Source organism: Echiichthys vipera, assembly GCF_963691815.1.
Source record: "Echiichthys vipera genome assembly, chromosome: 19".
In the NCBI taxonomy this organism is placed as follows: domain Eukaryota; kingdom Metazoa; phylum Chordata; class Actinopteri; order Perciformes; family Trachinidae; genus Echiichthys; species Echiichthys vipera.
Window position 1 is genome coordinate 6,361,485 of NC_139844.1, and position 269,175 is coordinate 6,630,659.

At 40.1% G+C, this 269,175-nt stretch overlaps 3 protein-coding genes across 16 annotated transcripts; 1 reads left to right on the forward strand and 2 right to left on the reverse strand.

The window, feature by feature from the left end:
- Positions 1 to 58,757: 58,757 nt before the first annotated feature.
- Positions 58,758 to 219,120, reverse strand: LOC310961663 (unconventional myosin-VI). 9 transcript variants are annotated; one of them, XM_083933818.1, is made up of 36 exons: positions 218,945 to 219,120; positions 194,370 to 194,504; positions 188,946 to 189,015; positions 188,767 to 188,840; positions 185,097 to 185,226; positions 183,245 to 183,350; positions 182,783 to 182,838; positions 182,597 to 182,694; positions 181,550 to 181,714; positions 171,816 to 171,896; positions 160,898 to 161,078; positions 154,750 to 154,894; positions 143,687 to 143,844; positions 143,124 to 143,215; positions 141,940 to 142,012; positions 136,492 to 136,619; positions 134,951 to 135,046; positions 133,034 to 133,204; positions 124,348 to 124,386; positions 123,852 to 123,945; positions 117,974 to 118,104; positions 117,799 to 117,876; positions 114,681 to 114,810; positions 104,132 to 104,222; positions 100,977 to 101,127; positions 91,505 to 91,713; positions 86,781 to 86,859; positions 83,080 to 83,240; positions 82,081 to 82,119; positions 80,927 to 80,962; positions 78,939 to 78,977; positions 76,427 to 76,530; positions 72,998 to 73,132; positions 68,540 to 68,566; positions 63,904 to 64,122; positions 58,758 to 61,037 (listed from the first exon to the last, which is right to left on the reverse strand). In XM_083933818.1, the coding sequence occupies exons 2-36, from the start codon at positions 194,484 to 194,486 to the stop codon at positions 60,838 to 60,840; spliced, it is 3,903 nt and encodes a 1,300-aa protein (XP_083789944.1). In that variant the 5' UTR covers positions 194,487 to 194,504; positions 218,945 to 219,120; the 3' UTR covers positions 58,758 to 60,837. The 9 variants fall into 9 exon arrangements, with proteins under 9 accessions (XP_083789944.1, XP_083789947.1, XP_083789946.1 ...); XM_083933821.1 differs by lacking the exon at positions 82,081 to 82,119; XM_083933820.1 differs by lacking the exon at positions 78,939 to 78,977.
- On the forward strand, positions 105,438 to 107,188 carry LOC310961665 (nuclear factor 7, brain-like). The gene has a single exon (XM_083933828.1). The coding sequence runs from the start codon at positions 105,603 to 105,605 to the stop codon at positions 106,983 to 106,985; it is 1,383 nt and encodes a 460-aa protein (XP_083789954.1). The 5' UTR covers positions 105,438 to 105,602; the 3' UTR covers positions 106,986 to 107,188.
- Positions 219,121 to 224,597: 5,477 nt separating the features above from the next.
- On the reverse strand, positions 224,598 to 258,681 carry senp6a (SUMO specific peptidase 6a). 6 transcript variants are annotated; one of them, XM_083933528.1, is made up of 24 exons: positions 258,558 to 258,681; positions 251,481 to 251,574; positions 249,870 to 249,933; positions 247,788 to 247,894; positions 246,844 to 246,999; positions 245,720 to 245,737; positions 244,757 to 244,827; positions 242,273 to 242,364; positions 240,762 to 241,149; positions 238,456 to 238,682; positions 237,722 to 237,862; positions 237,292 to 237,325; positions 235,721 to 235,909; positions 233,887 to 234,080; positions 233,436 to 233,641; positions 231,981 to 232,097; positions 231,750 to 231,872; positions 231,555 to 231,647; positions 230,425 to 230,765; positions 229,055 to 229,143; positions 228,852 to 228,940; positions 228,639 to 228,707; positions 227,095 to 227,245; positions 224,598 to 225,327 (listed from the first exon to the last, which is right to left on the reverse strand). In XM_083933528.1, the coding sequence occupies exons 1-24, from the start codon at positions 258,589 to 258,591 to the stop codon at positions 225,091 to 225,093; spliced, it is 3,324 nt and encodes a 1,107-aa protein (XP_083789654.1). In that variant the 5' UTR covers positions 258,592 to 258,681; the 3' UTR covers positions 224,598 to 225,090. The 6 variants fall into 6 exon arrangements, with proteins under 6 accessions (XP_083789654.1, XP_083789653.1, XP_083789652.1 ...); XM_083933527.1 differs by having other exon boundaries at positions 242,273 to 242,367; XM_083933526.1 differs by having other exon boundaries at positions 245,720 to 245,740.
- Between the last annotated feature and the right edge of the window lie 10,494 nt (positions 258,682 to 269,175).

Here is a 269,175-nt window from a genome sequence, read left to right on the forward strand (position 1 = left end):
CAATGTGAGAGGGGCCACAACAGAAGAGAAACTGCTCAACTGCAGTTGCAATTACAACTATTACATTCTGCTAATTCTGTGAACACAACTTCTACTACTGCTGCTAGAACTAATCCTACAACTACTAGACCTGCTGCTGCTGCTGCTGCTGCTGGACACAGGAGGGAGTAAAAGAAACAGAGTTGGACGGTAAACCAACCACCGGATTAGAGATTTAAAAGCAATTTCTAATCTTCTTTTGCTATGGCCGAACTTGGTGATGTCTGAGCTCCAGCTGACCTACAATAACGTAATACCTTCAACTTTCCCTCTCTTGTTAACATCAAAAAAAGGTCACTGTTCATCTAATCTTCACAGAGTCAAAACAAATAAACACACACTAGAAATAAAATGTCTATTTTCTCTCTTGGAAACAACAGTGGGGGCACCCTGTGTCTGTGCATGAGTGCGTGCATGCGTGCTTCCGTGAAGAGGGACAATCCAAAGTCTTTTCAGGGCATCCCACTAAAACACGTGCCTCTTTATTCGCCACACTTAACAAAAAGTTCACTCGCTTTATATGGAACAGTACACGTCCTAGACTGCAACTCTCTCGGTTACACCTACAGTACCATATGAATGTGGGAGACTTAGACTACCTCATATGAAACTTTACTATGGGGCAGCCCAACTCTGTGCAGCCATGTATTACTGTCTCACTATGGACGGCCCAGCATGGATAAAGATAGCAGAAAGAAGAAAATAACCCATTAGTACTGCCACTGCACCTGCACCTTTACTCAGCACCAATAAAAAATACTCAAAAAGCGTGCACATAATCCATTCCTCAAAAATACTATATCAATCTGGCACAAGGCCCAGAAATGTTTAGATGAAGCTCCTAAACTTTCAGCTTTCACACCTATTTGGGGAAATGAAAACTTCAGAGGAGGAAGATGTGACATGGGATTCAAACATTGGATGGAAAATGGACAAAGCATATAAAAGACTTGTATAATGAAGGGACTCTTATGTCTTTCCAACAACTAATGGATAAACACAACCTTCTCAACAAGCACTTTTTTAAGTTTTTGCAAATTCAAAGCTTCATATATTCCAAAATTAAGACTACTATAAAACCTACATTATCCACTCAAAAAATTCACGATAAGCCATTTATATGCCAGAAGTCAAAGTTTTATGATATACTACTAGTGGGCTTCAAGGAGAACTCTGTATCGTATTTAGGTGCATGGAAGAATGATCTTCAGGTAAACATCTCTATAGAGGACTGGGAGAAGACATGTCTTCACGCCCAAACCCAAACTATAAATACCAGATTTAAATTACATCATTCTAATCCTGGGATCCCTGATATATGTAGTAAGTGCACTGAAGAAAGTGCACTCTTGATCATTGTATGTGGGAATGCCGGAAACTCCAAGTATTCTGGACAGAAGTTCTAGGGCCGACTTCTAAATTTACGGATATTGTTGTTCCTGTTGAACCTAAAATTTGTTTATTACACATACCCCCTGAAATGTTTCCCAGTAAATGCAAAGAAATGCAAACAAATCAATTTCTGTTTGTTGCAAGTCAAAAGTGTAATTGCCTTGACCTTGAAGGATACTCAGAGACCTGATTCTAGACAGTGGGTTAAGGAGATGTCTTGCAATCTTGCTTTAGAAAATTGACCTACGTAGCAAGAGGGAAAGCTGAGGATTTTTGTGAGATATGGATGCCTTTCTTAAATTTTATGAACAACATGAACATACAAATGCCCGGAAACGGATATGCACTGGCACTGTTAGTTATACCACTGCAGATTGGATGGAATCTTGCACCACAGCTAGAGTACTATAGTTATGAATCGGGGTAAAGAATACGAAGGTGACTTAGTTTAGTAAATCTGCTTTATTCCATCTCATTATTATCATTATTATTATTATTATTATTATTATTATTATTATTATTATCATTAATATTATTATTAATATAATTAATATTATTATTATTGTCATCATCATTATTAGCATTTTTACTGATATGCTATTGCTTATTAATATTGTAGTTATTATTACCCCCTTTTTATTTTAATATACTGTACTTAATGTGTGATTTTATTATTTATTATTATTTTATTATTATTTTTCTTTTTTATTTATTTAGTTATTTTTTATTTTATTACTATTATTACTTAACTATTTTTTTCTCAGAGAGTAATGTTGATTAAGAGAGGGATGGAAGGGATTTTCCGATTGTTGTTGTTTGTTCATTGTGTATTGTTTATTATAAGCATCCAAAAACTCAATAAAAAAAAAGTTTTTTAAAAAGAAAAGAAAATCCAAACCCTTAATTCTAGCCTCGGTACATGGGGCGCCCGCTCTAACCACTGAGCCACCCGGCGTCCCCGGATGAATCTTTCAACTGTTACTTCTAACAAACATCTTTTGTCCGAAGCTTCCTCTGGGACTTGAAGCCTGAGATGGCGTAAGCTTTTGGACTCATGGGATGTGTAACAAAAGCATTAAAAGTCCGTTCAACTGGAGGATTTAAGTTATCGTTTAGTCCCCCAGAGCCAGACTGCAGTGGCCTCCCTCTGTGGAAAAACATAACAGCATCATGAACATAATCTTTATTTATATTTAAATAAATAAACATTAAAAACACAACACAGATTGATAAAAGCATCAACAGGCATGACATCAAGATGCAACAAGATATAAAATGAAGAAGGATCAAAATAAGTGAAACTAAAGACTTGAATCCCCCTTAGTCTGCACGCACGTGTCTCCACGATGATGTGCTTATAAGGACCATTCAGACCAGTGTCTGTCAGAATGGTGCTGACATGAGGGCGATACTTTACTGGATAAACACCAGCCGTCCAGTTTACAGGAGCTGCAAAATGAACTGGTTAGAATGGATCTTATCCCTAGCCTACTAAGAGTAATAAAAAAAAAACAGTGGGGAAACACTAGTGTCAGGTGTCTGGGTGGGCCAGGGACGTACTGAACAAACTGGTCGTCGTGGTTGACAGATGCCCCCAGAAAGCCACTAACAGGATGACGCCAGCGCTGCGAGGGCTGCGGGGTAAAGACGGATTATGTCTGAGCAGTAGATAAACAGATTATTCCCGAAATGGTGCCTACTTTTTTAACTTCGTCACTCTTGCCACACTTCCAGCTCTTACAGAGGAGGACCGCCTGCTTCCATCAGATGCTCATCCCGACCCTCATCGTTCGTTAGTGGAGGAGTGTTACTGGAGCTCAGGGCCCTGAAGGATCCACCATCTCCATGCAAACTCAACCTGACTGCACCCATGAACTCCACCTGAGCTAGAGGACGCCACCAGTGGCCCCCTCCCTACTCCCCTAACCCTGCTGGATTAACTTTTACGCTCATATATTTTTTGGGGGGAGGGACTCTTCTTCCACAATGCCGTGGGAATTTGTACTTGTGCTGCTGTTCGTCCTCGCTCCACAAGCTGCTAGAATTAAAGGTAAGCCTCGTTTTGTTCACCAAGGGCTTAATCCCTTGACACTTTGAGTTTTAGTCTTGAGAAAGAAGTAACATACTTTTTATTCTTTGCAAAAAAGAAGAAAGTTTTCAATAGATAAGAGCAGTTAGATACAAGGATTTGAAGACTATCTGTACACACACTAAACATGTTCACAATGAAGCAAAGCCTATTACGATTGCATAAGTACTTGGCTGTGAAATCACTAAGGTGTTGGAGGCTGTCAGTGCTTTACCCGAGGACACAAGCAGCCTATTTAAATGCACGATAAAACAGCAAGTTGACTAAATCCTTCTTTTTTTGTCTCATTCTGAGCACGCAACCAACGGTTAAACGGCGGGCCAAAAATATGTGCAAACAATGCACATGAAAATGGAGAAGGGATAATAACACAGTTTCGTAGATTGGTGACAACTTGACAATTTGAATTACAGTACGCGCCACACTTGTTTGTGGAAAAAAAGCTATAAACATGGCAGAAGAGAAGGGGGGGGGGGTTGAATATTATTAATAAAGCAAGACATCCTGCCTACCTGTTTTTATTAGCATCAATAAGAGGTGAATTACAACACCCAATTTGGCTAATGCCATCCTAAATATATCTGTGTGATCAAATACATATGCTTACAGTACACTGTTGATTGGTGGATGCTTTTATTCCAAGCACCCTCTGACTACAGTGGGTGCTTTTAGTTTTAGTGCGAGTGGGCATAAGGAGGGAGAGTGAACCCCGGACCCTTGCAGGCAGATATATAACGCTATTACTCCACTCTGCTCATGGCCACAAATAACACTAAACAGAGACACACAGTCCTATTAACAGACTGATAAAGAAAGAGTTTCATTATTTTCATGGCCCTCATCTGGATGCTTGTTTGACGTGTTGTAAAACGTAAAAAGTGAGTTTAAAACTTTGGGGCGGCTGTGGCTTGGTGGCAGAGTGGGTCGTCCTCTGTTTGAGAGATTGGTGGTTCGATCCCCATCTCCCCCCGGTCCACATGTCGAAGTGTCCTTGGGCAAGACACTGAACCCTGAATTGCTCCCCGTGCTGCGCATGGGTGTGTAAATGTGGTGTGAATGGTTAGATCAGATTAGATGGTATGTAGATGTCCACTGCCATCAGTGTGAATGTCTGTGTGAATGGGTGAATGTGACAAACACTGTGTAGCACCTTGAGTAGTCAGATGACTAGAAAGGCGCTATATAAGTACAAATCCATTTACCAAAACTAGTTAATAATGTAGATTAATGTTACACTAGTTTCCACTGAGACATTGTTTGTGGTTTTACCAATTGTCACCAATGAGCTCAATGATTTAAACTTATTTTTTATTGTTTCATATCCCTGTGCATCTAAAGTAGCCTGGCATCACCAAACTCACTCACAAATGCCTATCAGTCTGGAACCTCTCAGTTCATTTTCAATTTACAAGGGGAGTTATCAACGTTGCAAAGCAAAGGGCCTCTGGACGCAACTGGATAGAATTACAACCAATCACAACATAACATGACCTACAACCAATCACAGCAACATAACATGACCTACAACCAATCACAGCAGCGAAACGTGACCTACAACCAATCACAGCAACGAAACATGACCTACAACCAATCACAGCAACGAAACATGACCTACAACCAATCACAGCAACACAACATGACCTACAACCAATCACAGCAACAAAACCTGGCCTATGACCAATCACAGCAATGAAACGTGATCTACAACCAATCACAGCAACGAAACATGACCTACAACCAATCAGCAGCAAAACCTGGCCTATGACCAATCACAGCAACGAAACATGACCAACAACCAATCACAGCAACGAAACATGACCTACAACCAATCAGCAATGAAACATGACCTATGACCAAACACAGCAATGAAACATGACCTACAACCAATCATAGCAACGAAACATGACCTACAACCAATCACAGCAACGAAACATGACCTACAACCAATTACAATCCGGTAACAAACTTTCTCAAATTCCAGCTCAACAGAATTTAAAATGTGTTTCTGAAAACATTTTATAGAAAGATTCTACACAGAAACAGAACATCAAGTCATATTTGTTCAGTCTGTCTAGTTTCACTGGTTGAGTTTCGTTAGTCTGAAAAACTGAACCGACCTGCAGACTGGGCCAAGACGCTGTCAGACATCGTCTTAAACCCGCCCCTCATGAGAAAAAGGGTTTTGACTGGACTCTGGAAATGTACCTGAATATGAGAGTAGCCCGTCCGAATGGCTTCAAATGTTGCTGCCCCAAAGAATTGTCGGACGACATCATCTCCTTCCCTTTGGTAAAGGATGATCGGGTGTATCTGTGCTAAAGGAGATAATTAAGGAAGCACTGAAGCACCTTTTCCATTTAAAGGATGCACCCAGCCCTGATCACTGCTGACACTCAGTTAGAAAACCTTCGTAAAAAAAGAGAGAGAAGAGTATTCGACTGCGGCCCTGGTCTGATCCAAATCCTTGGCTTGTGCTCAGAGCAACAGATGGGTTGTGTTCAATACAAAAAGGCGATAATGTCACAAGATTTAGGAAACATTTGAAAACAGTTAAAACAGGATTAGTGTCCTTTTTCTCACTGGGAACAGAAATGACTCCGTCTACTGTAAACTCTGCAGCTGAAAACACACAGGAGAGGTATTTGTGGTATATTATAAGATCAGCTTTTGAAAGCCTGTGCTAAATAACAGAAGTTAAAAAAGCTGCTGCTAAGTTAAATGTTACATTTAATAAACATATTTCAAACAGTTGCAGACAGTTTGTCTGTGAAAGTCGGAAAGAAAACTAATAAAAAGAAATGAAACTACATACGAAGAGTTCATTTGCATTAATTGATAAAAGACCTTGTGAAAATTGTGTTGTATTCTCTTTATTGTCATTTCACTGAGTACTTCTCATTCAGTGCAATTTAATAAAAACAGAAAAAAACATGTTTCTACTTAAATTGAGATATCAAAACTAAAATTATAATAAATACAGGATGTTTAGGTTTTGGACTGTCCAACATAAGAAGCAATATGCCAATTTTGGCTTTGAGAAATTTGTTTTTTTTTTGTCTATTTTATGACATTTTATGAACAAAACAATGAATATATTAATAAATAAATGGAAATAGCTGCAGAAAGAAAAAAGTAAACAACTAAAATGTATTCATTTTACTTTCTTGATGTAGTCATTTCTTTTTGCTGCTGCAACAACCACATTTCCCATCAATCAATACAGGTTTACCTTAAATCTATCTTATCTCTCAATATGAAATTGACCTGTAAACGCAAGAAGAAAACAGACATTTCTACAGTGAAATATAAAGTTTCTTAATTAGTTTTATTTGAACAATAATGGAAATATGAAACATCAGAAAATAAATAAATAATAAAGGAAATACTGTATATGAAGAGTTAATTTGCAATAATAGTTAAAATGATTAAATCAACACCAGTTAGTTTTTCCCTGGATTGCATACACAAAAAAAGCCTAATTAATGGGAAGAAATTAAAATGCATGCATCATTTATAAAATGCTAAATACAAACATCAGTGTATGAACCTGAAGATCCAGATGAATCTTTAATCTCTTTCTTCTAACAAACATCTTTTATCTGAAGCTTCCCCTGGGACTTGAAGCCTGAGATGGCGTAAGCTTTTGGACTTATGGGATTTGTAACAAAAGCATGAAAGTCCGTCAACAGGGCGATTTAAGTTATTGTTTAGTCCCCCAGAGCCAGACTGCAGTGGCCTCCCGCTGTGGAAAAACATAACAGCATCATGAACATAATCTATATATAGTTATTTCTTTGCTTAATGAACACATATCATGTTTAATCAGACTTAAAATGACTTCACTTCTGCAGCAAAGCTGTCACAATGCCTTCAACTTACAAGAACTGCTCTAGCCAAAAAAGGCCTTGTGCATTTCTACATAGAGCTGAGACTCGAACGTTTGCTCGTTTCAGCTTCTTCAGTTCGACTATTTTTCTGTTTTATATCACTGTAACTGAATATTGTTAGAACAAAGCAGGACTAGAGACCAGGTGACCATCACAGGTTAATTTCTGCGGATTTATAGACAAAACAACAAAAGAATCAAGAAAATAATCAGCAGAATGGTTGATTCAAATCGTTACTTCCAGCCTTGTTTATTCGTCTAGTTTGTTTTAAGAAACAAAGAAAGGATTCTGAATATAGAAAAACTTCTCTTTTCTTATCCTTTCCTCTTACTTTTTCCGAGGTCACCAAACTCATTTTAGTAAAATATAAATGAAGTTTTGAGTGAGTTACCTGTGTGTGAGTGCAGTCGTTTCCCATCTGTTGAAGCGAATATAGGTGCAACTTACTCAAAGGCAAAAAACAATAACACTGAGACTTTATCAAGGATTAAACACAGTTGATGGACTTTTTTTTTGCTTTTCTGGAATCACAGTAAAAAAAAAAAAGCATGGAGTATCTTTTACATAGACTTTTTATAAGGATACACAAACAACTATGATGTTTATTCATATGTAGCAGTTCTGTATCACATCTTTCAGGGTCTTTCAAGTAGAGCTGTGTCCCCACACCCTTTCTCGCACTTTGCCAGACCATCAGACCAAATAAAGCTGTGTCCTGATGTTATCCAGGCGCCTTGCGCCTATCCTATTTTTCCAGCCTACTATCTCGGCCAGAACTTTCCAATCTTGCCTAACATCCTGTTCCCTGTCGGGACATAATGTTCTCCTGATAATGGATTTTTCCCGGCACCACTAAGCACAGTTCAAACTATTCTAACTATTCAAAGTGTCTTTTCTCAGATACAAAGTAATACATATATATAAAAATACTGTAAGACTTTTTATACTCTATATACTGAGGTTAAGAAAAAGAGTTTAGGAAAAGACAGTGGACGTCATTTACTGGTGTGGCCCTAAATCATTTTCTGTCTGTTTCCTGTCCAGAGGGCGCCGTCAGGCTGGACTCGGGGCCCGTTGGCTCCTTACGTCTGATGGAGCTGCTGAAGACTTCCACACAATCGGAAGGTTCGGGTTTCGAAGTGGACAGACGTCGATCCAAGAGGTCGGTTTTTTTACACTCCGGAGTGAGAATCTGCCCCCAGGAGACAGTCAATCAAGTGCTCGCCAGCCACCAGGCGTATTACCAGCTCAGAGGTACGTCAGAGCACATCATGCCTGTCAAAGCCCCCGGGTGGAACCACTGTGTCTGTCCTTTCTTAAGGGCGTATCAGCAGTATTGATATTATTTAAACATTTATTTAAACTACAATCATCCAAAGCACACATTAGGTTTGATATGGGATGTAACGAGACAAATGTGTGACGGTTCAAAGCGGTTAAAATGAAAAATGAATCTGCTGACAGATTGTTTTAGAGGATGTTAATAATGGGAGTCACAGGAAGCAGCTTTAACAGTGACGTCCTTTCTATATTATGCTATTGTGAAGAATTGAAACTCTAGATCAGTGTTTAGTGTAGTGGTAGAATTGTTTTGTCCTCTTTTTGTTATTTTATTTATTTTTTTATCATGTATTTGTTGCCAGTTTGAGCCTACAGTTTTGCATTTTGATATGATAACATTTGTTTACATTTTGCGTCATACAGTTGACCTACAGTTTGTCAAAATAAAAAAGTTTGTAGATTTGTTATCTCATGGAGTTTTAGTGTTGGCACCTTAATTCTGTGCAACATAGTTCTGTCACCACAAGGATAAAAGGGTTAGAATGAGTTGTTTTAAAATCTCCTGGCACATATGTATCAGACATGAGAGTAGAGGCGGATGACAGGGAGGAAGAGAGCTGGAAGGAACGATGTGTGACAGCAGTTCTGCAGCAGCTCTGACCTCATGGTGTTTCAGGTACGTGATTGACCAGCTGACCCGTCGCTGTGACCGCTCAGGAGCAAGGAAGTGACTCATTCACCTCCTCCATTCAGGTGGACACTCACAAGCCTGTTTCTGTCAAAACGCTCCAACAGGAGACAAGTGACGAGCTGTGCACTTTCTCCGGCCTGGAGTTTCTTCTCTTTTATTCTGCTTACACACATGTATTTAAGAGATACAGCGCTGCTTCACTTTGTGTTCATGCTCTTTTTTTGGATTAAAGTTTGTTCTGTGTCCTAAGTGTCAGAGTTGATGATTATACAAACTCTGACAGTTTAATTCTCTTCTGCACATTAGCTTTTTATCTCCACTGATATATGTATATGCAAATGTCTTTTTCTTCTTCTCACCTGTTCTCTTTCTTTAATGATTTATAATATATATATATATATCATCCTTGTCTAATATTGACTTTAATGTCTGGGGAAAAAAAGCGATACTGATCATCTTAGCCGAGTAGCTACAGGAGACCAGAGTCTGTTTGAGCCTGTTTGAACCCATCCCCTCCAGCAAATCACACCATAAAAACAAGGATTAGAGGAGTTTGAATGACAGTTACTGTTAGCCATTAGCGTTAGTTATTACAGCTAAGTAAAGATGACAGTTAGCTTACGGATGAAGGAGAAACGTAGCCATTTGGGCGTGCATTTTAATGCCGTTTAACTCCTTTATCTCCATGGAGTGAATGCTTGGCCTATATTGACTCAGATTTTTGCCCAACTCCGCTCACTCAGCTGCTGGGACAAATAACGCCCCCTTCACTTAGGCTCCGAAGCAGCTGCAGGATTGGCAAACTCCATTTCACCCAATGCCAGCCTACAGTAGCTGCACCCAACAACCAGCAATGCCCAACAATATTGGCTGCTACAATGGAAACAGAAGGTGACAAAAAGTAATTGTCAAACCCGTCAAAAAATGTTTTAAATATTAAGTCGAACTAAATATATTTTTTTATGGAAAAGCTATACTTTTGTTCTGTACCACTCAAAACGCCCTGTGAAGATTCTACAAATTCAACCTTTAATTTTGCACGTGTGACGGTGCCCTAACGCTGTGCTGAGAGATAACACTCGTGTTTTAAAGACGTCTTTCACCACATGCTTTTGAATAGAACCTGGATTTTGTTGAGTGCACATAATGCTTAAAATAAACATGCAAAAAATGGTCACTTGGTCTTTGCCACATGGCCAAACTTTCCACCAAACCAAAATCTGATAACACTTTATAAAGATATCCCCTTAACAAACAATTGTGACAGTTGGCTGTCAGTTGGAAATAAAAAGCAGAAACACTCAACAGCGATCAGGGACAAAACTGGGAATCTCGCAGCAGTGTGTTAAGTGCTGAAACACTAAGAGGCTGTGTGTATGTGTTTGGTCAGTTTGTCAGGAGGCTGTGTGGGAGGCGTTCAGGATCTTCTTCGACAGGATCCCTGGGACAACGGAGTACCAGAAGTGGGTTCACATGTGTCAACATGAGTCGCTCTGCATCTCCGACCTCGCCAAAAACTTCAGCAGCTCCGAGGAGCACATGAGCATGATTCAAAGGGTAAGAAGACCACAACAGGCTCAGACACATCAAGAACGACCAACAGCCAACACTTTGTCTGCAGACATCCATTTAGAGGCTTTAGCAGAGATGTGACATTACCAAGCATGCTGCACACATATCAAACCAATGTGTTTCATTGATATATATGCAAAACCCTCTGTGCAGCATCACTTGCATTCTTTGTATTGGAACTATGTTAAGCTTTATTGTCCCTATTTAAGAAAATTATATTCACTTCCACTTTTACTAGCACAGACAGTGACGTCACCCGTCGATTTGTGGACGACTGTTTTGTAGCCGGATGGGTTTTTTAAAAACTGGACATGACCATATTTGGACAAGATGGTGCTGAACCAAGCTAAATGCTTAACCCTTGTATTATGTTGAAAATATTACATTGATTATGTTGCTGGTCATTTTAACCCATACTGTGAAAATCCACTCAAAACAGTCGAAAAGAAGGTTAAACCAATAACAACTTCATTTTAGATAAACATTTATAAAAGAGACAAAGCAACACTATATTTAAGAACTATTTTGTTCAATTTTTTCCCTCTGCATTTTTTTTCCATTTAAGAAAAATGACAATTTTTCAATGTGTCAGAGGGCGGACTATAGCCTGCTGGAGCTCCTGCAGCTGGCACAGATCTGGACCAGACAAAAGTGAAAACACAATAAGAGAGGGTCAAAGTCCTTAGACTTTAACACTTTAATGTCCTCAGTTACCGTGGATACACACTACTAAACCTCTATACTGATTGACAGGTGGCTGTGTAGCCCCGCCTTAAAGCATCCCCTGCTTTATGGTCTGTTTGACTCTAAATGGGACCATCACTGACTTAATGAACATCATGCTGTATTGAAAAAGACTTGAAACTAGAAACTGAGACATAAACTCATTAGGAAAATGTTTACTGAGGAAATAAATCAAGTGAGAAGTTTAGCTCATTTTCTCATTGACTTTTACACAATCACACTTCTTTATGGAACAATTATATATTGTTGGCGTTTCAAAAGAATTTGACGATCGACAGTATTAAAAGCCTTAGCTTCTTATCTATTGCACTAGCAAAATCATTCAAGACTTTCAAGGTATTGTAGCTCGGTCTAAAACCGGTCTAATATTGAAATGTCAATAATGCTCTAACTGTGATTTATTGCACTTTATTACTTCATATCAATAATGAGACCTGAAGCAGAAAAAAATGGAGCAGAGAGGAAGGTTTTATGTTATTCAAACTCATTTTTGAATGTATACTGTGAAGATTGAATGGGTTTTATGGCCTGGAGGGCTGTTAAACTCCCTCAGGACTTCAGAGAAGGCTGCAGCAAAATAAATAAATAAATTTCCCCCATTTTTTTTATTGAATTTGCAAATCCAAAAGAAGAAAGTGCAACAGTTGTACAGTGCATCGATACATCTGCCTTCGAGTAAAGAAACAGTAACAAAAAAAAAAAAAAAACATAAATCCCACTATCGCACCATCAACACATGTCAGACATGGTCACAGAACCAACTAAATAATTGAACAACATACAACATAGGTAGATAAATAAGGTACAATGAAACCAAGGAGAGTGAAATCCATAGCTAATGGAAAAATAAATAAGGTAATTCAAGAAATAGTGAAGAAAAAAAAATAAAAATAAAAACCAATAAATAGATAAATAAAAAATAAAAATATATAAATAAAGGGGGGGGGGGTCTCCAGCACTGTGTCCTCAGCCTCATCAGTAACAGTAAAACTATTACTAATAAGAGTCAGCAGTGGGTCCCAGGTTTGGTGGAATGCTGTCAAATATCCCTTCTGTGAAAACCTTAAAGTTTCTAATCTTAGACATTGTAAAATTTCACGTCAGTGGAGAAACATGTTTCCATTTAAGGAGAATGTTACGTCTGGCGAGCAGGGTGGTAAAGACCACGACACGTTGTGTAGTAATGGGCAGATTTTTGGACGGAAGCCAAAAAAGAGCAGTCAGAGGATTTGGTTCCACATTTGTGTTAAGAGCCTGTTTGAGGGTCTGAAGTATATCAGACCAAAATTCAGCAAGCTTCAGGCACATGTGTGCATGGTCAGCTGGGGACTGCTTACAGCGGTTACAAGCACCACTGTGGCTAGGGTATATCTTAGCCAGTTTAGCATTGGTGAAATGGGCTCTAAGCACCTTCCACTGTAACAGGCCGTGCCTGGCACCAATCGAAGATGAGTGGACCAGTTTCAGAATGTCCCTCCACTGGACCTCAGTAATGTCTACCCCCAAATCCTTTTCCCATGCAATTTTTGGTGATACAGTGGGGACTGGGCTCAGAAAAGCAATCTTATTATAGATATCAGATATCACCCTTTTCGTCATACAGGTCATTGGGTGTTTTGAGTGTTTTGAGGCCCTTATCTGACCATATGCAGAACACGGGGTGGTGCAGGAAGGGAGAAACCCATAGTTATTCAAAACTGGGGCAAGGATCGAAGCACTTTGCAAACCGTACTGCTTCCTGAATTAGATCCAAATTTTAATGGTATTAACGACAACTGGATTAGGTTAGACCTTGTTGGCAGTTATGGGGAGCTGTGAGCAAATCGTAGAGTGCAAAGAGCGGGAGGAAGATGTTATCTCAGTATGAGCTGAGGGCAAGCAGACGTCTGCAACTTCACTGCAGGGCCAATATAAAAGTTTGTTAATGTAGCAGACCCAGAAGTACTAGCGTAAATTAGGGTGTGCTAGTCCCCTTTCAGGTTCAGGGAGTTGAAGAATATGGTTTCTGATACGGGCTGGTTTATTCTGACAAATAAAAGCGTTAAACTGTTGATCTAGATAAGTAAAAAAAACGATTTATGAAGACAAATTTGGAGGTGTTGAAAAAGATAAAGAAATTTTGGTAAAATTACCATCTTAATAAGATTTACCCGGCCTTCAAGGGACACGCCCCCAAACACTTGAACCCTGTGTCAGCTGTTTTAAAGGAGAATATGGATTGTGAAATGAAAAATAGAAAGCCCCACTTACCCGGTCGAAGGCTTTTTTCCAAATCCAGCACAACTATGACCTCAGGATAGTCCGACTCAGATGAGAATATGATGTTGAGCAGCCTTCTGGTGTTGAAGAATGGATGTCTCCCTAATATGAAGCCTGTCTGGTCTAGTGGAATTATCGATGACGGCTGGATTGAGGCAGAGGGTGAGGACCTTAGCAAGGATCTTACAATCTACGTTTAAAAGTGTGACCGGTCTGTAGCTGCCACATGAAGTAGGATCCCTGTCTTTCTTCAGGAGCAGTGAAATGGATGCTTCATACAAGGTTGTTGGCAGTCTGCCTTCAGTAAAGGAGTCATTGAACATTCTCTCAAGGGTGGGGGCAAATAGTGTTGAGTATGACTTAAAGAACCTGACTGTAAAACCCTTGGGACCAGGAGATTTCCTCTTTTGCATAGACTTGATCGCTTCATGCACCTCCAACAGAGGGATGGGTCTACCGAGTTCCCTAGATACATTTATATCAATCTGAGGGTACGCTAAACGGTCTAAAGGATTAGGGGTCGCTGCAGCAACTGGGCTGCACAGTATATAATGCGGTGTAAAAATCAGAAAAAGACTTGTGATAATGACTGGATCAGAAGTGTGGCTGCCATCCGGTAGTTGAATTTTAGAGATCAGTCTAGAATCAGAATCAGAAATACTTTAATAATCCCAGGGGGAAGGAAATTGTTTTCGTTTCAAACTCCAGCTATACAAACAACATATTTTACAACAACAATATTATACAGTTAACATATTTGTAAAAACAGAAATGTAAAACAGTATATAACTACAGTAAATATATATATATATATATATATATATATATATATATATATATATATATATATATATAATATCAAATTTACAAATAGTAATATATACAGATCAATAGTACCTTAATAATATGCAAAGTAAGATAAAAATGTGCTAAGAACAGATTGTTTATGATTGCATCTGGGTACGAGGAGTCTTCTGCTGAAGGTGCTCCTCTGCTGGGCCAGTGTGTCGTAGAAAGGCTGGGAGACATTGTCCAGGATAGACCGGAACCTGGACAGCATCCTCCTCTCTGCGGCGGTGGGTGATAGAAATTAGAAATAAAATAAAACAAAGCTGTGAAGAAAATATATAATTACGAACCGAAATCCACATGTGAACAAGCTTCCAGTACTTGACACAAGGGCTGATTAAAGATAATCTGAATTCACATAACAGTGTGAGCAGGCACAGAAAAAAAGGTAAAAACGTGAATTCAAAAAACATCAGAAATCATCAGAAAACGTTTAGGTCTCAAATCAACATGTCCACAGTGTGTTAAAATGCCCATTTAGCGATTTCTTTTCAAAACTCTATAACAGACAGAATATCAGCAGTCCGTCAGGACTTTAACTATTAACACTGCTGTCTAAAAATAAACTCTGGTCAGTCTGGGGCTAGCTAAAGCACAGCTATATAGTTAGCACCACATTGACTCACGGTTATCTAGATAACATGACAGTGGCTCGTCTGCGGTGTAATCAGCAGCTCTCTGCGGTCATCAGGTCTCCTCCGTGCGGGTGTATGTTATGAAGGCCTTCACCTCGGCGACCGAAGAGAGCCTTTTTCTCCCTCCGTCCTTCAGCGTGATGACCAGCCTGGCAGGGAACAGCAGCGCGGGTCTAAAGCCCAGGTTATAAAGTTCCAACATCACCTCTCGGTATTTCTGGCGCTCCGCAACCACCTCTGGAGCGTAGTCCTCCTAGATGGCGACGGGGGAGCCTCTGTTCTGTAGCTTTCCTCTCCTGGCTCGGGCTTCACATATGATATTCTCCTTCACCTGTTATCCGTGCAGCCTGATGATGACTGCCATGCTATCTGGCCTGGCAGAGGCTCCTCTGAGAGCATGCTGTGAGCCCTTTCACATTCCGGCAGTGATTCCAGGAAGCCTTTGCCGAAAACTTCCATGAGCAGCTCCGTGAAGAAGGTAGGCCGCGGCCCCCTCCTCACTTCAGGTACGCCAATAACTCGCCGACTATGGGACTCCAGTTTGCTGACTTTAGCTAAGTGCTTAGTGTTGCTCTCTGTTAGCATGGCACAGGAGGCCTCCAGCATCAGCAGATGCTCGTCTTGCAGATTTGCATTTACCTCGAGGGATCTTTTGAGCATGGTCGGACACTGAAGTGTGGACGTGGTCCAGCTTTGCTTCGAGCGTTGAACTGGAGGCTTTGAGATCGACGTAGAAGGTTTTGAACTTGGCGGAGAGGGCTGCACGGTGGACCTCCAAGAGGTTATTAATGGCCGCCATGCTTATCTCACCACCTGCCTCGTCTGGGGGGCTAGCGTTTGCCCCTGGTCATTTACAGTCTGTCTGGTCGAATGCGTCAACGTATTTTAAGGGTTTATCCATCTAACAAGACAAATATTACTATTTGTAGTGACTTTTGGGTTCCTGAAACGTGAAATTATCAAAAGTTGTGGAAGCAAGACTTGAAGCATGTCTACTCCATGTCAGCCAAACCGTAAGTCAACCACAACAAGCAATTTGCACATAATTGTATTCACGAAGACTCCAGGTCCAGGGTGCAAAGAAAAAACCCCACAAGTGAACAAATCAATGATCAGGTGTTAGATGAGATAATCGTGTGGACATTTATTATTATTCTAATGTGTTTGTGTGTGACACATACAGTAAAGTATCATTATGTGTTTTGTTTTTACAGAGGATGAACCGGATGAGAGACAGGAGGCCGCCGTCACGGTAGGAGTTTGCTGTGATGTTGATGTAGGAGTGATGTTTTCAGAGTAATTTGACACAACAATCAGATTTTTTTCTAATCTCATCTGATACCCAGATCGGTTATCGGCTCCGATATTGACTAATTAGGTGGATCGGATATCGGATGAATGAGGCCGATCCAGCATTCCGATCCGATTTGAATTAATATCATACACAGCAATATAGTTACTTTATTTCTGTTTGCTGCTAATGTACACTTTGTTATTTGGCAATAAATAATATTAGGTACATTTATATCTGGGTTAATTTGTTACCTTTTTTCGACAATGTCGGAGCGAGGGGGCTGCCAAATGGATCGGCGCCCCGAGCAGTTGGGGGTTGAACCGGCGATTCCCTGCCGAGTCACCTATGGATTGAGCTACTGGCTATTTGAGTACTTCAATGAAGGCATTGGTTGGTCAGGTTTAGGCATGAGGATTGGGATTGGTTAGGGTTAGGGGAATGTTATAAGGGTAAGGCAATCAGAGACAAAGTAGGGTGAGTCATTCTTTCCCCATCCTAAAATATATATATATATATATATATATATATATATATATATATATATATATATATATATCACCCCCAGGATTCATGCCGTACATTGAAGCCAGTTTGACATAGTCGCCAAACTGTGAAATTACAACTTCCTCTTGGTCACATGATACCATGACGCCCCCAAAAAAAAGTTTTCGATGACTTACATGGATAAAGAGACGCCTGTAACTCAGTGGAGACATTTGTTTTATTGAAATGACTCAAGTTAATATCAGTATTTTATCCATTCAGTCCGATAACATTAGGAAAGTCTAGAAAAGACTTAGACTTAGTTAGACGTAGCACTAAACAGGAAGTAGAAAGTCTCTAGGTTTTCTGCTCTCTGGACCACACAGTGAGGAAGTGTGTCGATCATCTGGGGAGTTTTAGACCATGAAGAACTTTTTTTGTCTTCGGCAGTAGCATAATGACTGCAACATAATCATAATAATGATAATAAAATGACACAAACTCTGATGTCCCTCTGTGGATCTGCTCAATAATAACGTCACACTGTTTCCTCTTTTGCTCCAGGAGACACATAATTTGTACAGCAATCATAAACACTCTTCTTCATTAAATAGATGGGTAATGTGAGCTGTATATTGGCAACGCATTGTTAAAACAATTCACTCCTGAAGACTCACTGACTCAAACGCAGTTATCACGATTGGAAATAATGATAAAGGGAAGACAGATCCCCCGTGAACACTCATGTTTACTCTTTTTATTTCTTTTCCCTTTTTTCTTGTTTGAAGCTCAGCTTCACCTCCAAAACATCACAAATGTTTATCTTCCATAAAGGTTGAAATGACTGATATTATAATATTTTTGTTTCCTTCTCCTGCAGAGAAGTGGTGACTCCTGCACTGAGGATCCCTGAGAAAACAGGTCGGAGCTCTATCATTATCAGATATACAACACTAATAGTGTTTTTAGTCATTATAATGTTGTTTTATTGGATTCTCATTATCTGCCGCTGTTGGCCATAGTATGTGCTGTATTGATCTTTCTGGCCTTGCACAATGAATCGTGAGAAGTATATTGATTTTTTTTGTGTGTTTCTACAATAATATATACAGAATGTTGAATGGTATGAAATTACTATATGTACGTTTAGATTATGTTTCTCACAAGGTACTGTGAGACTCTTACGTTGTTGGTAAGCTCAAGTTTGTTTTCTTATTACTTTTAATGCATCTTGTGTTTCTGTGCATCCAGACCGTAGACTGTATATAAAGATGGAATTATCTTCCAGGTCTGAAAAGGGGAGCCAACGGTGAAATGTCTTAAAGCTGCATTCTCTCTAATGTCCAGCAGGAGGAGACTCCACTTAAAGCTGCATTCTCTCTAATGTCCAGCCGGAGGAGACTCCACTTAAAGCTGCATTCTCTCTAATGTCCAGCAGGGGGAGACTCCACTTAAAGCTGCATTCTCTCTAATGTCCAGCAGGGGGAGACTCCACTTAAAGCTGCATTCTCTCTAATGTCCAGCAGGGAGAGACTCCACTTAAAGCTGCATTCACTCTAATGTCCAGAAGGGGGAGACTCCACTTAAAGCTGCATTTACTCTAATGTCCAGCAGGGGGAGACTCCACTTAAAGCTGCATTCTCTCTAATGTCCAGCAGGGGGAGACTCCACTTAAAGCTGCATTCTCTCTAATGTCCAGCAGGGGGAGACTCCACTTAAAGCTGCATTCTCTCTAATGTCCAGCAGGGGGAGACTCAAGTGGGTCCATAAAGAAGTGTGATTGTTTAGAAGCCAATGAGAAAATTAACCTAACCTTCTTACTTGATTTATTTTCCTCAATAAACATTTGGGAGTTTATGGTCTCAATACAGCATGATGTTCATTTAGTAAATCATGCCAAAGTTGAGGCTTCCAAAAACAGATGGGTAAGGTCACGTGGCTCCGTCCATCTCATTTTTACAGTCTATCTGAGAATATACTCTGCTTACAGCTTGACTCACATTATCCCTGATATTCTGATATTAAAGTCACTCTGATGTCACTTTAGGCACAGAGGTTCAGACCGGTGCTCCGTCAGCAGCCCCGGAGATAACCACCAGTACCACCACAGTCCTCCTCAGCCCCGTGAGTGCCTCTCCAAGCACGGACATCGAGCAGAGCCAGCCAGCCGAGAAGGTCGAGGAGGTACCGGCAAGCACTTCCATCTCCATGTTAGGTGTTCAGTTTACACTCTTATCTACAGCAACAAGTCTGAGGCAGGAGCTCGAGGAGGTTATCGACAGGACACAGTGGATCCTGTGAGGGCTGAAAATGTCACATTCAAGTACAAGTGCTTATACAAGCCGTAAAGTTTTGAGTAAAAGTGAACTTTAATGAAGCGTCTTATTTCAGCCTAAGATAAACAGAATGCATGATCATTTTTATATTTTAGGACACTAACAGCAAATCAATTATGCTTCACATGACTGCTGAAAGATTTCACACATGTCCACACGCGAGCAGCTCCACAAGTGCAGTTAAGTGGAATATGTGCCTTGCTGAAAGACACATGATTTGTGTGTGAAGCAGATTGATTTTCATCCACTTACCTTTTTTCGTGGATTTCTTCAGCCTATCATTGTCTCTAAGAAGTTATTTTCTGCTCACAAACAGCAAGAGAAATAGGAACTTTAACTCAGTTACTTCATCATGGTGATGGTGGTTTACATGTTTTATATTTGGATGTGGTGCCTAACTAACAGGGGGTTATATTCGGTTATATAAGTATACTCAAAACTTCTCAACTTCAGGTTTTTTCCTTCATAAGAGATTGTAAAATGAAAAGGTCCCGAATTGTAAAAAGCGAGATTTGTCTTTTTTTATTATTATTAAGCAGGTTCAGGTGCTGTATAACTACTGCTGAAGTGTCAAAAGGTTCAATGCACACAGCCCATATTTGTTACATAAATATATGTAACGTACAGTAGAAAGTGCTGCAGAGTTTCATTTTTGAATTCGACCTTCATGGTGATAGGGTCTCATCTTCACTAACAGCGTTCTGACAGTGTCGAGCGTGTAACTGTTGCAGGTAAAAGTTCAGTTTAGGCTCCTTGGGTGTTTCTTTGTCTCCCCTGCCGACGATTGAGGAGCTGCTTCGTGTCGCCCCGCGGATAATTTTTGCTTTAGGCTGTGTGTGAATCATCATGTTTGAACTGAAGGAGTTCATTTGAGTTTGAAAACGGTGAAAAACCTCACCTGAGCTTTGACACTGAACTCCTCTGAAGACGTTTCAGATGCAGGTTTGGTGAAAACGCTGTCATTATGTCAAACAGGACTGAAATGACCAGAATATTTTCTGTCACTCATTTTATGAGAGCAGGTTATAACTCTTCTCATACATACTTCCCGTACATCACAGTCTTAAGATGCAGGATGTGAATATGAAGCTGAGGAGTCATAATTCACAAGCTGAATGACTGTTGCACCCAGGACTTGTCAGGACTTTATGGCATCTGTGTGTCCTGGGGCCTCATTTATGAAGCTTGTTGCGCACAAAAGTTTTTCTGAAAACACACACACACACACACTCACACACACACACACACACACACACACACACACACACACACACACACACACACACACACACACACACACACATTAAATATAAAATAACTGGCCTAGTTGTAGTTGTGGATAGGCTATACTAATATAGGACTATACTGTTGACACGCAGTTAAGATGCAGTTTGAATTAATTATAACTTCATACGTCAGCAGGTGTGTCTGTTTGGCCAAAGTTGTGAAAAGGTTTTGTGTAAAGTTATGGAAACAATTATGAATTGAAAAGGTAAATTTGGTTAATTACAATCATTTTTTAAATTCATGAAATGATTACATTCATCTCTTTTCAGTTCAATTTGACCCTGCTGATATAGAAAATATAGATGTGTGAAGTTCACGTGTCGCAAACACTGCTCTTGAATATCATCCTTTATTTCTTTTCTCACTTCATAAACACAGACCTGCCATCTTAATATTTTTTATAAATAGCTCTGAATATTTTATATATGAATAGGCTCAACTTCATTACAAATAATAATGGTTGAGTTAACGTGATTCACACCTGCGGTGACATGTTGCCAGTCGCTCACTCATCTCATCTTCAACCGCTTATCTGGTATTGGGTCCCGGGGGCAGCAGCTCTAGCAGGGGACCCCCAGACTTCAATTTTCCACATTAACCAGCTCTATCTGGGGGATCCCGAGGCGTTCCCAGGCCAGTGTGGAGATATAATCTCTCCACCTGGTCCTGGGTCTTCCCAGAGGCCTCCTCCCAGCTGGACGTGCCTGGAACACCTCCCTAGGGAGGCGCCCAGGGGGCATCCTTACTAGATGATTCTGAACCACCTCAACTGGCTCCTTTAAACGCAAAAGAGCAGCGGCTCTACTCCTACTACTACTACTACTACTACTACTACTCTGACTTCTCACCCTATCTCTAAGGGAGACTCAAGCCACCCTCCTGACCGTTTGTACCCGCGAGCATGTTCTGTCGGTCATGACCCAGCTTTCATGACCATAGGTGAGGGTAGAAACGAAGACTGACCGGTAGATCGAGAGCTTTGCCTTACGGTAGAGCGGCTGCAATTATGTACGTACGTGTAAGTGTAGACGTTTTATAAAGGAGGACGCAGATACCCACGTCAGTCAGTCTTATCAGTGAGGTAGGCTGACTGACCTGACTGTGATTTCATCCTGACTGTGTGACCTGTAAGATGTCAACTCTCAATCTGGGTTTTCCACCACCGTTGGTGCAAACCAACTAAAAGAGAGACAATATCGGACTGCCATTTATCTGGTGTAAACATTGATCATGCTGCTGTTATAGGATGTTGTTCACAGATTCAAACTGTCACCTCCTTCCCTCCTCGATACTGATGTGTGTTTGTTTTCCTGAAGGACTCGGAGCTTCCTAACGTGGTCCCTGAGAGTCCAGTGGAGCAGATCGTGGAGTTCAGTATCGATCTGGTGGACCCGGGTTACAGAGAGCTGCTGGACGATCCAGACTCCCCTCAGTACATTGACCTGGCTCAGCACCTGCAGGACCAGGTTGGACTTTAATGCTTTTTTTCTGTGATCTGGACTCATCTTGTTTAGAGTTAATCTATTTTTTTAAACCAAAGTGGTATGTACAAACTTTAAAGTGTAATTCCTGCACAAAATCATGCCATGGTCTTTCTCGGTAATTGCATACATCAAATAAGCTATCGAGACTTTTTTATAGACTTTTTTTCCGTGTATAAACTATTAATGAAGAAATCTGGGAGAATCGCTAATGGCTGGACGTGGCTAACACTGATTAGCTCGGGGCAGTACAGTGAAGGCATTAAAACGTCTTTTTTAACCACTGATACTGCTCAAAATAACACCAAACCTCTGCAGCAGCATGAGAAGAGTCCCTACACATAAAACGAAGCATCAACAACGTAGTTAGTGAACCCAGAGTTTATTAAAAGAGACTTACCTACTGGCCCCTGTACCAGCTCCTCTCATAGTAAAGTTAATTAAAGTGGATTACCAAAGTCAATCCAAAAGGAAGGAGCCCATCTATGCTTTGTTTTATGTGTAGGGACTCTTCTCATGCTGCTGCAGAGGTTTGCTGTTATTTTGAGCAGTATTAGTGGTTAAAAAAGACGTTTAATGCCTTCACCATACTGCCCCAAGCTAATCAGTGTTAGTAACATCTAGCTGTTAGCGACTGTTAGCAACTCTCTGGGATTTCTCCGTTAATAGTTGTTACACAAAGTTGTTACACTGTCTCAATGGCTTATTTGATGTATGTACGTGCTGAAAAAGACCATGGGATGATTTTGCACCAGAATTACATTTAAATGCCACTATATGTGATTACAAACCCTCAAATTTCACTGCCATAATATCATATTTATCTTGTATTTCTTAGGTTGTGAGAAAACAGATTGTATCTGGCTAACGTTGTCTTCTGTCCTCCTGATCCACCGTGTCTACCACCACCTGCCACACACTCTTCTCTCTGTCCTGATAGTAAAGAAGCTTACACCACAGGGCCAAGAGGTCAGGGAAGGGGGAAAGGGAGAAGATTACCCACAATCCACTCTTTCTGCCCTTGTTTTCCTTTTTTATAGAGCTCCTTTAAAGAAAACAGTCACATTGAGAAATGAAGCCCTTATATGTGATCTCCTCATTAAAAGGCTATTAAAAAGACATCGTGATCACTCAGAGCTGCACGCACAGAGCAGCAGGATGTCACCTGATGGAGCCCGTAAAGACGATTATGTCATAAGAGTGTCCAGGTGCTTAACGCGCCCAAAGATAGATATCAGTGAGGGTTTCCCATTCATGCAGTCCTTCTTTATGCCGACACATTGGCATCCTGCCTGGCTCTAGTGTGACAGCTCAGAGTTAATTACATCGGACCCTGCAGAGGGAAGGTGCTGCTCTGAGGCATCTTGACTGATAGTTCAGGTATTAAAAGTTATTTCTTTTTTTTCCTTTTTTTTTTTACAGATGCAGCATGTTTTTGACAAACTTCCAGGATTTAAAGCCATCTATGTGCTGGGAATCAGGTGAGTCCTGAGCACGAAATAGTAGTATATAATAGTATTTACAGTTTAAAGCGTTCAACCCTTCACCGCGGCCTCTGCGTCAGCGAGTCATTCAACGAAGACTCGATGATTTCATTAGATTAAAAATGAGCAGAACGTTTGGCGTGGACAGCCATTTGAATAGATGAGAGACTGGTTGTCGTTGGTGTTATGTTTCGATGCTTCTGCAGACAAATGTTTCAAGCTTCAACTGACTGACAATAAAGTAACGGAGGTGTTTTCTTGAATTCAGTAGAATGGATGCTTTTGTTTGTATTCATAACAACATAACCACCCATGGTGAAGAGAAATAAAGTGTTCGGACAAAATGTCGTTCTTAGAATGGAAATACAAAATGGTTTCTTAACCACCAGTTAAAATGAAAGTGTTCTTAAGAATAAAACAAACTTTGAATGGTGATAAATTGGTGCGTTTTTCCTGAACAAGAATAGAATAGTTGATGGATGTACTAAAAGAACTGGATATACATTCATTCCTATGAAAACAACATTTAGGACGTAATGATTTCAATGAAAGGTTATATACTGTTAGTGTTTGTACGGAAAAGTAACATCACAGAAAATAATCCACGGATTTCTGTCTATGAGAAATTACATCATGACGGATTGGAAGTTGTTCTCAACGTAATTCAACATGATAATGTATCGTTTTTTAAAGGAAACGTATCATTACGAAATCCTATATCGATTATATAAAATTACATCTTCTAACTTGGTTATAACAAGCTGCACGTACTAATCTGATGCAGTCGAAACTTACAACTGTTCATTTAGCATTAAAAAAATGACGTCTATTTTTCACTGTGTAATAATTATGTTCTCTGTGGAGTAACTCATGAGAAAAACAACAGTTCGAAAAACGATATTGCTGTTCAAATTAAAACACCTCCAGTGGTCTTCACCACCGTCCCGAATTAAAAGCATTAAAATGACGAATTAAAACTAGATGTTACGTCAGTTCGTCAGGAGATCAGAGTGTTATAGATGTATTTCCTGTGTATATTGAGTCATGATCAACCAACAACACCATGATAAAGAAAGTGACGAGAAATAAGGAGTTTAGAACCTTTTCCTTCTGAAACAAAAGACATTTAAAACACTTCATAAAATAACCCTTTTTGGTATGAAACAGCCCACACAACTGTGTCAGGATTTCAGGTTAGATGAAAGAAAAACATCTGTCAGAATGTGACAAGTGCAGAGGAAACACTGCAGCTGTCAGTTCCTCCTGACACCAACAGATCAACATGTTCCTCAGAAATAAAGTTTCTGAACAATGAAGAGGAGCATTTGGACACAATGAGATCACAATCCGCGGCCGAAATGGGTTTTCTCAGGAGGGTGGCTGGAGTCTCCCTTAGAGATAGGGTGAGAAGTTCAGCCATCCTTGAGGAACTCGGAGTAGAGCTGCTGCTTCTTTGCGTTGAAAGGAGCCAGTTGAGGTGGTTCGGGCATCTGGGCGCCTCCCTAGGGAGGTGTTCCAGGCACGTCCAGCTGGGAGGAGGCCTCGGGGAAGACCCAGGACCAGGTGGAGAGATTAGATCTCCACACTGGTCTGGGAACACCTCGGGATCCTCCAGTTAGAGCTGGTTAATGTGGCCCGGGAAACAAAGTTTGGGGTCCCCTGCGAAAGCTGCTGCCCCCGCGACCCGACCCCGGATAAGAGGTTGAAGATGAGTGAGTGATGATGATGAGTGAATGAGATCACAATCACTTCACCTAAAGAATCAAAGTTTGCCTTATGAAGAGCTCGTGTTTTAGGATGAATGAATCTGATTTTGAAAAGGGTTCTTGAGTTTTGAGTGGTGAAAACTTAAAGACCTTCATTATTTCATCACTCTAATGACGAGTTATTGTCTGCCAGAGACTAAACAACATGACAGATGTCTGTTTGAATGTGTTCGTCTGTGCTTCTCTCATTGGGATGAAGTGGGTCTTATCAGTCTTTTTCAGGTTTCTTTAATCAGAGTTTAAGAATCTGATCCCGGCTGTTTGATTGGAGGGTTGTAACGGAATGAGATTTCCACGGTGCGTGTTGTAGCGTAAAAAAGAGACTCAAAAAGAATTTTCTTTGAAGACTTGAGGATTTATTCTCGAGTAAAAGCCATGAACAACTTCCCATCCCAGGTTTATAGTGCTACAAATAGCAGCACTACCGGATGTTTAGTGCTCCGCTTTTCCACTATCTACAATCTATTTTGTACGGGCACTGTCACTTGACAATGCCTCTGATACTGCCAAAAATGCTGGATCAGGTACCGGGGAGTAAGCAAGTCTATACACCAATCCGATACTACATAATTTATCAACTTTAAAGTATTTTCAGTTCAGTTCAGTTCAGTTCAGTTCAGTTCAGTTTATTTTCAGACATTTCAGACAAAGACATTTCATGACAAACACAAAAAAATAAATGTATAAGGTCTGAAAAAAGGGAATAGGCAGAAGCTAAAGCTTATAACGCCTACCCTTTAAAATACATAAACTTAGGTAGCAGCTACACACAGGTCAAAAGAAAATCTCTAATAATTAATTTATTGCTGCTGTCAGCAAACACAATCAACATATGTTTGAATAATGTACCTCTTGAGCACAGTTTTAAAGTAAATTAATGTTCTGCAGTCTTTTAAATCTATGGCCAAATGATTCCAAACATTCACTCCAACAACAGAAATACAATGCGTTTTTGCATTTGTTCTAACACTGGGCTTTTTTAGCACGTCTTGCCCTCTCAGCAGATAGGTACTTTCCCTTTCCTGAAACAGGTTCTGAATCAGAATGGGGAATTGATTATTCTTTGTTTTAAACATAAATTGTGCCGTTCGAAAGTAAACTAAGTCCCTGAATTTCAAGGCTTTTTTTCGGATGAAAAGTGTATTTGTGTGTTCCCTATATCCAGCTTTATTTATAAGTCGCATTGCCCTTTTTTGGATCAAACTGACTGGTTTTGTGTTAGTTTGGTATGTGTTTCCCCACACCTCCAGACCATAGGTCATGTAGGGGAGCACCAAGGAACAATGCAATACTTATAGTGTTTGATCATTTAAATATTCTTTAACCTTACTAATGACTGCTAATGATTTGCAAACTTTTGCCTTTATATAATTTATGTGATTTCTCCAACTAAGCTTATTTTGCAATATTATTCCTAAAAACTTAATTTCATTTACTTGTTCAATCTCTGTATCATTTATAATTAAATTTGTTTCCACATTGATTGGACGATTTGCAAATATTATAAATTTAGTTTTCTTTAAGTTCAGAGTTAATTTATTTGAGTCGAACCAATGCTTCAATATTTTCAATTCATTTTCTACAGCTTCAAATAATGCCTTTAAATCTCTACCACAACAAAGTATGTTTGTATCATCTGCAAATAATATAAAGTGCATTGTTTCTGAAACCAAACTAAATCATTAATGTAAATTATGAACAACAAAGGACTTAACACTGACCCCTGGGGGAGTCCACAGGTCACTGACATGGTCTCTGAGTCGGTGCCATCAAAGTGGACATATTGGGATCTGTTGCTCAAATAACTTTGGTTCCAGGAAAGGGCCACACCCCTGATCCCATATCTATTAAGTTTTTTCATCAAGAGATCATGGTTCACAGTGTCGAAAGCTTTGGTAAGATCCAGGAATAAACCAACAGCATATTGATTATGTTCTATTGCATTTGTTATATTTTAAACTAGGTCCACCAAAGCTAAGGTTGTGGTTCAATCAGGTCTAAAGCCATATTGCTGCTCACAGAGTATGTTATATTTTTCTAAGTAAGTATATAATCTTATATGGAAAAGCTTCTCCAATATTTTAGAAAATTGGGATAGTATGGAGATAGGTCTATAATTGGTGAATGTGTGTACATATCCCGACTTGTAATTCGGAATGACTTTTGCCATCTTCATTCTTTCTGGGAATATCCCTGTTTGCAGGGACAGGTTAAATAAAAATGTGATTGGAATTATTACATAATCAATTATTTCTTTTAATATTGACATGTCCAATCCATCCGAGTCTGATGACTTTTTACTTTTAAACTTTTTCACAATGGATAGAATTTCATTTTCATCTGTAAGATGTAGGAATATACTGTTTTCCTGCTTTGAAAGTTTGCTGAAGATATCCTCCTCATTATGGTAGTTTTGTATTTCTTTTTCTAAGTTAGAAACTATTTTACTAAAGTAGTCATTAAATTCATTAGCAATTTCGTTTGGCTGGGTGATCAAATGTTCATAATATAATTCAAAGTGAGAAGGGAAGTGGGACTCCTTATTTCCTCTTTTAATTAATTTGTTCAAAATGCTCCATGTATTTTTATTTCGTTTTTGCTTCTTTCCAAAATATCACTATAATAATCTGTTTTACATGCTCTCATGATGTTTGTTGGTCTGTTCTCTCTGCTTCTTCAGTCCTTTTTTTAAGGAATTCTTTATACAGTTTGTTCTTTTTCTTACATGCCTTTTGAATACCCTTTGTTAACCATGGTTTTCCAGAAAATTTGTCAGTGATTACTTTACTAATTAGGGGACAATGTGTGTTATATAGAGTAAATGAGTTCAAAAAGGCTTCATAAGCAGTATTTACATTATCTGAATATACATTGTCCCAGTTTTGTTCCAATAGAGCATTCTTAAGTCTATTAATTGCCTCAGTGTTTTTTTGTCTGGTCATTATAACCATTTTCTTTTCTTTATGGGATTTTGTAACCATTTCTATCTTTGTAAAGACTGGAAGGTGATCCGATATATCAGATATTAAAAGTCCACTTGTTATTTCATGTTCATTAATATTAGAAAATATGTTATCAATCAATGTTGCACTGTTTCTTGTTATTCGAGATGGTCTCGTTATGGCGGGATATAAACTTAAACTATACATTGTATTTATAAACTCGGTAATTGACGGCAGTTTTAAAGGATTCAGTAAGTCAAGATTAAAGTCACCACATACAAAAAACATTTTTCTTTCGCATAAACCCTCATATAGATCCATCATCGTTTCCCTAAATGTATCAATGCATGAACCAGGTTTTCTGTATATACAGCTTACAGGTAAAACAGCTATTTAAGTGTTGTTATTAATGAGATATGAAAGCATCAAACATGCATTTTAGATGAATGAGATCCAGTTGTTCCTCAGGATCGTTAAATTGTTTGCAGACCAAGGTTTTATGTACAAACTTTAATGGTGAACAAAAAAACTTTGGCGAAAACCTATTTTATGATATTGCTTTAAATAATCCCACAAATTTGTGGCAACACTGTTATAATGTCATATTTATTTTATATTTCTCATGTTGTGAGGGAACAGATTGTATCAGGCTAACGTTATGTTCCCCAGGTCCTATGTTCCCCGGGTCCTAAGTTCCCTGGGTCCTATGTTTCCCGGTTCCTATGTTCACTGGGACCTATGTTCACTGGGACCTATGTTACCCAGTTCCTATGTTCCCTGGTTCCTATGTTCCCCGGGTCCTATGTTCCCCGCTTTGTTTGGGACAGGGGAACATCTGACTCTTTTTTGAAAAGTTCTGATGTTCTTTCTTGTCACAGAAAGGGTCTGATGTTCCTCGGTCTGTTAGTTTTTCCACAAATAGCGCTGAATACCACGAAAAATAGGCCTATGTAGACCCTAACACTATCCCCTAACCCTGCCTCTAACCGTAGCCCCTAACCCTAACAAAATGCTGAATTAAATGAGCGGAGGCATAGGCTTATGGAACCGGGGTTGACCCTGTGAGGGAACAGATTGTATCAGGCTAACGTTTGCTAGCTATATAGTTGTGAGGGAATAGAATGTATCAGGCTAATCGTTGTTGTTGTTGTTGTTGTTGTTGTGATTGTAAGTTACAGTGACCCATAGAGGAATAAAAAATGAAGTTTCTTTTGGTTGAACACTTTATGTGTAACTTTTTTGAATGGAAGTATTTGTAAAAACAGTGTATAAAATATGGGGGTAGTTTCTGTGACCTTACATATAGGTTTTAAGATTTTAAAATGCTATAGTGAAACATTTTCAGATGTTTTAGTGAAAGAAAATGTTGAGTGTGCTGTTTGGGATCTGAGGTGACACATGGACTGGCAGGGCTTCATCTCTCATGGCTCTCTCTCACCCTGTTGCTGTTGTTCTTGCTGTTACTGTTTTCATTAACATCTTCTTTTCTCCTCTCCCATGCAAGCGAGACGCAGGACACTGACGGGTAAATGACACATTCCCTGTAGTATCCACCTCCCCTTGTGTGTTTGTGCAGGTTTTCTGCCAATGAGCAGCTCAGCTTTGATTTGGATCTAAGTCAGAAAGAGAAAGGAGGATTATTTTAGCCCCAAACTGTCCAGGCAGTTCAACAAAAAGTAGAAATGTCACAGTGACCTGCAGAGAGCAAATAACTGCTGAGTGGGGAACATATTTGCTCTGTGAATCTCTTTCTCGTTAAAGGTTCTAGGTTTTTTCTAAGGCTCGCAGTATTTCCTCTCATTATCAGAGAAGGCAGGTGAGCAGTGAAACAGTGGAGACTTGTGGATGCAGTAATTGTCAAGCTGCTCCCCCTCGTTAATTTGCCTTCCCCTGTGGTGCCTGGCGCTGTCACGGCCAATAACACAGAGGCGAGGCCTCAGCGGGAGCTCGTCCTCTAATCTTATGAAGGAGTCACAACTCCTCCTGTACTTGTCTGAAAATCTCCAGTACGCACAAAAGACAATCAGTGTAAACTTCTGTCATCATTTATCTTATTTCAATTTTTAAAAAGACGAGGAAGAAATGAAGAATATGTTTCTGTTGACAGTTATTTTAGCCCAGAAATGATTGCACATTTAGCCAAAACTAAAGTGCAACACACACTTTTATTTATTATTTTATTAGCACGTATTTTATAAGAATAGTCAGTCAAAACGTAAAACGTAAATGTTAATAGAAATAAAACACGTGCAGGGGAGGACCCACAAAATGCTATTTAAAAGTCACCTAAAAGAGACAGAAACAATATATTTATTTTAAAAATGATGATTAGTCTGCATATCTTTTACATGCCTGATAATATTGCAAATTATGACTAGCTACTAATAACACAGCACAATATTGAAGTCAACACTAATTTAAATTAATTTAGGTTCTATATGGACAATCAAATGTACCCACCCTTTTTAAGTGCAGTTGCAATTTTATTTATTTATTTAATCTTTATTTAATCAGGCCGTGTCATTGAGATTAGGATCTCTTTTTCAAGAGAAACCTGAGAACAAATAACAAACATCTGATCATAAAACTAACTTTAGGGAGTTTGTGGTTAAGTCCATTTCAACGGTGTGTTTCTGGAACCAGTTCTGCCAACATTAGTGTGAAAGTGAGGGATGTTTAAGGTTAAGTCATTACTGGATCGTGTTTTGTGGTTCGTAGATCTAAGCAATAAATACCAGCTATTATCTGAGCAAAAATGGTAGTTCTGTTGTCAAATGTGGCCCCTTATTTCTTCAAAGACTTTTCTTTGTTTTCTGATTCTCTGTTCACTGTGGAGGCATGAGACAAAACCAGCAGTCGATGAGTAATTGATAAACAAATGGAAAAGTGAACATTGGACTCGAAGGAAAACTTCACTCTTAAAATGTTCTTTAGCTCTGCTTTGGTCTCCACCAACTCCTGAGAGAAATATCTGTCTGTTGTGTTCACCAGCTCGTCTCTAACGGTGTCTTTCTGCTGTTTTTCTGCAGAGCAGGTAGAGTACAGTGGCTTTATTAGAGCTTGTTGGAGGAAAATATCTGCTGCAAACACTGGGACTCAAACAGACGGGAAATCTGCTGTAAAGCTATGATCTTAAAGAGGCTAAACAGCTCTTTAGATCTGCAGAGTTTGCCCACACAACACATAGATATTTGAGTAACTGTTAATATAAAAAGGACTGATTAGTGGAGCTCTGCGCTGTTGACGTCATTCAAGGAGGTATTGAAAACAGTCAAAGAGGAGAAGCAAGCCGAAGAGTGCAGCATTCAAGAGTGAATGAAATGAGATCTTTGAAACCGAGGTGTACACATCCAAAGACAGAAGGGAAAGAATAAAGCTGCTTTGCTTGTATTCAGGAAGGTTGAGCTCCTGAGAAGAATAGTTCAAGGTACATTTCTGTGCTTGGAAAAGTTAAAAAGCCTTTAATGTGTGGGCTGCACCCACGTGCCTCCAGCTCCTGCTGTCATCAGAGCAGAGTAAGAACAAAGAAAAACTGCTTGGAAAAGATGCGTTTTGGCAACAGGAAGTGGGGACACATGACTACCTGTTACTCTTTAAAATGACTTACATTAGGCCACAACACATGCAAACATCAGGAAACATCACAGCCTCCTGGAGTCTGGAACAAAGTGATGCAGGGGATGTTTATAGACGCAGAACCACCGCTGCAACCTAATGAAGAATTGCTTTTGTTTGGCAGTTCTCACAAAAGCAAGGAAACTCACATCATCGCCATTCTAATCAGCCTATTGTCTCTTAATGATGATAGCTGTGCAGATTATTAATGAAGCTTTGATGCACTATTAAATAAAAGCCACAGATATTCATGTCTGGCATGTGCCTCTCCTTACTGCAGCACCACACGACTCTTGATTACCTTTGCCGGTCACCTGCTGTGTGTTAAACTGAAGTCTTCCCTCTGTAGCTCAAGCTGGGAGTCAGAATCCCTTTAATCCAAAGTTATTATTAACATTTTTCAGGACTTGTGACATGGATAAAATGACCATAACTCTAGGCCAATATCTGCAGAGGATTGATATGGATTAGATGATCAATACGGTTAGTGTAAAGAATCTGAGCCACCAACTCAGAGATAATAATCTCTTTTTCAGGCCCGGAGGAATCTCAGTGCACTACTCTCTCGTCTTTGAGATTAATTCACCCAAAATGAACTCAGAGCATTCAGACACGGCGACCAGCACCCCGGAGTCTTCAGACAACTCCAGTCTCAGGGACATGGTGACCAAGGCTTTACTTGAAGAGGCCTCGCTGCCAATCGATCTAAACTCCCTTAACTTCGAACCAGGTACTTGGTAACATCTCTAAACAGATTTTATTGTCGCTTTCTATTCTTTCTTTTTTTTAAACTTTAAAATAATATAATAATACTAATGGATCTGCCTTTTTGGGACCTAAAACTTGTGTATCTCAAGTATGAAAATGCTACTTTCTTTTTGACAGAAACCATCCTCCTGCCAGCACTGACAGGAACCTCTGCAGTAGAAGTTGTGAATGAGGTATATGTGCTTTAATATTAGGAATTACAGCAGTTTGTTTATTTGTGTGGTTGTTGAAGTTATTGACTCTATACATTATCTGAAAATCTTCTGCGCCTCACTCAAACCTTTGGTCACAACTCTGATCAACTGTTTCCCCAATATATTAGAAGAAAAAAACTGAGCTCAAATAATTACAACTTTAATTAAACATTTTACACATTATATGGAACTATTAAATTCAGTGTTAGAAAAAAAAAAAATCATTTGATGCACCGTGTTTAAGTGTTAGTTTACCAGTCTCGCAATTGCCCATTAATGTCTCAGAAAGTTTCCTGGAAAGAACAAAGTCATTTGGTTTTAATTATAGCCAAAATGGAGACAATATTGTGAGATTGGTGTTTGTAAGTTGTTGATTGCCCTAGAAATTTGTTGAAAATAACTCCTAAAATATTAATGCAAAAAAAAAACTAAAAGATATCTATTAAAACCCAAGAAAATATGAATTTATTATTGGAAGTTTTATTCTCTATATTTAAGACAGATAGACAGATTTTTATATTGTTTTAATATTTTTACACATATATATATAAAATGTCTCATAACTTGACACTAAGGGTCCTGTAAAATAAAGTGTTACTGATACCAAGCATGAATAACATGAGCTTTTGTAATTTAATGCATAAGTTAAATCATGTCATGAATCCATCTCTCCATAGTCCAGTGAGCCTGATTCCCATAACGAGTTTGAAGTTTTCACTGAGGAGCCTGAAGTCGATAAACCTCGACTAGTTGTCCCCCTCACCCCCATGGAGAAGGAGAACGCTCTTGTGACCCTGCTAGACCCCACGGCTGTCCCTGATGATGAGTTGAAGGCAGTGACTGGTGGGATGTCAGGGAGCAGAGATCATTCTCCGGCTTCAGAAGATATTACAGAGGAGTTGGAGGGAATTTATGAGAGTGTGCCTGAGCCGTCAAATGACGAAGAGGAGGAAGAAGAATTGCCGATCATTACACACAAGATTGAAACCATTCATCACGTTGAAACTGGTGAACTTGTGAGAGACTACATCCCGACCCCTCCGGTGATTCTCGAGCTGGAGACGGACGCTCCATATATCAGTCTGTCTCCTAACCTGATATCAGAGGAAGACCTGACTCCTATTGATGAGGACGGTGAGAATCCTAGTTGGGAGGGTGTAACCCCCATCACACAAATATTATTAACTACAGCGTTTGCTGGAGAGGAAGAGTCTGATGTGGGACTCCCAATCACAACACTTTCAGGCATCACAGGGCAGCCGCCCACTGAGCCAACAGTGAACCTTCTAGAAGACGAAGAAGTTAACGCTCTTCCAGATGAGAAAGATGTCGAATTGGATGTCCAGTTCAAACCTTATGTACCTGGTGAGGTTTTGGATACAGAGGAGGTTTCGGAGTTGGAAACTGACGCTGAATTGCTAGAAACAGAGGGAGAGTTAGTGGTGGAACCTGATGAAGAGTTGCTTGAGGCTTTGCAGCCGACACCTGAGCAATTGGAAGTTTACGAACCACAGGAAGGGAATTTAGAGGTATCAGAAGCTGAGATAAAAATACCAGAATCCTCAGAGCCTAAGGAAGAAGGAGCTGAAAAGGAAGACTTGGTGGTAGCAAATCATAATGAGGCAGCGAATTCAGAAACAGAAGAAATGGAGGAAACAGAGCTTGATGAGGGTTCAGAAGCAGTTGACGTTTCAGAGCCACAGGAAGAAATAGCTCAAGAGGAAAAAGTAATTTACGTTTTGAAGCCAGAGGAAAAAGTAGTTGACGTTTCGAAGCCACAGGAAGGAGTAGCTCCAGGGGGAGAAGTAGTTGAAGTTTCAGAGCCAGAGGAAGAAGTAGCGCACGAGGAAGTAGTTGAAGTTTCAGAGCCAGATGAAGAAGTAGCTCAAGAGGAAGTAGTTGAAGTTACAGAGCCAGAGGAAGACTTGGTGGTAGAAAATCACGATGAGGTAGCAGCTTCAGAACTAGAAGAAATGGAGGAGACAGAGCTTGCTGAGGGTTCAGAAGCAGTTGACATTTCGGAGGCAGAGGAAGTAGTAGCTCAAGAGGAAAAAGTAGATGACATTTCCGAGCCAGAGGAAGAAGTAGTTGACATATCGGAGCCAGAGGAAGAAGTAGTGGGCATTTTGGAGCCAGAGGAAGAAGTTGGTCAAGAGGAAGTAATTGAAGTTTCAGAGCCAGAGGAAGAGTTGGTGGAAGAAAATCACAACGAGGTAGCAGCTTCAGAGCCAGAAGAAATGGAGGAGGCAGAAGTTGCTCAAGAGGAAGTAACTGAAGTTTCAGAGCAAGAGGACGGAGTTGCACCAGAGGAAGTAGCTGAAGTTTCAGAGCCAGAGGATGAAGTAGCTCGAGAGGAAATAGTTGAAGTTTCAGAGCCAGAGGAAGAAGTTGCTCAAGAGGAAGAAGCTGAGATTTCAGAGCCAGAGGACAAACTAGCTCAAGAGGAAGTAGTGGAAGTTTCAGAGCCAGAGGTAAAGTTGGTGGTAGAAAATCCCAACGAGGTAGCAACTTCAGAACCAGAAGAAATGGAGGGGACGAAGCTAGATGAGGGTTCAGAACCAGCTGAAGTTTCAGAGCAGGAGCAAGAAGTAGCTGAGGAGGAAGATGTAGCTGAAGTTTCAGGGCTGGAGAAAGAGTTGGTAGTAGAAAGCCAGAACAAGGTAGCAACTTCACAAACAGAAGAAATAGAGCTTGACAGGGGCTCAGAACCAGTTAAGATATCAGAGCCAGAAGAATCCGAACAAGAGACAGATCCAGACGATAGCGCAGTTGAGATTTTGAGCGAAGAAGGAGTTGAAGATGGAATTAAAGTTCTGCAAACAGACAAGGAAATAGTTGACGTTGCAGGAGAGGCAAACGTGGAAACAGAAGGTGTATTTCAGGTGTTACTTCCAGATCCAGAACCTGAGAAAGATGATGCGGTTACAGAACAAGAAGCAGAGGAAGAGTCAGAACTTGATGGGGATGTAGATGAGGTTTCAGAACATGGAGAAGAGGTGGTTAAACCTGCAGGATCAGAAGAAATTGTACCTGAAGAGGCGACACTACCTGAAGGTTCTGAACCAGAAGCGGAGGTAGTTGTGGAGGTAGCAGTTGATGTTGTGAAACCTGTAGAAGATGTAGAAGAAAAAGAAGAAGAAGAAGAGGTTGTTGAGGTTCCAGAACCAAAGGATGAGGTTGTAGAATCAGAGGAGAAGGTGGTAGAGGTTTCTGTAGTAGAAGAAGTTATCGAAGCTCCACCGTCAGGTGAAGGCGGGTTTGACATATTGGAACCAGCATCTGAGCCAGAATCAGTGCCCGAACAGGAAGTGACAGAACCAGGGGATTGGATACTCAAGGAAGTAGCAAAAGTACCAAAACCAGAGGAGGATGTAATAACAGCGGAAGAAGTTGTTCCAGTACCAGAGAAAGAGCCTGTGGAAATTTCTGAACCGCAACTTCCACCAGAGGCTGGAGAAGATGTTTTTGAGGAAGAACAAGAAGTAGTTGAAAAGCCAGCAGAAGCACCAACAGAAGAGTTACCCGAGGTTTCAGAGCCAGAATCAGAAGAGGAAGGAGTTGTTGATGTCCCAATACCACATCCAGAGGAGGGGATGGTTGAGATTTTAGAACCGGAACCCGAGGAAGATGTTTCTGAGCCACCTGCCGAATTAATTAAAATCCTTCACCCATTGGACAGCATTGAAGATCCTAACTTGGGAGGGGATACTGTTCAGATCATCAAAGATTATGAGTTCCTCCCACCGGTCAGACCGGACTATACCCGGCCACATGAGGAAGATAACTTACCCATCGTACCAATATACATCCAGCCTTCTGAAGAAGGTTTAGGTGAACATGACCATGAATATCCCATCATTGATGACTTTCACATCGAGGAGGATGTGGATGGCAAAGACACACGAGTGGAGAGTGAGACTCGTGCTGCCACACTGACAGAAATATCAAAGAGCTATCTACAGTTTGAAACTACTGATATTTCAGGTGAGGAACATGAAATATTATGTGATTAAATGCAGTGAGTTATGTTAATAGTTGTGCACTGACATTTATCAGATATTTAAAGATCCTGTGACATTACATTACATTACATTATATCATTTGAGCTGCATGCCTGCCTACCTGATTTTCCTTGTTTTTTTATTTGACCCATTTAACTCTTCCTTGCTCATTTAGTACTAAAGATGTTGTGATGCATGCTGAACAAAGGTCAGAGTATTTGCTGATCATCAGACAGGATTCTAGATTATTTCTGATACTAAATAATATCTATGCTCTCAATGCAAAAGTGGGGATTCCAACTGAAAACCCAGTACGAAGCATTTTGAATGCATTATGTATAATATAATGTGGAAATCCTTTGGGATTACTCATGACTTAATTCAGCCTTTTTTTTGCCTGACATTTTAAAGAGGTGACAGCTCCAGACAACCATGACACATCAGAGGGCTCTGAAGTCACTGAACACTCCCCAGAGCAGACACAACAAAGTGAATCATACCCAGAAAGAGACATCAGTGTAACTGCAGCGCCAGTTTCAGACATCTTCCCTACTCCTCTGGCAACTTCGATTGAAGTGTCCGCACCCATCCCGACTGTAGACTCTGGACTCTTTGAGGTAGCAGAGGAGTCTGTAATCCCTTCTGCTCCTGAGTCTTCAGTGGATGATAGCACAGAGGCAGAGTCGGAGCTAACTGTCGTCATTATCGATGAAGACTTGGAAGATGCAGTGCTGAAAAGAGGAGAAAGTCAATCCATCCCACCGGCAGCTACCAAAGACGTCATCGACGAAGCAGTTAAGGACCTGGCGTTGGAGCTGGACCAAACAGACATAGCAGCCACAGATGCAAACGAGCTGACGGACGACGGCAGCGGCTTCCCACCTGTGTGGGAGGAACGCACCACTGTCAGCGTCACCGCCCCACCTCCAGTGAGATACCTGACCACGCCCACTATGACCACGGCAGGCAGCGGCAGGGAGCTGGTGGTGTTCTTCAGCCTGCGCGTCACCAACATGGACTTCTCTGAGGACCTCTTCAACAAGACGTCTTCAGAGTACAGATCCCTGGAGAACACCTTCTTAGATGTGGTGAGTAGGAAAGCAAAAACCTGGAATATGTGTAGCTTCATGCTAATGTCAGGGACAGATGTAATCTTGGTCGCAGATGTTTCTCCCTAATTTCAGATCTTAAAAATGTTCGATTGTGTGGCTTTTAGTTTAGAAGCCTTTACATCTATATACATCAACACAGCAGCTACCGTTGGATCTGTCTCCGGCTTTTCTTTGGCAATCCTTGCAGCCCTATAAATCCAATTGGAAAAAAACGGATAGAGTCTTGAGATTCCTATAGACATATGACTTTACAGCCAAAACAGACAAGAAAAGAAAAAAAAGATTGAAAATGAGCAGCTGTCCTGTTCATTTGAAGCTTTGCTTTCATTCTGAAAGAGTTCTCCAGTAGCCCTCACTGTCAGCCTGTCGTGTCGTGAATGGATAGGTTTTGATGTTTTGGATGAATAGAAGGAAGTGAGAGAATAATTTGAAGCTTAGGCAGGTACAATACAGCCCTCATTTTACTACAAACAATGTATCGGCTAAATGAATGAGGCAGGTAGAATATGCTGTGGGAATATAGTCATAATGGGAGATAACATTGCTGTGAGTTCTCGTCCATTTATTCTTTGTAAGTGAACATACTGTAGATGGTTTAACAGGCTGCCTGAAATAAATTTGACCCATTTGATAAATGTATAGTCTGCAGACAATAATGGCTATATTTCATTACAGGTTTTTTTTGTTCTTTTTTCTATTCATGTTGTGTAGATCAGACTACAGGACCATAGTCCCCTTATAAACGATGTTAATAATAATAACCACTATTCCAAATGGTAGACTATAGCTTTAATTGAAAATGATAAATTGTTTTAAAGCTTTGGGGCAGCTACTGTGAATGCACCATCACCCTTAACCCTTTAGACCTTTACACACTGGGGCTGTGACGAATAACGGTGATGTGCTCGGCCTGCCAGACCGGCTCAACAGTTATACCTTCTAATGCTTTTATTGTGAAAGGTTAGAGCAGAAGGAGAAGATGTTGTTTGTGCTGCCTTCGTCGAGGTTTGTCTTCTTGAATCAGACCACGGAAACTTCCATCTTGTGTGTAAATATAGGGTAAATCTCTGGATGGAAGAACATTTTTATTCTTGCAAATGTTCAAATAAAGAGAAAACACTGTAAATTGCGTATTTCTTCTCACTAATGTGCAAACAGCAATAAAAAGCCTCATAGGGTTTTATTTATTGTTACTATTGTATCTTTTGGATTTCTCAAAGAACGTACCCTTAACACAAACTAATCACTTTCTCTATTGTGAATATATTTTCCAATCTAACTCCTAAAGAAGCTATACTTCATCGTTAAAGCATGCATACTACTGGGTCGTCCTCAGTGGTCAGTATCAGAAGGCTGTGGTTCCCCCAGGGGTGGATATTAAACAGGCAGGGAAAGATCACGCACGCTCAGCATTCCTTCACTCGATAAATAAATAAATCTTTATGAGGTTTGTGTTCTTCTGAGCCTCAGCGCATGTTCCGAACATGATAATAGCTATGAAAAGAGTCAGACTGAATAAAAATCAATCAGAACATGTGAAGTCTTGTGACTGAGATTAATCTGCGCATTTAACCTGCATTCAGGCTGCAAGTGGGGAACAAACGTAGAGGCCAGAACAGGAGCTGGTACAAATGAAGATGAAGTGTTTGCTGCAGAGCTTCGAGCAGGACAGTGTTCAGGAGCCTGTACACATGGTCCTTTAACTTGTACTTGTGCTGGAGTTATCTGCACTTTGCTGGTTGCAGACAGCGGCAACCAGTTGTGATAGATGGTGCAGTGACGTTTACTACTGTTTGCAACTGGTAGACTACCAACAACATTAACTTATGTCCTGTTAAAATGACTTTAGCATGTTAGATAACACTCCACTGTCCTGCAGTAAACCCAGACATTTGACCTAACCACTTGCCTTGTTCACTTTAAACCTTTTGCCTCCTAGAAGTGACTCTTCCTGTACCACCCCTGTGTGCAGGTTGTTGATGCATAATGTGTCTGACTTTTTGCCGCAGTATTAAAAGAGTTTTTTAAAACTAGTATCACATCAAAGTTTAGAATGACCTAAGACAAAGCAGTATTTAGTTGTTTTTATTTCGTTTTTTTTTTTTTTTGAGCGCTGGAAGAGGAGAGACAGATGCTGTAGTTTGAGCAGGTGGAAACATGTGGGGGACTTTAAGTTGAAGAGAGCTTGACGCGGTGTAGGAAGGAAGGCGTGTGTTGGATTTATGTCCTGCTGTTCACTTGTGATCGTTCTGTATCCACAAACTCTCCAGAGGGGTCATTACAGAATAACATCACCATCACTCCACCACATCACTGAGAGAGGAGAATACAGTTTGGACTATTCACAGGGAAACAGAACTTCCCTCCGACGTGTATTTTTCAGCAGGAGTGCAGCTTTAATTGTATTTCCAGTTAACCCACGGCGCTAACTGAATACAGAATAAAATAGATCACAGACTCTGTCGGTCCATGAACTCAGCTAGAGAGATCATCAATTCAGAGGATGCGTTTTGATGATGATGGAGAACGATGTCTAACGTCATCCACACAAGAATCAACCTCCTAAAAGCTGCTGGACCGAAAGTGTTCAACGCACCAAAAATACAGTGACGTGACCAATTTTATCCAACAAAAGGTGACGTTAGGGTCAGACATGAAAACCACTTGGTAAGGATCAGATAAAAAGTTTGTGGTGTGGGTTAATGCGTCCATGACATGAACAGCCAGCACCCAGGAAATGAACCCCGCTCGCCCGGTTGACAGTACTCGGGTCAAAAGTGTGTGTTTGAATAAACGTTTTGTCAAGTGTGACCTCTGTAAAACACCAATCCCACTCAGGCATTTCCAACAGCGTCCCAACTCCACTAGAGCTTCATAAGTCAAACGTTATTGGTCCCACAGCATGGAAATTCACGTTAAAGCTGCTTAAGTTTAGAAAAAGCTAAGAAAAAGATATGATAAAAAGATAAAAATCCAGATAAGATCAACAACTAAAAACATTAAAATAAATAGAACAAAAGCTACACACATCCTTCACCTTGCACAACACTGTTATTGTACCCACAAAAACATATAAAAGTATTTCGAAAAAACTTTATAAAAGTAACATTAAAAGACGGAAAGAAACCATACTTATATTTACACGGAAAATAAACAGTTATGCGTGTTTGTTTGTACGAAAATAAATGTGAAATATCAGTTTAATATTCAAGTTATAGTGAAAAAAAAACTTTAGGTACTCGTGGGAATGAGGGCAGTAAAAAGTAATAGTATTTTAATGTGCATGACGATGGCAACATAATTGGATATTTCCATTTAAATTCTGTTCTTTCTCAAATAAAGTCCAAGGAGATTGAGGAGAGGTGGGATTGCCTTAATGTAACGGCTCATATGGTTAACTATCATAATATACATTTCCTCAGGTCTATTTCCAACAATATACAATTTGAGTCATAATTTACTGCTGCTCTGAGCTTCTCTTTTGAACAGAAACACAGTTTTATTTCACTTTTCCATCAGTGTAATGCTGTTTTAATTGTTATGAAAGCAAGGTAATGGTGAATACGTTAAAGGGCCTGCCTTTATACCATAATAATCCTGTATAATGTTGATAGAAAGCCTATTCAATTTGATAATTAGTCTTATCATAAAGTCAATGCAAAGACGCAAATTTGTGCATTTATTTGAAAGATTTCAACTTGATGAGCGTTGAGATTTTGCTTCACAGCTTCGCCCTGATCGATCCAAACTCCATTCAGAAAACAAGCCTTTTAAAAGTTTTTTGCTTGTCATCTTGAAGAATTCAGGCTTTTTATAAATTTGCATCACGATGGAGTTATTTCGACATCCTTTTGATCCGTTTATTGCGACTAAATCTGCAGTAGCGGTCATCCAGACGTTACTTCCTGGAGAAGGCAGTGAAATTCACAGAGTCTGTGTATTCTCCTGGATGATGTAATGAACCGGACATGACAGCATTTTGTTTTCCCACATATCTAAAGAATCAATAAGAAACAAGAAACTTTGTTGGTGTATTCAGCCCTGCACCAACCACTAATGTGAATCAATACAAGTGCTCCTGATACTTCTATACTTCTTATTATTCAGAAAAAGGGACCAGACTTGTCCTTAAAGATATAATCCGTAAGATTTTCATGTATTTAATTGTCTGTTCAGTTCCTCTCTATGACAGAGTGAGTTAAAACAACGGTGATTGATCATGTGACCCACTAATGAAAGCACTTGTCTCTTAGCTGAGTCTTTACATCAGTGTGTCTGTGGAGACGTTCCCTCTCTAAATGTAAATAAGCCGCCATGTTAGTGACGCTGCTGACAGCTGTTGGTCTGCAGCTGGAGCTCGTCACTGCAGGTTATGCTGCATTCACTTGTAATCTGAAATCTGGAACTTCCAACTTCTGAGTCAGGCTTGTAGTAAGGGCAGAATAGTAACAGGAACACGTGTGTGTGTGTGTGTGGTTGTGTGTGTGTGTGTGGTTGTGTGTGTGTGTGTGTGTGTGTGTGTGTGTGTGTGTGTGTGTGTGTGTGTGTGTGTGTGTGTGTGTGTGTGTGTGTGTGTGTGTGTGTGTGTGTGTGTGTGTGTGTGTGTGTGTGTGTGTGTGTGTGTGTGTGTGTGTGTGTGTGTGTTTAAGAGGGGAATATATAGGGGACGGACCGGAAGTAGAGAGGTGTGTCAATAAAGTTTACAAAAGAGCAAAAAAAACACATGGTAGTGAATCTGACAGTGACAAGAAGGGCGCTCTGAAAGTACAGGCTGTCTGCAGTTACATCTTAGTGCCAAAAAGGTCGCTAGAAACGACGGCTCTACAATCTGATGGATTATGACTTTAAAACCAGTCGCAAATGTCACTTTTCCACTAGAACTGTAACAATTACTCGATTCATCGAACAGTTGTCAAATATTAAATGAATCACCAACTATTCTGATTATTGATTCATCGGTTTGAGTCATTTTTTGAGAAAAAAATCTCTGATTACCGCTCCTTAAATATGAATATTTCTTGGTTTCTTTCCTCCTCTGTGACAGTAAACTGAATATCTTTGAGACACTTAAGGACATCATCTTGGGCCATTTTATTACATTTTATAGACCAAACAACCGTCAATGGATTGAAAATGATCAAGAGATTAATCCATAATGAAAATAATCACCCACTCACCCAACAAAGCCTGTCAGGTGATGCAGGTGACAGGTGGACGTCCTGCTCGTGGGCACTATGAACCCAAGAGAAGCTTTTTATTTGTGTGTTTCATCAAATTGAATCAAACTAGCATGTTGCTTTCTCTCTGCTGTTTGTCGCAGTGAAACACAGTAATTATAACATAAATAGAAAATATTGGCTCAGGACTGCAGATATATATATATATATATATTTTTTATTTTTTTTTGCCTCGTAAAAATAAAGTGTTCCAAATTCTTTAGAGACCCACATTTACTGAATAGATTTCACTCTTAATTTCGCTGAACAGTTTCGTTGACTGCATCAATAGAGGTAATTATTTACAGCCGTGTGGGAATAAGAGAAACAAAATAGCTTCTGTTTAATTGTGTGCTGTGCAGAAATGCAGCCCGCTGTTTGCAGAGTAGAACTGGATTTAAAAAAAAGATACTAATTTGTCAATTTAATATCCAGTTTGAGGCGAAGACTCCTTCGAGAAAGAAATGACCTTGATGACAGAAGAAATAAGTGAAACAAAGTGAAGCGACCGTTGTGCGTCTCCTCAGTAAACAAGATAATAACATGAGAGGATTCTCGCTGCCTGTACTGCTTATAAATCTATTCATCATTTCAACACAGCAGCTGCAACAATACATTTCCTGTTGCTGCCTTCATGCAAAACTGACATAAACGTTTGTCAAGTGTAGAAAAAACAGTAACCATCCTTGATAGATCCTCTATGTAATTATAATAATAAACTTTAGTCGTAAAGCACTTTTTATGCAAAATGCAGCTCAAAGTGTTTTACATTAAAAGCATAAAAAGGAAAAGACAACCATTAAGCATCAACATGTGTCAATTAAAAGACGGCAAACAAAAATAAGTGTTTATAGCATGAATAATAAATGAATGAGAATAAACAAATAATTAGCTTAAAAAAAGGAACTATAGTGACGAGTAATCAGTTATAAAAGTAGCTAAAATGATTGAGTAAATCATACAATGAAACAGATTTTTTTGGCAGTTTTTCAAGCCATTATTATAAAGGACAGACAGGAAATGGGGTGAGAGAGAGAGGGGGAGACATGCAGCGTCAAACCCGCAGCCGCTGCCCTAACCACTTTCCCACCGTCCGCCCCGAGGGAATAGATTTGAAAAATAAAAAATAAAATGCAAATTTACAAAGTAGTTTTTAATAGTTTTTTAAAGGTTTACAGATATGCAGAATAGGCAGAGTATACACCACTTTAAGCACAGAATAATTTTAGGATGCTATCATCACTGTGACAACAGTTGCTTTTGTTTTTTTGACTGTAATAAATTAAAAGAAATAGATAAAGTGAGAATAAATAGACATTTTTGGATATGATGCATTAAACTCTTACATTTCCATTGTTAAAATAATACATTTTTATCGGAATCAAAAAAACACTCGCAATAAGTTGATCGTGGTGAATTTCTGTTATCGGGATAATCGAAATTCAAATTAATATCGTTGATTTCCTCAAGAGTGACTTGACCGCTGAACTGACTGCAGTTTACCTGTGCTAACCGTAACATTCATTTGACCACAGCCCACATAAGTTAAAGTTCAAATCAAGTAGAATTTATTTTATTTTACAGTAAAATCATCTTCTCATTTAGCCGATTACAAGAAGTGGAAAGTGAAAGTGTTTGCTGCCTGTACATCTCTGTACAAGTATTTATCAACAACAATATGGAATCATCTTATAATGCTCGGGTAGGCAGTTTATTTTGGCTGTTTTGGGTAAAATATCATAATAATTGGCCCAGGACAGAGAGGTGCGAGGGAGAGCTGCAGGAAGAGTTCTCATTCTGCTTCAAATTCTGCCGTTTTTTTTTGTCTGTTTCTATCACAGACTGTAAATAAAGATGGACGACACTGCTCCACTTCCTCCAACTGTACAAAAGTGAAGCCAAAATATCCCAGATACGGGCGCCACCATGTTGTAATTGTGCAACCACAGTCTGCACAGAAGTGATCAACCAATAGCTGATCACAGCTGTCAATCATGACATTTCCCCCCGTTTTTAAAGAATCAAATAACTAATTAAAACCAAACATACAAGAAAAACAAACGCTTTGTCAGAGTGATAAAAACCACCTACATTGACAGAAACCATACTTGGGAAAAATATGTTTGAGGTGAACTTATGACCTTTAATGCAGCCAACCACAAGGGGCGATGCAAATGTTTGAGCCGTCAAGTCGTTAGTTGTTATAATCGGACTGTGGTTTTTAGCTACTGCAGCTTTAAGAGACTCTGTGATCGCTGAAAGTCCGTTTGAATGAGATGTTCAACCAGGACCACTTTTTGATTCATGATGACATTATTTAAGATTGTTTGATTGTCTTTTACTAAATATATCTCCTGTGAAAATAACAAAATGTAGGTAAAGTAATTCCAGTGTGTTTTAGTGGCATTTTTTAAGCATTTTAATTTTAACATATTGTGACATTGAAGTTTCATATCGCATGTCTGAGTGGAGGTGTGTTATGAATTACTCGAAAACATAACTTTGATCCGTCACCACATCTGCAGATAAACTGGAGCTTTGTCATCTGGCTCTGAGGATTAACTCAACCAGTGAGCAGCTTATCCTCTTACAGATGTTTTGAACGATTTAGAAGCTTTTCTTTTGTCTTTACAACTTCTGAATGACCATGAAAACCTTTAATACAAGTACGGAAAACACAAGAATTACTTAACAAGTTGGCAAACTCATAAATCTGTTGATGTACAGAGAGAAATCAGAGGCATTCACGTGAACTGTAAGACTGATTCAGATTGTATTCACACAATCACCTCATAAATAAATGTCAGGAAAGAAGTTATTTCAGCTGGTTTAGACAAAAGAGGTGAAGTGGAATTCCTGATGAGACAATTTAATCTCCCCAAAACTGCATTAGCATGTATTTTGTCTGCTTCACTCGAGGCAGCAGTCTGTAATTTTTAGAAAATCTTCTTCTAATGGTCCTTCGTTACTCGTATGAATGAGTTCTGCAGCTTCTCATGCATAACAGATGAGGTGAACTGATAAATGGAACCAAACACGTTAGTCATTAACTGTCAAATGTTCAACAGCTCGCTCTGCTGCTCGGCCTCAGAGACGCAGAGAGCTGCAGGATTTCAATCTAAAACACAGAAATCAGTTTCTGCACAAGTCGACGTGTGTTTTGAAAGTATTTTTGGTTCCTGAAACAAAGTCTGCGGCTATCAAAAGCTGAAGAGATTTTATTCTATGACATGAAATACATCTGTAAAGCCCCACTCGTGAGTTTGAAGCTCTTAAAAATCGCGATGTGATGAAGTCATGTAACCGTGTCCCTTATCATTTACAGCGTTAGCTTTTTACTAACGTTAGACTAGTTTTACAAACATTTACAGATGTTAATGATTAATGTTTAACTGTTTACCAGCAGTAAGAATTTAAATTGATCAATTGATGATGGTTTATAAATCTGTAGCGCTATACTGTCAGTGTCGTCCAGCAGTCATTCGTGGGAGCAATGAAGAGAAGCAGAAGAGAGCTTGAAACGCGGCTTGCCGCACGGTGGCAGAAGCTGTGTGACAAATGCTGATGCACAAGAGGCGCACAGCTGCGGACTTGTACGAGTCGGACGCACAAGAGGTTCCGGGAGAGTGGCTGCATGGATCCACGACAAGGCATGCAACATCGTAGCTACACGACACGTACAAGCTCACAGCTGTCTGAGGAAAGTTTGTCCCAGCCTTTGAAGCCAATTTGACACAGTGGCTAAACAGAGGAATTACAACTTCCTTGACGGTCACGTGACGCCGTCTGACCCAAAAAGAATTTATCCCGTTGACTGACATAGAGAAAGTAAATCAGTCGAGACACTTCTCTGAGTGAAATGACTTTGATCCACTTGGCCCGATAACATTTGGAAAGTCTAAAAGAGACGCACGATTAAATCATTTAATCCACATTCAGGTTAGTGGAACAGGAAGTAGAAGACTCTAGTGCTCCTGCTCTGTGGACCACAGTGAGGAAGTAGTGTCGATCATCCAGGCAGTTTTAGACCAGGAAGTTTAACTTTTTTTGTCTTCATCAAAAGCAGCTTTTATAGGAATGAACTGTGATCCACCTCCAACACTGTATCCACTTTTTTTATACATCCACAGAGACTCAGAGGCCTGCTTATATGTTAACGGTTGATAATCGGTTAACGAGGGCCAAATTAGCATCTCTACTAACGCTTCAAAAATCCATAGAGGTCTTCATTTGTGAGGATTATCTTGCTGAACAAAATTAAGATAAACTTTTATTTGCCACAGATACTGTATTAATCCAAAATCCAACAGAATAATCGCGTCGGCTTTTTGTCGAGGGAACCAGGGCGACGCTTACGTCGGGGTTGTCCAACAAAAATCTGTCCTCCCTGAAGAACTGTATTCAGGGTCTGTTTCCAGACAACACAGTGATATAACTCTCTCTCTCTCCTCTGCCTCCAGCTGATGCCGTTCCTGCAGGCGAACCTGACAGGCTTCAAGAAGCTGGAGATCCTTAACTTCAGGAAGGGCAGCGTTGTGGTTAACAGCAAGATGAAGTTCACCAGGACGGTGCCGTACAACATCACCGAGGCGGTCCACTGCGTCCTGGAGGAGTTCTGCTCTGCCGCCTCCAAGAACCTGCACATCCAGATCGACACCCACTCTCTGGATGTTGAACCAGGTACTATTATTATTATTTTATTGTTATTGTTATTGTTATTGTTATTGGTATTGGTATTGTTATTATTATTATTATTATTATTATTATTATTATTATTATTATTATTGTTAAATTATTGTAATTCTATCTTATTATTAACATGAAGGAACTAACTGGAATTTTCCTGGAATCTCAGCAAACTTTTCCGTGACAAAAGCAACATATGTATATTTGCATATGGTTGTACTTTTATGAAAAAAAAACAACCTTTAAGTTCCTCATTTATTCTGCAGCTGCAGCACAGTGATGTGCCTAATGATTTCTTTTTATGTGTGCGATAAAACACAAAGCAGCATCTCCTAATAAGTCCCATTGTTGTGTCAGCGTGCTCCTTTTCTGTATGCGTCTCATTCTTTATACGCTTTGTATTGTAATTTTCTCCGCAGATGAGATGCGGGCAGAGAGCAGAGATCACAAACACATTCCAATAGATTCAGTAATTAGGTCTATATGTCAAGTCCACGATACACAGTGGGATTGTACAGAACATTACAGGGCCTGAATATAAGTGATGAAGATGAGAGGAGAAGTGCTGCCGCAACATCTTTTGGCTCAGAGGCGGTGGCAGAATGGGGATTGTGTCGTATAATCAGCATTCTACTCATATAAATGTAGTAATACCACAAAGTTAAAGTCCTAAATTATTCAAACATATTCAGAATAATGTACTTACATATGCACGATGGCTGCTTCACAGTGTTATATTATATTACATGTTGTTCAATCAACCTTGTTTAAGACGATGGAGATGTTGTTTACGTGCAGTCTGTCATTCTGTTCCCGACCTCATCACGTCACACCGTTGGTTACTTTATGACAAAGTATGGTGGCGGTGAGAAGAACACAGCACTTGTATTGTATTTATTTCAAATCAAAGAGTGGGAACCCTGAAGGGCCAGGTCTTTCTATGAAAACTGACCGACCGCACAAACTTACAACGGTTCAGTAAAGTATGTTTTTCTGAAAACACTAAGTAGTTCAGAGCCACTGTGTCAGAGAATCCTTTTGCTCTGATTCGTTGTCGGTCAAGGCCAAAACACATCCCACGTGACACTTCACCCCACTGTTCTATCTCCAACCTTGCCGCCTCGGACAAAAGCAAATTTTCTTCCCACTCACTCCCGTAGCAGCTCTCCTTCTCTGCTCCTGTGTCACATGTACGTCCTCTGTTCACCTGTCCCTTTTGCTGTTGTTGTTGTTTAAGTGAAGGCTGTCTACAATCACAAAACAACTGGTAGGACCTATATGGCGTCTATGTTGGTCAATCTGCTGCTTTCAAAACATAATCTAACTGCTGACTTTTGGATGTTTTCAATAAAGTTGAGGGGGGAAAAAAGTTAAAAACATGGTCTTCTGGCAATGACGCGCTGCAGCAGGACGCTCCCATAGATTGTTTAAAAAATGGAAGTAGCCTCTCTGTCGAGGTCCATTCTCTCAACTTGATCTAATCATTTCCTCTTACCAAAAGTTGGGGGGGAGGGACATACGTCCATCTGGAGAAGTGAGGGCAGGCGGCTAGCTGTCACTCAAGAGGCCACGCCCATAATTATTCATACACTTTAACCTCCTTTAAAATAAAAACTAGCCTGATACAAACAAATTCACCCCCCTCAGTGTTGTCATGGTGATATGACCTAAATATACAGACTAGAATGTTTTTTTGTCCCAGGCCTTAAACAGGTTTAATGATGCTGTGAAAACGTTTAACATGGGGGTCAATGAGAAACTGCTCTGTTATGAAACCTGCCCCTAGTGGACACTCAGAGAACTGCAGTTTTTGGCTGCAGTCGCTGTGATGGGGGCTTGGGCACACGGCATATGACACGCCACAGCACTGGGTTTCACAGATCTTCAGAATATAGTGACAGTTTACCAACTACAGCATTAAACACAAAGAGAGGAAGCCACGTAAAATACGTAGGAATATATATCCTGTTTTGACTCGTTGAGTATAATCTTTTTGTATGACCGTGCTTTAAAACCACAAAGGAACATAAAACACTGTGATATAAATTATAGGTCATATCATCCACATGTGGATGTATGTGTAACTGCACAGATCCGTACTGACCACACGTCGTGGCATCACATGGCGTGCCAACATCCCCGTAGTGTATCTGACGTTAAGTCCCAAAAGCCGTCCACGCCGGAGGCTAGATCTTACATTTCAATTCAGCCCAGAAGCTGAGGAACTCATTAAAATCAAACAGGCATTAGCCCCTCCCGAAGAGACGACGACACTCCTCATGAATACTAATGTTTCCTCATCCTCTTCCTCCTCGCAGCTGATCAGGCCGACGCCTGCAAGTTCCTGGCCTGCGGTGACGTTTCTCGCTGCGTGGTGAACGGCCGGACCAAGGAGGCTCAGTGTGTGTGTGAGCCGGGCTTCCTGTCCGTGGACGGCCTGCCCTGTCAGAGTGTGTGCGTCCTGCAGCCCGACTACTGCGGAGCAGGGGAATGTCACGTCGTCCCTGGACATGGAGCCGTGTGCAGGTAAATAAACACTCACAGAGCTTCACAGGATGTTGGGTTTTGATTCCATACGACGTGAGTTTTTCTCCATCAGCTGCAGAAAAACACCAGCCTGAGATCATCAGAGAGGAAAAATACATTTGAACCGTCCCTTTGTTGTGAACATGATGTCTCAGGAACCCCTGGAGGGATTTTCTTCAAATCTGGCACAGGAGTCCACTTGGACTCAAGGATGAACTGATTAGATTTTGGAGGTCAAAGGTCATAGTCTGTCTGTCTCATTCTTGAGCCAGGGAAAAGCAGAGGTAATTGAAGATAAAAATTTTTTTTTTTTAACCATTTGTGAAGCCAAAATTTGGAGATGAGCATCAACCTCAATTAGCAAGAAAACAGTCAGTAAGAAACATTCAACGTCCACATTAAGCCTCATTAAAATTAGTGATGTCGTTCCAACATTGGTATGAGCAAATACGATGATGTTCACAGATGTTCATCTGCCATGTTTCATCAAGTTTAGGCCGTCTTAATGTTGTGTTTAAAAGTGCTTTTGACGTGGTGCTTTTTGTTTTGTTTGTTTTTTAATATGAAGGAGGTCATATTAAAGGTTGTTTCTATTTTCTCATAATTCAATTAAATTCCATTTTACTTACAGTGCCAAATCATAACAAAAGTTATCTCAGGACACTTTACAGAGTAGGTATAGACCACACTCTATGACTTATTTATGATTAACATAGACCCAACAATTCCCTGTAGAGTACGGTGGCAACGAAAACCTTCCCTATAACAGGCAGGAACGTGGAACAGACCCAGCTCTGTGGAGGACGCACATCTGTCTGCATCGGTTGGGGAAGAAAAGAAGAGAGAAAATAGAAAAGACAGACAGATGGACAGAGAGAGACAAAGACAGACACAAAGACAGACAGAGAGACACTTCCAGAGATGCAAGCAACCACAAAGTAACACTGACTATAGTGATAGCTAAAGTAATTGTTATTACATTATTATTACATGTTATGGCAGTTAATACAGCAGGACAGCAAGAAACAGGCACAGCCAGTGTGACAGAACATGGCAATGAAAAACATTTAGGGTGGCAAACATGGAGTTGAATTAGTAACATGCATTGATGAGACATGGATGATAAGGACAGAGAGGAGAGAAGCTCAGAGTATCAGCCTCTCCAGTTTCACATATCCATTGCTGTCTTTGTGTAAATCATCTTCTTCACCGTCCAATGTTTGCTTTGTTGACGTTGCTCTGAGTGAAATCACCAGAGAATGATTGTCTGAATTCTCACATGTGCACATGCATTCAGAGATGAACAGGAGCTGGCAGGTGAACTCTGTTTGATGTCTGCTTCGACTGAATCGGACGTTTGCGTTCTAACGTTCTGCCCCGCAGGATGATGTCAGGAGAGTTTCAGGTTTGCATGTGTGAAAAAAGGCACTTATGATTGAATTTGTGCTCATTCAAAGACATGTTTACTGAACGACTTTAGAACAGTTGACTTTGTTTTCCTGACACTAAACAGGGACAAAAAAACGTCGGCGTCGTCCTGTAATTTCATAGCTGGTGCATCTCTAAAGTGGCCGTAAGTGATGTGAACTGTTTCCCTTGGTGAATGTTTTAACATCTTTCAGCTTCTTATTGTTGGTTTTACAGCACGGAATTGTGTTGTTTTGGTTCTCGTGTCTTTTTTTCCTCTTTTTTTTAATTTCAGTGTGAACACATTCTGCAGAAAAACAGATGAACTACTTTGACGTAAAAGAGGTTTTTTTTGCTTTTTCTTTGTGTCTCACAAACAGACTCCAGCCTCACCACTGTTAATCAATGCTCTGTGGATTTTAAACAGATAGAAAGTGTTTCTTTTATTAACTAACGGCTCAACAGTCGCTGCAGTTTTTCCTCCAATATCCAATTTCAACCCCACTTCAGCACCTCAGAGAGTTTTCTTTTGAAACTTTAATTTATCATCATCTGAACCTATTTTAGGTTACATTAATATTTTTATCAGACAATTTCTTTTTTCTGAGTTTCCATTCAGCTCCTGGTCAGTAATGAGATGTGACTGAAACCACAGAGGAGAAGTACTCTGATCTTTAACTTCACTGTAGAAATACTCTGTTACATTCCCAGTGCAGTACTTATTAAAGAACCTATTATGCAGAATAATGTATATTATAAGATAAGATAATACTTTATTAGTCCCACAGTGGCTACATTTACAGTGTTAAAGCAGCAAAAGAGGAAAGGAAATAACAAAAGCATCAGTAACAGATGCAAAATATTATTAATAGTCTGTGTAAACAGTTAAAAAGTAACTGAAATATTAAAAAAGGCAATGTGTGTTCATCGCTTCAATTTTACAGATATGCAGAAAATCGAATAAGATATTTTTGACCTAATAATTTAACAGTATTGTGATGATGTTGTAGGATTGACTTTCACAAAATATTTACACCATGACATTTTTTAATATATAGCCTTATTAAAGGTTGAATATGTAGAATTAAAAGCTAGATTTTAAAAAATAATACACCCACAGGGTGTTTTGAGGACTACAGAATGAAAGAATTGCTTTTCAAGGAAATTTTTTTAGTCTGAATTAGTATTTTAAACATTTGTTGACAGGTTTGGCAATGGCTTTCTGTCCCGTTGTGTTTCAATTCTAGCAGCCAATAGCGTTGGGTGTTGAGGGTTGCCAGGGTTGTCTGTTGTTTGGTGCAGCTACTGTAGGCTGGCACTTGGTGAAATGGAGTTTGCCAATCCTGCAGCTGCTTATTTGTCCCAGTAGCTGAGTGACTGGGGACGGATAAGATCACTTACTTAGCTGTAATGTCTAACGCTAACAGCTAACGGCTAACGCTAACTGTCAGTCAAATTCCTCTGCAACACTTTTTTTTGTTTTTATGGTGTGATTTGCTGGAGGGTACGGGTTCAAACAGGCTCAAACAGACTCTGGTCTCCTGTAGGCTACTGGGCCGGGTCTGACCAACCTGGCAACGCGCCTGCTGGAATTATTTTATGTTGTTGCGACTACGATCTTGAGACACTAGATGGCAGAGTTCTGCTCATTGTCAATATTCAACCTTTAATGTAAATGTTATAGACCAATAATAAGTAGAACATTCAGAAAATGACATTGCTTTACTATGATATAACTCTTAACAAAACAGGAGACAGCACTAACTTCATATTAGAATACATTAAATCTAAGAAGATATCTCGTATCCTGATAGTGATATAATATGGATGTTCCGCAGCCGTAGTTCAGATGAAAGTGGTTTTAAATGATATATATATTTACTGTTTATTTCAAAACAGTAAAGAGAATATGGAATCATGATTTATTTAAAGCTGTTTGTCACCAGTGGGATGCAGAAATACCGTGCAGGAATGCCAACCATGCACACCGTGTCCTGAATTATCTGCGTCGTCCCATTTTCATCACACAGCAAATAACAAGAGGCGACCGTGGGTCTACTGAGGCCACGCACGTCTGAAACATCTCCACAGCTGCACCACGGTCTCATTTCTCAAAATGAAGGAGCTCCACATCGTAGAATTATATATTATGCTTATCATTTATGATATAAGTGAGGCCAGAATAAAGAACTATAAAACTTGTGCTGTCTGTTAAAACACAGATGACTTCTCTGCTTTAAAACTTCACTGAGCTGAGTGACAGTAAACGTGTTTAGGTCTCAGACTGCTTCATTACTAGTCTGACAAGCAGCCATGAGTCTCCTTTCTCTCAGGGCTCACCTGCACTCGTTAATCATCCTTTTACAATATCTATTTCCTCATTTATTTGTTGCTTGATTCATCGGTCAAACATATTTTTCTGCAGGCAGAAATCTGCTGGAATCGAGGTCCGTCCGAACATTTTTTCAGTGCAAATGTTTTGGATGAAAACCAGTGCATGGTGTGAAACGGCCTCCAAACTGAACAGCAGGTTTGCATACCTCCAGAGTGAACTCCACGCACGGTGATGATTTAAGATCATCTGACGCAGCGTGAGACATTTGGTCGATGCTCTGAATGCCTTCGCTTGTGTGGGTGAATGCAGCTGAACACAGAAATGAATTCTCTTCACACTGGCCCTCCAGAGGTTTTGTTCCATGTGAGTGTTTGACGTGCAAACAGCAGAGAAGCTAAAGTCTGTCTGCGCTCTGAAAACTAGCGTAGCAGCAGCAGCTTTTCTGTCTGGTCTGGGGGATTGAAGGGGTTCTCGGGGGTTGCAGTCGACTTGGATTTGCCACCTGTCGTTAACACTGAACCCTGTTTGGTCTAATCCTGCGTCCAGACCGGCCGAGAACAGAGAAGAGCAGAGCTGCACGTTCCTTTTTAATCTCATTTGGCTGCTTGACAACACACACACACACACACACACACACACACACACACACACACACACACACACACACACACACACACACACACACACACACACACACACACACACACACACACACACACACACACACACACACACACACACACACACACACACACACACACACACACACACACACGCTCATTTTGGTGTGAAATAAAGGCTTGTTAATCAAAATATTCACTGAAAACACACTGAGGGAAAAACTTCAGAGACTTTTATGTCCCAAACATCGTTGTTGAGGTTTTGTCCTGCAGACACACACTTCCTCACCTTCCAGGATCTGTTGTGGTTTGACTTAGGTTAGTGGTTGTGTAACAAACAGATTTCTAAGCTGTCCGCCGTGTGTGGGTGAGTCACTGGAGTCACAGAGCGTCTTAAACACAGTTTACTGGCAGGCTGAATGTTCCTGTGTGATCAGAAGGTGTTTTAAGGTGATAATCCTCGTTATATTTGCTGCAAACTGCTGATGGCTTTCTACCAGACACTGTAGAATAAAGATGGACCTATATTCAATGGTGAAGTGCCTTAAAGCTGCATTCTCTCTAGTGTCCAGCACGGGGAGACTCCACTTAAAGCTGCATTCTCTCTAATGTCCAGCATGAGGAGACTCCATTTTGCTCCATAAAATAAGTGTGATTGTGTAGAAGTCAATGAGAAAATGAGCCTTAACTTCTCTCTTGATTTATTCCCTCAGTAAACATTTTCCTAATGAGTTTATGTCTCAATCTTTAGTTTCAAGTCTTCTTCAAAACAGCATGATGTTCATTTAGTCAATGATGGTCCCATTTAGAGTCAAACAGACCATAAAGCAGGGGATGCTTTAGGGCGGGGCTACACAGCCACCTGTCAATCAGGAAAGACTTCACAGTAGCTACGTCCATCTCTTATCTACGCTATGGTCTATACGTTGTAGACAGATTTAGAACTCACCATCATGTTGTGTTGCTAATCTAAAACAGGACACATAAAAAACGTCCCCTGAAATGTAGAATAAGTGTTAAACGTGTCTGAGGAGCTGAACAGCTGCTTGTTTTTAACTCAACGATGCAGAAGGGACTGCTTCATCATTTAAGAATGAGTCTGAATGAAAAACATCACATCAGTTGGGAACATACTGTATTTCATCTCCAAATCAGACATAAAAACAATAAAGCAACAAACCTAACCGATCTCTAGATAGCAGCATATCTCATTCTGTTGAGTGTCATCAGCCAGTCCATCAGTCAATGTGATTTCTCCGCTGGGAGGGTTTTCCTTCTCTCTTTAGCTCTTTCCTATTTCAACACATGTGCAGTTCTTCTCTCTGAATCACTTTTCTAAACATAAAGACTCCCAGAGTTTCAGGGTGGAGTCTCGTTTCAGTGCATGTGCAGAGTTGCTGCAGCTGCAGTTTCATTTTCACACCTTAATTTTTCTCTTTTTATAGACACAAAGAGAGCTACTCCCTCCCAGGCCTGGCCAGTTAAGGAAATATATCGGATTGGACGTCACCTGAGAATACCACTAAAGGTAAGAGGGGCTCATTGCTGGGAGCGAGGTGGTTGCGGTGAAGTCCTGCATGTGCAATCGCGTTCCTGTTGGAGGAAAAGATCATGCACACTCAGCAGGGCTCCAGTGTATAAATTAGAGCTGAATAAGGTGATAGAGTTACCTGATGATGCAGAGAAAACCTGCAGTTTCAGATGAAATCCACACCTAAAATGAACTGCTGTGCACGCCGTTATCTTCCTGTGATCATTTGATTTAGACAAATTACTGGGCTGTAATCCTTCCCGCCAGTCTGAACCCAAAGCGGTTTAGAGCCACTGTGTGTTTAAGCCGACGCAGAGCTGAACGTCGACTAATTAAACCCCACGAAGGATGGACGAGGACTGAATGTCAAGTGTGTTTTGGAGCAGAAACCGTTCCAGCCTGGTAAACACCAGGATGTGTCCAAAGTCTCAGCTCCAGGTGATTAGACATCTCGATCCTCTCGGCTCAGTTTGCATGGGGCGATAATCGTTTAAGGCGCACATAAACATTAAAAACACGCACAGTAAGTTGATTTTGGTGACTTTCAGTTTTAAGGATAATCATCAACATGCTCACGACTGCATGTTGCTTCAGTTTTTCTGTAACATTAATGCAGCCAAAGCCCCAAAACTATCTCAAAAAGAACACATTTTCTTTCAAAAAATATCCCTCTTTCGAGTTGATTTAGCTTATTTCTTTCAAAGTACTATAACTTTTTACCGACAGAATGTACTATGACTTTTTTTCGGCATACGTGGATTACATTTTTTTGGGCTTGAACACACTTTTTTTTACGAGAGGCTATCCTATGACTGATTTAAAAAATTCTTGCCGTATTATATTTTGCCTTTTTACTACATACCGTATTATACTACATTATATTATATCATTTTTTTTTGGAGACACTTTTCTATGACTTTTTCTTAAGAAATTGCCAAGACTGTTTTAGCCTCGGGACCCTATGACTGAGCATTTTTTGGACATGCTATATTTAAACTTTTTTTGACTTCTTTCAACATAACATACTATGACTTTTTTGGAAATACTAAAGTGTGACTTTGATATGACATTTTTTACTGTGACTTTTCTGTGATATATCTTTGGTACTCATGGCTAGAAAACTGACTTTCACATCGAATATTGTTAGAGTTCCCCTTTAATAATGTATTTTGTTCCCTTGCAGACTCAATGAAACAGGACTCGGCAGCAGGAACTTGGGACTCGTCACGGCTTCTGGGCTCACAGTTGAAAGCGAAAATGATGCAAAGCTGAGGTGCTTTCAGGACAAATTGTACACCTCCAATCTGCAGCGCTCCCAGGTTTATATCAAAGGAGGATCTCCCTTCGGGGTAAGCAGACATTAAGAGCACTTTGGAAACTGTCAAATGGCCGTCGTCGTCTGCAGCTGCGAGCAGCGTGGAAGAGGAGCTCAGCAAATGACTCAGGCAGCACCGATATCGGGTGGATATTCATCAACCCTGGACTGCTTTTCTACACTTCTGCTGACTCCATATTTGTGTAGTAAATAGGTTGTTGAGAATACACTATCAGATGTGACATGAGATCAAATATGGAAACTAAAAAGGAAACTTGCATCAGGGATCTGTTTTTATTTGTTAACACTGTAAAAACCCTCAGCACTGGACGCCCACATCACTTCACAGCTTCATTTAAACATTCTCTACCCTGTTGGACACCTGAACCTCTCATACAGGGTATACTGGGACTGAAGATCAGGATCAATTTGGATGTGTTTCAATAATGGAAAAATACTAAATACAGCGACTTTATGGTGATTTAGATCAGTGTTTCCCAACTTTTTTTTTTTGTTTAGCTTGTGACTAATTAAAATCTATGCTAACATGCTCACAAAGTTAGCATACTGATGTTTAGCAGGAATAACCTTTGCCATGTACATAGATTGAATAATGACTTTAGTTCTCCAATATTGTCACCTTGTACAGTTCATCGTGTAAATAGACAAAACAGATCAACTGATGTTTATTCCTGATTTTGAGGGTGAAAGGAAGAAAATGTAATATGGACTTTTTCTTATTTAAACTGTTGAGTTTCGGTAGTTGGTAATACAAACTGTGTTGAATAAAAGACAACTTTTAATTAATTTCTTTAAAAGGTATTCAGGTTTTTGTTTGACGGCAGCATCATGATGCAAAACTGAAGAAGGAGCAGAGAGGCGAGTTGAAACATGGAATGCTTTTTTATTTATTCATCCGTTAGAGAGATCAGCGTTAGAAAAGTGACAGTGGACAAAGGCAGTGCTTCCCGAGGAATGATTGTAATGTGTGGAGAGAAACAGATCGGAGCAGGTGCAGGACATGTTCTTCTACATTTGAGGAAATATTTTAAAGGTCATCACTCACGTGGTAACACCAATACTGAGGTCGAATGTGACCCCTTTACACTCTGCATTGACAGACCGGAAACCGCCAGGGCTCGTGTTACCAAAACATTGGATCTCCCCACTAGGATGACCCCTAAACAGCAGTGAAAGTTCCTCTAAGAGAAGTTTAAAGCTAAGAGAAAGGTTGAGCCCATCAGCCTACTGTTAACGTGTAGACATGTTTTGACCCGTGGATCACCAAATCTAAACCCAGACCTTCAGTGTATCTTGGGGCCGTTGTTTTTGAGGCTTCTTTCCTGCACGTTAATGCATTTGTAAAAGGGGGTCAGCTACTTTGCAACAAGGCGGATCTTCATGCTTTCAGACAATCTAAGTCAAGTTGTGCAGAGAAGAGCGTCGAAAAGGAATAGAAAGCTCAGGAACAAACTTGGCAACCTCAGGTGAACAAAGGTGTCTCGTCACAGCAGATTGTCTTTACAGTTTTTAATGGACCCGTCAGAGGACGCCTGTCTTTTTCCCTCTTAGCGTAGTTTGTGTGATTTATTGCTTCTCGTGGCCGAGTCACTGAAGTACAAACTGTTCTTTCAAAAATAGACGTTTACACTCCAGTTGGAATATCACTGCACATACTGCATTTCATGTATAGAAAATATTCAGTGTTGTATGAATGTTCCAGTTCAAGTACCAGTGCATCGTACAGAGTTAATCAAGTCACTCAATAGCTTCTCACATGGCATACGAATGTCCAATCTGACATTTTCATTTTTTTCAAACATTTCTGGAATCAAATTATATTTTTTCAACAAAAACAGCCACAATGGAGTGATTTTTTTTTTTTTTTTCAGGATAATGTGAGTGAAAAACATTTAACCGCCTTGGGAATCACTGCGTTGGCAAATAATGTTTGTACTCGTGTAAAAAGATCAAATTTGAAAAATTAAAGATGGTATGAAGGATGTTTTTTTGCAGCACTGATCTCAAACAGCCCGCGAGGAGTTGCATCTCAGCAGTTGCATAATTATTTCACATTTTCTGCTTTTCGCTTAATAAACGCAGACAAAAATAGAAATCACGGAGCTGAATTACCACTCTGGCCTAAACAAAAAAACAAAACAAATAAGGGCTTAAAGTTTTGGGCGACATTTGGTCTCAAAGTCAAATGTTTTTTTGAGCTTTTTCTCATTAGCTTTACACATGAAATCACACAGTGAGAAGAAAAGAGGAATCACTACATGAACAAATCAAGGAGGTCTCAAGTTACATTCGCTTGGAAAGACAAAAGGTAAAATAAAAACAAGTGTTAGCAAATATTTGACTTAATTCTGAGTGCAGTCACTCATGCAGAACTGCCTCACGGGGAGCTGACAGCTCCTTGTGCAAGTGTTTTTTTGCCCTGTAAGAACCACATGAAGACAATGTAAACAGCAGGTTTAAGTCGGAGAGGCGTCACCGACTAGCTGTTAGGGTGGAAGCGGCACACCCGTGAGACTTCAGTGTAATAATCAGGAATGCATGATTACAGAGGAATTAAGTTCTCTTGTTTGGGGAGGCAGCTTTGAACAAAAAGTCCTACTTGTGGCATTTAAACCCTGTAAAAGTAGTATTAAGGCCTCGTAGTTAGACTCGCAGAAATGTTAAAGAGAACAGAATTAATTGGAAAACAACCAGGTGAGATAATTTAGTATGATTTTTCTGCATAGGGTTCGATGCAAAACTTCCCTGCTCTCACCTCCCTCCCCCACTTTGAGGAACTGAGAGCCAGCAAGAACAAAAATGACAAACTGAAGAGAAACAAAAGGACAGTTGAGAGAAATCGCTGTTCACGTGAATGCCCCGCACTCAGGACCCGGCGCAGTACGCTCAGACGCCATCTGTGTTAGGTAGCTGGTGCATTTGTCCCTTTGTTTGCAGTGAGAAGCTACCTCCCCCTCTCCCCCCGGTGCCAGGCTGCATCTACTTGAACATGCTCTGCAGCATGGCCGTGGCGTAGGTGGGGCGCGCCTGCCGGCTCTCGATGGCACTGCGGAGGTACTGGATGCCGCCGCAGCGCTCCCAGATCTCCTCAAACTGCCGGGGAAGGATCTCGGCTCCCCTCTTCCTCGACAGGCCCGTCTCCTCCAGACTCAGCTCGCACATCTCCATGTCGTCTTTTCCTGGAACATGAAAACATGTTTTACCAACGAGCAGACGTCATTTCCATTTCAGTTGAAGACGCCCACAACCTGACTTTTTTCCGACATACTATGACTTTTTGTTTTTAACTTCCTCAACAAACTATACTATGAGGTTTTTTGACATCCTTTTCGACATACTGCTTTGACTTTATATTATAATATGACTTTTTAAAAATAGAAATTAACATACTGTACGATACTATGATTTTTTGGTTGTTGTAAAATTCTGCATATGTAAATAACTGCAATTACATAGTTATTTTTTTAACCTTACCAGACAAAGTTATACTACTACAAACTATACTATGACTTTTTTTGGACATTTTTTTCCACATATAATACTATGACTTTTTTAAACTTTTTTTTGGAAATATATAGACTATACTTTGACATACTATACTAAGACTTATTTTGAAAAACAATTATACTTGTTGTTTTGGACACACTAAACTTTGACTTTTTTTCAACAAATTATGCTATGACTGCATTAGACAGGCTAACCTTTTTGACATACTGTACAATGACTTTGTTCAACATACTATACTATGACTTTTTTCTACATACTATACTATGACTTTTTTTCAACATACTATACTTTGACTTATTTTGAAAAAACTTCAATTTTTCAATTCAATTTTTTTTAACCTTACCAGACAAAGTTCTAATCCATTTTCCTTACATTTACCCACACAAACAGATCACGAGTGACAGTGAGTTCAGGTTTGACATGCAGACAGGAGGAGCTGGTGATCAAAAAGCCAGCACACTCTACACTCTACCTCATTTAAACTGAAATTTGGCGAACACTGTAAGTCTGTTTTGTATCCTGAATGTGTAGCAACATAACAATTTGAATGTTCAATGATAGCAATTTACAGTCAGTCAGTACAACACACCACATCAGCAGCTGTAAAGACAAAAACAAGTTCCAGCAGTGTGTTAGCACACTTTTATACGAGGTAGTTAGTCACCCACATACTGGTGCTATCTGTGAACACTGCTGCTCTAAAATACCAACTCTTTCATGACAATTACCAGCTATTTTAGTACAAAATAAGCTTTCTTTTTTTATTGACTACCGCATGCTGTTTAAAATCACAAAAACAAAATGGTTTCATAAACCCAGAGCTCACAAACGTCCCTCAGCTGACACACGTCTGCAATCCTCAGTCAAATAAAGTCGGGCAAAACGCAGTTAGGACCAACACACACACACGCCCAAACAGATGGGTGATCTAAACAACTAGTTTTGTCGTTTGGTGTTACATTTTGACTCGTCATTTAGTATAATCTGTGCTTTTAAAGCACAATCACTGTTAATAATCGACCAGGTGCTTTCATTTTTTGAGGCTGAACCCTTATGTGCAAGTGAGGGTCATAAAAGTAATGATTCTAATAACATGTTAACAGTGACTAACATTTAACACTTCATGATGTCATTTTTTTTAAAGTTACGGTGCAGGGTTGGAAATCTGTGTGTGTGCACTACAGATGAAAAATAATCGCTGGATAAAATGGGCTTCTGGAAACTTTATATCCTGAACTCTCTTCGTTCTACATGTAAAGAAACGCAACATCAATAACAAAACAAAGCGCTGCACATTTATCACAGTCATGTCCTGACGGGAGCTGAAATCTGGCGTCCCCGTGGGAACATTTCACAAATCCTGACTGATGATTTAAATCAGATGGGACTTCTAAAAAATAAAAGCCTCACATTCATTACAGCTGCCGGGCAGTGAACGATAGGGCCACATTCTGATGAACAGACATGATGATGAATCTGCTGCTGTCAGTCAAACGTTCATTAAAGTGTCACTATTGGTTTGAGTATGGACTTCTTCTATTCTTCCTCCCCTTTTCTTGCTTCTTCCCTCTCCATTTAGCTTCCAAAACCTGCCTGTTTTACCATTTTTTTGAGCTTCTGTACTCATCAACACTAAAAATGCAGGGTTCCTGCACCTTTTTCAAAAGTCAAATTCAAGCACTTTTCAAGCATTTTCAAGGTGCACATTTAGTCTTTTCCAGCACCTTCCAGCTGTGGTTGATAATGTATGTAAATAACTGCAATTCCATAGTGCTTTTTTTAACCGTACCAGACAAAGTTATAGTACTACAAACTATACTATGACTTTTTTTGGACATACTATACTATGACTTATTTTGAAAAACAATTATACTTGTTGTTTTGGACACACTAAACTATGACTTTCTTGACTTTTTTCAACAAATTATGCTATGACTGCATTAGACAGGCTAACCTTTTGTTCAACATACTATACTTTGACTTTTTTCAACATACTATGCTATGACTTTTTTTTCTACATACTATACTTGACATACTGTACGATACCATGATTTTTGTTTGGATTTTCCAGGTGCATTTTCAGTCCTTTCCAGCACCTTCCAGCTGTGGTAAACTCCATATTTGTATCCAGAACAATCTTCAGTATTCAGTAAACTTATTATGTCACTTGTTAATCACATTAAATGAGATTTATTATTGTCCTAAAAACAACCAACATGATGTTTGGAGACATTTTCTACAGGAGGACGACAAATTAAAGGAAAACTAACATTCGGATCATCTGTTCATCAGTAAAAATGTCCAAGCACTATTCCAAGCTTGAAAACACCACACTAAAATTCAAGTGTTTTCCAAGATTTACAGCACCCGTGCTAACCCTGAATATTAGACTCTTGAGTGGGGTTCACTGTGTTTATCTTCATTAAACAGCCTGAAAATGACTTCAGTTTTGCAGTTTGCTAAACAGCAACTGTCCAATCAAAGCTTTAGCCTCAGTTCACTTCATCCCTCCTCTTCCTCTCTCTGTGCTGCACTGACCTGCCACCAGCACGATGGGGTGTTTATCTGGATGCAGCTCCATCTGCCTGGCGATCCAGGGCCCGTCGAAGTGAGCATACCACCAGCCCTTCTTCTTGTTCTGGGGGTCTTTGTACTGGTCGCCCGGTCGGATGAACGGGATGCGGAAGTATCGCTGCTGCCGGTTCATCGCCACCTCGTACTGCCGTGCCGGGATGGGCGGGGCCGGGTTCTGCTGGGCTGCACGTTGGATAGAGCAAAAAATTCAATTAGACGTCTTCCACAGATGATAAGCAACCAATCAGGAGTCAGCGACCATGTTTACATGCAGCCAGGGGGTCAGTTAATGGGATTTTACTTAGCAACTGCCTCATTCCTGTTTATCAACCTGTGTATTAACAGTCTGAGAGTGAACTTTACATCATCAAAGACCTGCCCTGCTGAGGCAGGAAGGATATTGACTTTACAGGCTCAGGGAGCTGCCAGTCAGACCTCCTAGTATTGCAAAGTATTTTCAGCACATAAGAAAAGCCTGCTTGTGCAGTTCAGGGATGTCAGATAGTTGCACAGGAATATTTATTTAAATTAGAATTGTAAGAAAAGATGTGCACAAGAACTGATTCCTTTAATACTGGAAAATATTTCAACTACTTAAGGAACAATATGTTGATAAATGCCTGCTGAGCTTTATACTTACTACTGGTAAGAGTTTGTTGCTTTAATGTTTCTTTTATATCACATGTCCCTGTGTCTGCACTATATATTTTTAGGAATAATCCTGTGTTTTTTTTCCTCCAGGCAAAAAAACAAAACAAAAAAACATTTGATTTTGTTTTTTAGTGTTTGTTGGATTATGGTGATCTTCCTAAATATAAATCCTATTTTATATCAGTTTCCGATTACATTTGGAAGGTTTGGATTTACAGATATATGTTTCTGTATTACTGCATTTAGGCAAAAAAACCCTACCTATCTTATGTTAGGGCAGTTTTATGAACCAAACAACAATTTGCGTAGAGTAATTTCATTTTTAAAACTTACAAATGATTTGTGATGTGCACCATCTTCTCACAGCAGTGGAACATAATATAAATGTATTAAAGCTACAGTAACACAGCTTCACTTCCAACCTAAGAGTGCTTTTAAAAAGGCAAATTTGCATTAAATCTACAGCTGTTATTACAGAAGGTGAATGCACAGGAATATGGCTCATGTCAAAGGAAAGAAAGCAAAACGTTGAACAATTAATCCCAGTCGGCACGAGCATGTTGAAACATCAGTTGACTTCACTCTTCAAACATCCATTCAGTGGGTTCATTTTTTCTCACTGCATGTAAACATTAAGCCCTGCTAGGCTGTTCTCCGATCAGGTTTGAATAATTGTAAAGCCGTCCTCAGTGTTTAAGTCAGCACGTCCTGCTGTTGGAGGAGGGTGAGCGGAGATCACAGCAGTGCTGACGACTGAGGGGAGAAAACCAGCGAGACGTGAAGCATGGCAGATGTTTATGGAGGGGATTGCAGACTTATGTGAAACATAAAACATACAGCATCTGCATCTTTCTACAGTTAGAGTACAACGTAAAATAAAAATCTACAGACTGCGGAAGCTTCTCTACTTGATGAAGAGACTGTTTAGGCTGCAAAAAAGGCTAATTTTAGTGAGTCAGTTCATCCTGTTTTCATCAAATAATGTGCAAAAAAAAATCACTTGTTTCCAACTCAGTTCTGCTTGTTAATAGGATTTCTCCATTTAAGCAAGATTATGTGAAAAGAAGATGCCTCATTATCTTATTTTACTACATGATTCAAAAGCAGAGAACTAATCTTCCACATTGAAAAATAAACAGTTTTAAAACTGATTCCAAGATTTAGACACCTTAAAATTAGTCTTTTTGCAGCGTCTGGAAACATGAAACTGTTTCAACGTCACCAACAAAATGGCGCCTTCGCACCACTTCTCAAAAGGAGAGAAATCGGGAGAAAAGAACCGCACCTCCCCAAAGCACAGACTTTTAGAAAAAGGATAAAAACTTCACCAACAGAAAAAAATCAGCCTGTTTTTGTTTAGAAAATGCTGCTAGAAGTGGAGAAGTATTCTCCAGAGAGACGCCCTGCTGGAGACTCTCAGGTTGTTGATTAATGCTTGTCGTGATTCCCGGCTCGCTGATGCAGAGTTCCTTTAGTGACTCACTGAGGGGTCGAGAGCTGCTTTCAGGTTTGGAAGGGCTGACGAAAACGAGGAGCTTGTCACCCGTTCGCACAGATAAAGATCAACTACCAGATTTCAAGCTGTGGCTGCCATATCTGCACAGCCCGACACTCCAGACTGAACTAAATGTGACTTTAACTTCTGTATTAGTGCCTCATAAATGTATCTCTGCTGAAAATATTCAATGTCTGCTTCACGATCTAAGTCTGTAAAAGCAAGATTATATTTTATTTCTGCACCTTCACTTGGTGACTTTGCTGGAGAAAGCCATCCTTTAAAACCAAAATGTATCTACACTAGAGGTGTTCAAGTTCAAGTGTAATCCTTCCTGTATGATTCTGTATGTTTTGATGTATGTGTGATAAAAATGGAAAAATCTGAAACTGTTTTCAAGGTGTTGACCTTTAGGGGAACCGAAGAGTCTAAAATCTAGGAAGTTACTGTATCATGCTCGCTGAATTCAGCAGTTCAGGTTTATTTGAGCTCCTGAGATAGTTAGATAAAGTTATGGATAAACGGTTAAAATAGTTAGTTAAAAGTAAAAAACAGTTGAAATAGTTAGCCATAAGTGACTGATAAACAGACGAAATACTTAGCTAAAAGTAACTGATTAGCATTGAAATAGTAAGCTAAAAGTAATGGATAAACAGTACAAATAGTTAGCTAAAAGTAATAAACAGTAGAAATAGTTAGCCATAAGTAACTGATAAACAGTTGAAATAATTAGCTTAAAGTAAAGGATAAACGGTTGAAACAGGGGGGTGCACCTATGTTCCCCTTTTTGTATGTGACTGGGAAACATTGGACCCTTTGCTTAAAAAGGGTCCTTTGTTCCCTGGTCTGGTTTTTTCCACAATCAGTGCCGAATTCCCCGGCAACTAGGCCAATGTACACCCTAACCCTAACCCTACCCCTAACCCAGCAAAGGCATAGGGAACAAGGGAACAAGGACCCGGGAAACATATGGATGACCGGCATGACCCCCAAAACAGTGGGCTAAAAGTAATAATTGGTTGAAAAGTTAGTCAAAAGTAATGGATGAACAGTTGTAACAGTTAGCTAAAAGCAATAATTGGTTGAAAAGTTAGTTAAAAGTAATGGATGAACAGTTGTAAATGTTAGCTAAAAGCAATAATTGGTTGAATAGTTAGCTAAAAGTAATAATTGGTTTAATAGTTAGCTGAAAGCAATAATTAGTTGAATAGTTAGTTTAAAGTAATGGATGAAAAGTTGTAACAGTTAGCTGAAAGTAATAATTGGTTGAAATACTTGGTTAAAAGTAATATAAGGTTAAAATAGTCAACTTAAATTAAAGGATAAACATTTAAAGCAGCTAGTTAAATTAATGGATAAATGGTTGAAATAGTTAGCTAAAAGTTGCTATAAACATTTCCAATAATCAGCTATATTTAATGTTTGAAGCAGTTAGCTTCACTCCAAGTAATGGTAGTAACGATTGCTGACCATATACGAAAAAAAGAACATTATCCACTTTTACATAATGAATAGTGTTATACATTTATTCTATGAAGGGGCATGTGAGTTCATCTTACAGAGCTGTGGGGCAGACCAAAACAGTTGGGAACTACTGGTCTAAACGGATGATAATAGAATTTAGAACTAAACATTCAATTTGGTAATTTTCGCGCCAAAGACCCCATAAGATGCAATCTACTTGCAGCTTTGGCCTTCAAACAAACCCATGAGTGTGTCCCAGCAGCAGGTATGAAAACAAACTGGTAGTCAGCACCGATGCCTCGTATGGCTGAATGGGCTGTTATGTATCTAAAATCTTCATTAAGTCAGGAGTGAATGGAGTGAAGCGTCTGCTCGCTGCTTCACCAACGACACCTTTTCCAACATTTTCTCTTCCAATCAGCGTGTGTGGCGGCCTTTTTCCTCCCGTCACGCTCCTGTAAACGTGATGCTATTATCTGCCGCCAAAAACACAGACTAAAGACTCCTCTCTCTCACTCTCTCTCTCTCTCTCTCCCTCTCCCTCTCTGTCTCCTCCCTTCCTGTAGAATTCCTCCGTGTGGGAGAATCAATAATGGCAGTTTCTTAAAAGAGCTTGGAGAAATCACCTCGAGCTCTTTATCAAAGCGTTATGGCCGTCTGGGATGCGTCTCACAAACGGCCTGAGTGCTGGCGCCGGTGCACCGGTCATGAAGACCAAACGGCAGCTTCGTACCTCGAAATCATTCAAATAATCTCTTACACAGACGTCTCAATAGAGACAGCGGTTGCCATGGAAACCCATCCACACTCCTCCTCCTCCTCCTCCACCACCGAAAGGGCAACTTTTCCATCAATCTGAGCAGCACAAACCCCCCAGAGGAAAACTGTGATCCCAGTTAGGAGCAGACCTCTACCATGTTAGGGTTAATAAGGGAGGGAGGGGTGTAGCTCTGCAGGTTAGTAGCGTTACACACTGGAGAACCCACTTACATGCTTTTCTCACAGGAGGCGCATGATCTGAAAGTAAACATGCCAGGTTACACGGATGTACAGTACAACTGCAGGAAGTGATGCAACAGAGCAGCAACAGTGAACACACATGATAACGTGTAACATAGCAGACGAGGCCACAGAGTGAAAACACACATACTGTTGATATGAATGATGGTAACTAAGCTTCACATGGCTGCTGCTGCTAGTCCTCATAATGTTATTTAGCGAGAGATGTGTTCAGATATGGTGACAGAATAATAGCAAAGAGTGAGGAGAAAGAACTCTTATACCTACAAAAGAAATAGTGCAAACAAACACATACCGGACATTGTAATTGTAATAACATTTGCAGACTAATTCGTGAATGCCTATCGGTCTTGAACCCCTAAATTTATTTACATTCCAAGGGTTTTCCGAGGGTCTGGAAATAATTAAACGTGACCTCCAACCAGATCATGTGAGCAGTGAGAATTTCGTCTCATAGCTCGCAGGGCTGTTTGTTCCCTCGCATACCACGCTCAAAAACGCTTCGCTCAATATCGCTTCGTCCACACCACCAGTGTGATTAAACATTTCTCTGTCCACATGAAACGGCAAAATCTGCCTCAAACAATGTCATGTACATGCCAAAGCAGTAGGTGGTGATAGGACTCCTAACAGGAAGGCCATTTTAGCCAATCACAAGGCTGGAAAAATTCCGACCAGAAAAACAACAATGGCCAACCGAGGCCGAGCAGATTTCTTCATGTGGACCGACAGCAAAGCTGACTTACTTCTCACTGTCACTCATGAATTTAAAATCAGTAAAATTCAGGGAAATATGGTTTGGGAGTCATGTCAGGCAATATACAAGCTATCCATGTCTCCATGGATACAACTGACTGTTTACTGTCGCACACTGTGACGTCAAACCGGACTGTTCGAAAAAGTTCTCACTGGACTCTGGTTACAAAGGAGCCCACAACTTCGGTTAAGTGTGGATGAAAGGCCAGACCGTGCAGAGAAACACGCAAAATTATTTTTTTTTGTTTGGACATTTTTGTTTGTGGACAACTGTTCCCATCATTTTGTTCTTGTTTTGTCCAAAAGGCTTCATTTGCTAAACAGCATGGACACTGCATTTTTATTTTCTATGAAAAATGTATTAAAATAAGACTTGGTAGAACCACAAAAGTTTTTCAACTTCTTCTTATCTCTTTTTGAACATAACAGTGTTTTTTCGGTTGTTTATTTGTTTTCCTTTTTATTGTTTATTTATTTTTTTCATATATAAATTATAAAATGTGTAGCCATAAAAACACCATCAGTGGTACGTCTCACTGTATCACAGCTGTTATTACCACTACTCATCATTGATCATATTTACCACCATAATTATTATCATGTTCATATTCTGTGACCTTAGCTGTGCTTGTTTCTACTATTCTACTGTATTAACTGCCATAACATACAAGTCATATTCACATTACTATAGCTATCACTATAGTCACTGTTACTTTGTGGTTGCTTGCATCTCTGGAAGTGTGTCTCGGTCTCTCTGTCTTTGTGTCTGTCTTTGTCTCTCTCTGTCCATCTGTCCGTCTTTTCTCTCTCCTTTTCTTCCTCCCCAACCGGTGCAGACAGATGTCCGTCCTCCACAGAGCTGGGTCTGTCTGACGTTCCTGCCTGTTAAAGGGAAGGTTTTCGTTGCCACCGTACTGTACGGAGGAATTGTTGGGTCTGTGTAAATCATAAATAAGTCATGTGTGGTCTTTACCTACTCTGTAAAGTGTCCTGAGATAACTTTTGTTATAATTTGGCACTGTAAATAAAATTGAATTGTTTAAGTTTTATTTTGTATTTGTATTGAACAAGTTTAATAAACCGACTATCTGACCAAAAAGCTGTATTGTATTTAACGCCTGCTCCATATGTGGACTCGTCACATACGGCCGCTCGGTCAGGAGAGTTTGGTGTCACTTCTCAATGCCCAACAGCCCAACCTGCCTCCTCACGTTGGCGCTCTTAATTCTGGAGCACTTGCTCTGCACCTAATATCTCCACGGGCAGGTTTGCAGTCAAAGCCTGATGCCTGTTGCTGCCAAATGCCGAGGGCCGTGACAAAACGGCGGTATCCAACGCTAGCCTGGTGCTCCATCCACCGCGCTGCGCTCACATATCATGCATGCGCTGAGCTGCACATGCTTGGTCCGTTTAGAAGTTTTGTGACTTCGTAGGCCGCACCTACAAGAGTTTGACCTGATAAACTTTGTTCTGTTGACATCACACTTGCTGGATCTCTACAGCATGTGACCTGCACACAGAATCCGAACCAGGCTAAAAAAACACTGATATTTTCTTGAATTAGTCTTTAAAAACATCTTACTAAATGAGAATCAACGAGACCCACAGGACTAAAAAAACTATCAGCGATTTGATGACTTTGCACACACGGCCAGAACTCCCGTTTATAAAGCGCTGTGTGCCCATGAGGCCGGTGAGCAGCAGGACGAAAGCCACGACTCTCAGATGGAGGCTGAAGGGTGGGTGTGGGTGTGTGTGTGTGTGTCTGTCTGTCTGTCTGTGTTTGCATGTGTGTGCGTGGGTGTGTGGGTGTGTGTGTGTGTGTGGGCACGCGGCCCAATCAGTAGTCTGAGCAAAGCACACAATAGACGGCTCAGAATAAGAGCTCTGTGTCGCCATGACAACTCGATGTGTGGCACACAAGGAGATGCAGCGATGGCGGTGGAGAAGTGAGAGACCAGAGAGTCCATTTGTCCCTCGTGTCTGAGCATCGTCTGGACGATGAGCATGGGTCGCCGCTCTCTAAATGTCAGCTCTGTCTTTAAAAAACACATTACTTTAAATGTGGAGCTTTTGTCCACATTAAAGACGAATACACTATGCATATATAATATAAAGGTATGTATACATACATGCATACATATATAAATATATACTGTATATGCAAATACAATGCAAACCCTTCTTACCTACAAAGCTCCTATTGGTCAGGCTCTGTTGTATCTTAAAGAGCTCATAGTACCGTATCACCCGACTAGATCGCTGCGCTCTGAGAATGCAGGGCTACTTGTCGTTCCTAGAGTCTCCAAAAGTAGAATGGGAGGCAGAGCCTTCAGCTACCAAGCTCCTCTCCTGTGGAACCAACTCCCAAGTGTTATTCGGAATCCAGACACTGTCCCCTTATTTAAGAGTAAGCTTAAAACTTTCCTTTTTTATTAAAGCTTACACCTAGGGCTTACGAGCCCTTAGCTATGTTGTTATTTTAAGCTGATTTTGTGAAGACAGATTTCTCCACAGAGCTGGGTCTGTCTGATGTTCCTGCCTGTTATAGGGAAGGTTTTCGTTGCCACTGTACTCTACGGGGGAATTGTTAAGTTAATAAGTCATAGAGTGTGGTCTTTACCTACTCTGTAAAGTGTCCTGAGATAACTTTTGTTATGATTTGGCACTATCAATAAAATTGAATTGAATTGATTTATTTCCCCACACATTAACTGGTATTTTCTGTATATGAGACTTGAGTTTGATACAATATGTTGTTTTTTTTAATCAACACATCTTATTAAAAGGCCAATTCTTAGATTGCATTTTGAGTTTGTGTAATCATTTTATCACTTTTATTGGAGGAATAATTTTATTTCTGCTGTGTTAATGTTTTCAATGCATTGTATAACATCTGTTTGGACAGCTACAATTAACATGAACAAAATGATTCATTGTTATTATTAATATTATTGTTATTATTATCAGGTCCAAGCAGCTAGCCCTCTTTTGTTCTTCCTTATTTTATCCACTAAAAGTGTCCATGCAAAAAGTTTTGTAATTATTTGTTGTTTTTTGTAATGAGTTGGCGCGGCTTATTAGAACCAATCTAAATGTCTAGACATTTCAAACTTCAAAAAATCTAAATAAATCACCTGTACTGTGTGCAGAGCTAGCTTTTTTCAAAAAATCCACTGAATTGTGACAAAAGTCTGCTTCACTGCAAAAAAGTCCATCACTCTGTCTCCACCACTGGAGGTCACAGCTGGCTGCTTTGTCAACATTAACTCACTGACTCTGTTGACATTGCACTGTGTCATTTTGCTCACTTTTCCTTTTTTTGCGATATTTCAGGACTTTTTGAAAATGACGGCATTTCCATTGAGGGCATTTTTAATGCGCAAATTAAAAATGCACATTAAAACAGATGGGTGTAAAAGCAAATAGTGATTCCTGTAATGAAGTGTAATTGAATTTAGCAGATTGTGGACATGAGAAAGAAAAAATTAACGTGTGAACAAGTGGAGTTTATAAAACGAGTATATGACGCCATTCCGCTGTTGGACAAGGAGACAAATATCAAATAAACATTTTGTGCTAATTAAACGTTTTGATGCAGAGTTTCCTGAACAAAACACTAACTCCTAATTAAAATCCTAAGAGAGCAGATAATGTGTTGCGGTGTCGTACCGTAGTCTGTGACAGATTTGGGCGCCCGCTGCTCCGCCTCTGTCGTGTTTCTCTTCTTGTTCTTTGACTTCCAGGCGTGGTAAACTTTGAGTCGGCGGTGGAACTCCTCTCTGCAGGCAGCCAGCAGCTCGATGTCTGGAGGAGACAGATTTGGCAAAATCAGTGAGAACAGGTACTGACACCACTACGACGAGTAAATGTCCGAATTGCACTTTCCCATCTCTGGTCAGACGACCTTCAAGAACAAAGAACTTCTTTCCACTAAGTTTACATTCGTACCAACTTAGCAGCAGCTGGGCCTTTTCACCATTTATTCGCGACTTTTACTTTCCGTTTTCACTTCAAGCTCTTAGTTACTTTCACCTGAGACTTGGCAATAAAGTCTTTTTTATGAGGACCACTTGTAGGGGTTAAATGACCTGCAGTCAGCATAGGAAGTAGAAGTAAACATAAAGCTTCTGAAATAAGCGATGAAGCTGCTGTTCCTGGTGCGTAAATGTTCATACAGGTCATGTCATGTCTCTTTTAATGTGATGTATTAGTTCATCCATCGGCTGTTGATCAGAATGTTCTAAGTTTTTAAGTTACGGAACAATCCGTTCACACATTGGCAAAAAAAAACAATTTATACATTAAAATTGCTTCACATAGTAACTTTAAGGTGTTGAAACGGACTCTTGTCTGCTGATTAACAGCAGAACGTTAACTGTTGATCTTGACTTACCTCCTACACTGAAATATGTAATAATAATAATTTGTATTTTTCTAAATTAGTTGAGCAATTTTACAATCATTGAGAAATATAATTAATATTTCCTGTTTGTGAATTACTGCTGTAAAATATCTTTGTTAGTACCAGCTAATCACTACTACAGAGTGTTGTCCACATACTGGCCGTTAATGATAAACCTGTTAAACCTCACACAATTATTACAGACAGATATATTGACTTTTGTTCATTTCCTGTCCAAACTGCCACACCGTTCATTAATATCTTTACAGAAAATCTATACAGAGACGCACAAACACACACGGACGTACTGACAAAACACAGTCGGCAGCATTAAGATAACACATTTCATCAGGATGATTCAGATACATTACTTTAGTGGGAAAAAAAGCATTCAATTTATCATCTGAAGTGCGAGGACGAACTGCGATGTTTAATGCACACTAAGTGCTGAGGTAACGTCACCTGGACAAAAATACTTTGGAGGCAGACAAACTTCAATTTAGCATGCGGAGCTGAAATCACTGCAACATGAACCGGTATGTGGCGGGTGTCAACAATCTCTCGCCGCTCTGTTATGTTTTATTCTGCAGATCATCACGAGTGGCGGCCGTGATCACATCAGTATTCAATCTCGTCCTCTGTCTGGGAGGCGAGGTGAGCGGCCTGTTAACAGCTTACACAGTCATTTCTGTGTGGTGATGTGCGACCGCCCTGCAAACTCTGCTGCTTCTCCACACAATAATTTCTGGGCCGCCGCCGCCGGGCGTCCGCCCCCCCCCCCCACCCGTCCAACACGTCCTTCACGTTTATTCCTGCTGCATGGATAAGGACAGGTGAGCTTGCAGGTTAAACTCAACATTAAGAGGAAAACAAGAGAAAAGTGATGGATATTCTCCCTCTGGCTCTTTTTCTTTTTCACCTCTATCATTCAATCATAATCAGCCCAGAGAGGCAGAATTATTTGGACATCCACTATCTGGATGCTGCAGTTCAGCTTTTATTATTGTTCTGTTGTGGTTAAAGAAGTGGACATAGTCACCGTGACGTCACCCACTGGTTTTATGTTGAAGGTAGATGCTAGTTAACACCCGCGAGACATATCGACAACAACATGGACACACTGCGCAAGTGTCGGCTTCAACGCCATACAACAGAGAGTTTGACTAAAATAGCATAGCGACACGTTTTATCCGGAAAAATCCCAAATACAGGCTTCTAAACAAAAAACTACACAATCAAAATCGTTACAGCAGGAATAAGATCCAACAAATGGGAGAAATGAACAACATCATCAACTAAGATTACAGCTTTCCCTTAAGTTAGCATTTAGCTACATGTAACTTAGAAGTAAGGTTATAGAAGCACCTTCTACCATCAAAAATCCCCAATAAAAGCTTCTAAACCAAAAACGACACGATCGAACATGTTCCAGCAGGAATCAGATCTGAAAATGTGGAGAAATGAACAACATGAACCAAGATGCAGCATTCCATGACGTAGCTTTGTGTAGCAGTATCTGTAAAAAGTAAACACTGCAATAACGTCTGCAGTTGTCATTTCTGACCACATTCCCGCTGAAATGTGTCCAGTTGTGTAGTTAATGGTTTGAAAGCCTGTATTTGCAGTTTCTCAGGGTAAAAAGTGTCGCTATAGACGTTTAGCGGGTGTTAAATTACTTTACTACAAGCAAAAGTCTTAGCACCTTTAAATGGCCCTGGATAAAACTGCCATTGTCTGTGTAAAAGTTAAGTAGTTCGCAGCAGTCTGATTTGTCATCATGATAATATTTGGTTTTGTTTGACTGCAGCAATCCACCAGGTACAACTGTGGTATCATCATGATGAGTTTTGTTCACTGAGTTGTTCTCTGTTCTGCTCGACCAGTGACTCACTCCCACATGAGAGAAGTGGCCATAATATGAGTCAGGTATCACACAATTAAAAGTAAGTGGTGTGGTGAAAGTGAAGCTGTGGCATATAATTCTGTCAAAGCTGTACGTTTGGTGGAAACGAGGCTAAATTACTTGTGCTTTAGAAATTGTTACATCCTCTACGGAGCTGCAAAGGTAAAACTCTTGTGCAAGTGACACAAATGAGCACACATGATCCCGATGGGATCCCACAGTCAAACTCTTGAAAGTCCACTTTGCGTTTGGTGTGAAAACAGCATAAGGGCCGATCCCCTGGGGACCATGACCACTTGTTGGAAATTGAACAGAAAAATTAGTTTGAGACGCTTTGTCGTCGACCAAAGTATTTGTCAAGGGAAATTTTGGCTTAATGAGATGCTACAGCAAAGTTATCTGAAATCTTCCTCTGGGGACCATGAATACTAGTTGGAAATTGAATAGAAATATTAGTTAGTGAGATGATTTGTCGTCGACCGAAGTATTTGTCAAGGGGATATTTTGAAAAAGGTAAGGATGTCCGCAAAGCAATCTGAAATCTTCCTCTGGGGACCATGATAATCCATTTTTCATGTGAATCAGACCAATGTCGCTCTGGACCACAGCGTTAAAACAGACTGATGTTCAGCCCTGTTTCTATCGCTGAACAGGAGTGTCAAACCTCGTGTAACTTGTTGAGGAACTGTTTCCGTGACTATTTTGGGATGAAACAAACATGTTGCGTTGGAATATGCTGTCACGTCTCGATGACTCATACCGCTGAGGTGACAAACTGAACCGTGACACTCACCACATGAGGTATTGATGGCGTCCCTCAGCTCGGCGTACTTCCACTTGCTCAGCTCGTACTTCTTGGCACCGGCAGCAGCCTTGGAGGCCTGAACCTGTGGACCTCTAATGTGGGGAAACAACACAAGCAAGAGGTCAGCGACAGAGAGACAACAGCAGTGAACTGCGGGGAAACCTGCAGCAGGGAACGGAAGAGGGACGGGGTTACTCACTTTAATCTGAACTTTTTGCAAGTAATGTATTAAATCATGAAGAACTAGATGAGTGGAGTTTACAGAGTCATAAAGAAGTACGACAAATCACTATAATAATTATTATTAGGGATGCCCTGATTGTGAAAACACTCTGTCTTTTGTTAATTTTGTTTTTGTTTTCCCTTTTGTGCTAAAACACAACGCAAGAAATCTTCATTTTAAAAATAACTTAAAAAAAACTTTAATATAACCTTCTTTTACTTGAACAAGATTATTATTTTTTAACAATAACTGCTTCAAAAGCCTTTAACCAGTGCAAAATTGATACAGCAGATGAACACTGACACTGACGTCAGTGATTATCATCGTCTGATTGCGATGTTTTGCAGATAAATCAGTGCATTCCTAATTTAAATAATAAATAGTTTGATGGGATTCAATTCCCTCCCTCTTCCCTCTTTTCCCCCAAAAGTTTAGCACCTACAGACCCTAATAAATACAGTTAACTTTGTTATAGATTTCCTAATTTGTTACACTTTTGTCTGACCACAACAGGCTTATGTGTAGTTAAAGGATGTAAAGCAGCACCTGAATTACCGTTTACAGTAAACTCCACCCACCTGAAAGTCAGGAAAGCAACAGGAACAAGAGTTACAGGTTTATTACGACATATATATGTAAGAGTGTGTTTGCTGCAACTGCAGGTTCTTTGCAGAAGTTAAGGTGAAAGCGAGGAACACCAGAGTGTCAGATCAGCAGTGTTGTAGTTAAAAGGAAGAGAAAGATGGCAACAACAGAACTATGGAGGGGTTGAGATCATTAAAATGCATGCTGTTTCAGTCGCCAGGAGTCAAAAAAGCGCCTCTGGTCTGATGCCGTGGAGTGGCAGCTCGCTCTGCTGAATTATAAATGACTTGTTGGACGGTTTAAAGCGTGCAGCTCCTCTCCAGCTGTGGGCCGTGCTGTTGGCATGCTGCTTCGCTGCTGACAGGCCTGATTAATCCGTGACCAGGATTTGCCCTTTTTAGAACACCTGGAAGTTGGAGGCGGGACCCTGCTGGTTCTCTAATCCTATTGGGTTGCTCTGTGTTTCACAATTAGCAGGGAAGCTGGCTTCGGACCCGGTGCGGTTGTACAATGTTTCCAAAAGGCCCACGTTTTGGCGTCTGGCAGCGAGCTGAATGGCTGCAGTCGCCTTCTGCCGGTGCTTCCAGCTCGCTGTTTGTTTGAGGCGCAGAGAGAGGCGGCCTGAGCCAATTAGCAGCTGACAGACGAACACAGGAAGCAGGAGGAGAAGCTGGCACTCACTTCACCTGACATCACTCATTCACACCCGCGCTGAGAGGAGCACGAGCGGAAAATACTGTACAATGATCTGGGAGAAAGTGCACAGTCACTCACTGACGAGACACTTTTCCATGGAGCCGTATAATACAAACAGAACTGCACTTTACTTCAAATGTTAATTATTGTATAAAAAAAACCTGCTACTTTTCCAATCTCTAATAATTTGGTATGTTCACGTTCTTTCAAATACTTCAAACTACAGCACAGTCAATATATTGTGTTTAATTGTCTTCCCAAGCATGAGAAACCAAACTGGCTGTCAGTGTTTTCTTCTGCACTTGTATATAAACTCATTTCTGGATGCAAGTCTGAAAAGCAACGCGGCAACATATGTAACCAACATACTACATAATATTTCAGGACAACTTACTGTCAGTCAAACTGTACCAGCCATCAAAGAGCCATGATATATTAAACACACATATTTCAGGTCCAAAGATGATTCAAATGCATCCAACGCTTAAACACGTTTTTCTTTTGCTCTATTGATGAATAATGAAAAATCAATGTTTCTAAGTGGTCCTGTTGACAACCCCAACACTGCTTTACTCCATCATTGCAGTAAATGCCTCCTTATAAGTTGATTGTTTTTTTCTACATTCCAACAATGAAAAGAACATCACGAGGGGCAACAATGAATCAACGTGGCTGCATTTTGAATGTGCGTAAAGTTACAGAAACAAAAAGCCCAAAAACATAGTTTAACAAGCGAGTGCTTCCCCCTGCGGACGCCTGAGAGGATTAATAAAGTGATCACGGTTCAAAATAAACAAGAAAATAATCTGCAATGAAACTTTTCCGAGGGAATTAACCCTGTTAATGATTTAATTAGATTGGGATCATCAACTAAATCAACTTAAGTCTTTAAGAGGATTTCTGCATCACATATTATTCTTTTGATCAAGAATATGAATCGTCAATTGAAGCGGTTGATCGTGATGAGATCGGTTTGTGCGAGCCGTTTCTACCTACCTCGCCAGAAGCTCGGTCATTTCCTTTGCCATTTCTTCCCTAAAAAGCAGGATGGTCCCAAGGTTCGAAAAGTTAGTGTTTTGTTGTTGGATGTGTTTTTTTTTGTTTTACAATCAAATTCAGAAAATAGTGAGTGAACAGAAATACAGAAAAGAAAAGAACAATGGTCGCACAAAAACAGCTCTTACACATTTAATCTAAGTGCTGCTATGTAGAAAAAAGGAGTTCCATCCAAACTTTAAACATTTTCATGGTTATGTTTGACATAATGAAACATTCTGTTAAGGTTCAGGAATTATTGTAGTTTTGGTTAATTACTGAAGTAAAGTAACTTATTAACTTATTAACAACAGAATGTTCTTTAAGTTTCAACAGTTAAATTATTTTGAAATTCGTTCATTAAAATGATACTAAAATAGTTTTTTTAATATGCCATCTTGGTTAAAACAAAAACAATATTATGGAGCCGTTAGAGGTCATATTTTGAGAAAGAACTGAAACTTTCCAAGATTAAAGTCATAATTTATGGCAAAAAAACATTTACGATAAAATAACAAGAATATTTTTGAAGATTAAATTCATACATTAACAAGAATAAAAATCAAAAATTAATGAGAATTTTTTTTTCAAATATTCTTGGAGATAAAAGTCGTAAATTTACAGCAAAAAAACTTTTTTTAATTTTTTCTCTAAGATTAAATAAAAAAAATTATGAGAATTAAACTTGTTAACAAATGTATGAGGATATTTTTTGAATATTCTTCACGTGAAAAAACATGTGTATGAGAAAAAAATAGAATATTTTTGTAGGTTAAAGTCATATTGTTATATTAAATATGTTATATTGTATTTAAAAAAGTATCAAGTATGGTGCAAGTTGGCCAGATGGTGGCGCTATACCAATGAATTCAACAAACAAATTCCGTTTTAAGGACAAATCCATCTGTCTTGTGTCTAGATCCGTTTTCCACCATTTGGAAGTGTGTCCAAATCTGTTTTTTCTCTTCTCCTTCAACAACTTTCGAGCAATCGTCACCAAATGTGGTGCAGAACACCTCTAGACCGTACTGGAAAAAGTAACGTTTCCAGCTTTTTAATGTTTCATAGGTTTTTTTCTACAGCTGGACCTCAAAGTTTGCTCAAATGCTCTGGGCGGGGCTTATTTTACAAAACCGGCCATATCTCCTGAACGCTTTGTGTTGTTGACACCACATTTGGTGGACATGTGTAAATATGATGTCTGAGTGGACACAATGAATTTGGTGACATTTGGCCATTGGTGGTGCTGTAGCAGCATCATTTGACTTTAACTGAAGGAATCTGTGTGTGTGTATGTCTGACTGTCCTTCACATATCTTAAGACACTGTTATCCAATCGACTTCACGCTTGACTTGGCAGGTGTATCACTGAGGACCCAAGTGAGCGCAGTGTGGAGTGTGAAGTCAAGTGGATGTCGGGTCTGTAGATTGCTGCAAGCCCCCACCCCTGAACAGGAAACACCCGAACGGTAGATGCTAGTTAATACTCGCAAGAAGTGTTCAACATCATCACTGCTATGACTGTGCAGGCGCCAAAGCTCAACAGCGTCCAACAGCTTCAAAAGTTACGGAGTGAAGCACTACACGTAGCTAGCTACATGCTAACGTCAGGGAAAGCTGCATCTTGGTTCATGTTGTTCATTTCTCCTCATTTTCAGATCTGATTCCTGCTGGAAAACGCTTGATTGTGTCATTTTTTGTTTAGAAGTCTTTTTCAATGAGTTCTGGCTGTAAAGTGAAAAAGGTTTCGTTATACTCGTTATACTGTTAAAGTCAGTCTGAAATAGTCTGTTGCATGGCGTTGAAGTATGATCGTATCAACAAGCCTTGTAGGTAATAACTAGCATCTACCCAACCGAACAGGCACCGCACTAGCTTATCTTCATGTATCTAGCATCACACAGTGTCCCTGAAGGTGTTTGGTGTGTTGGAATTGAGAGGGAACCTACATGGTCAAGCTCTTGAGCACTGTAGCTCCAGCCGTGCTGCAAACAGAAGATTACAGGATTATGAGATGGAGCGACACTGAACAAATAAAACATCATGAATAAAGAGGATGGGAGGTGATTCCTCGTCCCTGCGTCTCATCAGGAGGTGATTGTCCTGAACTCTGATCAGAGGACACAGCCTCGATTTATCACACAGCCGGAGGTAAGATAACCGCCACTAAACAAAGCTAAAAATAAAAGCTTTTAATTTGGGAAACAGGCTTAAATCTCTTATTAAAAGTGTCCCGATCGTCGCGTTTTGCTTAGGTCATTGTGAGCAGGAAGCTGTTGTATTATCTGATGTAATAAACATAATTCAAATTAGTGCAGATTTATTGGGTACAAGTTGCAGCAGCTGCTCACTCACAAGCTATTATCTGCAGAAACACTTCTAATGATGAGACTAATTTCTATAGTCTTTCACTTTATTATTCAATTAATTGGGTGGAAACATAATTTTTTTTACATGCACTGGTCAGTTTTGAGTTAAATATTCTTCTTCTTATTATTATTATTATTACCACTACATATTTCTCTTCCTCAGCACGTCTTCTTTCAGACTGGTGGAAAGAAAACATTTATTTTTCTTCACTTTGTTTGTGTCTGTAGATTTCTCCTAAATGTACAATTTACAGGGGTAAATAAAGTTGCATTAAACTAAGCAAAGGTGTTTTAATGCTAATTAATTCAACTTTTAAGAGCAGGATTGTGTTATTTTTTCTTTCAGAAGTTCCATTATTTGTTAATCCATCATGATCAGGGTAAATCTTAACCTGCATATAAATAAGAGAGTTGCCTTTAAAAGGTTACTCCGACACCTTTTCTCATAATCCATTTTAGTTTGATAAATCCGGGCCTAGATCATGTGTCCGTTGGGTGATAATCAGGTTGGTGCAACAGTCTAAAAACTTTAAAAAGTCCTTTCTAGATTAAATGATAACGACAGAAAAAACAGTGCCCTCTGTTAAACTGTTGTGACTGTTAGTTGTGTTCAGCAGGGCGGTGATTGGCTGGCAGATTGGTACAGCATGCAGAGGGTCGGTTATGGGTTTGAAAGGTCAAAGGTCAGGTGGGGATGGGGGATCAAATTAAAGGGTTAAATGGCCGGGTCTTACGCTGCTCTCTCTGGGGACGATGGAACTGAGGAGCCGTTACTGGGAGGAAAAAGAAACAGAAAAACAAAGAAGAAGAATGGTTAAACACAGGATCGATGATGGAGACGATGACGGTTGGAGTCTTGACAGGGATTTCTGTCCGGAGAGAACTTATCAAGAAGTTGCAGAAGACAGAAACTTTCTACTGTATGAAAGTGTCAAACTGTGAAACTGACAAACAGGAAAGCTGGCTGCTTTTCAACATTTCTCGCCGCTGACAGACCGTGGTGCATCATGAATGTGTTGCTCCGGCTTCAGGATCATGAAACATTCAGTGTGGAATCCTCTCAGATCCTTTTGAATCGTTAGTGAAACTTTGTCCTGTCACACTGAAGAGCTGACCCCCTGCCCCATCTGGAACCACACCGACACACTGAGAGCACTTATTATTTTTAGCATTATTAAAGAACATTGCATTGAAATAGGACTGATATATATCGTCAAGATCTTCCATCCTGATGTAGGTCCTTAAATAAATTGATTACTATATATGTATGTATATATATATATATGGATATAATAATAAAAAACGTAACATATATAGTACATCTTTCATACCACTTAATGCAGCTTTAAGTATTTAAACAAAACAAAAACAAATCGATAAAATGCAAGTATTAAAACAGGAAAGAGAGCGAAAAAAACAAGAAAAAATTCACAACTATAGTAAAAAACAAGTCAATAATAATGCTAAAAACTATTTTAACAACTGTTGGAAATATTATTATTACAGTAAAAACTCTGTTCTGACAGAAACAGCAATATTCAAATCACTAATGCAGCAAATATCGTAATAAATATGTATTTTTGGGGGGCCAAGACACTGTTGAGCCAAAATTCACATCCAGGATCTCCTGCAGTGGAAACTAAAGCTGTGACTGCTGTTAAATAATAATAATAGAATCTAACAGTGTCTCAAAACGAGCCCCTGATGTTTCCCGGTGTTGTTGTGTTGATTACCTGCGCAGGCCTGCGTCGATCTGAACCTCCTCTGGGATGAGCTCCGACTCGCTCTGAGCGATCCTCAGCGCCAGCTCCCGGTCCCTCCTCTCCTGCTCCAGGACGGTCTGCCGGGACGCCTCCTCCTCCCGCTCCGCCTGCAGCTGCACCTCCATCTCCTCCTGCACACATAAAAGCGTTTGTCCTCTGTGCCAACATGAACATTCGTTGCCCACCTGGAGCTTCTGTGCTGCTGTTAACATGTGTCCAAGTGTTGGAAAAGATGTTTCTTAAATCTGCAGGTGTAACGTATAAAAATATCGGATGCACGACTGCAGAGAGGTTAGTGTCATCTATATTTAGGAAAGAAAAAGGTTCTTTCTTAAATATAAACAACAGCTGGTTTTGCACACAGGTGTTGACTGATGCACCTGATTTCATATATTTCATAAACTGACTTTTCATTTCACAATAACGTGCTTTTTTCTGTCATGGTGGTGTTGTTTCATTGGCTGCAGAACACTGGGTAGACCGAGTTTGCTGTACGTTCCTTTTCATTTAAAATTTCATTTAAAAAATGCGTTCAGAGTCTGCAGAGGGATTCATGAATATGTAGAAGAGAGCCGACGTGCTGAGAGGACCAACGACCGTGATGGAAATGCGGGAGATTTGTGGGTAACCCGACCCGGGGCTCCGGCCAACAGCTTTGATGGGCCTCATTTATCAATCTTGCGTGAAAATGGGCGCAGATCTGAGGGCAGAATTGGTGTGATTTTTGAAACATTCGTATCTGACCAATCTCAGCGTATGAATGAGCGGGCCTTGATAAATGCTGCGGCTGAATTCTATCGTCTTTAACATGTTACGCCCCTAAATATTCCTGTTTCGGAGGCCTCGCCCACTGAGGTCAAACACGGACAGAAGGAATGCAGGTTAGAAAAGAAACTTTTCTGACACACAGATCAGCATCCTGACATCCGAGATGGAGCAAAATAAAGATGTGCTTTTTGTCAGTCAAAAGAGTGGAATAAAAGGGCCCCATAAAAACGCTGTATGGAAATGAATAACGGCAGCGCTCCACTGTGACCCGAGTCTGCCTGTGCGCACTGTTGGACAGGTGTAACCCAATTAAAAGCACACACCTTTGAACATATGAATTGCTGAAAAGCTGGGATTATATTTAGGAAACGCTGAGTCAAATACATTCAACTTGCTCAAAAGATCCATTTCATTCATTTTGTAATTATGGCTGCAGTATATTTCCACAGAACATAAAAAGGTGTTGTTTTGTGTTCGCTATTACCCAAGTTTGTGATTTAAAACTGTAAGTAACCAATGTTCTGACCGTTGTGGGTTACCTGTATATAAACTACTCCTATAGGTGGAAACAACCGCCTTCTGATCCAGAATATCACCTATAATGCGAGGGGTGCATTTCACGGCAGCTCTTGCTTTGTAGCGGGGTTTGCCAACGGGGTTATTAGGTATTCCGTAAGAGAATACCTTTGTCACCTAGAACCATACCAAGATGTTAATCATCTGATACCTTGTTTGATTTAATGCAATTTAACGAGGGTAGCCACCAACCGAGGAGATGAGTTTGGCTCTGCAGTGCGTCTTGCTGCAGCCACGCGCAAACACATTAATTCATTAATTCAATGTCGGGGTCTCGGAGGGCTGGAGCCGAGCCGTTTGGAATATAAAAGAATCCTGTGGTCCCCCCCCTGGCCACCTGGCCACCACTTTTAAAAGGGACAGCTTGGCATCACAAATCACCTGTACATTTATCAGGTGGTAGTTTTGGCGATTGATGAATGGGTAATCATTCATGGATGGTGCCTTCAGACGCACATGAGTACAATCAATTGCTACAACCACAATTTTTATTTTTTTTATTCGTTTTAAGAATCCGTTTTTAACGGTTCTTAATATGTGACTGCTTATTCTTAATGACAGCTGAGGTTTGTTCATTATTTTCAGCCAGATTTTGCTGCAGCGCAAATACACAGGCTGAAATGTACGTACACGATCTCGGACCAGACGTGAGATTTGATCGTAGCTCCCGCTCACATCCAAATTGATAAATGCGGACGTTTGCCAGGAAATGGTCGTACGCACGTTTTTCTGCCGTACGTTCGTTTGATAAATGAGGGCCAATGTGCATCGCTCGTCACTAAGGGCGCACTCACACTGTCCATCCGTACCGTGCCCAAGCACGCTTCACCGCTAAAGTCTAGTTCGTTTGACCAGTGTGAGTGCAACCATACCGCGCCTAGGTGCAGTACGATTGCCGGTCACGGACCGTTTGGGAGAGGTGGGCTTTTGTAAAGCACAGGGCACTGTACGGATGGACAGTGTGAGTGTGCCCTAAATCCGCACTGGATGTGGGCCAGGGTCGGTTTCTCTGGAGGGAACCACGGGAACCGTCTTCAGCCACGCCAACAGACGGGCTAGATGGACACACTCTCGATGATAAACATAAATCAATCTGAACCATTAAAACCCTGCAAATTCTGCTGTTATGCAAAACGTCTTGTGTATTTATGGGCATTTATTCGTGACTGTGTGTTCAGATCTGACTTCACACACACACACACAAAAATAACTTAAATCTGGGGAAGTGATAGTAAAGAGAGAGAAACGTCAAAACGTCTCTAATTTTCATGTGAGTCGCTCAAGCGGCTTTGTTTTTCCCTGTGAGAGCAGGGCCAAAAAACGGCCGCTCAAACCCCTGAGAGAAGCCGGTTGCTGATATGATGTAGCTCTCAGAGGGATGTGATGTGTGGTCGAACTGCCACAACAGCACGGTGAAGTAGAGTAGACACTTTTATCCAGTGGTGTAGAAGAACACAGCACAGAAAATTATCGTGTTTTCTTTGATGTTACTACATAAGTTGACACTGTGAATCATACATGCCACCGTAAAATTAAACTGCAACTATTCTGTATTTCTCTGGGAACACTCCTATAGACACACTTTACCTCCCTCCATCACACACTTTACCGACCCTCTCGCTGGGCCTCAGTGTCTTATACAAGTGATTCAGGAGAACGCATTCACCGAGTTTTGATTTACGAGGTCCAGACGTATCATAGGAGTCGTGAGCAGTTAGTCTGCTGTTATCAGACTTCAGTTTTTAACAAATGGATCATATATATCATTACTTTCACGCAAATTCGACTTTGAAAGTTCTTTAAATTACACTTATTTTAATTACATAATTATGTTGACGTTATCTTGTTTGACTCTGCGATTTGAATTATCATATAATTCTACATTTATTCCTATTGCATAACGATATCATCAATACTTTAAACTGGTTATTGATGCCTTTTTATAACTCGATAACATCAATATGAACATCTCAAACTGCAAAACAGCTTAAAGCATTTAACCTCCTCCTGTTGCAGTCATCAATCGCCTTTCTGTGGCTTATATGTAATACTGGGGTACTAATTATGCAAATTTACAATTCTCTCACTCATTTACACTGTTATCTGAAGTTAAAAGTGTTTGATACCGACGTGGCACACTTGTACTCACCTTACAAAATTTATTTAGAGAAAGTTAAGGTCAAATGTTTCTAAAATTGACTTTGAATACCATGAAAACAGCAGCAGAAGAGCTCAGTTTGTTCTCTTGCACCTTTCTACGAAAGTAATCTGCAGACAACGACGGGGATAAAGCAGCAGAGCGCTCCTGTCTGCAGCGGCAGACTCACCTGAATCCTCCGCTCCTCCTCCTCCCTTCTCTTCCTCTCCTCCTCTTCCTGCTTCCTCTTCACCTCCATCTCTGATTTCCTGACGGAGGAGGGAAAAAGAGAAAAGATGTCAACACAAAGACGGGGAAGATAAAGAAGACGGAGGGATAAAGAGAACAAGACAAACGAGAGAGAGAGACGGGAAGGAAAGAGGCATTGATTGAGAGAAGAGAGAGGGAGGGACAGATGGGGAAGACAAAAGATATGGAGATGAATTGTGGAGCAGTGAAGAAGAATATATTCAAAAAGACAGAGACAGAAATACAGAGGGAGCAGGAGGGACAGAGACAGAGTGAGAGAGAAAGATAAGTTGAGTGAAGTGAATATAGCGTCAGCCCTTTTCTCCTCTCAACAGTGAAACTGGAAGACTCAGCGTTTCTCTGTTAGACACAAACACATTTACAATTCAAATAAAACTATAAGTAAGTTTTCAAAGTTTCAACTTCGTTTTGAAAACACATAAACCTAAAAGTGTGTTTTAAGATATGTATATTATTTTATTTCTTTATAAGTGTTAAATGCACTTTATTTGAACAAACTCAGTTTGCACTCTCATGCAGTTTTAAACTCTCGTCCTGAAAGTACAGTTTTATATCGATACCAGAATCTCCTGTATCGGCTGTAATTACATTTAAGATATTCATAATAACATTCTTACTTATCAAAACTGTATTTCCAGATATCTACAGGGTTCTTTTCCAGACTCAAATGCCCAGACCTCTCAGAGGATTTTACAGCATAACGATTTATTTGAGCGAAATGCTAAAAGAACCAAATTAATAAGTGTGAACCTGTAACACTACAGACAGGAACGGTAGGAATGGACAATTAACCAGGAACTACAGAAGAAAGCAAAAGTCTGTGCTTCACTGGCTTTAGATGGACCAAACATACTGTAAATAAATACAATAATAATGAATAAAATAAATAATATATAGACGACACACATAGTTTTAGTTAGTTTCATATCATCTCCAGGTCGGCTATGTTGCATTAATTATGTTGTTTTGATTTGTATATATATTAATAAATTTTATTTTAGAATGTCTCATCACTGCATGTTAATAATTCAATTTCTTCCCTGGAGTTGTTTGTGCTTTGTCATCTCTCAGGTCTCTGCTGATCGTGGTGGTGCCTGCTGCCATGGTCCTGCATGACGCTTCCTGCTACTATTATCACTACTAGTCATCTATACTATCATTAGTCTTATTCATTATAATATTTGTGGCCATAAAAACATCATCTGTAATATTTCTCATCGTATCACAGCTGTTATTACCAATACTCATCATTGATCATATTTAACACCATAATTATTATCATTTTCATATTCTGTCACCTTAGCTGTGCTTGTTTCTTCTATTCTGCTGTGTTAACTGCCATAACATTTAAGTCATATTCACATTACTATAGATATGATTATAGTTACTGTGTACTCGTTTACCTTTTTCCAGACTTATCCAGACCTGGACATTAATCGAATTAAATTAAACTCCATACTGCATAGGAACCCTGTATTTAAAACTTTAATTATCCTAGTCAAAATTCAGTTTGAGATATCTTTAAATGTTTAAATGCTTATACTGAAAATCGGCTTTATTAGTGTATTTTGGATAGTCAGAGTTAAATTAAAGATATCCAGACTGTAAATATGTAATATGTCAAATGTAATTGTGGATGTCTAGCATTAAAACGATGACTAGTTAGAATGACATTATAGATATTCAAACAAAATGTTAGAATATGTCAATGTAATCGTGGATATCAAGAATTGAAAGCCCAATACACATGAATGGCAAAAGTGACCTCATTTGTAGTAGCAGGAATGATATTGTGGATATCTGAAATGTTCTTTTTGACGAGGAACAATTGAATTAAACATATTCCGTCTAGATATTAAATGTTAAAACAATGTTTGTTTGTGTTAATTCTCTGTTAGGATTAAGTGTCAATCCAGATAACAAAAGAAAGTTATGTGAATTTAATTCTCTGTAATGTGTTTTTAAAAACCTGAGTCAGGCCGTAAGATAGCAATAATACAAATCATATATATATATAATAAAATGTATGTTTTTTTAATGCACAGGTATCAGATCGAAAAGTTAAGGAATCGGAAAGAATACAATTCTATTTATTTATAGTTTGAATAACAAAAGTTAAACATGCAATTTGAATGTTTAAAAACTAAAGTTCATATATTTTTTGCATATTTAAAAATAAATACGAACTCACTCTGAAAATTTCAGCCGTCAGTAAAGTGCGTCAAAAGTCTTCAAGGTTAATTTAAGATCAACTTAAGTTACGTACACAGTTTCTATGTGTAGTGATGTTTTACCAGATGAGGGATTTAAAAAGTTCATTTGTTGTGCAAAGGCCTGAAGACTTCAAAGAATATTTAGCATTTTTGCTGGAAACGTTACAAAGGATTAATCATTAGAATACAGTTGCATATTAATCTTAATTTAATCGTTTTAGCTTCTCCTGAACCGATCATCCTTTCAAACAAATCCATCCAAGAGATCTAAATCACACAAAAACAGTTTTAAACTGTCTTTTTCCATCCTCTTTGCCTTTTTATTTTTGTTGTGCACTCACATAGATGCTATCGGAGCACTATATCGCTCTGACATTTCCTCCTCACTCCTGACTGCTTGTCCTCTCTGGTCATCCAGGAATTGAAGGTTATTCTGCTGCTGCACACTCTGCAAACTGCTCTAAATAGAAACATCAGCTAAACATGCCTTAAATAAAATTAAAAAAACACTCTACGCTCTGGGGTCTCAGAGGGATACAAAGCACCAGGAGTGACGTCTGCTGGGAGACATTTCCATTGACTGGCAGGCTTTAACACATCCTGACTGTATAAATGATGTTTGTGTTTGGATCTATGATAAATAAAACAAAGGTATTAGGCTAAGGACCTTCAGTCTGTGACCTTCAGGTGAATCTCAGGAGTTCATAACTCTCTGGACGAGGAGGCGAAAGGGCCATAACGATGTAGGCTGTCATCTCTAATGTCTTACATTAGCGGGTAGTGGTTTGTGACGAACACAATGGTCCCCATCAGTCCTCCTAGAACACTTTTCTACACAAAGGGGAGGACTGCGGCGGTCAAACCGGAGCAAAGAATATAGCCGACACAGTCTGGGCAGTAACGGAAATTTTCTGTGTAACCATGTGTAGAACATGATGGATTAATAACCTCATCACAAACTTACGTAATGTCATCTAGGAAATAAAGGGGGACGTGTCAACGATAGCTGGTTATATGTCTGGTCAACACCGGAGGTGTCCACAGACTAAACCCCAGATTTAACTGATTTTTTTATATTTTAATTAGCATTGCATTGTTAGACTGATTTGCAAATTTATACAAACTGCTGAAATCTGATTTAATTCTCAATGAAATGTTGGGCAGAATGTTTCCATTCATCTATTAGCATTACTTTTAGCTAACTATTTCACCGGTCTGTTATTTTTTCCACAATCAGTTCCCAGGCATATAGGCTTATGTAGACCCTAACACTACCCCTAACCCTGACCCTAACAAAATGCTAAATTAAATCAGTGGAGGCATGACCCCGTTTATCCAGTACATTTAGCTAACTATTTTAACTGTTACTTTTAGCTAACTTTTGGAACTTTTTATCCAGTACTTAGTTACTTTTAGCTAACGATTTTACCTGTAAGTTTAAGTTAACTATTTTAACTGTTACTTTTAGCTAACTTTTGGAACTTTTTATCCAGTACTTAGTTACTTTTAGCTAACGATTTTACCTGTAAGTTTAAGCTAACTATTTTATCTGTTACTTTAAACTAACTGTTTTAACAGTCTTTTCATTACTAGCTAACTGTTTTACCTGTTTATCCAGTACTTTAAGCCAACTACTTCAACCATTACTTTTAGCTAACTATTTTACCTGTTGTTTCTAGCGAACTGTTTTAACTGTTTTTCCAGACATTTTAGCTAACTGTTTGAACTTCTATGCTTGCTTGCTAACTTGCTAGCTAGTTTTCACACACTTACAAGTGTAACATGTAGTGTTTATGTGTAACAGTTGACTTAATGTTAATATGTGGATATATGTATCCTAATTTTTATTTTCAAATGAGTTGAGCTACTCTACAATATTTCCATGTACCCCTTTGCAACTGCAAAAGTACAAATACCAATCACCAAACTATAAACTAACTTCAGCAAATCCTGAAATCAATCAGTTAGCTAAAATTATATCATTGAAATGTGACCCGGTTTCTTGTAGTCAGATTTTTCAAAAGAAACAGTTTTTTTGAACTCTCATCTCTCTGAGGCTGTGACCTTTGCATCTCTAATATTGTTCTCCTGTAATGATGTACGCTGGGGACCTGCGGCTCATTCTGCTGCTGTGTAATCATTGTAAATCACCCCGGACAAGAGCGTCAGCTTTATACGGAGGAGGATGTAAAAAGCAACAAGTTCAGCCTGATAACACTTTATAGCTTGTATATAAAAATAAATCCTTTTGGAACAACAGTCTCATTATGTAAATCCCTTAAAAATGAGTGGACAGTGAGTGGATCTGTCCACTGCAGCATTTTTAACTAAGAGGAGGCTTTTGCCGGGTCGAAACAAGCCAACTTTTAACAAGTGCCTCTTAATTTTTTGACTACGTGATGCGATAGCAAAAAAAACCCCTCCCACTTACAGCCGCCTGTCCTCCTCTTCTTGTTTGCGGCGCAGCTCTTCCTCCTCCCTCCTCTTCCTCTCTCTCTCCATCTCTTCCTGGATGCGCCGGAGCCGCTCCCGCTCCTCCTCCTCTTTCTTCTTGTTCTGCATGGCAGTCAGCAGCTGCTCCGACCGGGTCACCAGGGCCTTGTAATCGTGGTCGATTTCGATCCGGGTCATGATGGTGCTCTGACGGACACAGAATCAAGACTTATAATGATGTTTCTGGAATACAGGAGGTTATTTAAATGGTTAAAGATGGATTAAATCATGAACATTCTCTTATATTTACTTCAGAGGCCTAAAGGTGAGATGCTACAGGTAAAAAGCAATGGTACGTTTAGATATTTGGGTTTTTTTTTTAGACTCACGGAAAGCAAAGATTTATTTGACCTCACTTTGTCTGTTGTTTTTTTGGCAGTTTTCCAAGCCTTCATTAGATAGAACAGACGGGAAATGGGCAGAGAGAGAGGGGGAGACATGCAGCAAAGGGCCGCTTTGTCTGTTTGTGTCTGTAGATTTCTCCTAAATTCACCAAAAGTTAGCATTTTATAATGCCTCATTGGTATATTTAAATATTTTAGTAAACTTGTAAAACAAAAAAATTATAAAAAAAACAAGAGTCTTATTTGCGCCTTTGTCTCCAAATGTATTTTTTTTCTCACTGCGAGCCAGAAATCTCCACTTCAGCAGCACTTACAAACACCAAACTTTCCAGTTTCATTCCTATCTATATTCTGAAGGTATTTACAGTGGGCTTTGTTCATAAATCATTCACATTCTGATTTATTAAACATTTTACTCATAAAAACATGGAGAAAATAGATTTTTTTTAAGGCTGTTGCAAGTATTTTCTGATTTATTGAGTGATAAAAAGAGAAATCAGTAAAAACCTTTGACTTTAATACATCAACGAAATGAAACAATAATTTTTAACCGGACTTTATCCAGTGTTTACATTTCTGTCCTGGAAATGTATGAAAATGAGCTCATATTTAATAAGATAATGCCTCATTTTCATATTTAAACACAACATTACAGAAAACTCAGCTGGGATCGGCTCCAGCCCCCCCGCGACCCCGATAGGGACAAGCGGTAGAAGATTAATGAATGAATGAATGAATGAATGAATTTCAGAAAACGTATCCGTCTAAATGTCAGTCATCGACCTGGGAAATTTCATGGTTGGTTCACGGTTCAAGATTTTTAATATATTCCCCTATAGTTCCTCCCCTTAACTTGGTTCATATTTCTAATGTTCCGTTTTCCCACTGTATACCGGTTGTCTTAATACATTCTGTATAATGTCTTTTTACACAGCACTGATCCCACTTTGCCTTTTACCCTGAACGGCGTTAAGCTACTATGAATAAAACTCCTCCAGAATTTTTCACATTAAAAGCCTTTGCAGCACTACCAGACCTTTATACAAGAGTATACAGCTTTCCTTATAGACACAGAGGACCCTGATTAAAGCCTTTTTATTGGCAGGAGCCGACGATGTGGAAATATCCTTGAATAAAACACAGAGACTCCATCAGAGTTTTATCCAACCATAACCTCAACAGAAGACTTCAGTCCAGTTTAGACTCTCTCTGCTGGGTAAGGTTGGATTTTATGTGGCACCCATTTCTATTTGTAGTAGATGAACAATTAAGTATCAAAAAAGTAAATCCATTTTCAGTTGATCAACTGATGGATTCAACACTAGTCCTCAAAGTTTGGACCTTAGAGGGTAAAGGGTCTGGTCAAGGTCAGATTTATTTATATAGCACTTTAAAAACACTTAACACTTGGAGGACTCCTAGAAAGCCCTAAAACTTTATAGCTAACCACTCTACCTTGCCATCAGACAGTCGATTACGACGGGGAACTAAAGCCGTTATTTATTCCCTCCCACCGGACTCCATTGACAAAAACAGACATTTTACCTCACAGAAAAACATGAGTTTCTGGTTTACCGCTGCCTCCATCGGTTAGTTTGTGCGTTAGTTTTGTAAGTTTCTAACCCTTTAAAACATAAGACTGGTGGCTGATACTCAAACTGATATAGATTTTTTTGAGGGTCTAAAATCGCCATCTACTGTAGGTAACACACTGAACTTTCTCTCATTTCTTGTATTTTTTAGTAAAATGAAACAGACAGGCAGACTTATGTGAAAGACAATCAGCTTCACTGCAACACTTTTAATTACTCTTAATCTTTTAACTGATGTCTTTTTCTCAGTTTACGTCACTCTCATTTACTTTTTATTACCAGACGCAATACTATTTCCTCAGCTAGACACCTCACATATACAAATCAAGGGTTGTCGAAGGGATACATCCCACATTTTTTAACCAGCGTCATGGAAGTATGAGCAGACAACACAAAACATTTAAAAACACTATTTCCACTATTTTATTATATTCTCATTTGTCCAGGTCATCGTTCAGTCAAAAGCAACTGGACTTGGTTATTTGTCTAGGAAGACTTTTCACCTCTCATCCAAGAGGCTTCATCAGTTCATGTACGCATCTGACCAGGCTGGGACTGGACCAACTATCTGGTGTGGACATTTTATAGACCAAAGGACTGATAAATATAGAATCAGCAGATTAATCGATAATGAAAATAACCTTTAGTTGAGGCCCTGATGTGAACAGAGGAGTTTAATTTTGGCTCAAGGCTGTTTTTCATGACCTCAATCCCATACTTCATCGTTGGACCTCAGTAATGTTCCCTGTAGTAATTTTAAAGCCTCTTTCATTAATATGAAATGTAATATTAGGTTTATTAAGCTTCAGGGAAAAAAGGAGCATTGACGGCAAAAATCCAACAACGAAGGCCACAGAAAGGAGTCGGGGATCGGTCTGACTGAGCTCAGCTGGTTATTCATTGATCACATTGTACGTTCGTTCTCTCGGCAGCAATTCATCAGAAATGTCAGGGGGAAAAAAGGACAAACTGGTCCCCATTAACTGCTGATGTGTGAGAAAAACAAATCCGCTCTGCGTTAAGTAAGACTTTATGACCAGCGTAAAAAGACTATAAAGTCATTTGGTGTCTTGATTAGAGTTAATTCATTATTCCTGTATTTTTTTTTCCAGCTTTAATTTATCCTCATATTAAGTATTGTTATCCTGCTTGGAACAGCCTGTGTCCTACGTATCTCAATCTCTCATCTCATCTCATCTCATCTTCATCCGCTTATCCGGGGTCGGGTCGCGGGGGCAGCAGCTTTAGCAGGGGAACCCAAACTTCCCTTTCCCGGGCCACATTAACCAACTCTAACTGGGGGATCCCGAGGCGTTCCCAGGCCAGTGTGGAGATATAATCTCTCCACCTAGTCCTGGGTCTTCCCCGAGGCCTCCTCCCAGCTGGACGTGCCTGGAACTGGAGGTGCCCAGGGGGCATCCTTACTAGATGCCCGAACCACCTCAACTGGCTCCTTTCAACGCTAAGGAGCAGCGGCTCTACTCCGAGTTCCTCACGTATGGCTGAACTTCTCACCCTATCTCTAAGGGAGACTGAAAACCCATATCAGCCGCTTGTACCCGCGACCTCGTTCTTTCGGTTATGACCCAGCTTTCATGACCATAGGTGAGGGTAGGAACGAAGATTGACCGGTAGATCGAGAGCTTTGCCTTCCGGCTCAGCTCTCTTTTCATCACAACGGTGCTGCTCCGATTCTCCGGCCAAACTCACGCTCCATCGTCCCCTCACTCGTGAACATGATCCCAAGGTACTTGAACTCCTTCATTTGGGGTAAGGACTCATTCCCTACCAGGAGTAAGCAATCCACCGGTTTCCTGCTAAGAACCATGGCCTTAGATTTATAGGTGCTGATCCTCATCCCAGCCGTTTCACACTCGGCTGCGAACCGATCCAGTGAGTGCTGAAGGTCACTGACCGACGATGCCATCAGGACCACATCATCTGCGAAAAGCAGAGACGAGATCCTCAGCCAACCGAACTGCAACCCCTCCCCACCACGACTACGCCTTGATATCCTGTCCATGAAAATCACGAGCAGGATTGGTGACAAAGCGCACCCCTGGCGGAGGCCAACCCCCACCGGAAACGAATCCGACTTACTGCCGAGGATCCGGACACAGCTCTCGCTTTGGGTGTACAGAGATTGGATGGCCCACAGAAGTGACCCCCTCACTCCATACTCCCGCAGCACCTCCCACAGTATCTCCCGAGGAACCCGGTCATATGCCTTCTCCAGATCCACAAAACACATGTAGACTGGATGAGCATACTCCCACTAAGGAGTTCCTCAAAGTGCTCCTTCCAGCGCCCGATTACCTCATCGGCTGAGGTCACCATCGTCCCGTCCTTACTGTAAACAGCTTGGACGGTTCCCTGTTTCCCCTCCTGAGATGTTGAATGGTTTTCCAGAAGCACCTTGGTGCCGCCCGAAAGTCCTTCTCCATGGCTTCTCCGAACTCCTCCCACACCCGCTGCTTTGCCTTTACCTCTGGCCCTTCTGGCCTGTCGGTACCTTGCAACTGCCTCCGGAGTCTTCTGGGATAGCATATCCCGGAAGGCCTCCTTCTTGAGTCAGACAGCTTCCCTGACCACCGGTGTCCACCACGGGTTTCCGCCCCTTGAGGCACCTAAGACCTTGAGGCCACAGCTCACCGCTGCAGCTTCAGCAATGGAAGCTTTGAACATTGTTCACTCCGGTTCAATGCCCCCAACCTCCACAGGGATGCCAGAAAAGCTCCGCCAGAGATGTGAGTTGAAGATCTCTCGGACAGGGGCCTCTTCCAGACGTTCCCAGTTCACCCGCACTACTCGTTTGGGTTTACCTGGTCTGTCCAGAATCTTCCCCCATCCTCTGATCCAACTCATCACCAGATGGTGATCAGTTGACAGCTCTGCCCCTCTCTTCAACCGAGTGTCCAAAACATACGGCCTCAGATCAGATGATACGATCACAAAATCGATCATCGACCTTTGGCCTAGAGTGCTCTGGTACCACGTACATTTATGAGCATCCTTATGTTCGAACATGGTGTTAGTTATAGATAATCCGTGACTAGAACAGAAGTCTAATAACTGACGACCACTCGGATTTAGATCAGGGAGGCCGTTCCTCCCAATCACGCCTCTCCAGGTGTCTCCATCATTGCCCACGTGGGCGTTGAAGTCTCCCAGAAGAACTATGGACTCCCCTACCGGAGCCCCATGCAGGACTCCATTCAGGGTCTCCAAGAAGGCTGAATACTCTGAACTGCTGTTCGGTGCATATGCACAAACAACAGTCAGAGTTTTCCCCCCTACCACCCGCAAGCGTAAGGAGGCGACCCTCTCGTCCACCGGGGTGAACTCCAACACCGCAGCGCTCAGCCGGGGGTTTGTGAGTATCCCCGCACCTGCCCGGCGCCTCACACCCTGGGCCACTCCAGAGAAGAATAGTGTCCAACCCCTATCCAGGAGTACGGTTCCAGAACCGAGACTGTGTGTGGTGGTAAGCCCCACCAGATCTATCTTGTAGCGCTCCACCTCCCGCACAAGCTCTGGCTCCTTCCCCGACAGAGAGGTGACATTCCACGTCCCAAGAGCCAGCTTCTGCTGCCCGTGTCTGGTCCGTCGAGGCCCCTCACCTTCACTGCCACCCGTGCAGCAGCGCACCCGACCCAAGTGGTTCCTCCTGTGAGTGGTGGGCCCACAGGATCGTATCTCAATATAGATTTTTATTAATCCAAAATCCCTACATGACATTTTGGGGATTTTTATCCTCTGTTTCATCAGACTTCCTTGAATCAAGTGTCTCTTTGGAACAACCTGCCTCCATCTGTACAATCAACATCCACCTAATTGTTATTCAACAACGCTGCCTAGTTTCAAAGTTTGATCATGAGCAGTCATTGACACCGTCAGAGATTGGACGGAAGTTAGTGCAAAACCTCAATGCAGTGATCGGCAACTTGACGCAAGTCAGTTTATACGAAAGTTAACCTTACAAAACAAAAAATGACCATCCATTTTCAAACAAATACCACATTGCAACTACCTAAAAACATCTTAGCAACCCCCTAAAAAACACTTAATGCTGCGATCACACCGCACGCGATGGACGCGATGAAATCGCAAGAAACGGGCGGCTTGATCATATTTGGATCATAGCTGGACCATTGCGTCAATCGCACAATTGGAGCGTCTTTGATAGCAGCTGGCAGCTTACTGCCTGCAGCTCTAATCTGCTGTTGTGCCAAATGGGTAGTGATGCTACTGCTAACCAGGGATCTGAATGCAACAGACATGAGCTCTCAGATTAAATGTGTGGCTCTCAAAAGAGCTGTTGTGTTGCAGTGAGATCAGACCGTCAGTGATTTAAGCTCCGTAGCTGTAGATGTAGGTGCTGACCTGCCTTTGCAGCTCTCCTGCAGAACAGACTGGGATAAGCTCATTGGATAGGCTTCATTCTCTGCAATGACGGCTTTCTTCTTCTTCTGGAATTTCAGCAGACTACGTGCTGGTACGTTGCTGCCATCCACAGGTCAGAGTTATATCCATTATATCATATCCATAGGAACAGTCTGGTTTCCTTGATGTAGTCAAGAACTGCAACAATGGCGGCTGTGGTGTTCCCCTGCTGATCACCCGGATGTTATGACCCATACCGCAATCTCAACGCTGATTGGCTGAAGCGCCAAAGCGTCGCTTGATTCAGCTGAAAAGTTTGATATTTTCAAACTCACACAATATACGCGAATACCGATTGTTTTTTTTGTCTATTGGGCCACGGGTAACGCGAGTAACGGGCCGCAAGCTGTCAAATCGTGTCTGTAGATTGACTTTGTATATAATCGTACTTCTTCTATCTCGTCCATCTCGTGTGCGGTGTGATGGCAGCATTAGCAACCACCTAGAAATATCTTAGCAATCACCTAGCAACATCTTAGCATCCAGCTAGCACCCACTAAGATGTAGCAACAACAACGCAGCAAAAATACTGAAGCAAATTCAGAGGCAGCAAGAGCATGTTAATCCTTTCTAACAGGTTTACTTCCTGTATGAACTCCTTCAAAGTAAAACTGTCAGCATCTATGATCATCATCACAGAATACAAATGTCTTTGAGGATGTTCTTTACTGTGATTATGGGATGTCAGAGCTGCAGACGGATACTGAAGCACCAGCTTATCACGTCTCTAGTGGAGCATCAGGAGCCTCACAGGTCACTGCATGTTCAGGTGTCATCACAGCTGACAGGGCGCTGGTGTAAACCTGACAAGGGAAACGTGTTGCTGTCTCAATGAATATTCATACGCAACTGCTGAGACTGCATCCTTTTTCCTCCGAAAAACAAACAAAGCTGCAGGGGGATGTTTGTTTGACGTGACAGGACCATCTCACTGCTTAGTCCCTCAACCAGAGTTTGTCCTCCAAATTCCGACATTTACTTCGGTGAGCACCTGTCACAATCGTACCTCAGTAACTTCTCTCCGGTTAGAGAAGCGGGGGGTGCAGATAAAGAAGACAGCGCTGATAAATTATGAAAATCAAACAACTGTAGGATATTAAGGATTCATGACATGCATAGGTAAGATTATCTGAGACCGCCTTGTCTTAAAGTCAGAGAAAGCACACAATTTAATCCAGTTCAACAGCAAATGGCATTATGATAATGAGAAGTCAAGAGTCTCATCCATCAGGGCAAATATCTTGGAATCATCTCACTATAAAGCAACGGATATCCTTCTGTCTTTGCGTTTGCTCTTTACATATCTGGAGAACCATTAATCCCATCTACTTCAACCTTCAAACGGGCAATACCCTCATGATGTCACAAATCACTGACTTAAAATTATATCTTTATGTATCCACATGAAAAGCTACATACAATGTGTATAAACTGGGATCCCCACCTTGACTCTATCAATATTTTAAAAACATTCCTAGGGATCAAATCGAGACAGTATTTCCTCATATATTTCTGTGATTGTTTTTAAATGTGTCAGTATTGAATGTAGCTGCGGTCTGGGTGCTGTGAACCAGCTGAACCTGCACACCGATAACATGCCTTCAATTTTACACTGAGAGGCTCAGACTGTTCTCACAAGTGTCTGACTGGATGGTGGAAAGATGGAGAAGTTTCCATTCTCCTGCCATGCTTTGGTGTGTAGCTACTGATGCAGGTCAACACTGTCACTTTAGCTAATAGCATTAGCTTAATATTAGCAAGTGTGTTCACTCTTGGAGCAGCCGGTTTCTGTAGTGAAATGTTCTTTGGTAGGATGTCTTGTCCTCTTTGTCTGGCAGTAGTGTCCCGGTCAAACTGCAAACCCAGATGGTCTGAAGGTGCAGTGTATCTGGAGTTATTAGGATCCATTTGTAGCTAGGGTTGCCAGCCTAAATTTGCCACTCTGAATGATGAAATGTCTTGCTCAGAGTTTTACTCTGTGGCACTGAAAGACAAACAGCTCGTGATTGCAGCAAGAGCTCAGAAGAAGTACAGACGGACAAAAACAAACAGACTGACTACAACTGTAGGCTACAGTCATGGCCTTTGAGGCACAAGTGTTTTTTGTTTTAAGTTTTACTCAGGCTTTATGTTTGCACTTTTCTTGTTGAATTAATTGTGTACTATGTCCTGCTTTGTGTTGTTTTATATTAATTTATACAGTTTTAAGTTAAGCAGGAAAGATATTTATTTTATTCTGTTATTTTGTAAAAAAAAATCGCTTCACATATACAAAAAAGGGCTAAAAAGATTCAATACGCCAGGACAAATGAAGGCAGCCGGGCCAGCCAGTAAGGTGTCCCTTTTTTTTTAAGGGAGTTGGCAACCCCATTTGTAGCTCAACGCGACATAACTGTGTCTGCATCCAAAAGGAACGTTAAAGTCTGTGAAAGCTGCGTGAAGTGGAGCTCCACATGTTGTTGGAACCATTCACAAATTATTTGGATTCAAAATGATTTAGAGAACGCAAAGATACGCTTCACAACACTCTCCCTCTCTGAAGTTCCACTCTGCTGTCTTCAGGCAACATCCAACGAGATTTCACTACGAGATTTCACAACAAGACTTCTCCATCTTTTCATAATCCAGTCAGACACTTGTGATAACGGTTTGAGCCTGTCAGTGTAAAAACTAACTCTTTTAGTGGACGGATACTGTCAGCGTGCAGGTGCCTTGTCTGATTAAATTGCATTACACAGGTTGAAAGATTCCTCTTTAAAGCTCCATCTGTCTGTCAGACTGCAGCAGCATGTGGTTTAATTTCATGCTGTCCATCATTCAATGAGAGTAGGTGGCACTCTTGTGGAAACGGTGGAAATCATATTTCTGAAACAAAACTCTTCATATGTATGTGTCTGTCAGAGCTGGCAGCATAACAAAGGGCTTTTACTGAAGGATATGGAGGCATTTAGGCTTTATATATTATTCATGGTTGAATAATAGCACATGTGCAGCCAGCTGAGGTTCAAGTCAAACTGTTCTTCTCACCCACCTTGATTTTGACCATAAGGGAGTCGATGGCGGCCTCCAGATCCTGGATCTGCTTGCTCATCTCCTGCTTGCCCTCCTTCAGCCCGGCCACCACCTCTGTGAACCGGTCCATCCTCTTCTTCAGGTTACGCACCTTGACTAACCCGTCGATCCTAAAAAAAACATGATATGTTTGTAAAAACAGCTTAAATGTTTGGCTTTCAGGTTTTATACTTAAATTGTTTTATATTCAATAAAGTCAAAATAACCCCCTAGTGTGTGGACTACTGCTTTGAAGTCTTGAGTTCGGCATACTGCCCGTCGCCATGTTGTCTTTTTGGAGCCAGAAGTGACCGTAGTTGAAGAGAGGGTGATTGGTCAGTATATTAAGCGGCAAACTTTCGATCACTTTGTAGCCCCGCCCTAAAGGATCCCCTGCTTTATGGTCTATTTGAGTCTAAATGGGACCATCATTGACTAAATGAACATCATGCTGTATTGAAGAAGATTTGAAACTAGAGACTGAGACATAAACTCATTAGGAAAATGTTTACTGAAGGAATAAATCAAGAGAGAAGTTTAGGCTCCTTTTCTCATTGACTTCTATACAAAAAAAAAATAGGTCTGGGCCCCTTTTTGGGTTCCGACCCTAACTTTGGGAAAGACTGCTCTAGAACAAAAGAAGATGATATGAAATATTTCTCACAGGCTGCGTTGCACTTCTTACGGATAATTTATTGAACTTGATGTGCAAAAAATTGTGGCCTTGCCCCTGTGTCGAGCAGCCAGGGAATTGCAATCAAAAGAACATTATTCTGACTTCTTGTCAAGAGTTTAAAGTTTCCAAGGACATGAATATGTCAGACTGAGTTTTTGGTAAACGTGCATAAACTATTGAGCCATCTAGAGCTTTTAAACTTGACGCAACAGGGCAGCAATAAAATAATCCGATTGTGTCGAATCATCTCATAAGGAGGACACGGTAGAGTGAAACATGTTGTTGTATATAGATACAATAAGTGATCTAACTTTAAAGCTACTGAAGTGTAAATTTAAGGGGGAAAATAAAGAACATTGGGTTTCAATCCAAAGTCTAAATCTATTCCAGCTCATTAACTGAGTGGGAAATTGCAGCAGCCGGCAGTTAAATGCAGTAATCTTCTTCCAGGATAATAAGTTCACATAGCAGTCCCTTCTCCTCTCCCTGCTCTGTTGTGGAGATCACAAATTGCTCACACCATAATCTCAATCACGATTCTGATACTCGATTCAACCTAATTTGGTTCGACAATGAGACTTCACTTGTGTTTAAAGTTCCTGCTCTGGTGCACCACCATCAAGCGCTCGCCACAGTTCAACCTTGAGGAAACTACTGTACATTCATCATTATATAACTAACCATGAAAAGCCTTGATAAGAAACTTGATAGTTTTCACCATAGGAAAAAAACACAACCTCTATAAAATCCTTCATGGCTCACTCAGTCGCTTTGTCAAGATTACAAGAGGAGTAAACAGCATTATCCCGCAAAGAAAACCCGCCTTCATCTGACTTTTGCATTAAAGTAGCAAATGAATGGAAACCGCCGCGAGATGTTCTTTTTTCACATTCAAAGCCTCTATCGACGTTTTGAATCAAGCTTTGAAAGACTGTCGATAGATTTTATGCCATCACCTTAAAAAAAAAAACGACCTACCAGCTGAGTGCTCAAGATCAGATTAACCGTCACCTTTCGTTGTCTAAACTTAACCGTCACCTTTCGTTGTCTAAACTTTACCGTCACCTTTTGTTGTCTTAACCTTACTGTCGCCTTTTGTCGTCTAAACTTAGCCGTCGCCTTTTCTCGTCTAAACTTAACCGTCACCTTTTGTTGTCTAAACTTAACCGTCACCTTTCGTCATCTAAACTTAACAGTCACCTTTCGTCGTCTAAACTTAACAGTCACCTTTTGTCGTCTAAACTTAACCGTCACCTTTCGTCGTCTAAACTTAACCGTCACCTTTCGTCGTCTAAACTTAACAGTCACCTTTCGTCATCTAAACTTAACTGTGGCCTTTTGTCTTCTAAACTTAACTGTCGCCTTTTGTCAACTTAACTTAACTGTGACCTTTAGTCGTCTAAACTTCACTGTGGCCTTTGGTCATCTAAAGTTAACAGTCACCTTTCGTCGTCTAAACTTAACTGTGGCCTTTTGTAGCCTAAACTTAACTGTCGCCTTTTATCGACTAAAGTTAACCGTCACCTTTCGTCATCTAAACTTAACCGTCACCTTTAGTCGTCTAAACTTAACTTGAATATAGGGGCATAAATGTCTTGTTTGGACTTCAATGCCAAGAATTCAATCTGATTTTCAAAACAATCACTATTTTCCTGCTTTGACTGTGTGTAATTTTTCAGCTCATTACTCACATTGTTTAACTAAATATACGCCCCAGTCATTCACGCGCACACACACACACGCGCGCACACGCGCACACACGCACACACGCACACACGCACACACACACACACAAGCGCACGTACACACACAGTCTGCATAGAGTAGCAGGTTGCCAGTTCAGACTAAAACCCCCCGAAGAGGAAAAAAATTCTTCTTCACCTGCATACTCCATCTTTCCTCCCACCTAATAAGTAATAAGCAGAGCTGCATGTGTCACCAGGTGTGTGTGTGTGTGTGTGTGTGTGTGTGTGTGCGCGTGTGTGTCACACTGCTGAGCTGTGAAAGTGGCAGATAATGAAGGGGAAAAAAGGAGGAGAAAGATGAGAATGAGGGAGTGAGGGAGGAACTGAAGGAGGCAGGAAGAGAGCAAGAAGTAGATGATGAATTTATTGAGGAAGTGAAGGAAAGCAGGAAGGGAGCGGAGGAGAAGCAGGAGAAGAGCGTAAAAGGTGGAGCAAAAAGAAGGATGAAAGGAGAAAGGAAGGAGAGAGGTTGATAAATTAGTTTGAAAAAGGGAAGGTCAGGACGAAAAAGGGAGGGCAAAGATGGAGTAAAGAAAGTCTTAAAATATGAATGATGGAGGGGGGACAGAAAGTAAGAGTGATGGGAGGACGATGCAAATATGGAGAGGATGGAAAGTAAAAGAGGAGGTGAGAAGAGCAGGGAAAGATGGAGGAAAGGAATGAGGGAGGAGAAAAGGGGAAAGACGAGGGAGAGGAAGAAGACAGGACACCCACCGAGGCTTATGCTTCTTCCTGCAGAGCCACATCCGAACAGTCTTCTGCATCTGGATACAGGCGCTGGTCCGGTACAAGATTTTGTTCTTCACTGCAGGAAGACAAGAAAGAAAAAGAGTGTCAATGTCCTGCAAACTTTACCTCTGAGCATGGACGTATTCTGAGCCAGTGGGCTCCTGGGACGGACATGTAAGAGGCCCACCACGCTGTCTACACAGGAACAAGACACCCAAATTCACAGAGTCAACTTTTAGACATTTTGTAGTCATTTAGTTTCTTCTTGTGGTGGTTTTGCATCTATTTTTAATCATTTTGCATCCTTTTGTGATGGTTTTGCATCTATTTTTAGACATTTTGCATCCTTTTGTGGTGGTTTTGCATCTATTTTTGGAGTTTTGCATCTTTCTGTGGTGGTTTTGCATTTATTTTTAGACATTTTGCATCCTTCTGTGGTGGTTTTGCATCTATTTTTAGTCATTTTGCATCCGTTTGTGGTGGTTTTGAATCTATTTTTAGACATTTTGAATCTTTTTGTGATGGTTTTGCATCTATTTTTAGACATTTTGCATCCTTTTTTGGTGGTTTTGCATCTATTTTTTAGACATTTTGCATCCTTTTGTGGTGGTTTTGCATCCATTTTAGTTGTTTGCCTATTTTTGTGGTGGTTGTGGAATACATTTTCAGACCAGCACATTCTCTTTCAAAATACACTGACACTGAAGGCTACTTGGTGCTTAGATTCATTGAGTTTTTTTTCTTTCTTTTTTTAAGAGAACATAGCATTCAAATTTTCTTTTTTCAGATTCTTAAATGTGAAAATTTTCTCATTTCTTTCCTCTTCTGTGACAGTAAACTAAACGCCAACAGCTCATGAAAAGATAGGTTGTCATCAGACAATCGCTGAAATGTATTGTTTATTTCACCACTATATAGCAACTCTAGACAAATTATTGGTATGTGTAAACATACTTGGCCAATAAAGATAATTCTGAAAACAATCATTAGCTGCAGCCATACTCTCTCCGGTGCATGCACTTTCTAAGACATGATACATAAGAGATCTGCTTTCTTGTGTCATTGAAATGTTACTGAAGACAGAAGTGTTCAGAACAAATGATTCATCTGTTGGCACCTTGACAGGTTGAGCTTCATTCCAAAGATAAAGGTCCATACATCATGTGACTCAGCTGAGAAAAACCAGGAAACAGGCTGTTATTCAGCCTCAGTGAGCCGAGGCACACACAGTAAAGGACGGACGAAAAGATTCACCTTCAGATCAAAACCATCACTGAGAGGACATCTAGTGGAGGAGATACTGGGAATACTCGGACACTACCACTTTAACCTGCTGCAGAATCCACTGAACGAGAGTATTACATGGACAGAGAGTCTCAGTGAAAGTAAGTTGCACGGATTGTTGCAACAGGGTGTGGCTGAGCTGTCTGTGTTTCCTGCTTCACTCAGTGAGAAAATGGCTTCCAGATTAGAGGATGATCTCTGCTGTCCGGTCTGTCATGACATCTTCAAGGATCCTGTCATCCTGACATGCTGCCACAGCTTCTGTAAAGACTGTGTGCAGAGCTGGTGGACGGAGAAACAAATCCAAGAGTGTCCAGTTTGCAAGAGGAGATCATCAAAGAATATACTACCTCCTAACTTTGCTTTAAAGAACCTGTGTGAGAGTTTCTTACAGGAGAGAGATCAGAGATCTTTAGAGGCGCTCTGCAGTCTGCACTCTGAGAAACTCAAACTCTTCTGTCTGGACCATCAGCAGCCAGTGTGTCTCGTCTGCAGAGACTCAGAAAAACACACCGGCCACAGATTCAGACCCATCGATGAAGCTGCACGACAACACAAGAAGGAACTTCAGGAAACTCTGGAGCCTTTAAAGAAGAAGTTAAAGGTTTTTGAACGAGTTAAAGATGAGTGTGATCAAACAGCAGAACACATGAAGGTCCAGGCCCAACGCACAGAGACACAGATTAAAGAGCATTTTAAGAAGCTTCACCAGTTTCTAGAAGAGGAAGAGGAGGCCAGGATGGCTGCACTGAGGGAGGAAGAGGAGCAGAAGAGTCGGAGCATGAAGGAGAAGATGGAGTCTGTGAGCAGAGAGATAGCAGCTCTTTCAGACAAAATCAGAGCCACAGAGGAGGAGCTGAGAGCTGAAGACGTCTCATTCCTGCACAACTACAAGGCTGCAGTGGACAGAGTCCAGCAGCGCCCCCTGCTGGAGGATCCACAGCTGCTCTCAGGAGCTCTGATAGACGAGGCCAATCATCTGGGCAACCTGACCTTCAACATCTGGAACAAGATGAAGGACATGGTCTCCTACACTCCTGTCATTCTGGACCCAAACACTGTTCATCCACTACTCATCCTGTCTGAAGGTCTGACCAGAGTGAGACGAGGAGAGAAACAGCAGCTTCCTGATAATCCAGAGAGGTTTGATTTCTGCTGGTGTGTCATGGGCTCTGAGGGCTTTAACTCAGGGACTCACAGCTGGGACGTCCAGGTCACAGACAATAACCACTGGGAACTGGGTGTGTCGATAGAGTCTGTCGAGAGAAAAGTTGAAGCATACTCTGGATATTTGACAGTATATTTCCATGACGGTGTGTACACAGAAATCTCAAGACGAGGTTCTGAAAGTGTTCTCCCATTTAAGAAGCAGCTCCAGAGGATTAGAGTCAATCTGGACTGGAGCAAAGGAAAGTTGTCGTTCTCTGATCCTGATACAAACACACACATACACACCTTCAAACACACTTTCACTGAGCCAGTGTTTCCATTTATAAGCACTGCAGATCTACCACTGAAGATTTTACCAGCAAAGGTCTCTGTGACTGCAGAATAACAGAAATAGACGGACCGCTAGCCTCCTGCCGACTCCGCTACCCATCTGCCGACTCCGCTAGCCTCCTGCTGACTCTGCTAGCCTCCTGCCGACTTTCCTAGCCTCCTGCCGACTCTGCTAGCCTCCTGCAGACTCTGCTAGCCCTCCTACCAAATCTCTTAGCCTTATACTGACTCTGCTAGGCACCTGTCGACTCTGCTAGCTTCCTACCAAATCTGCTAGCCTACTACAGACTATGCTGGCTACCTGCCATATCCGCTAGCCTCCTATCAAATCTGCTAGCCTTATACTGACTATGATAACCACCTGCCGACTCTGCCAGCCATCTACCAAATCTGCTAGCCTGCTACAGACTATGCTAGCCTCCTGCAGAGTCTGCTGGCCTCCACCACTGCTTTATGATGAATCATGCACAAGATAAAGGAGCTAACGGGATGACATTTCATTGGAATTGTAACTTCCAATTTCATGTGACAAAGAAAATGATTCTATTGACTGATGAGGATGATGATGGTTGTCATTCAGTTTATTTCAAGACAAACTGAAATTGAGTCTTGTAGTGAGTCTTGGAACATGTGACTATGTCGTGCTGAAGATGTTGGTGGTTATCATGGTGATGTGGGTGACGTCTCATGAGATTTTTGAACTAGGGGTTACCAAGCTGTGAGCAAATGATTTCAACTCGTTATTTTTGTGTAATTTGGAATTTAACTAGCACTCACGTAGTTAATTTCATAATAGCCTATGGGCCAATGGCTTGCACAAAAAAGCCATTGGAGAATTATTATATGTATATGGATAAACAACAACAAACCTTGTTAAACAAAGGCCGACCTGATTAACACTAGCTATGTATGATAAAAACTGTTACTTGTCTGGAATGCCAATCACCCACAAAAACATGCCCTATGCAAAATATGTTTAAACAGCATATGTATAAATAAAATAAGTATGCATACTGTATATGAAATTCACATTTTAAATAACAGAAGCAGTACTATTAGGAATTCCTTGTCATCAAGAATTGCCTGCAGGCCAGGAGGATAATGTTATCGTTAAATCTTATAATTTCCCAACAGTTGCTTATTAAATTATTATAGATAAAATATATATAAAAAAACATTAAAGCTATTCACCTATGGCCTAAAAATACTTTTATTTTACGTTTAGCCTTCTTCAGGTAAGAGCAAATGCCATTTATTAATGTCAGACTAGCTACTCAACATTACAAAACTTTTAGCTGCCACATCTGGGAAAGTCAACAGGCGTAGGATAGCCTACTTACATTGTTTGTTTTTTGGAAAAACGCTCTGATTGTTTTTTGTTTCCTCATTTGTTTCTTCATTGAATTGAAATCACCCCTCTGTCATAGTAGACAATGGTCTGACCACTGCAACAACAGGCACAGGCGCAGATACCAGTTCCTCTTAAGGACCCTGGGGAGTCAGAGAGATGCCTTATGGTGTGTTCAATTTACACTGAAAGTTGGAACTTGGAGCTCGGAATAACGTAACCCCAAAGTTGATTGCTCCCAGCGCTTCAGGGCCTCACAAACGTACAACAAAACATGTATTCAATGTCTGGCTGGTGAGATTAATCCGACTTTCCGAGTTAGAGATCCGACAGCACAAGCACGGGGGGTTCTAATTCAAATTCTGACTTGGAGCTCGGAAATTTTTAACATCCTTGCACAACTTGAAAGCACCATTAGTCGTAGCACACAACCGCCGGGCTCTCAATGAGGGCTGCAATGTACATTAGTCTAACTAACGGAACATTAATCCTCCGATTTACCGGAGATGTTCGTCGCCTTATGTAGGGAAAGTGGAGGGGTCACTGTGGATCTGAGGGGGTCATGTCCCCCCCGTCCCCAGTGCCATCTGCGCGCATGGTCCACAGTATAACAACAAATAACGAAAAAAATCTGGGAACCTTAGAGCAATGATTTTGGTGGTTAGAGGGGCTACTTAGAATTAGATTAATTATCATAAATTAAAAGTGTAAATCTGTAAATCTTGATCCTCACTGATTTTTTTTCTTTATATTGAGTTTTTTAGGTTTGGTTTGACATTATCTGTCCGTTGTAATTCATCATGAAAATGAAATGAAAGCAGAAACTGGAAATAAAGTGTCTCATGAAGCAGAAACTGAGTGTGCTTTGTGTTTGATCTGTTCCAAGGTTGTAAAAACTTTCAAATGTAAGGGCTGTTAGGGTTTTCAATTTTAAAGGATTCATTTGAGCACCATAAAAGATTTTTGTATATGCCACACCGTACCCGGGGGGTAGGGCGGCTGTGGCTTGGTGGCAGAGTGGGTCGTCCTCTGTTCGAGAGATTGGTGGTTCGATCCCCATCTCCCCCTGGTCCACATGTCGAAGTGTCCTTGGGCAAGACACTGAACCCGGAATTGCTCCCCGTGCTGCGCATGGGTGTGTAAATGTGGTGTGAATGGATGTCCACTGCCATCAGTGTGAATGTCTGTGTGAATGGGTGAATGTGACAGACACTGTGAAGCGCCTTGAGTAGTCAGATGACTAGAAAGGCGCTATATATATATAGTCCATTTACCATTTACCATTTACCCAAAGAAAAAGGTTATCGGTGCTACGGACACAAATTGTTCAGTACTAAAAAGGAACAGAGGTTCATTACCCTGCCTAAAGGGCCGTCTACTCAGAGAACTATAACAAAAATGATAACGATGTGACAATCTATACTAATAAACTCAACTACTTGAACGTGGTGCTGTAAGATGACGTAGTGTACAACAAGCAACAACAGTAAAGAGTATTAAAAGACCGAAAACAAACACAGGACTTTGACCTGGGAGAACCAAATTCATGTAGCATGTGAAACCAAAAGTCAAAAAGTTAACTTTTTTTAAATTAGTATTTTAACCTGAACAACCTACTCTAACCTTAACAAGTGGTTTTTAACCCTAACTCGCCCCCTAACCAAGTAGTTTAGTTGTCTAAACCTAACCAAGTAGTTTTGTTGCCTAACCCTAACCAAGTCGTTTTTGTTGTCTAAACCTAACCATTTGTTTTGTTTGAATTCACAACAGACCATTAAAGTGACGCCCCTGGGTCCTCACCATGACCGGTATCGTAAATTCACATGGTAACGGTCACGGTTAGGACCCTTTAGTCAGGCTAAGCCAGACCAGGCTCTGTGGGAAAAGGCCTGAGGTCCAGTTTCTCTTTCCAAGTAAATTAGAAAAATAATAATCATTCAGAATAAAAATGTCCTGTCATCCCCCTTGATGGTCTGTATTCTTTCTGATTTACTCTGTATTGCTTTCATACACTAATGTAGTTTAAACTCTGTTACGTCTGCAGAATTTCTTCACGCATTATTTGTGATTCGATTTCATACGTCTCTGGCAACACAGATGCTTTTTTTTTTTGTTACTGTTGTGCCAGTGAAGCAAGTTTGAATTGAATTGAGAGAATGAAAGGGAGACAAACAAATAGGGAGAGCTGGAGAGATGAGGGGGGAAAGATAAATACAGACAGAGATCGATTACATCGCTACTTGCTGCCAAATTCATTACATCTTGTTATGTCCTCAGAATATTTAATGTCTTCACCATCAATAACTAAAACCAGATTAATGACTTTGCATTTACCAAGCACAGACTTAGATATCGAGGTAGTATTTTCTGAATGCTGAGTTTAAGTGTAACATTATAAGCCTTGTGGACGGGACACATTTATTCATTTTTAATGGGATATGATGATGATACGCTTTGGCAACACTTGTTTTGGCTCAGTCGCTGCCAATAAAGCTAATTTTCAATTTGATCGATAAAGAGAACAAAGAGGGGGCGGCACAGATAGAGTAGCACAGATAGAGTGACATGAAGAGGAAGAAACAACAAAATAGATCCAGTATTAAGATCCTTTACTGCAGTAAAAGTACTAATGCCACACTGTTAAAATACTCCAGTACAAGTAAACGTCCTGCATTCAAAACTGGACTGAAGTAAAAGTAAGTCTTACTAGAAAAATGTATTTAAAGTTAAAGTATGTATAGTGCATTAAAATGTAGTATATCTGATGTTTGTGGTGTTTCTGTTCATTTTCCTGCTGTAACTGTTTAAGGTTGAGCTTGTTTTAACTCCTTTATATCCTGTTTGGCAGTTTGATCTACAGCAATGCATCATATTCTATAAGATCATCATCTGTTTGTCCTGTGAGAAGCACGTATCTCTAAAATGTAGAAAAATATATATAAAAATAAATCTAAAAAATAAATATTTAATTAATGAATGACTTGATAAATACGGTGTGCCATCAAATTAACCAAGAATAATAATAAAATAAATGTAGGCATTAATTAGCTGATAAAATGTGAGATAAAATTATATTTTTGTTTAAATTAGCTTGCATTAAATGTATACCCTATGTATCTGCTTTCCTACTTCATTTTGGGTTGTATTTATTTATCTTTTATACAATTGTATATTGATTTATCTTTTTATATTTTTAAATCTATTTATTTATGAATTATTTATTTTCTATTAATTAAGTTATTTAATTTCCACTTACATTTTTATATAATGTTAAATTAAGTAATTTTCTGCATTTATTTAGTATTTATTTAAACACGTATTTTAATCTATTTATTTATTTCAGTATCATTTTCTTTATACATTCATTGTTGTATTGTTATAAAATGTTAAATGTTTTTATATTTACATTTATTTATTTATTTGAAATATTTTTAATTGCATTTTTTATGTGTTTTTTTTTACACATTTATTGTTGTGGAGTAGAAAACATGTAAAGCTGCACAAGTGTGTTCTTAGTTATAGCTCCACCACTGGATAGATTTTAATGAGGCAACACGAGAAAGAGAGAGGAAGAATAACGGAAGAGAAACCAGAGGGGAAAAAGAGCGATCGAGGCCAAAGACACAAACAGAGAGCAGTGTTGTTATCGCGTTGACTGACATGAACTCTCCTCAGACACTGCAGCGATAAACACAAGTCAGCAGACAGACGTGCCACTCCTCCAGGAGCTCAACCCCACATTATTTACAGCGGTCTCCGCTGCTCAGCACGCCGCCCGTGGTTTGTTTTCACTGCTGCGCTCTGCTCTGTCCACAAGGCCCCTGGGTGTTTCTGTGAGCCATCTGTGCATAACGATCCATCTCTTGTTTGGATGATCGCATTTTCAACGTACCTGCACAGGCCGTAAGTGTGTATGAGTGCATGGAGGAGTCAGGCTGATACCAGTCAACACAACTGGGGTAGTTTAACTGGTACTGAGAGGACTGGGGAACCTGGTGATGATGCTGACCCACTCTCATAATACATAAATGTATGTATTTTATGTAGAAATTCAATCCGGGTTTGTGAAAGAGACGTCTTCTTTAAAGGGTTTTCTCTTGGAAATGAGTAAATGGAGGCGGTGAGTGCTGCCTGCCTCCTCTTATCCTGCTTGATCCTGAGCTCTTCTTTAAATTACCTCTTTGTCCCAACCACACACTGTATATAAAGAAAGACGACATTTCCTCCCGCTGTACAAAAGTGAAGCCAAAATAACCCCAGATACTAGAGATGCACCAATTCGATACCCAGATCGGACATCGGCTCCAATATTGACTAATTCGCTTGATCGGATATCGTCATTTCTTTTTTATATATATCATACACAGTAATAAAGTTACAGCGATCTAGTCACTTCAATACTATGAAGGTAGACTATACGTTTGACCTGCTCCCCAACAGCAGCGCTTGGCTGTGCAGCGTTTACCTGCAGGATGAGCTGGTGGCGCAGGCAACGGGTACCAGTGTTATTTATTTATTTTTGCTGCTATTGTGCACTTTATTTGTTAATAAATAATATTAAGTACATTTATATCGGTGTTAATTTGATACCTTTTTTTTTTTTAACAAGGCTAAATGTTCATGTCAAGCCTGATGCCTTCACTCGAATGGGATTCATTAAACAGTAGGAATGGATCGGGATCAGGTATTGGCCGATATGCTCAGCCCAGTATTGGTATTAGATTGGAAAAAATCGGATGGGTGCATCTCTACCGGATATGAGCACCGCCATGTTCTAATTTTGCAACCATAGTCCGCGCAGTAGTGATCAGGCGATATTGAAGTCAAAGAGTCGATCACAGCTGTCAATCATAAAGTTTCAACACGTTTTTATAGCATCGAATAACTCATTTAAACCAAATGTATCAGAAAAGTACATTTGAACCAACATCAGAGTGATAGAAACTACCTAAAACGACACAAACCATCTTTGGGAAAAATGTACTTGGGGCAGTGCTTATGACCTATACTGCAGCAGGGCCACCAGATGTTTTGCCTTCGCCTTTATGTACGGTCTGTGGACTGAACACAAGCCTTGCTACAGACAACCTTTGACGTGTTTCCACTGTATAGTTCAGCTCTGCTCGACACAATTTTTTGCAGATAGTACCCCTTCGTGTGGGCGTGATTCTCAGCTGACCTCCAAAGCGCTGCCATGTGAAACTGCCGCAACATCATCGGCAACCGAACAGAGGAACATCTGAACTTCCTCAGTTCTCTGTGGTAGTGTGTGGCACTTTAAAAAAATGGCGGGTTCGTGCGGGATGTCATTGTTCTGCAAGGTTTTTAGCGTCTAGTATCAACTCGCTCCCCTCCAGCAAAGTTTGTAGCTTCTTCTTCTTGGTGCTTGTTTACAACTTTGTAAAACTGGGACTATAAAAGTATTCACATGACATTGGAAAGTATCATAGTTCTTATAGTAAGTTTTATTTTTTTTTACAGATAACAGATGGTGTTTTCGGTCAGTCCTGGATCTCCACATCCCTGTCAATAAAATATTCTGTTGGCTGGTTTATTTATGGCAGCGGGGGCACCCAGTCTCAGCCAGACAGGACTGCATCCAAACAGCTTAAACTGAGTAAAACCTTAATGCAGTATGGCTGCTGTACTCCGTGTAAATGTTGGGAAAAGGTGTGCCATTGTTAATTAGAAAAATGCCCTCCCTCAGCTTAGGGAAAACTACTCGGACAGAATAAAAACAATAGGTAAAACCATGATATTTTAGCCTAGAGGATGGAAGGATCTTCTGTGTATCTCTGGGAATAATAAGAGTTCAATCATCATTATAACCCTGACCCAAGCGCTTTATAGGAAAAAGTTATTCTTATCTAGTGCAGTGCCCGTTCGGAGTGGGATGATTATTTGGCACTTCTTCAGTCTCTTCCACAGTTTGGTAGCTGTAGAGGGTTTCTTAGCCATTACTTTTTTGCCAAGGATTTTCCAGAGATTCTCTATGGGGTTTAGATCTGGACTCTGGGCTGGACATTTCATTGTTTCAATATTCTCAGCTTCAAGGAACTGCTTCACCCGTTTTACAGTGTTACAGGGGACATTGTCTTGCATGGAAATTGCAGCTGATTAGGAGACAGTTGCAGTGGGGGTATTGAATGTTGCTGAAGGAGGTTCACATAAACATTTGCATTCACCCTGACATGGAGCTGTACAAGATGCCCAACTCCTGCTGCAGAAAACATCCCCCAAACCATGACATGACACAAATTCAATTAGAACTGAAGAAGTAGATCGGATCAATTGGATGTATGAGATTCCTTGCTTCATAGCTAGTTAATATATAATCTTTATCTCTTTTGTTATCAACCGTGTTAATAACATGGTATTTTTCTCTGATGACATGCTGCTTACGTTTGATGACGGACAGAGCACACCACTGGACCTTCTTCCAGCGGCTGTGGATGAGCCACGTGTTGACCTTCTTCACCAGCTCCGCCAGGTGGTCCGGGTCCGACTTCATGATCTGGTCAAACTCTGCAAACTGAAACGGAGGTTGAGAGGTTCAGGTTGAGAGCTGCAGTAAGAGACCATGTTTGTATTCTTCAACCTGAGAAACCAATGTTAGAGGAGAATTAAATTTTTTTACAACCTTGTAATCAAACAATATCCGTCCACTAAAAGTTTTAGTTTTTACACTGACAGGCTTAGACCATTATCACAAGTGTCTGACTGGATTATGGAAAGATGATTTCTGGTTGTGAAATCTCGCGGGATGTTGCCTGAAGACAGCAGAGTGGAACTTCAGAGAGGGAGAGTGTTGTGAAGCGTATCTTTGTGTTTTCTGAGCCATTTTGAATCCAAATAATTTGTGAATGGTTCCAACAACATGTGGAGCTCCACTTCACGCAGCTTTCACAGACTAACGTTCCCTTTAGATGCAGACAGGCGTTGAGCTACAAATCGATCCTAATAACTCCAGATACACAGGACCTTCAGACCATCGGGTCTGCTGTTTGACACTACTAACAGAAAAAAAGGACAAGACATCCTACCAAAGATCATTTTCGAACGGACACTTCTCCATCTTTCCATAATCCAGTTGTCATGTTTACCGCTATGTTGCATCAACTCTTCTTTGAACAAGTTTTATGTCTTTGTGCTATTTGCAATTAAATATTTGGTGTTTTGCAGATCACCACTACAACGTATTTACACAGGTAGTGCTTAAATTAGTACAAATTGGTTTTCATTAGATTTTTTTTAAGAAGGGGAGTGCCCTGTTAAAGACTTAAATAAAAATATTTTCCTCATCACATTAATGCAACGATCATAGATTTGTGCAGCCATGAAGCAGTCCTGCTTGATGATTTGCAACACCACCGGATGCCGTATATCAAGAAGATAGATACATCTGCACTAACAGTGAAGCTAAATCTCTGGCGGTTCCCTCAGTGTTTATCATCATATTGCCAAACCCTGACCCTATACAGTACAAATGCTGTCATTTTTCAGACAGTACTGTCCAAGTTATGCGGATTAATAACTGGGAAAAATCCATCCCATATTTCACTAAGGCATGGCCAGAAGCATGAATGTACTGTGTATATATTTATTTGAGCTACTCTCAACTTCTCACTCTGTTGTTCATGCATCTTTTATTAGAAAGTCAAAGTTCATCCCGCTACTGCCGAATGCTTTCTAACGCTTACTACACTTGATTTAAAAGTGTGTTGAGGGCTGAGAGACTGCAGCTGATGTTTGTCATGTTGTGTTTGTTTGTGTCCTCTGGAATCTTTCAAACCTTGAGAGTCTGCTGCTGCTGCTGCCTTAATAATGGAACGCGCAGCTGAATTTCTTTTCTCAATGTTCGTGACTGCTTATTGTCAATTTACCAAAGTTTGATTTTCTGACAAACAGCTGACCCTCAAGTATCAGGTGTGTGAACCTTCACAAAGCTCTGACTCCAAAGACGGTAGAATAAAGATGGACGTATCTTCCAGGTCCGAAAAGTGAAGGCAACATTGAAGTGCCTTAAAGCTGCATTCTCTCTAATGTCCAGCAGGAGGAGACTCCACTTAAAGCAGCATTCTCTCTAATGTCCAGCAGGGGGAGACTCCACTTAAAGCTGCATTCTCTCTAATGTCCAGCAGGGGGAGACTCCACTTAAAGCAGCATTCTCTCTAATGTCCAGCAAGTGGAGACTCCACTTAAAGCTGCATTCTCTCTAATGTCCAACAGGGGGAGACTCCACTTAAAGCTGCATTCTCTCTAATGTCCAGCAGGGGGAGACTCCACTTAAAGCTGCATTCTCTCTAATGTCCAGCAGGGGGAGACTCCACTTAAAGCTGCATTCTCTCTAATGTCCAGCAGGGGGAGACTCCACTGGCTCCATAAAGAAGTGTGATTGTATAGAAGTCAATGAGAAAATGAGCCTAAACTTCTCACTTGATTTATTTCCTCAGTAAACATTTTCCTAATGAGTTTATGTCTCAGTCTCTAGTTTCAAGTCCTCTTCAATACAGCATGATGTTCATTTAGTCAGTGATGGTCTCATTTAGAGTCAAACAGACAATAAAGAAGGGGATGCTTTAGGGCGGGGCTACACGGCCACCTGTCAATCAGGATAGATGTTTAGTATTGTGTATCCACGGCAACTGTGGACATTAAAAAAAGAACCAGTGAACTTGTTTTTTTGGTGTTATCTGTGTTAAAGTCTCAGGACTTTGACCCTCAGTGTGTTTTCACTTTATCACACTTCATTGGAACATTGTGGTCTCTTTAAAATTGGGTAACTTAAGGGAAACTGTCAAATGTTTAACTGCCTCTGTGTCGCTGCATCGAATGGCACCAGCAACCGAAAATTAGCTTAGTGCAGTTGAAAAGACAGCGGCGCGCAGCCTGCAGTTGCTAAGTGTTCCTCCCTCTCATCCAAATTTGGTCACATCTGGTTTTAAACTCGAGGCTTCACAACAGTAGTCCACAATACAACATGTGACTGCACGGTGGCTCAGCCATCTCTTAGATACAGTCTGTGGCTAAAACAACCATGTCACGTCACGTCACGTCACGTCAATCCCGGAGGTGTAATTCCTGCCTCTGGAGAAAACACCGCGTCCCTGATGCTTCCACAGGGACGTGAAAAGTAATGAAAGCAGCCAAGTTCAGCCAACAGAGGACATATGCATTAATTCATTCCTTGGAGCTAAAATCTAAAGTGTCAGAGTAACAGTTTGTCCTGCACGGTGTGTACCGAGGTCCTCTGCAACAGACACATGCACTACCACAAAGTCTCCCCCTGGAAACCACATGTCTAACCCAAATGTGATGAATTATTCATCCGGTGGAGGAATAAAAACCCCATCTGTTGGTTCAGCTTCTTTAAAAAAAACAAACCCTCATCTCACCTCAACTCAGCAGCCAAAATGACTAATGTGCTTTCCTTCTGGATCTATTGTCTTTCTTTTGGGGGAACAATACTGACATTAGCTTGTGCAAGGGGGGAATAAAGTAGCTTTTCAAAAGGTCTCACCTTCCCAGGCCGGAAAAATACTCTGGTCAGGCCAAACTTGTAGTCGTTCTCATTCAGTCCCAGAGCTTTGAATAAAGCCTGCAACACAGACACAGAGGAGCATCGATAAACATGGAAATGTACTTGTACTGAAATTATAAAAGCTCAGATTGCGCCCGGGGCTCAGAGGACCGACCTTGCAGAAGAGGCGCGGGTCGAGGCGGGTGAGTTTGGGAGGCATATACTGCTGGTACATGTTGTAGAGCTCGTGGAAGGGAGCCCTGGAGGGGAAGCCGCCCTGCATCAGGTCCAGCACTGACACCATACCTGCAGAGGAAACAGAAAGGGGTGTCAGAAATGACCCGCCAGTTCCTCCATTGGTATTTTTGCTTAGTGTGATGCATCTTCAAATGTTTCATATCCCTCAAAATCTGTACAACCTGAGCTAAAAGGTCATATACGTCATTAAACCCTAAAAATGAATAAAAGCATTAAAAAACATTTTGATCCAAATTATTTCTAAATGTAGACACATGAATTAAATATTTCTCAACGCTCCAAGTTATTTGAGCTGTGTTTGTTTTTTTAGTTTTTGAGAGTTTTTATGTGAGTGTTAAGGTGTTTTGATAGTTTCGTCTGCAGCTGAAAACAAGGTGGAGGACGACATGAAATTCCCACCGGAGCCGGTATAGAGGATGCTCTGTTTTTAAAGGAGGAATTAGTCCGAACAGTATTTTTGGGTTAGGGTTGGGTATCAAACCTCCAGCATCAAAAACTGTCAAGTACCAAAAGCTAGCGTCTGGTCCGAGTGACATATTAAACTTTTTGCCAATTTTCAGCTGCGACTCTGGATAAAAAAAGTTTGGAACAGATTTTATCACAATTCATCCAAAAGTTGTCAACATGCAACTGGCCCCTGCAGCAAAGTCATGGGGTTCACCCTCTGGGGACAGTGAATATCTGAAGAAGTTCAGGACAACATATCATCTAATTTGTCAAGATGTTTCAGTGTCGAGTGAAGCGATGGATCGACAAGCCAACGTCTCAGACATTTCACACGTGAAACATTTGAAATCACATGTGGAACATTTGAAATCACATGTGGAACATTTGAAATCACATGTGGAATTTCTGTAATCACATGTGAAACAAATCTGAAATCACATGTGAAACTTTTGAAACTCACATGTGAAACATCAAAAATCACATGTGGAACATTTGAAACTCACATGTGAAACATCAAAAATCACATGTGGAACATTTGAAACTCACATGTGAAACATCAAAAATCACATGCGGAACATCTGAAATCTCATGTGAAACGTCTGATATCACACGTGAAACATCTGAAATCACATGTGAAACATCAAAAATCACATGTGAAACATCAAAAATCACATGTGGAAGATCTGTAATCGCATGTGAAACATCTGAAATCACATGTGGAACATCTGAAATCCCATGTGAAACTTTTGTAATCACATGTGGAACATCTGAAATCCCATGTGAAACTTTTGAAATCAAATGTGGAACATCTGAAATCATATGTGAAACTTTTGAAATCGAATGTGGAACATCTGAAATCCCATGTGAAACTTTTGAAACCACATGTGGAACATCTGAAATCCCATGTGAAACTTTTGAAATCACATGTGGAACATCTGAAATCATATGTGAAACTTTTGAAATCAAATGTGGAACATCTGAAATCATATGTGAAACTTTTGAAATCACGTGAAATACTTAAAAGCATGTGAAATATTTGAAAGCATGTGAAATATTTGAAAGGACATGTGAAACATCTGCAACATATTGCTTAGACAATATATATTGAGGAAAGGACTTTAACTTTTGCGATGACTTCATGAAAACGGCATAAAAATCTCTAAAAAATATGAGTTATTATCAGTCATATTGCTTCTGGCCAGTTGTCATCATTTTGTCAGCCCTTTGTACATTCGCTTGGTGACCTTGTTCCCTTTTCCTCAGTACTGTCTGTCTGTGTTCATGTTGTCAGGACTTTGCTGACTGCTCCCCTTGACATATGAAATTAATTTGTTTATATGGACCCCCTGTGCCCACTTTGAAGCCTTTTTACTCATTTTGCTTTGAAAGCCAATATCAAAGGGCTCATTTTCAGTCCTCTTTCATAGCAGACAGATGATGCTAATTGGCATTCAGTGAGAATGAACCACACTTGCAGCAGAGTTTGTAACTGTCATTAAGTTACCTCAGAAGTCCTTTTCCACTAAGCGTTTTTAGTCTGTTGATCCCCTGCACAACATTAAGTACATGCATTTTCACAGAAATATGTAACCATTAAAGTCACAGAGAGGCAGCTACTGAATATTTGAAGACTCCAAATAAACTTAACCGTCACCTTTTGTTGTCTAAACTTAACTGTCACCTTTTGTCGTCTAAACTTAACCGTCACTTTTTGTCGTCTCAACTTAACCGTCACGTTTTGTTGTCTAAACTTAACTCTCACTTTTTATTGTCTAAACTTAAGCATCACCTTTTGTTGTCTAAACTTAACTGTCACCTTTTATCGTCTAAACTAAACCGTCACCTTTTGTCGTCTAAACTTAACGTCACCTTTTGTCGTCTAAACTTAACGTCGCCTTTTGTCGTCTAAAATTAACTGTCACCCTTTGTTGTCTACATTTAACCGTCACCTATTGTCACCTTCAGTCCAGTCCTTGAGTAAACGTTCAGACCCACTCACAGAGCCTGATTCTGCATGTGATGGCGATTCTTCAACAGCGTTATCGGTCTCGCTCCTCTTGTGTATTCAGATAAAGCTGAACTCTAATTGTAGCCTCGAGCTGCACATAACTCATATCAGCCCTCCACTTGTAATTTGTTACACAGTTTCCCAAAGGATATCTATGTGTCAGCCACTCCACATATCTTCCTCCACAATTACATCAAGGCAATTTCTAAAAGTGTGCACATTCACCTTGGAGCCCTGTCTAGGGTGGAACCAGTTGAACCAGATCCATTATCTTTGCTGAAAAAGTGCTGAACCTTCTTATACGACCCGAGTGGAACCGGAGCTCCAGAACATTTGATCCCAGTTTGAGTCTCACTCACTGCTTAAGTCCTACGTCCACAAGGTTTTCCACGATTACTTTCATTAGATAATTTTCTCGATTTATCGCTGTTTGCTCTATAAAATGTCAGGAAACGGTGATGAATGTGGATCAGTGTTTCCTCTAATGGCTTGTTTTGTCCTATACTCAAAGATATTTCAGCTGCAGTTATCAGTTTTTTTAATAATCCAATATTCTGCTGATTATTCCATCTATTAATCGGTTAAGTTATACTTTTGCTTTTAACCTCACGTCTTCTTCGCGGCATGTAAAAAACACATTTTTTTAACCTAACCACGCCTTAAACGCCTAATTCCACCATTTTTAAGACATTTTATTTATTTTAAGGCATTTTTAAAATTCTAAAATTTCCTTCTTTTATATATGATTTACTCAAAACTTTTAGCTACTTTCACTACTGGTTACTTTCCCTTTTTTAAATATCTAATTGTTTTGTTTTATATTTTTTTTATTTCATTTTCAGTGTAATTAGCACTTATTTTCTTGTTTGCCACCTATTCATTTGTGCATGTTCGATGCTTAATGCTCCTAATGGTTGTTTAATGTAAAGCACTTAGAGCTGCATCATGTATGAAAGGTGCTCTACAAATAAAGTTTATTATTGTTTTCAAATTTTTAAATAAGCAAAGCTTTGATGCAGAGAATTTGCCTGGATGATTTTTAGCAGTCGAGTTACTCGAGGAACTGTTTCAGTGACACCTTATTCAGCTGGGATCAGAGAATCTTTACTTTTTTCCCCCACTCAAACGGATTGATCGATTATAGAAATACTTGGCGCTTCATTTAATGGATTCATCTCTGCAGCCTTACTTCAGTGCAGCAATTATTTTGTGTTTGTGATTCTCCGTTCACTGTGGAGGTACTAGAAAAAAAGCTTTCTGCACGAGTTCAAGGCAACATCAGGTGAGTAACAAATAAAAAAGTTCATGTTTTGCTTTAAGGTTCGCAGATTGAGAACAGCACTTCTCTCTATTATTGCTTGTGCAGTGATTTAAAACCTAAAACTCAATGAGCTGCTAATCAGGTAAAAAAACAAGCTTGCGGCGTGGGACAGGAGGAGCGCAGTCTTTTCAGCGTAAATGAAAGTTATTCCAAGTGAAGGCTCTGAGGTACTCTCTTTACAGAAACCTCTCCGTAATAAGCACAAATAACCCTTTTGGAGAGCAGCACAACTGCATTGTTTTGTATCTTTAATAGCAAAAATGTGCAGGATTAGGACTTTTTTTCTGAGTAAGTCAAAAGCAACTGGACTTGGTTGTTTGTCTAGGAAGACGTTTCACCTCTCATCCAAGAGGCTTCATCAGTTCATGTACGCATCTGACCAGACTGGGACTGGACCATATATTTTATAATATATTATTATAATGGATGCAGTAACACTTACGATGCGTTTTTATGTTGTAGCGCTTGTGCAAAAGAGGTTCAATCTAATGTGTAATAATAATACATTTCATAAACTCATTATGGGATTTTAAAAGTAACTTTAAGTGTAACTCCAGCGGATGCCATGGTCTTTTTCAGCATACATATACATAAAATAAGCCGTCCAGACAAGTTTTTTGGGTAGTCGCTAACAGCCAGACATGGCTAACACTGATTAGCTGGGGGCAGAGCACCGAACGAACCCAAAACAGCTTTTTAACCACTAATACTGCTCAAAATAACACCAAACCTCTGCAGTAGCATAAGAAGAGTCTTTACACATAAAACAAAGCACCAACAACGTAGTTAGTGAACCCAGGTTTTGCTAAAAAAGACTGTTTTACAATGCTACAAGCCATAGAAGATAGCTACATCCATATTGAGAAGCAGTCCATACAAGTCGATTACCGGGCTCAGATCAATTGAACCTCAATAGAATAGAACTCCAGTGCATTCAGTAATCCATTTGTACAGACGACCTGTCCTACTGATAAGGCCCAAACCTGTAAAACAGTCTTTTTTAAACTCTAGGTTCACTAACTACGATGTTGGTGCTTTGTTTAATGTGTAGGGACTCTAATCATGCTACTGCAGAGGTTTGGTGTTATTTTGAGCAGCATTAGTGGTTAAAAAGTCTGTTTTGCGTTCAGCACACCGCCCCGAGCTAATCAGTGTTAGCCCTTTGGGGCTGTTAGCGACTCTCTTGGCATTCTAGGATTAATAGGTGGTCACCCAAAAAACTTGTCTGTTTGATGTATGTTCATGTCGAAAACGACCACAGGGTTACACTTTAAGTCATCAAATAAATGTAGTGAAGTAAAAAGCACAATATTGAAATATTTATGAAGCATGTTGATATTATTAATATATGCTTTTGAGGTTAAATACTGGAAATTAAGATCCAAGTATTTCCGCAAAATTCTCATCTAAATCTGGTTGTTTTCAAGGACAAACACCAATCAGCCCTGGATGATTATTATTATTATTATTAACGTGTGTGTTAATACTAAAGAATATAATATGGACCGAAACAAAAGGCACCTTCTTGGACCTTTCCCTCAATAATAAGAACTGTTTTGAACATTTCAACACCTCATCGCCACTTCAATTACATCATCACACATCGACTCCACAGGCCGCTGTATCAGTGCAACACAAGTCAGATAAACTGTGTGTTTCTACATCCATTCAGAATGATTAGAGACACGTATAACACACAGTTGTGGCTAACTCTTAGCATGTGGGACTGGACTGCGTTAATGGTCGAATTCTTTGTCCTCCAAAAACTTCTCCCCATTAGCTAGGGAGTGAAAAAAAACCTTGGTGCAGTATGTGGACCTTCAAAAAACCTTAACAAGCAGCATAAATGAGATTCTATTCATGCAAACACTAGTGTAAAACCTCTAAAACAAGATACAGAATTTAACACCTTGCAAATTGGGATTGAAGACTTTCTCATATTTTTGAAGGGCTTTCTTTTTTGCTCAATGGATTGATCAACTTTCTTTTCTAGATGTAAATGATTTAGGTGCCACTGACCGGAGCACTGCAGCTGGGAGAGGATCTGAGCTCCTTCAAACTGGTGGCTGATCATCTTCAGGTTTGGTTTAATGCAGCGGATGAAACTGGAGCCCTGCAGCCGGGGAGGAGGGACGAGAGAGAGAGAGAGAGAGAGAGAGAGAGAGAGAGAGAGAGAGAGAGAGAGAGAGAGAGAGAGAGAGAGAGAGAGAGAGAGAGAGAGAGAGAGAGAGAGAGAGAGAGAGAGAGAGAAACAGACAGACAGACATGTGGAGAGGGAGAGAGAAACAGCAGTCACCACAGTTATATATATAATACGAAGCGTGGTGATGAGCGACAGGAAAGCCTGTTCAACCCGTGAGACGCCGACCGTCACGGCTGAGAAAGTCCTGAATCATCAGATTTCTAGTCATTTTAGTTTGACTCATACACTAACAAGTTACTATAAAGTCACTCATCACAGTGCCACTGATCTTTTTTGGTGAAAGTAAACAGTGTAAAGAGAGGAAACACTGACCGTGCTGCGGAGCTTCTCCAGGAGAATATTCAGCTGCGTCTGCACAAACAAGAAGAAACACTTATGAATATTACATTGTTTTTTTAACCTCATGTTGCGGTTGCACATGTTTTTCACATTCACAAGCCTTTCTGAATAAAGTCGTACACCACACAGGCTTTATAACACTTAGAAATGTTTTATGAGCAAAGCAAATTATCCAACTTGTGAGTTTGACCTCAAAGATGCACCGGGTGAGAAAGTTCCCCCGCAGGTGAAACTTTGTATCCTAGGTATATATATACACCCTTAAATACCCTTATATATTAGGTATATACGCTTAAAGTTTGGTCGTCAGTTCTAAAAAGTCAGTGTTGATTGATTTTGGGCTTCTTTGAGCTAGAAGACTGATCGCTCTTTTCTGAAAAAATAACCCTCTGTTAAGTTGTGGTTGAAGAAGATTGCAACATACCTTGCACTGGAAAGACTATATATTGTTAAAGCGAAGAGAAAAAAAGTTTTTTTTGGAGGATGAGAATGTTGCACTGACTTCAAGATCACCACTACTGCTGCTTTTCCCGTTTTTTTTATTGCTTTTTATTTACTTGTTGCTTTATTTGTACAATTATTTAATTTGTTTATCATCTTCTGATTGTTTTGTTGTACAGTACACATACATTATTATTTTTATTCATTTATGTGTTTATTTTTTATTGCTGTGGTCATTGTTTTTATATGTAAAAACTAAAAAGGAATGGTTGAAAAAAAAAGATGAACCGAGTGAATTTTTAAATTATAAAAATAAATGAATGTTGTAAACTGTTTTCTTGCTCCTAGTTATTAATATTTGATTTACATATTTTGATTTGCACACATTTCTATTTGCTGTATACATACATTAGCATATTTATCTTTTAAAACACCAAACCCTGCAGCTAACAAAGAAACCTTTCTCCCGGCACGCTCTAATTACTCTCTCAGCTGATCAGATAGGAAGTCAAACAGGTGCCTGATTAAGTCGCGGTGGAAATCTCCTGATCTGTAAATGATGCATCACTTCACTGGCAGTCAGTAGGAACCACTTTGGCCCAGCACTACATCCTCCTTTCACTGGCAGTGCCAGACTTGTAAATTGCATTACTGTCTGGAACAAGAGACAACAATTAATCGGAGAGCTGTTTGGAGCTGCAGATGATGCTGAGGTGGACAAGTGAGGAGTAAGAGCATTCGTCCTGGATAATTCACGTATTAAAGAATCCTCTAACTCTGCAGCCTGTCGGGGGTCAGGAAGGATTTATTCTTTAAATCTGTTGTGGAAACACCAGCACAACAGAGGTTCTGATAAGACGAACTTTTAGAAATGTGCATCATCAACATCTTTTTAATATCAGCTCAGCTCTGAGGCTCAGTCGTTTTTTTTGTCTTTTAAGAAATTTCAGCATTTTTAATTTTCTGCCACACAGTTTTTTTTAACACAATAAAAACTACAAACTAAACAAAAGAAAAGCTTCACCAAACTCTTCTATTATTGATGAATAACTAATATTCCAACAAAAACTTTCCCTTATAACTCGCAGTGCCGGTGATGTATTATTCAAGCTCAAATGACCGTGGAACAAAGAGCATCTGCGTTATGTGCATGTAAATTAATGTACACTAATGAGGGTCGATAATGGAGCGGAAGAAGAGCGGTACGTTAAAGCCAAACAAAAGGTGATCAAACAGTGACAGACTGTAAAGAGGACATGCAGCAGCTGCTAGCAGCTATTAGCTATTAGCATAATGTTCTCATTTGTCTAGTAAAGGCTGAAACAACAGCCCGAGAACCAGTCCCTAATCACCATATCTGTGTCCTCTGGATGATGTTCAAACAGCAGGAAGGTAAGGCTCCAGGACATGCGGATATACACAGGTGATCTCACAGGTTGCCGGCGTTTCAGTGAGAGAACAGGAAGTGCTCAGTGAGATCTGCAGGTACGAGCATCACTGTGGATACTTTTCCCCGTATAAAGTCATTAAAAAAAGAGCAGCTGGAAAACAATGAATACATTTTTTTGAGCATCACAAAAAGCCTGGAATTACACTTTTTCTTTTTATGGTGAGAACTTAATCCTGTTGCTGATACTCTGAGCGTTTATCCTGTCTTTCTGTATCATTTATGTCTCATAGATGCATGTATGCATGTATTCAGCTGTAATAACATACAAGTCATATTCACGTTACTTTAGCTACCCACCCTCCAAGAGACATCCTGAACTCATAACAGACACGCAGAAACTGACTATGCAAATTGCACATATGGACCTGCTGCTATCAATCGTTTTGCACTATTATGCCACCATCTGCACTTTATTACTATTTTTATTATTACTATTGTATTGTTTTGTTGTTACTATCGCAGTTAGATCATTTATGTTGTGTCACTTACCATTGTGTCTTAACACTACTAATTGTGTCTTGTCTTTGTCTTGTCTAATCTAAGCATGGGAGAGGGAGAAACAACATTTTGATTCCTTGTTTGTCTTGTTCATGTGAATAATTGACAATTAAGCTGACTTTGACTTTGATAGTCACTGTTACTTTTGTGGTTGCTTGTATCTCTGGAAGTGTGTCTCTTTCTTTCTGTCTGTCTGTCTGTCTGTCTGTCTGTCCATCTGTCCATCTTTTCTCTCTTTCTCTCTCCTTTTCTTCTTCCCCAACCGGTGCAGACAGATGTCCCTCCTCCACAGAGCTGGGTCCGTCCCACGTTCTTGTCTGTTAAAGGGAAGGTTTTCGTTGCCACCGTACTCTACGGGGGAATTGTTGGGTCTATGTAAATCATAAATAAGTCATAGAGTGTGGTCTTTACCTACTCTGTCAAGTGTCCTGAGATAACTTTTGTTATGATTTGACACGATAAATAAAACTGATTTGAATTGAACTTGATCCATTCAGTACATGGAAATTGTAAATGTCTAGGAAGCCGGATAATTAAATATTTTCTCTCTGCAGTTTGGATTTCCATCAGCAAAAGTTGTGGATGGTAGCGTAGACCTTTTTTGTTTTTGGTACCACGTAGGTCGAGTTTCCAGGTTCCTTGGTCAGAGAGAACCGTCACAAACCCGCCATCTTCAAATGGCGAGCTTACATCACAACATCAGGGCTAACGTTTCATCCTGCACCGGAGAATCCTGCTTCCATTGAGGAGGGTACTATGCACAGTGGAAAACCAAAGAAAATTAAAGTACTGTTGAGTCGACTCGTACCACATAGTGAAAATAAGTCATAAAGCACCCAGTAAGCAACTTCAATGGGAATAAATATGGCGCCATTTTGGAACGTGGTGTCTAGTTTTTGTTAATACATCCATGATTGACTAAAAGACTCACAGAGGCTAAACTAAGGGTGCATTTATGTGATCCTCGACTATTTTTTAAGCCAAAAACCCATATTTAAAGATGTTAGCATTGACATCCGAGTTAACATTCAGAGTGATGATGTTTCAACCAATGACGGAGGTTAAAGACGCCCTGTTCTGCTAGTTTTCAGGATCACATTTGTATTTTTTGGGTCAGCAACAATAGGTTTACATGCTTTGATCTTAAAAAAGACCTTATACTGTGTATACCATATTGCTCTTCACTGCAGTGGCTCTGTGTAGAAGGCTCTGTCGGAGCTTCTCCCAGCATTTTCTACGTGGACAAATACCGGAAAATTGAAGAAATGGCTGACAAAGACGGACACCCTAGTGTTCAGAGGTGAGCACAGCCAGACTGTCGGCAGGGCTCACGCCTAAACGCATGAACAGTATTATTTGACACTTTGGTATTGTTTAACACGGTTATAAAACATTATAACAATATATAGACTTATTAAGCTGCAGGTGACCACAGAGCCTTGACGATAACATTTTTTGCACGTTGTAATTGCAAAAATATACTTAAGATGTCTGAATGTCGGAAATGATTTTTCATCTTTCTTCTTATAACATTTTTTTTTTTAAATCACTTTCATAACTTCCTTTTATCTGTAAATACATAACAAATACTGAAGTTAATGGCCGGCTTGTTTCTAATCATTTAAAACGTGTGAAACTGCCTTTTTTAATGAATTCTATTATATAATTATTATAAAACCCCTCTAGGGTTTTTTTCCTGCTCATGTGATGCATTGAAAAGGAATTGACGAGGAACGGTTTATGAATATGAATTGTTCAGGTTCACAATAAACCAGGACAGGATCCACTGGATTTGCCTCTCTGTGTTTGTGAGCCTCTGGAATAGGACACACTTGTTATGATGCATTGAGTCCCTGTTATTGGGACAAAGCCACAGTTATAATGAAAAGCTCCACGCCCTCCACGCCTCATGATTTCCCTCCGTCTCTGCAGCAAGAAGGCAGCGTCTCTCGTCGCCTCAGCTGACTCGAGATTTATCATTGCTCATTTTCACCGTCCGCCTCTCTCCATCCACGACCACGAATCTCTCTGTTTCCCGTCTGCCTGTTTGGATCCTCCTCTTCACCTTTTTTGAACTTTAATCAGAGCCTGGATAGATAGAGGGGACCCAGGGCAGGGGCAGGAGCAGGCTTTAGGACAACACGTCTAGGTAACAGAGCTCAAAGGTAATAAGAACTCAATCTACTCGGCATCAAGTCCAAATCCAACCTGAGACGAGCTCTGTATTTCAATGCTATGAAGTAACTGCAGAATGTTGTCCAGTGTTTTCTGCCAGTGTGAAACCTCATTCCTGATATCAATAGGGTTTTTTAACAAGTACGGATGAATTAACAGGACAGACCGCTACAATCCAACTGGTTCTCATCACCCGGTTTGTATATCAGAAGAAATATGAATACGAAAGGTGACGGTTAAGTTCACATGACAAAAGGTGACGGTTAAGTTTAGACGACAAAAGGTGACGGTTAAATTTAGACAACGAAAGGCGACAGTTAAGTTTAAACGACAAAAGGTGACGGTTTAGTTTAGACCACAAAAGGTGACGGTTAAGTTTAGACGACAAAAAGTGACGGTTAAGTTTAGTTAACTGAAGGTGACGGTTAAGTTTAGACCACAAAAGGCGACGGTTAAGTGTAGACGATAAAAGGCGACGGTTAAGTGTAGACGATAAAAGGCGACGGTTAAGTGTAGACGATAAAAGGTGAGGTTTGAGTTTAGTCTCTAAAGGACTTGGTTCAGATCAGATAAAGGTGGTGGTTTGTCTTAGTTCTTCCAGGACTTGAACACCGGTCCTCCAGGTCAAAAACCGGTGTTTCGGGACCCATCCACCACCCTGTCCCTCCTCCCGACGCGAATTTTGGCGCTCTGATACTACGTCACCTGATTTCCCTCTTTGCTCCAGACGTCATTTCTACAGAAACAAATATGTGGATTACAGTGTATATTTGAACAGTGAATGATAACAGCCTGCTGTGGTTTGAATCCTGAGAGCCACATTTGCCTCTATTTTCCTCTTTCTCTTCCCCTACATTGCTCCTGTCTGTCTCTCTTGCGTACGGTCGAATAAAAGCAACAAAAAAAAAAGCCACAAAAAGTAACAGAAAGAAAGAAAATTCTCCAGAAATTTTGCTCACAAACTGAAACTGGATATATAAAAACACTCACAATGCAGAGTTTATATAAATGGAGAACCTCAAAGTGCAGCTCTGGATGAAGGATCTAACACCTGTGACCTGGTGATGGACGGCGTCCGTACAGTCTCAGCGAGGAATCCGCGACGTATCACACATATAAATCGTGTCTTCATGCGCATGAAAGGATAATATATGTGTGAAACACTTCCCCGCTGCCTGTACTGTACGCTGCTCTCTGGCACCCACTCTGATAACCACCATCCCCTCGGGTTATCTGCTTCCTTTTTTTTTTTTAAGGAGACATGACGGAGTGGAGCCAAGCGCTGTGTGTGTGTGTGTGTGTGTGTGTGTGGGGGGGGGGGGGGGGGGGGGGGGGTTAGTGACACATTAGAGCTCATATCAAGGTGAGATGGTGAGCTGAGCTGGATGACTCACAGTGGAGGAAAAATAAATAAATAAAAAACTTCCCTCCATAACAACTAAGACGCTGCTCTCTCTGTTCTCTGAATGTTTCACAGAGGAGTGAACCTTCTGTACAGACGGAGGGACTCCATGTTCCCACGAGTCGGAGTCACAGACGGCCGATATGACTATATCAGTATTCAAGAGTGCACCAATGTATCATCACCTTATTTCTTTTTGGATACAGGTGCCTTAAATCTGGTTGGACTCCACATCCTTAAAGGCCCAGACTCACCAACCTCAGGCCGACGCTGCGTTATCTCACACAGCAGCTGAGTTATCGCGTTAACAGGCGAGAATCACGTTCACGTCACACGAAAATCCATCTCGTCTGGCTCTGCGTTTTCAGGCAAATCAGTCTCCTGTGAGGAGCTACTGGCAGTTGAGGTGGGAGCGATGGTGGACGATGAAACGAGAGGCGACCGCTCGTTCAAAACAACAATAGTCCATGTACAGTACAGAGGCTAGAACTCCTTGCCACAGCAGCCCGAGTTCGACTCCGACCTGTAGCCCTTCACTGCACGTCGTCCCCTCTCTCGTTTCCTTTCAATTTTCAGCTGTACTAAAACAAAAAAAGTCATGAGAAAAAAGGCCAAAAACGAAATAGATAAAATAACCTAAGCAATTTAAGCAATAGCGACAACAATAGCGGCTCCTAAAGAAGTTAGCTTAGATGCTAAACAGCATCAGTTTAATCAGAACTGGAGAGTTTTTCATCACTCAGAGAAGAGAACGACACAGAAGACGTTTCCTCTCTCTTCTCCTGACTGACTTTGGAATTTGATTGATGTATGGTTCATCCAATCACCTGTCTGGTATGTTTTGAAAGCGCCTGTCCTTTCCAAATTAGTTCCTAACTGACGCCTTCTCTAATGAGTCACATCCATCCATGATCTTCAACCGCTTGTCCCTCGCGGGGGTCTGGAGCCAATCCCAGCTGACATTGTGGGTGTGAGGCGGGGTACACCCTGGACAGGACGCCAGTCTGTCACAGGGCACATAGAGACAAACAGAGACAGACAACCATTCATGATTTAGAGTCATGAATTAACCTAACGCCAGCCGGGATTTGAACCAGGAACCCTTATGCTGTGAGGCGACAGTGCTAACGACAACACCGCCCTGACCCATCAGACATGCCAAAAAAAGTTCCACCTGTACGCACCGCAAAGACGACAGCCGACTGTCAACTAACAAGCAAGTTCTGCGCCTGTGTGCCAGGAAATAACTCTCCACACCAACAGACGACGGTAGTCTGTATTCGTTTTTTAAAAAGGGAAACAGGAAGAGCCACAGTAAGGATTCAAGACACTTTGACAAAACAACCCTAAGTTGAAAGGACAAATATTTATAACGCAAGCTGTTTCTGGATAAAAAAAAATATCCTGACCTGTTTTTCCACCTCACAGCCTCTTGACTTTAGTCGTTTGTTTACTCTCCTTCCTATCAAGGTGCTGAATCACCGAAAAAGCTGCTGACGAGGGCCGACTCATGCCAAAACTACAGCAACAGGTGCTCACCACCAGCACGACAGTGAATGACAACCAGCTGTCAGCCTGGTGAGTGTGGGCTCGATGCATTGAAGGGACCATTGTTAGGGTGAAGCCAAGCGCTGACAGCTCCAGCTGACCATAAGAACCACAGTCGGTCAGATCTATATTCTGTATCGAGGCCAAAACCACGGCTGCTTGATTAAAGGTGCTGCGAGTAGCTTTTCTGAGCCTCCATGAATCATTTATCCTCGATAAGTTGATGTCATCAGTTCAGTTCTGGCACGAGTTAGGTACAGCAGTATCTGTTGTTGCAGAATGCAGATTTTGTTTCCTTGTGTGGTGAATTTTTAGCCCCTTGTTTTCTGTTTTTCCTGCATATTTGTACAGTTAAAAATTGAACGAAATTCTTGTGCCAAGAGGTATAATTTTCACAGAAGTACCTTAAAGTCAAAGTGTAAATCAAAGACAAAAATGTGTGATCGGAGTTTGTCTCACTTCAGAAAAATGTGTTACTAACCACCCACACAAATCTGACGGAATATAAATATCGTCAAGTATGAAAAAAAAAAAAAAATATATATATATATATATTTTTTTTTTTTCAAATGGTTGCTTCAACTCGCTGCAGGAAGAGAAACTGACATGTGTTAGACTAACGATAGTTCTGTATGGGACACTAAAGCATTTAGATAGGAAGTTTGAGCTGACATTTGGTTTTAGAAGGAAATCAAGATGTTAATAGTTAGCGCTTTAATGGTAATTCCCAGTATGTGTTAGCATTGAGCTAACGCCTGTATCCACTTTTGGCTTCATAAAGGTTCAGTTTTTAGGACTGTGCAGCTTGTAAAAGCGTAGGTCTGGTTCTTCACCCTCTCGGTAGAACATCCCAGCAGACCGCAGACAGCTTTTAGGCTTTTTTCTGTCTTTAGCTAGCAGACCGAATTAACAAGGAGGCGCCCTCACACAATACAAAGTCAATGGAGAGGGACAATCCTTATACTGTTCAGTTTTTCATAAATTACAGTCTGTTCGCGTTGACAGAAATCATTTTCCAACATGTAGAATGTGTTTAGAAACTAATCTGTGAATTTATTTTACACTGACTTTAAGTGACAAACCCACAAAAACATCTGCCACAGAAAATCAATGTAAGCTCAATCTTCATTTGAACTAAAACTCACCTTAAACTTGTTTCCAACGCTGATGAAGCTGAGTTTTCCCGCCTTCTGCTTCACGTCTTTGCTGTTGTTGGAGTTTTCGAAGAGTTCGCGGACGAAGCGGTCCTTGGACTCGCTGACCAGACACTCCAGAGACATGTGCAGGGCGTCATTGTTCTTCTCCACAAACTTGGTCTGAGATGGGGACATTTTTTACAAGCTTAAGAACATTGTCAGACTCCAGGGGGAAAGTGCTGCCCTGCTTTTGGTTTCTTCAAGGAAGGCCTCTGTTTCAGCTTAGTGCACCAACTTCAAAACCCTATTATTTATTAAAATGTTTTTTTGTTTATGACTCAGCCTGACCCCTGCTACCTCTGCTCACTGTACCGGAGGAGCAACAAATATCAGAATATATAATACACACAACACAACGCTGAAAACTTATTAATCTGCTGCCACAAAGACAATGCTTTTAGGTTCTTTCAAAACAGATGTTGTTTGGTTTTGTATGTGAAGAACAAGCCAGCGTACGATGGTTCAACCAGAGACTAATATCCTCTGAACAACAGCTGAATAAAAGAAGAAATCAGTGGTCACTGGTGAAACAAACTGGACGTTTAGCATCGAAACGTGTGCAGATGTCAGTCTCAAGTGCACAATAATGCAGCTAATAGCAATAATAAGCAACAGCAAAGCTCTTCGTCAATTGTGACAATAAAGAAAAAAATGAACTCCACTTTCATGATTGTTGAAGCGTAAACACTAACGTTAAGCCTTAAAACCAAATCCATCCCTCACTTGTTTCAAATGGTTTTTCTCGCACGGCGTGTTGACGTTTGGAGTCTCATTTGGACACTTCTCAGTGGAGAATTTACTGACCGACTTTATATCAAATAAAGATAACCACAGCCTTTATTTAAAGTGCAAGTCCGTTGGAAATGGACCCCATGGTCTTTTTAAGCATGAAAATCCATCAAATAAGCCGTGGAGACAGTTTTTTGGTAAGACGCTAAGAGCCCCAAAGGGCTAACACTGATTAGCTTGGGGCGGTGAACACATCCAAAACATCTTTTTTAACCACTAATACTGCTGCTGCAGCATGAGAAGAGTCCCTATACATAAAACAAAGCAGCAACAACGTACAGAGAGTTTATTAAAAACTCCAGTGCATTCACTAATCCACTTGTAAGGACGACCTACTGGACCATGGACCTACTGGCAATCCACAGGCTTGTAAAACAGATTTTTTTAATAAACTCTGGGTTCACTAACTACATTGTTGCTGCTTTGTTTTATGTTTTAGGGACTCTTCTCATGCTACTGCAGAGGTTTGCAGTTATTTTGAGCAGTTTAGTGGTTAAAAAATGCTGTTTTGGATGTGTTCAGTGCACCGCCGCGAGCTAATCAGTGATAGCCCTTTGGGGCTGTTAGCGTCTCTCTGGGCATTCTCTATACATGAGAACTGTCTCCATGACTTACACTTTAAGGCAAAAGCACATTAAAAAAAACGTATGCTGATAACTTCTTTCCAGGTTTTTGACTCTATATAATGATGTTTGAGGGTCACTGACACTTTTCTTGACTTGAAAACAGTGTACTCCCACCATGCAACACTTTTTAATTTCATTCTTCTTCGTTTGGGGCCCAAACTATTTCTAATGTAAATAAAACATCTGCTGTCTGAATTATACTGTGTTTATTTATGTTAAAATTCTGGTTCATAACTTTTCAACATGCGGTCTGATTAATACGAGAGCAAAGACAGCGTTTGATTGTGACTTTTTTTGTGTAAAAGTCTGAATGGTCACTTCTCTTTGATCAGGCGTGTTCTGTTTTTTTCTAAAGTCCAGAGATGAAAGAAAAATAAATAAATAAATCATTTCATGTGACATTCATTTCAAAAGATGGCTCCGAGGAAAGCCGAGTGAAGTGTGAACGCACCGTTTCGTAGCACACGGCGCCTGCAAAGTGTCTGATAATAAATCCTTCATCATCCCTCACGTTCCTGTGGACGGCCAGCTTAGACTTCCTGGGTACCTGAGGGGGGACACACACGCGCGCGCGCGCGCACACACACACACACACACACACACACACACACACACACACACACACACACACACACACACACACACACACACACACACACACACACACACACACACACACACACACACACACACACACACACACACACACACACACACACACACACACACACACACACACACACACACACACACACACACACACACACACACACACACACACGCACACACAGTATAAAACACTCCATTTTCCATTTAGAGCGGCATGCTGATTCCCCAGTCTTGTCAATCACTGTGGGCGGGAAATGGAGATTAAGAGCGGTGTTGAGTAATTTGAGTGTCAGCTGCACCACATCACTCTGAGGCTGAACATCAGGCTTCACTCAACAGAACTGTGTCGTTCTGAGTGTGAGACGACCCCGATTATACGACTTACAACCACCTTTTGTCACATTTGTTGACTAAAACAGCACAGAATTACTGTCGCGATTATTGTCAGAGGAAAATATCAGGATAATTAATGATTGAGTGTCTTATTGGACACTACTGATGGAAAATAAACCTGTCAGCCTGCTTTTTACTGAAAACAGAAGGTTGAGAACATTCTCATAGAACTGGGGTTACATCCAGGGAACTACTTCATCTCCCCACCAGATGTAATAAAAAGGAAGACGTTGTCAACTCCTCCAGCCCAGTTTAAACTGGTTTGGTCACAATAGTTCCTATTTTTTTTCTTAAAATATTACGACTTTTATGTCACAATCTTCTGCCTTTTTTTCTCAATATTACACCTTTTTTTGGTCACAATATTCCAACTTTTTTTTTCTTGAAATGTTACAACTTTTTTGTCAAATTTTTTTTTTGTAAGGACTTAAGTAGCTTGCTGTCCGCTCTGGATTTAATGGTGACGTTGTTAGTGTAGCTTAGCATAAAGACTGAAGCAGCTAAGTAATTGAAGGTTAATATTTCGAGGGAACAATATGGGGATATAATTTTTTTGCATTTAAGATATTGATGCAGTTAAATCGGTGTTTTCCATTACAGCAGTAAAATGAAAAAATAAAATAGGGTTAATTTGCATTTTTATAATAATAAATGAAAGATAAACGTCCATCTCTGTCACATCTGTCATTGATGTTCAATTCTAGTGTATTTTTAAGAGAATCAACAGCTGATTAGTCAATTGCTTAAATGTTAATATTTCTTTCCCCCTCTACGATAATAAACTGAATATCTTTGAGACATCTGAGGGCGTCATCTTGGACTTTGAGAAATCCACATTTTTGACCATTTTCTCAGATTTAATAGATCAAAAAACTGATCCATTAATGGAGACAATGATGGCCAGATTAACCAACATTTAAAGTAATCATTAGTTGCAGCCTGAATCAGCCGTACAGTAAATAAGCACTTTAATGTTTCAGAGTCACTCACGGTGAGGCGGAAGTGGTCCTTGTGTTTGTTGTGAACTGTGTCGGTAAAGTGCTGGTCGCTGGGTTGAGGTAGTCTGTTCTCTTCGTCCAGGATGTCAAGGATGCCGACCACCTTTGCCTCCACCAGGTCTGTGAAGGAAGCACAAGAAGCATGAGAAAAGCTGCAAGGTCTCCACGACCAATTCAATCAGGGAGGGGTGACATAGATAATTAAAAATGCAATTAGAGATAAATCGACTTGGAAGAGACGTGGACATCAGAACATTTCTCCTTGACCTCCTGAAGGGCTGGTGGGGGAGCTAACTGTGATGATGATGGTTATTATTTATATTACTATTCTATCAGTATAATATAGTACACATGGAAGGTGCAAAAGGTTTATTTTATCTCTTTTCATGATCCCATCAGAATCTTTGGTATATAAACTCTATGAACCTGTTATTTAATCTGAAAAACCTGGTGCGACATGGAAACAGAACGCAGTGTGTTCTGAAGCTCAAGTTCCAATTCAAAATCTACAGGTCACAAATAGTGTCAACACATGAAAGTCTCGAGTCACATCCAGAGTTAAGAGCTAAGTCCCATATCAAGTCACAAGTCAACACCAACAAGCCAGAAGATAAGGCGAGAAAGTCTCAAGTCAATTATAAAATAAACTGTGATACATTTTCTATCACAAGCACGTTGACTTTATTAGTAAGAAACATGAAACTAACAGAGTTGTTTTTTAACTAACTATATTTATTATACACTAAAAAAAATTGATTGACTTGACATTTCTTTATCAACCTACAACTATATTGTTTTTGAATCTCACTCTGGTTGTAATACAATATATTCTATGGGATAGTTTTCAGACCAATCGCATGTTATGTGTTATCAACCAGCGTATGGCAGATATTATTATGAACGTATTATTATAATTAAATAACGTATTGTCCTGAATAGGCAGCATAATGGTGTGGTGGTTAGCACTGTCGTCTTACAGCAGGAACGTCTTACAGGTTCCTGTTTTGAATTCTGCCTGGGGCCCTTCTGTGTGGAGTTTGCAGCTGCAGCTTGTAGCTTCCTCCCACGGTCCAAAGACATGCACGTGTTAGGTTCATTGATGACTCTAAATAGCCCGTAGGTGTGAGTGTGAATGTTGTCTGTCTCTGTTTGTCTCTATATGCCCTGTCATAGACTGGCGTCCTGTCCATGGTGGACCCCACCTCACGCCCATTGTCAGCTGGGATCAGCACAATAAATATTATATTCTTTTAGAAAGGCTTTTGTATACCACCAAATTTACTGAAAACATTAAACAATCATTTATGTTTGTAAATGAAACAGAAATTGTGATTGAACCTAAGCCAAAAAGTGACTGGTGACATAATCAATAGAACTCAATATGTCACCAAAAGTATCTCAAACACTAGTAAGAAGTAGAAAAAAAGGTTTGTGGCACAGAGAACCTGACCAAATCCCCGGAGAGGAGTCAGTGTGAAACAGAAGCACAGTACAGGAGAGCAGCACTGATGAGGAGGAGGTTATAAAAGATTCACTGAGTCTTTTCTGAGCAACATTTCCTGACATGACAAACGAGAGGAGCGGATTGATAGACTCCTACTCAAAAATTCACTCCATCCATCCAACCCAGGCCAGAGGAGCCTAAAGCCAGCAGTTACAATTTCGACAGAAACCCCCAGAAACATCCTCTCATTGATCCGTCCACCATCTCCCTGTCACAAGAAGTACACAATAAACGGAAAATGGTCTTTCCCCGGTTAAGGCAATAAGTATTATTGAGGTTCCCCCAGTATACATGAGTGGGGAAGAATAGTAGCCATGCTGACGCGACCAAATCTCAAGAAGATTTGGTCTGGGAACCATTTGAGGCGTGGTTTATGATTGCCCATAGCCGCTTATTGGGCGCTACGAATGTCTTATCAAATGTGTCTGTACGTACTGTAGCTCATAGCCAATTGTATCAATTATACCAGATGAAGTATGTAGAGCGACAGAAATTCAGCGAGGAAGAAGACGATGGGTCAGACATTCATGTGTACACGATGGCGTTGAACGACCATTGCCCTTTGATGCAAGGCAAACATGAGGAAGAAGTATCAAAGGCTGCTGCCATGTTGGATCCGTGGATGTAAACAAACTACAAGCTTCGGTTTGTCGAATAGACTTTGTCTTGCCTTCCCTCTCTCTTGTGTGATTGGTTCCCTGTCTGAGGTGAAAATCGGTCTGCCGAGTAGGGCAAACGAAAGGGGCAGTTATAACCCGCGGAGCACGTGCAGATGCTTAACCCTATCATAATTGGGGAACGCTGTTTACATGCACGAATCAGGGTGCTGAAGGAGTTCTCTGGGTCTGTTAATCCGGGTATGAAAGCTCTGATTTAACCCGAGTGAGAAACCAGAGTATTGCCATAACCCAAATATAATCAGGTTTTTAAACTGCACGTTAATCAGATGGGAACAGAACTACCAAAAAAAAAGTTCAATAAAGTGCACTTTTGGACTTTGACAAATGTCTTACACACAGGCATGTATATCAAGTATTTTCTCTCTCTCTCTCTCTCTCTCTCTCTCTCTCTCTCTCTCTCTCTCTCTCTCTCTCTCTCTCTCTCTCTCTCTCTCTCTCTCTCTCTCTCTCTCTCTCTCTCTCTCTCTCTCTCTCTCTCTCTCTCTCTCTCTCTCTCTCTCTCTCTCTCTCTCTCTCTCTCTCTCTCTCTCTCTCTCTCTCTCTCTCTCTCTCTCTCTCTCTCTCTCTCTCTCTCTCTCTCTCTCTCTCTCTCTCTCTCTCTCTCTCTCTCTCTCTCTCTCTCTCTCTCTCTCTGATGGTCAGACTCTATCCAGCTGACTCCACTGTGGTTTAGTGTCTAATATTGATGCCATTTCACAGACTTAGACATGAACAAAAAGCATAATTAACCTCCTTCACCTTAAAAACCTCACATCAATCTGCCTCCATGTTTATAAAGACACATTTCAGTCTGGACAGGAGTTCACATGCTTTGTGGGCTTCATCACTTTGCCTCTTTACTTTCTGTTCGTGAAACACCACAGAGGCTTTGGGGTCAAACTGTGGAGAGGCAGCTCTCGCAAAAAAAAAAACAAGGCTCGGAGCCAGAAGTTACATTAAGGCCAATAATGAGCAGAATGCTGCCACTCGAGGCTCGTAAACACAACCTCTCCTCCGTATAGCTCAAGAAGATTGGAAGAACACAACCACAAAACGACAACAACAACCCTCCGAAACCTCAGGCAGCGACTCAAGAACGGCTATGTACGAAATTCAGAAGCAGACATACAAGTTAACACCAACAAGTCCCGAGTCAACACAGGAAAGTCAAGTCCAACGAGTCTCAATTCAAAGTTGCAAGCTATGTAAAGAACTACAAGTCCAATGTCAAAACCCACGTCAAGTCACAAGTTAAGATCTAAAAGTTGCCGAGTCAATTCAGGAAAGTCCCATGTCAAGTTCAAATTCAAAGCAAACAAGTCCCATGTCAAGAAACAATTTACGACTGACAATAACAAGACAGAAAAGTCCTACGTCAAATGCCACTAGCTAAAAGTTCCATGTCAACACAGGCAAGTCACAAGGCACTTAGCCCCAGGTCCTAAGTCCCTTTGGACAGTAGAGTTCCAAGGTAAGATCTTCCAGTCCCACATCAAGTCACAAGTCAACACCATAAAGTCTGAAGACAGGAACGTCTCAGATTAAGACCCAAGTTAATAACTCCAAGTCCCATAATAATATCATGGGAAGCCATATCTACCTCTGACACTTCCTGCTTTAAGTGATATCACAATCATCCATCCATTTTTCTAACAGATCAGTGGGTAGAACTTCACTAAAACTAACCTCTGCCTTCTTACGCTACGCTAACAGGTGCTGTGGCGAAAGCTGGTGAAGTAACAACAATGGCTGCTACAGCTGAGGCAGAAGACGTCTCTGAGGACGAGGTGCATTATGGGAGTTAATGTTTTCAATCCACAAGCGCCATAAGGTCACTTTCTGCCTTTTCTTGGTCAACAAGGCACCAAATTAGAAATTGATAGACATACATTTCGACTCCATGTATGGCCCACTTTCAATACAGATTCATGTCTCCACCGCTGAATTATTCCTTTAAGAACTTATAAGTCCCATATTAAGAAAGGAGAGTTGCAAGTCGAGACCAACAAGTCCCAATTAACAGTTGCAAGTCATGTCAATCCAAGAACTACATATCTGGTGTCAAGACAGGGAAGTTACAAGTTAAGTCAAAGTGGAAAAATCCAATGTTATGATGATGAAGTCCAAATTCAAGTATGAAAAGTCACAAAACAAGATAGGGAAATCTCAAGTCAAGACCCAAGTTAAGAGCTACACACTCTGGATTCTGCATCATTATGAAACCTTTCCATCTGTCAGAGTCAAACCCAGGGAGAGATATCACCTGTCCCCTGTACAAACGTCTTACCCGTTCCTTTAGAGTATGCTGCAGAAAGCTGATAGATTCACTGTTCTGATATAATTTGAAAACTTTCAGAAATTAAAGATCCCCCTGTGTTCCATTTAATACCTAAAATACATTGTTTGAATGTTGAGTAAAAGTTGAGTTTATTTTTTAAGATCCTCATTGGCTTCTCTCTTAGACAGTTACTTCACTTCCTGGGTTCACTACAATTTTATTACTTAGCTGGTTGTAACAAACGAAATAAATTAAACAACAGTCAACATAAACTCAAAATATGTATAATGCATACGGTTGCTCTATAATATATCTTTTCAAAAGCTGATAGGAAAAAAAAAACATTTACTACTAAATAAAAAAATTGTAATTGGTGTATAGCTCAATCACTTTTCAGGATCCTTAAGGCAGAAATGTTCAACAATGCTGTTAACAGTATCGTGTGTGAACAAGTACAATCTTAAATTTTTGTTAAAACTTTTTTTTATCACTTTCAGAATTCAAAAACCTGATAGTGAATGCCATGCCACCATTGCTCTGTAATTCACTGTCCTCTGTCAAAACAGCCTTCCAAAGACTGTCGGGTAGGGTACTGATGTGTGTCAGAAAACAAAGACAGTATTTCAGGGGTTTTGGTCTTAACCATATTTCTAGTAAAACTTAGTAATGAATAGTGTAACCTACTTTTCACCTTAACCAGGCCAAACTATTATTCAACTTACTTACTCTCGTCCTGTATGGACAGCAAAGTCCAAAGCGCACTGCTTTGTACTGTAGTACTTGCATTCTGTTTAGATTAGTTTCTGTTGTATTGGACTGTAGCCAGCTTTTTTTTTTTTTGCAGCTCTTCTTATGTGCATAAGGCACTACACATGGTTTACAATATTGGTTATATGCAAAACAAACACTTTGAACTCAACAGCACAAACATGGAGGACGAGCACCGGGGGCTGCTCTGAATGCACGAGCATGAGTGCAGAGTGAGTGGCGTCTTCATACCTATGCAGTCCTGATTGTCGACATAGTGAACCTCATTGACTCCGAGCCCCTCCCTCTGGTACAGCTCTTGCTCCTGGAATGCAAACGAGATATTTCTAATGAGAATCCATAACGACAGTCGCAGCCGAGTGCGTCACAGTCTCTAATGAGGAGGAGGACGACTCTGCGGTTCCGCCTGGAGGTCATTTCTAGCTCTGTAACAAATAGCACTTGGACCACATTTTCTGCTCTTACAATTTAATCTAAAATGAGAATCTTAAAAGGAGGTTTTTTATGCTGGAAACTTTTGCTAACAGATGTTTGGGGTTCAACATCTCCAAGTACGTGAATCGGGTTTTAAAGGTCAAATGAGGCATTTTACATTTGGGGTCGAAATATCATTAAAGATTTAATGATGGTTCATTTTTAAAGGCTCAAACAAATTTGCCTTCAATGATCGGCTGATTATATTGTTAATGAACATTTCTGCAATTAGAACTAAAAACAACAGCTGAACAGCAGTTCTTTTACAATTTAAGGAGGCTGCACTTTTCCAAGGCCGATGACACCTCAAGCGTTGGCGGAGGTTTAAGCACTCGAGTGCCTTCTGGTTCGTTATGTGAAGACCTTGAGCTACAAAAAAATCAGCACCAAGCATCATTATTTTCCAAAACAGAAATGTGATGTTTTTGTAGACTTGGACAGTGTCGGCTTTAATGTCACCAATGGTTGTTTGTGTGCTGAAGATGTCTTCAAATGGAAAGTTTTAGACAAAACATTAGACACAAAGTTGACTGAAAGAAACACAAAACTTTTTAAATCATGTTGCTGCAGCTATTTGTTATTATATATGTTAAGAGAAAAACAATTATGGGATGTGATCATCCAGGTCAGTCATTATTATGCATACTTTCAAAAGGGAAAATCCTGTTTTGGAATGAAAGTCTCTACTTTAACGGTGATTACAGCTTTTAATCTTTTGAGGTGACTGAGCTTCGGCAAATCAATTCTTTAATTCAAATACGAGACACCCCTAATTTGGAAAATGGCACTCTTAGCGAATAAGTGCTTCCAATAAGAGAAGCACTTATATCAACCTATAACGCCGGGGTTTGTAAGTGCTTGCTGATAGATCTGAGGAGGTTGATTTTGTAGGGGGTTTTTTTTAACCCCAAAGTGGAAACGAGGTGAATGACAGCTCTCACCTCTTTCAATATGCGCTCGTTGAAGAACTGCTGCAGTTTCTCGTTACAGTAGTTGATGCAGAACTGCTCGAAGCTGTTGTGTTCAAAGTACTCTGCAGAACAGAAAGAGTTGCGTCATATCAGATTAGGAAATCCTAACCAATCATTAATACTTAACCCTCACCTTTTGTCATCTAAACTTAATCGCCACCTTTTGTCATCTAAACTTAATCGCCACCTTTTGTCGTCTAAACTTAACCGTCCCCTTTTGTCGTCTAAACTTAACCGTCGCCTTTTGTCATCTAAACTTAACCGTCGTTTTTGTTGTCTAAACTTAGCTGTTGCGTTTTGTCGTCTAAACTTAACTGTTGCGTTTTGTCTTCTAAACTTAGCCGTCAACTTTTGTCGTCTAAACTTAATCGTCGCTCTGTCGTCTAAACTTAACAGTCACCTAAACTTAACAGTCACCTTTTGTTGTCTCAACTTAACCCTAAGCCCTCTAAGTGGGTTGTCACAGGTTACATCTGTATCTGACGCAGAACCTTTTATCGTTAAAGTGATCAGAGGTTTTGACGGGTACCCACCAAAGCCAGCGATGTCCAGGACGCCGATGAAGTTTGCGGAGGAGTCAAAGGGGAAGCACTGGTTGACCCTGGTCACCACGTGGTCGAACAGGCGGCTGTACACAGCCTTTGCCAGGGCGTCCCGAGCGTTGTTGGCCTGCTCCACTTTGAGCGGCACTCTGGAGAAACACAGGGATGAAAAAAAATAAATAAAATAAAACATCTTGATATCTATCCCCGTCAATAACAAAGTCCTAAAACCGTCATTAACTTAAGAATTGATGTCTCTTCTGCTGTTTAACACTCTGAACTAATTGCCTAAAATAACCAATTTTAAGCATAAACCTGTCCCCGGGGATGAAGAGAGTCAACTTATTCACCCGCGTTCAGTGTAAACGAACAGCACTTGTCTGACTTTCCAAGCAGATAATTGTGTTATTGACAGCTGGAGAAAGAGATTGGGTATGTGAGAGACTAGGAGCTATAAAGCGGCGGCAGTAACCATAACCTGCGGTGAGCTCCGTGGAGGTATTGTAATTGCTTCTGACTGTGTGTGAGTGCACGGTTCAATAGCGACAGACAAAAGGAGTGACCCGATCGCAGGGGCCAGATAAAATGCAGCGCATTAATCTGCTGCATGGCCTCGAGTTCCTGCTCAGGCTTTTTCCTCTGGACTTTACTTCAGCTGCAGTGCATTCGAGGACACGCCGGGAAAACAGAACTTTACACCAGTGGAACTCTCAAAGCAGCAAATAATGACTTCCAGAATCTCACTCTCCCCCTCCCTCCCGGCGACAAATCATCTCCTGCGCACATTCCCTTTTCAAGCCACATGCAACATCACGCGGACGCCTGATCCCTGCAGGTGTCTCCTGAGGTAGTTTTCTCACACATTACGCTGTGATAGGACAACATGCTGCGTGAAGGGCAGACCCCCTGAAGCTGCAATCTGTAATTCACTTCTGCACCTGCACACTGCTGTGTGCATCCCCTTCAGAATGCACAATGTTCCGTATATATAAATACTTATGCGTCCCATTTCTATTCAAGTGTAGACCTAAACAGCTGTGTTTACCTGTGTCTTCAGTCCCAATGCAGAACATTTTATACGTCCAAAACGATACAGATCATCATATATAACAAATACTGTATCACAAAAAGAAATAAAAGGGTATTTTCTCATTTAAGGAAGGACATTAGTGATAAAAAATGATATGCACACAAATAGAGAGACAGAGGTCATAGAGAATAGACCTTATCTATGTGGATTGAAAGGTGCTCAGAGGGCTGCTTTCTTCAATGTTATTAAAGAATACTTCACATTATTGTACATTATACAGACAATGTATTACATTGACAACAGAGAAAATAAACAAAAATAAAAATAAAAAACAATCATGTTCAGTATCAGTCAATTGCTGAACATTTAAATGAATACAAATCAAATAAACAGATATTTTTTCTGCACTTTTTTGTTCTGTAAAAAAGGACATTACGTTGATCCTGAAAGATACCAATATATCTGTGAAATCTGCTGACTGAGTTATCCGTCTGGCTCTGGCCTCAATTCATGTTCCTTATGATCTTTTCTTTTTTGTACCTGTGTTTTCAGTTTCTGTCATGTTTTAGGGAATTATTTTTTTTTTAAGTTTTCTATCATTCACCTCCCAGTCTGTTCCACGTCCCATGCTGAACTCTATCATATCAAATTCTCCCGTCTCGTTGCTCAAAATGTCCCGTAAAACGTATAAAATCATACATTAACTTTTAAAATGACCGTTCTCATGAAACATTGAGCAGGCCATAAATCCAGAGAGAGATTAAGCGTTTTATTATTTTTTTATCACTCATCTGTGACTCTTTTTTTTCACACATTTTACAACGTGTGAAAGTTTATCCTTGATCTTGGAAACAGTAGTTTGATTTACAAATCTACTTATAAGCCTTTTCCTGCAGCTTTCAACTGCATCTCTGACCTGGTTTTGAAGATGTTATTATATTTACATTTTGATTTATTATATTTATGATGCTCAAATAGCAAAATTTACATGTAAATATCAAGTTGCTCTCTGCACACATCGGAAAAAGGGAAAAATGTTCCAGCAACTGGACAAAGTAAGGACCTTAAACCTGACTTATCACCTATCAACGCTCCCACCGCTCCTCACCTTCACTCTGGCCTCTCGCCAACGCCCTCCATGCTTAATTCATGCCGTCGGCTTTGCCAGAGTTTTTAATACCTCTCGTTTAAAAAACCAAGAGGTCTAAATGTCAGGGCAGCATAATGTCACAACAGTAATCATACAAGTAGCCTAATATGTATTCCCTGTGAGTCTCTCTCTCAGTGTAATTACTACTGTTGCCTGGTGGAGAATTTGTGCTCTAACTCCTGCTGGTCTGCAGCTGCTCTCCGGACTGTCCTCAAAGACTGAATGCTCTGAAATGTAACTGAGAGATGTCTGAGCAGCGTCTGAAAACTGAAACCAACAGTGAAGTGCCTTGAAGCTGCATTCTCTCTAATTTCCAGCAGGAGGAGACTCCACTTAAAGCTGCATTCTCTCTAATGTCCAGCAGGGGGAGACTCCACTTAAAGCTGCATTCTCTCTAATGTCCAGCAGGGGGAGAATTCACTTAAAGCCGCATTCTCTCTAATGTCCAGCAGGGGTAGACTCCACTTAAAGCTGCATTCTCTCTAATGTACAGCAGGGGGAGAATTCACTTAAAGCTGCATTCTTTCTAATGTCCAGCATGGGGAGAGTCCACTTAAAGCTGCATTCTCTCTAATGTCCAGCAGGGGAAGACTCCACTTAAAGCTGCATTCTCTCTAATGTCCAGCAGGGGGAGACTCGACTTAAAGCTGCATTCTCTCTAATGTCCAGCAGGGGGAGACTCCACTTAAAGCTGCATTCTCTGTAATGTCCAGCAGGGGGAGACTCCACTTAAAGCTGCATTCTCTCTAATGTCCACCGAGGGGAGACTCCATTGGCTCCATAAAGAAGTGTGATTGTATAGAAGTCAATGAGAAAATTAGGCTGAACTTCTCACTTGATTTATTTCCTCAGTAAACATTTTCCTAATGAGTTTATGTCTCAGTCTCTAGTTTCGAGTCTTCTTCAATTCAGCATGATGTTCATTTAGTCAGTGATGGTCCCATTTAGAGTCAAACGGGCAATAAAGCAGGGGATGCTTTAGGGCGGGGCTACACGGCCACCTGTCAATCAGGATAGAGGTTTGGTAATGTGTATCCACGGCAACTGTGGACATTAAAATAGATCCAGTGAACTTGCTTCTTTGGGCTGTTTTCTGTGCTAAAGTCTCAGGACTTTGACCCTCTCAGTGCCTTAAAAATGTCTTGATCAGCGTTTGGTTGCACTTTGCTAACAAAGCTAATGTTATCTTACTGCCGATCTGTGTCACTGCCTTGAACAGTCTCTGCAATAATCCTACCGGATTGGTCGCATCAACCAGTTGAAATCACGTGATTTCCCCCTCTTGTGCGTTTAGTTTAGTGCCATTGAAACAGTGGACTGCAGCCTGATGCTGCTTAGTGCTCCTCCCCAGCCCCACCCTTTTGCCCAAACACTGGTCATGTTCTTTAAAAAAAAAAAATAGAAGATGGCGACGGCTAAAATGCCAAACTGGAGGCTTCAAATCATAGATATATTTTTAGACCTGGATAGGGTGCCGTTGCTCAGAAATGCAGCTATTTCTTTTTATTTCACTTGCGGTACTGCAATGAAAAAAACCCTGCGACACAATAAAAGCATTTTCTCCACACGCCACCACTGTGAAAGAGAAGTCTGCAAAACTGTTTACAGGAAACCTCGAACTGCAAACAGGCTCCATTATGACACTTTCTATTGTGAATGTTTAACCCACCCTTTAAGACAGAAAGGATCTGCATTAAACACAGTCAGAGGAGTGTTGGATGAGATGTAGATGGATGTGGTGACAAGTATCTGCAGGTTTATTTAACGGCCTGTCTGACGGCCTAATCCCACCTCAACTCTCACAAACTACTGACCTCGCCCAGCGTGATCGTCATCTCCCATTTTCTTTTCGCCCTCCCACTGAGTCCGCCCTCCTCGCTCTGGTGAAATTACTCTCACGTTAGATGTTCTCTGTTCTGGCGTTAAGTACCGTACCACCCTTTTCCCATCTTCTTATCTGATACTCAGTCTTATTCTCCACTCCGTCTCTCTCGCTTCCTTTTTCTTGTCTGGGCCTAATTTTCTCACTCCATCTTTCTCTAACTCTCACCTAAAAACACTTTCTCTCTCTTCACTTTCAAGTAGAGCAGTGATCATTGCTCAGGTAATACTAACAGTCAGTAGGTAGGTAGTTTTTTTTATTGTTTTGGTCAAAATTGATTCAATATTTGACATGATGCATTATTAAACTTTATTTTATTTTTAAATTGTTCTGTGGATTTTCTTGAACTTTGAACTTTTTTTAAATGTAAAAAATTTAATTGAAATATATAAAAAATGATATATATATATAAATAATATTTAAATATATAGCCTATACATTTAAATAAATAAACAAAATAATAAATAAATAAAAAAACTGATTGAAATTAATAAAATCAGTTTGCTGTAGCTGAAAAATACTAAACATATATATTAACAATATATAAAAATAATAAACCAAAACAATGACCCAAAAGAAATTCGATTTAATTTGTTTATGGTGAATTTTTTTGTAGACTATATTCAACATATATCAAACGAGAACCTCACTATGAGACAAAAAGTGCACAACAATCTTGATTATGTTGTTTAAATAATCAAAGCCAAAATTGTCATTGAAAATACATTTTGATTAACTGGAACTGTTGTGCCTGAAAACGAAGTCTACATTCCCCATAAAAAACATGTCATTTTATTGTGCGGCTCCCTGTCAGGCGTCCTCCTCCCTGAAGAGGGTGAAACATGTTGGGAGCCATTTTCTTCCCCTCACCCCATCAACCATCTGCCGTCGCCAGAAAGTCTGCCGCCTCCTCGTGCAAAGAGGACCTTTTGCTCTCACTCAGTCAAAAAGGGTTTTCTCTTTGTGGCTTTAATGGAGAGCATAAACATGTTGGAAGAGATTTCAGCTTTACATTCCTCCCACCATCTGCCACCAACAGAAACTCTCACAGCTTTAGCTGTTTGCTCTGGATGAGCCATCTCTTCGCCACTAAAAGCACTTTCAACAGATCTTCTTCCACATCCAACCTGCTGGATCTTCACATAAAAATGCAGAGTGAAGAGAGCTTTCCAACTGTGTGTGTGTTTTGTGTGCGTTCGTGCGTGCGTGCCTGAGTGCGGGCACTAAACACGCAGAAGGTTCATCGATCTGTAATGCTGCATCCAGAGGAGATAAACTGCACTCTCTATTTATTTTGGCTCCTATTTACAGTGCAGAAGTTGCAACAGGCTGGCAGTCGTCCCAGCGATGCTTCTGTCTGTTTTCCACGATTAGACCGGATGATGCGCAGGTGTGGAATATATTTTTTACCTGGGAGAAGCAGCTGAATAGATGCAGGAAGCAGAGGGATGAAGTGTCGCTGGGATCTGTCAGACACATGTCCGTTTATAGAGAGCGTAACTGACAGGCGGGCCGCCGTCGACCGACACTCAAAAGAGACGGACAAAGACAGGGAGCAGCTTTTAATTCGTCTGCCTCTGCTCCTCTTCTCCACACATGAAAGAGGAGAAGTAAACATTAGCGTGGGAGGGTTTGAAATTGAGGCGAGTGGCTTGGCATTCAGATGGCGTGTGCTGAGGCCGAGCTGCCAGCAGAACAATCACAGGCTTAAGAGCCACTGGGTTCAGGCTAAATACATTCAGGCACAATCTGTCTCCGTCTTTATGTTTCCATGTCTGACTGTTTGTCTTCAGCGTTTGACATTTTCATGTTGTCATGATCTCCTGGCCTGGCGTCACCACGCTGATTCAAAAAGCGTATCAGTCTGGATGAGCGGGGCGTGGATTGCAGTCTGTCAGTTGGGTGGGTGGGTTCATAAAAATGACATTGTTATTAACAGTGGACGGGCTGCAGGTGGGTGAAATAATACATCACAGTCAAGAGAGATGCTGCGTGTGCATTTACACAGCAGGAGCAGCTTACCAGACATTTATTAAGACTTTAAAACTGATGGCTCAAATCAAGCGATCTGATTGGTTGTTAGCCGAGAAATAATACCGGTACATCATGGGGATGACTTCTTATCTCATAAATCTGTCCATTTTCATTCCCATTTAATTACAACAAGACTGAGCTAGCGAAGCAGTTCAGTGTCCAGTTCAGCACTTGCCAACGCATTTTCAACAGATTGTTTTGTGTGTATTTCAGAATCAGAATCAGAATCAGAAAACCTTTAATGTCCCGCAACCGGGGAAATTATTTTGTCACAGCAGCAACAAAATATTACAAAATAAGGTAAAAAATAGCAAAAATAAGCAATAACGCATTAAGAGCAGGAGACGTCGTTTAAGACAGTGTATCTCCAACTAAGGAGGCAGGTTGAGGTGGTGGACAAGTCCCAAACACAGGACTTTCAAAACTTTTCAAAAGAAACCAGAACTTTATGATTTATTTTATGAATATATACAGTTATATCGGCCTAATTTCCCTCAGTTTCGTTCTTTCTTTTGAATAATTCTTCTGTTTCAGAGCTTCTCAGATGGTCGAACTCAACAGGTCACTGCCTTCTGGATCTAACTATTATTTTCTCATCACTGCCTGGTGCTGTGTGTCTGCGTCTCTGCCCTCTCCTCTCAGCATCTGCATCACTCTGACAACTTGGTTATAAGATGCAGTGAAGCCTTCATGGAAGAGCAGGGCGGTCTGATAAAAGGGGGCGACGTACCTTTTAAGACCGGCAGCTCTCCCTCTGTGTTGAGCACCGGGTTGTAAAAATGGTACAATACTCAGCTCAACTCCCGCTCCCCCATAACGCCTCACAGGTGCACGTTTATGTTGTTAAGCTGCCGAGTCGACGAGCTGTTTCAGTCCCTCACTAAAGTCAACCCTTGTACCTTAAACATTTTATTCCTAATCCTTAAATGACAGCGACTCAATAAAAGTGATAAAAAATAAAATATTATGTCATTGCTGAATTGAATGTCGAGTTTACTGCGGTTGCTCGGTCAGCCATATTTTTTTGTTTGGAAAAATTTACCCAGAATTCATGGCGGATTAGTCTTACTACAGACAGTCAATAAGAAGCTCTATCTGACTATAAGACTATATAAATGTATTCAAGCTAAACCCACTGAGTTCATTTAAGAGTCACATTACAGTCAAAACTTTTTCTAACTGAAGGTCCGAGTGACGAGGACGAAAGCCGCTTCACTCGTCGGCTGTCTGACGTCATGGCTGGTTTTGAAAAACTTTCACCAAAATGTGTTTGTGAAAACATCTCTGGTGAGAAATCATCTGCTGAATGCACCTTTATGTTAGATGGACGGTTAGTTTAAAACTTTTTCAGGAGCTTTGAGAGGTGGCGGGTCACGCCTGGGATTTACATAAAATAGACTGGACCTGAACTTTATGCAAATGAGGAGCGGGAAACTGAACGCCCCAACAATGCGTCGCACGGCTGCTCACGTAGGCAGTGAGTAGCAAAAGGGAAAACGACTGTGCCTGTGGACACGTACCCTCAGGGTTGGATAAACGCTGTCGGCAAGTGAATCATGCATTACAAATAAAAAGTATTATTATTATTATTATTATTATTATTATTATTATTAAGACACGGTGGTTAGTAATCAAGTTACTCAAGGAATCGTTTCAGTGACATGCATGGTGTCGCACGCGTTTGCACAAAAAGCGGTGGAAGTAGTGTGACGAGTTGAAAGATTCAACACCAACAGCCAAAGAAATAAACATTTAACGTTCCAGGTCTGGTTAAAAAGATCCTACATACAGTTGGACTGACTACCAAAAAAGTGGGAAAAATACTGTCATATCTTTAAAATGCTTAAAAGTTTATTTTCATTATTCATAATTGTAATATAAAGTTGAACCACAGTGAAGATTATTTGGATTGTGCAATTTGCATGTTCACACTTGAAACCGCTAGAAAACACCCACCCTCAGACCTGAATTGTGTTCAACTTCTGCTTCTTTCCAGCAGCGGTGAAATCAAGCGAGGAATCAAAGCGAATCGTTTCCAAGAGCGTTTCTTTAAAAAACTTCACAAAGAAACATAAAATGGTGTGAAGTCAAGGACACTGAGTGGTAAAGGAACCGTCCTTTACACAAACACACATTAGTGACTGAGCGTTGAGTGTTTTGTTGCAGCGAGAGAAGAGAGAGAGCGGGCCATATGTGCACGACACGCCGACTGTCACGTTAAATTAAACACAGTGCGTGTAAATTAGCTGTTTAGTGACAGAGAAAGCAGCTTTAAATCCCTCTGCGCAGATGAAGTGTCCAAAACAAATCCATTTTCTACAAAAACAAAGGTAAAACAGAAACCTCTTCAGATGGCGCTGATATACATGAAGCCTGTTTACAGCCCCACGGTTCATCTCTTCCTGCATGAACTGCGCTTTTATTTCACCTCCGCCTTTCTAAACAGGAGAGGAGGATGTTTTCCATCTACACAATTTGTGATCTCTTTGTCATAAAGGTCGCCTTCGATTGGAGCCTGTAAACAGGAATCCCCCTTCACATTTACAGATACGGAGCAGGAGAAAATTACATCTGTTGGAATTTCTGACAACTTGTGATGTGTTTTTTTAATTTATTGATTTGCTTTATTGTCTTTGTGTGAGTACAGAACATACTGCCGAGATCACAAGGATGGAAGGAGGTTACTGCTGAAGTAACAGAAATACAAATAAGGGCGGATTAGTTTATTAGTTTATTTAGTTTTTAGTGGATTAAAGGTATAACGTTGATTCTGCAGCACCGTTTCAAACACAGGTACAGGAGCTCTGTATTTCAGGGTCTGTTTTTTTTCTTTTCTTGGCATCACATTCAGCAGTTTGGAGTTAAAGTATCCCAAAATCAGGGGAGGCCGGTGGCTGAGTGGTTCTCGAGGAAGCTGCAAGCAATCGGCCCGTTACGAGCAGCACTAGTCATCTGTAAAGAGGCTCAGAGGTCAACAGACCCCTTTGAAAATGGACATGACCGTTTTTTCCCTCTCCAGAATGTATTTGTGTAGCAGCAGTATAAATGTGAGCAGCAACCTTCCAGTAATACCCTGTTCACCTCCATGAACTTTCCAAATCAAACTAATTTCAGCACGCAGACGCTCCCCTGGAAGTCCAGATGGCTCACCGCTTTATTCATAACAACTGCTGGCAGACGCATGCGTAACTGATCGAGTGTTTATCTGCGACCGCCATCTTTCTGGACACAAAGACGAAGGAGGACGAGTCGGACAGCTGTTCTGAGTCTCCACTCACTGTCCACTGTAGATTCTGATGTCAGCTGAAGTAAGTCAGTGTGTGCTCATCTCTCCAGACAGCCATGGCAAGACGAGCAACCCATCGACCATCTGCTCTGCCAGCGCGCGCATGTGTGTTTGTGTGGGTGTGTTTACTTTTACCTACTGTACATGCATCCTTGTGGATCCAACCTGCTACGCTTTCAAGAGCTAATAAGTCAAGAGATGTTTCCATTCAACGTCAGTCACGGTTTCCAAATGTGATTTCAGTCATTGACAGAAAACAAGTTCAAGTGTTTGTTTTCTTCTGTGCGGTGAAACGTGACAGCTGTGATTGACTCGCAATTTGGTCGGGCGGCTGTTTGGACGTCACTCCAATGACGAGACTCTACCAACGTCATCACTGCTAAGACTGTGCCAGCGCCAACACTCAACGCCGTCCAACAGCTTAAACAGACAGTTATGGAGTGAAGCGACACTTCTCACTGTGAGAAAATGACAAGAAATATAATATAAAGCAAAAAACTCCACAATCCAACATGTTCCTGCAGGAGTTTACACACAGCCACACGTAGCTAGCTACATGCTAACGTCAGGGAAAGCAGCATCTTGGTTCATGTTGTTCATTTCTCCTCATTTTCAGATCTGGTTCCTGCTGGATAATATTAGTTTTGTTTTAGAAGCATTTATTGGTTGTTTTTGATAATGGAAAGTGCTGCAATAACGTTAGCTACTCCACAGTCAGTCACTACTAACTAAGCTACATGTAGCTACATGCTAACATCAGGAAAACCTTGGTTCATGTTTATCATTTCTCCACATTTCCAGATCTGATTCACACTGGAAAATGTTAAAATGTGTAGTTAAGTGATTTAGAAGCCTTTATTATTGATTTTGGACAGTAAAAAGTGTTGCTATTACTTTACTCCAGCCATTCGACTAGCTAAGATACATGTAGCTTCATGCTAACGTCAGGGAAAGCTGTATCTTGCTTCATGTTGCTAATTTCTTCACATTTTCAGATCAGATTCCTGATGGAAAATGTTTGATGTGTCGTCTTTGCTTTATTGGTGATTTCTCGCTGTAAAAAAGTGGAAAAAAAAGTGCAGCAATACTCCGTTATATTCTTAAACGGTCAGTTGCATGTTTTTGAAGTCCACACAGTCTGTCCGTGTTTACGCCAACATGTCTAGCGAATGTTAACTGGCATCTGATGGAGACAAGTCATTCATCTCTCTCCTTTTCACTTGAGCGATTTCTTAAATGCATACGTGGGTTCATGCGTGCGTCTGTGTTTATTTGCTGTTTGATTCTATTTGTATGTAAAGCACTCTGAACTGCTTTGGTATGAAACGGCTCTTATGCAAATAAACGTGTTCTGGATGTATTTACAGAGACTGTTGACGTGTGTACTTTTAGTTTAGTTTATTTGACATCATGAGGCAGAGGAGGAAACTGACTCACACATGTCTGTAAAAAATACCAAGAATGACACAACAAAAACCACACTTCTTTCCACTGTGATCCCAGACGACAAGGGGGTACATCATAGCACCAACAAATCAACACAATAAATATAATAAATATCTTTATGGAAACAAACACTGACTTTCTTTTTTAAATCCTGGTGATGCAAAGATAACAGCGAATGTGCTAGATGTTTCAGCATGTGTAAGTGTGTGTTTGTGTGGCCTCTCACTTGATGACCGTTCCTTTGGCGCCCCCTGCTGTAGTGAGCATGACCCTGGACGTGAGGCTGACTCTGAGGTCCTCCTCCTCCAGGCCCAGCAGCTCAGCACAGTGCTCCAGCGTCTGACTTGACTGGTTCTTGATGGCGCAGCCACCTGGAAAACAAGGCAAAACGTCAGGCCCAGCACGCTATCAGGACTGTTATAAGAGGTGAGCCGAAACAGGGTTAAGAGGAGCCTGTTGGTTAACACTGAAGGTAGAGATATTTTTGACCACACCACTTCAATACAAACAGGTGGACGTTTATTCCACTCAGCCAAGCACGTGAAATGTTTTTATTTCTTTGTTTCAGTTCACTGCTGACTGAAAGTTTAATGGACAAAACTGCTCACAAAGGAGGCTGTCGAGAAAAAAAATTTTTTAACAAAAGCTCAGAGAAACTATTTATACATATCACAAATATTAGGAACCACCAAGCGTCATTCGACTTGTTGCTGCTCATGGCAGAATTGTTGGGTCTCTGTAAATCATGAATCAAGTCATAAAGTGTGGTCTTTACCTAGTCTACTGTATATGTGAAGTGTCTTGAATTGAATTGAATGTCAAAATAAGGACATTATGTAGATGAGCATGTGACGGGGGTATGGATGTCGAGATTATCCTGTAGCGTCATAACCTCTGTTTCATAACTGTAAGAATTGTAGCTTGTGTAGACGAATCAGGCGAGCCGTTTGTGTGTTTCGCCATCTAGCGACGCCGCCATTACTGCGGTGCCGTCTCCCTCTACTATGTGTGCGATTGAATGGGAGCTGTAATTAGAAGGGAACCTTTCCCATATATACCTGTACTTTTTATGCAGCCTTACTTTTGATAACGATGTCAACCTCACAGAGTAAATTGTCTCAATGTTGTGTTATTGTGAAATATAACGTTTGTTGCTCTAATTAGGGCAACCTAATGACCACAATGTAAACGTCAAGTAGCTGGGTTAATGAGTGATGGAGGTAAATATCACATGTACTCTTCATGAGGTAAAGGTTTGTGAAGGTTGTGGAAAAGGTTCACTTCTAATGACAGATGCCATTCAATCGCGCCATACTGGAGGGAGACACCACCTTAGCAATGGCAGCTTGTTCACTTCAGGTACTTCGCTGGAGTCTTTCAACAAAATCGTATCGTGATGGAATCATAAATCGAGATATCGTGAGACACAATTACGACGACTAAGTTGAAAATAACAAGCTCGAATTGTTCCGAAAATTTGATGTGAGATATTTTTAAGTTTATATTTTGCACTAAAGTTCTTTAAAAATTAAGAAAATACTCAGTACTGTGCAGTATTCAGTTTGTCCAGATGGTACTATACGTTTTTGCCTGTAACCTGAAGAATAAGTCTCGGAAACAAAATTCTTAATTTAATTCCGTCGACAAAAGGAATCTATCCAAGTAAGCCACGCCCGTTTCTGTCCTAATACATTTAATGCCGTTTGTGTAATCTGTTTTTTCACTCCCCTACAAATTTTGAGCAACGGTCACCAAATTTGATACAGATAATCCCTGGACTGAGCTGTACAAAGTGACTTTTCTAGATCTTTGATGTTTTATAAAGCTTTGCTAAAGCTGCCCCCCAAAAATTGCTCAAATGCTGTGGGTGGGGCTTATATTACAAAACATGTCATATTTCCTAAACGCTTTGGGCTATCAACATGGACATGACGAATTTGGTGCCATTTGGCTAATAGATGGCGCTGTAGCAACATAATCTAAATATAAAAGAAGGAACGTGTATGTATGTATGTTTGACTGTCTTCACATATCTCAACAACTGTTCATCCAATTGGCTTCACACTTGGCAGGTGTGTCACTGATGACCCAAGAAAGTGCAGTGCTGAGTGTAAAGTCGATCGGATTAGCGATTCTCTAGAACACTGCCAGCAGCAATACCGCGGGCCAAGCAACCGGCCCGTTCTGTGAAGAGGAACAAACGATGGAGCACCTATCAATTCCAAAGACCAAAAGTAGTATCAGTTAGCAGATCGGGACACAACTGCTTGGTTCAAGGACTTTGCATTTAATCAATAAAACAAATAAATGAGAATCACACACATCTGACTATGATCCCAAGGTTTGGAAAGATGGAAATGTCTTTAGTAGAGATGAGTTAGCAGTCTCACAGCTAGAATATCTATTGGGTGAAGGTTATATTCATCTGCATCCAGTACGGTTTTCTTCCACATTCAATAAACACTGAAGTCAAGTAGGTGACAGAATGTGTTCAGGTATGAAGTGTCAATGAAGGAGCGGTGACCTCATCAGGTCGTCTCTCTGATTTACACCGAAGCAAACCTCTCAAGGCATGCCCACAGGATCAAGTGGGTATGAAATATGAATGAAGTCATCTTTGAAATCCCCCGCATTTCTGCAATAACGTGTGCTCACATTTTAGACAAATTGCCAAGCCGGGTCTGCGAGCGCCCTTCTTAGAAAGCTGAGGGCAATAGACAGCGCTCATTATATTGAGAAAGTAACACCCATGTGATGTGAACTGTGCAGGTCCAGGGAGACACCAACAAAATCCCAAAGGAACAGGTTTGGCTGCAGGAAACTTAATTCCAACAGTGAAAGTGAAAGAGATGTTATTTTTTATGAGGAAGTTTGTCTTGTCGTCTTCAGGGCTGCAGCAGCAGCTGTTAAAGGGAGGTAAAGGTGATGAATGTCGACATCACAGATTTGATTAAATGCTAACTAAAAGCTCAATCACTGGCTCGTTAACAGTGTTCTTGGGCTGCAAATCACAGACTTTATATAAAATGGAGGGCACGTCTCCATTTCCTCCCACAATACAAAAGTGAAGCCAAAATATAAATATTCAAGGTGACATCTTCAAAGCAAACAAAATATATACAACTGAAAAGAAAAAAAATCCTACTTAATAAATTTAATTTTTCTGTTGACTGACTCATCGGTTAATCAACTAATCATTTCAGGACACAACATGGGATTACTAATAACTGCACCTGAATATAGCTCTGCGACAACTTGGGCAGGCACACTGGCTGGTCTTGTGTCTTTTTTTTCTAACCCTGGCAAAATGTACATGTCTGTATAAATCTATCTGTCTGCCATCATGACTAAAGATTGATGATAAATGACAAAAAATGATGTAAAACTACCACAAAAATAGGCAAAGTGTCTAAAAATAGATGCAAAACCACCACAAAACAATGCAAAATGACAAAAACAAACTTATTATAAGTGGACTCTTTGAATTTGGGTGTCTTCTACGTAGACAGAGTGGGGGTCCCCTGACAGGTCTGTGCCCAGGGGCCATGAGGCCCACATGTTTGAATGCGTGTTGAATTTGGCGTAAAATTGTGTCACATTGAGGCCGCTTTCTGGACCAAGTGTGAATATGTACATCCTCGAGTTTTCATTCACACTATATCTAGGTATATCTGTGCTGTTTATATACAGAGTACACATGAACAGCTTTGTGTGGCGTGGTGACAACACTTCTCTGATCAATGATCAATATCTACTGACAGCTGAGCTAATAGCAGCCTCCTCAGATAGGTTTCCTCTGAGATAAATGGAGGACTGACTGTCAGCTCTGTCTCTCAGGTGTCCACAGGTCCAGGGCCGTACGGGACTGACAAGTGCGTTCACATCAGTTTGACCTCCGAGGTCACAGAATGCTGAGTGGGAGTAGTACAGTGTTTGTGTGATGCACAGAACACATGCTGCAGAGATGAATCTGCTGATTTATCTGTTCCAAATGTCTGCAGAAGATCTGAGCTGTCCAAAAAGATTCTGCTGAGCTGCACGACACTTCCAGGACAAGATTTGGGCTTTTTTTTTTCTCTCCAAACCTTGTGAACCCTGCTGAGCTTTCACACTTTATATATATTTATTCTAGTCAGATCCTGAAGGTTCAGCACATGCCAAACATGTCAGGATGAATTTAGATTTCTGAAGCACACGACATCAACAATATGTCAATTTGATATCTTTGGTTTACTGAACCACATTTAGCCATTTTGCATATATTTTTAGTGATTTTACATCTAGTTTTTCGTCATTTTGTGTCAAGTTTTATACATTTTGTGTCAATTTTTATTCATTTTGCATCCATTTTTATTCAAAGCTGTTTATGTCTCAGCACCTCAGATCTTACAGTGGAGTTAAAGTCATGTCTCTAGTCACAAGGTAAATGAGTTAGAGTTGGTTTGTTCACACAGGAGGAGAAGTCATTATCACAAGGTCATTTTATTCTGAAATGAGACTTTTTTTTTCTTTCATTTTCTTCCCGGCTTACTGAAGGGTTCATTTAAGTCTGATGCAACACCCTTTCAAAATACTATTTCCGGGTGTAAACGCTTCGTCAAACAAAAGAACCAACAACATGTGAGCCTTTTACCATGACTTCTTCCTTTAGTGAGACACATTTCATTCATAGACAAGCGGTAAAAAAGTAGTTTCTTTGCTCAGATATGTTCAAACAACAACACTGCAGCAATGTAGAATTACTTGGCTTGGACCAGGAAATAGTACTTTGAAAGGGTGTCTGAAAAAAAACATTTCACTGTGGGCACATTATTGGATAAAGTTTGAGGAGCACAGTTCCAGATCTTCTTATTTGTCTCTGTGTGTGCTGTCTGGAGCTCCATCTTGTCTTTCTGATCACGTCTCGGACTGATTCTCTGCCACAGGTCAGTGTTTCTGATGAGTCCAGCCGCCACAGCTGTAATATTCTCTCTGTTTTCAAGTCTCTGCCCTATAAAATAATAATAGGACGACACCAGAATCTTTACGGTCTAAAATTATTGGGCTTTGAGAGTTTTTTTTCTTCCGACCAAATACAAATAAAACACTCTTTAAAAGGCTCCCTAAACACAAACCCTCCAGAGCCGCCTGCCCAAACCGAGCACCGAGCCAGCCTCAAACACTGGATGATGATCGCCTCCCCCGATTGAACACAGTCTTCTTCGCTTTGCTGTTAAACACGCTTCACGATAGCCATCCCTGCTGTGAGAACCAGTCCATCTGATAGGCACCCCGTTGTGCCTTCCTCTTCTTCCCCGCAGAGGAAGGGAAAAAAATAAAAACGACTGGGGAAGGAACCGAGAGCTGAGGAACCGAGAGCTGAGAAACTTCTGCGCTGAAGTTCAAAGCATTGGTGGATTTTAATGGAGAGTGAGACTCCCTGGAGGGTTCGAGTCTGAACCGCTGTGGGGAAATGAGGCGTGAGATGAGGAGGAGCGTCTGAGCGCCAACTGACACCAACCGAATATTATACTTGGAGGGATAGTTGTTGATGTTTTTTTGTTTTGTTAATTGGGTAATTAATTAAAATCATTAAAAGGGGAGAAACTGCAGGTGAATAGGAAAACAAATAACTAATAAATATCACCATGAAACTTCCCCTGTTGATGACTGACATTAAGACAATTGTATTTTCTATTACAAGGTTTCTGAAAATGTTCTCTTTAAATATGCAAATGAGGCATTATCTGATAAAATATGAGCCAATTTTTAGGGATGCACTGATCTGATACCAGGATCTGATATTGGCTCCAATGTTGACTAGTTAGCTGGATCGAATATCAGATGAATGAGACCGATCGAGCATTCCAATCCAGTCATTTTTCTTTTTTATTAATATCATACACAGTAATACAGTTACAGCGATCTAGTCACTTCAATACTTTGTGTGGAATACCATTTAGGGTTTTATATTACATTTTAAAAAGATCTGTTTGCAGTGCACTTTACATGGAAGTGTTATTTTTTTCAATGCTAATGCACACTTTGTTATTTGTTCATAAATAATATGGAGTACATTTAAATCTGTGTTCATTTGTTTTTTGTTTTTTTTAACAAGGCTAAATGTTTATGTCAAGCCTGATGCCTTCACTCATTCATTCAACAGTAGGACCAGATCGGGATCAGGTATCGGCCGATACGCTCAGCCAAGGTATCAGGATTTGATTGGATCGGGACAAAACTGGATGGGTGCATCTCTACTAATTTTCATCCATTTCCATAAGAGAAATGTGAGCGTTGGATAAAGCCAGGTTCAAACTCCTTGTTTTATTTCACATATCTCTTTGCATCACTCCCTAGATCAGCAAATCCCGGTCCGTGTCACCGCGGCTCACCTGACGTGCTTCCAGCCTCCTCAAAGTCGATGTTCCCGAGGTGCAGCACGCCCGCCACCACCCTGAACAGGTCCAGCTTCTCCGTGTCGTCCAGGCCTATCTTCTTCATTGCCACGGACATCCTGTTGAAGTCCCCTTGGTCGTCCAGCAGTGGGTCCTTCAGCGGGCCGGACTTCAGGTGCTGAGGGAGGAGAGCGCACACAGTTACTGACCACAGAGTCCTCCTTCCTTCTAAAGCAGCAGTTCTAATCCTTTGTTTCCACCATTTACCTTCCTTCCTCATTCATTTACCTGCCTCACCACCTGTCCCCTGGCAGACGGATCAATATTAAATATGTTTGTGTTGTTTAAAGCTGAAGTGCAGCTTTTAAAAATCGAAGTATATTAGAAATCAAACTGACCCTCAAAGCTTCCAATCATCCTGGAGAGTCCTTTCATTTTATTTTCCACTAATCTTTGATTTCACTGAAATTGTTTTCTGCAGAAGCCCAGAACAATAAATATTGGACACATGCGCCTCTATTTGTCTTTGAATATACTGCACAGAGGAGCAGAGTGTGCTGCAGACACACACACACACACACACACACACACACACCACACAACACACACACACACACACACACACACACACACACTTGAATAAACTCCTGATGAATGTCACAGTCTGATGATATCTGCAGGATAGAGTCGGATCCGACCACGCCGCGTCCCCTGGGACAGAATTAATAGAAAGTGAATTCTTCTGCTCAGCTGGTTCCACTGTTTAATGGAGTTCTTACTCGTTTCATTTAGTTTTCTTTTCACTGAAGCTCAAGAAGTTGAGGAAAGTGAATCAACCGCAGGAAGGAAACCGAACCAAAGTTCAGATGAATCTGGGATGTGGTGGGTTTACCGACTAATAAACATTTTAAAGTAAATTATTAAGGTTAATTGAATCCTACAAGCACTGACGCACAACATGTTGGCTGTCTTTCGAGGGCGACTCAATCTCGTGCCACAATTATAATTAATATTAGTGCAATGATTACTTTTATTCTACTGCATTAAATATATTTGTTCTAGTGCATTAAATATATTTGATCTAGTGCAATAATTACAATTTATTCTAATGCTTTAATTACATTTATTCTAGTGCATTAATTACATTTATTCTAGTGCAGTTTTAACATTTATTCTAGTGCAGTAATTGTATTTTTTCTAGTGCAGTAATTATATTTATTCTAGTGCAGTTTTAACATTTATTCTAGTGTAATAAATAGTCTTATTCTAGTGCAAAATAACATTGTTTCCATTTGTTTTTGGTATCATTTTGGGCCTTGTGCTGTCGGCTGTGGATGTTGTTTTGCAGCTGGTTTGTTTTTGTTGTGTCTTCTTGTCTTTTATTGCACTGATCCGGAGCAGCGTGTTGTATTCTGTATAAAGCCAATAAAGGTTTTTCTCTTTTACTCGTGTTCATTAGATGCACCTGAAGCAGCATTTAGGTTTTTGGTCAGGGAACGAAAATGCCATTAAAAGCCAAAAAAACGTGTATTTTTGGATTATTTATGCGGTGAATGAAATGAGGATTTGGTGCGTCGTTCTTGGAAAGATGCTGTCAACAAAACTATTGAGTCTGGACTGAAGGAGAACAAGAGCACAAACAACTGAAGGCAGCTTTCAGATGATTTGTCTGTTTCTGTTTTCTCTCCGTTGGACACTTTCCCGCATCATTACCTTCCTTCAGCCACCGAGGTTATGTGTTTATTTGGATCTATGCAGGATTTTAATTCAATCTTTTCAAGGTTTTTAGCCACAGGCGATGAAAACCCACTTATTATTTCTTCAACCTGCAAAACTTTACAAAACTATATTCTTTCATTTTAAAAACACAGATATTGGACATTTTTTTATCGTAATTTTTTTCTGTTTATGTTTTACTCTGGTTTTAATACTGCAATTTATACTCTACATTTCATCTCATTAATTATAATTTATCATATTCAATTATTATTATAATAATTTATCACAATGTATGAAGAACAAAGAAAGTCAACGCACATTGATATATTTGAATGATTTTTTTCTCTAGCCCCTGATTAAGATATTATGACTATTTTTATCATTGCTTATTTATTTTAAAATGTATAATTTTTTTTGACAAATACAAAGGTCTATTTTTTGCTGGTTGTCTGTTTGTTTCTAATCTTAAATAAATAAATAAAAATCTACAATTCAGGAAGTGGACACAAGTGATGAGTGATCCAAGTGAAAACGCCGCTGCAACGACATTCTGAGATCAGGAGAGATTTCCATTTGACTGAAACACCAGAGACAGATGCGTGCATTCAAACATCCAGACACAGAAGGACAGTGTGAGTACGCCCTTACTCATACTGTCCTTCCGTACCGCGACCCGGGCTTTAGGGTACTTGTTCCCCCTCCCTCTCCCCCCGCGCCCAAGCCCCGTTTGTACTGCCAGGGCCGGCCAATGCTTCTTGCTGTCCATACGCCATCAAGCCGTAACACGTCACATGCATTGATCGCATGTGTGTGGCTTTGTTTACAAATCTTTCCACAGAACTCGGAGTTTCGACTGTCGACTGTTTTTGAATATTTTCATCCGACCAAATCTGCAGTAAACACTCCACCTCCGCATCACATCAACGTGAACCTTTCACCGCCATTGTTGTTGTTAAATGTCCGCGCATGGTCCGTCCTTCTATTTACATGTCCGAACAGGCGGACATAACGCTACTGCCGTAGGGCTCGTGCTCGCACACGTGCACACGCTCGTGCTCGTACATGTGCAAACGGCTCCGCTAAAGCCCACCTCTTTCAAGCAGGCTGTGGACAGAGAAGATTTGAGGCCTCCCAAACAGACACATCGATATTAAAAAAAACTAAAAACAGGACAGAGGAACAGCGAATCACCTCGGAGCAGTGAGGAGACACACAGCACATCGTCCATCAGTGGGATTAATCCTTTTAGGGCGTACTCACACTATCCTTTTGGCCGGGGCCAAAACCGGTTTTTCAGCTAAAGCCTAGTACCTTTAAGCAGTGTGAGTGCACCCGTTCCGCGCATAACTGCGGCCAGCGGGCCGTCCACGGCCACAGACAAAAGTGGTCCTTATATCTAATAGTTTGTGCGCGTCCTGGCTGCAAAACAGGACTCCCATTCAAACACCATCAGGTTTACTGGAACAAAGGATGTGGGATCATTTTGTTGCCGCAGTCAGTTTTTTTTTTTTTGTTTTTTTTCAAAAAGGCTTCATCAGTGATTTCTTTCTAATGTCTTTGTTGCCTCTTTAAAAGTCTCCTCTCCTTTTATTACCTTTTGGTCGTTGTTTCCTTATGTCTCCTTTATATGTTTTTAATGTAATCTGAAGTTGTTGTTATCAAACATAACACTGGTCTTTAAATAAATCAGGCAGGATTTCTACAGTTTCTTTATCTCTGGTGGTCACAATAATAAGTATAAAGAAAGTTTGGTTTATTTACTTACAACAGTCTTTTCCGTCCTTTTGTGGTCATTTGTGTCTCTTTTTTTCAGTTTTAAGTCATTTTGTGTCGCTTTTAGTCAGTATTTGTGCAGTTTTGTTGTGTTTTCAGTCATTTTCTTTGTGGTCATTTGCATCTCTTTTTGTCATTTTGCAGTTCACGGTCATCTTGTGGATGTTTTGCATCTCTTTTTATTAATGTTGCGTCTCTTTGTAGTTGTTTTAGAACTATGTTAAGAAATTTCTACGTGATCGTTTATGTCTCTCTCAAGTCAATTTGGGTCATTTTTAGTCTATATATGTGCATTTTGGTTTTGATTTAAGTCATTTAGTTTCTCCTTATGGTCATTTTGCATCTAATATTTTGTAACTTTGCACCTTATTGTCATTTTGAGGTGTTGCACTTAGTTGGTTAGTTTGTGGCTGTTTTGCATCTCTTTGTATTCATTTTGTGCTATTGTGTATGTTTATCTTTAGTCGTTTTGCGCCTCCATGTGGTCATTTTGTGGTTATTTTATCTCTGATTGTAATGCATCAATTTTTAGTTGTTTTGTATCTTTGTGGTGGTTTTGTGTTTCGTTGTCATTATTTTGGATCAATTGTAGCTGTTATGTGTATATTTTTGGTTGTTTTGTGTCTATTTTCTGTAATTTAGCGTCTCTTTGCGATTGTTTTGTAGCTCTTTAATCATTTGGTGTCGTTTGTGGTCCTTTTTCGTCTCTTTGTGATCATTTTTGTGTTTTTTTCAGTAACATTTTATGAGTCAGGGCCCCTGAGCCTCTGGGCCCAGCAGACCCGTTCAGTAACCCTTCCATGGAGATTGGATGAATAGATCTATATATGATGTTTTTGGGGCGATTTTTGGTGCTATTATTTTATTATGCTTTGACGGTCTGCCTCATAAGAACGAGCCGTGGCGTTTAGAGACGGTATATTGCCATATGTTACACTGTGAATTAAAGCTCTATTTGGACAAAAACCAGAGTTGATGATTGTTGGAACAGTTTAAAGACGAACTAAAGATGCGTTTGGTGAGTCTTATTTTGTTTCTATCCAGTTTGAATGAAGTGTATTTTCATCAGGCAAAGCAGCAGTTGTACAGTGCAAGAAGAGAAGACGTTTCCCAGAGAATACCAGAGCAACACACATACATAAAAACAATCCAGTCCCTGATAAAAAAAAAAACAATGGGAATAGTAAAAAAAGTGCAGGTAAGAAACACAGTCATAAAAACGGGGAAAAACAGTCATAAATTGTCTAGGGCAGCTAAGTTAAACCGTCAGTGCTTCTTCTCTCTGAAAATTAAAGATTTATTTGGACCAAAAACCAGAGTCTGAGATTTTTTTGAAAGAGAGAAACTTGAATTCAGAAGGTGGATGATTGTACTTTTCTGTTTAATAATGGAAAAAGAAGACTTCAGACAACCATCCTTCAAAAACCCGAACTATCTCTTTAAATATCTTTTAAAAATACAAAATTGAAATCAAAACACTTTCTCGTTTAGCCAGCGAATCTTTTGTCCAGAGAAAGGTGTATAAGATGAAGAGAAATAACATGCATTGGAGTGGTTGCTGTAGGGTTGACATCTCCACGACATCACTACACTCAGAGATAACGGGCCTGTGGAGAGGCCAATAAAATGATCTCAGGCTCCCTTTTCAATCTCCTGAACCATCAGGGTGAAATCTGCTCCTTAAACTTTCTAGTTACGACTTCGATTAAAAGCATTTCAGTTTTTTCTTTGGCTTCAGCATTTAATCTCAGAGTTGTTACACTGAAGCGCCACCACACAGCAGTGAAGCTTCTCACAATCACAGCTGTAAGGTGAAGCGGAGATAGCATGATTTCTTTATTTTATATAAATCGTGTTTGAAAAACTTTCAAAGTTCAGAAAAGTCAAAGACAGATGTGAGGGGAATAACCAACATTTACTGTCACAACTCAAAAGAGATGAATGGGCGTCACATTTCTGCAGCGAGAGAACACCGAAGCCAAAACATCTGGAATATTGGTAATAATTCAAAAATCTACGTGCATTGCAATACCATAGGGTTGTCTAAAAAATAAGTATCGGATTAGATACCAACAGTGCAGCCTCCGCCTCCTCCAGCTGACCCGTAATGTCCCCCAGCAGCTACAGCTCGTCTCTCTGAGCACATGAACGCTGGTTCATCACGTTAACAACACTGAGCCGACTGAACACAGCTGCTGCTGCTGCTGCTGCTGGACGACCTTCAGACAGTTTGAGTAGACAACGGACAAAGCAAAAGAGCCGTTTGGACTAATGTAGCATACGAGGCTAACGGCAGGGAAAGGCTAAGGATGTAAAGCAAGCAGCTTGCGGCTGTGGCTTGGTGGAAGAGTGGGTCGTCCTCTGTTCGAGAGATTGGTGGTTCGATCCCCATCTCCCCCTGGTCCACATGTCGAAGTGTCCTTGGGCAAGACACTGAACCCCGAATTGCTCCCCGTGCTGCGCATGGGTGTGTAAATGTGGTGTGAATGGTTAGATCAGATTAGATGGTATGTAGATGTCCACTGCCATCAGTGTGAATGTCTGTGTGAATGGGTGAATGTGACAGACACTGTGAAGCGCCTTGAGTAGTCAGATGACTAGAAAGGCGCTATATAAGTACAAGTCCATTTACCATTTACCAATAATAAACAGTGATGTTAAGGGCAGAGCTAAGCACCTAACATCATCAGTCCTGTCCATCTAATGTTAAGAGATGTTAATTTAATTTAACAGGACACAATAACGTGTGTGTGAAAAGTCAACCAGCAACGAGACACGAAACAGTGTCAGCTGCTTTACCAACTCTGTTTAATCAGCAGAGATAATATGGAGCCAAGTCAGCAGAAACACAGAAGATAAACAGGACTGTAGCTGAATACATTAGCATGAAGCAGATCCCTGTTTACACTGTGGAGAAACCTGACTAACAACAACTGATTCACTAACTGAATCCAAGGTTTAACCTCCTTCATGGAATCATTTAATGTCCACAGAAATCCCCGAGCGATACAACACAATCAAACAAACATTTGTCATATTATATTTTCTTATTTTCACTACGTCAGACAACTTCAAAGTGTTCTTATTGATGTTTGTATTGTTCTAATCTTTATTTTAAAAAGTCTGCCTTCATGTTTTGTCATTTTCTCCCTGTGGTATCGAAAATGGTATGGAGTATCGGTATCGTCTTTCTAGGATTGTGACAACCCCACTGTATGGTACTGTGACCTCTGTATCGAGATACATATTGTCCCTTGAGGGTGGAGTCGGTATTTGTAAACATCAAATAAATGTTTCCCCAAAGATGATTACTGTCCTTTGAGGTTGTTGTGATCACTCTGAATCATTCCAGTGTTCATTTTTCTGATAAGTTTGGTTTTAATTGGTTATTTGAGACCATAAAAACGTGATGAAGCCATTCATAAAAGTTAGTGTTGAGCCCTGGAAAGTACTAGCGTCCAATCAGGGACTTGTTGGGGGGTAGAATTTCCTGGTCCTCCCAGTTTTGAGTTTTCAAATATGCAAATACAGTATAACTTCTTCCCATCAATAATCAAATACAGAGGAAATGAAGAAGGGAAACAATATTCTAATATAAAATACTTCTTTTTTTTAAATGATAAAGACAATTACCATAATTAACTGGTCACTCAGATACATCTGTTGATTTATATTTTAATAAAGAAAAGAGAAACTAATGTTCAAGAAGAAATACTGCAGTTACAGACGTCTATGTGGAAATAAATTAAATAATCATGGACATGGAAATGCATTAAAATCTTAAAACAAATGATGATACATTATTGAAAGGAATGACAAAATGAAATACGGAGTGAATCCTCTGTGTTTCAGAGAAAGTGATGAATTTAATTATGAACCTTTACGTCTGGAACTATGAGTCGGCCATCTTCAGCAGAGCACAAACCTCTTGTCCACGTTCCCCTGAACGGTCACAATAATTAATAATAATGCACTGTGGAGAAACGCCACGCATACGGCCGCTGTGATGGAATACTTGTGCATAATTAATCAAAAGCTGAAGGCGAAGGAGGGAGCTCATTTCTCATTTCTTATTAATATTGGCGCATTAGACGTCTTTGTGCTGTGCAGAGGCTTTCTGCCAGGCTGCTAATTAAAACGCTGGAAAATAAGCATCTAAATTTATTCTGATTATCATGAGATTATATAAGCAGGCTAGAAACATAACAGGGCGATGTGTTAGAGGCTCTTTTGTTGTTGAGATAATCTGCTGCAGAGGTTTTCTTTAATGTGGTGCGAGCATCATAATTACACACATTTATTCAGAAGGTGGCTGTGCAAAAAGGCATTATTGTGTGTGTTTTTATTTCCCTCCGCGGTTGCTTGAGGAGCACAAGTTGTCTTCTTATTTGCAAACAAATTGTGTGAGTCCTTCAGCACCAACTGCTAACTAAATTGACTGCAAGTGCTCTGGTTTGAAGACAAATGTGGAAATCTTAGGGCTTAAATTTCTGAAGAAACTCTCAGAAAAAAGACAAAAGAAAAGCCTGCATCTATTAGCTTTCTATATTTGTCTGTTTTTAAAACTTTTATTTTAAAGGAAAATTTCGGGATCTTCATCTCATCTCATCTCATCTCCAGCCGCTTATCCGGGGTCGGGTCGCGGGGGCAGCATCTTTAGCAGGGGACCCCAAACTTCCCTTTCCTGGGCCACATTAACCAGCTCTAACTGGGGGATCCCGAGGCGTTCCCAGGCCAGTGTGGAGATCTAATCTCTCCACCTGGTCCTGGGTCTTCCCCGAGGCCTCCTCCCAGCTGGACGTGCCTGGAACACCTCCCTAGGGAGGCGCCCAGGGGGCATCCTTACTAGATGATCCTGAACATCCTCAAAGGAGCAGCAGCTCTACTCCAAGTTCCTCACGGATGGCTGAACTTCTCACCCTATTTCGGGATTATTCAAACCCCAAATTCCCCTTTAAAGTAATAATCCGTCAAGATGTTCATCTTGTTAATTGTGTGTTAAGGTCCTTTCTATGGCAGACTATCAGAGTGAGTTCAAACAATGGTGATTGATCATATGACCCACTAATGAAAGCACTTGTATTTGCTGCTTTGAGGAGAAACACGATCTGACTGTCTGTGGAGACTTTCCCGCACTAAAATCAAGTGAATCAATCAGTGACGCTTTTTTGCGCCGTCTCTCTTCTCTCTCCGGACCTCCTGTCAGTGTGGAGCTTGTGAAGACATCACGCCGCATCGCTGCAGGTGAGAGCCGCAGATTTCCTGACGTCATACAGTCGACACTGTTTTCTAAAGGAACTCTGGGAGATGAAGTCCCAGAGGCTCCTACTACCTACAGTAACATCTTACCGCCAAAGAAACCTCTAGAAATAACGTGTCTCAACTCTTATGGATTATGACTTTAAGCCTTGAAGTGAGACCAAGTTAAAGGAATAAATGACACATTCTGACTCCTGAAACTGAAAGTTGAATTCATACGCAACAAAATCACCATTGCTCACATCTGTACTCTGCTTCAGTCTTTCTTGGGCCCCTTTCAGCACAGTCTACTGCAACCCTGAATGTATCTCTTCATAATCCGAAGGAGCTGTACCTGAGGACGCAAGTGTCCCAATCAGGATGGATGGGACATTAAACACAACTTCACCCTGCCAGCTCAGTAAGAAGTCTGTGTGATGTCTGATTGAGTCCGTGTGTAATTAGAGAATTCACAGCAAGCGAGTGGTCGGGTTGATGACATTTCGATCATGCGGCTGAGAGGGGACAAACATCCGAGGGCGAAGAAGAAAGAGATTTTCCCTGGCGTCTTGATGTAAAATCACCAACGGAACTCAGTAGTCGGCACGTGCCTTAACAAGAATCAAGCCGAGTTTGGATTAATTTGTCAACGGGGTGAAATCCTTTCATGACTTGCAGAAATAAACATTAATATTTCCTCTCAAAGGGAGAAAACTCGGCAGTCCTATCAGAGGATTTGCTGGTCTGAGGCTTTACGTCGAGTCACCAGAGGCTAACGCAGAAAGCCACTAATCAGAATCACCCCGATAAATGCGTTGTGCAGACGAGATGAGAGGAGGATACTGAGCCAACAGCGGGAGGATGTGAGAGAGCAGGACAGGGAGCAACGAGGGGATTAACAGATACAGTGAGCCGTGAGATAACAGGAGGAGGTGACGGGGTGTAAATCAAAAAAAGTGCAAACTGTCCTGCAGAAAAAACTGCGAGGGAGACAACGGCAGCTGGAGGCGGTAAATCTAAATAGAATCTGCTGAGTCAGGTTCAAGGGAGACGCTGATGGAGTTTGCAGAGCGATTGTGTTCCTTTGCCATGACGACGGGGTTCACTCTGTCTGCTCTTTGTTTGCATGAGTTCAGAACACAGAGGACAAAAAAACACTTCAGGAACACAAGATGTGATGTCAGCTGCAACTGCTGCGGAATAAAAGTGTCCTAAAATGTGTCCTTATTCTGTTTGAGGCTTTTATAGTTCTTATGATGGATCAAGTTAAAAGATTTATTTATTTCACTGCAGCAAGTTACACTATGGACAAATGACAGTATATTTAAATGTATTCATTTATTAAAGTAAAATAAATAAATGTGTGAATATATGAATAGGTACATATGAATAAATATACAAATGCATGTGTATATATATATATATATAGGAATTCATAAATTAATTAAAACAAATACATTTAACATTTATATATGTATACTTGTTTATTCATTCATTTGAGCACCTTATTATATGTTTATTAAGAATTCAATTCGTTTTATTTATTTACTTATTAAAGCATTGAATGGTTTTTATTTATTCATTTGTTGAGAATCTTATTATGTAATCATACATTTATTAAACATTAAATTATTTTTGATTTATTCATTGATTTAAGCATTAAATGACATAATTATTTATTTATTCAAGCACTAAATTCTTTTTTATCCAATCATTCGTTTGAGCATCTTTTTATATAATTATACATTTATTAAACATTTAATTGTGTTTTTTTCTTCTTAAGCATACAGTATACTTATATACTAAGTTATGTATTTAGATATTTTGTTTTTTAGCCCTTAAACCCCTCCATGGGCAGCTACCTTGAGCCGAGATCTTTTTTCTCATTATTTGAGAGGAATTTTAACACATCTGTGTTTGTGCGGAGAAAGGTAGTTTCAACATTACACCACATTAACACCACATCATTCAAACTGCACCCACTCAGTCTGTATCAAACTTCTTTAACCCTCTATTGTGCATTTTGTTCAGGATGAAGCCAGAAATATTCCTGACACTCCCCCTCCGTCTTCCTCAGGTTCTTTATGGACTTGATTTCATCTTTCATCGGTTTCTTTCATAGAATACGGTTCAGAAAAATGAAATAAAAAGGATTATGAGAGAGAGAAATGGAATGGTACTGTACCTCTGGGCTCTTGCGGTTCTGCAGGATGTGTTTGTCTGTGTCTTTGGAGGCGAAGAAGCGAGTGCATCCTCGGTTTAGATACTGCAACACAACAAACGGGGAGAAGTGAGCACAAACCTCAGAGAACAAAGCACAGTGTTGCATCTGTTACTGCCGCTAATGCAAACACTTAAAAGTATAATGTACAGGGAGATTTTGATATCATTATGTTTTCAGAACTTATCGTGTAGTCCGAAGGCTTCGCTCTAATTATAGATTTATTACGCTTTTTTTTATTCATTCATTTTTTTAAGAATAATATTTTTTTATTCATTTAATTAAACGTGACATCACATAATTATGTATTTATGCATTAAATTACATGTTTATTTTTGTGTTCATTAATTTGAGCATCTGAACATATACTTATATATTTATTAAGCATTAAAATATCTAATTTCTTATTTATTGATTTACTTAAGCATTTAATTACATCATTATTTTTTATTTATTATTTTATTTAAGCAATAAATTACATAATTATTTATTTATTTAGGCATTAAATGACCATATTCATTTATTTATTCATTATTTCAGCATTTTGTTATATAATTATATATGTATTAAGAATTCAATGTTTCTTTATTTATTCATTAATTAAGCATTACATGATACAATTATTTATTAATTTATGCATTAAATGAACGTTGTTTATTTACTGCTACAATGTTGCCTCTGTGGCTGCTGGTAATGCAACCACATAAACATATACTGTACCAGGATATTTTCATCACCCTCATGTTTCTTTTATTTTGAAATGAGACGGCACAGAGGTTCAGGGCGGCTGGTTCTTCATCCGTACAGAGGGACCAGCGCCGACGTCTTTGCATTGGCTTTGTTTGAAACCACAGCGAGATGGGAAAGTTTCTGATCCCAAAACAAATTTCGTTTTTATCTTCCCTCCTGTACTTGTGTCCGTGTCTGGCATGAGAAGAAACCCTCAACTTTTTCTGTTGGTCCCAGGACATAAAACTGTTCAGAATTAATTTAAAACATTAATTTAGCATTTGCACAAATGGCAACCCCGTCCCCTCTGTAACTTAAATCTGCACCAGTTTTAATGGCTTCCCACCAGCTGGCCTCTCCAGCTGTATGTGGAGAGACTCCCCCGGTGTCTTCGGAGGAGGGGAGGGACGAAAGAGAGATGTCTTTGGACGGGGGGGTTATATAAACAACAAGTTTCATTACGGGCGATGCCACAGGGAGGACGCCACCACGCTGGTTCAGCCCTCCATCTCTTCAACGCACCTCACATGGGACACATTCTCCGTTCTGTCCCTCCGACTCTCCGTGAACACCGCGGTGTCGTCTCCAAGGCTCCTGAACTAAAGACTTTCTTTTCCTTTTCTGTTTCCTTACCTACGCCTGTCATTGTCTCCTCTTTCCTTCCATCTTTCTCCTTTATCCTTTCCTCCTCTTTACTTGCTTTTGTTCCTGTTTAATTTCTTTATTTCTTTTATTTTTCTTTCTTTCTTTCTTTCTTTCTTTCTTTCTTTCTTTATCTCCTTATATTCCGACTTCGTCCCTTCCTTATTTCTTTCTGCCGTCCTTTCATTTCTTCTTTCTTCTAACTTTTCCTTATAGGTTTCTGAACTTCCTTCTTCTTTCATTCCATCTTTTCTCCTTCATCCCTTACTCCTTTTTACCTTTCTTTCCTTCCTTTATATTTCCTTTCCTCTGTATTTCCCTCATTCTTTTGTCCTTTTTGACCTTTACTTCCCTCCTTTCATATTTCCTTCTTTCCAGTCGTCACTTGTTTTCCAATACTAGTTCACTTCTTTCCTTCCTTTTGTTCCTGTTTACTTTCTTTTTTCTTTGCTATCTACCTTCCTTTCCCTATTTTTTCTTTCTTTCTTCTTTACTGGCTTTCTTTCCCATTATTTCCTTTCATCAATAGCACCTCTTTCCTTCCATTTTTTCTCCATCATTTACTCCTCTTTACATTTCTTTACTTCCTTTATATCCATTTCCCTCTGTATTTCCCTCATTCTCTCATCATCTCTTTTCTGCATCCTCTCTTCCTTTATGTCTTTCATTTTGCTTCTTTCTACCGTTCCTTCTTTCTATATTCACTTACTTATATCCAGACTTCTTTCCTTCCTTCACCCTTCCTTTCATTTTTCCTTTTTTAATGTTTCCTTATCGGTTTCCTTCCTTGCTTGGTTCCTCTTTCCTTCCTTCATCCTCTACTCATACCTTTCTTGCCTTCCATCCTTCATTTTAGATTTCTTTCCCTCTTTATTCCCCTCATTCTTTTGTCCTTTCTGACCTTAGTTCCCACTTTTCTATACCTTTCCTTCCTTCATGTCATTCATTTTCCTTCTTTCTGTATTTATTTCCTTATACCCCAGCTTCTTTCCTTCATTCTTCCCTTTGTTCATTCCTTCCACGTTTCTTACTTATATCCTTCGTTTTATTCTTTACTTATTTAAAATGTTATTTCATTGCCTCCATCATTCACACCCTCTTTTCTTCCTTCACTCCATCTTTATATATTTATGTCCCCATGTCCTGCCTCGTTAATTTCCTTCTTTATTTAATTGACTCACATTATTCAGTACTCCTGTCTGTCCTTTCTTTCCTTCCTTTATTTGTAACCTCATTTCCCTTTATTCTTCAGTCCCCTTCGTCTTCTTTTAAGCCATGTTTCCTTCCGTTCTTGTTTTTTTTCTTTTCATATTTATGTCTTTCCTTCTTTCTTTCTTTTCTTCTTAAATGCCTTTTCCTCTTTTCATGCTTCCTTTCCTCCAAATTCTTATTATTTTATCATATTCTGTTTGTTCCTTACCTTCTCAAACCCCTAAAATCTACTCTTCTTCTGGTCCTTTTTTCTTTTGACACCTGAGTACACTTAACGCCAATCGATTACTTACATTTATGACTCAACAGAAGTTGGTTTCGGTGTAAAGTTGGGCCCCAAACGCTAATCGTCCCTTCCCTCTGACCTTCAGACAAAGCTTCATCACGGCCGCTGAGCTCAGCCCTGGGCTGCCCTTATCCACAATCACAAATAGAGGTACCAGAGTGTACCTAAAGGGGTACGAATGCTTGTCGCTTGGGGGGGCACCCTTTTGAGAGACATTTTTTTACTCTTCAGTGCTGCTCCTTTTTTGTACCTTATCAAATTGTACCAGTTAAAGTACAATTCTGTACCATACGAGACATCTATCTAAGACGATCTATTAATTGGTTTGACAATTTTTTGGAGAAAAAAAGTTAAAATTCAGGCCGGCCGGTGGAACAGTGGTTAGAATAGTGCAGACGCCTCGCTACACTGGCTCCCTGTCCGCTACAGGAGTGATTTTAAACTTTTGTTATTTGTTTTCAAAGCTCTAAATGGACTGGCACCACTGTACTTAACTGAACTCTTACATTGTCACAATCCAGCCAGAGCGCTGAGGTCAGCAGATCAAATGTTGCTGGAACTGGACTGAAAAACCAGAGGGGTCCGAGCCTTGCGACGGCTGCCCCTGGGCTCTGGAACAGCTTGCCCTGGCATATTGGATCAGCCCAGACCCTAGAGATTTTTAAGTCCTTACTGAAGACCCACCTGTTCTCCATGGCTTTTAATTCAGTTTCAGCGTGACACCAGTCTACTGTAATTTATGTGGTTTTTTTATTCTAATTGTATTGTATTGTATTCTGAAGAGTACAGCACTTTGGTCGACCGTTGGTCGTTTAAAATGTGCTCTATAAATAAAGTTTGATTTAATTTATTCGATTTCTCCCCCTCTCTCTCTCTCATCCCATTTCCCGTCTGTCCTATACAATAAAGGCTTGAAAAAAAACTGCCAAAAAAATACCCCCCCCCCCCCCCCCCCCCCCAAAAAAAAGTCAAAATTCTCTGATCTCAGCCTCTTAAATGTGAATCTATTTTGATTTCTTTACTCCTCTATGACAGTAAACTGAATATATTTGAGCTCAGTCGCTCCCTGGATCTTTTTCACTTTCCCTCACTAGCCGGGGAAGCCGTTAGAATATATGAAGCCATTAAAAGCGGCTGGACTGATTGTGGGAGGTGTAATAAGTTGCAGAGGGACACCGGCGAAGACCGCAGAGCGCACGTCGTCAATTTAAGGCCTGGCAATGACGCAGCTGAGAACAGACTATTGAATTGAGCTGCCAATAAAGGGATGACTCTGTACAAACATCCTTTTTATCCTTCTACAACAGAAGTGGAGACGAGGATGACTCAGCTTCGTCCTGACAAAGTGATTTCAGCCTTGAGTCAACTACGGAGAAGGAAGCACTTGTTTGTGTTATTACTGCTGCTGAGTTATTGTGTTTAATTTAGTTTTTCTTCTCCTTAGTGTTCTCGTTATTGCATGAATATAGATCATCACGCCTTGTTTGTATAATTCCCTCCTTCAAACTCTTTAAACTCAAGGAGGTTTTTCCAATCCTGTTATTTACAGGCATCTCGGTGCACTCGCTGCATGCCATATTTTATTAATTTCAGGACAAGTTGGGTTTCTCAGAAATGCCGTCAAATGAAGGCCGAAGCTACTCAGGAGTTTTTCAAGCCACAGTTAAAATAAATACATAAATAAATAAAGTCAAACATATATCTACATATTAAAAGAAACAAGTGCAGAAAGAACGAGGTCGCGGGTACAAGTGGCCGAAATGGGTTTTCTCGGGAGGGTGGCTGGAGTCTCCCTTAGAGATAGGGTGAGAAGTTCAGCCATCCGTGAGGAACTCGGAGTAGAGCCGCTGCTCCTTTGCATTTAAGGGGCCAGTTGAGGTGGTTCAGGAGCATCTAGTAAGGATGCCCCCTGGGTGCCTCCCTAGGGAGGTGTTCCAGGCACGTCCAGCTGGGAGGAGGCCTCGGGGAAGACCCAGGACCAGGTGGAGAGATTAGATCTCCACACTGGCCTGGGAACGCCTCAGGATCCCCCAGTTAGAGCTGGTTAATGTGGCCCGGGAAAGGGAAGTTTGGGGTCCCCTGCTAGAGCTGCTGCCCCTGTGACCCGACCCCGGATAAGCGGTTGAAGATGAGATGAGATGAGAAGTGCAGAGCCCGTTAGGAGCGGGCCGATTGCCTGGCCTCAAGAACGCGTTAATCGTAGTGTTCTTGAGAACGGCTCATACGGTCGAGACAGAGACTCCTTGAGTTATAGTTCGATGTAAAGTTGTGTTTGCACTCACAGGGATACTTTTGCAATTTTAAATCCAGCTCTGTGTCATGGCACAGTGTGCAGATAAAAGACTTCCCTCTGTCAGTGCGTTTACCTGCACAGTATTAACCGGAATATGTTTTTTTTTCCCGGCTAAGGGAATAATCAGAGTATTACAGTTTCCCCCGTAAACATGAGAGAGGTTGAATGGGAAAATGACGGAGTAACTCTTCCTTCAGTACAGTAGGTGGTGCCAGCATACAGAAGGTTGGAATACGGCTTTTTCTTCCAGATGACCTTTTGTCAAAATCATGACTGGAAAGGCGTGGAGAACATGGACGACTTTTGGACAGAATTAACACAGAAACGGGTCTTCTTGGCAGTAAGTCCTCCATTGGTTTAAAGGAAACGCTCGTTTTGTTGTGTTTTTTCGGCACCGTTGCTTCCTGATTGATCCTATTTCCGGGTCAGAAACCCACAGAGCATGCGCAGACGTGTAACCAGATCATACATCAGAACCACTGTTTACATGCACGAATACTCCGATTACTGAAGGAGTTCTCTAGGTCTGTTAACCGGGGTATGAAAACTCAGACTTTACCCGGGGTACGGTGTTTACATGGCGTTGGGGTAACCGGAGTATTGCCTTAACCAGAATATGATAGTGCATTTCCATGCAGTTTAAAAACACGGAGAGACTCCTTGTGTTATTGTAAGATGAAGACTCACAGGGATACTTTCGCAATTTTAAATCCAGCTCTGTATCACGGCAGTGTGTGCAAGACTTCCCTCTGCGGCGTAAATTACCACAGAGTGCAGCAGTTTGACACAAAAGCGAGCGCCGTGTACTGCAGCCACGGAGAGGAATCAAATACTGTTAATCTGCACAAGCTTCCATGACAAAGAGCTGGAATTGAATCAGAAAAATATCTTTTTTTAAAGCAAGACTTTGACAGTTTATTAAAAGATGATTTGTAGCTTATTGTTTATTGGTGAGATTCATATGGTCGTGAAAAAAATGGCGCTAGACTCACTTCCCGACGACTTATACTAACCTTAACCATCCAAGGTCAATGCCTAACCTCAACCATCCAAGGTCAATGCCTAACCTCAACCATCTTGCGAGACTTTCGCCAATCTTGGGTTACCATCCAGACACGTCCAATTTGGATATTTTTATTTACCTTTGGAGAGAGCCAGACTGCCTGTTTTCCAGTGTCCAGTCTTTACGCTAAGCTAATCTAACAGTAGCTGACAGTAGCTGACAGTAGCTTCATATTTAGCGTAAAGACTCAAGAGTGGCCCCTCATTTTCTCATCTAACTTTCTACATGAAAGTGCATTTCCAACTAATGAAAAACTCTTGCTTTTGTCATACAATTATTTTCTGTGTTCAGATTCATTAGAGTTCTGAGTCTGAGAAGAAGGGGAGCAATTTGCATCAATTAGCTTCAAAGGGTGAATTTAAATTAATATTTATTCATTGCCAATCTGTTGTAAAGAGAAAAGTGGTTCTTCAGTACTTGGAACCATCTGGTTTCTGGATGTGTTTGGTTTGTGTGTGTTTAATCACAGTTACTGTCTCAACAATTGTTTAGATACTTTTTCCTGTCTATTATCCATCAAATATTTTCACTTGTACTTTGATATATACGAAAATTCATGTCTGGCCTCTGTACAGGCTTTATCTAGTAAAAGTTAATTAGCTGTCAATATGTTGGAAAGACAAAAGAATAGTATGTTTTTCTAAGTACTTGGAAACCATCTAGTTTCTGTACTTTAAGGTCTAAACTTTGCTATTTTCTGGGAGCATTTCACAGATTCAGTTTAAGAGCTCCGACGCTGACAGGCCAGACAAAGATCAATACTTCTTTCATTTGAGGAGCAGCAGCAGGATTTTAAGAGCCATTATCTGTGCATTACCCACTCTCCCTGCAGCCATTACTGTAGGTTCTCTGTTTATAACTGGAGGTGAACAATTAAGGGGAAACAAACCTGATGGTAAAAAGATAAATCAGACTAATAAACACAGGGTAGAGTGTGACAGCAGCTCAGTGACGGCTCAGTGACGCCATCTGCTGCCTAACGCTGTCAGTGCATAATCGCTCTGTGAGGCGTTCAGGGGTTTGAGTCCCACTCAGAGTTTGAGTCCCTGTGCACACACCTGGGCGAATTATGAGACAACTGGCCCCTGGGCACAGACATATCGGAGGCCCCCCATTCTGTCTACACAGGAACAAGGCCCCCAAACTCATAGTCTCAAAGAGTTGACTTTTTCGTCCTTTTGTGGTCATTTTGCATCTATTTTTTTTAGATGTTTTTCTTTTCTATGTGGTCATTTATGTCTCTCTCAAGTCATTTTGGGTCTTTTAGAATCTGTATGTACATTTTAGTGTTATTTTCAGACGTTAAGTGTCTCTTTGTAGTGATTTTGGGTCGTTTTTGGTCATTTTGTGTCTATTTTCAGTTATTAAGTGTCTCTGTGTTCATTTTGTGTCTATTTTCAGTCGTTAAGTGTCTCTTTGAAGTGATTTTGGGTCATTTTATGTCAATTTACAGTAATTTAAGTGTCTCTTTGTAGTGATTTTGGGTCTTTTTGTGTCAATTTTCTGTTACTTAGTGTCTCTTTGTGGTCACTCTTTCTGTAATTTTGCACTTTATAGTCATCTTGTGGTTGTTTTTCAAAACTTTTTATTAACTTCGCGTCTCTGTGAGTTTCCCTTTTCTATGTGGTCATTTGTGTCTCTTTAACATAATTTCTGGTCATTTTGCATCTAATATTTTCTAATTTTGCATTGGCCTGTTTTGCATCTCTTTGTATTCTTCTTCTTTGCATTTGTTACATTTATCTTCAGTCATTTTGCGCCTCCTGGTGGTCATTTTGTTTTGGTTTTCTTTTACTTTATTTTGGGTCATTTGTAGCAGCTATTTGTTTAGGTTTTTTATTTGGTTTTGTGTGCATTTTTAGTCATTTAGAGTCTCTGTAAACTTCTTTTTTTGTGTCTCAGTCTTTTTTTCTTTTGGTATACTAAAATACTAATTTGTATGATTTTTATGGGACACTCAGGCTGGTATTTCTTTGCATCTGTTAACCTTAAAACCTGTAACACTTAATTACACTCTTACTTACACAAAAATATTGTCCTCAGAAACCTTAAACTTGTCTTGTGTGCGGTAGCTGTTTGTGTGTATGGAAAGTCCACGTCAGAAGAAATTATTTTTTACTTTTAACCTTCTTTCTGTCTTGCTACCCACCCCTACAGTGTATTCAGCGCGCAGCGAGGCGGCTTTATATGTCCCTTAAACAATGAAGATGAGCACTGTGACATCACATCTGTCATCATCAGACACAATTGTCTCATGTGGAGAGTCCAGATGTTGAAGGACATCTGTTCTCTCCATCAATTGGATGAAACAAGACAGAAGAAAAATATGTTTCTTTTAAGATACAAACATCCCTTATTAAATTATCTGTTTATTCATACTCACAGATGAAATCCTTCTCACCAGCACCTGCTGCTACTCTCCACTTATGATGTGTGATATCTGGTTATATAAATCATTTTGATTTACTTCTCCACAGTATTCTGACAGAGACAATTCCCTAAACTTTTAAAAGCTCCTCATAATGTTCTGCTTTGCATTTTTACAGCCGCATGAACAGAGAGAAAAAAAACTAATGACGATAAAATATTATTTCTTCTCTCATTTGTTTTATTTCTTCTTTCTGTTAAAGTTCGATTTTAGAGCTAGAAAGTAGCGTCTGTAACGTTTTATTTTTATTGATGCCAACAGAACATTAATTATCGTTGCTTTTTACTCACTTTCTAATTTATTAATTAAGTTAATAAATGTGTACTGTGAAGATGTAACTCTTTAAAAACACCTTTTAAAAAACAGATGGCCAATGTAGTTTTTACACACACTCAAACACCCCCCCACCCGGACCTTTTTATTTATTTATTTTGTAATTATATACTGTATATATATATATATATATATATATATATATTTATTTATTTTTTTAAACCTATCTCTTTTGAGTTTGCCTCGCTGTCACAAGTACTGAAGTTTTGTATTTTTATTTCATTTTGAACCTATTTTGTAAATTATGTACTGTGTAGATAGAAAAACGTAAAGTTGTGAATATTAATTATCGAAGCTGTTGAAATTCAAGTGAAACTTAGTAAAAAACATTTTTTTTAAAAGGAAGAAGAAACAGGAAATAGTGCATTTGTCTGGGACTGTTTTTCAGCAGTGGATGAATCCACATTTGAGTGAGTATTTGTGTGAGCAGGACGGTGTTTGTGTGTTCATGATGATGTCACCATTGATGTGTTTTCAACAACAACAACGCTTTATGGTGTAGAGAAAAATAAATACAATATGTTGTAGTTGATGGAGGGAGTCTGTGATGGGATCTGATGTGTCCATCCATCTTGCGCAGTATCCATCTATCTGTCCATCTGTGGTGTCTGTTTGACTGATTTGTGTCTGTGTGTGTGTGTGTCCAGCCCGTGTGGGTTTATGGACAACCAAGCACACAGCTGGACTGTTGAGATAAAACACGAGTTTGTACCCTGAACGTGTCCGGGGAGCTGAGGTGGAACTTCTGCCTGATGTCCTCTGAGGCTCCGGCACACAGTCGGTAGAAGATGTGGTAGTTTCTCTCCTCTTTGCTTTGTCTGCAGATCCTCGACTTCTCCAGCAGGTAGTGTGACACGAAGCCGCCCACGACGGCATTCTGAGCACACAAACAGGACACATGTTTATAGCATTTGTCAGGACACGTGGAAGTCGTATTCTGTCCCAGGATGTCAAGAGTTCCATAATTATTCATGAGTGAGCTTCTTATTGGACACTACTGAAAGAAGTAGTGCAGTAGAACTGGGGTTACATCCAGGTAACCACTATATCTCCCCACCACATGTAGCAAACAGGAAAAACTCCTACAGCCCAGTTTAAATTGGTTTGATCACAAAAGTTCCCACTTTTTTTCTCAAGATATAACGACTTCTTTGTCACCATCTTCTGATTTTTTTCCACAAAATACTTTCTGTCACAATCTTATGACTTTTTCTCTTAAAATATTCCGACTTTCAGATTTTTTTGTTAAAATCGTCCTACTTTTTTTCTCAAAATATTACTTCTTTTGTGACTATCTTGCGACTTTTTCTCTGGAACATTACAACTTTTTTGTCAAAATGTTCCAAATTTTTTTCTCAAAATATTCCGACTTTTTTCCCCAGCAGATTTAGACAGTAAACAGGAAGACGTTGTGAACTCCTCCAGCCCACTTTAAACTGGTTTGGTCCTCCAGCCCAGATAAACACTTAATAGAAAAGCTGAATACAATAAAATAAAATAGAATAGGAATACATACGGGGAATAGGAATATTTCACATTTTGTATTGGTTTGCCTAAGGGAAACTCGAGTTAATAAAGTAAGAAATCTGTAAAGATAAATGATAATAAAAGCAACAACATAGTAGATTACAAGGAATACTGTTTTTTCAGAGATATTCATTAAGTTCACATGAAGATAAAACAGCTAATGCCTAATAACCACAGCTGTTAGGCATCATATTTAATTCATAATTTTTTATCGTTTGTAAATATAAAGTACCTTCTCATTGAAGTGGATTTCCACAAACTTTCCGAAGCGGCTGCTGTTGTTGTTCCGGACTGTTTTTGCATTTCCGAAAGCCTCCAGCAACGGGTTTGCTGTTAGAGTGAGAGAAGGAAAAACTGGAGTCACAAAGACAGACTCACAGAGGAAACAGACATGAAGAGCAGGAGGAGTGAGTCTCACCTTCCACGATTCTCTCGTCGATGTCCTGACCCGTTCCATACGAGCTGGTCAAGTATCTGTCAGGACAAAATGTTTCAGGAGTTTCAGCAGGTTTCCACTAAACATCTCGGTTTCTGAGCTGAAGTTTAGTTTCAATCACAGACTTTTTATAAAGAAGGTGGTGGACAGAACAACAGCTTCTTTAAGTGAGACAAGTAAAGAAACAGTCAGATTAAAGTAGAGTAAAAGTAAAGCAAGTAAAGGTAAAGACAGTTACAGTAGAGTACAGTAAACGTAAAAAATAAAGGCAAAAGTAAAAAAAGGAACTTTTACTTTAAAGGAATTAAAGTAAAAGTTGAGAAAGTTACAGTAGAGTACAGTAAAAGTAAAGAAAGTTACAGTAAAAGTTAAGGAAGTAAAGTATACATAGCGACTATCTCTGTATAAAGAGAATAAAAAGAATAAAGATCAGGCCATCCTCACCTGAGCACAAACTTGGTGTTTTCGGTCTTCCCGGCCCCGGACTCCCCTGAGACAATGATGGACTGGCTCATCTTCAGGACCTTCATGTCCCTGTACGCCTTGTCAGCTGGAACACACACACACACACACACACACACACACACACACACACACACACACACACACACACACACACACACACACACACACACACACACACACACACACACACACACACACACACACACACACACACACACACACACACACACACACACACACACACACACACACACACACACACACACACACACACACACACACACACACACACACACACACACACACACACACACACACACACACACACACACACACACACACACACACACACACACACACACACACACACACACACACACACACACACACACACACACACACACACACACACACACACACACACACACACACACACACACACACACACACACACACACACACACACACACACACACACACACACACACACACACACACACACACACACACACACACACACACACACACACACACACACACACACACACACACACACACACACACACACACACACACACACACACACACACACACACACACACACACACACACACACACACACACACACACACACACACACACACACACACACACACACACACACACACACACACACACACACACACACACACACACACACACACACACACACACACACACACACACACACACACACACACACACACACACACACACACACACACACACACACACACACACACACACACACACACACACACACACACACACACACACACACACACACACACACACACACACACACACACACACACACACACACACACACACACACACACACACACACACACACACACACACACACACACACACACACACACACACACACACACACACACACACACACACACACACACACACACACACACACACACACACACACACACACACACACACACACACACACACACACACACACACACACACACACACACACACACACACACACACACACACACACACACACACACACACACACACACACACACACACACACACACACACACACACACACACACACACACACACACACACACACACACACACACACACACACACACACACACACACACACACACACACACACACACACACACACACACACACACACACACACACACACACACACACACACACACACACACACACACACACACACACACACACACACACACACACACACACACACACACACACACACACACACACACACACACACACACACACACACACACACACACACACACACACACACACACACACACACACACACACACACACACACACACACACACACACACACACACACACAGTCCTGTGGTAAATCTGAGCGCTGCATGCTGGACAGATCAGAAACTACAACAGGAGACTATTAATGACCTGACTCAAACACAGAATGTTCCCGCTCACACTGAAGGATGTGAATCCTTTAACACTGGAATAAATATGAATAAAACACAAGCTCGTCCTGTTATCCAACCTTTTAACATTAATCACAATTAACACATGAACTGCTTTTTGTGCACTCAGCAGAAACATAAAGCTGAGAACCAGAATAACGTGACACAAACCAACAGATATAAACGATAACAAGAACAGCGTGTGTGTGTGTGTGTGTATATATATGTGTGTGTGTGTGTGTGTGTGTGTGTGTGTGTGTGTGTGTGTGTGTGTGTGTGTGTGTGTGTGTGTGTGTGTGTGTGTGTGTGTGTGTGTGTGTGTGTTGACTCACCAATGGCGTAGACGTGCGGCGGCAGCGTGCCCAGCGACCGGCCGCGGTACTTGCTGATGGTCTCTGGCGAGTAAAGCTTTGGGATGTCATAGTACGGGTTCACTGCGATCAGAATGTTGGCTACAAACGTCTGGATGACGACGAGGAGAAGGAGAAGGAGGAGAAGAAGAAGAAGGAGCAGAAGAAGGAGCAGAAGAAGAAGGAGCAGAAGAAGGAGCAGAAGAAGAAGGAGCAGAAGAAGAAGGAGCAGAAGAAGAAGGAGCAGAAGAAGGAGCAGAAGAAGAAGGAGCAGAAGAAGAAGGAGAAGGAGAGGGAGAAGGGGAAGAAGAAGAAGAAGAAGAGTTATGAAAAAGTGACATTAATAATTGTATTTACTGGCAGTTTGTCTTACTTTCTTTCGAACATGTAAATACATTTAACAAACACAAAGACTAAAAACAAACAAGAAATGGAGGGTGTGAGTCACCAAATTGGTCTGCAATAAGGTTACTAAGTCTTTTGGGATCCATAGAAAAATATTATATTAAACATTATATCACAGTTTTTCAGATTTATCCATATTTAACACATTGCACCATTGTCTGGGCGAGTACTCTTCCAATGTATCTGTGTAAAGTGTTGCTGCTGCAGAAAAAGATTAGATTAGATTAGTGACTCTCTCTAAAGCTGTTGTACCGAGTGCACTGCTCTTTCAGAAGTTGCAGTTTTAGTCCATTTTCAATGATAATATTCTTCAAATCTGCATATTTGTTTTTAAAGTGAGATATGAGATTACAGTTTCTATTTTGTTCAAAACTCAAAATACCATAATTACAGTACTAGACGGGCTAAAAATCTCTCTATAAATCTTCCTATCATCACTTTTTTAAGAAATATCACAGAGTTCTCTTATTGAATGAATACATTATTTATAATATGACTCTTTGCTGTTTCATTTGAACCCCATATATATACAGATTTAAACCGATTGATTGGATTATTTTGTGTTGATATTTTTTGAGTGTTATTCTCATATTCAAATTTTTTAAGGGTTGTTGTTTTCATACAAATATTTACAGATTTCTAAAGCACTCACACATACTTTTTTAAAAAAATGTTTTATCACTGTTTAATATTGTTTATGGGTGAGATAAAACTAAACTAAAATCAGGCTAACTCCTCAGGCCTGGACTCGGCTGTCCACTTACACCTCTAGGAGAAAGCCCACTCCTTTGATGACAGCAATGTCCAAATCCTGCACAGAGAGGACAGATGGTTTGAAAGAGGAGTAAAAGAAGCCATCTATGTAAAAGTGGAGAAACCATCGCTAAACAGAGGAGGGGGTCTGAGACACCACTTATCTCCAATTTACAATGCCGCCCTTTCATCCCTTCCCAGGAGATTCAACAATCTAACCTCAAAGGACAACTGTTCACACATGGCCCGGGTGACCCCAACGACTGTCGTTCAGACTCAATAGAGCACTAACGAAGTCGAAACCAACTGCCCACCAACGACTGTCACTCCAACGACGGGCGTGGGCATTTGGAGCACAAAGGGTGTCAGTGACATCATCGGCCTTGTGAGAGGTTAAATACCTGGATCTCCACACCAGTTAGTTGGACCAGTCCCAGCCTGGTCAGATGCGTACATGAACTGATGAAGCCTCTTGGATGAGAGGTGAAACGTCTTCCTAGACAAATAACCAGTCCAGTTGTTTTTGACTGAAATTGCTTTGAGGATAACGATGACCTGGACGAATGAGAACATTCACAGGCTTAAACTAAAATCAGTTCCTGCTTCAGCCACCGGGTGTCAGTATGAGTCCGATTCACAGCCGATACCACAAGAGTCAGATCACATCTCATGGAGTTCATACAAGTGTGTGTGTGTGTGTGTGTGTGTGTGTGTGTGTGTGTGTGTGTGTGTGTGTGTGTGTGTGTGTGTGTGTGTGTGTGTGTGTGTGTGTGTGTGTGTGTGTGTGTGTGTGTGTGTGTGTGTGTGTGTGTGTGTGTGTGTGTGTGTGTGTGTGTGTGTGTGTGTGTGTGTGTGTGTGTGTGTGTGTGCAATTTTTTAGTAAAGTCAAAATAAAATAAAATAAAAATGATTTTGTGAAAACAATGAAACAATCCCCAGATTTCAATAACAAACAAAAATAATGTTCAATTTTTCTGTCATCACTGTATATTAAATTCAAACAAACAATCATCACAAATGAAAATAATGTCTAACAATGGCATCCCTTACTACATGTACAGTCTCTCAGTCTGACAGAACCAGAGGTTGGTCTGGTTCTTCAGCAGCCATAGGAGCTGAGAAAAGAGGCTTGAAGCGTCCTTTGCCAAATATAATAATAATAATAATGATCATGATGCCTATCAATCACTTCTCAAACTAAAGAGCAGAAGCACAGATACTGCTAGCAGAGGAACAAATCAAGCTGACCAAAGTGCAGCAAACCAAAGTGAAACTTCAGACCCGCCTCCTAAAAGCAGGGCTTGAAAATGCTGCTCTCTCCTCCTCAAATGACGAAGAACCCTGAACATTCTTCTTTATTTTTATTTTTTTCCTTTAAGACCTTTCTTAAAATACCCACAATGCATTTGCATATTTGTTTTGTATTTGTTGTGGCTCAGATGAGGGGCCATAAAAGAAATTATGAATGGAAGTGGATGTTTGTTATATTTGTGTTTTGTCTCAAAATGGAAAAAACACTTACAGTGACCCCATGTTGGCTCTTCTACCCGTTGTTCTTTACATAGCTGTAGCCCACTGATATGTTGTCCCATTTAGAACACTGGCAATCCGGATTTGGTAATCTTGAAAACTGTGTATCTGGATTAGAGTGATCCAATCCAATGTTGCTTTGAAAAACCGGCATGAAAGTAAGACGGATTGCCTGATCCTGGATAGCAAAAATGGGATTTCCAAATCCGGACAATTTTGATCCAGATTAAGTGTTTTGAACAACTGGCCCCAGGAGATCAGTTTTTAAATGGTTAAATCTGATTATTAATTAAATCTGACTTCCTTCAGTCTCTGTAAAATGGATACGTGTAAGTGCAAGTAAATGAGTGAGTGTGATGACGAGTGTTTGCAGGTAAGTACCTGTGTGAGTGTGTGTGTATGTGTGCGTATGCATGTGTGCGTAGGCGCGTGTGTGTGTGTGTGTGTGTGTGTGTGTGTGTGTGTGTGTGTGTGTGTGTGTGTGTGTGTGTGTGCGATGCATGTGTGTGCGTATGCGTGTGTGTGTGCTCCACCCAAAGGTGCTGCAGGTTAAAACAAACATTCAGATATTTTCTCTGATGTCGCACTCGTTGGTCCATAACACGTTCAGTCAACTCTGACTGGAGTTTTGCTGATTACATTCAGAGAGAAGTCATCTTTGTTTCTTCACTGCAGAGAATATTTTTGTACCCGCAGGATAAGAAGGATTCTGGAAATGTGTTTGACCTACACGCATTCTAACAGAAACAGTTTTTTCTCATCAGTGCACACATTAGACGAGACATTAGATCCATTATCACTTCCAGTTTCAAATGTTGTCACAGAAAATACTTTGGAGGAGGTAAAAACAATGGGCCTCATTCACTGACATTTCTTCTTTAAACCCACAAAGACTCTTTTCAGAATAAGAACCAGTCATGAATTCGGCACTTTTCTGAAAACGTGTCTTCCTCTCAGTACTCACATAAATCTTGTCTTTGCTGTATCTCACACGAACGTTGTTGAGCAGAGTGGCTTCATTCAAGTACATCAAAGAACCTGAGGGATGCAAAGAAAAAAAAAAGAGAGCAAAAGTTACAGGGAAAGGTGACCGAACCTGTTTTTCTTTGAAGAAGAGAAATAATGTCAATGAAAGAAACCCACAGTTGTCCTCCACATGTTTGTTGATGTCGTCCTCTGCAGGGAACACTTGGTTGATAGCAGCCAAAAAAGTCTGCAAAGAAAGAGATTAAGTAAAGATTATGAGGTATATATAATCATTAAGTTCAAAATCTCAACGCACTAGACATCAGAAAGCAGGATCAAGTGTAATAGTCTGCTGTCTAATGAAGAAAGTCCGTGAAATACCCAAAATATTAATAAACCAAATCAAATGAGGTATTAAAACAGAAAATACAAAAAGTAAAAAAACAATAAAAATGTAAAATAGAATAATACAAGTAATAAAATTATTTTAACTTACAATGATGGACTTCATGAGTTAATTCGCCTTCTTAGGGTAAAATAGTTAGGTTTATTTATGTATATTAAGTATATAAACATACATTAGAGATCAAATGAAACCATATCAGCGGAGGAAACGGGACCGCATGAGGTTTCATTATTATTTTAGATTAATTTAGATTCATTTTTGAGAAAGAATGAATATAAGGAAGAAATATTCAAGTTAATACTTTTCATTTACCTTTTTATTCATTTACTGTTTATTTTACTTTTTTGTTTTTTTCAGGATAAATACGATTAAATTAATTCATATCTTGTTATAAAGTGGTGATTAATATGTTGTTAAGCGTGGTATATTATAAATTGTGTGTGTTTGTGTGTATGTGATTCTTTGTTGTTGTTTTGTTTCGGTTTTTGTTTTGCTTTTATTTTCTTGAGGCACGTTGTGCTACTGTAAAAGTATGAAAAGTGCCATATAAATAAAGATACATTTTTTTTTGATTTGATTTGAAATTATGAATAAATATGCTGAAATAGATTAACATTTTTTATAAAGTTAAGATAAATGGTGATTAATATATTATAAATTATAATCAGATATAACATAAATAATTAAATACTACTAATTCTGGAGAAGGGGTGGGATTAAATACATTACACTTCTTCTCGCTCCTTTTTGAATATGTGAATTGAATTTTCTTGCTTAAATTATTTTAGGATGTCTTTCTATTGTTAATGTTTTATTTTTTATTTTTATTTGGTCTGCCTGCAATGGTACACTTATTTTTGCTTTATTATTATTATTGTATTGTTTTCGGTTTCAACTTTATTCACATATTAAAAAATAAACATTTTACTTAATACTTCAGTAGAATATTTAAATCAATGTACTTCTACCACTGATTCTACTTCTCCTTGATATATTTATAAATTGTATTGTTAAAGATTAAATCGGGGCTCTCAGGGTGATGCTTCTATTATATTTATCATATTTCCAACAAAGAAACATTTCTCCTCCTTAAGCAAATTCACTAAAATGTACCAAAGTTAAACTCTGAGGTTCACTGTGACTCCTAAAGTCCGAATGCATTCGCCGTCCTCTCTTCTCATTGTTGCGCGTAAAAGGGGCCATGTTGGGTTTTTACTTCAGCAGGACTCAGGGTTGTGGAGCAGGAGGGTGTTTGGTGTTGTATTTCCTCTCCTCTGCAGGGCCCAGCCATTCAATCCGCCCCGTTTAAAGAGGCGCTGCTGCAGGCCCTTCAGCACGCCAAGGCTGCAGAAGCCAAGGTGACGTAAAGTGGATTCATTCTTTCCAGTGGTGGCATGTTCCACATTCTCGGCCTAAACTGGACGGATTCCACAACACAGCGCCGCATGAGGAGAATGGAGGGGGAAGAGGAGGAGGTGGAGGGGACGACGGCCAATAATCAGAGGAAAAAAACTGTTCACCCTCTCAGAGAAACTGGCTGCAGACTGCCCCACGTTTTACCTCCATCTCACTGTGATGTTATATATGCACCGCCATCCGTACGCTTTAACCACAGACTGTAAATAAGAGATGCCCAAAGCTATGGTGACGTCACCCATATGTTTGTGGATGACTGAATTGACGTCTTGTTTGGTCCACGACTCAAAGATATTCAGTTTACTTTCACAGAGGAGGAAAGAAACCAGAAAATATTCACATTTAAGAAGCTGGAATCAGAGAATTTTGACGTCTTTTTCGAGTCCCTGAGACTGCAGAGTCTCAGTGAACCAGGGTTACAGGAAAAGTCGATTCAAAACTCAGGTTTAATTCATTTCTGTTCAAACACCTGTTAAATATAACAATTCACCGAGGCAGATCAAACTGCGGACTCCCTCTGTGAGAACACACACTCTACGTAGGACAAAGGGGCATCCATTGTGACTGATAGTATGACAGGGTATCATGCCCTCTGCGCTTCTCCTGACGTCCATCGCAGGATGTCTGCCAGCAAGTGAACGCATCGTCAGACACTGGCACAAACTGGCTGCAGCAGGACACAACGGACATTGTTCTGGCTGTTGCTGCGGCCCGGAAACTCACTCCAAACAGATCTGAAGAGGGCAAGTTTCCTTGTTTGCAGTGCAATAATGTAAAGTGTGAAAATACAGTGTTCCAGTCTTTAAATGTGACTCCGATCTCATGTTTCTTTAAGACAAAGAGCACGGAAACACTCAAACACAAGTTTTATTCTGCCTGCAACAAAGCTGCAGTGGACTCACCTTTAAAATACTTTAACAGACTTTTTTTTATTATTTATTTTTATTGTAAATCAGTAAACATAGCAATTCAATAACTTTACAGGGGAGCCAAAAAAAAAGTGTCCACACTTTGTTTATTGCATTCAATGTTTAATATTAAAACTTCATAAACTGTGTGGATGACAATATCAAAAAAAACTATTCTTTGACATTGATTTAAAACAGTATTTCCCACATTGAGGAGAGCAGTACTGTCTTTTTAGGGACGCATGGTATGGACTCATTTGGCCGATAACCGATATAGATACCAAAATATATAAATAAAGACCCCTTTTCCCACACCTAATTGCAGTGATATTATCGTGCACCTCTACTAATTTTGGTCCAAAATGTGATTTATGCCCCTCTGGTTCTCAACCCTCAAATTGCAAATAACAGCATGGATTTTCTCTGGTGTTCCTCATTGTGTGGGTGTCTTAATGTTGGATTTTGGAGGGTTTTTATCAATTCTGGACAGTTCAAAAATGGTTTAGTATAGCACCAAATCTGTGAAACAATGGGTTATCAACTCAAAAACTGCTGCAACAACTTCTGAGACATAACAGAGCGCTGGACCGACCTTCATATACATGTATCATAATGTTCTGAGTCCCTTAGACGCTCTAAACATTGAATAGGCGACTCAAGAAATACAGATTTATGACCAGAAGACACAGATGAGCTGCATCTATAATGAATCTTCATGTTCCCAGCTTTCAGAACTCAACTTCTATGTGAAATCTGCTGTTGGCCTGCTGTCTCCCCCTGAGCACCTCACTAACTTAACTAAACGCTACTGAGATCCGTGTTCCCATTGAACTCTGACAGCCTTGTGTTTTATAGGCCCACGGTACACTGAATTAGTGAGGAGGCTCTTTAAAAAAACAAAATTGAGCACTCAGCCCCAGAGGCCTTTTGGGAAAAAGATTACCTGGATGGACATCGAGCTTTACGGGTTACCACAGCGATGGGCTCTCTGTGACATTAAAAGCTTTGCAGAGGGGCGTTACGGCACCTGATCGGGTAGAAAAGTGAATTAACGGCGGTGGCGAGTCCGCGGGGTGGAGGGGATTTGAAGTAAAGCCTGTTTGTCTTTGCTGTCAAGAGCCACTTCAGATAATGCTGATTCAGTTTTCGAGCACGTCAGACCTGCAGGCTGTAAAGCTGCAGCGTCCGGAGGTGAATCATTGACTGAATGATGCTTTTTTGCTTCCAGGACTGTGTGGCCTCTCCCTCGTGAGATTAAGTGGCATGGTAAATCATTGACACACAGAAGGTTAAAGAGGTTAGACAGGAAACTAAGGCTTCATCCACACTACAACCTTTTCCTTTAAAAACTAATTTCTCCACGTTTGCGCCTAGCGTCCACCCTACTTCGAGAGTTTCTGAGCACCTAAAACAGAGATGCTTGGAAACGCTGCTGAGCCCGTTTTATTTTGAAAACTCCGGGGTTGTGTTATAGTCTGAACTAGAGCCAGATCGATATTATCGGCCAATTTATAACGTATCAGGGTGCCACAGTTCCATAATAAACAGAAAATATTTTTTCCAGCTTGAACAGGTAGGGTCAATGCCGCCTGCCCGGGGGGACTGAACACTAAGGGGCATTAAGGCTCATTTCTGCTCCTGTTTGGTGGGTAAATAGAGACGTACGTAATCAATGTTCTAATTGTCACTGCCCTCAAGCTTTCATGCATCTTTACGTTGGAATGGACGCTGAGCATAACATCCTCTAGAGCATGGGTGTCAAACTGACCCAGTAAAGGGCTGTGTGGCTGCAGGTTTTCATTCCAACCAATCAAAAACACACCTGGTCCAACTAATCAACTGTGTGAAGACAGTTCAGGTGATTGAGTAAGTCGAGTCAGGTGTGTTCTTGCTTGGTTGGAATGAAAACCTGCGGCCACACGGCCCTTTACTGGATCAGTTTGACACCCTTGAGGGTGTCGATCAGATTAAAAATTGAATAAAGTCCATTAACAAAACTACCACAAACAACAAACATGGCAACGATGGAGGAGATGACGATCCAGCGTCTGTTGAGAAGGAGGCAAAATGGCAGGCAGCGTTGTAGACGGCAGTGGTCAGTGAGACACTAAATACATCCCAGAGTGTGGACGAATGCTAGTCATCGGTTTAACAGATGCGAGAAACTGACAACAAACCTCACTGTCAGGGCTTTCGATGACTTGCTCGCTCCTGTTATTCACGGCACTTTTTTGTGTTTTGTGTTTGAGATATTTAGTCCGTATCCGTCCGTATCCGCAAGCTTGCAGGATACATGCAGAAATACAGAAGAAATGTACGCAGAGCATGGACCAAAGAGTTGGTTTCAGAGCCTTTACGGTGCACTGCTAGTTTGGAAAAGGCCCGGGCCTTGGTGGAGGTGGAGGTGGGTCGTGGCTCCGGCCCCCCCGTTCCTCGCTGCTTCCCGCGACCGCAGTTAAGGAGCTCCACTGTACTTCAATGCACATGAAAATCATCTAAAAAGAAAGTCTTGAGGGGGCCTGACAGGTGGGCTGTTAACGGACCTCGCCTCTTTCCCATTTCATTTGGACTATAAGCAAAAATACCTCACTTTTTTAATTAAAAATATCATAGCTCTACAAACCTTGAAGGTGTCCCTGTTTAGCTGCCTAGCAAGTGTTTTTAAACTCAATAAACTCTGTCCACACCTCCAGATTTCTTTCATTGTGAAACGTTTAGTCTGCGGCCTCAACTTCACAGCAGCAGCTGCTATGGTTCATGGGTAAACTGTACCGCCAACATCCCAAAGTGACAAATGCCAGTAACGAAGCGCAAAACATAAGTGAAAAAGTGGGCGCAGTTGTTGTGTCTGTCGGCTCAGAGCTCGCTCACCTTTCCCTTCTGTTTGAGAGGCTCGATGGTGAGGCTGTCGGCGCCGATGTCCACGATCGTTCCCAGCTGGAACCCGTCCGCTGGGTGGGGCGCCCACACCGGCTTCCCATCCTCCATCGCACCACTCTGAGGAGTCTGGAAAACATGAAGAGTCAGAGGTGAGTTTTTTTTCTGTAGCCTGTTATATACAACGTTTTCTTTACTTGACATTAAAAGTTCACATGTTGTTCATTACAATACTTTATTGAAAAATATATTTTATCTATTTCCAAAATGGAGATTTTTTTTAAGACAGTGTATGAGACTTTATTTTCTCAATAAACCAAAAACAAGTTTATTTTACGATTACTTTTTATACGTTCCTTACTTTAAAGTGTACAAGTCTGGGTATAATGCTAGTACTAGTACTAGCTAGTACTGCTAGTATTCCTATAATAATAATAATAATTATTATTATTATTATTATTATTATTATTATTATTATTATCAAGGTATGTATATGTGAGTATGTGGGTATGTATATATTGTGCAAGTGTGTATATTATATGTATGTATGAATGTGTATGTATTTCATTTTTATTCTTTTACTTACTTATTTATGTGTGCTAGTAAATAGGTAAAAGATTAGTATGTTTATTATAAGTGTGTATATATATATTATTTATTTATTCTTATACCATTTTTATTTCTTTTATAAGTATGTTTGTCTTAGTTCGAGGGGAACATACAAAAAATAGAAATGTAGAGTATTGAGATAAAGTAGGTTATAGGTAAAAAGTATTCACTGTATCAAGTGTACAGTTACTGTATTATGTTCTGTAACCAACAACAAGAACCAGCTGGCAATGTCATGAATGTACACAATACTCTGGAAATAAAGAAAACACACACAAAAAAAACAGAACCAAAACAAAAAACACTCATTTAACATGCCTTTAAACAATTTTTTCTCCTTTTATCAGAGTCAATTTGTTTTTAAAAACCTTCACCAAATGAACCTCGACACGATTTTTAAGGCTGGGACGACCTTCAAAGCACATTTTATCACATAAAGAAGTTTTAATGTTGGATTAACATGTGTGACAGTCGCAGTAGTTTGTAGATCATTATTGAAAATCAAAACCAGGAGCGTCGGTCAAACTGTGGACTGAACAGAAAGTGCATCGACTGATGTTTAGTGGCTGAGCTCTCTGGGGCTTTTGTGGCGGCAAACAAGCCAATTACAGCATTATTGAGTCAAACGAGCAGCTGATCGTGTTACTGCGGCGTGTGGGGGCGTCCTCCCACACTCAGCTGATCTGGTCAAATGTGCCGCTTTCTCCTTCCTATCTCGGAGGAAAAAATATGATTCATTCATTAAAATAAGTTAAGGAAAAAGTCACAGCGAGGTGTTTAAACAGATTTAAACACCTTTCTGTTGGACTTTAATTTACATTTTAGCAGTTCAACTAAGGCGTCAATTGAAAAATTGAAAAAAAAAAAAAAAAAAAAAGAATCAAAGACCATTTTGATGATTAATCCTGAATATTAAACAAAACATTTAAAGACGTCATCTTGGGCTCTGGGAAATTATTTCATGTAATTAACTGGCGGCCCATAAAAATCACTACGTTTATCAATAATTGAAATAGTAATATATTATAAGAAAATAAGTCAATAAAACATAAATACATAAATTACTTGATAAATAAATTAATATTCCATTAAATGTAGCAAAAATATTTAAAAACATTTCAGGTAGGGCGGCAGCTATTGAACCTTTTTGTAATCCAGGATCCTACTGATTATTTCATTGATTAATCGAGTAATCAGATAAAAAAATATATATAATTTTGTGTTTTATTATAATAATTTTATTTATTTTTGTTTACTACATGGGGGGGGGGGGCTTAGAAACATTTTGAAAAAAGTCACTAAGTAAGTAAGTCACTGGTTGGACAGATACAGGAGATATTTACCAATCATGTGGCCGGGTTCATGAGGTCAGTTTTGTTGTCAAATGATACGTCACTCACTGTCACTGGACAGTGTTGAAGGCAAGGTTTCAAAGATAAATAGATTTATAGATTTATTTAGAGAATGAATTAGAGATAGATATTAACAGGAAGAGCAACTCTCTCTCTTCCTGTTTACCGTAACAACAAGCAACGTACAAAACGCCACTGACACATTTACTCAAACAAACCTATAAAGACTGATCAGGGAGGTGACGTTCTGTTTATCATTCATGAAAAAATAAACATAGAGGCATTCACGAGGACAGCTAACGTTACGCATTCTCTTCTTGTTTCTTTGTAACTACCGCAAACCACCTTCCTTAAACGGCTTCTTTTTACATGTGAAATGTTCCAAACTTATTCTCTGCCTTCTCCGGATGTAGTGGTGTGCATCTGCAAAAACAGTCCGTGTGGAACAATGATCCCTGCGCCTTGCATTTTTGTTTCAGACCTAATTTCAGTCATTAATGAATTGATAAAATGTGACATAGTCAGTTTATTTGCTCCTCAATTTTTTTACCTTTGTATTAATTCAACTATGTATTTACTTTTCAATTGAATTTTAGCTTTCATTTATTAATTTTTAAATGTATTTTTCATTTATTTTAAATTCATTTAACATTCATAAATATGAAAGCAGAAAATTCAAATTTGTGGCATTTTATCAATTAATTAATGCCTTCATTTATTTATTTTGAAGATTATTTTTTGGATTATTAATTCCATATTAAAATATTTATCAAGTAATTTATATATTTTTGATTTTGGCAGCTTTCATCCTCCGTACACTGGAGCTGTTCTGTGAGGCTGAAGTTAAATGCTAACATTAGCGTGCTAATATCTTCACAAAGGCATATTTAAGATGCAAGCATTTGCTGAGGCTGATGGGAAAATGTCTGTAAGTTCTAGTTGGTAAAATAATGCCAATAAATCCAGTAGATGTTGAGATATATCACAAAATGAGAACAAATGTCAACCCCCTGGTTAGAGCTGCAAAGATTCATCGATACGTTGTCAACTATTAAAACAGAACAAGACATTTGAGGACGTCATCTTGGGCTTTAGGAAACATTGGTCTACATGTTTAAACATTAATAATGATCAGGAAAACAACCGTTAATTGCAGCCCTGTTGCTCTACAAGCAAAGTCAGAGGATCACCAAAGATTCTTTTTCAACTTATCGCGACGTTGTACCAAAAACAAGACTCTTAACATGCATGTTGATGTAACCAGAGTATCTATCTGCACTTCTTTGCTATAACACAAGCAGCTGAAGAGAAAGAGACCACAAACTCCCACCATGTGTGAGTAAAGGAGCTCAACCCCCCTCTGGACTGATCGGTGTTTACAGGCACTCTGTGTTCCAGCTTAGACATCGTGCTTTACTCAGGATATCTTCACTTATGAGTTGAACAGTGTTACATCAGTGTCGAAGAGACTGCTTTGAGTTTCAAGCTTTAATTCAAAAGCCCCGGGAACAAGATTTTTGCCAGATGGGAGCATGAATAAGCTAGCGAGCACGGAGTCGCCTCCTCCAAGTTCAGCTCTCGCTCCGCATGGTGGCGTCCTGCCAAACTGCTAACTTAATAACAGCACTGAGGTTCTTTTATATGGTAACTTAAAAATAATCACTGCACAGTTCAGCACTGGAGACGCCATCAAAGTCAATTAGAGTTATTAAATCGTGTCTTTTATTAGTGCGGCATGACGACTCCTGTGTGACGATGGGTAGCTGTTTGAATGTATATCTCATCTGTGTTGGTGAAAGATAAAACAAACTGTGGATGTAACTGTGTTGAGGTCATGTGTCACTGCGGTCATCACGGTATGTCCCGCATCATTGGTGCATGTCTTCCCTCGCCGGCTGTTTTGCAAAGATTACTATTTTATCCCCTGAACTCTTTAGCAGAATATCTTCCTAATCGTTTGTGTTATGGTTCGCTCGTGCACAGTAAACACAAAAACACAAATAAGTGGCGTCTTTCCGTCTCGTCCGACTTCCGGTTTCCTTTTAAATGATGAACACAGACTACTGCCGCTGGTGTGAAGCGGTATTCCTTCTCACGCAGGCGCAGAGTGGACTGCTAGTTGGCCGTCCGCTGTAGTCTTTGTGGTGTGTTTAAAGGCAACTTTTGGGCCGATTCGTGATGACGTGAGGCGACACAACGGTGCACCTTTGTCTGTGCTAGTTCTTTAATTTCGGTTTGGTGCGTCTGTGCCTGTGACTCATTAAGAAAACCCAAGTAGTTCCTCTATAACCTCAGCATTGTTTCAAAACAACCGCCCAAAACCTGAGTGTTTTTTGAAAAACTGCACAGAAAGTCAGCATTTGTCAACATTATATTTTGGGTCATGGTTAGATTGCTGTCAGTAACGCCGCTCAATTCGTCCTTCATTGTCATTGTTCAGCTTGATTTTATTTCAATTTTGTTTTGTTTTTTCCCCTTTGGCCTTCTTCACGTGTATTTCAGCGAAACCGCATTACATTTCACTGGTCACCTGTCTCAAAAATGACGGGATCATCCAAAACGAGCAGACGTGTGTGTGTACGTGTCTATTCCGGTCTTAAAGGTATATAAGCGCAAACGTTGCATCCAGGTTAAATGGGTTAAAGTATTAACCAAAATAACCCAGAACAATGCATCATTGAAACTTCTCCAGTTAAACGACACCTACATTTGATCGCTTTTGTACAAAATCCAGAAAAAAAAATTTGTGTGGTTTTGCTTGTAGCCACTCACAGCAAGCATTTTCCAATTTAATGCGACATGATTAGCAGACAAGTGCTACAACCCATAAAGTCTGTAGCATGGCCTTCCTGTCAGCGCTACAGCTGACTTGAATGGGGATTAAATGATGTAATGTTACAGCTCTTCTAGACTTTCCAAATGGATCAAATTCGGATAATTTTTCGTGGGAGTTGTGACGCTCGAAAACCCAAGGATTTACAGACGTCTCTTTCACCATCTAAGTCAGTGGGAAAAAGTGTTTGGTGGGTCGACCCGGATGTTGTTATTCCACCGTTTGGCCACTATGTCAAATTGGCTTCAAAGCCTGTGACAAGATGCTTCCCTTCACTTTCACGACAGGTACTGGATGAAGTAGATAAAAAAGGAATCAAATGAACTCTTGGCATGGGCATCACATTAAGGTAACTAGTGCACGATACTCTTCAACATCCACAAATGACAACTTCTTTCCCCCAGTTTAGGGGACTGCTGTGGTCCTGATTTAAATTTTATGTAAACCGTCTCTTGCACAAGAATATGAGGGAGATTCTCACCTGGATTTCTTCCTGAACAAGCAGCAAAAAAAGAACACTGTGCAGCTGCTGAGGCCTTAATGTAGGTGAACTAAATGTAGATCAAAGGTTGCTGGTAACTCATTGTCAGGGCTGTAAAAGTGTGGAATAAAAGCAGCACACTGCGTTTGACTTTGTGATATAAAAAGACGCCATTTAAGGAGATCACTCAGCGTGAGAGAGCAGGTCGAACGCGGCTTTACCTGCAACACAAACAGCTCTGGGATCAATAAACCGTCAATAAAGTCAAGAATAACTAGACTAAAGGTGTATTCACATGCTCCTCGGAGGATCCCATTTCCCCAGTTGGGAAGTGTTTTTTTCCAACTTCAACACGGATGCTACAAAGATGTTTTTCTCAAAGCGTTTCCACTATTTGTGTGATAACAAAGAGTAAAAGGAAACTGATCACATGAGCTGTGAAAATAAAATCGGGAACTAACTTGTCCTATTATTTCAGACAACGCATGAATGCAGCGCAAAATCTCTGCACACGCTTGCAAAAAAAAAAGAAAATTACTCATTTTAAGGTGAGAATATGACGCAAAAATGGTAATTCAGCATCCAGCTTCAGACTGATAATAAAAAACATAACTTTCTATTATAAGTGCATCTGCTTCAAGTCTTTAAAAGGTTAATGAAACACTCAAAACTCCCAGAGGGAACATTTATTACTAATAATGTCTGCAGTGTCTGATAAATGGCTTTCAACATCATCATAAAGTCTCAGCCACATAAAGACGGTTTGTCTCACTGCAGAAGCATGAGTTATTAAAATACAAGAGACGCACGCACGCACGCACGCGCACACACACACACACACACACACACACACACACACACACACACACACACACACACACACACACACACACACACACACACACACACACACACACACACACACACACACACACACACACACACACACACACACACACACACACACACACACACACACACACACACACACACACACACACACACACACACACACACACACAGGAAGTGATGTCATCCTGAGCTGCAATAAAAACTCTGCTCAGATGAAAGAGGTCATAGATGTGGGTTATTATGTGGGATGAAAATAGCTCAACACACTAAACATCTACTTATCAAGTCAAATGCTGAGACAGGAGGGGGAAGTTACACTTCAATTGAATTGTCTTTATTGTCATTGTACCAGTACAAGGAAATGTACAGTACAATCCCTTAAAGGGCAGAAATAATTTTACATTAAAAGCATCAAATAGGCTGGACCTTTAAAAGACACAATTAAAACGACAAGCACACACACTCTCACACACTAACACACACTGTAGCAGCTTCAGGAGACCAAGCAAAAGACAGTAGATTGCAGAGACCCTGAGGTCTTTACACAAAAACTTTTGTACTATAAAACTGAGAAATAAAGCATTAATAAAAATAAAATAAATATTTAAATATACATCACGTTCAGAAACGGTCAATTGCTGACTATTTAAAAAAATGAAATAAATAGCTAGATAGTACTGTATATTCAAAATTAGTCAACTGCTGGCTATTCGAATAAATAAAATAAAAATGAAATAAAAAGCTAAATGGTAGCCTGTGGTATGTTCCGTATCAGTCAATTGCTGGCTACTGAAATAAATTTTATTAATCCCTTTTACTTAATAAAATAAAATTAGAATAAATATCTAAACAAACTTCATGTTCAGTATCAGTCAAATGTTGATCATTTAAATAAAGAATAAATAAAAATATTAATAAAATAGCTTAATAGTACTGTATGTTCAATATGAGTCAACTGCTGCCATACATAAAACTAAAAAAATAATTACATAGCTAAATAGTATTGTATGTTCAGTGTCAGTCAACTGCTGGCCATTCAAATAAATAATACAAAATATATTTTTTTAAATAAATACCGATATGACACCATTTCTAAATCACCCCAGCATTGTTTTCTCTATTATATGTTGTGTAAAATTATTGGGGTTATCCATCTAATGTGACTCAGCTGTTATCTGCTAATATATTTGTTTTTGAATTTATATTAAGAGCTGTAATCAACAGGTTTGCACGCGCTGGCTTGAACAAATGCAAATGTTAAGGAGCGTGCAGCTGATTCCAACAGGAACTCTCTCTTAACTTTCTTTGTTACTTCTCCGAGCTGCTCATGACCGGTGAACTTCTGACTTTAGACCTGACTTTTATCCCATTAAACCTGAAAAACTGACGCTGCTGCTCACTTTAACCCCAAAAGTCTCAGTTGTAATCCTTTGGTCTGAAGCAGCTGATGGCACTCATCAGCACATTCATGGGTTTTTAGAAAAGACTTAAACACTTCACTCTATCTGCAGCCGCCGCCCTAAATATTACAAATCCTGCTTCAGCATCCTCTGGAACATTATTCCCATTAACATCCTCAGTCATGTGAGAAATGAAAGATGCAGGCGTTACTGCGGAGTGACTGGTCCAGCGGACACTGAGGCTTGATGCTCAATGGGTTTTTACTGCAGGAACAGTGAGTGAACCTGTTCGTTTGTGGGAAATGCAAATTAAAGGTCTTAATATGTTCTTTCACATTCAGTTAAACAGTCAAGTACATTTTTTTTTTAAATTCACTCCACTTTAATCCTGGAATTATAGCCAGGACACCTTTACGTTACAGCAACTCCCTTTAAATAAGGTAAATGTCAACGTACGTCCACGCGCAGGTCAACAGATGAGGGTTTTTTTTGTGCGTGTTAGTTTCTTATGTAGGACTGAACCTGCCAAAAAATAAATGAATACATGACTGCATGAATACATGAATACATTCATTTCCCATAAATATACCAAAAGTTCTATTTCAAGCAAATGTAGCCATTAATTAATTGATAAAATGGGACATAACTTTTATTCTCATATATATATAGCCGTTTTATTTATTTGCTATCCTATTTCACCATACATAATTTTAAAATTATATAATAATGAATAAATATATATTTTATTTTTATTAATTAAGATTATTTTATATATAAATACAGTATGTATTTATTTTGATAGAGTTTTTAATTTATTCTATGTATTTATTTTTATTTTATCATTAAACATTTTTAATATATACATATATTTTTTTTAATGAAGTTTTCATTTATTCTGTGTATTTATTTTATCTTTATTCATTTAGCATTCTTCAATTTATATATACATATATATTTTTTAATGATTTTTTCATTTTATCTATGCATTTATTTTTTTTATCTTTATTCATTTAGCATTTTTATTGAAATATTTAAATCAACATATCCCTGCTCAGCTCGATGATCTCCTATAGTCCATACTGCAGCATTAATGAGCTATATAAAGCAGGGACTTTTATTGTGACAGTTAGCGTGTCTGAGGCAGCGATGCATGAAGAAAAGGTTGTCAAAACTTTTTTCCCGGTCTGCAGCAGCTTGGATGCTCTGCGAGATGAGCATCAGTTCACGTAAATGTGAACCATGTTTGATTGTTCCTCTCTGAACACCAGCAGGCTCAGTTCTCTGCAGGCGCACTGACAGGAGGCTGTCTTTGCTCGGTGAAAACCTGCACTTTGAGGTATTTTTAGCTCCTGGTTAACTTCACTTTGACACATTACTGAACGACAAAGACCACGCGGGACAGCACGAGGATAAGACTGTGAACGTCCAGTCAAAAACAAAGAGAGCTCATTATTTGAATGCCTCTAATGTGTGTGTTTATTCACTGATGTCACAAAGAGCTCACTGAGGAATGACTGATTATGGGCATTATTAGATTGAAAGCATGTTGTGAATAAAGACAGATAGTCGGACGGGACGATAAAGAGAAGTCTTGTGTAAAATGATTACAGGACAGATTACTTTCACACACTATTTACTGGGTGAATTGAACACACAGTTTGCTTTGGAGCGTGTGATCGATCAGAAAACATGCACATGCAGAACAGTCGTGTTATTCAGGTCCCTCGTGAGATCGCTGTCTGAGCCATCGCATGAATTTACAGTACTTGTAGTTTGAAGTCACACCAGGAATCACGTAACAACTAAAATGATAATAATATCCTGTGGTCGGTCTGTCGTCTGAGTTCGATCGACAGCATTCACACCACAGACACTACAGCCAAACCAAACAGCCCACAGGCTCTGACCACGTCCCTGCTGAGTCCGGCCAAGTACCAAAGCATGTGATGTCCCTCGCCTTTCTTCAGCTCGTCTACATATTAGACTAAGAGTTTATTGTTTACTGTATATACTGTATAGTTTCTGTATCTATTTAGCTAAGAGTTTATTGGTTATCCTATACTGTATTTTTTCATACCTCCCTCGTGTTTTTGTTAGCTGCTGGAAACTCAATTTCCTTGAGGGAGTTATCATGAAGGATCAATAAAGAGAAGTCTAGGTCTACAGCCACACATACTGTTCTACATTCTGCAGCGGCGGCCCGGAGACCTTAGGTCCAGCTCCGGGCCGACCTAAGGTCAGCCACCGTCCTGTAACAACAGCAAACGGGGCGTGTGACTCTGGGCAGTCCAGGATCAGACCCTGGTGCCCGGGTTAGGCCGGCTGAGGGTCTGTGGGCTACCGTTTGTGTAGCGGAGGCCCTTTTCCCCCAATGCTGATGAAAATCCTAGAGGAAACACTGACAAGTGGAATATATTGTGCTGTTTGCTGCTAATGAAACGCTAGCTATCAGACGTAGCAACACCCTGTCTTGAGTGGATAAGGCCAACTGATTCATCCAGCAAATCCAAGATCCATGCGGCGTTTCTAAGTTACAGCTAGCTGGCTAACATTAGCATGTTTGCTACTGTTAGTTTAGTGAAACCTAAGCTGGCTAACGTTAGCTTGCTTGCTAATGTACGCTCAGTGAAACCTTAGATGGCTAACGTTAGCTTGCTTGCTAATGTACGCTCAGTGAAACCTTAGATGGCTAACGTTAGCTTGCTTGCTAATGTACGCCAAAGCTGTACTACTATAAAAAAACAATGCTTCTTTTGACACCTGTTTGTAATTATAGCTTTGACACTTTTAATACTATCAAATTTGGATACCAAAATGTTTTGAAACATGCTATATCCAAAAGTTTTTAGTAGAGGGTCTAAAGATAATAATGAGCCTTTCGATTTGTATCCAAAAAATAATAATTTCGGAGGTGATCTCCTCTTCCCGACATGTATGGGAGTGAATGGGCGAATGTCCTTCTGGGTACAGGACTGCCACACAAACAGGCGAGTGCTGCAGTACCGCGCTTGGCTGCTGAGCCCATGGTGGCATACGACGAGAGCACCAGTCCTGGGGACCTGGTCGTTCCCCTTTAAAAAAGGTTGAACTCTGTTCCAGTAAAGGGACGCTGTGGCTGCAGGTTTTCATTCCAACCAAGCAAGAACACACCTGACTCGACTTATTCAATCACCTGAATTGCCTTCACACAGCCACAGCGGCCCTTTACTGGATCAGTTTGACACATGCTCCTCTGTTTGTCTCTAAAACATCAGAAACTGGAAATATGTGGACATGACGTCATGATGTAAAAGTCAAACAGTCACCAAACAAACAGCCTCCCAGCAGCGTTAGTGTGTCGGGGTGGACTCTCCCTTTAAAAGCAGAGGACGCGTTGCGGATGAGAACATAAAGAGCAGCGATGAAAACAAACTGTGTTCGGCTAGAGACGTCCAAGCTACAGCAGCCTTTCCTTTGTGTGTTTGAGAGGACGACACATTTCATGGCAGCAGAGGAAGTCGCAGTGATGTGTGTGTGTGTGTGTGTGTGTGTGTGTGTGTGTGTGTGTGTGTGTGTGTGTGTGTGTGTGTGTGTGTGTGTGTGTGTGTGTGTGTGTGTGTGTGTGTGTGTGTGTGTGTGTGTGTGTGTGTGTGTGTGTGTGTGTGTGTGTGGACCCACTCTCTCTCCGCTGACACACAAACAGACGATTGTTTTGGATCGGTGCCGTCGCTCACTGAGAACTCACTGTTGTGGCCACTCTGTGGGGCTCACGTGATGTGTTCAGGGACACAAACTCTGAGGGCAGACTGACAATGTCAGTCCTCAAATGAAACTCTTTGTTTCTCCACTGGATATACTGGCAATTTAAGTTTAGTTGAAGTTTAGTTGGCCGACAGAAAAATCTACACTGTCAATTAAACATTGAAAAAATCTCAAAAGCTTTTATTTGTCGTAAATAAAAATAAACAGAGTATAAATTAGGCATTTTGCGACATTCCCCGGATTTTTAAATGATTAATCAATAAATCATCCAAAAAAAATTATCTTTTAAATCACTTGTCATAAGTTATGGTTTTAAAAAGCATTTTATTAATGCTTTTATTTCTTACATGTTTTATTATTAATTTTATATTATTGTGAGCAATTTTTTATTTTTATTTTTATTTTGTGATTAGATTTTATTTATTTTATATTTCATTGCCTCCTGAAATGTTTTAATTATGGTTAAACCACGTAAAACACTTTGTAACTTTATAAATAAAGTTTATAATTATTATTAAATAAGAAAAATAATGATGATAATAAGAAACATTTCTTCATCATAAAATAAGTCTTCATTACAGCCATTATTTGGCATCACATTTTACAGAATAACTGTTATTGTGAAAGATATTAATTTAATTACTTAATTATCATTATAACATTTTTTAGTTTTCACTCCCGAGACTTTGGGCAGCATCTGTGTATGAAATGCTATAAATACATTACATAATACATATAATACATTATAATACATTTTTTCAAAAGTAATGTGGAGCTTCATTCTTTCTTTTTTGCATATTTTTGGCAAATTACAATTTACAGTTTATCTTTATTATCAAAAACAAAATCTACTTGTTTGAAGGTTAACAAAAACATAAAGACAAAACACCACGATATGCTAATCTAAATCCATGTGTAAGTCATTAATATCAGTGAATAATAGCAGCCTGTTAAACTCTTGTGTTATATGATCGGCCTCCCTGCGTGGTTGTATCAATTATTCTCTAATTAAGCAGGAAATGAGGTCTCACTCCTCCCTCTGATGGGACTGATGAACTTTGCACAGCTGATGTTGGTTATCTTCGCCCGTGCTGTGATAATGATTCTGTTTTCTGTTAACGCGCCTCCAGCTTCCTCCTCCTTCTCCCACACGACTGCAGCGTGACATTTCAGCAAAACGACAGAGTGGGTGTAAAGAGGAGCAGAATCCAAACACGTGGTGGTGTGTGTAACATGTCAAAGGATATCCTGCTACATCAGGTGTCATGAGATGTTCCCACTGATCCAGCTTCCAAAACCTGAACTTGTATCTGCAACAACACCAACCAACACCAGAACCAATGCAAGTAAAAAAGACATGAAACTGTCACCTTTTGACGACTAAACTTAACCGTCACCTTTTGACGACTAAACTTAACCGTCACCTTTTGACGACTAAACTTAACCGTCACCTTTTGACGACTAAACTTAACCGTCACCTTTGACGACTAAACTTAACCTTCACCTTTTGACAACTAAACTTAACCATCACCTTTTGACGACTAAACTTAACCGTCACCTTTTGACGACTAAACTTAACCGTCACCTTTTGACGACTAAACTTAACCTTCACCTTTTGACAACTAAACTTAACCGTTACCTTTTGACGACTTAACTTAACCGTCACCTTTTGATGTCCAAACTTAACCGTCACCTTTTGACGACTAAACTTAACCGTCACCTTTTGACGACTAAACTTAACCGTCACCTTTTGATGTCCAAACTTAACCGTCACCTTTTGACGACTTAACTTAACCGTCACCTTTTGACGACTTAACTTAACCGTCACCTTTTGACGACTTAACTTAACCGTCACCTTTTGATGTCCAAACTGAACCTTCACCTTTTGTCGTCTGAACTTAACCGTCACCTTTTGTAATCTAAACTTAACCGTCACCTTTTGTCGTCTAAACTTAACCGTCACCTTTTGTCGTCTGAACTTAACCATCACTTTTTTACGTCTGAACTTAACCGTCACCTTTTGTTGCCTAAACGCCAATCTCCACCAGGAAAGCAGACTTTCTGGCTTTATTTAAGCCGTAAACAAACACTGCTGATGTCTTCTCTTTCTTTCTGTCCTGGTTCGTGACTTTACCACCTCTCTCTCTGTCATGAATGTTACCCAGCATTCTTTGGAGCGGTTCACCAGCTGCTGCCGCTGCCCCACCCACAGAACAGACTCGCCACAACAACAGGGCGTGTTAATGGATCAGAAGATCAGCAGGTGAGTCCTTTCAAAGAATGAAATATGACCCGCCCAACACGCACACACACACACACACAGACACACACAGACAGACACACACACATAGACTATTTAAACTATTCAAACACATTTTGCAACGAGTAAAAGTTTGAATGACTGAGTTTTTATTTAGTTATTATTTATGATAAAGAATGTGTGATTACTTATTTGTATTGTATGAGCCTCTCTTTTTCACCTTTAAATAGGCAAAAATAAATTCATAATAAAATCTATCAGATATAGATTACATAATAACGATATGATTTTACATGTTTTCTGATCATTCAATAAATAAATAAAGGATGTATATGAAGTAACCACATGGTTAAGCCGGTTTTTATTTACACCTGTGTGAAATATGTCACAAATTAAAACTACTGAGTGTTTTTTCAACTTTGCAAAATATCAACTCAAAATATTTCACATCAGATTCTCTGAAAATCTTTGAGTTACTGTGTGTGTATTATCAATTTAGTTGACTTAATTATTAATACTATTATTAATTGTGCCACAATATCTCTATAAGTGATAGAAACACAATAAGATTCCATTGAAAAACAATAAATCATCCTATCCAATTATCACCAAGTCTCTCATCACAATTATTATTATTATTGTATTTACGGATTCATTATTATTAGATTTACTTATTTATTATCATGTTATTGATTGATTGATTTATTTTATTATTATTATATTTATTTATTTTATTATTATATGTATTTATTTATTTTGTCATTATTATCAAGCAATTTTTGAACTTTTTTTTTTAAAACTTGTCCTTTCATATTCTTGAACATAACATATAATTCCACTGGAAAAGGGATTTTTAAAAATACTAATAATATAAACATATACATTTAGATTAATTATATAACAATAGATAAAATAATTTACACCAAAATAAAGGAAATCAAATATGTTGTAATGCACATAATGCCTCAAGCTCCTAAATATAAATACAATAAATTTAATAAAAACATTCAACATATATTCATATATAAAAGAAAGGTTGCGTTGTATTTAGAACACGAGACCAAACGAGCATTGTGAATACAGCACAATAGCGTTTACTCTTGTTTGTATAGTCGTTGGAAGCTAAAACCATAACTGAAATGTAATAACTATCCTCAAATATGGATATCACACACGTCTCTCGTCTCTCAGGCTGAAGCTTCATTGTTTTTTTGATGATTTCAGCAAAAATGTGGAAGTGCTGATGTTTTACAAACTCCCAGTAATACAGTTTAAAGATTGACGAGAGTCATCCTCCTAAAGCCGAAGTCTAACACCAATAAAGCGAACTCATAAGCCGCTAAAAAAGTTGTACATTTACACGAGGGACTCTTTAAATCCTCGTCCTCTGCAGCGCATTAAAGACTCTGAATGATTAAAGTCGTGATGAGGTGTTAAATTGTCAGATAATCCCTGAGTGTGGACTGGAGGCCACAGTTTGAATCTGAGAAACAGACGGTAAAAAAAAAAAATCCAAATCATTCACGAACAAGTGGGTTAAATCAGGGTCAGGACAAAATCTTGGCCTTGTCTTCACCAAGTGTTTCTGATAAGGTCGTGTTGTTTTTGAAAGGTCTGTTTCCTGTCCCGACCACGCGGACTCTCACGGTCATCCGTCCTCTTATGAGGTCACTTCCTCCCAGCATATTATCACCGCGGCCCGACAGACAGGGACGCTCTGCAGACGAAGAAGAAAGATAGAGAGGAAGTGGCGTCTCTGAGACTCCAGTGCTGTGTCGACTTATTCAGCTGAAAAGGTGTTTTAGGGGAAAAAACACACGCTTCCTCTCTGTTTGCATGCAGCAAAGAAGAGAGAGAGAGAGCGAGAGAGCGAGAGAGAGAGAGAGAGAGAGAGAGAGAGAGAGAGAGAGAGAGAGAGAGAGAGAGAGAGAGAGAGAGAGAGAGAGAGAGAGAGAGAGAGAGAGAGAGACCGGTGTGGATTCCTGAAAAGATCTAAAGGACCGTCCACAACAAGAACTGTAACGATAACTATACATATATAAAGTTTTAAAAGCTCAAGTGGATGTTGGCGTCCACAACAAAACTATAAAGACAACGACAGTGGAGAAGGATATCGTTGGATCACTTTCAGATCCATTTGATGAACGATAGAAACACAGAGCCAATAGAATCCATGTGAAATAAATAAATAAAGTTTGACAGTGTTGAAACTGTACAATAATAAATAAAGTGGAGCTAAAAGGCGCACATCGGCTACTTTTTCTTCTTATTCTCATTTATAAAAAATAAAGACAAACAAAAGCTAAATCAAGTGTATTAAAGGTAAAATAAAAAGTATAAGTGTAACTGATTTAAAACCGAGAATCTCTTTCATGTAGAAGAAAAAGGTGTTTTTAATATGTAATCTGTATTAAATATATGTCTCTGTTTATTTCTAGAAGTGGTTGACAAGTTAATATAATGTACATACAGTATAATGTAAAATATTCTGTAACACAGGATTAGAAAGCAGCCTTCTGAGTATCTTTGCAGAGTCACATCGCTGCAAAATCCACATTTCCATTCCAACCTCCTGACAAAAGAACCAAATACAAACATCCCCTCCTTAGGTTTAAATTTAACGGACTCAGCTCCTTTAAAAGAAAGCAGCAGTCAGAAATGCAACGTTTCTGTGCTCTAAAACCCTGAAAACTGCAGAAAACAAGTATTTCCGTGTCATTTGAATATTTAAGAGAAGAGCCGGATTAACTGGGGTCAAAGTCCTTTCAGAGTGAAGCCACAGAAACTAATGAGCAGCAGGGCGAGGAAACTATATTAAAGTTTATACACCGTGTGAGTCAGCAGCTTTATTCTCTCTGCACCTATAGCTGCAGGCAAAGGAGGGATTCACAATCCACCGCGCTCATCCTCTTGATTTTAATCTGAACGAAACAAAAGCACAGGGACAAAAAGCAGCACTCCTCCCAAAACTTTACCCAGAATTCAAAGTGTGCGACACCAGAGCAGCTCCGTCCGTACCAGGAGGCCTTTTAGGTTTCAAAGGTCACCGCCAACCAACACGTAATCCTTTCTTGCGCTCGCTCTCTCTCTCTCTCTCTCTCTGGTTGCTACGGTTACAGCCACCATAATGATTGGGTTGGGTTCATTTGCATGTTGACATGATTCATGATTCAGTCACACATGAGGCCAAACACACCGGCCAGAGGGAAACACACAGGTCTGCTGCTGAAAAGGAAACGCCAACCCTGCAGATGAACAGCATTTTTAACCTCCTGCACGGTTAGTCCACTTTAACCCACACAAAAGTCTCTGCTCCGGGTAAGAAACAAGCACTGAAAGCATCTAAACAGTGTCAACATTTAGATAAATAAATGTGAGGAATCACTGCTGAAATATAGGTCCGACTTTGTCCTTTTTGGACGCTCCAGGCATCCGTAACACCACCACCTGAGATTACCTTACATTTTGTAAGGTAATGTTACACTCAATGAAATGCTCATTTAGTTAATTGCCGTGTGTAAGTAGTGCTCTTTTTTGGCATGAAAATCCATCAAATAAGCCATGGAGACAGTTTTTTTGGTTGATCAACCATGTATAGAAAATGCCCAGAGAGACGCTAACAGCCCCAAAGGGCTAACACTGATTAGCTGGGGGCTGTGTGCTGAACGCATCCAAAACAGCATTTTTAACCACTAATACTTCTCAAAATAACAGCAAACCTCTGCAGCAGCATGAGAAGAGTCCCTACACTTAAAACAAAGCACCAACAACTGCCCACCTACCAGCTCCTCTCATAGTAAAGTCTGTACAAGTGGATTATTGTTTTGTAACTTACATATGCAACTCCTCTCACTTCCGTGTCAACACTTGATAGACATCGTCACAAACAGCACAGTAATAATGCATTTACATGGAATTGTAAACGCCAAAACTTTCCTCCTTGAATTGAACTCCAGTGCATTCAATAATCCACTTTTACGGACGACCTGTCAACATGGACCTACTGGTAAGGCCCAGACTTGTAAAGGTACTTACACTTTAAGTTCCTCTCTATGACAGAGTGAGTTACAAACACAGTGATTGATCATGTGACCCACTAATGAAAGCACTTGTCTCTTAGCTGAGTCTTTACATCAGTGTGTCTGTGGAGACATTCCCCCTCTAAATGTAAATAAGCCGCCATGTTAGTGACGCTGCTGACAGCTGTTGGTCTGCAGCTGGAGCTCGTCACTGCAGGTTATGCTGCATTCACTTGTAATTGTGTGTGTGTGTGTGTGTGTGTGTGTGTGTGTGTGTGTGTGTGTGTGTGTGTGTGTGTGTGTGTGTGTGTGTGTGTGTGTGTGTGTGTGTGTGTGTGTGTGTGCGTGTGCGTGTGCGTGTGCGTGTGCGTGTGCGTGTGCGTGTGCGGATTTAAGAGGGGAACATATAGGGGACGGACCGGAAGTAGAGAGGTGAATGTGTGTCAGTAAAGTTTACAAAAGAGCAAAAAAAAACCCGACAGGGACAAGCGGTTGAAGATGAATGAATGAATGATATAGTCCACTAAAATACCCACAATGCTCAGCTAATTTGAGCTTACATACGATGTACACTACATTGTACGCCTGCATACCACAATGCAATGCGGTCGTGTTTTACAGGGGGAGAAGAGAAGAAGCAGAAAAGGTGCGAACGGTAGCCAGAGAGCTAACTGCAGTTACCAACAACCCTTCCTCATGAGCTCACTGCTGTTACCCGCAAGGTTACTATTGTAACGTGGGCTATTACAGCTCGCAATCTGGACACACAACCATTGTTAACAAAACCACACTTTTACACCATTGAGTGTCCGTCACACGTATGTCCGTCACACGTATGTCCGTCACATGTATTTCCGTCACACATATACGTATATCCGTCACACATATACGTATATCCGTCACACATATATCCGTCACACATATATCCGTCACACATATATCCGGCGCATCTACTGACGCAACAATTTGTTAGAACATTCCAGGGTTGTGTCTGAAATCTTGTTTGGTCATTCCCTATATAGTGCACTATTTAATAAACACTAAATAGGGGATAGCGAGTGAGTGAATGAGGGAATGAACACACAGCTAATGTGTGTCAAAGTTTACAAAAGAGCAAAAAAACACACACAGTGACCGTGAAAGTGACAAGATAGACTCTAAAAGAACAGGCTGTCTGCACTTACATCTTAGCGGCAAAAAGGCAGCAAGAAGCAAGGTCTCTCAAATCTGACGGATTGTGACTTTAAGATACTTTGTAGCTATACGTCATCCTAATAATGAATGTGTTGTGTGCTTTATGTTGTCTGTATAGAGTTTCTTGTTTGTTGTGGTTGGTGAGTCTGCTGTGGAGTATTTCTATCCTGTGCCAAAAGATGTTTCATTAAATTTAAATGTAAAAAAGAAATTTCAATAAAGTTTATTCCTTTAACAGTAACTTGGTCTATTAACATATAAAATATAGGGACAGCTAACAGCAAAACCCAAATAAACATTTTTTTTAATATTGTGCTATTATATTGTGATGCAAATATGTTTTGCATTGCATTAACTATTGCTGTTCCAGTCAGAACTGGAACCATATGATGGCGAGCTAAATCTTTCGTGTGTCGTAAAGTTCCACTAACCAGTCAACACCAAAAATTTATGGGAAAATGAATGAAACTAACCAAAGACAGATGAACCTGAACGAAAAACAAAAATAGCAAATGTGTAAATTTAAGTCCAATTTTCATCCTCAGGCTGACGTATAACTGCATCTGATCTTAATAACTCAAAACTAAAATTGGCAACCATAATATCAGTTTCTGCAACCAAAAGCTGTTGCCTGGTTACCAACCTGGCAACCTCTTTTAAAAGTTAGTGCTCTTCTATTTCCATTTAATCAATTACTTGTTTAGCCGAGAGATTATTAAAAACAGTCTGTCCATCATAGTTTTACCTGCGAACAAGGTTTTATCAAAACATAACAAGTATATTCCTTAACAACTTAAACAAATATGGTTAATTGATAACAGAAATGAAACGCATCCATTTTATTGATTAAAAGACTGTTAAATGCCATTCAAACACATCTTTTCCAAGAATATAGTTTGTCATTTTCAGTGAGAAGGTAATCCGACCATGCTGTTTTTAGTGCTTCCGGATGTTTTGTAAAACTTTCGTGCAGATGACGTCATGTTGAGACCGTTTTTGTTTTTCCCTCTTTTTAATTATTGTGGATTTACTTCCGCGTTGTTTCCGAGGTGTGTGTGTTGTGTGTGTGTGTGGTGTGTGTGTGTGTGTGTGTGTGTGTGTGTGAGTGTGTGTTGTGTGTGTGTGTGTTGTGTGTGTGAGCCCCGGTTCTCTTGTAATCCTGCAGTGTGTGTGTGTGTGTGTGTGTGTGTGTGTGTGTGTGTGTGTGTGTGTGTGTGTGTGTGTGTGTGTGTGTGTGTGTGTGTGTGTGTGTGTGTGTGTGTGTGTGTGTGTGTGTGTGTGTGTGTGTGTGTGTGTGTGTGTGTGTGTGAACCAAAACACAACAACAACACAGCCAACTCCTTCCACAATGTCTCAGAGGAGCAAAAAACATCCGGAGCGAGGGGCGAGGGGCAAGGGGCAAGGCGGCCGTGCTCGCAGACGGTGTGTAAGTCGACACTCTTCATCACCATCAACGAGAGGCTGCGGTCTGCTCTGTGTGGCATGACTAATTCAGCTCACATTCCCCTAATTACAAAGGCTGACGAGGTGGGGGGGTCCCAATAACCCTGTTTACCCCCCCCCCCCTCGCCATTAATATATACCTCCATGAGAAACTAGATATGTATGAACCCTCCTCATCCATCAGCAGCAGCCAGGAGAAAGTTGCTGCTACAGTTTGCTGCTGCTGCTGAGGGGCCATTAGCATTTGTTAGCATTAGCTTAGTTCAACCTGTGAACCAACATAAAACAGGCATACTGTTGGATTCTGGAGCAATAAGAGAGCCAATCAGGGGCTTCTTTTGAGCAGGGACGTCACGATATGAGACTTTGATATCACAAGGAAACCATGATTCACAATTTTTAATGAGTGAGTTTCTTATTGGACACTATGGAAGGAAATTAAAAGCTGTCAGCCTACTTTCTACGGAAAACAGAGGGTTCAGCACGTCCTCGGAGAACTAGGGTTACATCCAGGTATCTACTACATATCCCTGCAAGACATGGACTGTATAATAGAGATGACGTAGCTACGGTGACATCGTCCGCCGGTTTGTGCTTTTAGGCCCTGTTTAGCTAGCTAAATGCTCGCGGGTGAAAAAGACAAAATATTTGATCAGATGTGCCTTTTGTTTAGACGGCAACGGCGTTTGTGGGGAGAAAAACGTGAATAAGTGAAACCACCCACCAGAGTGGAAATGTTAAAAACGCTACACTGTTGCGTTTCCGTGTAAAGGGGTAAAAACGCACAAGTGTGCTCTGATGTGCTCACGCCACGTATGTGTTACGTAACATCCATGTGCAGAGTACAGGTCAACAACAAGAAAAAGCAAGTGGGATTAATTCCATCAGTCGGGCATTCAAATGGCCTGAGTGGGAGTGTCACACTGTACAGTGTCCTGCTTCTTCGCTGTTAGGGAGAGAAGGAGAAGGACGTTTCTACACATGCACCAGTTCTGGGTGCTGCTGTGTGGCAGTGCTTCACAGCTCTATCTAGCCACCTGACGTGTACACTACATCGAATTTCACACACTTTTGCATCACCGTATACACGCAGATTTCCCCCCAAAGACGCTTGTTTAAACACAGAATAAAAAGTGAGGACACAACGCCACTTTTGCGTTTCCGTCTTCGTCTAAACAGGGCCTTAGGCCCAGGAGAATGGCATTATGGCCGTCGCCATCTTGGTTTTTTTTTAAACGGGACTTGACCACATTTCAACAAAAGGGGCAGGGGGCTAAGCACTGTCAGGTTACACTCCACTGCCGTTTCAATGATGCTGCGCTAAGCTAAATGCTAAAGAGAGAAACTGACTGTATTTCAGCCGGTTGGTGCGATTCATCTAGTTGACTATTGCCAGATGGTCCGGACACAAGCGCCGTTCACTGTAGTGAAACAGAGCCGGTTGAAAATCACCAGTTTCCCTAAATTATCGCTACATTAACACTAACTTTTTTTTAATCAAGTTTCAACCTAACGCTGATCGAGACATTTTTCAGAGACCAAAATGTTCCAATGTAGTGTGATGAACTGAAACACACTGAAGGTCAAAGTTCTAAAACTTTAACACAGACAACACCAAAGAAACAAGTTCACTGGTTCTATTTAATGACCAAAGTTGCCGTGGATACACATTACTAAACCTCTATCCTGATTGACAGGTGGGCATGTAGCCCCGCCCTTAAGCATCCCCTGCTTTATGGTCTATTTGACTCTAAATGGGACCATCATTGACTAAATGAACATCATGCTTTATTGAAGAAGACTTGAAACTAGAGACTGAGACAATAAACTCATAAGGAAAATGTTTACTGAGGAAATAAATCAAGTGAGAAGTTTAGGCTCATTTTCTCATTGACATCTATACAATCACACTTCTTTATGGAGCCAGTGGAGTCTCCCCCTGCTGGACATTAGAGAGAATGCAGCTTTAAGTGGAGTCTTCCCCTGCTGGACATTAGAGAGAATGCAGCTTTAAGTGGAGTCTCCCCCTGCTGGACATTAGAGAGAATGCAGCTTTAAGTGGAGTCTCCCCCTGCTGGACATTAGAGAGAATGCAGCTTTCAGTGGAGTCTCCCCCTGCTGGACATTAGAGAGAATGCAGCTTTAAATGGAGTCTCCCCCTGCTGGACATGACATCATGAAGTCAGGTCAAAGTTCACTAGTGAAGGACGAAGTCAGCCAGCTACACTTTTGGAGAGATTTGGCAGCTCATCAATGAGACTTTTACGCCACACTGGTGTTCCTACAGGAATCCTTTGACTAGATTTCCCAACAACTTCACTCTTTCCCTCTCCGACCTGCATCTGCTTCCTCCTCAGTGTGAATATGTGAGGAACACACAACACAATAAAACTGTTTGCAGAGAGAAAACATGCATTTAACAGCTTGGGACGCGTACAGACATGTACTGTAGTTGTTTCACTTCCTGAATCATCCGCTTTCTCATGTAGACAAGCGGTATCTTAAATGGATGAGGATGCACATAAACAGCTTATCCAGAATGAGACACTTGGATGAGAGCCGTTACCCAGCATGCCAAGCGCCTTTTACAGAGGTTGCATCTCTGCAGCCAAATGGCAAGCAAGACTTCTTCTCACAAATTACTTTTATACCCAATTTAAGTCCCTCAAGGGCTGTAATATACATTACAGTGGGGCAGCCAGTGCCATCCAGCTAATCCAATAATAATCATGCAGCCGTTCAGGATCATTTCCTGAAGAGGACTTTGATCCCTCAAGTTGCTGATCCTCCCAGATCAGAGAGAGGACCTGCCCGGTTACAATAAGTACTATTGTAGTCGTCACATAACGTGACTATATGTCAATAATCATAAAAGTGGGATGTGGTGGTGAGGAGGAGGGAGCAAAAGTCAAAGTCCTGTCAGAAGTCAGGAGTTTGCTGTTGGAGATGCCTCCAGGGTTAAACTGTCACATTCAAAGCACTACAGGAACAGTAAATGCATGTTTAAATGTGTAAAAGATGCCACACACATAAAGGAATATAAGTGACACAATACAAGGCAAAGTGCTTTTCGAGTTATTCAGACAGGTTTCTTTCAGCTGCTTTGTGAGACTAAAATGACCACAATAGTGATTTAAAAAGCAGTTTCAGCATAGATTAAAAAAACAAAACAAGCCCAGGACAAACACAATAAGCACAGAGAGAGCTCTTATGTAATCATGCAACACAGATAAAAAGCACAGCACCAGCTGAGCTTGTTCCCTGCTTCCAGACTTCTGAGGATGGACATGATCTTTTTATCATCTCAGGCACTAATATCACAACGGCCGAACCCACCACCCTCAGCTTTTATCCTTATGTAAAGCATTGCCATTGATTTTTCTTTCCAGGCTCAGAAGCAGTGTGTGTGTGTGTGTGTGTGTGTGTGTGTGTGTGTGTGTGTGTGTGTGTGTGTGTGTGTGTGTGTGTAGGCCGCAGCCATGCTTATATTGTGAGATCTGACATATTGTTGCTGCTGTACCATCACATCCTCCCATGTCATGTACGCACCAGTGGGTTCACCTCGCAGCTGCCAAAGCTCTGTCCCCTCTGAACTGCCTCTAATGTAACGAGGCGTGTGCTAAAATGCTCGTTATGCTCGATATGTGTCTCGCTCTTCACTGTGCAGACGCCGAGCCAAACCTCGTTCGAAAAACCCAAGATTACAGGATCGCGGAGCCTACCAGCCACAAAGATGCACTCTGAACAATGAATCATTACGTTTTCTCATTTGGGAGATATTCATCTTCAATTCGGCTTGTATATAATCCGTAATGCGTCGACATTTTTCAGAGAATCCAACTTTTAAATGTTGTTTGCCGGTCATTTTCCCACTACGTTCTTTCACGAGAATACACCCTGGTAGCAATGGCAGCGCAGTTTAGTGTAGTGAAAAAGTTGAAGCTCTACTGAAACAAAAGGGAGTCACGGTGGATTATTTATATGCCGAATGCTAGAGTATCTTCCGCTTCATCAAAATATATATTGTCAAATGTATTATTTGATATATGGCTTTACTTATCATCAAAAAAGCATTAAATTGCAAGATGTTTGATCGAAGTATGGCGCGGACTCCTCAACAAAGCTAGACAAATCAAAGCACGATTTGTGTTGTTAAAAACACAACATTCCCCACCGATAAATGCACGAATGATATTAAATAATAGCGGATATTGTAGCTGTGCAACTTAATGTCAGCCGAGTGAGGTGTCACAGCTCTCAGCGGTGTGTTGACGGTTTTCCTCCCGGGAACGTGACAGCCTTCCCTGAGCTGCTGGCTGCTAGCACCGGGACGCAGCTAACATCACCGGTGCGTGCAGACGGCTGTCGGTGTCGGTGTTGCCTACCTCGTTTGTGCGTGAACTCCCGGGACTTGTCTTGTGGAAATTATGTTGTTCCTGGTGCTTTTTTTTATAGAAAAATCCCAGAGAGAAAGGAAGGAAGCGTACGTCCCAAACGCAGCCGTGCCGGGTGTCTCCCGATGATCGGTGTCCTCTCCGGCAGCCTGGGCCGTGCTCTCCCCGCCCTGCAGCCTCCGACTCCCGCAGCAATCCTGGGAAACTGGCTCCGTGACGTCACGAGCCGGATAAATTGGCCCGCCTTGAGGGGGCGCTGTTACATTTATTTAATGATATATTTGATTTAGGGTATGGAGGACTAAACCTGCCAAAACAAAAATAAAAAAACATAATTTTGCCATTAAATGTGCTAAAAATAATAATAATAATAAATGTAGGTATTAATTAATCGATAAAATGTGACATAATCAGAGTCAGTTGAGGTAGTTCGGGCATCTAGTAAGGATGCCCCCTGGGCGCCTCCCTAGGGAGGTGTTCCAGGCACGTCCAGCTGGGAGGAGGCCTCGGGGAAGACCCAGGACCAGGTGGAGAGATTAGATCTCCACACTGGCCTGGGAACACCTCGGGATCCCCCAGTTAGAGCTGGTTAATGTGGCCTGGGAAAGGGAAGTTTGGAGTCCCCAGCTAAAGCTGCTGCCCCCGCGACCCGACCCCGAATAAGTGGATGAAGATGAGATGAGATGAGATAATCAGAGTCCCCCTCCAGGGGGCACTGTTATATTTATTTAATCATATGTTTTATTTAGCATATGAAGGACTAAACCTGCCAAAACAAAAATAAAAAATACATAAATAAATTACTTGATAAATCAATATTTTTGCCATTAGATGTACTTAAAATAATGATAAAAATAAATGTTGGCATTAATCAATTGATAAAGTGTGACATAATCAGAGTGAGCTGTCCATTTAAATACAGAGCTGAATAAAAATGAGCCAATCAATTAATTAATTTGCCACTGAATGTACCAATGATAACACTCAAAATAATTGTAGGCATTTATTGATAAAATGTGACATAATCAGAGTGAGACCCCCCCTCTAGGTTGTTAGTATATTTATTTAATCATATATTTTATTTACTATTAACAACAGTTCAACATGTGGAGTACTGAACCTGCCAAAATAAAAAATAATAACACGAATGACTAAATAAATAAACATATTTGCCATTAAATGTACCGAAAACAATAGTAAAATTAATGTAGGCATTCATTTATTGATAAAAATGTGACATAATCAGAGTGAGCCCTCCTTCATGCTTTTTTAAATTGTATCTAATTTAATTATGTGTTTTACTTACTGTAAACAACAACTCCTATATGGAGGACTAAACCTGCCAAGATGAAAAAACAAATACATACATTACTTGATAAAAAAAAGTTGCAATTAAATGTACCAAAAATAATAGTAAAAAATAAAGGTAGGCAATAATTAATTGATCAAATTAAATTAAATTATACTTAATTAACTGTTCACAACAGCTCAACATATGGAGGACTGAACCTGCCACGTTAAACAAAATAAATACATTAATAAATAAATGACTCAATAAATACATACATTTTCCCTTAATTGTACCAAAAGTATTATTAAAATAAATGCAAAAGGCATTAGATAATCGATAAAATGTGACATAAATTAATATTTCGGTTTTAATCAGCTTTTTTTAAACATTTGTTTGAATTCATCTATTTATTTACTTATTGGATTTTCCATTATGTATTTTTGCATTTGTTTTGTATTCATTATTAGTATATTTATACATTTTCATGCATGTCTTTATTTCTGTAATCTTTTCTTTACACATTTCAAGCCCATACTGCATCACCCCTTGTTCATGTGTTGAACCCAAGGTTATATTTAGTTTCTTTTCCTCATGAGTGTCATTGAGGACTTTCATTAGTAGCACTGACACCAACGCCACTTTCCTAAATACTTCACTGTACGGACCTTTTCAGAGATGGTAACATAAACATTCTAAATGGGCCCTAGTTTATTTCCTGTTGCAGTTCATGTGAATGACACCAACTGACGTTAACAAGGAATGAGGCTGTTGCCTAGCAATGGAATTCCGTTGAAAAGGTCCATATCAGCCTGTCTGGTTCTTTTCAAATATGATCACGTCCTGTTTTTAAAAAAAACAAGATGGCGACGGCTGAAATGCAATCTCCTGGATTCAAAACAGTAGTCCACGGGGCGGCCGATGGCTCAGTGGTCAGAGCAGTCGCCACGTGTGAAGAGGCTAAAGGTCTTTGAGGCTGCGGCCGTGGGTTTGACTCCGACCTGCGGCCCTTTGCTGCATGCCCCCCCTCTCTCTCACCCCATTTTCTGTCTGTCCTGTATAATAAAGGCATGAAAAACTGCAAACCACCTTAAAAATAAAACCGTATTCCACAAACCAACGGTGGCTACGTTCATCTTTATCATGGTGCTTTTTGAATATGTAAACAAAAACATTCCAAAACAGCCATAGTATATTTCCTGTTGCAGTGAATGTGAATGACACCAGCTGACAGGAAGTTACCAAGGACCAAGGCTGTTGCTGTTGGCTCCAAACGCTCCGTTGAAACAAAACAGACAACAACAGCCGAACATGTGAACAATTACGATCACATCTTTCTTCAGTCAGATGTTTTTTTTATCGATAAGAAAGAGGTGAAATGACAATTACGTTGTTTTTTTAAAAACTCAGATCTGTTCAAACAACGGTGCATTGTAGAAATACGAGGCTCAGAACGTCTTGGACCTGGAAATCATATTTTAAAAGGGTGTTACATCACGTCTTAACAGCCGGATAGTGTAACTACAGCAACGGGATAGGTATTGCCAGATTCAGAATTTGTGAATGAGGGGGGATAGTTGATGTGCTCCCAGCCCCTTTCAGAGTGGTTGTGTTTTTAGTGTTTAGTGTTTTGAGGTACTTTAAAGGTGTCTGGAGGAGGACTTACTCCTCTCTCTGTCTGTTGGATGTGTGACAGTGAGCAGTAAGACCTTCAGGGAGGTCGGGGATTAACAGGGATAATGTCAAAGACGACAACAATGGTGCTAATCCCTGTCTGCTGCTGAACTCACGGCACAGACGTGGCACAGAAGTCACTGAGATACCGTCGACGTTTTAATCGTCATGTGGAGACGGTACGTTTTCAGTGACACTCCAGGTGGCGTAAGATATTTGTAGTTATAGATTTTGTATGATCACAGTTTTTCAGTCAACCTTCCACGAGAGCAAACTGAACATTGAACCCAATAATCGGTTTTATCAGTTAAAATGAGGAGAAACACGAAACCAGCTCTGGGACAACGAATCAAACGCCGTCCCCCGATGAAGACCATGAGGTGTGGTTGAAAGCCCTGGTGAAAGCCGGTGAGCGGACCTAGAGTTAGGATGTTATTTTTTCCAAACCGAATCACTGTCGTCTCAGTCCGTGGTCGTAAACACTCCATTAAGCAGGTCATTTATATTTTAAAGGGCTTGAGCGAGAAGACAAAACACGATTCAAGAGTCATGAATGTTTTAGTGCCCGGTAACGAAACACGGCGTGAAGAAGAAGTCACTCAACACCAGAGCGACAGGTGAGAGCAATGTTTCACAACAAAGCACTAGGGACCGCAGTCGGTCGGTCGCTCACATTAGGACGGTTATTTATGTTGGTTATTTATGTTATGTAAGTTTTCTGAAATGTTATTTTTAAATATGCAAATGAGCCGTTATCTCATGCCGACTCTTGGTGAGTTTAGGAGAAATCTACAGACACAAACAGAAAAAGTGAGGTAAATAATAAATGTTTTCTTATAGTCTGAAAGAAGACGAGATGTTAGGGAAGAGAAATGAGCACATCGAAAAATGTTGAAATAATGAGATAAAAAGTCCAAATAATGAGATCAAAAGGTCAAAATGATGAGATACTTTCACGCATCCGTTTTTTTCAACAATATTTTGTTTAACAAACTTTTTTCTAACAAAAGAAATTGTTTAAAGAAACTGTTGTGTCTCCTGTGAAAGGTGAATTTGACTTTTCTTCAACCTGAAACGATGCCTATTTTATGGAAGAAAGATTATTGCCATGGTAAGTCATAATTTTCCAAATAATGAGATAAAAAAGAAAAAAAACTATTTTTATTCTAACAAACTTTAAAAAAATAATAATACAAAAACAGTTACGGCAACGTTTTTTTTCCTTCAGTGGTGGAAACGGGCTTCCATACTAGTTTCTGTTAAAATACATTTTTGAATATCAATAAAATACGGACACATGTATGTGTAAGTAAACACATTTGGAGGGTAATTAAATCATAACAGAATACAACTTTGTTATTATGGAACTAAATCTGAACTCCTGTATAGTTCATGTCTTGCTTCACGGCTCAGTTTGTTATGATCAAACTTGTTAATGCGTAAAATGAACTTTCTATTTTTGCATATAAATGTCACATAACACAGTGTTTCCAGAACAGTTTGTATCATTATTATTAGGCTGATAAATCTCAGTTTTTTATCTGTTATATTATTGTCTTTTTATTGATATTTATCGATCTTGATGTTGTTTTTTGTCTTTTCTCTACTATCTTCAGTCTCTGGAGTTTTTGTGTTGCTGTAGCTTTTCTCTCTGCTGTTCCTTTAAACTGACCTGTGGGTGCTCCTGCTCTGATTGTCAAAGCACTTTCTAAGCTGTGGTTATTTCTTTTTATGGGAACATTTCCAGCTTAGACCATTGGAAATAATGGATGCCAATGATGGGGTGTCTTCCCTCAGAAATCCTGCCCTTACACCTAGACGTATTCCATAAAAAGTGTTGGTTATATTTTGTTCAACCTAATGGACCCTCCTCCGTATGATTGTCATATAAACAGTAAAAAAGTTTGTATGTGTAAATCCTTTCTTTCTTATTTTATACCTCAAAACAACTTATTTTGAATTTCCGTTCACCATTAAAATAATTTTGATTCTATTCAAAGATCAGCTTAAATTAACATAAGCTCAAAATATTGATATTTTGGTCAAGGGGAGAATCGACTCGACATGTTTTCTTGTATAACATTAAAACTAATTCTTCTTTTTTTGACAATTCCTCATGTAAATATGCTCCATTTTTTTATTCCTTTTGGAGAACGTGTGCACATTATGCACTTATCTCAGGACCGGGAAATAATCAAGTGTGTTCAAGACTTTTCTAAACGTGTGCAGGAACAAAATGATGAAGAAACACACACACAGTTCAAATAATGAGATAAAAAGTCATAATTATGAGATAAATAAGTCAAAATGAGATAAAAAGTGGACAATTCGAGACAAAAAGTGGACAAAACGAGACAAAAAGTGGACAATAAGAGACAAAAAGTGGACAATACAAGACAAAAAGTGGACAATACGAGACAAAAAGTGGAAAATACGAGACAAAAAGTTGAAATTCTGAGGTAAAAAGTCTAACCCTTTTTGACAATCCCTCATGTAAATTTGCTTAATTTATTAATTCCTTTTGGAGAATGTGTGCACACTATGCACCTTTCCAGATTTCTCTCACACACACAAACGCACATGCACACACACACACACGCACACACAAACGCACTTGCACACACAATAACAAGCTGAAGGCAGAGAAGGTGCTCTTGCATCCAGAGTTGCTTTAATGCTCAGAATTCTTCCACTCCATATCGAAGAGACAACAAGCACTGAACTTTGTGACTCGTCAGCTTTCCTTTTTTTCCAGACAGGCGGATTTGTTAATAACTTACAAAGAACAGCAGCTTCCTCTATGTTTTTTTTGTTTTCTTTTTATCTTCCTCTACACAACTAGAAAGCATAAAAAATAACGATGCAAGACACCGACAGTATCTTCTGCACAGGTCCTCCCGGAGAGAAGAACATCTATGAAAACATAACTTAAACGGGCCACTTCATGACTGAGTCATAAAACAGGAAATTACAAAGGCAGCCGAAAAACTCCAGCATATTTACAGTTCATGTTTTATTCAATACAAATTTAAAGGTGTGTCTGTGGTTAATGGAGGGAGTTGGGGACCGTTTCAGACAAGTCCAAGTGAATCCAGCAGCGTACAATCAGGTTCGACCCCCCGCCGGGCCTGGGGGTGACGGGGGGAGAGGAGGAGGAGGAGGGTGGGAGGTCAGTTCAGGGGCTGATGGGTAAGTTTGGCGGTCGGCCTGTTGGCCCAGAAGTCTCTTCGATCTCGGGCTCTCCGGGAGAGCCGGGCGGAGCCTCCACCTCCTCAGACTCCTTCTTGTCCAGTTCTTGTTTCTCTTGGATCTTCAGGATCAGCTTCTTGATCTCCTCGCGCTTCGTCTTCATCCGTTGCTGAGGAAACCACTCGGACAAGTTCACTGGAAGATGAAAACTGGGAATGGGATTCTGTAGAAAAGAGACAAAAGAAAATGGATTTTATTATGTGCCTGTTTCTTTTATTTTCTGATGGTACGGAAGCCCACATGGCCAATATTAACGGGTACGTGCGCAGACATTCTATATTTTTCTATATATTTCAACAAAGAAGAAGAATAAATGTGTCCTTCTTACAATTAATGTCAGGGTTCCTACACATTTTCCATTTCTAATATTCCAGACTTCTTAGAGTTTTCAGTCAATATTAAACATCTGAACACCAATTGTTTGATGGTTATCATGTAAATAAATGCTTTTCAAATAAAATTTGAACACGTATGTTAAATTCTGACTGTGTATGCCATTATGTTGCCAAGTAATTACAAGATATTTTTACCTACGTATTGTAGCTCATATAAGTGAATGAACTCAAAACCAAAACATGTTCAGCATTTTATTCCAGCTAAATGCTGAAAGAGTGAAATTAACAACTGTGAACCTGTAACACTACAGACAGGAACAGTAGAGATGGAAGATTAACCAGAACTACAGAAGAAAACACAAGTCTGTGCTTCACTGGCTTTAGATGGAACATACTTGAAAATAAATGAAATAATAATGAATAAAAATACATCATAAATAAAATGCACGTTTGGAAAAAACTCAATAAATGAGAATTGCAGTCGCACAGCCAAAGGTAACCATGGTAACCCGACACCATTCTACACCCAGCTTGAATAGTTTCATATCATCTACAGGTCGGCTGTGTTGTGTTAGTAAACTTGTTGTGATTTGTAGATATTAATAGATTTTATTTTAGAAAGTGAGATAATGGTCTGAAACAACACAAACATTTTTCCAAACTCTTTTCCCTTTTTCCAAATTACTCAAATGAAATTCCAGACTGTTCCAGACTGCGTAGGAACCCTGTTATGTGTGTGTATCAAAGAGAGACAACTCAGAAAGGAAGTGAACCACATACAGTCTAAAGTCCAGTTCAGACCAAAGAGTCACAATGAGACAGAACCGTTTTTAGAACGATGTTAGACGCCTCGTCTCCACTCAATCCAAATGACGTCGTCTCCGGAGACTCAGCTCCTTGACTCTCCAGCCGCTGGTTTCAGAACGTAACACACGTCACCTGTTTCAACAGTCAGTCAGCTCGTAGCAAAGTCAGCTGGTCACCTCACTTACAAACTGTCAGCCGGTCAGTTTCAAAGAGAGAAAGCAAGAGAAAGAGAGAGAGAGGGTTGAGCGAGCTAGAAAGTAAATGGAGAGAGGGAGCGCTGATAGAGAACAAAGCAGCCAATCAGGAAAATAAAACGGTATTTTCGCTGTTACATTTCCTCATTTATATTTTTTGATGCTACCTCAAAAGCCTCAGAAGTCAGAAGTTAGAACAGTAGTACAGAGAGGCGTTGCTATGGAGATGATACAGTCTTGTCTCATTGGTGTAAACTGGTTTCAGAGCATCGCGCTGCAATTCTTTGGTCTGAACTGGACTTGGAACAGAAAAAAGCATTGAAAATTAAGTAAAAACTACCAGTTCCAAAAAATAACAGTTAACACTTCCCCATTTGATCCTTACAAATTCCACAAATTCATTTTAATATTGTTTTTATGGATCTTACTTATTACAGAATTTAACAAAACTGGAAAACAAGAATCCACCCAAATACAAACAATGAAGTGAAAGAAGTAAAAAAAAAAAGCACACAGTTAAAATGTAGTGATAAACTCAGACGAAGAGTAAAAGGTGAGTGTTTAAAGTGGGAGTATGGTTAATTCAAATGTCACCTCGAAGAAGCTCTCCACATACTGCAGGACGTAAACTCCACAGTCGCTGAAGTTATCCTGCTGAGGCACACGTGGGCTGGAGCCCTTCATCACATCCTTCCCGAAACTCCTCTGAGTCCCTTTACGCACGTCCCACTCCACCTCCAGGTACCTAAAACACACACACAAACACACACTCCCTCTCAGTCAGCAGCCCAGTTGGTTTTACTAAACTCTAGATCAAAATGAAGTTAACTCCCACACTACTTTCAGTCACTGCGGCACAGGTACTTTTAGTTTGACGGATCCTTGAACGCAGCATTACAGGAGATAACGCAGCATCCAGATGCTGTCAGTTATCACTTACTATAGTTCTGTAATACCATGGTATTATTGCAAGGAAGATTAGCGTTAGCGTCAGCGCTAACATCAGCGGTAGTGTAAACAAACCAGCTGTTTCACTTTCTCAGCGTACGCGTGGGGCGGGACTTTGGAGGGAGGAGGAGTTGTTCATGTTCAGATTTTTACTAAGTGCTGTGAGACACGACAGAAAGGGAAGAACTGCAATAGCACAGTTAATAATATTTGTGGGAAATCACGCTTGAAATTTTGGAACTGAAATCCCCATAACGATGCAACATGGAAGTATAATGTTGTTATAAAGGCGGTGTTTGATGCTTTATCCTATATTTGTTTACATTTTAGCAAACTGGCACCAAAAATGTGGAATCATCTATCAGCAACTCCTGTTTGCAGTGTAACCATGGATGCAAAGACAACTATCACCAAAGGAAACTTAAAGAAGACAACAGGGTGTGGCACAAATGAGCCATTTAAGGGACACTCCCAGCGCCTTCGGTGAATCGCCGGAGCTGCCTGAGGCTCACACAAAAATCAACCCTGCACACACTATTTCCAAGTTACACACACACACACCTGAAACTAGAGGTGTACGGTATGGACGATAGGAATGTGGCTACAGTACTGGCCCTTTGAATAGAAGCCTGTGTGTCAAAGTAATTCCTGGCCGTAGTGGCCGATGTTGACTTCTGTCCTCTCTCACATCTCAGCGCTGGGAGACCTGCTCCACGCGCTCCAGCTATATAGGTTGACACAGAAAACTGTCAGTTCCACAGTGAACAGACAGAAGGATTCGTTTCTAACCGTCACTTTGAAGCCTGTGTGTTTACTCTGCAGTGAGTGTATATCAGTGTGAAGCAAAAATCTAAACTGGTAAAGTAACTGAAGTTATCAGATAAATGTAGTGGAGTAAAAAGTAGAATATTTCCACTGAACTGTAGTGGAGTAGAAGTTTAAAGTAGCAAGAAAAAACAAACCGTAATAAGTAAAAAACCTTAAATTTGGACAAGATAAATATACCGTGATAGAATACCGTTAGCGTCTGAGCTTCAAAAATTATAGTGTGAAATTTTACATCATACTGTACAGCCCTGCCTGAACTCTCACTGTGAAAGGTGTGTATCACAAGGGGTCACAAGTAGACAATAGTTTAAAAAAAAAAAATCCATCAAATAAAATCTGTAAATGCTGCCGCAGACACTCACTCTCTCAGGGTTTTCACCACAGTCGACCTGGCGGGACCACGCAGCGAGTCCATGATGAGGATACAAGGCCTGAGGCAGAAAAAAAAAAAAAAACAAGTTCTCAACAGACCTGTCATCGTCATCTCCACACGCTCACTGTGCTGTTTATGTTTTTTGTTTCAGCGGAGCAGCACTGCCACCTGCAGGAGGAAGGTCACAAGTGCACCAACTCACTGTTTGCAGAGGTTTAGTTTGGAGGCCAAGCCGGAGGCGTCGGAGGTGAGAGTGTCTTCAGTCAGAGTCCCGTCCTCACTGCACTCGTCCTGCAGACACAGACGGCAACAGTAACCACAGTTTAAAACCAACTCATCCACGCCTTCAGTCCACTGACTAACAGACAGATGAATGAGACTAAAGGTGAGAAGAGAGCGGAGTACCTGACAGGAGCTTTGGTCATCAGAAAAGGTGAAGGTGTCGTCGTCTCCTTTTCCTGAACCATAACAAACACTGATTCTGTGCAACTCACCTAAAATACCAAACACAAACAAAACAACAACATTAATCTGGTACGGTAAATAAACAAGGTTTAATGTGCTCTTGGCTGCTCTGTTTTATCAGCCTTCATCTGCAGTATTAAATGTTTTTCAGACATTTGAATTGCTTCTTGGCATCAGATTAAAACTTAAAGAGCTTTTGAAAGACGTACACGTGCTATAGATTATGTTGAATATACCCACTGAGCTGTTGTTTTCTGCCAAAGCGATAAAGAAGGCATAATGACAGCTCAATGATTAAAAGACATATCTGTATAAAAAAATCCTGCACTCTCTGCCTTACAATAACTTGCTAATAATAATAAAATGTGATTTTTAAAAATGAAATCAGGACTTCTCTAATGAAATAGTCAGTGTAAAGGATAATAAATCAGGGGCAGTATTCACAAACATTCAATCTCAGCTCTAAGAGTTCTCCTAAGGAGCACTAAAAGTTCTTAGTTCAGAGTCATTTCTTCAAATCTATTCCCAAATCCTCTGAGACCAACTTTTCCTAAGGAGTGGAGGGACTCCTAACATAAGACTAGAGGGGGCGGGGTTGACCTTGTTGATGTTCATCCCTTCAATGCCCACAGTGATTAGCTGAGAGGGAATGAGTCCTTGAGAGTGAAATTAGAATAGAAACACTTTAATATGGAAGAGAATGAACTGCAGCACTCTGTGGGGTCTGAATAGGACATTTATCGTCTGGTGCAAAATCCTCCTGACTGACAGCTGAGAGACGCCAAGACCGTCTGCGTTGCTGCGTTTTTCCTGTGGTCAAATAGAGGAGAGTTGTACCAACTTTAATCTGATATTGGGTGGTTTTTATTGGTTGGTGATGTGATGTCATCCCTGGCCAACTCCACCATGTCCATAATGCCATCTTACTTTAAGGTGTTACCTTTTTAAATGCTCGCAAACATTTAATCTCTCTCCAAAATGTTGACTGCAGCAGCCACGTTAGCTCCTTCCTCATTTACTCTGAGTGACGCTTTTATAGATTTAGGAGCTACTTTAGTGTTAAAAATTACACTTATCTTAAAAAGTCAGGATTCCTGAAACGTCCTGAAACGCCCCTTATTTATGAGTTACTCCTAAATCAGCAAGTTGGGTCCTACCTGAGTCTTAACATGTTTATGAATACAGCCCCTGACCAGACAACTGATACTTTTAGTATTTCACAGTCTTGGTCTCTGCAAACCAAGTATTGAGACTCCACCCCGGTCCTGAACTGTGGTAGTCAAAAGTCCCTGACACAGACGGTGACTCACTTGTGTATTGTTGCTCTGCGTCAGCCTGGCCGGTGCCAGACGCTGCAGGCGTGTTGGACGGCTCTGGTCCCCCCTCTGTGAGTGCTGAGTTGGCAGGGTCACCGTTGGTCTGACCCTCAGTGGAGGCCTCTGGGGCTCCAGGGGAACGGTCCCCCGAAGAGCTGTCCTTCCCGTCTCTCCCATCTGGGGACAGGGGACGACAGTGGTCCAGGATGTTCTCCCCTAACGGGGGGTTGGTGGCCGAGGGGGAGGCTCGAACTGCGTTGTGGTACAGCGGGTTCTGCTCGTACAGCGGACACTCGAGGCCCGGGAAGCAGATGACTGCCAAGTACCAGTGAGCTCTGACAAAACAAGAGTTAGAACCAGTTTTAGTCCTTTAGTTATTGAGCGGGACGGTGTTCAAGATCTGTGATTTGCAGCGTTATAGTGCTGTTTTTTTTCCCTACTGGAGGCACCTATGACCATTATTAAAACATTCCACCTTTTAACCTACTGTGACAAGTCTACATAGACCTAATATGAGTCAACTGTATAAAGGCCTTTTACACACCGGGGCGTCTTTTTCACTTGAATATATTTATAACTGTTGTTTTTCTCATGAGTACTTTCACACATAATGTAAATATTATAATGCGAAAAGGTGACCTTTATTTTTTTTTTTAGATCTAGGGCGATTTTACAGGGCTTTCAAACCACAAATAAATACAAAGAAAAATAAAAAAAATCAACCAATCACATTATTTTTTTTACTAATGAGGAGGTCTGCTGCTAGACCTCATTCATCTATGGATCAGACAGAAAACTATTTGACTTTCAGTGTGTGTTCAGAAATCACAGGAGGAGACGCTTTTATTTTGTCTCCTGGCCGAAGTCATCGTCACCTCACGCAGGAGAAACAACCACAGGACTCCTCCTGAGCTGCTGTGAGTGTTCAAACCTGTTATTTTGCACATTGGCATTTCTGTCACGCTCTTTGACAGCAACCGGAAATGGTAAGTTAGTGTTTTCTTTTCATGTTAGTTCAACAAACTTTTTGTTTTCATCGTCTTTCATGAACAACATACACTGTAATAATGATCGTTCCGGTGCGCTCTGGCAGCACTACACCCCTGGTCAAACTAAAAACTCACGACTCGTTGATGGGAACGAAAATGAAGTCCTTCTGGAACAGATCCACGTGCCGAGTCCACGTCTTAACCCTGTTGTGCTTCCTTTTCTGTATTCTGGAAAATCAAGTCCAAGCATTTAAGCATTAAAGCAACAGCAGAACATCTGAACATCATCTGACGTGAAAACACCCTCTGTGGATGGTGTGGTACACTCACGGCAGGTTTGTTGTGTCTGGAGCGTTCCTCCGCTCTCTCTGGTTTAGCCTCTTGTAAAAGAAGGAGCTGAACACGTGGATTCTTTGTGCATCTCCTTTTTTCAATTTCTCTAAAACTAAATATCTAATATAGAAAGACAAGGGAAGGATGAAAACTAAAGCTTTATGTCTTTTTGTACTGAAAAATCTGTGTTGGGTGAGGAAATCTGTGACAACTGACCAACATACTTACTTTAAATAAAAGTCTATGATAACGTCATTAAGGAATTCTCCATCGTTAAGGCAGTGGAGATCTTCATTAGTAACTGATATGCCACCTTTGGCTGGAGGAGGAGGGTACACCATTAATCTGAAAGACAAACATCAACCACACTGTTACACCTGCAGCGTAACATCAGCACCATTACAGCTGATGTCCACTGGAGGTCACTGCGTCCTTCTGGCAGCGAGCCGTCAATGTATTAACTGATTGTTCAGTAACTTTATATCCATATATAAAAACCTCATTGCTTACGTTTGACAGTAAACATACCGGCAGAGAGAAGCAAACATTATACTAACATCACATCTTTATGTAAGGGTTAACTGGAAGATTTTCCTTGTGTTGCTATGGTTACTTATTAGATTGCATTCTTTTTTTAAAACTGTGCAAACAGTTCCAACTGATATGCCAAGCTCAGACCAATGATTTGCAACGCGACAAAACCATTTTAGAACGTTGTAGGTAAAAGTTGCAGCATTGTGAACTGACTCATCCCGTCTGGACTCAAACCAGCTGATGTTGACGCCTGCGACTCAGTTTGTCAAATCGCCAGCAGTTGGTTTTAGAACGCAACACACGTCACTTGTTTCAACAGCCAATCAAGTCTTAGCAAAGTCGGCTGGACAAGTTACTTACAAACCGCCAGCTGGTTGAAAAGGACGTTTTGGACAGAGGCTCAACGATAAGGACAGTGAGTGCCGTAATCCAGAACAAAGCAGTGAATCATTTTTTCGCTGTTTCATCTTAACTAGAAATGCAGCTGTAGCGAGTATCTCACTATCTCTGTCCTCATTTATATTTTATAATGCTACAAATTATATCCAGCTACGAAAACAAGCCTGAAAAGGTTAGAACAGAAGTACAGAGAGGCGTTGCTAGTGAGATGATGCACTGTCTAGTCGCGTCTCCTTGGTCTGAACTGGCAGGTTTCAGAACGTTGCACACCTTAAGTATTAATGGACGACGCAGAGGCGAGAACTGTCCGAGTAAGTCCATTAGTACCTGATAATTGGACACCTCTTCGGGCATTAACCCTTAAGCCCAGTTCAGACCAAAGATTTGCGACGATAAGGGCATTAACCCGCTTATATCATAGTCACTAAATAAAAGAATAATTAGACCATTCATTTATATTTTCATGCCTTTTCGTGGTAAAATTAGAACGTTTTTTAAAAAATAACGACTTGTTTCCCTTCACTTCTACTGGCCACGGGTACAAAAAGTAATGCGACCCTTAGTAACGGCATAGCAACAAAGCGTAACAACCAAACGCTTCTTATTTCTGACTTTTTTTTACCTCTACCTGTTTAAACAGATAGAAGTGAGCGGCTAGTCGGAGGCAGTGCTGCAGTACACCATCACACTGTTGACATTTCTTCACGCTACCTATGGGTAGAGGTGGCGGAAACATTTCGAATCACTCACTTGACGATTGGTCCGGAGAAGGTGGGCTGGAGGTCAGTCATGTCCTCCTCTTCATCTTCAAAGTAAGTGCCGTTGTGTTGACGGGTGGCCATCCGTGTCCGTACGGGCACGGCGGCCGGGCTCACCGGGGTGACCTGCGTGACCTGAGTGACCTTGGTAACCACAGAGACTTGGGTGATTTTGGGAGGGGTTTGTATCGGCTTCTCCTGCAGAGAGGGTCAGAGTCAAAACTTACAATTACAACAACTAATTTCAGCTATTAACAGTCACTCTAGGAATTAATATTTGAATAATTATCTAAACAATATTCCCAAGATTGGTTTTACAATACAAGACAATGTGGAAGAATGCTAACCAATTTAAACATGGAAAACAAATGTAAATAATGTTGAAAAATAATTGTTAGATGAATCGATGATGAAAATAATTAGTTGCAGGTTTTTCCCTTTACCTTGTCCTCTTTCTGTTTCAGGGCTTTGTTGTAGTTGACCAGGCGGATGTTGGCTTCCTCAAAGGGCAATTTTGCAGGAAAGTTGCTGAGGTTGTTGGTCCGGCCGATCTCCCCCAGGATGTCCTCCAGGATCGCCTGCTCCTTCATCACCAGGCCATTCTCGAAGATCAAAACAATGAACTTCTCATCTGACTCTGATGGCACAGAACGAGAGATGTCATTTCTTTTTTGTAAAGCACTTTGGGCTGCATTTCGTGTATCAAAGGTGCTATATCAATAAAGTTTATCATTATTATTATTATTAATTAATTAATTAATTAATCATATTTAATTAAAAGGTTAAATATGTCAGTGTAAATGTATTCATCCAGTAAGAAAAGGAATTTAAATAAAATATTGAAATGCACTAAAAATAATTTTGTACCAAATCTAGAACGCTCAGTCAAAATGCAATCCTCAGATGTGAATATTTAGAGTTGAAGGAAAGTTTTCTGACTGACACAGTTACAACTGTATTTTATTAATTACGAAAATAATGTCTGACAGTATCATGGTGTAAAATAGTAACTGTGCATTCATCAGAAACAAAACACTATACTGGCAGGTGTACAGAGGGACAGATGTATATTTATAGTCAGGGGTGTAGTGTTATTATTTCTTTGCTAGCAGAGCGCACCTATGTAAATCCAATTTAATAAACTTTACTATGAGAGGAGCTGGTACAGGGGCCAGTAGGTAAGTCTTTAAAACACTCTTTTAATAAACTCTTGGTTCTCTAACTACGTTGTTGGTGCTTTGTTTTATGTGTAGGGACTCTTCTCATGCTGCTGCAGAGGTTTGGTGTTATTTTCAGCAGTATGAGTGGTTAAAAAAGACGTTTTAATTTCTAAGAGTAAAATTCCTTATTTTTTTCCGATCAAGGTCGGGGTAAACGCACCGCATGCAAATAAATAATTAACCGCGATCATGTTTTTTTTTTTACATATGAGGATTATAAAACAACAACACAGAGGTCTGCTGCTAGACCTCATTCATCTATAGATCAGACGGAAAACTATTTCAGTTTCGACCTCGACAAAGGCAGCCTAGATAGCTTCACGTCTTCTGTTGTGATCTTTCACCACACACACACACACACACACACACACACACACACACACACACACACACACACACACACACACACACACACACACACACACACACACACACACACACACACACACACACACACACACACACACACACACACACACACACACACACACACACACACACACACACACACACACACACACACACACACACACACACACACACACACACACACACACACACACACACACACACACACACCTTACAGCAGCTCAGTTTTAGCTTTTCCTGCTTCAGCTTCCTGACTGTGGTCAGAAATCACAGGAGGAGACGCTTTTATTTTGTTTCCTGGCCGGAGTCTCCGGAGTTAACCTCCATCACCTCACTCAGCAGCAGAAACAACCACGGGACTCCTCCTGAGCTCATATTCAAACCTTTTACTTTGCACATTGGCATTTCTGCCGGTGTGAATTGTGCCGCAGTCATTCAGTCTTTTACCGCTCTTTGACAGCAACCGGAAATTTTAAGGTAGATTGTTTTCTTTCATGTTAGTTCATGAGTTTAGGTTTTGAAAAAAATCGAGCCATCTTAAATGTCAAAATGACAACAAACTATTTGTTCTGCCTGAATGTCAACAAGATTATACTTTTCTGTTTTTCTCACTTGGAGAAAAAAAAGCGAGGTGCGCTCCGGCAGGACTACACCCTGGTTTATAGTGTTTGTATAGATTTGTACTTACGGTCCCCAGCACAGTCGTACCAATGGGCTCCCCTCTCCTCCGGCATGTTGAGCTGCGTGCGCAGTCGGACGCACTCCTCTGGAGTCGTCTGGAAGAACAAGACGGGAAGTTTCCGGACGCTGCACCACTCACAGCTGATCAGCTCCGACGCCCGAAGACAAACCTTCTCTACAGTGTTAGGCTCCGCGCCTGACGAGAAAAAACGACCACAAGCTCATTTTAGAAAAGACATTACAAAAAGGTTAAAAAAGCAACACAGAAGAGCCACCACAAGATTGAGCACAGACTGAGATATAAAATGATTTCACCATATTAAGAGCCACATTATAAGCATCTGCAAAATAATGCAGTCACACAGAAGGATGCTTACTAAAGTCTGAGCGTATCTATGACCAGTATGTGAAGCCAAATATCTCATTTTATTCACAGCAACCATTATATATAGGGGGGCACCTTCATTTTATTGAATTGAATTTCCTGTATAGTGTCAGATCACAACAGGACTAATTTTAGGATCCCTTTCCTATAGAACATCTCTATACCTTGTCCTTTTAGTAAACAGCCTTGTGTTATTTATCTTATTTACACGACCGCATGTAAATTCCGTCTCTACATGGTTGCATGTTTACATTTCTCCTCCGCTCTCTGCAGAGACATAACACCGACAGCGTTTGAGATCACTTGTTCAAATATCGTTTCTTAAATTGTTTGGGAACAGGCTCCACTCCTAACAGGAAAAACACAACTTCTCAGAGATCCTTTATTATTTAGTTTGAAAAGAGGATCCACTCCTATAAAAAAACAACTGAAACAGAATTGAACAAACTGAAATCCATTCAGTATTTTGTTGATTTTTGTTTTAACTTTGGACTGCTTCTGTCTGTGGAGAACATTCTTTGGACCTTTTGGACAATTATTTAAAAGACATTTCATGATGCTGAATGTAGCTCATTGTGCAATACATGATTTACACTGAGTTTGCATTGTGGCTCTGATTATTGCTGTATAATTGTGATCTTTCTGTCTGGTGATTTTTAATAAGTGGGTTCATGAATATGTTAACACTGATTCCATGTGGGGATTGACCTTTAATACAAACTCGATCTTTAAATTGTCTGATTTAACACTGGCTGCCATGCCAAAAAAGAACATTGAGGCAATCCGCTAAAGAGCGCTGGAAACACATGAGCACCATGATTCCTTTAAGTGTTTTTGTCGTTGTAAACCTGGGGGAAACACTGTACAGTAATGACTGTAAAGCAACAAAACAGTCATGCTGGCTGTAGTTTTGAAGCTTCAACATTAATAAATGAGGTTTCAAGTGACAGAATGAGGAGTCTGCTGCCGGTGGTTCATATTTCTCTGTGCTTTTTTGCTTATTTAAAGCTGCCAGCAGTGTGACTGAGCTAATCTTTCCTGACCAGCGCCAACAGTAAACCGCACTGCAGCACCTTCCTGAAACAGCAGACAGCGGCCATGACTGGGAGTGTGTGCAGAACTGCTGGATCAGACATGAGGAGTGTGACGGCGCTGCTGTTCTATTGACTGAACCACTGCCGGTTCATTCGTACCTTCAGTTTCCAGCTGGATGTTGTCGAGGGAAAACTGGAAAGAAGAAGAAAGAATGTGATTTATCATTTCCATTCATCTTTTCAAAACGACAGTTTTTCTGGACTCGAATCTCTCCACTGGATTTTGAAGAATTCAGTCAGCATTCTGCCTTCCTCTTCTTCTTCTGAGCTTTTCAGGAGTTATTTTATCTTGATACATCAAAGTTTTAACCGTACTGTGTTTAAACTTTTCAAAGAATGTCTTTATGGTCTTTACTGAACTCAATTTAGGACAAATCCTGGGTTTTAAAACAGAGTACACCAGCCTGTATTTTAAGCTTCTTTATATTACAAGTTTAGAGGTTTTAAAATGACCCGACTGGTCCAGGACTCCGTGCAGGGGTTTTGTGTTTTTGGTTACATGCAAGTTACATGAAATCAAAGTACTCACGACGACGGGCTTTGTCACCATCCTGCGGAGAGTTCCTACTCTGACGCTCCGACACTCCAGAATGATGCTGTCGCACTTGGTGGATGTGAATTTGGGCTTCTTTGACCTCGGTGAAAACTGCTCAGGGGGCTGATTTCCAAACTGCAAAAATAATAAATAAATAGAAATGGGACAGCATGAGGTCTTCTGTGGTTCTTTTTCACACTGTTTTGTTTCACTTCACTGGGATTCCACAACAGACTGTTTGCTTGTGCATCGCTCCTCTTTCAGTCAGGTTAAATCAGCAGCACAATGAAACAAGGAAAGGTTGACACAGAAAACCATTAGCTCATTAGTGAACAGACAGAAGTATTAGTTTCTAACAGTCACTTTGAAGCCTGTGTGTTTATTCTGCAGTGAGTGTATATCAGTGTGAAGCAAAAATCTAAACTGGTAAAGCAACTAGTAACTGAAGTTATTAGATAAATGTAGTGGAGTAAAAAGTTGAATATTTCCACTGAACTGTAGTGGAGTAGAAGTTTAAAGTAGCATGAAAAGAAAGAGCGTAATAAGTAAAAAACCTCAAACTAGGACTTTAAGATAAATATACCCTGATATTACACATTAGTTACCGTCTATGCTTCAAAAATAGAATTGACACCATACAGCCTGACTTGAAACTGCTTTAAAATGATTAACAAGTAAAATTAAAGTCTGTAAAAACTATGATTCATATTTTGAGCAGCACATCTCACCTGATCTTTCATCCGAGCCCTCCGTGGTATCGTGATCGTCATGTTGACGTCCTCGAACAAGAACTCCTGCTCTCCGGGGCTCTTCACCGCGGCCTCCACTCTGCCTCCAGAGGGCGCCGGCGAGGAGTGAGCGGAGTCTGCAGGCCGAGGGGAAACGCTGTCCAGTCTGTTGACGCTTCCCGTGCTTGCGTTGTCGGCCGCCTCCTCCTCGTCACTGGACAGCACGACTGGGGAGGGAACATCAGATGCTTTATTTTCTTATCCACTACCGTACTCAGTTTGATTAGAAAAAACATTTTGAGGTCATAGTACTTTAAGTGAAATAGAAAAGTATCGTCTAAAAATGTGTGATTGTCACACTGTCTTTTGATGTCCCATTTCGTTCTTTTTGTAATTATTATTTATTGAGAAGAATTGACATTTTAGCTTCTCATACATTTTTCTTTTTAAAAAAACAATTCAAACAAATCCAATTAAATAATAAAAGATGAATAAAAAATAAAATAATAAAATAAATAAAGACACACTGAAGCATTTTCTCTACTCTCTATAAAGTCTGATTTGTGATACATATATATTAATATATTTCACATAAGGTTCACATTGAAATTTGCATTCACCCTGCCATGTAGCTGTACAAGAGGCCCAACTCCTGCTGCAGAAAACATCCTCAAACCATGACACTTCCTCCTCCAAATTTAACTGACTTCTTTACACACTTTGGGTTCAGTCTTTCCTCAGTCCTACGCCCAACATAATGTTTCCATCAGACCCAAATAAACTGAACCTACTCTTATCACTGAAGTCACTCTGGACCAGTTATCCTCTGTCCACACAACAAGCTCCTCAGCAAAGGCAAGTCTAGCCTTTTTATTCTTTCTGCTGATGAGAGGTTTGGTCACTGCAGAGTGGGCTTCCAGTCCAAATTGTCTTAAACAGTGAGACACTGTGTGCAGCGACAGATCCTTGTCCTGTTCAGAACTGAACTGGAGACCAACTCCAGCTGCAGAGTTGAACTGATTCCCCATTGAGAGTCTTCACATAATCTTGTCCTTGACGACCGGCCTTTTTGAGGGACTTAAATTAATTTGTGTCCTTGTAAAGTTTCAGTATTCTTGAAATCACGGCGTTCATCTGGACAACCTGCTGTCTCAGGGTTTCAGTCCCCTTAGAGCAGCTGCCATCTTACAAAATAACCAGGAGAGCTGCAGATAAATAGGGTGTGTCCAACAATGAAGTCAATTGTCACCAGGTGCAGATTAACACCAATAACTGGGAGGGGTCTGAAAGTGTTCTCTAATTTTGCTCACTGCTTTTTTTCACAAAGTAAAGGTTTTTGTTGAAGTGCTTTGGTTATTTAAAAAAAACATGCTCGTGCAGCAAATGCTAAGCCCCAGCAGATATTCTATCAAATCTGAACATTAAAAAAAACAGTATTTAGAATAAATAAAGAATTAATACTTTTCTCTCAATTTTGATCTAATATATATATTATGTATAACATCAACCCACTTCTCGGTCTCGGCCTTCAGCCATGTTCTTGTTATTTTGTTCCGTTTCCTCTCATTTATGTTACATTTCTAAGGTCCCTTAATGGTCTTTTGGACGTCAGCTTCTTTTGAAAGTGTTATATATGGTGGAATCTACCCGTCTGTGTGTTTCGTTTACTTTTCCTGCAGCAGTGACGTCTGTTGAGGGGCTGCGGTGTTTGTTTTTTATCCCACTGATCTGGCTGAGTAGTGACTGGAGAAATTTGGACTGACATGCAGAGTTCAGTTTGTGCCAAAACCTTTCTATCTACAAAGTCCAGACTTCTTACAGCCTCTCCTTGTGTAGATACAATTTATACCCCAAACGAGACTGTAAACCTAATCATTTATGTCTGAATACAAAGCTCCGACAGAAGCGCAGAAATGTACTGATTTTTAAGTGTATGTTTTGAATGCAACAATTAATCTCACTGAAACACTGATGAGAGTTCTGTTTTTATTTAACCTATTAACCTACTGAGGCTCCTTACTTAACTTATAACTATGTATTCCTTCTGTTGGTCCTAAAAATGTCACTAAAAAGTCTTGCGACAGGCAGCAGAGGATGTTAGCGTTGGCGTGTAGCAGGCTCAGTTCAGCAGCTGGAGTGAAGGTGGGTATCACATGAAACTAGACTATTTGAGGAATCCACTGGTACCAAACATGCTAGCTTGAAACTGATTGGAGAGCCTGCTAGTTTGATATCGAGTGCAGGTTTGGAGTTCAGCGCTTCAGATCTATATCTTTCCTTCTCTATCATCACTTCTTTTAACTCACTCGGGTCGTTGAGCTTGTGCTGCGCAGCCGTCCTGTTCCCTCTGGGGGAACCTCTGGGTCCGCAACAGCCGGACGTCCCGGCTAAAAGAGGGGTCCTGCCGTTGTTAAGAGGCAGCAGGGTCCCCCTGGTGCTCGTGATCCGTATGGGCAGAGTCTCCCCGCGGGGCCCCCTTATGGTCGTTGCCGGTTTGTAGAAGTTCTGCTGCAGGCTGTTGAGTCCAGGGGAGGGCTGGGATCGGATTGGGGGCCGCGGAGTCGGGGATGACGGCGTGGCCTGCTGGCAGGGCAGCAGCGCCGAACCGCTCCCACAGTTCTGACACTTGGTTGTGTCCTCGCTCGGCATGTTGCACTTCAAGCACACCGTGTGGTAGACAGTCGGCCGCAGAGGCTGCAGATGAAAAACTCTCGTTAAATGAGGATTAATAGATTCCGCAACAAGCTGGATACAACACACATTCTGAATTGTGTTCATTTATAAGGTGCTAACATGACAAAGACACGCAGAACATTATCATCTTGTGCCATTGTTCTTGCGTCACACACACACACACACACACACACACACACACACACACACACACACACACACACACACACACACACACACACACACACACACACACACACACACACACACACTTTCTTTTGCACCTTTTTACTCATGTTTAAATTAAATTATACTAATACAGTTTGGTTGGATAGAATGAAATTTAATCTACTGTTGCAATTACGTTTAAACAGCTGATGGTAACATAAAAGTTTATATTTTTAGTACATTTCAGACAGTGCTTTGGCAACACTATCTTATTATGGTCACGTCAATAAAGCCTTCTGAAGTTGATAATCACATCCTTTCACAATAAAAGTTCACTTCATTTAAAAATAAACAGTAATGGAGCTCAAATGGTAAAAACTAAAGACCACTAGGGGTCTCACAGTGAAAGAGAGTTTGGGAAGCGGCGTGGGATCATGGGAGTTGTTGTCTTCATGTCATGTTAGGATTCCTTAAATGTCCATCGAATAAACACGTTTAAAAATCAGAGTCACCTGGTTCAAATAGAGTTAAAAACCACCAAGATCTAAAAAGTGTTATGGTAAAAATGTGCCTTAAAACTGGATTGTTCTGGCAGATAATAGCAGATAATGTACCTTTAAGGACCCGCAGTATTCATTTCCCTTTCAGAGGACCCTTTAAGATTTAAAAGACGGTTTGTAATTGACCGGTTAATAACATCCAGGACTGTATCTCCGTCTCTCTACAGTGTAACTGAAGTCGAAGCTGCAACAACAAACTCCTGTTCTGCTCTTCACTCACTGTCACACTGTCAGTGTGCTTCTAAAGGTCATGTTCTGTTCTCAACAGCTGAATATGAAGCACAGGTTCACATCTACAGCAGCTCTGTCTGTCTGTGTCCGCAGACCGCTGAGCTCGCAGAGAGGCTGCAGACGACAGGATTTGTGGGTAATGTAGTCCTAAACCTCTGAGCTACTGTGGCAGAGTCAGCTCTCACCTCTGCTGCTTTGACCTGCGAGGGGTAAGTACGGCAGTCCTCCAACGGTTTCCTCTTCTGCTGGATGCGACGCTTAATGTTCAGGGTGTCCTCTTCTGAAACAATAAAACAATTAAGACAAAACCACTCACTTATCGATCTAAATTCATCTTAAAATAACTTGTTTTAATAGATTATTCGTATGATTGTGCTGTTATTAGTCAATAAGCCGACAGAAAAATAATCATCTATTTTCATCATCGAATAAATGATTTTTCAAGCACAAAATGCCTCTGAAATATGCAGATTTGCTGCTTTTCTGTTTTATTGATTGAAATGTTTATTTCGAACATAGAGACAGAAATTGACACAGAAAATAATGATATTACACAAAATAGAAAGCATAATTAGAAACATGAATGACAAACATTTGCTGATTAGAATAACATGTTTGAAAAGATTGGGACAAGAAGTTTACACTTATCTAATCCCCCCCGCTCCATAACTCATTTTAATTAAGCTTCCTTAGTCATACTTATTATTATTACATTTTCATATTTTATCAGTAATTATACATATATATTTTTGTGTTTCCAAATATAATTTTCTCAAAATACAATGTATTACTTATATGTTCTTTTCAAATATATACTAGAATTTCTTGCACTTTTCTCACAATAAATAAATAATGTAAGAATTCATGAATATATATATATATATGAATATATATATATATATATATTTATTATCTCACTATTGATATATTTAGTATCAAAACTATAATTTCTTTCAGAAAAAAGCAGCTACAAAAAATAAATAACAATTAAACACCCTCACCCATGTACCCTACGAGAGTCATTCTCCTTAACCTCTTTTTGAATAGTTTTATCTTTGGACGATGCTCGAGATCTTCTTTCCACCTATTCCATAATTTGACTACATGGTCAGAAATATAAAAACTTGTTCAGTTTGTATGCACTATTCTTATTCTAAAATTTAAAAAAAGATTATCCTACAGTTGAGGACAGACGGAGAGACGAACATTCACTCTCACACGCTTCAACAAGAGAAGTTTGAGAGTTACTGGAAAACCTGGAGAAACTTTAGAGCAACTTTAAGCCAAGATACCAAAGTTTTTGACTCCACTCATCTGGTTCAGTTCTCTTTCTTTGGTTCAGCAAACATACATGTAAACAGCAAACTATCTTACTTCATCTATAATTATTGTCACTTGTGTTGTTTACTTTGCAATCGCACCGTTATCACCCCACTATAAGACATAATTTGCAAGAAGAGTTATGAATAAGAAAAGGTACATATGGAGCAGACAAATGTATTAGTTTTACAGCTGCTATTTTCTATCTTATTTGTTGCTGTACATTTACCTATTTTATTTACTCTTTATTTATTTCTGTAATTATCACTACCACTTCTTATTTTTTGGATTCTTAAGTTCCCTACCCGTCTGGAACCGGTGTGGAAGAACTGTGATGGGGGAGAGTGTGGTGTGCTTTTGTGCTTTCTTGATTATTGACATGAATACACACATAAGAGCAAAATCAAACTTATGGAGAACAAATCCTCGTCGCTATAAAGTGAAAAAGAGAATTAAAAAGGCCACGTGACCGTACCTGAAGGTCACCGTAGCTTCTACTACAAGCTTGGAAGAGAAAGGGTGAGGGGAGGGATATTCAGTTTGTTTTAAACTCACCGCTAGATGGCATTAAATCCTACACACTGCTCCTTTAATGTCTCTTAAATGTATTCTTTGTTGTTGTTTTGTTAATGTAATGCAAATCAAATGTAAAAGCTTCCCATGTTCAGGCGATCAAGCTGTTCTACCTGAAAATCTGTGGAAGAGCCACACGGTGGAATCAAAATTCACTGTACTGCAAATCCCTTTTGTTCACCTGACATATGTATCCACTTGCAGAAATACTGATATGCTCCATCTACACTGCGAAAGGAATGTTTTTTCAATTTCAAACATAAAGTAAGCACATAATCGCCCCCTTGAAGCTGTTATTTTGATTGTCTTTCTCTCTTTGTTCCGCCCCAGCCTCCTGTTACTCAGCAACTTCTAAAATAAAAAAACATGGAGTAAAAAGGTGGATGACAAACTATTTCAGGAAACGTTTCCCCCCCAAGGTCACCTTTGGTTTAATTTTTTTAACCCGGTTATTTCTGTATTTGGGGAGTAGTTTCGGTTCGAGAGCCTTTCTTAGAGGAGAGAGTGTTTCATAAGCTCTCAGGGAGCTTTAAGGATTAAATGTGGGAGGCCTGAGATCTCCTCCTCTGCTGGCAGGAGCAGCTTCGGCTGCACAGATCTGCAGCCCTGCAGATGTGCTGGCTGTCACACACAACCATCAAACGTACAGCCTGCTCACACACACACTCCCCACAAATACACACACACACTGAAATTCAACACCAGCCTTAAAATCATCTTTCTCTTCACAAACGGCTCAAAAACAGATCCTCGGTGTGGTGAGCCGTGGACTCTACCTGAGATCTCTGGACAGGTGAGGACGATGCTGTCCACTTCTACTGCTTGCTGCGTGGGGGAGAAGTCATTTCTGCAGGAGAGAAAAAAAAATACAGTGTGGTCAGTGAAATCCCTGCATATAACACGTTCTACAGCTCCAGGGTGTTGCCACGTGGGCAGGTGATGTTAAAAGTGACTTTAAAGGGACCTAGAGGACATCGTGACCTGAGGGATTTTAATTTGTCAGACTTGAACAGATTTTACTGGGAATAAAACAACAAGCACCAGATTGTGACACCCAGCCAGGGGGTCCGGGGGATATTTAACGTTTCAGGGTGTACCCTGCCTCACGCCCGATGTCAGCTGGGATCGGCTCCAGCATTTCATGGCCGGCCATGCAAATAAAATGAGAGAAAAGCTGATTTGTTTTTTGTCACAACTAAGTGACTGCAGGTGAGCACCTGATAAAAGAACAACAGTAATGCGAAAAAATGGTTAATCTGCCCAAATCTATAGGATGTAAACTATTAGATATGTTGTTTCTGTGCAATCCACTTATTTAGCCTGAAAATATCCATAAAAGTATAGAAACTAATGCCAAAAACATCGGCTTCAGGCTCACTTCAGTTTTAAACAAAAAACAAAAAGAGATGTTAGCAGTTAGGACTGGGCAGAGCCTGAATGCATCAGGACATTTTAGATTAAAGGAAGACTGCAACTAACTATTATTTTCCTTTCTTGAATAATTGATTAGTTGTTTATAAACTATAAAAAGAGTTTCCTAAAGTCCAAGATGACATCCTCTACTGCCAGCTCAGCAGTGGATGAGGGGAGTATGTCAACAGAGACGCTGTTGCAAACAAAACCTGAAATAAAAGCAAATGCACTATGTTCCGGGGACATGAAAAGAGCATGAAATGAAATGAGAGCCAGTGTGTTAACAAAGCTTCACTCTGATTAATGCATCTGGATCATAGTCTTACCTTTCCTTCAAGTCAAGGCTGCTAGAAGATAAAGATCAACAGAGAAATGTCTTTTTACAGCCCCTGCTTCAATTAAATAGATTTTTTATACAACTCACCTATTCAGAGGATGAATGTAATGAGCCAAGATTTAAATTAGTGTAATCTACATTAAAGAATATCTGCGTGCATCAAATACAAACGTCTTATCCCTGTCAAGATCACAGTCTGTCTCACTTCACTCCCTGAAGAATTTCAATGTGACTGATATATAGTTAAATATGAGGTAATTTTCCTGGAAAATCCAGGAAATCTGTCCTCTAAACCAGAGCTTTCCAAACTGTGAAGAGAACAAAGAAAACATCCAGAAAGAGATGAAAGAAACTCCAGAAAAGGACAGAAAAAACATCCAGAAAGAGATGAAAGAACCTCCAGAAAGAGATGAAAATCGGGGCAGAAAGAAACAAAAAAGGAAATGAAACAAAAAATGACCAGAATACAAAGAAATACCTCCAGAAAGAGACTAAAAAAGACCAAAACCAAACCAAAAAGACAAAAATGACCAGAAAGAGACAAAGAATGTCCAGAAAGAGACAAGAAAAGACCAGAGAAATACCAAAAACAACCCAAAAAGGACGAAAAACAACCAGAGACAAAAAAACAACAACCAGAAAGAGACAAAGAACGTCCAGAAAGAGACAAGAAAAGCCAAAAACAACCAAAACGACGAGAAAGAGACAAAAAACAACCAGAGACGAAAAACGGACCAGAAATAAAAGACCAGAAAATGACAAAAAATGTCCAGAAAGAGACAAAGACCAAAAACAACCCAGAAGACAAAAAAAAGACCAGATAGAAATAATAAAAAAACGACCAAAAACAACCCAAAAAGACAAATGACCTGAAAGACTTGATGACATCCATAAAGAGAGGAAAAACATTCAGAAAGCAACAAAAAAAAACTCCAGAAAGAGACAGAAACTGTATGCAGACTTTATTTCTCTGTTCTCCTCTGCTTATCTAAGCTATTTCCTGGTAATGAGTTCATTCAAACCGTAAGATCTTTTTAAAGGAATTGTGGTTCCTGAAGGTCGGAGCATGATCCCGTCTCTGACAGAAGAGCCCAGACGGAGAAGTCCTCTTACCTTTGGACTGGTTTCCTTATTGCAGAGGTCATTTGTGCGTGCTGGAAGTGTCGCCCTTGTAAGACGATCCCCTGTGAAGGCGAAGGACTGATGATGAAATAGTTGTTTCTGTTGGGGATGACGGGGGACGACGTTGCTACGGTGAGAGGGACCTCGCTGCAGGAGAGGAGGACAACGATGATGCAGACGCACTTTCTACACTTCACAGGGTTTTACATCGTCTCATCAGATTTACTAAGTTTCAATTATCCATAAACTTTACTACTATTTCATTATTTGACTCTGTTTTCTAATTTCCCCATCACTTACCCTACTGATTCATGAATGACTATTAGATTCAAGGTGGCCTGTAAGACTCTTTAATAAACTACATGTTTACACTATATAAATAATATATTTTGATTTGTCAGTCTCCATAGATATTCCCATCACTGGGTTCACAACTATGTGATAAATAAATAATAAACAAAAAGATATTTGGACAAAGATGAATAAATGTGATGTATCATGTATATTATTTTATCCTTTTCTATAAAGTTATGCCAGTAAAACTAAATAAAGTGGTGCCAATATTTTAGAATATATATTAATTTTGTTTTTATTTTATATTTATTTATTATTTTATTTACATAAAAGGTCATCATTATAAAAGTGCAGATAAAATTATGGTTTTCTACAAAAAACATTTTGCACAATCTTATAGTTCTGACTTTTATTATTATTATTCAGACGATAGCAACAATTTGATAAAACATTCATCTCAAGTTCTTAATTTTTGAATTACAAGCAGAAGTATTTACATAATCTGGACATGTTTTAAGCCTCCACAGTTTCAATGGATAATAGAACATTCTTAATACAGACTTTAAGAGCTTTGAAACTATGAAACCAACAGCAGACTTTATATGAACATAAATATAATATAGAAATAAAGCGTACTGTACCTTTGACTTTTGGACGCCAGCTTGTTCAGAGGCCTCATGTGATTATTTGTTCTGTTTTCATACGTTCTCAAAGGATCCGAGGGAGTGAAGTGTCTCAGAGTGGGAGACTGAGGATACACACACACACACAAACACGAACACACACACACACGGACACACACACACGAACACACACACACGAACACACACACAGATAAGAAGGCTCATCAGTTAAGGGAAACAAGCCGAGAAGATTATTCAGATTTAAATCCAAATATATTTATGAATTACTAATTTGTTATCGGACAGTTTATCATTCAAATATGTTGGAGTGTCGAATGTCAGTAGGTGTGCTGTGCACTGATTAAGAGATGATACGTTAGCTTAGCACGGGCCCCGTGCAAGAATCAGTTGTAGCAACAGATTTGTTCTTAAGTTTCTTGTACGACGGGTTCAGGAGAACTCGCAACATTCAACAGTTTACTGGTGTTTTGAATTCGGCCAGTTAGATCGTTAAGATGATAACGGTTAGCACGTAGAACATGAACATTTTCATAGTAAGAAATTTAGCTGCATGTATGTTATCACTTAGCGTGTTAGCATTCACCTTTAAGTAGAGCTGAATGTGACACGAATTCAGGCTTTAATTTGAGAGAAATCCTGAGTCATGAACTCTGTGAATTAAAGATTTATTTGGACCAAACCAAAGCTGGTGATTGTTAGAACAGTTCAAAGATTAACTAAGATGCTTCTGCTGTGTGTTATTTCGTTTCTGTCCCGTTTGAATGAAGAGTGTGTCTTAAGATGATCCGTGTGGTAAAATCAAGTTTTTTTCTGAGCTGATGGTGGCCCGTTGGAAAACGTATCACCAATATACTTCATGAGCTGGAGTATAAGACAAGTAAATAAATGAAAAAGGTCAAGTGATGACTAAAGTCAACAAGACCATAACATCACATGTAAACACTATGTGTACTGAGTAAATAATGTAGAGAAGTTACCAAAACATCTAAATTAACTGTTTAAACCTCCCTGAAGTTTCATCAGTTTTGACACATAAATCAAATTTGCTGTGAATTTTACAGATAAATCAGACGCGGGCACCCCCTCGCCCTCACTGACAATCCCGCCACAATCCGGCTGCTCAGTCTGACGTGACACCCTTTCAAAATACAATTTCTGGGTCAAAACGCTCCGTCGAAACAAGACAGACAACAACAGCCAAACATGTGAACAATTATAAACATCTTTCTTCAGCGAGACACCTTTTTCATCGACAGTACAAATATGAAATGACAATTACGTTGTTTTCTAAAAACACCGATCTGTTGAAACAATGGGGAACACGGCACTGCGGCGTTGTAGAAATATGAGGCCCGGACTCAGAAATCATATTTTGAAAGGGCGTTACGCAGAGATGCACCGATCCAGTTTTTTCCGATCCAATCAGATATGGATACCTGGGCTGAACGTATCGGCCGATACCAGATCCCGATCTGATCCTACTGTTGAATGAATGAAGCGTAAACCTGTCCATGTGAGTGAAGGCATCAGGGTTGACATAAACATTTAGGCTTGTTAAGCAAAAGGTAACAAATGAACACAGATAGAAATGTACCTAATATTATTCATTAACCAATAACAAAGTGTACATCAGCAGCAAAAAGAAATCTTCCATGTAAAGTGCACTGCAAACAGATATTTTAAAATGGAAAATATAACCCTAACTAGTATTGCAAACATAGAATTGAAGTGATTAGTTTGATGTAACTGTATTATTGTGTATGATATTAATAAAAATTCTGGAACGGCCTCATTCATCTGATATCCAAACCAGCTAATTAGTCAATATCGGAGCAGATATCAGATCCGGCTATCGGATCATTGCATCTCTAGCGTTACGTCCCGACTTCACAGCCGGATATCTACCAGCAGCCTCTGTATGCCTCCCGTGGCACTACGCCACCCTCCTTTGGATGCAGTCTCTCTGGAGCGGCGGGCGTCAGCCGGGCTGTCTGCCCAACAGGAGAGCACTGCGGCCCCGCTGGGAGTCAATATCCTCGGGAGGTGAGGGCGAAAAGTAGAGAGAGTTCAGGGATTTACCTTTTTCTCCTCGGGGGAGGTCGGCTGCTGCCTCTCCATCTCCTCCGTGCTCACCACGCTCGCACTGAGAGGAAACAGAAACAACACGGTCAGACTGTGTGTGTGTGTGTGTGTGTGTGTGTGTGTGTGTGTGTGTGTGTGTGTGTGTGTGTGTGTGTGTGTGTGTGTGTGTGTGTGTGTGTGTGTGTGTGTGTGTACTCTGTTAATATCAATATGTTATTTTATATATCATCATTGTATCTCTCTCTCTCTGTATCAGTGCAGGTGTAACACGACAAAGTGGATTCTACGGTTCGACCAGTGGTTTTTACATCACTGCTGTTGTTTAATTCAAAGGTTTTAATAATTAACATGCAAGCAGCTGATATCTTTAAAAAAAAGTATTATCATCACAATGAAAGGAATATTTTATGCCCCTTTGGTCCCCACTCACTGGAGTTGACAGATCATTAGAAGTATCTCGGTATCAAGTTTAAATCAACATCTTTTTAGGAGCAGTTTGTGACGTTGGGGACAGCCCTGTCCCTGTCCTGTGACGTTCACACTGAACTTCGGTCAACCGTGCTATTATTTATAAATTTTCTGAGGTGGTACACTGTATTAATTGTTTAAAAACTGCTGGATTAGACTGAACAAATGAGCCCCTGGACTGGGTTTGACAGTAACAGTTGCTAGGTTGCCAGGTTGCCAGGTTGCCAGGCTGCAATTTGTGGTCATTTTGAGAAATTGGCAACCAATCCTTTGATGGCCTTTGGTTGTCATCAGTGTCCACCCTTTTTGACAAAAATATAGACTGCAAACAGTAAAACATGCACCCCAGAATAAATGTATTAATATTTGTTGCATGAGTGATGATTAAATATTAACGCTGCAGGTGTATTGCTGCATTTACCTTTTCATTAAGTTAAAAAGATAATTTGAAGCCTACAGTTTTGGGTCTTTTTTGATCACTTGATCACTTAAGCTGATGTATAACTGAACGTCTGAAGCCACGCTAATGCTCCTCAAATTTAGTGTCTGTCCAGTTTGAATGATGTGTGTGTTTTAAGATGAGCCGTGAAGTAAAATTACTGTTTTTTCAATGTTTTCTTGTGGATTTGCGGTTTATTTCAAACTCTTACTCAGTGAATTAGGGATTTATCTCACAGTGCATAATATTTTAATTACTCAAAATGTACGGTGACTAAAAATGTCAATCGTATTTTCAATTTCAGCAACCAAAAGCTGTAGCCTGGTTACCGACCTGGCAAACCCATTTAGAAGATAGTGTTGACCGCTGTTAGATGCACAAAAAAGTATTCTTTTTTTCCCTGTAAGGACGAAAAAGGATCCTCCCGATCTATATGCTATCAGCCGACATATCGGTCCAACCCTAGCAGATTGTGATTTGTAAAAGAGAAGAGAGGATTTACATGCAGACAGTGTTTTATGTGAGCGCACAGATCTGTACTGCTGCACTAAAAAAAAGGGCCAGTGTATACATCATCGAGGACGGGAATAGCCTGCACATCAGCAGAGGTGTCACTGGGGTCTTTTTCCTGGATGTGGAAAGGAAAGTGATGCAGTGCAGCGCTGGTGGTGCTGAAAACGAGGAGCCGGAGAAGTGCTTACTCATGACTCCTTTCCTCTTCACTGTCACCAGAAAGAGAGAAGCTCCAGTCGTGCTTGTACCCTCCATCTCGTCTGGTCTCTGCTCTATCCAGGGCTTGAATAGAATAATAAACCAGACTCACATCAGTGCAGGGACACAGGAGGAGCAACACACAGCACATCAGTGGTCCTTATTTGCAGCTACATGATATAAAAACTGTTGATTAGCAAAGGAGAGCTTTAGATTCTTTGCCAATTCTGCAAATATTCAACTGCAACATCCATAAATAAAATGATACACTTATGTCACTGAAGTAAAGTTCATCTCTCTTATTGTAGACTTCATAAACTGATTCTTTTAGTGGTAGTTAATAAGCATGTATACCAATATCCCTCTGGAAATACAGATTATTATTATTATTATTATTATTATTATTATTATTATTATTACTACTACACCAAATACGATAATTTTTACGACGGCTTATCAGGGCCATGTATGAAAAGATTTATGAGATTAAAAAGTAGCAAATCTACGAGAAAAAAGTCACAAATTTATGAGATTCAAAGTCGGAAAGATAACATTTTGTTTTATACTCCCTGTTGAACCACAACTGCTATATTTGCTACTTTTTAATCTCATAAATCTGCAAGTTATTCTCTCGTTTTTTTCCTCCACTGGGTCAATACATTTTTTTCTTCATACTTGACCTAAAAACACCATCGTACATTTGTGACATGAGAGTACGTTAGGATGTTAATAATTAACCGTTTATCTGAAAAGACTGATTAATACTGTCAGTTAAACAGTTAAGAACAATATAATTAAAAATTAAAAATAAGTTTGTTAACTGCTGCAAGTTGTATTTTAAGCCCTTTTTCCCCTACTGTACGGCGCTCAAGCAGCGAGATGCCATTATATCAGTGAGGACTGGCAGGTGAAATCAGCCCTACACACAGCTGACAAGCTCGCAGGCGGATGTGGCGGAGACGATTTGCACGTGGCGGGGCAAGATACAGAAAATCTCAATGAGGGAGGACGAGTAGAAGTGCTTCCAGGTCCCTCTCTTAGTTTTTAAAAAGCTTTCTATGTTGGAAATCTACATTAAACAAAATATGAATCCGAGCAGAGTAGTTTTTACAGACTTTAAAAACGTGTCTGGGGTGAGACTTTAAAGCCCGCTGGTGCATTCACGTGCAACTGTTTTGGAAATAAAAACATCTGTTATCTCAACTGAATAATAATAATCACCTCCAGAAATCTGCAATAAAGTTTTACGCCACTTTCCATGTTTAATGCACAAGTGGCGGCCTAAAAAGCCGATCAAACTGGGGGAATAAAGTTAATGGATTGTGAAGGAAGTGTAAACAGACCTCAGTGCAGACTGGAGGAGTGTGAGATAACGACTGAATCACAAAGTGGGAGCTCTGCCACTGAAAGGTGCAGTAAAGTTAATGGTCCAGTTATCATTTGTACTCAAAGTGTATTCATACATTCTGTTTATATTCTGGGATGTATATGAAATAAATAGTGCAATCAATGCAAAGACATTTTATGACCCATCAACAACAACAACAACAACAACAACAACAACAACAACAACAACAACAAGCAGCTTGACAGAAAAGACTCCACACACAGCCGGCACTAAAAACTATTGAATTACACTCATATGGCACTTTTAAAAATAGTTTAACAAGACCAAGAATGACATGCTGAAGTTTGGAGTTTGTTCAATTGAATTAGTTCTTCTATGTGTTAAATTGTTTAGCTTTTATGAAGTGACAGACAAACAAATATTTAAAAAGAAGAAGATATGTTAGATGATATCATTATTGTACGATAGATACATGGACATCTCCTGATGATTAAAATGCGTTTTGCAGTCCGTGTGTCAGATTTCAGACAGCTGGAAAGGAATATAAACCCGTGAGAAACGTTCCATATAATAAGCAGAAATTGTGTGTTTTTTTATTTAGGTCTGTGTGCAGAAGCATGTCGTCTAAATTTAGATGTGGTCAGAACCTGAAGCAGAGATCTTGCATGTTTTAAGACTCTGTACTTTGTGTTTGAAAGACAATCTTTCATGTGCAGCTCATACGGCATGTACATCTGTACAATAAAAATTAATAGTTTATAGCTTTAATTATATTTCTATTTTAATGTATGTAATTTATTGTATTTTATCTTATTTGTATTTCTACCTGATTCAGTAGTCATTGCTCAGTCACTTTTCCTTTGATTTTTGTAAACTTGAGTTGCATTAACATGTGAATTGTGTGATTTGGGCCATAATCGTCCAGCCCCAGGATTAATCCAGGGACCGTTATTATATCTGCTTTTATATTCTGTATTGGCCCAAAGTCTAATTTCGTAAAGAATGTGGAATAAATAATAAATAATAAATGGAATAAATAAATGGAATAAATAAAAGTCAAACGCAAAGGCAACCCTCTCATATATATAATACCAAAAATGTTTTGATGCACACATCTGCTGGATGTTGTTGTGAAAAGTTTCCCCACGAGGCCCTCGCTTCCTATCTCTCCTCCAAATCAACTGACATTTGTGACGCGAATATCAGAAGCAAAAGCCAATGACAAAGCAGAGGACTCAGTTGTAGTTAATAAATCAACTTTATTTTAGCTTCACCAAAACATCACTTCAGTCCTGCTGTTTTAAAATCGACGACCTCGTAAACTTCACCACCATAATCATTAGGGCTACCACCTTAAAACATGTAAGCAACGTTAGCCAAACATGACCTACCACCTTAAACATGTAAGTAACGTTAGACAAACATGACCTACCACCTTAAACATGTTAGTAATGTTAGCCAAACATGACCTACCACCTTAAACATGTAAGTAACGTTAGACCAACATGACCTACCACCTTAAACATGTAAGTAACGTTAGACGAACATGACCTATCACCTTTAACATGTAAGTAACGTTAGACGAACATGACCTACCACCTTAAAAATGAAAGTAACGTTAGACGAACATGACCTACCACCTTTAACATGTAAGTAACGTTAGACGAACATGACCTACCACCTTTAACATGTAAGTAACGTTAGACGAACATGACCTACCACCTTTAACATGTAAGTAACGTTAGACGAACATGACCTACCACCTTAAACATGTAAGTAACGTTAGACGAACATGACCTACCACCTTAAACATGAAAGTAACGTTAGACGAACATGACCTACCACCTTAAACATGTTAGTAACGTTAGACGAACATGACCTACCACCTTAAACATGTAAGTAACGTTAGACGGACATGACTTCCACCTTAAACATGTAAGTGACGTTAGACGAACATGACCTACCACCCTAAACATGTAAGTAACGTTAGACCAATATGACCTACCACCTTAAACATGAAAGTAACGTTAGACGAACATGACCTACCACCCTAAACATGTAAGTAACGTTAGACGAACATGACCTACCACCTTAAACATGTAAGTAACGTTAGACCAATATGACCTACCACCTTAAACATGAAAGTAACGTTAGATGAACATGACCTACCACCTTAAACATGTAAGTGACGTTAGACCAATATGACCTACCACCTTAAACATGTAAGTAACGTTAGATGAACATGACCTACCACCTTAAACATGTAAGTAACATTAGACAAACATGACCTACCACCTTAAACATGTAAGTAACGTTAGATGAACATGACCTACCACCTGTAACATGTAAGTGACGTTAGACCAACATGCCCTACCACCTTAAACATGTAAGTAACATTAGACGAACATGCCCTACCACCTTAAACATGTAAGTAACGTTAGACGAACATGCCCTACCACCTTAAACATGTAAGTAACGTTAGATGAACATGACCTACCACCTTAAACATGTAAGTAACGTTAGACAAACATGACCTACCACCTTAAACATGTAAGTAACGTTAGACGAACATGACCTACCACCTTAAACATGTAAGTAACGTTAGACGAACATGACCTACCACCTTAAACATGCAAGTAACGTTAGACCAATATGACCTACCACCTTAAACATGTAAGTAACGTTAGACGAACATGACCTACCACCTTAAACATGTAAGTGACGTTAGACCAATATGACCTACCACCTTAAACATGTAAGTGACGTTAGACCAACATGACCTACCACCTTAAACATGTAAGTGACGTTAGACCAATACGACCTACCACCTTACACAGGCCTTAAAACTGCGTCTTTTTCTGTCCCCCAACTTAAATCCTGCTGCAGCTGCAGAAGTGTATTTGCAGACGTAGAAGAGAAGTGGCAAAAACAAAACAGTCCAAATTTTGGGGAAGAAGAAAAGAGTCTGTTCTTTAGTGAATTATCCATTTCAGGGGCTTTAAAAATGACAAGAAAAATAATCCTCAAAAGTTCTAAAACCATGTAATATTAGGTTATGATCCCTGAGCTCAGTCATCTCATTCAATCTTGCACGAGCCAAATGAATCCAGTTCTAATCTCCTCCAACACACATACGCACGCACACACGCTTTGCTTCATTTTCCATAACAAATGCTCTGATAATGTTAGTGAGGGGACATTTAGATCCCGCTGAGCTTTAGCAACACTCATTTATTTTAAACCAGTGGATTTTCTGCAGGACAAATCAATGATAGAAGATCTTGCAGCTACACAGACAGATTTATCCAAACAGACTGAGGCGAGAGGCGTTTGTGCAGCTGGAGGAGAACTTTGACTCTCATGTGATCCAATCCAAACAGCTTGTTGTCGCTCCTAACTGCACTCAACCCACAGAGGAAGCGTAAGTCCTCTTTAAATTAAACATGCAGGTCATCGACCACAAAAAAAAAACACGATTCCTAATGCAATCATGAGGCCAGTTTCACCTCATTTGCAACATACAAGGGGCGATTTTCAACCGTAGACTGTATAAAGATGGACGATCCTTCCACTGGCTGTACAAAAGTAAAGCAAAATTATATACCAGATACGACACCGCCAAGCAGAGTGCGCAGTTGCGATCGGGGTCTGTCCATATACCCACCCTACCAATTATGAGTCAACGTTTTATACTGTTTTTACAGTGTCAAAGAACAATTTAAAGCCAAACATTTCAGAATGATAACATCAGTGTGATATAACTACCTAAAAAGGAAAGAAAAAAGAAAATATCTCTTCCCTTTTAGTGAGCGGTTCATCTTTATGTACAATCTATGTTTTCAGCACAAGACCATTTCGCTCCTTATTTGACATTTAAACAGGGGGCTCCCTTGGCTTAGAGGTGAAGAAATAAACCCCAACACCTGCAAGTCCGGCTGTGGAGCTGTGCTGCATCGCTCAACTACGGCTTTCTAATACAGGCGTTAAGGAGGCTGTAACATCAGGGACCCAGGCCGGGATCAGAGTACACTTCCCCCCAAGGTCTAATGAGTTTGATTAGTGTGAACAGGGTGTACCAAGTCCACTTGAAAAGGTGTGTAGTTCATGTTTACTCTGGTACAGTTCGCATCAGCTGTGAAAAACAACCGTGCAAAAACCAGTCCAGGAGTTTTTAACCGGTTATGAAACGTTCTCAGTTTAATACTGATGCCTCATTATCAGATGACAGCGGTGCCGAGGACCGGCCCATATCCGGCTTCCCTGCAGAATTCAACCTGCAGTCAGAGATCCAGCGGGAGGCAGAGAGCTCCGAGCTCTGACGGCAACAGGGTCCATCTGCGGTCCGCTTTTCTACGCTATCCGGACTACATAAACAGACGTAACTTAGGTTATGACGCAAGTGTAAGCTGATGTTGAACCTCAAATATTAACTATATGAACTGCACAGTACAGAGAGTCTTGTCTCTCATTAAAGCTCCAAACTTAGATAAATCTCGTTCTCTGTGTTTAGATAATGGTTGAGGACTTTAGCTTCTCAGGTCTATATTTTTCTTTCTGTCAACAAACCTCATAAAAAAGACCAAAACTAACAACTTTCTGACTTCCTGTCTGTGGCACTCAGCTCCAAACCCCACTGGTTCCTACTGAAGATGTAAATCTTTAAAAACACCTCTCTCTTAATTTTTTTTTTTAAAACAGCTGGTATTTTACCAAACAGAAATAGTGCTGTTGTGTTGGGACTAGTTTCACCATTTATGTGTTTTGAACAACAACAGAGGAAGAATCAGGCTGTAATACATTCAAGATAAGATGCTCCAGCTGCTCCAAAATTGCGGTAACAATTACAAAAACATTAACAATATAAGATAACAGTATAAGATATAAGAGCACCAAAAAGGTGAAATATAAAAATAAGGGGTTTAACCGTAAATGACATAACATGGGGTAATATATATTACGCATTATAATGGACATAATATAGCCCATGTTATTGACATAGAGAAATATTGCACATGATGATGAAAGGTAATATCCAACACTATATTAATATTATGGTGTGTCGGCTTTATTGATGGTTTCTTGTGATTTTTTGACACTAACAAAAACTTGTAACATGACTAATATCATATTTTGAGTTAACGTGGGGTTTGAAAAATTATGCTATGTCTCAAAGAATGTATTGTTTTGACACACAACACTGTCACTGAGCAAGGCAGTGAAGATATAATTAAGAGGTTTTTAATGCAGTTTATATTTGATTTATTTGTGTCTTAAGTGTGAAGCCTTTAAACTTTAAACATATGAACTATGAAACAAAGTGAAAAGCAGCATGAGTAATGACAGAACCACTTCTGTTTACAATTTTAATGTTAGCCTGCTAGTGTTTGAAGCTAAGGAGTTAGCATGCTGGTTTAAAGACTGGCCCGGTGTCACTTTATTATATTTATTATTTACGTGTTGATGCATAGTGTGCAGTGTTAATTTGCTGTATAAACGTCATGTGGTGGCTAACAGTGTAGCAGAAGGGCAGAAAAGGCCCGTCACATCCAGCTCCCCCACATTGCGACCGCAGCTAACGGTGCTAGCTCAATGCTAACGGTGCTAGCTCCAGGCTAACACGGTCTTTCCTCACCAAAAGGCCCGAAGATGAGGCGCTGTCACCGGCCTGCCAGCGGCTCATTTCCCCTCTAGCATGCAGTGGATGCGTGTCACAGCTTACCTTCGCAGAGAAAGCTGCGGTTGTTGTGTGCCATGTTTATTCTTCCATGATCCCGGTCGGATGATAACGTTGTTGCTCATCTGGAGCAGATCGGTTCTGTGTAGCTGTTTGATCCGATATGCGGAGGGAGGAAAAAGTTAACGTAGAATACCGGAAGTCTCACCACAAGTGGCTTCGAAATAAAAGCTGTTTTTGTCAATATTTCAATATCACTATTTCTGTTGTTTATTTATTTTTAATTCTTATTCAATTCAATTCAATTTTATTTATAGTGCCAAATCATAACAAAAGGTATCTCTAGACACTTTACTTATAGCGCAGGTATAGGCAACACTGATTTTTTTATGATTTAAAGAGACAAAACAATTCCTCCATGAGCAACAGTAAATCACAATATCTGTAATAATACTACTACTAATAATACATATCTATTTACAGTACTGAAATTAAGTCTTATTTCAATTAAGTAAATAAGTAAGTAAAGTTTATTCATAAAGTGCCTTTCACAGGCAAAAGTCACAAAGTGCTTTACAAGGGCATGAAACAGCATTCAGGGAAAACACAGAAAACCACAATACATCAGGAAAAATGCAGTTAAGACCTACATGTCTAGTTGACCCTGTCCATACAGGTCAAATAAACGGCTGTCTAAACAGATATGTTTTTATCTGATGTTTAAAAGACTCAACAGACACCGCAGACTGTCAGGGTGCAAGCAGTGTTCCATAGTTTAGGTCCTACGGATTCAAAAGCTCGATCACATTTAGGCTGGTGCGTGGGACAGACAGAAAATATATAATAATAAATCAGTATTTAAGAAGTAATATTACCATATAAAAATACTCTTGATACAAGTAAAAGTCCTTAATTCAAAATCTTACTTATCTAAAAGTACTAGGCCACTAAACGCCTACTGAAGTCATTCAACGCTCTCTTCAAAGCCACCAGACTCCAGTGACAAAAAAAGTAATTTTACCTCCTTGCAGATCACAGGAGTTGCTGTTCTATCAATGCCTCGATTGGTTATGTGTGATTAAGGCAGTGGTAGAACAGAACAGAAAATCCTGTATTGTCAATGGAGTCTGATGGCTTTGAAGAGAACGTTGATGAGGCTTCAGTTCAGGTCAGCTAACAGTAATACGTCAGTATTTTCAAGTTGTTTATATTTTGTTTTTAAATTCTGAATCTCCAAAGCTGCTTTGCATGTCTTAGATATAGGTTACATCTGTGTGTATCTAAATGGTGATTTTAAGGGGTGGCCACTGGTTGTTGGTGAAGTTCATCAACACACCCGAGACAAACGCTGCTCAATCAATGATGACAAATAATCTGCTGATACAGGACCGGAGGGGTGTACTAGGAAGCGTACCTGGATAACCAGGATCAACAAATACGAAACTTGCAATCAGAGTTAAACGGTTCCACAAAGCTGACTTTAGTGTTAATTTCTCAGGCCAGGGTGTCTGCTTTAGTTTCAATGTGGGTTCTCATAAAATGGGTGTGTATCGCGTCATTTGACTCACTCTTTGGATAGATCAAGGGCCGCATATTTCACTGAAGAGGAGCGGATCACTATAATGAACTCCTATGAGCAGTTCAAGAGTATGATAACAGCAAGGGGCAACACAGTTGACCATAATAAGGCTAGGTAGGCGTGCTGGCAAAACACATGACAGACGATGTAAATCTGTGAGTGAAAAGATTCTGCATATTGTCTAAAAATAACGATGACAAATGCAGAATTGATCAACATTGATCCCAATAGAGTGATGATGATTTAAAAATGCAAAAGCGAAGTCCTACCTGACTATTTTTTATTTCAGGGAATTCAAAGTGTAACACACAACACTGGCCATGATTCCATAAGCGTAATGAATACGTCTTTCATGTGACAGAAGAACTGGATTTTTAAAAAATACACATTAATGCACATCGCAGGGGAGACGACCCCCACACGAAGACTTACAAAACTGACGCGCTGCCTCCACTTTACCACTGTCTGATAGAACCAGAGGTTTTCTTACACTTCAAACACTATAAAATGCCTCCTTTACAGTTTGAGTGGGCAAAAAGCTCTGAAACTTCACAAGCGTATTGGGCAGTGAGTTGAGCGCAGCTACAACCCTGCGGAAAGCACAGCACACCATATTTTTGCTCAGATTTTCAGCATCACCAACTGTATGATAATATGTACCTGTGACAAAGAATCATAGTGAAACAGACACACTGATCAACACTAAGTGCAGCTTCTTTGTGTGACATTGGCAACAAAAGGTCCAACAAGGACGATCAAGAGTGAAGACCCTCTGATGAACCTGTGTCTCTGATGAAGGAAGTCTAGGAAGCTGCTCTGAGCTTTAAAGAGCCGATCCAACACCAAAGTCTACATCACTTAACTCTAACTGAAAACGTCCTCCAGACCAGGTCTGGTTCAAAGCATCAGTTACCATGGTGATACAGTGACGCTAAAAGAGAGCGACTTTTGTGCGCTACATACCTCACTAACCCACTAATCCAGTTTCGTGGTACAACCCACAGAGGGCTGTTTCAAGAAACCTAGATAAGGGATTAAGTCGGGATATTCCAGTAATCCTGGTTTACTTAATCCAGTTACACAAAAGCACAAGCACATAATTAACCATGAAAAGTTATTCTGTGCTGTTAGCCTGGTCCAGGCTAACAGCCAGGCTTGATTAATCCTGCTGCTTTAACTGTTCAGTCAGCTGTCACTCAGGTCAGAATATAAACAAGTTTCCCAATCATTCTCAGATTATTAATTATTATTGTTTTCAACCTACTTAATTTTTTTTAATAAGCCTGCATTAAAGTTCCAGGAATACATTGTCAGTTAAAAAGTCTTTGAATGTTTTTATTTTAACAGAACCATATATGCAGCCTCATTAGAATAATTCATGTGATAGTTTGTTTATATTGCTGTCAGAAGTTTGATAAAGGTCTAGATTTTGATTTATTTAATCATCTAGGCAGAATACAGAATAGGCTGCATGAAGTTTTTAGGATGATTATAAATGGCCGATTAAGTTGCAAATGTGATTTCAATTAAGTCAGGTACGAGAGCAATCGGCATATAAGGGTCCCACTGACATGTGGTCTGTCTTTCGCAATGGCCTGTCCATAGATGACGTGAACGACGAGGAGGCGCTTATCCACAGGAGGGCTTTCCAGCGTGAGAGAGTGTTCTGGGACAGGTTTGATCCACTGGCCTCACTGATTAATTCCTATGAGCGTTATCGCTTTTCGGTCGATGGGATCTGCTGTATTTGCAAACTGCTGGGTCCTTAGTTCAAAACAGCACAGCTCGGAGCCAAGCCCTCACAGTACTCCAAATTTTATGTGTAACACTGCATTTCCTCGCAAGTGGCACATTCTTATACACCGTAGGGGATGCAGAAAATTTGAATAAAGGCACTATTAGAATAATGTGCCTGGCATTAAAGTCCATTATAAACTTCTTCATCACCTTCACTGGCCACAGAAAAAGTGGTTGCATCAAAGAGCACTTTTACAAGATTGCTGGTATGTATTTAATATTACAAAAAGTGTTCTATCGCAACAGTGGCTGACATTTTGTGCTCCAGCTTTCCCTTATGTCATTGATGCACTGGACTGCAAACATGCGCATCAAACGGCCCTCAGGGGAACAGGAGGGTATAATTCTGAGTATATGATCAACAGGCAATATAAAATCGGTGATGCTGACAACATAGTTTCTAATATAGAGGCAAAGAGGCCCGGCTCGGTCCACGACTCTCAAATCTTTCGGGCCAGTAATGTCTACCAGAGATTTTCACAAGGCAAGAGACAATTTCTTTATGTTTTATTGAAAATTACCTTAAAAACATCATGAGTGTCAAAAGTTATACACTGCTGTAGTTTTAACAATAGCATTTTATATTCACAGGTGAAATAGCTGGTGTATTGCTGGGAGACAAGGGCTATGCAGATGTTCATCCTTTTGGCAATTTTTTTTTCTGTTCCTTTGAGCACTGAAATAAATACACAGGACAACTTACAGTTGTGTTTGCATTTTCAGTCAATCGCCCAGCTCGGGAGAGACAGAAAAAGAACAATCATGCTTAAAGTGTGCTCTGAAATATCTTACAATGTTTTCTAGTTTAAAGATTTAAAGATCCAGTTTCCATAGTGTCCTTTTTATTTCAATGTCCAGATCGCCTTCCTGTAGCTTTCATCTTTGTACATTGCATTTGAGATCTGACAGGTCTAGGTTCCTTTTCAGTGTGTGAATTCTGTAAAACACTCGTCAATTTGCACAGCAGAAATAAGCATAGCACAAATTGTGCATAATTTGTGCTCATAGCCAATACTCACTATGTTGGCAGACTGGCTCTCGTGATGTACATCTTCTGGGTCCTGTTAGAAATAAGCCCCTATGAGCACCACATCACTGACACCTTGTTTTTTCCCACAAGATTGACATGATACCTCAAGCCTTCTGGAGTTCACTGACGGTGTCTCCTCATCAACTGCTGCAGCAGAAGGGTCTTCCCCTGCCACACACACACACAATAGAAATTATAGGCTATAGGAGAATATGCCAACCCTATGCTTTTGGTGAATAATACTCACTGGATTATCACCTGGTGGCTCCAGCAGGGTGCCAGACACTGCAAGGTAAGCCAATGCGTACAGTTCACCAACCCTATGAAATGGTTGTGTTCCATGTAAACACACAGTGCAATAATGCACCTTGACTGAAGGAGGCAGCTGCTGAAGGTGGGACAGAGTCTTTGGCTGTCCCCCCATGATCCCTTCCATCACAGGCCTCCCTTGGTTAAGCTCCTCAGCTGGTGTTACAGCTGTGGTTGGTGGGCCACCCCGAATTGGCCTACCTGATGAATGATCCTTTTTCTTGACCGCTAACATAAATACAATATGTAAGCAGACAGCTTCTAACTCATTTCTGTAACTCATGTGTACATTGGAATAAAACTCAAGGCACTTACCCTGCAAAAATGTCTTATCTGACCTTGACTTGTTGCCAAGTTCTTTACGATCCACTCATGTCTGTTCTGAATATGTGCAGAGAACGAGATATTTCATAATATATGGATGTGGATACGTGTTTACAATTAGCCTGGCAAATTTACACAGCAACATTAAATTCCACTGCTCATTTTCAACATGATTTTGCAAAAATGACAAGTGACACACATGGCAGGTGCATATTTTTTAGGGGGCCTCTTACGCATTCAGTCGGTCCGCTACTGCCTAATAGCGGCCGTGTTTTCTTTTTTGCATATCAAACCCTTCGCCTCATATGTTTCCATTCTGCTCCGCTGCAGAGGAGAAAGCCGCACTCGCCTTTTCCATGTGTGCATCAGTGAAGCTGAGGTCCACTTCGAGTCTCCTTTTGAAATCCATGAACGCGCACTCAACAGAATGACTAACACCTGGTTTGACAAGCCGCAGCTTCTCATCCTGGCTTGGCGTACGTGCAACGATTAAGCCAGGATGATCGGGCCACACTAGTTCGGGGCTTTTTCATTTATCCCGGATGTCTTAATTCTGCCTTCGTGCAACAGCCCCCAGGTTGTAATTTCCAACTACTACAGTAATGGTAGGAGTTTTGCCGTAGGATGTGGGGCCTCATTTATACGCACAGAAGAGGGCGCACGCCACTTTCGAAGCAAACTTTGGGATTTATAAGAAGCAAAGTTGACGGAGAATGTGCGGTCCTCCACGCACACTCTGACCCGGGAGAATCTGGTGAAATGAGAAACACCAATGTGACACCGACGGAAGAAAGATGAAACACGAGAAACTGTATCTTAGACATTTGTGTAAAATAAACGAAATATTCCCTCATTAATCATATGAAGAATCCACAAAAGCCATTCTTACAAAAATACACAAACTGCTGTTTGATGTTTGAAAAAAACAGCAATAAGATGTTGGATCAGAAATTTAAATGAAGATATCTTATCTAACACCCTCTTAACTCATAACTATGTTCCGTGATTAAACAATACTTGCATGTTGTGAAGTTTATTCTCATAAATAATACGGGGAACAGGACAAATGTTTCCACACTGAAGCTGTTATCGAGCCTCCGTTTGCAGATAGGAGCGCAGTTTTAATGCGGTTACATATCACAGAGCTTAATCTTTAATTTAATTGCTTAAGTTCGTTTTATTTTTGTTTTTAAAATTAGAATAGATTAATTCACGCACCTGTAACTTTTTAGATCAATCAAATCAAATGGTTAGGTATAAAAAAGTCCTATCATCCAAATGCGTAATGACGCACACTCACTGGCTCACTGATGTGTGAGGATGAACGGGTTATGAACCGGTTCAGACTGCCGTGTTCTGTTCTCATGGTTCGTTTGGATCTCTGGGAACAGGGAAACAAAAAAGCACGAGCTGCATCATCGCCCTGTTTCTCAAAAGTTACGTTGCTGTTGACTGCACTCGTGTTGCTGTAAGAGCACCGGGTGAGAATGAAAATGCTTTCATTCATCTCTGTTTCATTTCGTCCACGGTCCGACCTGCTGACGCTGCATTAACTGTGTCTGCACCATGTCTCCACTCTGCGGCCGTTCTGTCCACACTGTGCCCCCTCCAAACATGTATCCTTTCAGAGTTATGGTCATTTATTGTTGAAGTTATGTCGACTTCTCTGCTGAGTGTGTGTGAAAAACTTCATTTAGCACTTAGAAGCAGTTCAAAGTAGAGGAAGTAAACATTAGTGACGTTAGCTTGTTAGCCAACCAGCAGTTAGCATTAGTTTAGCGTTAGCCGACTACAGTTATCCTCCCGCTGCTCACTCTCATAGGAAGTAGGTAGCGGACAGGCTCCACAGCATCTCAAACACAACATGTTTACTTCACTGACCTGTAGACTATATCAAAGTTTCACTCTGAACAGTGACTCTCTAAACACTTACACATTAACATCAACAGTTACCACAGACTGTAAGAGTATTTATAAGAGACAATTGTAACAGAGAGAGACGAGATCCTCAGCTCACTGAACTGCAACCCCTCCCCACCAAGGATGCCCCCTGGGTGCCTCACTAGCTAGGTGTTCCAGGAACGTCCAGCTGGGAGGAGGCCTCTGGGAAGACCCAGGACTAGGTGGAGAGATTATCTCCATACTGGCCTGGGAACGCATCGGGTTCCCCCAGTAGGTGCTGTTTGTTGGGGCCCGGAAAAGGGAAGTTTGGGGTCCCCTGCTAAAGCTGCTGCCCCTGCGACCCGACCCCGGTTGAAGATGAGACGAGATGAGATGACCTGTAACAACAAAGACACACCTTGGCTATTACCATGGATTTTAAAGTTATTATTTTCACATCATGACCGCTTTATTAGATAAAAGCAGCTGTAGACGTATATAAGCTGGGTGATATAACTTTAACAGGCTGTGAACGCTGCTGCAGATGCCCAAAGAAATTTCATTCAAAAGCAACTAGTCCAGTTGCTTTCGACTGAAATTGCTTTGGGGATCTGAGAGCATTCACAGGCCTCCTGCAGATGAGGTATCAAAGCTAAATGACAAGTGATGAGTGATAACTGGAAACGGATCAAATGTATAGCCTATCTTGAATATAAATCAAATAATCAAGACTTCTCTGTGACTGTGTTAGGTTAAAGTGGAATAGAAAACAGTGACTCGTATGGGAACTGCATGTTAGTGCTGTTCTAATCAGGTCAATCATCACCTTTTCTAACAATGACTTTTTTTTGCCTTAAATTTATTTCACCTTGAATTTATGAACATTGAAAAACATAGGGTTGAATTCAGAGTCAAAACATTGAGATACACATTTTCAATGCATAAATATTCAGTGCTAGAAATGCAATGGCTTTTTAATTACAAAATTCGATGACGCAGATTTACTTCCATACAAATAGTCCCGCACCAATGAATAAGTATTTTTTGTGTGGGTGCCTTCTGTCAGTTCTTGCCTTCTTTATTTATTTCAAGCACTTTAAACTTCCTTCAAGTTCACACAGAGGTTTAGCAGCACACTGTAAAGACAACTAAGGAACATAATTTAGGTCTATGAATTCAGCCAAATAGGACAATTCTTGGAACTAAATCAGCCATGTAAAGAAATAAAAATAAAAAAACCACATTGGTTAAAATGTAGTTTTGTCATTAAAAGTAACTACTACTTGATTCCCACTAACAAATGACTTATACTTTGTGGAATACGGAACCCAACCGATTATAACCATACTCTTTTATTTTGAAGGGTATTTCCGGAAGTGGCTCACAGCAGGAGCCTGGAGATGTACATGTCATCCTTTTGATTCTGACACACACAAGGGCACGCACATATGTTTATATTCTGCAGGAATATTAAGTTTTAAAAAATAAAGACAAGATCATTATAATGTCATGTTTTAGGAATTATGGATCATAATGGGAATATTTAACTTTTATTTATTTTTACTATAGTTATATATATATATATATATATATATATATATATATATATATATATATATATATATATATATGACGTGTACTACAGCTGGATCATGTGACATACATGCATACTCATATTCATTGAGTAATAATTTATTATTCTAGAGAATAAAAAGAATAAAGGAATAGCACTAATGAGGAGGTTATTATCCTCCTTATTCTCCAGTTACATGAAGAGACGGTGATAAAAGCTAGATGGCGATGTTCCTCATTAAAACAAAAAAAGTGCACACTCATCTGTTCCTCTGCCGCCGCTTTATACTATATACTATAATATATAAAGAGTTATTTTAAGCTCCCGATATCATAAAATCGTGTGGATTATATGTGCATACGTTAAATGTACTTTACCATTATTATCTGTTATGATCACAGAGAAAATGTGTTGTTATAAATCATTCTGTGGCTTCAACTATCAATTGTTTTCTCTTTATAATTGATGAAAAAGGCTAATTGCTTCCTTGATCACGCTCCTTATACTAAACACACTGACATTAGATTGATATGATTCTTCTCATCTAACTCTTGGAACAAAATCAAATCATTCCCCAAAATATTTACTTGTGTCTTTAACACTTTACATAATTTAATGCCGTCACAGCTCCACCTCCAGTATACGGTATATATGTATATATTTCACGATAATTCACAGTGAGATTTGCAGAGCTGCAGCTCACTGAGGGCGAACTGAGTCATGGCCTTCCCCTCTGTCAAAGCGCTGATGATTATCACACAGCAGTTCTCTCATTCATCTGCAGAGGTTCACATTAATGGAGAATTACAGATAGCAGCATGAGCGGAGGCAACCGTTTGGAAACTGTGAGCGCAGGAGGAAGTCTGTGTGTCATTTATTATTCCACCTTTGCCATTTTTAGTTATTTAAAGCTTTAGGACCGTAGAAACTAAATTGGATAGAAAACGGCCTGGGTCTGTTTGCTGTGGTGATTCGACTGGTGCAAAACAAAATGGCGATTGTTGTTAGTTTAGTAAAAAACAAAAAACGATGATGAAGTCGACCAGTGGGCGGCTGGCTAGAGAGCTAGCTTGCTACCTCCAGCCACGCCACACGGGTCACAGAAAACAAGCCGGACAAAGTTGTCAATCATCTGGGGACAATAATGTGTGTTACTGCGTGGTGACAGGAGAGTGTGGGTGAAGCATTAAGTTGTTAATGTGACTTGTTTAGCATCTGGTTCTCCTCACAGCACAGGATGAAACCTACTGATTTGGGGGATCCTCCTGACTTTTCCTCTAGCGCCACAACATTAACTGATGAGTTCTTAATTGAAATATCCCAATGTTTGGATGGTTTGCTGTGAAAATGCATTCAGCTATTCATGGTCCCCAGAGGATGAATTGTAACTTTGCTGACTGGGAATAGTTTATTACAGTTTCCCTTTCAAACATGCAGATTTCAGTGTCCTTCCTCGAAATTGTCTGATGATTTCAGCACTCAGAAGTTCCTGACTTTTCTTTTTATTAAATCAAAACTGCCAGACAGTAGCCAAAGATAATTATGAGATAAATAACAAAACGCAATTTCCCATCTCAAAATGTCGACTTAAGTCATAATTTAGACTCAACTCGCTATTTTATTCAACATTTTGGCTCAGCAACCCTAACTTTGACACACCATGACTAAATCATATTTCACATTCTTGGACATTTCTCAAACAAATTTCTGCATTTAGGCTACATAAATGTAAAAATGTGACACGACTCCCAGTCCCGAGCGAACTGGTTTGTTATGAAAATCACACATTTAGAGGATAGTGGAGGCTGGATCTCTGAATGTTTATATGGCTACATAATTGGATGGAAAATGGAAATTTGATTACGAACAAATTTAATCTGATTTGAAATAATTTTCCCCAAATCCAATATGGAGGACTGCACACAGACTTGTTCGTTTGATCACTTTCCTTTTTTCAACATCAGATCCACACTGAAAAAAATAACTAGTAGGATTTACTTGATAAAAGTAAATTTTACTGCTGAATATCAAGTAGAAGTCACTCAACAATATCAAGTGTAATGTACTTGCCTTCAAACGTCACATTTGTGATGAAAATTAAGTAAATGTTACTCAACCTGTTCAGCTTATATCACCAAAGCAATTTCAGTCAAAAGCAACTGGACTTGGT

What these genes read in the sequence shown, in the direction of transcription:
- senp6a (XM_083933525.1), bottom strand. Translation starts at nt 258,591, where the DNA reads ATGGCACACAACAACCGCAGCTTTCTCTGCGAAG. An exon ending in AGCCTTGACTTGAAGGAAAG is followed by an intron (nt 244,828 to 245,719) that starts GTAAGACTATGA and finishes TCTCTCCTGCAG; the next exon opens with AAATGACTTCTCCCCCACGC. An exon ending in ATCATAGACTTTTATTTAAA is followed by an intron (nt 231,873 to 231,980) that starts GTAAGTATGTTG and finishes TTTCTATATTAG; the next exon opens with ATATTTAGTTTTAGAGAAAT.
- LOC310961663 (XM_083933818.1), bottom strand. Translation starts at nt 194,486, where the DNA reads ATGGAGGATGGGAAGCCGGTGTGGGCGCCCCACCCAGCGGACGGGTTC. An exon ending in GCGCCGTGTGCTACGAAACG is followed by an intron (nt 133,205 to 134,950) that starts GTGCGTTCACAC and finishes TCCCCATCTCAG; the next exon opens with ACCAAGTTTGTGGAGAAGAA. An exon ending in CAAATCTGTCACAGACTACG is followed by an intron (nt 68,567 to 72,997) that starts GTACGACACCGC and finishes GTTTACTTTCAG; the next exon opens with ATCATGCGCCTCCTGTGAGA.
- LOC310961665 (XM_083933828.1), top strand. Translation starts at nt 105,603, where the DNA reads ATGGCTTCCAGATTAGAGGATGATCTCTGCTGTCCGGTCTGTCATGAC.